Source organism: Thalassophryne amazonica, chromosome 14 (genome assembly GCF_902500255.1).
Source record: "Thalassophryne amazonica chromosome 14, fThaAma1.1, whole genome shotgun sequence".
In the NCBI taxonomy this organism is placed as follows: Eukaryota; Metazoa; Chordata; class Actinopteri; order Batrachoidiformes; family Batrachoididae; genus Thalassophryne; species Thalassophryne amazonica.
The window spans coordinates 30,460,055-30,748,412 of record NC_047116.1 but is presented as its reverse complement, the minus strand read 5'-3'; the positions used below and the strand labels follow the sequence as shown (position 1 = coordinate 30,748,412).

Genomic DNA, 288,358 nt, shown 5'->3' with positions numbered 1-288,358 from the left:
CACATGTACCTGTTTGAACTTGAAGTTTGGTTCAAATGTATTAATACTCTCATACTTGTTCAAAATGGGAAGGTTATCTTCTGCTAACAATAACTGGCATCTCTGTATTTGCTTGTTTTACCTGCAGTTTCTGCGACTGTATGTGGTGCTGCCCCCAGTGGTGAACAAAAGGCAAGCAGAGGTATTGCCAATGTGCTGCAGCACTTGATCAAAAACCTGAAGAAGGTCCCTGGTTTTTCCTGAAATATGTATTTGAAGGTAAGCAAAGCCACTCTTGTCTTGTTCTAATTTATCATGGAAAAAGAATATTTACATGAAATATGGAACTGTAACGGATTGCATCATATGGCGCCAAATTCAGTCACTTTGCATCAAAATGAATAATAAACCGTTTTCAGCAGGTTTTTCTAATTTTACTTTTTCTCATTTATTCGGGCCAATTTGGTGAAAATAGGGGTGTTTTCATGCCAACCCCATTTGGTTCATTTTGGTCCATCAGGCCTCTATTCAGATAGTTCTGTTCATTTGGGGAGGGTGAACACAAATTTTCTTGTATGTGCCAAATATGTGGACAATGCTATGGCTGAAAACATTTGACTCTGCCCAGTTTCAAGTGGGCCACAGTTCACATGTGATGACAACCCAAGTCGAACCAACAGACCAAATATCTGACCTCGATTTAAATTTCACACATTGTGTTGTTTGTTTTTCTGAGAATAGACACTTCAAAATGAGTTGTGGGTTGATATACATAGTACATACATGCCAATTTTCAATATGATTTGACAACCACAACTATGTGTACCTTGAAAAACAGACAAACATGTATAGAATTATATGAAGTGTTCGTTGAAGTACTGAGAAGGACTGTAGTATAGTGTCATGTCAACAACAACAAAAACTTGTATGGAGTAAACTACTCGAGGGTACTGATAGCACTAGTGTTAGACCTGAGTTTAACAAGTTCCTGAAACTGCGATGTAATAAGGGGACAGAGTGCCCACATGTAACTTTTCTTAGCATTTTTTGTCTACTTAGAAACATTGCTATGTGACAACACACAGAACTGTTGTCAAAGTGCAAGATGGCAACATTTTCTCTCTGCTTTGGTACCAATGAAATGAACTGTATAGGTGTCAAAGTACTGTAAGTGAAAATCATTTTGTAGTAGAATTGTTGCAGGGGGTTAATGGTCTGATGAGGATTTGTGCTTAACAAAAAACATCTTTGTACTTCTCAAAAACACACAGTGCTACAGATTACTCTGTCCACTGATGAGAAAGATTCTGACCCATGTCAGTGCTCAGAGACACTTGGTTTAATGAGATCACCAAGTAGGTACAGCAAATTGCTTATTTTTCAATTAGCTGCCCTCCTTTTGATTTAATTGTCCTTCTGTATACCACAGTTTAATCATGTCTAAATTGCTGAAGATAATTAAGGAACATTAATGCCAACAGAGAGAAACTACCTTGTGGTAATAAAGTGGCCCCCGGCCACCTTATATATTGTTGCTTTTGTTACAGTCTACTCTAAAGCAACTATTTTATATCAAAATTAGATTTAGTTTGTGACAAATTGGATACCGTAGTCTTGTTTGAGGGTGGGCGCTAAAGGGGTTAAATGAAAGAGTGTAATTCTACTTCTGGGGACAGCCCTCATCTGTCCCCATCAGAAATATGGCACTTGATCTGAGTTTTTGTGCAAATTACATGGCAAACAAAGTGAAAATGCAAAGAAAGATGAGGTGGAGATGGGGTGGAAAGCGGACATGTGTTGCAGTTTGTTATGACCCGGAGCTCATACAAGTCGCAGCGGCTGTGCAGGGGAGAGACCGCAGCAACTCTGTCAAGGTGTGTAGGCTAAAACTTACAGACACAACCTCTCCCATTTGCTTAGTCTTCCCTTCTCCACTGGGAACCGAAAAAACTTCACTTTTTGCGACTGCTTCGGTGATTGCAGCCTAAAACAAAACAGTACACTATTTTTCCGTTAGAAGTAATGTTGTGTTTGTGTAGGCTGTCCTTGCACATGGTCAAATCCCACGATATCATGCAGGGGTTCAAATGAGACTGCGGTTCCCTGTTGCAATAGTAGAGACCACTTTCACAGTGTGACAGAGACAATTGACATTAACATTAATTTGGGCATATCTGAAACACATTCCTCAGTTTTTAGTTTCCAGAAAGATTTGAACACAGGTTGACATGTGGGGTCACATCTCTTATAAACTGATTCAGATTTAGAGCACAACTGGCGATGACTGTATCAAGTCACATTTGATATACAAGGTGCATTCAAAAAGTATCTGACCTTCTTTTATCCCACGGAAACAAATGAAGCGTGTGAGCTGTCATTTGGTGGGGAGGTATAAGGAACCTTCTTGTGCTTGAATTAATTTTTCCTGCTGAAAGAGCACATTAGTCGCTAACAGAGTAAACACATGTATTGAGCACGTGTGCTCATTTGCTATATATAACATGAGGGAACAACTTTGCCAAAGGTATTGCATCTAGTTTTGCCAAAAGCTTGGTAATACCCAAGCGGAAACCATTCACAACATATAGCAGGCTTTTGGCAATGACGCCATGAACATAACGTAAATAAAAAAAATGGTATAACCGCTTCCAAAATGGGCACACATCAGTACAGAGTGAAGCACATTCTGGTGGGCCATCCACAAGCCAAAATGACCAAGTGATTGACAGAATACATCAGAATACAGAAGGCACCATGCAGAATGTTACAGCGGACACCATTCCAAAAGAGGATTTAGAATCCACGGTACCAGCTGTACTAATGCCATGATAGAGATTCCAACCACTTCATCCACCCTGCATGTTACACTTTCAGTGTTACCACTTCTATGTAATGCAATCTACATACTAAATTTTCTGGAGTATAAGTTGCACTGGAGTATAAGTTGCACCTGTCCAAAAATACCTTTTTAAGAAAAAAAAAAAAAAAACAGAACTGGAGTATATATTGCATTTGCCACTTAAGCAAAATGAATTTAATCGCTGCAATATTTATTCATAAGGAAGGCACACATGGTGTGAAGGAGCACCATGTGTGCTAATGAGCTAATTAATGTCACTATACAAGACACAAAACATGAGAAAATTGTTTCTTTCAATCACTGAACAAATGATATGTGAAGTGAACGAGCAATGCAATAAAACATTTCAGTGTATCACTTATTTATCTATTATACAAGCACTGCTTTAGCGACCAAAAGCTAAGAGCTACTTAATGTTTTTGTTGCAAGTACAAACTGCAATTAAAATGCTTTTTTAAGCCACTGAACAGACGACCATTATGTGAGGTGAACATGAAACGCAATTAAAGGTTTGAAAGCTCTTTTTCCGTACATTTGTAAAAGATAAACTCAATGTTAATTTTCCTATTGATGTTGTTAAAAGAGCTGCCCTTGTACTGTAATTTAAAACAAGTTCAAATAATGTTTCTTCCAAATAGAAAAAAGTCCCTCTGTTCAAAAGTGTTATATTCCAGTTAAATACACATTATTTCTTAAGAACAAAGAGCAGTTTTATCCCTTTTCTTTTTCTTCTTCTTCTTTTTCTTCTTACTGCTATTTGACTATCAAATAGAAACAAAAATAGTCTCTCTTTATTCAAAAGTATGGTCTTCCAGTTAAAAACACATTATTTCTTCAGAACAAAGAATTATTTTCCTTTCTTTATTTATCTTATTGTTCTTGTTCCTGCTGTTCGACTTTCACTTCCTGCTTAAGAATATTCTGTCAGTTGCACATCCAGGCACTTCCATGACCTGAGGTCATTCATGTGATTAGCAATGTCGGCTGGCGTGAAAACAATCAAACCGGCTTGATTGTTTAAGTAGCGGTCTAAAGGTCCACTGACACTTGCACGACTTTGATGCACGCACTTCTACACCCTGTGTTGTGCAAGACCGTAAGCTCATCTTTAACGGGTGCAGAATGAACGTGAGAGGGTCGTCAGCGCATGCAACTGCGCAAAGAGAATTTTGAAATGTTCAAAAAATCTCTCACGCATAAATGTCGTGCAACATGGCACGATCTGCTCACCAAGATGACATGCAGCTCCTCAAGTGGAATAAAGAAGAAGTGAACAGAGCGAGTGGTTGCATCAGAGCACCGCATCAGAGCTCAGCTGGTCTGAAGGATTATAACGAGATGTTAAATCTATCACAAACATACTTTTACAGCTGCACACAAATCTATCACAAACATACTTTTACAGCTGCACACAAGAAGGTAAGAACATGCCACTGTTTTATCAAGCCATGACAATGTAAACATGACAAATAATTACCTTTTTAGATGGTTCCAAATGCTTTCTAGCTCGTTTGGCGCCTGTGTGAACGTCTCTGGCGTGATTTAGGAAGCAATTAGAGCCATTTTCAGCAGCCAAGTTGCAGAGAAAATTATTGATCTATTACAGAATAATTATTTTATATGCGCAGCGTCCAATGCTCAGTGCGTAACAGTTGGTGGAACAAAGCACAGCGTCCCGCACCACGATGTGCATGCAAGTGCGTGTATCAAAGTCGTGCAAGTGTCGTGCTCCCAGGCGATATTATCCAATCCATTTTCATACTCGAAGGCCATACCAAGGCTCAAACGACAGAAATATGACTAAATAAAAAAAAAATTTACTCAAATACGCAATTCAACAGCAAATAACACTCGCAGATATACACTGTATCTCTATGGTGTAACAAGACAGCAGCTGTATGTTTTCACACCAGTAAGTCACATGATGTGTAAGCAAACCAGAAATGACATTGCCACAAACCATAGAATATTAGCCCAAGTCAGATTCATAAGTTCAGCTCTTAGGGCTGGGTCGGTCAGGCTAGGGTGCGAAGCAGGGCTGGGCTCGAGTGGTGGTTGGGAGGGTGACAAAATGCCAAATGTGCAGCCAAACAAGCAATTTAAAACCTGTAGAAACCACTAATTAATGAATATTGTCCAGTAGGAAAGATTTCAAGTTTTTTGACAGCACCATGTAGCAGGGAAGCGCAAAGTTTCCATACCCACTGTTCAACTGCATGCGCTGAGGTGAATCATCTGGTGCAGAAACCTGCTCTCTTCTCATTGACAGCTTGATTCAAATGAGGACACAGGAGTGCGCTTGTTATTTGCTTTTTTTTTTTTCTTTTTTTGCCGCACAAACCAGCAGCACTTCTTTCTTTTTTGACATAAAACTGTGATTCTCTGAACCTGAAACATTGGCATTTGATGAATGGTAGGCTGGTGTTTTGTTTTCCATGTTGTTCCTCTCGGCAGTAGTTCTGCATAGTCTTTCTTGAAAAGTATGAGACTTCTTATTCCTACTGGGCTGGATTTGGATTTATTTTTTATATCTCTCTACCCACTGTATCCAGGACATTCAGTTTCCTTGACATAAAATGAAAAAACACAAATATAGTAAGATGTGAAATAAAACAAGTAGTGTACAATAAATTCACTTGAGTGAGTGGTGGTACTTCAGCAATTTGTGAAAGTCAGTTGTGTTTAGCAGTGATCATTTGATTAATAAATTATCATTTTAATGTTAGTGTGCATTTTCAAATTCTGAGTGCATTTTACCTTTAATATATCTCATTTGCGGATGCAACTAATAATTATTTTGATAATTCTTTCAGTCAGGTTTTACACCAGTCTGTAACTGGTGTAAAACTCTTAAAACCAGTTGAAAAATAGTTTATCTCAGTTTCATTTGGCAAAAAAGCAGAAAATCATCACATTTGAGATGTTGAAACAACTTTGTATTTACATTTTTCTGCTAAATGATTGAAATGTTTTAATCATCATTTAATAAATAATTTTTTATTGTTGTTTATCACCTAATTGAGCATTCAAATGATCACTTCAGCCCTGGCGTTAACCTAATTTTTCTTGTTCTCTTTGCACACAAATTGATTTGGTGAACACGTACTATATTGATTTACCTTGTGTATGCACGTCTGACTTATAGCATTATATCCACAGTCACTAAGGGCCTCTTCACACATAATGGGAATTTGGTTGAATTGCGCATGAAGTGTGCATGAAGCAGGAATCATATGCAAAATGTGTAAAATCATAGCTGCTTCCAATGCCTCGTACACCTGTTGCTACAAGTATTTGCACACACCAGCGACTGAAAGACAGAGGCCCAATCTCAATTCTCTTTTGTACCCCTTCCCCTTCCCCTTGGCCCTACCCCTACGCCTACCCCTTTAAAACAGTGGGTAAGGCGAAGGGGTATGCCTCTAGCAAATTCCAGCTGACACACACAAACATCTAATGCCGCTCATTTGTCACTTAGAAAATGTGTGGACATTCGCACTATCATCACGAAAACAGTCGGCAGACGATCACTGTCTAGCTGGATGTGAATTTGTTTAAGTGCCCACACTAGTGTGGAGTTGCAAAAAGCTACACACATATGGTGCATGTGTCTCACACGTGTGTGCGTGCCCCCCCCCCACGCTCCCCCCAACACTTCTGGCATGCTGGGGGGGCACACTATAATAATAATAATAATAATTACAATACCTACATACGCAATTACAGAACAAATAACAAAAATGACTGACCACATAACACAGAGAGTGACACGTTGGTCTGGGCGCTGAAAGGACAAGCAGGAGCGTGTCTGCTCACAGCCGCGGCTGTAACGATCTCTGCTCCTGGATGTCCTAGCTGGAGAACACGTTCCATGTTTGGAAGGACATAAACTTGCAATATTCCTCTATGAGGCGCATGTCTCTGCCTGCTGTCCTCACGTGGAAATATAGAACCCATCCTTCACCTGCAGCAGCTGCACACAGCACACCTCCTCCATGTCTTTGTTGATTTCAGACATTTTTCCACTCCGTTTACAGGACAGTGATGGTAGCGAAGTGGTAAAGTTTCTGTCTGGTAATCAGAGCTTACAGGTGTGAATCAAATGAGTGACATTTTTTTTTATCAATCAATCAATCAATCAATCAACATTTATTTATAAAGCGCTTTACAGCACTGACTGGTGTCCAAAGTGCTTAACATTAAAAACACAAATTTACAAAATAAAACACATATAAAATAAAATTTTAAAACAACACATAAAAAAAAAGAACATAAAAATAACAGAACATGTCACCTCTCCACTAAGTGTTAAAAGCCAGTTTAAATAAATAAGTCTTTAACTTAGATTTAAAAAGTGCTAGGTCAGGAATAGTACGTAACTCAAGAGGTAGCTCATTCCACAGTCTGGGGCCAGCTACCGCGAAAGCATGATCACCCCAGCGTTTATATCTTGACCTTGGAACATCTAAGTAAAGCTGGCCAGACGCCCTTAACGTCCTACTGTAGGTGCGCAAAGTTAAAATTTCAGACAAGTAGGGAGGTGCAAGGCCATAAATAGCTTTAAAAACAAACATTAAAATTTTAAAATCAATTCTAAAACGAACTGGAAGCCAGTGGAGTGAGTATAGGATGGGCGCAATATGCTCACGTCTAGAAGTGTTTGTCAAAAGACGAGCAGCAGCATTCTGCACCAACTGGAGACGCACAAGAGACGACTGATTAATGCCCGCATAAAGTGCATTACAATAATCAAGTCTGGAGCTGATGAAAGCATGAATGGCTGTCTCAAGATCACGTCTACTGAGAAAGTGTTTTATTTTAGCCAAGAGGCGAAGTTGGAAAAAACTAGCTTTGACAACAGAATTTATCTGTTGATCGAACCTCAAACAGCTGTCAAATATCACTCCCAAATCCTTGACAGCTGGTTTTACATAGTTAGCCAAAGCACCAAAATTTGGTGTTACCACATTTGGTATGCCAGTGCGCTCAAACACCATGATCTCAGTTTTACCATCATTCAGGTAAAGGAAGTTTCGGGACAGCCACTGCTTTACATCACGAATACAATTAAATAATGATGACAAAGCATCACTCCCATTAGTCCTCACAGGCAGATAGATTTGCAGATCATCTGCATAACAATGAAAGGACAAATTGTGCTGGGTTATAATTGACCCCAATGGCAGAATGTACAAAGAAAATAGAATCGGCCCAAGGACAGATCCCTGCGGCACTCCACAGCACAGAGGAGCAGTTGATGAGGAAAGGTCCCCAATCATGACAGAAAAGCTCCTTTCAGCCAAATATGATCTAAACCACTCAAGTGCAGTACCATGAATGCCAATAAAATGTTCCAACCGGGAAACAAGTACTGTGTGATCCACAGTATCAAAGGCTGCTGTGAGGTCCAACAGAACCAGCACAGCAGGATTCCCTGCATCCACCGACAGAGTAATATCATTATGAACTTTTAAAAGTGCTGACTCAGTGCTGTGTCGCGATCTAAACCCAGACTGGAATTTTTCAAGGATGAGATTGTCTTCTAAAAATGATTGTAACTGTAAAAAGACAACCTTTTCTAAAACCTTAGATAGAAATGGCAGCTGAGAGACAGGTCTAAAATTGGATAAAACTGATGAGTCCAGGTGAGGTTTTTTAAGAAGAGGTCGAACCACAGCATGTTTAAAAGCAGCTGGAACAGACCCTGATCTAAGACAAGCATTGATAAAAGTTAGGAGACCCGCCCCAACAGTATTAAAAACCTCCTTCAGCACCTTAGCTGGAACAACATCAAAAGGACAACTTGTAGATTTTATGTGTTTTACAACATCAGCGAGAGATGCAAAAGAAATGGGCTCAAACTGTTCGAGCACAGCAGAATGTGCACGAGGAGCAGACAACTCAACATTGCAGCTCTGATCAGCGTTCTGTCTGACTGATGAAACCTTATCAATAAAAAACTGAAGAAACTCCTCACAGGTTGTGGTTGTAGCGTCCAACAAAACAGAGGTGTGTGGATTTACAACTGAGTTTATAGTCTGAAATAACACACTGGGACGATGACAACTGCTCGAAATAATATGAGACAGATATTGTGCTTTTGCCTCCTTCACAGCCTTCTGATAGTCAGTTAGACTGTCCCTCAGAAAACCCAGAGACACCTGTAGTTTGTCCTTTTTCCATTTTCTCTCCGCCCGTCTGCAGCGTTGCCTGAGGGCACGGGTCGTGGCATTTAACCAGGGGTCGGATTTTGATTTCCTGGATTTGCAGCGCATCGGTGCAACAGAGTCCAAAATGACTGTGCATGTAGAGTGGAAAGAAGAGAGGATGTTATCTGGGAGTAATGGAGAAACCAGTCCATTCATGGCATAAAACTGAGAGTCCATGAAGGCAGCAGCAAAGTCCCCCGCTGTCGAGGAGGTGACCAAACGGCGGCGAGAGATTTAACCAGGGTTATTTAACTGCAAGGTTCTGTATTGTGTTCCATATTATTTATATCAACCCAGTGATACTCACTAATTATACAGCTGTTTTTTATTTTATTTTCCTCCACATCAGCAGCACAATGTGGTGCACCTCGTCCCAGCTGCTCGCACTGTGTTCCTGCTCACACTGTGTTCCTGCTTGCACGACACATTACACCGGGATCGTGCATGCCTGCTTGTCGGCTCGTCGTTTTCGTAGTTCGCTCATACGAGCTCCTCCGCCATGAGTCGCCCAGATTTGTACTTAATCGGAACTATGTGTGAAGGGGCCCTAACAGCTGAAATAGCCACTTTGAAGCATTAGATATTTTAAAGGTATGGTTCACTACAAAAATACAAATCTGTATCAATTTTCATTTTTATCAGAATGGTTTGTGTGCTTGCTTCAGGTAGAAGAAAATAGTCGATAACACATGGATTTGGTGCAACATTTACCATGTCTGTTTTCACATTTTTCTTCATTCATCATCTTAGGCTGCTGTGCCCACTGAAGTGAATACATTGCCTTGAACAATCCTTCAGATGGTGCCAGCTTTCTCTGATGTTGCAAACATGAATTACTTTGTCGCTGTGCTGCAGTGAATGAAGACAGCATTGATTTTGACTTAAATGTTGTAGCTGGCAGGATGTTTTTTTTTCCCACGATGGGGTGACATTCAAAATAATATGTAGAAAACCCAAATTAAACATGTTTTATGATCAGGAATATTCCTTTTGTCAGGCAGTTTAGCGACACAAATTATTTGAATGCCCATGTCATGTTTGTTTACCATGTAAACCAACTGGTCTACCTTGGTAAAAGGAGATGTGTCCTCATTTTATTGTAATGACAGCAAAAAAGAGTCATTAGTAGGGGTGTCGCGGTACACAGACGTCATGCTTCGGTTTACACCTCGGTTTAGACATCATGCTCCAGGATGAGTTTTGTTTTTGAAGATTCTTCAAATCTTTATTGAACATGCATCTTTATTCATGTGGGCAAACTTTTTGTGGTGCTAGAAATGGGCTTACCAATGTAAATAAATCACTCACTATTCTATGCTGTCTAATGCTTTACCAGATTGTATTTAAACTATGAACAAAAAAGTGGGTGCATATGCACCCTGATAATTGTCAGTGATGAATGGGGGGATTCTGGCAATAAATATGAGCTTCATACCCCTATTTATTTAATTGTGAGTAGCAAATGGGGGTGCATTTTGAAGCATGACAGTAACTCCGTGATCCATCTTTTGTCCATCTTGAACAAACTTGGTATACTACATGGTAGTTATGACCATCATCGGCACCATTTTTGAAATCAGGGTGAAATTTTCGAGCTGTTCAAAAATTCAACAAATCAGTGTCATTACGAGAGCAATTCTGGGTGTTCGTAATCTTAACAGCTTCAATCATGTAAAAAAACAACAACTATATATATATATATATATATATATATATATATATATATATATATATATATATATATATATATATATATATATATATAATACAAATAATGGATGGTAAGGAGTCCAACATAGAGAAATATTGGATGAAGAAAAGTTATAATATAACTATTCTGAATCCAATATTTCTCTATGTTGGACGACTTGCCATCCATCAATTGTTGTGTTCTCCACCCCCCTCCCAAATTAAGCAAACAACAAAGAGTCAAGTAAATTAGATCACTTAATTTTGTTGTGAACAGCATATGATTGATTCTGATGCGATGAATGCTTCTAAAACGTCAGTAGCGTGCTTGTCTACCTTCTTAGTGTTTTTGGCATCCTTGGAGTTCAATATTTCCACCAGTTCCTCCTCTGTGAGCTCAGCAAAGCAGACAATTTTCTGCTGTTGTTGACATGTTTGTTGCCATTTTTTCAACCAGCGTCTGTCAGCTAGTTCCTGACTTTCGTATGCCGCGCTCTGCTTGGTTAGCTGTTGGCAGTAAGCTCTGATGCTGTTGGTCAGTGGGAACCGATCCAATATAACTTTTGGTCCTAGCCTTTTTGGATCCTTTTGCATCCAACATAACTTTCTGGCGCCACGCATGCCAAAATACAGGTAAATGATGAACAGAAAGGCTAATCTGTGATTGGTTATTGCAATCTGAGTGGAGAACATATATATATATATATATATATATATATATATATATATATATGAGGTCTGTCAATAAAGTATAGGTCCTTTTTATTTTTTTCAAAAACTATATGGATTTCATTCATATGTTTTTACGTCAGACATGCTTGAACCCTCGTGCGCATGCGTGAGTTTTTCCACGCCTGTCGGTGACGTCATTCGCCTGTGAGCACTCCTTGTGGGAGGAGTCATCCAGCCCCTCGTCGGAATTCCTTTGTCTGAGAAGTTGCTGAGAGACTGGCGCTTTGTTTGATCAAAATTTTTTCTAAACCTGTGAGGCACATCGAAGTGGACACGGTTCGAAAAATTAAGCTGGTTTTTGGTGAACATTTTAACGGCTGATGAGAGATTTTGAGGTGATACTGTCGCTTTAAGGACTTCCCACGGTGCGAGACGTCGCGCAGCGCTCTCAGGCGCCGTCGTCAGCCTGTTTCAAGCTGAAAACCTCCACATTTCAGGCTCTATTGATCCAGGATGTCGTGAGAGAACAGAGAAGTTTCAGAAGAAGTCGGTTTCAGCATTTTATCCGGATATTCCACTGTTAAAGGAGATTTTTTTAATGAAAGACGTGCGGACGGATTGCAGCGTCGGCTCGCAGCCGCTGCGACGTGCCGCCACAGGAAAAACACCTCTGTTGGAAGCCTTAAGGACAAGTTGGAACATGTCCAGCTGTTAAACAATTTCTCATATACTCACTCCACTGAAAGCCATCAAAAGCCGCCTGGATTTTACAAATGGTTATCAACACGGAGGTATTTTTCCTGTGCCGCTGCACCGCGCCGGCTGCGTCCCGATGCGCGGACCCGTCCGCACGTCTTTCATTAAAAAAAATCTCCTTTTAACAGTGGAATATCCGGATAAAATGCTGAAACCGACTTCTTCTGAAACTTCTCTGTTCTCTCACGACGTCCTGGATCAATAGAGCCTGAAATGTGGAGGTTTTCAGCTTGAAACAGGATGACGACGGCGCCTGAGAGCGCTGCGCGACGTCTCGCACTGTGGGAAGTCCTTAAAGTGACAGTATCACCTCAAAATCTCTCATCAGCCGTTAAAATTTTCACCGAAAACCAGCTTAATTTTTCGAACCGTGTCCACTTCGATGTACCTTACAGGTTTAGAAAAAATTTTGATCAAACAAAGCGCCAGTCTCTCAGCAACTTCTCAGACAAAGGAATTCCGACGAGGGGCTGGACGACTGCTCCCACAAGGAGTGCTCACAGGTGAATGACGTCACCGACAGGCGTGGAAAAACTCACGCATGCGCACGAGGGTTCAAGCATGTCTGACGTAAAAACATATGAATGAAATCCATATAGTTTTTGAAAAAAATAAAAAGGACCTATACTTTATTGACAGCCCTCGTATATATAAATATATACGAGGTCTCTTAGATAATAAACCGACCCTTTTATTTTTTTTTTTAACTATATAGATTTGAATGACATGCGATTACACCAATCATGCTTGAACCCTCGTGCGCATGCGTGAGTTTTTTCACGCGTGTCGGTGACGTCATTTCCCTGTGGGCAGGCCTTGAGTGAGATGTGGTCCCGCCCTCTCGGCTGAATTCCTTTGTTTCACACGCTGCTCGAGACGGCGCGCGTTGCTTTATCAAAATTTTTTCTGGACCTGTGAGGAATATCCGAGTGGACACTATTCGAGAAATTAAGCTGGTTTTCTGTGAAAAGTTTAACGGCTGATGGGAGATTATGGGGTGTTTCTGTCGGTGTAAGGACTTCCCACGGAGCGGGACGTCCTGCAGCGCTTCCAGGCGCTGTCGTCGGCCTGTTTCGAGCTTAAAACATCCTAATTTAAGGCTTAATTCACCCAGGACATCGTGAGAGAACAGAGAAGATTCAGAAGAGGCCGGCATGAGGAATTTATGCGGACATTCCACTGTTTAAGGACATTTTTTTAATGAAAGACGTACGCGCAAATTCGCCGAGTCGTTTCCGTGACGACTCGGCAAATCTGTGTGCGCCGCGACAGGAAAAACACCTCCGTGTTGAAAACCATTTGTAGAATTCAGGCGGCTTTTAATGGCTTTCAACAAGTGAGTAACTGAGAAATTGTTTAACAGCTTGGGCATGTTCCAACTTGCCCGTTAAGATTTCCAACGGAGGTGTTTTTCCTGCCGCGACCCCCCGCGGTCGGGTCCAGCCCGACATGCGACTCTGCCCGCACGTTCTTTCATTACAAAATGACCGTTAACAATGGAATGTCCGAATAAACTCCTCATGCCGACTTCTTCTGAAAGTTCTTTGTTCTCTGACGACTTACTGCGTCAACAGAGCCTGAAATGTGGAATTTTTCAACTTGAAACGGCGAGACGCTGCCGAACTTGAAGCGCAGATCGCCGTCAGGCGCCGTGGGCTGTCCTTAAAGCGACACTACCAGACCAAAATCTCTCATCAGCCGTTAAAATTTTTACCGAAAACCAGCTGAATTTATTGAATGGTGTCCACTCAGTTGTGCCTTACAGTTTTGAAAAAAATTTTATCAAACAAAGCAACAGTCTCTGAGCCATTCCTAAACAATGAAAAAAATCGACGAGCGGGTGGACGACTCCTCACTCAAAGACTGCCCACAGGCGAATGACGTAACCGACAGGCGTGAAAAAACTCTCGCATGCCCACGAGGGTTCAAGCATGTCTGATGTAATCACACGTGATTCAAATCCATATGGTTTTTGAAAAAATAATAAGGTCGGATACTTTTCTAATAGACCTCGTATATATATACAGACGGTTGCCCAGTTCCGGATCACCTTTTTTAAAGTCCCGCTATACGGAGCCATAATGCAACTGAATATCCTTTATTGTGTATTGTTGTATTGGGTATTTGGATGTTATTTAGCTGAAAAAGTCTGGGTGGTGTAGCGCTTCTACTTAAAATGTGAAGCCATATTATGTGTGGTGCAAACATTTGCCAGAAACGGATCACTTTTGCCAGTTCCACGACACTCTGCGTCACTTTGGGGTCATTCCTGGCATCTGGCTGGTGCCCTTCTAATGCAGAATGATACACACTGTGCCCGAGAATGTGTTTTGAACACAAAATGATAGAAATTATGTTGTGAAAGTGTAGTGACACGGACCCACAACAGGGGGCGCAAATGAACGGCCAATAGATGAGCCAAAAAGTAACAATTTAATGTTGTGAAATGTGCACAACGAAATACAGACAATCTCAGAATATAATTACAGTCAATTCACAAAGGTGACGTGTGGGCAGGCTCGAGGATAGAAGACGTCTGTCCTGAGAAGAGCCGGAACCACACGATTTCCGCCGCCACTGAACCTGGTGAATACTGGAGCCGCCAAGTCCCGAATTCCCAGGTGATCACCGTCCCCGACTGTCGGATCTGGTACTGCTGGTGAGAACAAAGACAGTCAAGTGTAGGTGTGTGCACACCCTGTAACAACAACGGTGGGAATGCCACCTCCACCTCTCACTCAATATGTGTTGCAGCGGTCCCTCAGAGGAAAAAGAGTGCCGTCCTGCACAGCCTCCACAAACGAAGGACCGGTACTCCTGCAAACACTCACAATAGACAGATTCAAAAAATACCACAAAGGCTGAGGATATTACCTCCAATGAAGTACGATATCTCGGCGATGAGGTGGAGATGACGTCTGGGTTTTATGGAGTGCGATGATGAAGAATGAGTGACAGCTGTCAGGAGTTAATGAGTGACAGCTGTCACTCCCGGCTGTGTCTGTGGTGGCAGCGCCCTCTCGTGCCTGAAGCCCGCACTTCAGGCAGGGCGCCCTCTGGTGGTGGGCCAGCAGTACCTCCTCTTCTGGCGGCCCACACAACAAATTATACTTATTAAATGAGAATTTACTTCGTTTCAAAAAGCGCCGTTATACGTTGAGAGACACAGCAGGTGCATTTTGCGGCAGCAGCATCTTGTCTCAGTGTTTACGTTTTTACGAGCAAAAAACAAAGTGTGGAGGTGAGATTTCTCCCGAATTAAAAAGTAAAAGCCCCCACATTCATGCCCATTCGTGATTTTGAGATGAGCCCCAAGGCTCACAACTACAGACACGATGGCTGCTGCTTCAGTGATCCGGAATTGGCAAATTTTCGCGTTGGAGATAAATGCGCGCAGCAATTAAACAGCAAGACATAACACACTGACATTTTCTACCCAAGTAAGTAAGTATTTTCTCACTCTAGAACCAAAAACACAGAACGGCTAACTCACCTTTGCTATGTTTTAGAGATCATTATTTTAAAACTTGCAGGAATGAGTGAGTCAGAAAAAGTGAGCACACCACAGACACCGGGATGTTTTGATTCCTCTGCTGATCACAAGGACGGCTGGATCCGGTCGAGCTTGTGGTCGTTTGTAGGCAAAACATCAATCTTTCCATTGGTGCCAAGTATTAGCTTATTCGTGCTGATTACGATATATATATCTATATATATATCTATATATAGATATATATATAGATATATATATATACACAAGGGCTGTCAATAAAGTATAGGTCCTTTTTATTTTTTTCAAAAACTATATGGATTTCATTCATATGTTTTTACGTCAGACATGCTTGAACCCTCGTGCGCATGCGTGAGTTTTTCCACGCCTGTCGGTGACGTCATTCGCCTGTGAGCACTCCTTGTGGGAGGAGTCATCCAGCCCCTCGTCGGAATTCCTTTGTCTGAGAAGTTGCTGAGAGACTGGCGTATGTTTGATCAAAATTTTTTCTAAACCTGTGAGACACATCGAAGTGGACATGGTTCGAAAAATTAAGCTGGTTTTCGGTGAAACTTTTAACGGCTGATGAGAGATTTTGAGGTGATACTGTCGCTTTAAGGACTTCCCACGGTGCGAGACATCGCGCAGCGCTCCCAGGCGCCGTCGTCAGCCTGTTTCAAGCTGAAAACCTCCACATTTCAGGCTCTATTGATCCAGGACATCGTGAGAGAACAGAGAAGTTTCAGAAGAAGTCGGTTTCAGCATTTTATCCGGATATTCCACTGTTAAAGGAGATTTTTTAATGAAAGACGTGCGGACGGGTCCGCTCGTCGGGACGCAGCCGGCGCGGTGCGGCGGCACAGGAAAAACACCTCCGTGTTGATAACCATTTGTAAAATCCAGGCGGCTTTTGATGGCTTTCAGTGGAGTGAGTATATGAGAAATTGTTTAACAGCTGGACATGTTCCAACTTGTCCTTAAGGCTTCCAACGGAGGTGTTTTTCCTGCGGCGGAGCGTCGCAGCGGCTGCGAGCCGACGCTGCAATCCGTCCGCATGTCTTGCATTAAAAAAATCTCCTTTAACAGTGGAATATCCGGATAAAATGCTGAAACTGACTTCTTCTGAAACTTCTCTGTTCTCTCACGACGTCCTGGATCAATAGAGCCTGAAATGTGGAGGTTTTCAGCTTGAAACAGGCTGACGACGGCGCCTGAGAGCGCTGCGCGACGTCTTGCACCGTGGGAAGTCCTTAAAGCGACAGTATCACCTCAAAATCTCTCATCAGCTGTTAAAATTTTCACCGAAAACCAGCTTAATTTTTCGAACCGTGTCCACTTCGATGTGTCTCACAGGTTTAGAAAAAATTTTGATCAAACAAAGCGCCAGCCTCTCAGCAACTTCTCAGACAAGGAATTCTGACGAGGGGCTGGACGACTCCTCCCACAAGGAGTGCTCAAAGGCGAATGACGTAACCGACAGGCGTGAAAAAACTCTCGCATGCCCACGAGGGTTCAAGCATGTCTGATGTAATCACACGTGATTCAAATCCATATGGTTTTTGAAAAAATAATAAGGTCGGATACTTTTCTAATAGACCTCGTATATATATACAGACGGTTGCCCAGTTCCGGATCACCTTTTTTAAAGTCCCGCTATACGGAGCCATAATGCAACTGAATATCCTTTATTGTGTATTGTTGTATTGGGTATTTGGATGTTATTTAGCTGAAAAAGTCTGGGTGGTGTAGCGCTTCTACTTAAAATGTGAAGCCATATTATGTGTGGTGCAAACATTTGCCAGAAACGGATCACTTTTGCCAGTTCCACGACACTCTGCGTCACTTTGGGGTCATTCCTGGCATCTGGCTGGTGCCCTTCTAATGCAGAATGATACACACTGTGCCCGAGAATGTGTTTTGAACACAAAATGATAGAAATTATGTTGTGAAAGTGTAGTGACACGGACCCACAACAGGGGGCGCAAATGAACGGCCAATAGATGAGCCAAAAAGTAACAATTTAATGTTGTGAAATGTGCACAACGAAATACAGACAATCTCAGAATATAATTACAGTCAATTCACAAAGGTGACGTGTGGGCAGGCTCGAGGATAGAAGACGTCTGTCCTGAGAAGAGCCGGAACCACACGATTTCCGCCGCCACTGAACCTGGTGAATACTGGAGCCGCCAAGTCCCGAATTCCCAGGTGATCACCGTCCCCGACTGTCGGATCTGGTACTGCTGGCGAGAACAAAGACAGTCAAGTGTAGGTGTGTGCACACCCTGTAACAACAACGGTGGGAATGCCACCTCCACCTCTCACTCAATATGTGTTGCAGCGGTCCCTCAGAGGAAAAAGAGTGCCGTCCTGCACAGCCTCCACAAACAAAGGACCGGTACTCCTGCAAACACTCACAATAGACAGATTCAAAAAATACCACAAAGGCTGAGGATATTACCTCCAATGAAGTACGATATCTCGGCGATGAGGTGGAGATGACGTCTGGGTTTTATGGAGTGCGATGATGAAGAATGAGTGACAGCTGTCAGGAGTTAATGAGTGACAGCTGTCACTCCCGGCTGTGTCTGTGGCGGCAGCGCCCTCTCGTGCCTGAAGCCCGCACTTCAGGCAGGGCGCCCTCTGGTGGTGGGCCAGCAGTACCTCCTCTTCTGGCGGCCCACACAACAAATTATACTTATTAAATGAGAATTTTCTTCGTTTCAAAAAGCGCCGTTATACGTTGAGAGACACAGCAGGTGCATTTTGCGGCAGCGGCATCTTGTCTCAGTGTATACGTTTTTACGAGCAAAAAACAAAGTGTGGAGGTGAGATTTCTCCCGAATTAAAAAGTAAAAGCCCCCACATTCATGCCCATTCGTGATTTTGAGATGAGCCCCAAGGCTCACAACTACAGACACGATGGCTGCTGCTTCAGTGATCCGGAATTGGCAAATTTTCGCGTTGGAGATAAATGCGCGCAGCAATTAAACAGCAAGACATAACACACTGACATTTTCTACCCAAGTAAGTAAGTATTTTCTCACTCTAGAACCAAAAACACAGAACGGCTAACTCACCTTTGCTATGTTTTAGAGATCATTATTTTAAAACTTGCAGGAATGAGTGAGTCAGAAAAAGTGAGCACACCACAGACACCGGGATGTTTTGATTCCTCTGCTGATCACAAGGACGGCTGGATCCGGTCGAGCTTGTGGTCGTTTGTAGACAAAACATCAATCTTTCCATTGGTGCCAAGTATTAGCTTATTCGTGCTGATTACGATATATATATCTATATATATCTATATATAGATATATATATAGATATATACGAGGGCTGTCAATAAAGTAACGGTCCTTTTTATTTTTTTCAAAAACTATATGGATTTCATTCATATGTTTTTACGTCAGACATGCTTGAACCCTCGTGCGCATGCGTGAGTTTTTCCACGCCTGTCGGTGACGTCATTCGCCTGTGAGCACTCCTTGTGGGAGGAGTCGTCCAGCCCCTCGTCGGAATTCCTTTGTCTGAGAAGTTGCTGAGAGACTGGCGCGTTGTTTGATCAAAATTTTTTCTAAACCTGTGAGACACATCGAAGTGGACACGGTTCGAAAAATTAAGCTGGTTTTCAGTGAAAATTTTAACGGCTGATGAGAGATTTTGAGGTGATTCTGTCGCTTTAAGGACTTCCCACGGTGCGAGACGTCGCGCAGCGCTCTCAGGCGGCGTCATCAGCCTGTTCAAGCTGAAAACCTCCACATTTCAGGCTCTATTGATCCAGGATGTCGTGAGAGAACAGAGAAGTTTCAGAAGAAGTTGGTTTCAGCATTTTATCCGGATATTCCACTGTTAAGGGAGATTTTTTTAATGAAAGACGTGCGGACGGGTCCGCTCGTCGGGACGCAGCTGGCGCGGTGCGGCGGCACAGGAAAAACACCTCCGTGTTGATAACCATTTGTAAAATCCAGGCGGCTTTTGATGGCTTTCAGTGGAGTGAGTATATGAGAAATTGTTTAACAGCTGGACATGTTCCAACTTGTCCTTAAGGCTTCCAACGGAGGTGTTTTTCCTGTGGCGGAGCGTCGCAGCGGCTGCGAGCCGACGCTGCAATCCGTCCGCATGTCTTGCATTAAAAAAATCTCCTTTAACAGTGGAATATCCGGATAAAATGCTGAAACTGACTTCTTCTGAAACTTCTCTGTTCTCTCACGACGTCCTGGATCAATAGAGCCTGAAATGTGGAGGTTTTCAGCTTGAAACAGGCTGACGACGGCGCCTGAGAGCGCTGCGCGACGTCTCGCACCGTGGGAAGTCCTTAAAGCGACAGTATCACCTCAAAATCTCTCATCAGCTGTTAAAATTTTCACCGAAAACCAGCTTCATTTTTCGAACCGTGTCCACTTCGATGTGTCTCACAGGTTTAGAAAAATTTTTGATCAAACAAAGCTCCAGCCTCTCAGCAACTTCTCAGACAAAGGAATTCTGACGAGGGGCTGGACGACTCCTCCCACAAGGAGTGCTCAAAGGCGAATGACGTCACCGACAGGCGTGGAAAAACTCACGCATGCGCACGAGGGTTCAAGCATGTCTGACGTAAAAACATATGAATGAAATCCATATAGTTTTTGAAAAAAATAAAAAGGACCTATAATTTATTGACAGACCTTGTGTGTGTATATATATATATATATATATATATATATATATATATATATATATACACACTCAACAAAAATATAAACGCAACACTTTTGTTTTGCTCCCATTTTGTATGAGATGAACTCAAAGATCTAAAACTTTTTCCACATACACAATATCACCATTTCCCTCAAATTGTTCACAAACCAGTCTAAATCTGTGATAGTGAGCACTTCTCCTTTGCTGAGATAATCCATCCCACCTCACAGGTGTGCCATACCAAGATGCTGATTAGACACCATGATTAGTGCACAGGTGTGCCTTAGACTGCCCACAATAAAAGGCCACTCTGAAAGGTGCAGTTTTGTTTTATTGGGGGGGGGGGGATACCAGTCAGTATCTGGTGTGACCACCATTTGCCTCATGCAGTGCAACACATCTCCTTCGCATAGAGTTGATCAGGTTGTCAGTTGTGGCCTGTGGAATGTTGGTCCACTCCTCTTCAATGGCTGTGCGAAGTTGCTGGATATTGGCAGGAACTGGTACACGCTGTCGTATACGCCGGTCCAGAGCATCCCAAACATGCTCAATGGGTGACATGTCTGGTGAGTATGCCGGCCATGCAAGAACTGGGACATTTTCAGCTTCCAAGAATTGTGTACAGATCCTTGCAACATGGGGCCGTGCATTATCCTGCTGCAACATGAGGTGATGTTCTTGGATGTATGGCACAACAATGGGCCTCAGGATCTCGTCACGGTATCTCTGTGCGTTCAAAATGCCATCAATAAAATGCACCTGTGTTCTTCGTCCATAACAGACGGCTGCCCATACCATAACCCCACTGCCACCATGGGCCACTCGATCCACAACATAGACATCAGAAAACCGCTCACTCCCGGGATTCATCCGTGAAGAGAACACCTCTCCAACGTGCCAAACGCCAGCGAATGTGAGCATTTGCCCACTCAAGTCGGTTACGACGACGAACTGGAGTCAGGTCGAGACCCCGACGAGCACGACGAGCATGCAGATGAGCTTCCCTGAGACGGTTTCTGACAGTTTGTGCAGAAATTCTTTGGTTATGCAAACCGATTGTTTCAGCAGCTGTCCGAGTGGCTGGTCTCAGATGATCTTGGAGGTGAACATGCTGGATGTGGAGGTCCTGGGCTGGTGTGGTTACACGTGGTCTGCGGTTGTGAGGCTGGTTGGATGTACTGCCAAATTCTCTGAAATGCCTTTGGAGACGGCTTATGGTAGAGAAATGAACATTCAATACACGAGCAACAGCTCTGGTTGACATTCCTGCTGTCAGCATGCCAATTGCACGCTCCCTCAAATCTTGCGACATCTGTGGCATTGTGCTGTGTGATAAAACTGCTCCTTTCAGAGTGGCCTTTTATTGTGGGCAGTCTAAGGCACACCTGTGCACTAATCATGGTTTCTAATCAGCATCTTGATATGGCACACCTGTGAGGTGGGATGGATTATCTCAGCAAAGGAGAAGTGCTCACTATCACAGATTTAGACTGGTTTGTGAACAATATTTGAGGGAAATGGTGATGTTGTGTATGTGGAAAAAGTTTTAGATCTTTGAGTTCATCTCATACAAAATGGGAGCAAAACCAAAAGTGTTGCGTTTATATTTTTGTTGAGTGTGTATATATATATATATATATATAAAACAGTTTGCTCCGGATCTGATCTGGATTACAAATTTTGTTGCCATTTAAATTTAATATTGAAAGCCACATTTAAAGTACACCTGCATTGAAATAAATGCAGTCAGACCTTTGGACCAAAAAATGACATATTTACACATAAGATCCTTCTGAATGAAGTAAAGTAAATCTGCAAGCCCAGATCTGTCATTCAACGGAGAAATCTTCATTTAGAAATGACAAATTTACAGTTAAAATTTAGCCCTCCGCAAAACTGTCAGCACATCTGTGACATTGCTGAGACGTCAGAGAGAAGACCCTATCCCAGCATGCATTGCGCGCGCCAACTGTAATTTGTGGATTTACGTCAGTTTTGATCTCTTACAAAAGGGGGACTTTTTCATGCTCCCGTTTGACTGAGTGGTGTCGCATTGAAAATCTACTGTCTTTAGCCTCTGGTGTTACCGTTGCGGGGTACGGATGCGGGACCCGCAAAGAATTCAAGTCATTAAAAAGATACAAACCTCTCTCAGTGGCCACGGAGCTCTGCGGCTCCGATTACCGAGACCGTGCAGCACTGCGGATTTTGACGTAAGAAGTCTGAACTTGCGGGCAACAGGTGTCACCAGCCGCTCCGCATCAAAACAGTGAGCGTAGTCTCTGGACTTGTTGCCAAGTTGGCCACACCTCCATTCAGTAGACAGGGATGTGGTGCCGGCTGCACAGCAGACACGTAGGCGGTGTGAATGGCCCACTGCGGCGTTTACCGAGCCTGCAGACTCAGTAAGGGCATCGGAGGCAGTGAGAGCAAGGCGTCAGGGAAGAACGTCGCCCGCTGTCGATGTCGCCGCTGATCTGAGCATGCAGAGCTGTATCTCGCATTCATTGCAGCTTACTTTTGGATGTTGAAACCAGGATGTGTATAACAGTAACATTACTAACAGATAAAATCAATTTCAATGCGGATCGGACTGAAGGCGCTCGCGCTCCGTCTTCTCCCTCACGTCACGGCAATGTCCCAGATGTACAAACAGTTTTCGCGGAGGGCCAGATTTTAGTTGCAGATTTGTCATTTTTAAAGGAAGATTTCTCCGCTGAATTACAAATTTGGGCTCGCAGATTTACTTTACTGCATTCATAAAGGGCTTATAAATACATATCAGCTATTTCTTTCTGAGATCTGACCACATTTATTTCAATGCAGGTCTACTTTAAGGTATATTTTATATTACATCTTAATTAAGCATGCCCCAATCACTCTCATACTTGAAAGTGAGTTTCAGACTGGCACTCACTATCACCTGACAATGTTTGATCCAGATCTGATCTGGATTGTGGATTTTGTGGGTATTTGAATTTGATATTCAAAAGCCCATTTCGTTTTTGCATTGTAGCTCGATCAAAAGTGCCTCAGTCACTCTCATTGTTATGGATTTACCTACACCAACAAAATTGGATGGAGATTCCAAGTTTTTGCCTGTTTTTTTTTTTTTGTCCTCCGGTTATCAGTCAGAAGGTGCCAAAAAGCAATGACAAATTGCGTGTAGCAGAGGTAACCAATGTTCTGTGAAAATTATCTGAAAAAGAATTCAGAAACAGAAAAAGTTGAAAAACAAAACCTGTCACCAGAAAAACAGTTTTATTCAAGTGCATGAACTAAATACATACTCCTGACATTTGATCACATCTAATTTAGCTTATGAAAAGCCACTTCTAACAGGACTTTACTTGTGTGAAGCGCCTTGAGGCAACTTTGTTGTGATTTAGCGCTATATAAATGAAATAAATTGAAATTGAATTGACTTTGCCCTTAAAAAATTTTTCCAAGGTAACAATTTGTGGAATTAGAAACTAGAGTTGGCAGAGGTGTGCTCGTTATTGTCATTATTGTATCTAGAATTTTGAGGAAAAAAATTCATAAATGAATTTTTTTCCTCAAAATTCGAAATTTCGTCTATATTGGAATAAGGCTGTAATATAACAAAATGTGGAAAAAGTGAAGAGCTGTGAATACTTTCCGTATGCACTGTAAATGCTGGAGATTAGCGTTCTCACCATAAAATGTCCTTAGATTCTTTACAAGACCATTAAAAGAGTTGATCCCTCAAAGCGACTCAAACTAAAATTATAAAATTTCTCAATAATTGTGGTATTTCCTCCAGGAAGATTTAATCGTTGATCTGCTTTTGTTTGTTGCTAATGTTATTTTGCAAGCGCCCATGCAGTAGAAAGTTACTGTTTCACCTTTGCCACATTCACAGGCATCGTAGTTTTTTTTACCTCATGTGGATGGTGCTATGCTTGCTGTTTAACCGCGAGCTAAATCTTTTTTGACTTTGCTTTCTCAAGAGACACTTGTCTCGTACCACCCTCCTGTCCCTGTAATAAGAGCCCTAGAGCTGCATTTTCCATCATACCTGTCCATCCATCCTCCAGCCCTGCTGACTCTGAAATGGCTCTGCTGGCATTCTGGTTCATGCTTTGCACAAACTCACAGCCAGGCTTCACGATGCAATAGTTGCTTCTTTCTGGTAAAGCTGCAAAACATGCGTGCATGACATACTGTGTCATAAATATTTAGCATATGCAGAGCAGCACCCGATTCAGTGAGGGATTTACGTTTGAGGGCAGGGGAATGTTGGCCATCAAAACATCCCATTTTCTTCATTTGATGATGAATGGACACAAAAGGTCCGAGGCTGTGACAGAGTGACTCACGGTGGTGAGGCTGTAATTGTGCTTGCCTCACAGCTTTATCATAAATTATACAGGGCACTGTGCTGATTTAAATGGGAGGCTGGCAGACACAGGTTTTACTGCCAGGATTGGCACAGAAGCACATTCTTTGATTCTATGCATGTTAACTCTGGATCCCAACATATTGAATGTGAATGCACTTTTCTAAGTGTATGCACATGTGCTTGGTAGGAAGCTCACAAATCCATGTGGCACGCTGTATCTTTGTGTGTTCTGCAGCCTGTGTGGGTTTGCACAGTTTAAGGTAAAGGTCTGTATTCGCATTGCCTCTCTTATTCACAGTGCACCCAGAAAGTATTCACAGCGCTTCACTTTTTCCACATTTTGTTATGTTACAGTAGTAGGAGTAGGTGTGGTTGTAGTTGCATGTTGGGGCACAGAAATGTACTAAATCAAAGGAATAACCCATTACTTCCTTATTGTTTCACAGTTTTTACACAAATACACATATGTTTGAAGTTACAAGTACTGTTTCTTGTGTCAGTTTCATTCATTTCCATAGCTAAGGCTGGTGGCTGCTCATGCCACTGTTGCTTGTTTGAGCCACTACAACTCTGAATTGAGCTTCCATCACTTTCTGAAAGACCCACACATTTGTGCTAAGTGGTTATACAAAACTAGAACTCTGTATGCGATCATACACAGTTGTTCCATTGAAGAGTAGAAGAGTAATAAAACATAAAGGCGGCACCTTCTTTATTTCAGTGGAACAGTGCAGTCTTTTTGCATAGAAATGTATTTTTAAATCAAATCAAATCAATTTTATTTATATAGCGCCAAATCACAACAAACAGTTGCCCCAAGGCGCTTTATATTGTAAGGCAAAGCCATACAATAATTACGGAAAAACCCTAACGGTCAAAACGACCCCTTGTGAGCAAGCACTTGGCGACAGTGGGAAGGAAAAACTCCCTTTTAACAGGAAGAAACTTCCAGTAGAACCAGGCTCAGGGAGGGGCAGTCTTCTGCTGGGACTGGTTGGGGCTGAGGGAGAGAACCAGGAAAAAGACATGCTGTGGAAGAGAGCAGAGATCAATCACTAATGATTAAATGCAGAGTGGTGCATACAGAGCAAAAAGAGAAGGAAACACTCAGTGCATCATGGGAACCCCCCAGCAGTCTAAGTCTATAGCAGCATAACTAAGGGATGGTTCAGGGTCACCTGATCCAGCCCTAACTATAAGCTTTAGCAAAAAGGAAAGTTTTAAGCCTAATCTTAAAAGTAGAGAGGGTGTCTGTCTCCCTGATCCGAATTGGGAGCTGGTTCCAGAGGAGAGGAGCCTGAAAGCTGAAGGCTCTGCCTCCCATTCTACTCTTACAAACCCTAGGAACTACAAGTAAGCCTGCAGTCTGAGAGCGAAGCGCTCTATTGGGGTGATATGGTACTATGAGGTCCCTAAGATAAGATGGGACCTGATTATTCAAAACCTTATAAGTAAGAAGAAGAATTTTAAATTCTATTCTAGAATTAACAGGAAGCCAATGAAGAAAGGCCAATATGGGTGAGATATGCTGTCCCCTTCTAGTCCCTGTCAGTACTCTAGCTGCAGCATTTTAAATTAACTGAAGGCTTTTCAGGGAACTTTTAGGACAACCTGATAATAATGAATTACAATAGTCCAGCCTAGAGGAAATAAATGCATGAATTAGTTTTTCAGCATCACTCTGAGACAAGACCTTTCTAATTTTAGAGATATTGCGCAAATGCAAAAAAGCAGTCCTACATATTTGTTTAATATGCGCATTGAATGACATATCCTGATCAAAAATGACTCCAAGATTTCTCACAGTATTACTAGAGGTCAGGGTAATGCCATCCAGAGTAAGGATCTGGTTAGACACCATGTTTCTAAGATTTGTGGGGCCAAGTACAATAACTTCGGTTTTATCTGAGTTTAAAAGCAGGAAATTAGAGGTCATCCATGTCTTTATGTCTGTAAGACAGTCCTGCAGTTTAGCTAATTGGTGTGTGTCCTCTGGCTTCATGGATAGATAAAGCTGGGTATCATCTACGTAACAATGAAAATTTAAGCAATGTTGTCTAATATTACTGCCTAAGGGAAGCATGTATAATGTGAATAAAATTGGTCCTAGCACAGAACCTTGTGGAACTCCATAATTAACCTTAGTCTGTGAAGAAGATTCCCCATTTACATGAACAAATTGTAATCTATTAGATAAATATGATTCAAACCACCGCAGCGCAGTGCCTTTAATACCTATGGCATGCTCTAATCTCTGTAATAAAATTTTATGGTCAACAGTATCAAAAGCAGCACTGAGGTCTAACAGAACAAGCACAGAGATGAGTCCACTGTCTGAGGCCATAAGAAGATCATTTGTAACCTTCACTAATGCTGTTTCTGTACTATGATGAATTCTAAACCCTGACTGAAACTCTTCAAATAGACCATTCCTCTGCAGATGATCAGTTAGCTGTTTTACAACTACCCTTTCAAGAATTTTTGAGAGAAAAGGAAGGTTGGAGATTGGCCTATAATTAGCTAAGATAGCTGGGTCAAGTGATGGCTTTTTAAGTAATGGTTTAATTACTGCCACCTTAAAAGCTGGTGGTACATAGCCAACTAATAAAGACAGATTGATCATATTTAAGATCGAAGCATTAATTAATGGTAGGGCTTCCTTGAGCAGCCTGGTAGGAATGGGGTCTAATAGACATGTTGATGGTTTGGAGGAAGTAACTAACGAAAATAACTCAGACAGAACAATCGGAGAGAAAGAGTCTAACCAAATACCGGCATCACTGAAAGCAGCCAAAGAGAACGATATGTCTTTGGGATGGTTATGAGTAATTTTTTCTCTAATAGTTAAAATTTTATTAGCAAAGAAAGTCATGAAGTCATTACTAGTTAAAGTTAAAGGAATACTCGGCTCAATAGAGCCCTGACTCTTTGTCAGCCTGGCTACAGTGCTGAAAAGAAACCTGGGGTTGTTCTTATTTTCTTCAATTAGTGATGAGTAGTAAGATGCCCTAGCTTTACGGAGGGCTTTTTTATAGAGCAACAGACTCTTTTTCCAGGCTAAGTGAAGATCTTCTAAATTAGTGAGACGCCATTTCCTCTCCAACTTACAGGTTATCTGCTTTAAGCTGCGAGTTTGTGAGTTATACCACGGAGTCAGGCACTTCTGATTTAAGGCTCTCTTTTTCAGAGGAGCTACAGCATCCAAAGTTGTCCTCAATGAGGATATAAATCTATTGACGAGATAATCTATCTCACTCACAAAGTTTAGGTAGCTACTCTGCCCTGTGTTGGTATATGGCATTGGAGAACATAAAGAAGGAATCATATCCTTAAACCTAGTTACAGTGCTTTCTGAAAGACTTCTACTGTAATGAAACTTATTCCCCACTGCTGGGTAGTCCATCAGAGTAAATGTAAATGTTATTAAGAAATGATCAGACAGAAGGGGGTTTTCAGGGAATACTGTTAAGTCTTCAATTTCCATACCATAAGTCAGAACAAGATCTAAGGTATGATTAAAGTGGTGGGTGGACTCATTTACATTTTGAGCTTAGCCAATCGAGTCTAACAATAGATTAAATGCAGTGTTGAGGCTGTCATTCTCAGCATCTGTGTGGATGTTAAAATCGCCCACTATAATTATCTGAGGTAAGCACTAAGTCAGACAAAAGGTCTGAAAATTCACAGAGAAACTCACAGTAACGACCAGGTGGACGATAGATAACAACAAATAAAACTGGTTTTTGGGACTTCCAATTTGGATGGACAAGACTAAGAGACAAGCTTTCAAATGAATTAAAGCTCTGTCTGGGTTTTTGATTAATTAATAAGCTGGAGTGGAAGATTGCTGCTAATCCTCCGCCTCGGCCCGTGCTACGAGCGTTCTGGCAGTTAGTGTGACTCGGGGGTGTTGACTCATTTAAACTAACATATTCATCCTGCTGTAACCAGGTTTCTGTAAGGCAGAATAAATCAATATGTTGATCAATTATTACATCATTTACTAACAGGGACTTAGAAGAGAGAGATCTAATGTTTAATAGACCACATTTAACTGTTTTAGTCTGTGGTGCAGTTGAAGGTGCTATATTATTTTTTCTTTTTGAATTTGTATGCTTAAATAGATTTTTGCTGGTTACTGGTGGTCTGGGAGCAGGCACCGTCTCTACGGGGATGGGGTAATGAGGGGATGGCAGGGGGAGAGAAGCTGCAGAGAGGTGTGTAAGACTACAACTCTGCTTCCTGGTCCCAACCCTGGGTAGTCACGGTTTGGAGGATTTAAGAAAATTGGCCAGATTTCTAGAAATGAGAGCTGCTCCATCCAAAGTGGGATGGATGCCGTCTCTCCTAACAAGACCAGGTTTTCCCCAGAAGCTTTGCCAATTATCTATGAAGCCCACCTCATTTTTTGGACACCACTCAGACAGCCAGCAATTCAGGGAGAACATGCGGCTAAACATGTCACTCCCGGTCCGATTGGGGAGGGGCCCAGAGAAAACTACAGGGTCCGACATTGTTTTTGCAAAGTTACACACCGATTCAATGTTAATTTTAGTGACCTCCGATTGGCATAACCGGGTGTCATTACTGCCGACGTGAATTACAATCTTACCAAATTTACGCTTAGCCTTAGCCAGCAGTTTCAAATTTCCTTCAGTGTCGCCTGCTCTGGCCCCCGGAAGACAATTGACTATGGTTGCTGGTGTCGCTAACTTCACATTTCTCAAAACAGAGTCGCCAATAACCAGAGTTTGATCCTCGGCGGGTGTGTCGCAGAGTGGGGAAAAATGGTTAGAGATGTGAACGGGTTGTCGGTGTACACGGGGCTTCTGTTTAGGACTACGCTTCCTCCTCACAGTCACCCAGCCGGCCTGCTTTCCCGGCTGCTCGGGATCTGCCGGAGGGGAACTAAGGGGAACTAACAGCGGCTAAGCTACCTTGGTCTGCACCGACTACAGGGGCCTGGCTAGCTGTAGGATTTTCCAAGGTGCGGAGCCGAGTCTCCAATTCGCCCAGCCTGGCCTCCAAAGCTACGAATAAGCTACACTTATTACAAGTACCATTACTGCTAAAGGAGGCCGAGGAATAACTAAACATTTCACACCCAGAGCAGAAAAGTGCGGGAGAGACAGGAGAAGCCGCCATGCTAAACCGGCTAAGAGCTAGTAGCTGCACTAAGCTAGCGGATTCCTAAAAACACACAAAGTGAATAATGTGTAAATAATTTAGAGGTGATTCAGCAGAGGGAGTGCTTTAGTTAAGGCACGTGAAGATTACTGTGAAACAAATCGTTATCTAGTTAACTAGATCAATCTAACTGCGCAGATTAAACAGCTAACAGATGCAGCAAAACACTGCTGTGCTCCCGAACAGGAAGTGATACAATACCGCAGTGAGAGCCAACCACCAGTAGAGGCAGAAGACAACCAAATGCACCAAACCGATGTGAGGACATGGTGTTAGCTCAGTTATAAGTTTTAACAGCAGTTACACACCCTTGTATGTTTTAGACGCTGACAGTGCATTAACAAGTCCATTGATGTCATTGACAATTAGTTTTAAAAGATCTTGCATTCCTTGTGAAAAAATTGAGCCTTTTTAACTATAAGTACAGCTGTTAACAGGAAGCTATACTGTAAAAAAGGAACTGCTGTCTCAATGAGAAAAATTGACGTAACAATTTGCATAGATTTTTTTAAAGTTATTTCAACTTTCAACTGAGTTAATGCCAAAAAGACTTCTCTAGTTAAGTGGAAATCAATTTAGTTAAGTTGAAGTAACTTTAAATCTATGCAAATTGTTACATCACTTTTTCTCAGACAAACAGTGGTTGAGACAGTGGTTCATTTTTTAGAGTGTAGGTGTCGACTGATTATCAGCCTGCTCAATTATCAACATTTTTATGGTTATCAGTATCTGTAATTTTTAAGCCAATTTGCCGGTAAGACCGTTTTAGTTTAAAATCTGCTACTTTGGCTCTGATGCAGCTGCAGTGACTGCAGTCTTTCCTTCCTTTTTCTTCAGAAATACTAACCAAATGTATGTAATGTATGTTTTGAAGACTGGAGCAAATGCTATGCCCATCCAATATTTGTATGTTCTTAACCTCCATCCATCCACCCATCCATTTTCTTCCGCTCTATCCAGAGTTGGGTCGCGGGGGCAGCAGCTCAGGCAAAGCTGCCCAGACCTCCCGATCCACACACACCTCCCCCAGCTCCTCCGGGGGAACCCCAAGGCGTTCCAAAGCCAGCCGAGCCAGCCAGTCCTGGGTCTTCCCCGGAGCCTCCTCCCAATGGGACGTGCCCGGAACACCTCTCCAGCGAGGCGTCCAGGGGGCATCCGGAAAAGATGCCCGAGCCACCTCAACTGACTCCTTTCGACGTGGAGGAGCAGCGGCTCGACTCCGAGCTCCTCCCGAGTGACTGAGCTCCTCACCCTGTCTCTAAGGGAGCGCCCAGCCACCCTGCGGAGGAAACTCATCTCGGCCGCTTGTACTCGCGATCTCGTTCTTTCGGTCATGAGCCAAATCTCATGACCATAGGTGAGGATCGGAACATAGATCGATCGGTAAATCGAGAGCTTTGCCCCCCTACTCAGCTCTCTCTTCACCACGACGGTCCGATACAGCAACCGCATCACTGCAGATGCTGCACCGATCCGTCTATCGATCTCACGCTCCATCCGTCCGTCACTCGTGAACAAGACCCTGAGATACTTAAACTCCTCCACTTGAGGCAAGGACACTCCACTGACCTGAAGAGGGCAAAGCACGTTTTTCCGGTCGAGAACCATGTCCTCGGATTTGGAGGTGCTGATTTTCATCCCGGACGCTTCACCCTCGGCTGCAAACCGCCCCAGTGCACGCTGAAGGTCCTGATTTGACGAAGCCAACAGAACCACATTGTCCGGAAACAGCAGAGACGAGATTCTGTGGTTCCCAAACCAGACCCACTGTACACCCTGGCTGCGCCTAGAAATTCTGTCCATAAAAATAATGAACAGAACCGGTGACAAAGGGCAGCCCTGGCGGAGGCCAACGTGCACTGGAAACAGGTTTGACTTACTACCGGCAATGCGAACCAAGCTCCTGCTGCGGTCACACAGGGACCGGATAGCCCTTAGCAAAGGTTCTTAACCTTTTAAACATTATTTATGACCTATGTGTCATATCAAATGATCAAATTTACATCATATTTAACGTAAATTGGCTTACTTTGTGACTGTTCCAATCGAGGAAAAAAACATTGCAAATCTTGAAGGTTTTTTTTTAACATTTCAAAAAAAAATAAAAAAAGAAAAGCTGACTTTGGGGATGTGATTGTGGTTTGGGTTTCATTACTGCCAGACACATTCTCAGGCATTGTAAAATTTATTTATTTATTTATTTTTTACATAAAGTATTTAACTGTTACTCTTTCTCTGCAAAGAAATTGAAGTCTTTGTTTCCAAACTTTATGCTATTACCTCATAAACCACTTTATTACTTCCATCAAGGAGTTTTTGTTATTGTTGTTTTTCAGCAGCATTTCTCTGTTTCTCTGACTGTTAGCAGTGGTATTGTCAAAGGTTTTCATCTAAGCTCCACAAAACCTTGTGCAGTAACTAATAACTAATTGTATTGTTATGTGGGATCCAAATTTGGAGCTTGGAATTTTCCATTGTAAGAGATGTCTCCAGGACCTGGCAGAGGCTTTGCCTTTTAATTGTGTTGTTGGACCTGGTTTCTGTGCTGTTTGGTGAGATTTTGGCTAATACATTTTGAGAAGACAGGCAGCTTCCTGACTACACACAATTTTGATGTAAATTTAGTTTAAGGCACCTCTTGAAAGCATTTGTCAGATCCAGTGAGAGTTTAATTTCAATTTGGGAGTATCCACACTGTGTCACTTGGAGGTCATGAATCAGACCAGGAAAGTATCAGAGGACTTGTGTCCATAGAGGAATCTGACATCACGTCTTCAGGGGTTAGTCTGTCAGATGATGTAATGATAACAGTAATGCTGATCTTATCACAGCCAGGAAACGTTTTGACGGGAGCTTTATGCTCAACTCTTTATATTAACTGGGCCCAGGCATCTGGAGTATGCAGGATAAAAATCGTTGAGTGCTTTAATGATGTGCTGATGCCTAGCTCTGTATAATGGAACCTTAATTACTTCCTGTCACGTGCAGGTCCCACAGCTGTTTTTAAACCATTGATAACATCGACGGTGGGCTTCGTAAACCACATATTACAAACCGCTATTTGTTTGGAGATGAGAACCTCATTAGTATCTTGCTGTTTTTATCCATTTACGCTTTGAAAGTAATGAATTAGCTTTTGTTTTTGGCATTACCTGAAATCAGCATTTTAAAGGATTTATATGCAGCAAGTGCTGTATAGACATTAATTCTGTCATTTCTTATAAACTAATAATAAAAAAGTAATCTTTTTGATTAAGCACAGCTCTTGTTCAGACAGGCTATGACGTCACACCCAGGCCACCATCTGAAAATGTCATTAGTTATCAGGTGGTAGCTCAACTGATTGCCTGCTATCTAATTATTGGCCAGTTCATTTAAGATGCCCTATTTAAAGTGATTTACCCTTCCCACACACTGCTGTTCTGCAAGTCACTTTGTAACCCGCCTCAGCCCCAATTCCTCCTTGAATGCTGGATCTGACTTCATCAATGTCATGTTTGTTGTCACTGATACCTGCTCTGTTTGGTACCTTAGGGGGGGTTTGCTGCTCTCCCTGCCCTAAGGCCTTTCCTGTATGTACATGGAAGGGCAGTGAGATCTACGAGCAGAGCCATACTGCCAAATATAATGTGCTGCTTCACTGATGAAAGGGGTCCTGACTGAATTAGCAGTTTTTGATTGGTTACGATGGGCTGTTCTCAGAGTTTTGGGAGATCAACTTGCTGTTGCAGCATGGTAGTTTCTAAACTGAAATATAGCAATATGCTACTCTTTTTTTACATTTCCAGTATTGTTGGATTTATAAGCATTCAACAAAAGTCACTATGCCATTATTTTATATCTTTAACAGTTGAATAATTGCAATATTAAAACACACCAGTGGGCTCCATACTGTATGTTAACTTTAAAGCTGTATGGGACCCTTTCCAGTACTGACTTCGATTGGGTTCAGGACTTGATTGGTCAAGTGGCCTTCCAGTAGTGCTTGAGTTAAAAGACTGAGACCACAGAATACACCATGGAATGTTCTTGGAAGAATTTAATGAGACTATTGATTTGATGACACTCTAAACTGCAGAACTTTTCTTTTGAGGCTCAAACAAGTGCTCTGTCACATAACTGTTTTGTTTGGTTTTTAAATTTTGAAGATAAAAACTGTGTTCAGATGGAGCCAGAACTTGTTTCTAGATACTTCTTGCCTTGTGGTGTGTTGCATATAGTCCATAAACGTGTGGTTTTTGTGCTTCTTTACACACACAGCACAGAACCTTCAGCTGCTCTGTGCGCTGTCTGCCTCTGTTTATACAAAGAAAGAAGCCGTAATAAAGTTGTCTGGCAAATATAAAATATATTACCAGTTCAAAAAATGACTTAAGTAAAAGTCGAAACACAGGTTTACATAAGGATCATGAAAATTGCTCATTAACCGTAGCCAGCACCCACGTTCCCACTCACACAGTTAACATTTATAAAATCGATGATTGACATTTGTGAATTAATTCAGAATCATCCACATCTGCATCAAGATGCATCTAAAAATTGATCCATGCCACTCCCCCCCCCCCCCCCCCCCCCATATCAGCCATTGCCTTACAACACCATCAGCAGCCTGATTTGTTGATACAAAGCAGGATGAATCTATGCTTTCATGTTGTTAGACCACATTCTGACCCTACTGTCTGTATGTTACAGTAGAAATTGAAAGTCATCACAACAGATGTTTTTCCAGTCCGTCCAATTTTGTTGAGTCTGTGACCACTGTAGCATCAATTTCCTGCTTTTAGCTAACAAAATGTGGTGCCCAGTTGGATTTTCTACTGCTGTAGAGTGACATGGGGAGTGAACCTGTCAGTGCCACTGTTGCCCATCTCATAGTGGTGAATATGTTATGCGTGGTTTTAAAAAGTGTGACAAGTCTGACCATTCTTCTCTGACCTCTGCCATTAACAATGCATTCATTTTTTGCCCAGAGAGCCAGTGCTCACTTTGTTTTTCCGACATATCTCTGTAGACCCTAGAGATGGTTGTGTGTAAAAAAAAAAATCCTGCAGATAAGCACTTTCTAAAATATTTAAGAAGCCTGTCTGGCACTTACAACCATGCCACATTTAATGTTCCTTCATTCATCTTTTCTTCCTCATTCTGATGCCCTGTTTGAGCTGTAGCAGATTCTTTTCACCATGTCTAAATGCAATGAGTTTCTACCAAGTGCCCAATTATATTTGAATTAATGAATGAACAAGTGTACCTAATGAAGTGGCGGGGGAGTGTCTGCATACCAACTGGACGGTGGATTCACCATCCATGCTACACATCATCTGCCTTGTGGAAGTGTTTTTCGAGGAGCCACCACCAACTGCAGGGGTGATGATCTGTAGCTCATCTTCTCATATGACCTCTGGGAAATTGTGGAGTGCCACATATTTCATTCACAGTGGAAGAGCACATGGTTCATTTTGCCACCTGAGCTACCACCATACAGGTCTCACAGTGTTCCACCGGCCATCTGGACAAATGACCCAGAAAGTCGCAAAGTGGAGCGCGTTGTGTTAATGCCATCTTGTGTTTTTAGCTTCCAGCCCAATTCTGTATCCTATTAAGAGCTGGAGGGAAAGACTGTTATTCAGAAGCTAAACAGTTCAAAGATAGTGTGTTATAGCTTTAAGGAAAAATAAATTAATTAAATGTCATAAATGACCACAATGTCATATATTGTGGTCATTTTTTACTGCAGTTTATCTGTGCAACTTTGTTCTCTCTCCTCACCCAAAAAACAATGAAGTATTTGCAATGACTAATCCTGTGCCCCAGAATTTCATCAGATGTGCTTAAGGTGATTAGTTATCCCATTTCATCATTTAAAAAATGCCAAAAAATATATATAACACTTCTCCTTTATGCTCCTGTTTGGCAGCTCCTGACTCTCACCCCCCCCCCCCCCCCACCAAAAAAAAAAAGAATAATTTTACAAAGTGCCTTCACTTTTGTCTAAGTTGAGTTGATTTGTTCATTTCAAAACAACAACAAAAGATGTTGACGGACTGTTGGCTGGTGTGGATGAGAGTAATTCCTTGGCTTTGGTAAACCATTGATGGGTACTCTGTAAAATGCAGTGAGTGAAGGAATAGATACGTAAATGAGTTCATCCTCTCCAGGTTCTTAACACAATAATTCAAAAACAATAAGTGCTGTCATCTTGTAACGTATCTGATTAACCCTCTGGGGCCGACCAAGCTTTACTAAATTATAAATAATATATTATTATATATTATAATTTATAATTATAATTATATATTATAACTTATAATAAATTTAATTTAAAATAAATTATAAATAAATTTTTTTTAAATAAATTTTTTTTTTTGCTGACTTTTGGGCCAACCATCGGCCATCTTTGTACTCCTCATAGACGCTGTGTGATGACGTGCGCAATGTGAGTGTGCAATCGGAATTGGTTCGTCGTCACATGGTTTTCCAAAATCCAATCATAGGGCAGATTCACCTCACGTGAAAAGCCAAAGATCATTTTCAGGAGTGATATGTTTCTAGTTGGCCCGTTTGAATAGCCCCCTGGGTGCTCCAATGAGTACATACTATTGGGCTCCAAATGCGCCCTGCGCCATTACGCACAGCGACCACTGAAAGAAGACGGAGCAGACAGAGAGCCTCTGATGACAGTCCCACGTGCTCAAACAAAGAGTGTGTAACTATCAGGATTGCTTCACTAGTTTACATGTGAATGTTACTGGATAACTGTTGCTTTTACCATGAAGACAAAAAGATGCATAGACCATTTTGTATATATTGTTCAAAATGTGCATTTGTGTTTATTGTTTGAACCTTTTTGTTGTACAGTCTTTCACACAAGACCTCAAATTACCTTTATAAAGTGTCAAAACAGTTGTTTATTATAGTTTGCTGTGTGTTTTGAATAAATGTGTGTGGAAAATTATTTTCCGCTTTATGTTTTCCTTCCTTATTTTTGATTGTAAACCTTTATTACACTTATAAAACACAACAAAAGCATACGAGGGCTGTCCGTAAAGTATAGGTCCTTTTTATTTTTTTTCAAAAACTATATGGATTTCATTCATATGTTTTTACATCAGACATGCTTGAACCCTCGTGCGCATGCGCGAGTTTTTCCATGCCTGTCGGTGACGTCATTCGCCTGTGAGCACTCCTTGTGGGAGGAGTCGTCCAGCCCCTCGTCGGAATTCCTTTGTCTGAGAAGTTGCTGAGAGACTGGCGCTTTGTTTGATCAAAATTTTTTCTAAACCTGTGAGACACATCAAAGTGGACATGGTTCGAAAAATTAAGCTGGTTTTCAGTGAAAATTTTAACAGCTGGTGAGAGATTTTGAGGTGATTCTGTTGCTTTAAGGACTTTTCACAGTGCGAGACGTCGCGCAGCGCTCTCAGGCAGCGTCATCAGCCTGTTTCAAGCTTAAAACCTCCCCATTTCAGGCTCTATTGATCCAGGACGTCGTGAGAGAACAGAGACGTTTCAGAAGAAGTCGGTTTCAGCATTTTATCCGGACGCAGCCGACGCGGCGCGGCGGCACAGGAAAAACACCTCCGTGTTGATAACCATTTGTTAAAATCCAGTTGGCTTTTGATGGCTTTCAGTGGAGTGAGTATATGAGAAATTGTTTATCAGCTGGAGATGTTCCAACTTGTCCTCAAGGCTTCCAACAGAGGTCGCCCTTCACGAACAGCCGGTTCTCCAACAACCACTGCAGGACCTGATGTTGGAAGCCGCTCACACCGGGCAGAGAGAGACAGCAGCCGTCCGCCGCGCGGAGACCGGCCAGCAGACGAAACTGTTAAAAAAAAAAAACACTGCTTTGCTTTAAATGCACAGTAAGCTATTTCAGATGATCAGCGTGGCCCGTCTTTTTCCTAAAAGGCTTTATTTCACTCTGTTTGTCACGTTGGAAAGCTGTAGCTTTTGTGCTAATTTGATTAGCGCTTGCTCTACTTCTTCTTCTGTTTGTTTTTCTGGGAGCATTACAGCGCCACACACAGGCCTGGCATATGTACTACAATGTTAAACAAAGCTTCGAGGCACAGAATTTGCCTCGAACATTTTTTGTAATTGAATTATTTGAATTACTCGACTAATCGTTTCAGCCCTACATCACATGCATGATGGAAATTAGGAGCAGGTTGTGTTTCAGGTTGCATCTGCCTTGAAATGAGGTTTTTCCAAATAATCTGGTTTCACCAAGGCCCTCTAAGGTTAGCATTTTCTAATTCTGATAAACCGTGCAGCTTGAATTTATGATTGCTGAACTGCCAGTTTTCTGTTTACTCAGAGTGGTAGCGTGCGGGTGTTTGTATTTCCAAGTGAAACAACAGAACACAAAGTACATGCTCCAACGAATATCTCCTTTTTATCTTTTATCTCCTTTTTAATTTATCTACCAGAGTGATAATGCGAACACTAACCCAATTGAATGCCAATGTACAAATTACTAGCACAGTATGATAGTGCACGAGTGCGCCTTCTTGTTCACATGGTATTTTTCACCATTACACTAAGTGAGATAAACCATTCTGCTCTCTGGCAAACAACACTTTGTACAGGAGAGAAGGAGATCGATGAACTTAATGAACTGATCCAAGAGCAGAAGCTCATAATTAACGAAGAATGAAATTAGCCAAGAGGGAGCAATTGTTGGCTAGACAGACATGGATTATCATTATTTTTCATTTTAATTCATATTTTTATAACAATCCCCATTGATTTCCATGTGGTTTATGTTTTGATAAAGTAGCACCACCAGCTGTTCTTCGGGTGGTGGTGCAGGACAATGAGGGCTTTTTGGCCTTGGCAGAGGTATGCAGTTTTTGAAGGCTGGTTTTTAGGACTTTAATGTCACACACCATGATGATGTCTGACAAATAACAGATGCATAAATTTACTTCCTGATTTTTTTAAGTCATTAAGTGTTGCTAAGTTAGCTGAAGCTGAAGCTGCCAGCTTCACTGCGGCCGGACTGAGGACTTTCAGGATAGGAAATGGTCCAATAAACGTGTCCTTGAGTTTTTGGGACTCCACCTGAAGAGGGATGTCCTTGGTCGACAGCCAAACCTCCTGCCCGGGCTGGTATGCAGGGGCCCGGGAACGCCGGCGGTCTGCATGGGCCTTGGCCCTCGTCTGGGCTTTGAGCAGGGCAGAACGGGCAGTACGCCACACCCGACGGCACCTTTGGAGGTGGGCCTGGACCGAGGGCACCCCGACCTCTCCCTCCACGAGGAGGAACAGTGGGGGCTGGTACCCCAAACACACCTCAAACGGGGAGAGGCCGGTGGCAGACGAGAGTTGGCTATTGTGGGCATACTCGATCCAGGCCAGATGGTGGCTCCAGGCCATCGGGTGTGCGGAGGTCACGCAGCGGAGGGCCTGCTCCAAGTCCTGGTTCGCCCGCTCTGCCTGTCCGTTCGTCTGAGGATGGTACCCGGACGAGAGACTTACGGTGGCCCCCAGTTCCCTGCAGAAACTCCTCCAGACTTGAGAGGAGAACTGAGGACCACGATCAGAGACGATGTCGTTTGGGATCCCATGCAGACGCACGACGTGGTGGACCATGAGGTCTGCAGTCTCCTGGGCCGTCGAGAGCTTTGGGAGGGCCACAAAGTGGGCCACCTTGGAGAACCAGTCCACTATCGTGAGGATGGTGGTCATGCCCTGGGACGGCGGGAGGCCGATGTGGGACCAGGGGCGATGAGGAACCGGTAAAGGCTGGAGGAGACCTTGGGTCTTATGATAGTCCGCCTTACCCCTGGCGCAGGTGGTACAGGCCTGGACGTAGTCCCGGACGTCGGCTTCCATAGACGCCCACCAGAAGCGCTGCCGGACCACTGCCACGGTTCTTCGCCCCCCCGTGTGGCAGGAGAGCTTGGAACCGTGACAGAAGTCCAAAACCGCAGCTCTGGCCTCTGGTGGGACGTACAGTCTGTCCTTCGGGCCGGTGTCCGGGTTCCGTGCCAGGGCCTCCCGGACGGTCTTCTCCACGTCCCAGGTGAGGGTGGCCGCGACAGTGGACTCTGGGATGATGGTTTCCGTTGGGTCTGACAATTCGGCCTTGGCTTCCTCTTCGTGCACCCGGGACAGGGTGTCAGATCGTTGATTGTTAGTCCCGGGGCGGTATGTGATCTGGAAGTCAAAACGCCCGAAGAACAGTGACCAGCGGGCTTGCCTGGGGTTCAGACGCTTGGCGGTCCGGATGTACTCCAGGTTCCAATGGTCCGTGAAAACCGTGAATGGTACCGTCGCTCCCTCCAACAGGTGTCTCCACTCCTCCAGAGCCTCTTTCACTGCCAGAAGTTCCCGATTGACGACGTCATAGTTCCTTTCAGCCGGGGTCAACCTGCGGGAAAAGTAGGCACCAGGATGGAGAACCTTATCGGACTCCCTGCTCTGGGACAGCACAGCTCCTATCCCTGAGTCAGAGGCATCCACTTCAACTATGAACTAGCGATTTAGATCAGGCTGCACCAGGACTGGTGCAGTCGAGAACCGGCGTTTCAACTCACTAAACGCGGCTTTGCACCGATCCGACCAGGTGAAGGGAACTTTAGTGGGGGTCAGGGCTGTCAGGGGGCTAACTACCTGACTGTAGCCCTTAATGAACCTCCTGTAGAAATTTGCAAAGCCGAGGAACTGTTGCAGTTTCCTCCGGCTTGTTGGTTGGGGCCAATCTCTCACTGCCGCAACCTTGGCCGGATCAGGGGCGACGGAGTTGGAGGAGATTATGAACCCCAAGAACGACAAAGAAGAGCGGTGGAACTCGCACTTCTCGCCCTTCACGAACAGCCGGTTCTCCAACAACCACTGCAGGACCTGATGTACATGCTTGACATGGGTCTCAGGATCCGGAGAAAAGATGAGTATATCGTCCAGATATACGAAGACAAACCGATGCAGGAAGTCCCGCAAGACGTCATTAACCAACGCTTGGAACGTCGCAGGCGCATTGGTGAGGCCGAACAGCATGACCAGGTACTCAAAGTGACCTAATGGGGTGTTAAATGTTGTCTTCCACTCGTCTCCCTCCCGGATCCGAACCAGGTGATAAGCATTCCTAAGATCCAGTTTATTGAAAATTTGGGCTCCATGCAAGGGCGTGAACACTGAATCCAACAGAGGTAACGGGTATCGGTTGCGAACCGTGATCTCGTTCAGCCCTCTGTAGTCAATGCATGGACGGAGTCCGCCGTCTTTTTTGCCCACAAAAAAGAAACCAGCACCCATCGGGGAGGTGGAGTTCCGGATCAATCCGGCAGCTAACGAGTCCCGGATGTAGGTCTCCATTGATTCGCGTTCCGGACGTGAGAGGTTGTACAGCCTGCTGGACGGGTACTCAGCGCCCGGTATCAAATCAATGGCACAATCGTACGGACAGTGCGGGGGCAGCGTGAGTGCCAGATTTTCGCTGAAGACGTCAGCAAGGTCATGGTACTCGGCTGGCACCGCCGCCAGATTGGGGGGGACTAAAACCTCCTCCTTAGCTGTCACACCGGGTGGAACTGAGGATCCTAAACACTCCCGGTGGCAGGTTTCGCTCCACTGCGTCACAACCCCAGACGGCCAGTCAATCCGGGGATTGTGTTTTAACACCCATGGAAAACCCAAAATCACTCGGGAGGTAGAAGGTGTTACATAAAACACAATCTCCTCCCTGTCATTTCCAGACACAACCAATGTCACTGGCTGTGTCTGATGTGTGATTAGTGGAAGAAGGGTGCCATCTAGTGCCCGTACTGACAATGGTGACGGTAAGGCCACTAGAGGGAGCCCAACCTCCTTTGCCCATCTGCTATCCAGCAGATTCCCCTCCGACCCAGTGTCCACTAGTGCTGGGGCGTGAAGGGTTAGATCCCCACTCAGGATCGTAACTGGGATGCGTGCAGATCATCGGGGTTTCCCCGCGTGAGTATTATGACCCACCCTTAGCCCAGTCTCTAAGGACGAGTGCTGCTGTTTTGACCGTTTGGGGCAGTTTTTCTGCGTGTGCTCGGTTGAGCTGCAGAGAAAACACTCCCCACGGACCAGCCTCCTTTGTCTGTGATCTGATCTCATTTTGGCCCTGCTCGTTTCCCTACCAACGGCAGCAGGGGGAGCTGTCATCAGGTGGAGTACCCTGGCTGTGGAGCGTGGGGAAGACGGCTCCCTTTCGGACCCGGGAGGAAGAGGGACGGCTTGTGCCTGACCACGCCCTTCGTCTCGCTCCCATCGGTGTTCTGTTAATCGGTTGTCTAACCGTATTACCAGGTCGATAAGCCCGTCTAAATCCCGCGGCTCGTCCTTCGCCACCAGGTGCTCCTTAAGGACCAGAGACAGTCCGTTTACGAAGGCGGCACGGAGCACAACAGCATTCCAGCCAGCTTGCGCTGCCGCGATGCGGAAGTCGACTGCATACTTAGCTGCGCTCCGGCACCCCTGTCTTATCGACAGCAGCACGCTTGAAGCGGTCTCGCCTCTATGAGGGTGGTCGAACACCTGTCTGAACTCCCTCACAAACCCAGTATATGTCGTTAGGAGCCATGAATTCTGCTCCAAGAGCGCCGTAGCCCAGGTGCGTGCCTCTCCTCGAAGCAGATTTATAATGTAAGCCACCCGGCTAGCGTCTGACGTGTACATGACGGGATGCTGTGAAAAGACGAGCGAACACTGCATTAAGAAGTCTGCGCATGTCTCGACACAACTTCCGTACGGCTCCGGAGGGTTTATGTATGCTTCAGGGGAAGGAGGGGGGGTTCGTTGAACGACCACTGGAATGTCTATGTCTGGCATTCGGTCAGCAGGAGGAGGTGCTGCGCTTCCACCTGGGCGGTGAGAGCCTCCATCCTCTGATTGAGAATAACGTTCTGCTCGGTTACCACGTCCAACTGAGCAGTGAAAGCGGTTATGATGTGCTGCAGCTCACCTAACACGCCTCCTGCTGGCGCCTGTGCACCTCGCTCTTCCATTGGCTGTTCAAGCGATGGTTGACGCCCCTCGGGATCCATGACGCTGGCCGAGAAATCCTTTTGTGAAAGTGTAGTGACACGGACCCACAACAGGGGGCGGTAATGAACGGCCAATGGATTAAGCCAAAATATAACAATTTAATGTTGTGAATTGCACAATGGAATACAGACAATTGCAGTTGAGGAGTACAGTCAATCATACACAAGGTGACGTGTGGGCAGGCTCGAGGATAGAAGACATCTGTCCAGAGAAGAGCCGGATCCCACACGGCTTCCACCGCCAACGGATCTGAAGAACACCGGAGCCGCCAAGTCCTGGGTCCCAGGTGGCCACCGTCTCCAGCTGTCAGACCTGGCATAGAGGATAGACTCTGTTTTTACTGTGGACAGTCAGGTCATTTGATTACCAATTGTCAGGCCAGGGGTGCCCCCGTGTGGCCTAAGTGGGAAATACGGGCGAGTCAGAATTCAGTCAAATGTTATTCCAGCCAAAATGATCTCTGATGATTTGTCAGTTTCCGTATCAGCTTTTTTTTTTTTTTTCTTCCGGCGCTTCCAGGTGGTTGCAGCTGGGTCACTTCGCAGCTCCGTATTTGCGCACTTTTTTCCAACTTTTTAACTTTATTTATTTTATTTTATTTTATTTTATTGTTACACTTACTGTAAGGCTAGGGCTACGCTGACAGTATTTTTCTGCAAATTCGTGGATATTTTTTACCTGTTTTTGCCACGATGTGTGTCGGGACACCCCCCGCATGCTGCGCGCCTATTGTCTACACGAAGGAACAGCTGATCGCCCTGAGAGGAGCCACTCGGCTTTTCCCGTGGGGCAAAGAAGTAAACAACATCCCCGTGGACATATTACGCAGTTTTTGTCATGGATGTCGGGCCGGACGCAGGATCCAAGAGAAGAAACATCGCCCTCATCCTGCACTTCCCTCTATGATCACCGGTAACGTAAGATCCATTGCCGGAAAGTGTGACGAGCTGACTGTGCTCACACGGTACCAGCGGGAATACAGAGACAGCGCACTGATGATCTTCACGGAGACCTGGCTCACCCCGACCATCCCATACTCTGCTGTAGCCATCGACAACTTTCACCTGCTACGCTTGGACAGGACAGAGGAGAGTGGGAAGCGGAGAGGAGGAGGACTTTCAGTTTATGTGAGTGAAAAATGGTCCAAAGCAGAACACTGTACTGTTAAGATGCAGATGTGAAACAAACACATCGAACTTCTTGCTGTTAGCATTAGGCCATATCATGTGCCTTGGGAGTTCTCACAAGTTATGGTGATAGCTGTGTATGTAGCCCCATCTGCTAACCCTGAAATCGCTTGTGAGCATCTGCTAAATTGCATCAGTGATCTGCAGTCAAGACACCCACAGGCCCTGTTCCTCACCACTGGGGACTTCATCCACTCCAACCCTGCCTCTGTCCTCCCACACACGCTCAGTATGTGACCTGTTCCACCTGAGACAATAAAACACTGGACTTATTTTTTGCCAGTGTGAAGGATGCATACACCTCTTCCCCCACTGGGCAGATCAGACCACAATCTCATCCATTTGGCACCAGTAAATGTCCCCCTTGTGCGAAGGCAGCCTGCTGAGTCTCTGATTGTACAGAAGTGGTCTGCAGAGAGTGAGGCGGCACTTAGAGACTGTTTCAGCACAACTGTGTGGTCCGAACTCTGTGACCCTCACAAGGAAGACATAAACGCCATGACAGAATGCATCACAGACTACATCAACTTCTGCTTTGAAAACACCATACATACCCGGACAGTGCGGTGTTTCTCGAACAACAAACCATGGATTAACCCTGACATAAAGACTCTGCTGAAGGAGAAGAAGAGAGCCTTTAAGTCAGGGAACCGAGAGGCCCTGAAGAATATACAGAGAGAACTGAGGAGGGAAATTCGTAAAGCTCAGACCGCCTACAAGAGGAAGTTGGAGGAGCAGCTCCAACACCAGAACATCCAGGGGGTGTGGAGCAGCTTGAAAACCATCTCTGGGTTCAAACCCCCTCCCAAACATGCGGAAGGGGACCATCAATGGGCAAACAACCTCAACAAGTACTTCCTGAGGTTCGACACAACCCCTCCTCCCCCTCCCCCTGCTCTGTCTTCGGTGCCTGTGCCCAGTATCCCCTCTCCCCCTCCTTACACCTCCGCTCACACCGCCACGACAGACTGCTTCATTCCCATTACACATCCCGGCACCAACCAGACCTCCTCCCCCTCCACCTCCCCCCCCACCTGCTCTCTACTCTTCATGGCAGATCAGGTCAGGAGTCAGCTGAAGAGACTAAAGAGCAAAAAGGCAGCAGGCCCAGACAAGATCAGCCCGAGGCTCCTCAAATCCTGCGTAGATGAGCTGTGCGGGTTCATGGAGCAGGTCTTCAACCTGAGCCTGAAGCTGAGGACGGTGCCACACCTCTGGAAAACGTCATGTGTGGTCCCAGTGCCCAAAACACCGCACGCCAAGGACCTCAACAGCTTCAGGCCAGTGGCACTTACATCCCACCTGAAGAAGACCCTAGAACGCCTCATCCTGTGTCACCTCCGCTCCACGGTGAGCTCTGCTATGGACCCACAGCAGTTTGCTTACCGGCCTGGCATCGGAGTGGAGCACGCCATCATCTCCCTGCTGCACCGCTCACTGTCCCACCTGGAGAGGCCCGGCAGCACTGTGAGGATTCTTTTCTTTGACTTCTCCAGCGCTTTCAACACCATCCAGCCACGGCTCCTGAGGGACAAGCTGGTGATTGCAGGAGTGGACGAGGATCTGGCTGAGTGGGTCCTGAACTACCTCACAAACCGGCCCCAGTTTGTGAGGACCAAGAACTGCGTGTCTGACCTGACCTGCAGTGTGCGGGCCCTACAGGGGACGGTCCTCGCGCCCTTCCTCTTCACTCTTTACACTGAAGACTTCAGACACAACACGGACAGCTGTGTCCTGCAGAAGTTCTCCGATGACTCCGCCCTCATTGGACTTATTATGGACGACGATGACGCGGAGTACAGAGGACTAACGCAGGACTTTGTGGACTGGTGTCAGAGGAACCACCTCCTCATCAACACGGGGAAGACCAAGGAGATGGTGGTGGACTTCAGACGCCGCCCCACTACACTCCCCCCAGTGAACATCCAGGGAAGGGACATTGAGAGAGTGGACTCTTATAAGTACCTGGGTGTTCATCTGAACAACAAACTGGACTGGACTCACAACACGGACGCACTTTACAGGAAGGGTCAGAGCTGCCTCTACCTCCTGAGGAGGCTGAGGTCTTTTGGAGTGAGGGGGCCACTCCTGAGGACCTTCTATGACTCTTTGGTGGCATCTGCCATCCTGTACGGTGTGGTCTGCTGGAGCAGCAGCATCACAGAGAGGGACAGGAAAAGACTGGATAAGATCATCAGGAAATCCTGCTCTGTCCTGGGCTGTCCTCTGGACTCTGTGCAGGAGGTGGGGGACAGGAGGGTCCTGGCTAAACTTAAATCTTTGCTGGACCATGAGTGTCACCCCCTGCAGGACGTTCTGTCTGCTCTGGAGAGCAGTTTCAGTGACAGACTCATCCACCCTCGCTGTGTGAGGGAGAGATTCCACAGATCGTTTCTCCCGGCTGCTGTCAGACTGTACAATGAACAGTGCTAGTACTGTGGTAACCATAGCAACCAGGACAATAATCATGTCACTACCTGCTGTATTTATTAGTGCAATAATTTAACTTATGGTGCATGCAAGTCACTTTACATATATTACACTACATATTACATATTACATATTACATATATATATTACTTATATTTTAACCTGCCCATATTGTAAATATCAGAGTAACGTATCGTACATTTCACACAGAAGTCATTTTACCTGATCACTCTCACATCCCGACAGTGTATATCATCCCGGCAGTGCGGCATTGAACTGAACAATGGTAGCCTCAGCTTTATCCGGCACTCACTCTTTTTTTTAAGTTCTTGTTTTTAAGAGATGCTTGTTGTTTTATTGCATGCCCTTCTGTTCCTGCTGTTCTATGCTGCTATGTGACACTGAAATTTCCCCATTGAGGGATGAATAAAGGCTTTTCTTATCTTATCTTATCTGTTGATTCTGGTTCTGATGCAAATTTGATTTTTGTCTTCTCTTTCCAGGTCTCTACACTTGAAGTTGTTTAAGCTCTTGCTCCCTCTGGTGGTACACGCTGTGGATGGTCATGAATTAGGTCGTATTACTCACTGTACTCAGGTTGTCAGAATGATTGTGTGTGAAATCCACCCTGAATCTATTAGCTTTTATGTTTTCAATAATATGACTCACTCAACAATTTTGGGGCACCCCTGGTTGCAACAATATGGTCCCAATTTTGATTGGTTAAAAGGACAGATTGTTTCTTGGTGACCTGCCTGTAAAAATTCCTGTCTTCTTAAACCTGCACATACTCAGCCGGATTCCCACCCGGATCTTGCGGGGGTGCCGCCATGCTATCATGACTTGGCACCTGTATTTAGTAAGATCAATGCTAAATCATTACCGCCTCACAGGGAATACAATTGTGCTGTTGAACTCCTCCTCGGGGCAAGCCCATCTCCGCTCTCTGTTGGCTCCTGAATGGCACGCTATGAACGAGTACATTCAGGAATCGCTTGCGGCTGGTTTGATTAGACCATCACCTTGGACTTTGTAACTGGACTTCTGCCCTCAAAGGGAAATACTGTGGTGTTAACTATTGTGGATAGATTGTCTAAGATGGTTCACTTTATCCCTCTGCTTAAACTTCCCTCAGCTAGCGAAACAGCCGAGGTTATGCTCTCTCACGTATTTAAATTGCATGGTTTTCCCTAGGATATTGTGTCTGATCGGGGTCCTCAATTTGTCGCCAACTTCTGGAGGGAGTTCTGCCACCTCCTCTGGGTCACTGCCAGCATAACCTTGGGCTACCATCCACAAGCCACTGGTCAGACAGAACACCTAAACCAGGAACTCGAAAAAGGACTCCGGATTCTCGCCTCCCAGCATCCTGCCCCTTGGTCATCTCAACTGCCTTGGATAGTACTCATAACAGCCTACCTTCTGCATCCTCTGGTTTTTCCCCTTTTCATGTTGTTTATGGTCATCAGCCGTCTCTGTTTCCATCCACATTTCACAACTCTTCTGTTCCTTCAGCCCTTGGACTCATTCTCCGCTGCCGACAAACCTAGGAGCGTTCGAGAAGGGCCCTGCTACAGTCTTCAATGGCCTGCAAGACTGCTGCTGATCGGAAGAGGTCCACTGCACCTCCATACAAACCTGGTCAGAAAGTTTGGCTCTCGACCCATCACCTCCCATTGAAAGGACTGCCCAGAAAACTAGCTCCCAGGATTGTTGGTCCATTCCCGGTTTCCAAAGTCATTAACCCAGTATCTGTTCGCCTTCGTCTCCCAAGGTCTATGCGCATCCATCCCACCTTTCATGTCAGCCATGTGAAGCCTGTTCATTCCAGCCCATTGTTTCTGCTGCTTTGAAGGTCCAATGAGAACAGCAGCCCCCATCACCCATAAATAGAAGAAGTTCAGATTCACCAAGACTCTTCCCAGAGTCTTCCTGAACTGAGCAATCGGAGGAGAAGGGCCTTAGTCAGGGAGGTGACCAAGAACCAGATGGCCACTCTGTCAGAGCTCCGGCATTCCTCTGTGGAAAGAGGAGAACGTTCCAGAAGGACAACCATCTCTGCAGCAATCCATCAATCAGCCTTGTATGGTAAAGTGGCCAGACAGAAACCACTCCTTAGTAAAAGGCACATGGCAGCCCACCTGGAGTTTGCCAAAAGGTATCTGAAGGACTCTTAGACCATGAGAAACAAAATTCTCTAGTCTGATGAGCCAAAGATTGAACTCTTTGGTGTGAATGCCAGGCGTCATGTTTGAAGGAAACCAGTCACCATCCCTACAGTGAAGCATGGTGGTGGCAGCATCATGCTGTGGGGATGTTTTTCAGCGGCAGGAACTGGGAGTCAGGATTGAGGGAAAGATGAATCCAGCATGTACAGAGACATCCTGGATGAAAACCTGCTGCCGAGTGTTCTTGACCTCAGACTGTAGTGATGGTTTATCTTTCAGCAGGACAGTGACCTTAAGCACACAGCCAAGATATCAAAGGAGTGGCTTCAGGACAACTCTGTGTGAATGTCCTTGAGTGGCCCAGGCAGAGCCCGGACCTGAATCCGATTGAATGTCTTTGGGGAGTAGAGAAGCTTGAATCCTCGACTGGACTGGGTTGCTTGACGCGAGGACGTTTCGCTTCTAATCGCAGACGCTTCCTCAGCTAAGTTTCTTGCTCTGGTAGTCTGACTTCTGTCTTGACTCTTGTAGAGAAGAGTAACAGAAGCCAGCAAAAGCTGGAGTTTTAAACCTAACCAGACCCCCCTAGTGAGAGGCAGACTGCTATTGGCTAGTGACTAACAATTGCTCTAATTAGCACCTATTGTGCTCTAGATAGCACTCTCCTAATGACAGGGCAGCTGTCTCTCCTAATGATGGGACTGACGCCTCTCCTGATGACTTTCCTGACTGCGTGAATGACTCATTACCATGAACAAAAGACTGAAACTGCTTTGACCAGAGTACCACATTGTAAACAGGGGACAAAGCGTGTCTCAGACCCCCTCCCCAGTTAAGGCTGGGTTTCAGCTGTTTCACATACAATGCTCCCCTCTCAAGCCATTTCTTTTCTCTGGCTAAGATTTTAACTTCCTTGTCCTCAAACGTGTGGTTACTGTCTTTAAGGTGGAGATGAACTGCAGACTGAGGTCCCTCTCTGTGGTGGTGGTATAGCCTTTTGTGCAACGGCTGCTTAGTCTCACCTATGTAGAGTTCGTTACAGTTTTCTTGACATCTGATAGAATACACTACATTGCTGTGTTTGTAACTAGGGATCATGTCCTTAGGGTGAACTAATTTCTGTCTCAAGGTGTTAACAGGTTTAAAGTAAACTGGTATTTTGTGCTGTCTGAAGATCCTCTGTAGTTTTTCCCCTACTCCTGCTAAATAAGGGAGAGACAATCCTCTTCTTCTTGGCTCTGTCTCCTGTCTGTCTGGTCTCTTTGTTCTTTGGTACTTCTGCACTTTATCCAGGGACCATCATGGGATACCCACATACTATGAGGGCTTTCTGGACATGCTGTTGTTCTTTAGCCCTTCCCTCTGTAATTGTGGGCACCTGTAGGGCTCTGTGTTGAAGAGTCCTGATCACCCCGAGCTTGTGTTCAAGGGGGTGGTTTGGGCCAAAGAGCAGATATTGGTCAGTGGTTTTCTGTAAACCCCTGTCTGGAGCTGCCTGTTCTCTCCAATTGTAACATCACAGTCTAAGAAGACTAAATGGTTGTTTCTGGCATCGTCCCATGTGAAGTTGATATTGGAGTCCACCGAGTTGATGTGCTCTGTAAAGGCCTCCACTTCCTGTTGCTTGATATTAACCCATGTGTCATCGACATATCTGAACCAGTGACTGAGAGAGATGCCCATGAACGACCCCAAGGCTCTCTTCTCCACTAGCTCCATGTCCAGATTGGCCACAATGGGGGATACCGGAGACCCCATCGCACAACCATGGATCTACCTGTAGTAATTCCCCCTAAACTGGAAATACGTGGTGTTAAGACAGATCTCCAAGAGTTGGCAGATGTTGTCTGGTGTAAGGTTTGAGCAAGTTGTTTGACCTTGGCCTCATAGTCTGATATGTTCAGGACCACCGTGCGTCTGCCTTTATCAGTGTCATGCACGTGTGCCCCCCTGCATGCCACATGTGGTGAGGGGGGAGCCGACACACACTTGAATGCCACATGTGTTGGGGGGACAGCGGAGGAGCTGCGACACACATGCACACCACATGTGTTGGGGGGCGAGGGAGCGATATACACACACACACCATGTGTTGGGTGGGAGGAGTTTGGCACAGTCACACCCATGAGTGTTGCTTGGTGACGCCACACTCGTGGAGCACTTAGACAATTTTCACAGACAGCTCAAATGTGGTCAGCTGCACTCAACTCTCGTACCAGAAGCATGAATAGCCACGCCTTTTCTGAGTGTCCACCAAGCAGTGTTGGATGTTCGTGTGTGACACCTTGAATTTGGCTGACACCTGACGACAGGGGGATTGTATGATCACTCGCAGGGCACTCGCTGTCTTTTGGCCGCTGGTGTGCGCGAATGGTTGTAGCTACAGCTGTACGAGGCATTTGAGGCAGCTCCGATTTTTCACGAGTGGCATTTGAATCCCCCTTCGTGCGCCATTCTGCCTCAATTGTCTTATGTGTGAAGGGGCCCTAAGCTGTTGAGGCATGATCACAGAAGAATCAAACACTTTTGTTGTAGTCAACAGGGTAGCAAGTAACGTGGTGAAGCAAAGAAGCCTATTAAAAAATGCTAAACATTTGAGGAGAATTAAACATGACATGACCAGGAACCCGTTATCCTGCAGTGCCACCCTATTCTGGACCTGCAAACTATCTTTTTTTTTTTTTTCTATTTATTTACAAAACAACAGATAGCACAATCATACAACATGACAGACCTGCAAACTATCTTAAGTGATCCAGAAGTGCAAGGTACAAGTGCTTAAGGTGTATTTATTTATTGACATATATGTCACTTTGAATTATAAGTTTCAAAACCAGCCAAACAAGTAGACTTATACAGTAGTCTAGAAAATATGGCACATAAAAGAAGGAGGGGGGTGGTAAATGCCCCTATAATTTAGGGGAAACTGGGGCACGGTGAATCAAGGGGCACAGTGAATCAGTAGCTATATCTGCAAAACTACATATATATTTGCAGCAGTTATACCATATTTTTATGCATAAAGACATCCCCCTTATAAATTAGTTTTTGTTTTTGGATACATTAAGGGTAAAACTAAGTGTCAAGTGAAGTCAGTTTTTCCTATCAAAAGCAAATTTTGTGGATGTCAGTGTCTTTGTATTTATTTCTCACAACAGAGGAAAGGTGGCCCAAAAAATTATTATTAGTTAGAAGACTACCCCGTCCAACTGATGAGCATGTGTTATGTCTTCTGATAACATGATTCATGTGTGTCACATGCACCCGGGCACAGTGAATCGGGACACAGTAAATCAGTCTAAAAAGTGATTTACTAAGCCCCAGTATCACGTGGATGAGAAATATTAGTTGTTGGAGCTTATACATTTATTTTTCCATGAATTATTTCTATAATTTGTGATATAAACAACTGTTTTCACATTTGAACAGAAATTATGACAGTTGAATTTATAATAGCTTCTAAAATATATCACTATATAAGACACTCACACATTGCATAGCTGGTTTGCTGGATTATAGTTTGTATATGCATCAGCATATATTTAATAATTTTGAATAAATCTTTATAATCGTGTTTTTTTATTATATTCTAAGTTGATTCACTCTGCCCCATGAATTAGTGTCCGGGGCACAGTGAATCAAAAATTTTAAAATCCATTTTAATCACCTGTAAATTACACTTGGAGAGACATAAATAACATAGCCTTATAAACAATAACTTGCTGTATTAAATCCACAATAGAATGACCTAAACCTATGCATAATGTGTTTATGCTGCCACAAAACAACATTTCTGATCCACTGTGCCCCAGTTTCCCCATAATATAATTTATGATATACACATTATTATTATTAATAATAATATTATTATTGTTGTTGTTGTTTCTGCTTGTTTGCATCTGCACCATCCCATATTTAGGAGCAAAAAATAATTTGTTTTGCTTACTGAACTTTTTAACCAGTCAGCTCCTCCTTCAAGATTAGTAACAAAATTTCCATGAAAAAAATAAACATTGCTTTAATCCTGTATTATGCACCGTATTACACTGAAGCTGCATTTTTCAGCCAGTATAAGAAAACTGCTCCAAGTGTACTAATTTCAGTTATGAATGTCCACCTCCTCAGTGTAACATTATAGCAGAAACAGTTCTTTGGCGAGCTGTGACCTTGCTGGATTATTTGCAAATCACATGCACGATTATTAGTCACACTGATGCTTTCATAAATTCAGTACAATTTAAGATACATTTCCAGAACTCCCCAGGTTTAATAGTTCCCAGCCTGTTGAAAACAAGCAGTGTGATTAGTTACTGAGAATTTCCTCTTATTTCCTCTTTCAACATGTTCTTGCTTTTGTGGTTTTGTAGTAGAGTGTGTCAGTTATAGATTCCTTTATTCAGTCTATTCAACATCTGGGGAGATCATAGCTCAGCAAAATGGGGTGCTCCGCCCACTCGGCTGTTTCCTTTGAAGCCCGACTTGCGGTGACAGCCACCATAGAAGTGACCTATAATTCAAAGTGCCTGCATCCATCCGTCATTATTCCTGCAGTGGCCGTTGCATCCTATTTCATCCTCTTCTGAAATGTTGCAAAATGAAACCAAATGGTCGTTCTGTAACGTGAAGCCCAGACCTGTTCTTCTACTGACTGCAGATCATTTCGTGACTTCAGAGCATTAGACGTCCTATTCAGTGAGATTCTTTCTGGATACTCTATACATATTCAAATGTAGTTATTAAGGAGATGATGGTGATGGCTGAGATGATGGTCGCACAGAGAGAAGTAGTTTCTTTTTCTTTGCATTTGATAGTCATTCAGCTATGTGAAATCATCATTACCTTTTCATTCAGTCCAGGTCTGACATTTCCCTTTTGAAGCTGTCAATCTATTGCAGAGTTTTCTACTGCAGAATTGATATTTTAGAATGGTGGGTGGTTCTGACAGTTCATTTAATCACAAGAAATGCTTTGTACTTTAGTCACGGGTAATTCTGTGGCTCATTTAGGCCATTAGATTGGTCCACACATCAAAGCTACAATGGGCCTCCTGCAGGTTGCTGAAGCGTATTTTTCACTTGTGTCTTTCCTGGAGTGTGAATACCTCAGTACTTCTGAAGAGAGGCATGATGCACAAAAACACCTTCAAATAGGTCAGCAGAGAGAGCAATCAGCTGCAGCACCATCTGTCCTTCTAATGACTACCTGACTACTCTGTGATGTGACACGCTCGGGTGGAGAGGCTCCACAGCAAACATCCTCATTAAGTCTGTGCATTTCTCTGCCCAACAGACGACATACGATCACAGCTGTCACTTTTTTAAAACATTTCCTTGTGAACTCCTCCATCCACAGTAAAGCAGGTGAGGTTTTTAAGAATATGTATGCAAAGAGTAAAGTGCGCCTGCTTTGCTCTCATTTTGCAGAAACCAGAATCCATTCTTGTATTTAAGCTAATTGATCCACATCAGTCACACTGCGTAGAAACAGGATTCCATTCAATTAGCCTTTAATTTAAGTTAATAAAGTTTTCAGGAAATCAGTACAGCGAACAGTTGCTGTGATTTTAGTATCTAATCCTTAGGCACCCGATGCTGCGAATGCACTGGGAAAAAAAGAAGTATGACTTAGATATCTGTATCAGTTGCACATAATCAAAATAACACACTTTTCTGATGTCAACATCAGAAAATTATGTTCTACAAAACAAAACCTGTGGAGAGACACAAACTATCAGTCATGTTGATAAAATAAATCTTTTGAAAGTTATGTTATTTCTTGCAAAATTTGGTTCTGTCATTATGTGGGAATGGGAAATAGTGTTGCTAATATGGTGAAGTGACTTCATAACTCCTTAGATACATGGTGCCTGTCACTGGCACATCTGGGAGATCCGTCCATGCATCTGTCATTCTACCAGAATTGGGATGTGTGGTGTACATAGGAACTTTCATAGGATCTGGAGCATGCCTATGAGTTAGGTAATGATCACATTGCTGAAAACTGGAGAGTGCCCTATTTAATGACTGTACTGTCAAAGGGTGTACAGATGCTGGGATCCATACACACATTGACTCAACAATTGTAGTCCATTTTACTGGGATTCTGAACTTCACCTCTTGGTTGTTTTCTGAACCATCAGACTTTGTGAGCACTGGTCTATCCTGGATATGTATATGGTTGCTTAGCTGTAACATTTCTGTCTGCATATTTGACAATTCCTTGTTGTGCATTGTGCGTTTTATTTCATTTATTCATTTTCTGTACCCGCTTATTCCAATTAAGGGTTACCATCACAGGGTCACATATCGGCAGACAAACACATTCACACTCACAGTCAATTTAAAGTTTCCAATTCACCTATTCTTTGGAAGTGGGACCTCCTAGTTGGGAGGCAACAGTGCTCGCCACTATGCCACTGTGCTGCCCCAGGTTGTATTTCATTGTTTTGTTTTTGTTAGCATGGTCAAAGTAGATGGGCACCCCACTAAGACTTGTCTGCTGGAAGTTTCTTCCTATAATCAAAAAAAGCCAGAGGGAGTTCATGCTTACCAGTATTGTCAGTGTGGTTGCTCAGGGGATGGAAAGCCTTGCTTGCTCATATGTTGGGTCTAGTCTCAACTTGTGTTGTGATTTTGGTATAGTAGAAATAAACAGAGAGAGAGCGATGCACTGTCTTACACTGCTCGCTCTTTCCTATGGCACGCCACATGGGGCACCCAAGCGAGAGCAGGGCAACCCCCCTACGGAGACCATAGCCCCCATCCCCCAAGCAGCCGTCCACCCCCCGGTGTCAACACCTGCCCCCCACTGCAACCACCCTTCCCCCAATGGGCCATGGGACCCTGGACCCCACATGCCCCAGAGGAGGGCCCCGAGACCACGGCAGAAACGGCAAGGCAGACCACCCCCCACCCCAGAGCCCAGACATCCCCAGCCACCCGGGGCCAACCCCACATGCCACACTCAACCCACTTACCAACCCCACCATAGTTGTTATAACTAATCTCCGTTGATGTGTACGACCCCCGAAGTGAGCAATGATAAATGTTGCATTAAATCAGGGCAGGAAACGGCAGGTGGCAGACTGCCATGGGAGGCCATGACACACCACTGCACCACAGCCTGCCATGCAAACCCACCACCGCCTAGTGACCCCGACTCTAAATTAGTGAATGTGTTTACTAAGTGTGTAGAAATAAAGTGTGTGCATTAAAATGACAGGGCAGGAGTGGTGGCTGGAGATCGCTGTGGGAGGCTGCAGCACACAGCTGTGCCACAGACTGCCCTGCAGACCCATCCACAACACCTGACTGCAAATCTGTATGAACCCTATAATGTGCTACGTAAAACCCAATATGATGTGCGTGCATGTACTAAGCTGGTGAAGTGCATTAAAAGGATGTGACATGTGAGGCCCTGCCCCAAGCAGCCGGCGGAAGGGAGAGGTGCGGTGCAGGGAGCGGGCCACACACACCAGCCCCACCGGGCCCCGCGGCCCACCCTCAGACCTAACGGAGGTGCCAGGGAAAGCATGAGAAGGGGGGGAGGTGGGCAGTCCCGGAGGAGCACCGGAAGCCCAAGGGAAGAACAAACCAACAGGGGGGCCAGGCAGCTGGAGATGGACGAGCCACCCTGCATGGCAGTCCCCAAACAATGGAAGGCGTGAGATGAGACCAAGGAGCCAGAGGGAGACAGGCGGGCCCCACAAATCTGATTCAGTTGTCAAGGTCATAGGTCAAAGGGCAAAGTCAGGAAAAATCTTGGAAATTGGAACAATCCCTATCTGTAACATTAATGAATTTTCAAAAGTTCATAACCCTGTCAAATAAGATCCAAATTTCTTTCACATTTGAGAGCGTTATGTATGATGGGATCCTTTATTGACTGACAAAGTTTAAACCAGATTGTAGATTTTGTGGATATTTGAATTTAATATTGAAAACCCCTTTTGGTGTACATTTTACATTATATCTCAAACAAAAGTGCCTCAATCACTCTCATTTGTGACAATGAGGTGCAAACTGGTACTCTCAATGAATAGACTAAGTTTGATCCGCATGTGATCCGTATTGCTGATTTAGCGGCTATTTGATTTTACCATTGAAAAGCCCTTTTGATCTATATATCGTATTATATTTTAGCTTATGAAAAGCCACTTCTAACAGGACTTTGACCTTGAAAATTTTTTTCCAATGTGAAAATGGGTGGAATTGGAAACTAGTGCTGGCAGAGGTTTGCACTCTGTGAGCATTACTCTGTTGAGTTGTTATGTATAAACCTGAGGTACCTTGACAGTTTATTTTGGATGTTTGGGACAAATGCAATATTCACACCACAGACAAGAGCGGACATGTGTAGGCAGGAAATTAAATATAATGACTATATGTTGATCTGTCACAGAAACAACAGAAACATGCTAATACATAAAACCTATGTGAATTAATGTTTTGTGAAAATGCCAACTCTCTACTGGGTTTTCGATAATTGTATTCACTCATTCCTACAATTGCTGAGCAATTTTTTTAAGCATTTCCATCATCTTAAATGATAAACGCAGGTTTGCACTGGCACACTGCGAGAAATCAAAATGATCAACTAATTGTCCGGTCTGACAGCATGCACTGGTGCCACACCTTGCTGCACCCTGCATGCATCCACCAAACTGTGGAACTGCACTGGGTCCTAATTGGCAGCCATTCAGACAGACTGCTGGTCCATATCCACTGCCAGAGATTACACATTTATCTGTTGCAGCCAAGAGATAGGACCATCCGATTTGCCTTTTCCAGTTGTTGAAGTCCTCAGCATGGAAAACGTCAACTGTGTGACATGGCCACGTTGACATAGTTGACATTCCAGAGAGGGATAACAGATCCCTTTTCACAGTCTGTTGGAGTGGTACCTGCTTACAAAAATGAAGCAAAGATTGCTTGCAATGCCAGAATAGCATCTCCACCTGCTTCACCTTTAGAATGTCACTGAGATTTCATTGTTTGCAGCTGACCGCTAGAACTCTGGCACCAGAGATGTCAAACATGTTGGCATCACACAACCCACTGCAAAATCCTCAGTCTGAGTTACGTGTTATATAATCAGCCGCACTTAAGGAAAGTCTTAACCAGTGTTTTACTGCATCTGCAGATCTGACTGTGCATAACTGGCTGGTGCTACCCGTGCTGCTCGTCTCCGCACATCAGTCATGCCACTTTTGCGAAACACCAGTGGGTGGTGAGAAGTGACTGTCAGTCATTTCAAGCTAAAAAACTGTGTGAACTTTAGTGAAATAATACTTTTAAAACTTTTTTTCTTCTGTAGGAAAATCTTGAGCTAATAAATTACTGTTGATGGAGGACGTGTCAGACCTGTGTTATGGCTTGATGACATCTGGGAGCCTATGCACAAGGCTGAAGCCCAATTTATGCCCTGGTTCTGTGTGTTAATGCCAAAAAAATCCAGGGCATTCTCTGTAACATTGAACACATCACTCAAATGTGGGTTTGCTTGATATTTTTGAGCGGATGTGTCTATGTGCAGCTGGCATTTCTTTCAAGATGATCTTCCCCATAACAATTTTCTGAATATCCCTTAAGCTGAAATCTCTTATGGATGTGGATCCTTGCCTACCCTGTCATTTTTTTGAGTCCATGGAAATGTTTAATTTAATCATTTATAGCCATTACATAAGCCTACAAAAACTCATATTTGTGCTTTGCTGTACATGAGGTTGAGGCTGTAAATTGGATTGGCTGAACACATTCTATTCATCATCTAGACACTCTTAGAACAATAAACAGATTCTTAAAAATATTAGGGTTATAAGGTTGCTGTCACGCTGGTACCCTTTGGGCCTCCTTCTGTTGTTAACACTAGATGTTTTTTATTTACTTATTTATTTGTATCACTTTAGATATCCTGTCTCTTGTTAGCAAAACAGACATCATTCACGACACGTGAAAGACTACCTCGGTAATATTACCATCCCAAAGCTGTCACCTTCTTGCCAGTGTCTTTCGCAGCAATAACAGAACAATTTATAGCCCACCTTTACAACAATATCTGTGCGTTTGTGTGCGACCACGATGTTTGGATGGGCTGGAACAGACCAGTCAGTCATGCTCTGTCCTCATCATTCATCCTCTGTTGTCTCTAAGCATCCAGCTCAGCTGAAAGTCAGGTCTATAAACACCTGCCAGGGACTATAAACTCGAGTATAAGATGGCATGTTAATTCCTCAGCTCTAGCATTTTCTAGAGGGAGATGTATAAATGATGTGTATGCGAAACACTATGCATATGCTATTTACACAAGCAAAATATTTATGAAGAAAAAAACCTGTGAGAATGTGATAAATTTAAAAGACACCACAAGGAGAAAGACTGACTGTAATTTCCGCTGTTTTAGACTGAGAAAAACCTCTGACACAACAGTGAAAACATGCCAGTATATTGGGTACGACAGGTGTGATTATTGATTTTGGATAGTGATTCCTTCAGTATGTACTGAGAACTCTTAAGAGCTTTTCATTTTATGCCAAGAAAGTATTCCTTCCAGTAGATTTTGCACTGTGCATAATTTGCTGGTTTGTGTTGTGCTTGGCATCCAGTTTCTTATTGTGCACAAGACTCAATTATTTTTGACTTGTTTTGTTTTTCAGATTTATAGAAACTTCAACTGCAAGTGTATTACAAAAAACTACAGTCGATAATCAGCGTTAGAGATGTCAGACCTAATAGTCAGATGATGAAGAAAACACTGAGGGAAAACTGACTTACAGAATATTGTTTTTATGATTTCTTCTAATGTTAGGGAACCAGAAGCTTGGTTTATGCACTTTTATCACCCAACTGAAAAATAGCCAAGGTATCACAGCTTGTGCACTGTGTTATTGTGCAGTAGAAATTCAAAGTGTAAAAATATGCAGAAATTGCTCACTTCAGAGCTTGTATACCATCCACAAAGGTAGCTTTAGCAAGGGCCATATCATGTTGACAAGGGAGGTATGTCGATTTTCACATTCACACCTGTTCACTCACATATGGTTGTTAGGTCCGTCATCACACTGATCTGGAGTCTTCTGAACCATATCAGTATATGGTTCAGAAGACTCCAGATTCCAGCAGAACTTGTGGTATTTTTGACTTCTCCCTAAGACTATGAATCACAAAACTGCAATCTGCCAGGGAAATGAAGCTGGAACATTTATCAGGTACCTTTGTAATAGAACATAAAGATGAATGCCTGAAGTAAATGAGAAAATCTTCGCACTCATTTATGATATGGGGTTGCATGTCAGGTAAAAGACCAGGGCAGATGGAAATCATTACCTCGACAGGCAGTGAACAGGTGCCCACATTTTGGACATTTCACATTACATTGATTGTAAATTGGTTTGGTGATGATGACATCATGTGTTAAGATGATGATAATGATGATGCATCTTGCCAAAGATTGTTAAGGGCCCCTTCACACATAATGCGATTGAGGCAAAATGGCACATGAAGGAGGAGTCAAATGGCACTTGTGGGAAACTGGAGCCGCACTCGAATGCCTCATACAGCAGTCGCCACTTTCATTCGGGCATGGCGCATGCACTCTGTATTCGCTTGCCACTTGTGCCGGAAACCCATTCGAACAGCAGGCATGATGAGGTCATACTGCCATCTGATCATGCTCGCAGCATTTGAACGGCATGTCGTACGCAAGTCGGACATATCAGCCAAGCAGCTGCACAAAATCATCGTCCATGTTGAACCGTGGCTGAATGACGCAGTCGAGGCAGCCTTCACACCAGCGGCCGAATGTCACCTAATACCAGACGAATGGCCATTCGACCCACTCGTCATCCACACCGGCCGGAGTCAGCTGGAGTCCAGGTGCCACCCACAACCATCCAACACCACTCGCAGGGTACTTAGGAAAGGTGGGGCTATTCACGCTCCCAGCACGAAAATAGAGAGCAGGCAGACCATGTTTGAGCTGGCTGTGTGAACAGCCACACATTTCCCCACAAGTGTGTTACCAAGCAACACAATTGTGTGAGTGTGCCGTCCCCTCCCCCCACATCCACAAATGGCATGCAAGTGTGCATATGCCCCACCACCCCCAAAAATGGCATACAAGTGTGCAGTGTGCCACCCCCCCCACTCCCCCCAACACAGATGGCGTGTGAGTGTGTCGTCGTCGTCCCCCCACACCATGAGCCTATAGTCGAGGTGCGGCTGAGGTTGCAAATGGTGGCTGCAGTGCAGTGTGATCGTGGTCAGCGAAGCGCGCACGGCTGGATAGTTGTCATGTCCATAATGGCACAGCTGACAGCTGTATACACCATGGCATATGGCAAACCCACACCACTGCATCCTCATACAAACATACTGTTTCAAGTATTAAACCATTCACACACAGAGTAAATATAACATCTTACCTGTTCATTTCAACATCACGATCTGATGAAAAAGTATATTCACATAAAGCCTCACTGGAAAATGAAGTCTGAAAATACTTTAATTCCTTGTCGTGGCTCAAGAAATGTCTGTCTGTGACACTGGCTCTTTGCGAACTTGGCTTCATCAGCTCCAACAGTGGCACTTCCGTGTGGAGCAGAGGTGCCAAGTGACACTGTGTGTACGCTCAATGATGTGGTCGTCACTATTTAAGTGTCCCACCTTACAAACCAAAGGGTTCTCCTGGTGGTAGAAATGCAAAAAAAGCCAGACTTAACCGTTCTGACACGTATAACATCGTGCAGCACCGACCCGAACCACTCTGTGGAAATGGGGCTGTCAGTGTACGCTGGTTAAGTCATCAAGGTGTGACAGGGCCTGAAATAAGAACCCAGCCCACCTGCATATCACAGAGCCAGCTGACCAGACAGGCATGTCATGTGACACGCGATCAGAAGTCCACACAGTCCATCAATCATGTCACAGCCTCAGAACAATCAGCATGCCCAGCTCAATTGCCCCACAGGTTGGGGCCATGAGCACATCTATGTGAGTGCATTGCTACAATGGGAAGGTGGGGGTGTCATGTGTCAATCATGTATTGATTGACATGGTCACACGTGCACACACTCTACTACAGTTATACGTTTGTCAGGGGATCGTGGTTAACATGTAATCACGTCATGGGTTGGATGACATTCGACATCAAGGAGGGAGAGAGCTGACCAAAGTCCCTTTGGCTGCTCCCTCATTTTTGCCACAGCAGATCAAAGGTGAATCTGTATGTTGATTTGGCAAAAGTTTTACACCGGATGCCTTTCGTGAAGCAACTCCACATTACAAGGAGAAATGTGGGAAGGGTTTGAACCGAGAACCTTCGGCACTGAAACCAAACACACTAGCCACTTGGCCACCACTCCTGCATTTATTATTGTCAGTATTATTATTATTATTATTATTATTATTATTATTGTTGTTGTTTTATGTTGTTATTGCTTCTGTTTTGTCATTTGATTTTTAAGTGGACCACAATGGAAATAAATGTTTTCATTTTCTTGTGTCATCCATGTATTTTTAACGTATTTACAGTTATATTATGTACTTACATTGAACTTACTAAATAACCACACATGCACACTTTTAATATATACATGATTTTCTGCCCCCGCTGAAATGGCCTTTGTTCAGAATGTAATTATCAATGTCCATTTTTTCAGTGTTGTTAGCAAATGTCTGTGGTTTCTCCAAAAATATCAGTCCTATCTATGTTCCGTTTTGGCGATGTTCATCCTTGACCCAAAATACACAAGCATACCAAACGGCAAATGTCACCTCTCCCAGTTTACACACATACAGAGACGGTGGCGGAAGACATCAAACGCACTACAACATAGCTTGGGACTCCGACAAGGGCGGTTGCATCTCCTCCACTCTCCCTTATCTCTGTTCTCTGCTTTAACCTTCAAGTCCCTACTTCACCAGACTATGAATTCCTCAAAGTATATTGGATACTGGATCTATTGGACTACTATTGGATTAACCATGGAATTGATCAGCTGGTCTCTGAACGCTATTGACACCATTTTTTTCTACAAGAAGGTCAGGACCGGGGGATCCTACCTGCCTGATGGAACGTATCCTGCGGGCTATGTTCTTGACTGCTGGAGTTCCTGGCGTGTGGCATGCTTGGTACCTTTCTCTATTGAGGACATCGAGGATTTATTAATTTTTGGTCTTATGGTAGCAGGGCTGGTACTTTTTGGCTTATGTGCTGCTTGATCTACCGGAAAATTGGCAAGATGGCAGCATCAAGAACAATGGGCCCTCGCTTGTCCGTCATGATTAACGAGGTTGGCAAGGCAGTGCATTCTCAGACTGTAATGACTCTTGATCTCAGACGCAAATTGGATGACATCTTGGAACAGATGCGTGCCTTGCAGTTGAACCTGAAGGTTTTGGAGGCCGGTGAATATTCTTAATTCATAATTGGGATTTGGTTGTTCAAGTGGAACTGTTAAAAAGTATTTTTCACTGCTCAAACCATAACACTACAGGTTTATCAAGCCTGAAGGTCAAATTGCCCGACTGTTTTCCCTCCAGAGGAATTTGTTCGGCCTGGGGGTCATTTGGCTGTTTCTTATCTCAACTCACAAAGACAATAAACTGCTTTTCACAGGACTGAAGCATGCTCCATCCCCACCATCAACATTCCCCACTCCGGCGTCTGCTCACATCACTCCTTTCCCCTTCTGCGGGGGTGGTGCAGTTTTAGCTGCAGCCACTGTTACTCCCCCCAAGCCCACGGCGGCGCATCTCAGAGTTGCTGCGTGGCCTTCACCCACTTGCCTCAATTCGGATAACGGACTTCTTCAAACTTAGTGCACATAAACAATATCAGATGTGTATGTGCTGCCTTTAATTCTGATATATGCCATTATTACGGTAAACAAGTAATAATTGTGGACTAATTGCTGTCTGAGGTAACTGGAGTGTAAACATAATTTCTCCACTTTGAGATCAATAAAGTATATCTCATCTCTCATCTCATCTATAGTTCTCACTCATGGTAACAGCAACATGACACTTAACTAAACTGACTAAAACAATTGAACTGTAAAAACACAATAAATCAATAACACGAACAACACTGTTAAACTAACATGAACCACAGTAACAACATTTAAAACCCCGAAACCCTGAGCTCCCATGGTACATTGCAGCACAACATCCATTGTTCACTGTTGTTCACTAATATAGCTCATTTCTCCAAAAATATTAGTCCTGTCAGTGTTCAAATTTTCGCAGTGTTCATCCTTGACCAAAAATTCCATAGGATACAAAATGGCAAATGTCACCTCTCCCCATTTTCTCTGTGATCGAAGTCATACACACGCGCTCATGCACGCACACAAGCCACTTGGCTATTATAGAAAACTGTGTCATGGATCTTATATTCCATGCCTACTTGCAAGAGAAGGGTATCTGATGTCATATTTTTCTCTGACTTAAGAGTTCTTGCATAGAGTTTCTTTGTTAACGCTTATTTATTTAATTATTTGTTCATCTTGGGGCAGAAGTTCCTGGAAACACAAGCTTGTGTGCCAACCACCAACCAAAGCTGGCTTCATTTATTAACTCATCTCTTATCAAAATGCTCTAAGTTGATATAGGTTTTTGCTGGTCTGCAGCATGTACGATTTACTGTGAATTGTCATAATGGACAAACTGTTGTGAAAGTGTACTGACACGGACCCACAACAGGGGGCGCAAATGAACGGTCAATAGATGATCCAAAAAGTAACAATTTAATGTTGTGAAGGAGCACAACGAACATACAGACAATCTCAGAATATGATTACAGTCAATCCACAAAGGTGACGTGTGGGCAGGCTCGAGGATAGAAGACGTCTGTCCTGAGAAGAGCCGGAACCACATGATTTCCGCCACCACCGAACCTGGTGAATACTGGAGCCGCCAAGTCCCGAATTCCCAGGTGATCACTGTCCCCGACTGTCGGATCTGGTACTGCTGGCGAGAACAAAGACAGTCAAGTGTGGGTGTGTGTACACCTAGTAACAATTATGGTGGGAATGCCACCTCCACCTCTCACACAATATCCTGCCGAGTACCGCAGTGATTCCTCAGGGAAAAAGAGTGCAGTCCAGCACTCAATCAGCTCCCGCAGACAGAGGATAACAGGTACTCCTGCAAAGACTCACAATATACAGATTGATGTGTAAAACACAAACGGCTGAGTATACTACCTCCAATGAAGTACGATATCTCGGCAATGAGGTGGAGATGACGTCTGGTCTTTATGGAGTGAGATGATGTTGAGTAGATGGGTGACAGCTGTCAAGAGATAATGAGTGACAGCTGTCACCCCCGGCTGTGTCTGTGGCGGCAGCGCCCTCTCGTGCCTGAAGCCCGCACTTCAGGCAGGGCGCCCACTGGTGGTGGGCCAGCAGTACCTCCTCTTCAGGCGGCCCACACAACACAAACCTCTGTTTTCTTTGAGTTGTATTTGAGTTTGAAAGAAGCTCTTCTCCATGTTGAAGGAGCAGAACTGTCCTGAAAATGAGGAACACAGGGGAAAAACATTGAAATGGCTGCACAAACAAAATCAACCTAAGTTGTATGGAATTAGTTCGGGTACAGAAAGGATGTTGTTGACCAAATACAGGCAATTTCTTTCAACTTTTTTAAATTTATAAATATTGTTTTCTGTGCAGTTGCAGTCCCCTAACAAAATCACCCTAATCACTGTAAAAATGAATCACTGTTTCTAAAGAGAACAATTTGAGATATAAATTGAGGTGGGGGGTTCACATCACAATGTATGTCACCGTCAAAAATAATATCATAGTGTCAGTTTTTCTCAATATTGTTTAGCCCTAGTTGGAAGCAGCTTAATGAAAGTTATTGTTTTTTATTACTGAAGTCCTTGCCTCAAAGATTTCAGGTTGTCATAAAAGCCCGAAGATGACCAAGAAAGTACTGACTGTGATCTTTCTGTGAAGGAATTACATTAAATTTGTTTGAGGTATGTTTCAGGAACACAGAATGTTCAGCTATTGAACAAAAATAGTTTTGTGTGATATCTGCAATTTGCTTATTTGCTACAAAATGGGAAAGCTGTGATGTGGTGACATAATTTTTGTGAGGGACCATAGCCTTTCCAGAGGTAATTACTGTAATAAATGTCCATTTAGTTGAACAATAGCATGCCTGTTACTGGCTTAAAGGTTAGCATTTTTAAATCCATGCTCCTTTGGGAAGGAGCAAACACTACCGGACACTGGGCAGCATCAGTTCAGGTAGTCACGTTGATGGCATCATCCCAGCTGGAAGCCAACTTCCTGTCTGTGCCACCGCATTAGTGCAATGCTACAGCGCAAGATGATCGCACAAAGGTGCAGGCATTCGCTGGTGGCACCCGCTGGGTCGGGATCTTTGACTCTCTCTATATCCTGACTCTACGTGCATATCCTCTGTCACTGATATTAGTCTGACATGTGCCAGTGAAACCGAATCTTATTGTTTCATACACTACTGCTGATTTATTTAGAGTCTGTTGGGCCCAGACTTAAAATTAGCAGGAGAGGCATGAGTGTCAGTCTGAAGGTAAGGGCCCCTGAAAGCAGCGTTTTCTGGCATAATAAGTGCAAACGAGTCCTCCATCGAGGACAATATCATGTTAATTGCAAATGAAAAATGCCATCTGGAGAATGCCTAGTATTCAGATTCATCATGCTCGGCTTCATACCTCACTAAGTGACAAGAGCTTAGACTCTACTTTATATATCAGGCACTCCAGAATTTTGCAGACTTTGGGATGGGGTGTGGGGGTGGGGGTTGTTGAAGCCTAAAATGCCTGATTTCAGAGCAGCTTCTCTAAATTTAAATATAAGTGTGTAAAAAATGCAGTGTATGTTACAATGTTGTGTTTGTTTGTTTTTTATTTGGGGGTGGGGGAGTTGGGGGTTGTGTGGATTCCCTCCTCTTCTAGGCACTAAACGTCAATGGGCAACCTAACCCAGGAGGCGTTTAGGCTTAAATTTATAGGGTTAGTAGAGGACAGTTCCATGAATCTGTACACACAAACAGACAAACATGCCTCCGTCACTTTGTTACCAAATTTCATATAATTCACCTTGATTGTTTTAGTACTTATCATGGATCACGTCATGGTGATTTATTTGTCATCCTCACATTTCGATGACGTTAATTTTCCATCACAGCACTGCACGCTGTGTTAAACAGTTTACCTCCACTTTTAGAACATCTCTGGCTGTACTTTTGTTGATAAATGTGAGACGATCGTGTCAGACGTCTGTGTTCCTTCACAGACAGAAACACGGAAGTGATTTAGCGATGTACTGCTAAACTTGTTGTGAGCATGCCCCACCCTCTAGTATTGAAAAGTCAAGCCAACACGGAAGTGGCAAATGTTGCAGGTTCTTCAATGGCTGCTTGAGGCTGGCTCCAAAAAGTGAGTTAATCCCCATACTGACCAGCCTCAATCCAAAGTATAAAGAGGCCGCTATAAAAAAGCGAATTGTTCCATGGAAAGGTCTTGCACTGAATCCTTCTGATTGACTGGTTCCCTCCTTCTCCTTTGGAGGAATTGTTTAATTTGCTACTCTGCTTATTTTATACATGTTTATTTTTCACTGTATAAAATTCTTTTAATAAATTGTTTTTGAGTCCAGTTATCTAAATTATTTGCAATTTAACAAGCTTGAGCACCACTGTAATTGAAGGAAAGTAATATGCATTAGCTTGAATTTGGAGCCGTTGAGAAAAACAAAAACTCAATTGAGCTGTAATACAAGTATGTTAGGTAACATAGCATGCATGAAGAGTTGATCTGATTTAAATCAAAATGGACAACTAGAGGTGGAACAAAATCATCAAGTCATGAATCAGCAAGTCTCAAGTCAAGTCTCGTCATAATCGCAACCAATTGTTTGCAAGCTGACTTGAGACTTGACTTAGGACTTGCATTGATGACTTGAGGATGACTTGACTTCGTCCCACCTCTGTGGACAACACTAGTCAGTACTGTACAGTTAGGATGTGGGAAACAAAGCAGAATTAAGCTAAAATAGAACAGCAAAAAATAAATATAAATACATTTATAAACAGTAGTCTTCTCCCTGTGTGTGTGTGTGTGTGTGTGTGTGTGTGTGTGTGTGTGTGTGTGTGTGTGTGTGTGTGTGTGTGTGTGTGTGTGTGTGTGTGTGTGTGTTCAGCCTGTCCAGAGTGCACCTCGCCTCTCACCTAATGCCTAATGACAGGTGGGATAGATTCCAGTACCCCACCCCCACCCCATATGACCATTAATTGGAATAACCAGGTATGGTAAATTAATTAATTTTTGAATAATTAGGAATGTGATTGCTTTGAGTGACAGTTGTGTACTGGAGTGAGGGTTCTGCTAGTAGGGGATACTAGCTGCTACTAACTTCACCAAATTGAGTCAAATGCTTGTCCTTTCTGAACATTTTATTGCAGATATCTGAGATAATGTGGCTTGCTATGGAGTTAAATGTACTGACGTACAATAAACAAAATCAGCACTTTTTTAGTTCCAATGAGTTAAATTTTAGCATTATTTAATTATATGCTAGCACCGTTAGCACTAGATTAGCACTAATTAGCAGGTAGCTTGGTGACATTAGGCTCACTGATGGCGCAATGCTTACTAAGGCAGTATACTCATCATACATTGTAATACCAACACCAACCACCACCTAGACCACAAAAATATGTGTTAATCAGACACCTGAACCAAAGTTGGCCTGTTAGCCTTAGCTTAGTTTTGTTTGTTTGGCAACTGCAAGATGGGGGTCATGTTTAGGCTTCTTTCATCCTGTTCTGGTCATACTGGTGTTGCCCACGCTCTACGTCCACTTTGCTTAGCTGGGAGTTAGGCACTGCCAAGTAGGTAACATTTGGAGCAGCCCTATTTTAGCTCCAAAAACACTCTTCAGAAAATCACGGAGGGTTTATGCAGTATGTATACAGTCTATGTTCGTGAGTGGTCAAGTTGAAGAACAGCTGCAGTGATTGGACTTAATTGCAACATTGTGCAGAATTCACAGAGATTGGTTGAATTCATAATATAATATAATAGGTTCCTTCAGCTGCTCCCTTGTTTGCACGCAGGGTCGCTACAGCAAATCCGAGGTGGATCTGCATGTTGAATTAGTTTTACGATGGATGCCCTTCCTGATGCAACTCCACATTACACTGGAGCAGTGTGGCAGGGGTGGCAAATAAAACTACTGACTTAAACGTGTGCCATAGCTCGTGGAAATGTGTCATTATCTTACCTTCCTTACATTTAGTCCCCCCCCCCCCCCCCCCCCGCCATCAATAATCGAGCCACTGAATTAATCAAACTGAATGTCATCTACTTGCCTTTTGATTTAATTCATAATTAATTTTGTGTGATAATAAAACGTGAATGAACATGTTACATCAGCTCTCTGTGCAGATAATTTTGTGTTCCACTTCAGTTCCCAAACCCTGCATACATATGCATGAGACACCATCAGCCCGTTATGAGCCCAGTCCTGTTTGATGGAATTAAGTGTGCACTGGCAACCTCACGCAATACAGCATCACATGTATGTGTGTTTTCAGCTAAATGAGCAACTTTTCCTAACTGTGAATAATTTTCTTCATTAGGCAGCGATGCTTGAGATATTTGTGCCTGTAGAGCAGAGCAACACTGACACTCCTTTTTATGGAGTTGTTTTCTAATCCATCAAAGTTTTCATGATGCTTAATGTAGCTTTACTCATTTAACTTGATGTATAGATTTTCCTCCAGTGTTTAGCTTGCTATAGTAGCAGATCACAACTTAAATCAAGCCTTAAGTGTCAAATATGTAAATGACAGAATTCGCCTCATGTTTCAGTCAGTAAGCAAAAAAAACAAAAAACAGAGGCAACAGTGATGCTGCCATAATTTATAGTTATTATAATCTGTGTTGTGTTGTGGAGTGAGTGATTTAGGCACTTTCTGTGTAAGACTGAAAGTATGAGACAGTAAGTTGAGAAAAGCAGTAATAAAAGGCACTGCACACAACAAACCCCCCTGAACAGTCAGATAAAAGTCAGTACATTAAATTAAATACAGAAAATCCAATATGAGGAAAAGCCATATGTGAAATAACTTCATATAATCAAGATATGCTCATATTAAAAGACAATCAGGGCTGTCAGTGAGAGCTGCAGTGTGCCACCTTGTTCAGAACAAAGCCATCTGTGCTCCTACTGCAGCAGATCCTAACGTACACAGTCTGGAGGCAAAAGATTTACAGCCTCATCTGTGTAATAGAGAGCCAAAAATGTTGTCCTCTTGGTGTGGCTTTTTGTCAGACTTATTCCTTGGGTTTGGAAAAGCCTAGCCATATACCCTGCAAAATGAAGTGAGTGAACAGATAAATGCATAATCCATCCCTTGCAGTCTGTTTATACCAGTGATTCTCAACCGGGGTGCCGTGATCGATCGTCAGGGGTGCCGTGGGCAATTATCAAATATCACCATTATCGGGTGTACGTGCTGTAATAGTGTGGCAGATGGTGTAATGCTCTTTTATTCCAGTAGATGGCAGCAAAGCGCGCAGTAGCGCTGAGTTGTGTGCCGACAAGGAGGCGTGATCGCCATTTTAATTCCGGGCAAGTTAGTGATTTGTGTGCATAGAAGTTCACTTAGTCTCGTCAAGAAACAGGTGGAATATGCCGGAAAGCTGTGCATGTTGGCAAAGTCACAAACGGAGGAACAAAGGAGACAATTCATAAGTATTCAGTAATTCATTCCATAAGTAAGTGGTTTTGGTTATTGTTGTCATTTTGTCCGTGATATTTGGATGATAAACAGCTGTATGTCTCCTGCCGTACTTGTTTCGCCCGATGACACGGATCATTATTTTCACTTATGTCTAGTTGATATTTTCCACTGCTAGACCAATGTCTAGTTAAAATTCTTGTCGTTAGTGACTAAAAATTGTTGGACAAGACTGGGGAGTTTTTTTTTTTTTTTTTTTTTTGCACCTTAAAATAATGAGATTAATGACCCGCGCTGTGCTGCCACACACACAGAGATGTACACACACACACCACTGACTTCTTGAATGAAACTCGGTCAATAAAGGATAATTGTGTAAAAATATAATATATATAAAAGTATTGTAATGGTTTTAGGAGCCGCGCTGCGTTGAACAGCAGCAGCAGCAGCTCAGCCGAGCAGCATAGCTTAACAGCACAGATCCGTGTAACTTTCAACACTAATATTTGAGAATGTGTGTGTGTCAGAGTAAGTTTAATACTTTCCTGACATAATGTAATGTAATTTAATTTTACTGGCTCGATATCCAGGACAAAATGGCATTTTAACACGTATTTTGCGAGCATTTTTCTGAGTGTGTTCAGTCGCGAATCTCCATTGAAAATGCATTAACATCCGGGTATTTCGTCAATATTTTGCCCGGTTAGGAGACATCATGTCGCTGTCCATGAAGGGACGTTTTCGTTTAGTGTGAGCAATGGGACTGCGCTCTCTAGTTCTTATATACAGCTCCATGACTATAGTATTACTATGTTACGTCGTATCTGTACCGCACGTGTTGCTAACGTGCTAACGCACCGTGTAGAGACAGTCGAGTTAGTGGTACGTGACACATGACAGTGGTGTGCCGCAGGATTTTGTAAATATAAAAAGGGTGCCGCGGCTCAAAAAAGGTTGAAAATCACTGGTTTATACAATAACTGAAAAACAATAAATGCTGTCATCATTACAAGATGACAGCATTAAATGTCCCTTTAATGTGGCGATATTAAAGGGACATTTAAAGAGGACAAACCCTGTCACATATTTAAAACTTCTATGTACAGGTCAGACTATAAATTCAACATTATTTTGCTTATGTAATATCCCGTAGACGAATCTGTTGGATGCTGGATGGAATTTGATTAGAAACAGCTGTGGTTGTACTTGCATATACTTTAGCTGCCACCTGCTGACCTCCAGGCATTTCATGTGTTTGTTGTTAGGCTCTGCCCACTTGCGCCTTCTTGCATGTGACTGCCAGTTAAACCAAATTAAAATAGCAACCTTCGGGGGAAAAATGCTTCCCAGTATATTGACAAATACTGAACAAAATATACACCAAAATAAAAGTAAAGCAGGAATGAAATAATGGATAAAATGTGTGGCTGGGGATGATAGCAGAACTTTTTGTTGGGACTGCAAATTGGTGATGGCTTACTTGAAACATGGGTCTGGAACTTTTAGAAACCTATGCAATGCCTGTTTTTTTGAATATTGTTCAGGCGTCCATCTCAATAGGAAGACATCACATGGTAAGTAGGGTTTCATTATACACCATCAACTATTTCAAAAACAATCCAGTTGATTTGTTCCCTCTGGTGTTGAAGGCAACTTATTCATCCTTATTGAGATATTCCATAATCCCTTGTGCACCAGAGAGTCGCTGTAGTCAAACAACATAGAGAATCCACATGACGACAATTGCAAATTAACATTATACTACCAAAATGTAATTTTTTTTATGCTTTTCCTCACGTTAAAAAGAGACTACATGCATGAGACCATGGAAACTTGCTAAACAAAAATTCCAAATAATCCATGTTTGCTACGTTTAATCTGTGTGGAATTTAATAAACACAATCCAAATTTCAGGCATTTTATATATATTACTCTGGAAAAAACTGTACAAACAGTGCTGTAAAGGACAATAATGAGGACGTTAAAGAGCAAACTTTACTTTCCCCCAGAACGACATGAACAGGAAGCGATCAAGCTGACAGCAATTCCCATTGAAAATAATGGAAAAACAACCTGAACTTCTCACGTTTCCATAAAACAAACAGAATAACAATGTCGAAAAACCTAGATAATATATTCACAAAAGTTTTAGGCACAATATACAAAGAGGTTTATGATGTGATGTTAATGCTGTTGTCTGTGTGCAGCGCTTAAAGTGCAGCCTTATCAGAGCGTCTCAGTGCATTTCTCAATGTTAATGACATCTGGCAGTACGGCGACCTCTTCGAAGTTTTGCGAGATTTTGCGGGGTTTGAAACCTCAATAGGGCGAATACTGTATGTATTGCACAATTCATACATTGTGGGCACTCAAGGTGCTTTTCAAATAAAAAAATACACAGTGAATAGAAAATGCATGTTTAAAACAATGAATGAAAATAGACAGGATTAAGATAATAAAGTAATCTTGATATAATATAACAAAAGCAAATGAACTAGAATCACAGTGTTTTGATGAACTAGTGCAGTGCCTGTATGAAGTATGTATTCCTATATAAAAGTGGGAGCTTTGTTGCCGATCTTTGTCGAAGCTGGAGCGTGATAACGTTCTGCCTTGTGATAATAAAGCAAGAAGTGTCTGTGTGTGTGTGGCTCACATATCTCTGACTGTTTGTGTATAATTTATTTTTTAAATTTATTTCTTCTGTCTCTCCCCCACGAACGCGTTAGAGATAGGTATCTGTTTAAGGCAGAGAGTGACTCATCTTTGTCGACGATCTTTGTCGAAGCTGGCACATGAGAACATTCCACCTTGTGCCAATAATGATGATGACTTCAAAATAAAGGTTTTGAAAATTAATCCCAAAAATTTACATAATAAAGGATGCACATCATCGTGCCATATGCAAGCCATATCAGAAAGCTGAGGTTGATGTGACAGAGAGATATGTGAGCTGCATACATACACACAAAGGCATCCTGCTTTAAAGCTACATAAACAACAAATAAGTAATAGTGAAAAAACAAGTAAAAAATTGCATTATTAACGACTTCTTCATTCTTTCCTATTTGAACCTCTGCATTACTTAGGAGTTTTAGCCCGTGGATGAAAGAGAATTAATGATGGAACGAGAGGATATTCTGTGAGAGAATATTTTCCAAATGAGGAGAGAGTTTGTGTAAGAGGATAACCCTTGTCAGTTGAACAGATTCATTGTCTTAATAAAAATACATGGCACCAATAATGCTCCCTACAGATCATAATGAAGTGGACACTACAAACAAATTCATTATTGTTATTGTGTTAAATTATTTAGTAGTTTTATTTTTTGTTGCTAATCAGTAAACTATTTGATTTATTATTAGTATTGTTCTTTTTTGTGTGTCTATTGCTGGCCATATATTATGGGCCACAGTGGAAATAAGTGTTTTTGCTTCAGTTTATTGCCAAATATATCTAATTAAAAACATGAATAAAATATACACAAGCACTCTGTACAACTCAAAATGAAATCCTTCTTCATACAAACATATAATATTAAACATGATATGTAAGTCCCTTACAGACCCTGAGGCCAACTGGGCCTGTGCATATTCCTGGACACCATAGAAGACATACTACATAAAAAAAAAACATGAATAAATGCAAATACAGAAATTTATATTGTAGAATTAAGCAATAGAATTAAACACCAGCTCCAAGAGAATGTATTACCTTGGCAAATGAAATGGGTATTTTGACACTAGATATCACTGTGGAACGATGTTCCAAAAGATCAAATATGGCTCTTTGATTCTGTTTTGGCCATCACTACTAAAATATTCGTGCATACGGTGTGCCAAATATTGGAAATAGCGCTCCGGTCTCCCACTGTTGATAACACACATTTATAGTAGCATAAGTACAGGGGAAATTAACTCTTCAAACAGGTAACTAAAATTGTTTTAGTTCTACAAATATTTGTTTACATGGACAATTGCTTGTCAATTCATTAGGTACTAATCTACATAAATAAAACTAATTAATATTATTCAACTGCCCTGCAATAAATCATCTCTTAGTGAGGGTTATGATGTTCAGTTTTTACTGAATCTTTTTGAAAGAGGTGTTGATTTATTACCTGAGGCCATGGCCGTCGAGTATTGCAAAGGCTTTACGTCCATTCATCTGGCTGTCTGTGCTCAACATGAATCCAGTCCTATTGCTGCCAGAGTATTCACATTCACAGGGAACATTCTTTGGACACATAACTTGGACAAGTACAAAGATAGCAAACCTTGACATATTTTAAGAGGTATTTTAAAAGGTTAAAAAGTCACATTCTGTTTCATATTTTGTGCTATGTGTCATGCAAGTCCTTTTTTTTAATTTGCATGATATTCATATCTCAACAACATCCCCATCATAGACCAGCAATGCTCAAAAAGAATTTTCTATAATTTTTAGTATGAATAGGTTTAAATTACACAGACTGAGCACTGCAGATGCAATATTCGTGCTCATGGAGACTTGTAGAGAAGGCCAGAAGGAGTTGTGTTGTTTGTTTGTGGGCTTGAAGAAAGCTTGTGACAAAGTCCCAAGAGAAACGTGTGGTATTGTATGAGGAAGTCTGCTGCGGGGGAGGTGCAGAATATGTGCAAGGACAGTCACCACACAGAGTCTGGTGTGTTTGAGGTTCATTACTATAATCAGAATTCCTGAGTAAGTCTTTTTTTTTCTTAAACACTCTTCCTAATGTGCTTGCTCAAGGGAAGAGTCAGGTTAAACACTTTTCAGAAGAAGCACCTTTAAGTGACTGATGTTGCAATGGTCATATTTTAAAAAATTCATTACTATAATCAGAATTCCTGAGTAAGTCTTTTTTTTCTTAAACACTCTTCCTAATGTGCTTGCTCAAGGGAAGAGTCAGGTTAAACAATTTTCAGAAGAAGCACCTTTAAGTGACTAATATTGCAATGGTCATATTTAAAAAATATTCAACTCAACCATTGCCCAATCACCATCTTTATGTGTACCATAAAGAGAATAGTTCTGCCAGTGTTGTTGCAGTGTTGTTTCAGAGGTGTTACTTGGTTACAAGTAATAATTGTGGATTAATTGCTGTATTCTGTGGTAATTGGAGTGTAAACGGAATTTTGTTGTTGTTGCTTTTGTAATGACAGTGACAATTAATCTCTCATTCATTCATTCATTCATATGGTAGAGCACTTGGTTGAACAGATATGAAGGTAAATTTATTTTGAATATTGATAAATATAGATTGACAGACTGCATTACAGCATAGTTATCTGAATGCACAACACTTCATACACATGGTGGGAGCAATGGTTGTGATTCAGTAGAAGAACTGAAAAAGTATGGATGTCTCAGGTAAAGTTAGTCCTCTTGATAGCAAAGTTAACATGACAGCGCCATCGCCCATGTGGTTCTGCAGGTCAGGCCCACAACTCATAGCTGCTTTGTTACGAACTACGTGGGCCTCACGGGGGCTCGGGAAGTGGTCTGTGTATGGGACTTGGACCCCATGTATACCTGCTGGCATGTCTAGTTATTATTACATCTGCCAAGGACATAATTAAAATCATCAGTGTTTATTTATTTGTTTGTCTCGCTATCTGTTAGCAAGATTACGTCAAAACTACTGCATGGATTTTGACAAAATCTTCACCACAGATAGATATTCAGCCAAGGAAGACTCCATTAAATTTTGGAGGTGATCCGGTGTTCCAGACCGAATGGTCCGCCCCTAAAAATTGGTCCGCCTTGCCTCCACTGCGCATGCACCATTTCGGAGCTCAGCCGCTCATCTAAGACAGAGTCTCTTCACCCAAAGTGATCGAATGATTTGATGGGATTATTAACCATCAGATGACAAGGTAAAACCTCTTAAATCATTCTAAAGTCAGTTTTAAGCAGAAATTAGGCTGTTTTAAGCAGAAACAAGGCAAAACTCTGTGACACTTTGAAATGACCGATGCACAGTGAACGCATCAGCTAGCATCTTGTGTAGCCGCTGCACTCTGATCGCTTCCTCTGTCTTTTACGATGAAATAATGCTGAATTTATGTGGAAATGATTGTTGTACAAAAGCTTCATCTATCTGTTGGTGAGACAGATAATGACTGGAGTGCTGTTTTAAGCAGAAACGAGGCGATAATCTGTGAACCGCGGCTAATGAAGGCAGGGCAGATTGATTTTTATGGGGGGGACCATTCAGTCGGCGACACTGGATCCAGATTCTGGATCAAGTTTTACTTTATATAGGCCTTGAAGGATTACTTTTATCAGGATAACATCAAAACTACTGCACAGATTCTCACCAATTTTTTGCCACAGATAGATATTAGGGCATGGAAGACTCCGCTGAATTTTGGAGGTGATCTGGATCCGGAATGGTGGATGCTCTTGTTATTATATGTGTCACTGTAAAAGTTAATTGATTTTTTTATTATTCAATGACTTAAAGCTATACAGCCATCCAAATTTCACTAAACTGACAAAATTTTGTTTGTAAAAAAATCAGGGGTGGTGGCCAAGTGGTTAGTATACTTGGTTTCAGTGGGGAAAGTTCCCTGTCCGCCCCCCCAACCTGCCACATGTCTCCGTGTAATGTGGAGCTGTGTCAGGAAGGACATCCAGTCTCAAACTTGTGCCAGTTCAACATGCAGATCCACCTTAGATTTGATGTGGCAACCTTGAGTGCAAACAAGGAGAGCAGCCGTAGGGACTTACTATTTTTTAAATGCATTTCAAAAATACAGCTCATCTTAATGAAGAGAACAACATATTTATTTACCTGAGGGGAATACCATAAAGAATATTTTCCTTCTTACGCTGTCCACAGGAGTTAGCACATCCCTGAGCTTTTGAAAAGACCAGAAGTTACCTTTGACCTCGAGTGATGTACGTGCACGTAGCATGCACGCTGACGTCCGTGAGACATCTTGTAAATCATTTCGGAGGTGTTATTTGGTTACAAGCATTTTTATATTTATAAGTGTTTATTTCTGTCTAGCTTTTACATAATATATGAAAAAGCATGTTAGATTTATACACAAATAAGTCATTTTGGAGCATTTTCTTCCATCTTTGTTTTTCTGTTAAAAGTGACCAAAAAGATGACGTCACCATGCCCTTCTGTACTGTAGGACATCTGTTCTTTTGAAATTTTCTCCTTCAGGGGAACTATTTATTAATTTTTTCTAGACAACACAAATTTGATCAGATTGGCAATACGAGGTCTGTTAGAAAAGTATCCATCCATCAATCCATCCATCTTCTACCGCTTAGTCCAGTTAAGGGTCACGGGGGGCTGGAGCCTATCCCAGCAGTCATAGGGCGTGAGGCGGGGTACACCCAGGACAGGACGCCAGTCTGTCGCAGGGCCACAAATAGACAAACAAACACAGACACACCCACATGCACACGTAAGGACAATTGTAAAGATTCCAATCCACCTAACCCGCATGTCTTTGGACGTGGGAGGAAACCGGAGCACCCGGAGGAAACCCACGCAAACACGGGGAGAACATGCAAACTCCACACAGAAAGGCCGCGGGAATTGAACCCATGACCTTCTCGCTGTGAGGCAACAGTGCTAACCACCAAGCCACCGTGCTGCCCTAGAAAAGTATCGTACCTTTTTATTTTTTTTCAAAAACTATATGGATTTGATTCATATGTTTTTACGTCAGCCAAGCTTGAACCTTCGTGGGCATGCGTGAGTTTTTCCACGCCTGTCGGTTGCGTCATTCGCCTGTGGGCAGGCTTTGAGTGAGCACTGTTCCACCCCTCTCGTTGTTGTTTCATTGCGAGGAAATGGCGGAATGATTTGGGCTTTTTTTCTGTTAGAGAAAGGCAGCTAGAAACCATTTGAAAAATTTATCTGGCTTTCGGTGAAAATTTTACGGGCTTCACAGAGAATAGGGAGGCCCACAATGGTGCACGCCGCGCTCCGAGCCGCCATCGAGAGGCAGAAACCACCACATCATTTCTAAACGGATCGCTGCGTGGAGCCGGGACCATCATGTGCAATTTCTCTGGTTATCACAAGAGCTGGACATCAGCTATTTTCCGGCAGATTTCACTTTTAACAAGAGATTTTGTCATGGAAAGCCGCGCAGAGGCTTCGCGCGTCACGACCGATTTGCTGATGAAGCGAGACAAAGAAACACCTCCGTTTCGGAGTGTTAGAGGACAAGTTGGGACAAGCCCAGCTCTCCACAATTTCTCTTATACTCACTCGACTGGTAAGCACTGAAAGCCGAGATAGGCATGTCCCAACTTGTCCTCTAACACTCCGAAACGGAGGTGTTCCTTTGTCTCGCTTCATCAGCGAATCGGTCGTGACGCGCGAAGCCTCCGTGCGGCTTTCCATGACAAAATCTCTTGTTAAAAGTGAAATCTGACGGAAAATGGCTGATGTCCAGCTCTTGTGATAACCAGAGAAATTGCACACGACAGTCCCGGCTGCACACAGCGATCCATTTAGAAATGATGTGGTGGTTTCTGCCTCTCGATGGCGGCTCGGAGCGCGGCGTGCCATGCGCCATTGTGGGCCGTCCTTAAAGCTGTAGTAACACTCATTATTCTCTGTGAAGCCCGTAAAATTTTCACCAAAAGCCAGATAAATTTTTCAAATGGTTTCCAGCTGCCTGTCTCTAACAGTTTCTGAAAAAATTCTGTGGAAAAAAAGCCCAAATCATTCCGCCATTTCCTCGCAATGAAACAACGATGAGAGGGGTGGACCAGTGCTCACTCAAAGCCTGCCCACAGGCGAATGACGCAACCAACAGGCGTGGAAAAACTCACGCATCCACACGAAGGTTCAAGCTTGGCTGACGTAAAAACATATGAATCAAATCCATATAGTTTTTGAAAAAAATAAAAAGGTACGATACTTTTCTAACAGACCTCGTATGTTTTTATGAATCCCCTATTTAAAAGCAAATAAATAAAATTATAGTGGTTCCAAAGAAAATTCTTTTTATGACTTAAATCTTAAAGATGCATGTAAATGAATTGCTAACTTTTTGTTAATGCCCAGGTTGTCTGTTTTTTAGCTTATTTATTTTTTTTATTTTAATTCTTCTCTGACAGAAACCTGAACCTGGGTTGTGAACAGAACAAATCATTTTGGCTTCAGGAAACATTGACGGACATTTATTCACCATTTATTAATATTTTTTAGACTATAAAACAAACTTATTAATTGAGAAAGTAATCAGTAGGTTCATCGCTAATGAAAATAATTATTAGCCCTAATAAGAGGCATTACTTCAGTAACCACCCACTTTTTGGCAGTTACCATTTTCTGTGGTTTTACATATAACTGCTTTTATTTGTAGTTTTTGTTGTTTGTTTTTCTATGAATATTCATCTGTATTGTGAAACAGTGTAACTTTTCTGGAAATGCAGTAAGTCCATAAATCTTGGGAGTACTAAATATTAAATAAAATAAAGTATAAAATCATAAAATTCAAATCTGACTAATATTTATCTCTTCTGCAGCATTGTTGTGTGATGAAAATATAATCATCAATATTCAAATGGCTTGTCAATTGAAAGCTGAGCTAATCAATTAAAAAATGGCAAGGGCTTCTCCACCCAACTTTGTGTGAACCTGTTAATTCAATCTGGCAATCTATTAGCTGAGAGATGTTGTTATTGGAAAAACACTTGGAGAGCTGTCCATAGATGTCTACGAGGCCATGAATCAAAACATGTTTCTTGCTTTGTGTACGGGCGGGTGTAATTGGCCTTTTAGAAACCAGTCCGCCAAACAGTCATCCCACAGGCTTAGAGAACGAAGTGTCATGCCTTGATGAATGGCTGTCTTTGTTCTGTGCTGCCCATACAAGTTTACCCCTTGCTATACAATAAATCATCATAAATTGGGTCTCGGCCGGTAGTGTAGGCTAATTATTTCACTATTTCATCCTACTCCCTGTTGTTTCTCTGGTTTGCTTCCTGAAGGTACAGAGCTCAGAGGAATGAGGCACAGCTGCTGCTTCCATTTATGTTTGACTGTCTTTTCTGCCAGTCACCAGCCCAATCTGCTCACTCAGAGCCCAAGACTTCAGTATATGATTGACTCTCAGAGGGACATCCAATATAATGGAGACTGATTGGAGTAATGGCCTGGCAAAAGTCTGGCTACCTGCCCAGAGGCTCGACTCCATGCTACATGCCTTACGAACACAAGCCAAAGCAAATGCATGACCACACTGATGCTAAGCCACCTGCTAAACAGTTACAGAGCAGATTTCATCCAATAAGTGGGTAATTGTTCAAGATTTTATTGGTTTCCCTGATAAATGGCACTAAAATAAAAATCTATGCGTATTCATGAGCTGTTCATGAGCCATGCAAGAAATATGGCTGTTGGGATACACAATGATTTCCTTCATTGGTATGCAAATATATGTAACTACAGCCACAACAGCGACGTTGCACCATGTAGTCCACATGATGTATCCCTGACGTAAATATGAGTTTTTGACTGGTCAGCTAATATGTAAAAAAATATGCATATGTCATATTGCATCATGTACTCCACTAATGGTGTAAATATGAACAGTAGTGGTGATCAGAAGATCATGTTCTCCTCTTGATTGTACATGCATGCATAGTAATGCATATTCTTAATAAGGATTAGCTATGTTTTTAATAGCAAGACTTTTAAATGTATTGATCACAAGTCCTCACTATGCATTATGTACAATTGTCAGCACAATGGCTCTGTGACCATCTGGATGATCCAGAGGAGGCATGGGAGAAGGTCATGTGGTCAGATGAGACCAGAATAGAGCTTTTTGGAATCAGCTCCACTTACCATGTTTAGAGGATGAGAACAACCCCAAGAAAACCATCCCAACCGTGAAGCATGGGGGTGGAAACATCATACTCTGGTGGTGCTCTTCTGCAAAGGGGACAGGGCGACTGCACCGTATTGAAGGGAGGATGGATGGGGTCATGTATTGCGAGATTTTGGCAAACAACCTCCTTCACTCAGTAAGAGTATTGAAGATGGGTCATGGCTGGGTCTTCCAGCATGACAATGACCCCAAACACAGCCAGGGCAACTAAGAAGGGGCTCCGTAAGAACCATTTCAAGGTCCTGGAGTGGCCTGGCCAGTCTCCAGACCTGAACTCAATAGAAAATCTTTGGAGGGAGCTGAAACTCCAAAACTGAAAGATCTAGAGAAGATCTGTATGGAGGAGTGGACCAAAATCCCTGCTGCAGGGTGTGCAAACCTTGTGAAAAACTACAGGAAACGTTTGACCTCTGTAATTGCAAACAAAGACTACTGTACCAAATATTAACATTGATTTTCACAGGTGTTGAAATACTTATTTGCAGCAGTAACATACAAATAAATTATTAAAAAATCATACATTGTGATTTCCGGATTTGATTTTTTTTTTTTTTTTTTTAGATTATGTCTCTCACAGTGGACATGCACCTAAGATGAAAATTTCAGACCCCTCCATGATTTCTAAGTGGGAGAACTTGCAAAATCACAGGGTGTTCAAATACTTATTTTCCTCACTGTAAATATGAACATTTCATTGTAAAGCACTGTTGAAAAAGTCAGAATATATGTAGTTAACTTCCCGTGATGTAAATATTAATTTCTCACTGCAGAACACCATATGCTTAAAGCTCAAACATACTCATAATAGTCCTCTCCTGAATATACAATTGTATGCAAATATCATGCCAGCAGCTGAACCGTGGAAGTTAATGTTAATCTATAATACATTAGTATTTCATGATTAAGTGTAACCAGATTCACAAAATTCTAACCAGTTTGTCTACATATTAATATGTACCATCATGCAAAATTGGATGTTCCTAAATCTATTTGGCTTTGAGTTACATTAATCATTATATACTTACATTTAGGGGAGGTCCAAGCAGCTGCAGTTGAATCTGAAGTTCATGAGGTTTTATAGAAATGAGGAATCTTTGCCAAATCAAATTTGAGTATATCCTAATGTGTGAAGTAGAAATGAAACAAAAAGCACAATTATTATATTCGGTCTAAAGGTGACCTGACACTTGCACAATTTTGATCCGTGCACTTGCACGCACTTCGTCATGATGATCCCACCCTCTGTCTTCCCAGCTGGATGCCGTGCTTTGTTCGACTGGATGCCACGTGTTGTGTGCTGGACGCTACATATATAAAATTATTTTGTAGCAGATTAATCATTTTCTCTGAGTTGGCTGTTGAAAATGCCTCTAATCACTTCTGGAATCACAGAGGGATCTAAAGCTGCAGCTTTTGCTCTCTCGTGCACACACATTTAATGAGGTGAAGAACACATTTGCAACCGTCTAAAAATTTGTAATGTTTACATTGTAATAGCTTGGTAAAACAGTTGCATGTTCATTCCTTGTTATGAGGAGCTGTAAAAGTAAGTTTATGATAGATTTTATACCTCGTTATAATCGTTCAGATGAGCTAATGTGTGATGGAGATTTTGAACATTTCAAAATTTTCTTTGCGTACGAAGCTGCGCACAGTTTACAATGGTTTACAATGAGCTTACAACGACTTTACTCTCCTGCATGGCAAAATGCGTGCAAGTGCGCAGATCAAAGTCATGCAAGTATCAGGGCACCTTTAGGTTTCTTACATATGACAAGCGTTAGGTAGCATGCTGATTTATGAGATCAGTTTCTTTGTTGATGAGGCTTCACTGTTCACTGATTAACTGTCCCTTCTTTTGCTGAAAGTATTTGATCACTAACAGGATAGAGGAAGACCACTTTAAGAATGTTTCTCATGAAAACCCACTAAAAACTGAGGGCCTGATTTACAAAAATCCCAGGTAACGAGTGCTCAAATGGTGAGCAATACAAACTTTTGTACATTGGGGTGGAGACAGTTTTGCAGGTGAATTACTAAATAGACCATTTATATAGTGCTTTTTCCATCTGAATCAGAATCTCAAAGCGCTTTACAATGATACATCACATTCACCTATTCACATAGACACATTCACACGCCAGTGTCAGGGTGCTGCCATCAAGGCGCTCACTACATATCGCAGGGGTGGGCAATTAATTTTTACAACGGGCCACATGAGGGACCTGAATTGTCAAGGGGCCATACCAATGGTATCTTTAGCTTAATTCTGCCCAACTGTCTTCCATTGTAAAATGCACTTAGTTACATAATGTGTATCATTCAGTTCATGAATATCTGAAGTTTTTAATAATGAGGAGAACTGTTGTACGCTAAAAATTTCACATTTAATTACTAATTCGCAGCTGCAGTATACAGGTGGAGTGAAAAACAGAAGACACGTGGTCTGAAACATCTTACAGGTGTGAACCACACGAAATCCAGTCAAGTCACATATATAAACACACAATGACACGTTCGCTCTTTTAGCTTCACAATAAAAGCATCTGACTAGTTTAACCAGGCATTTTCAGAATAAAATAAATTTCTGGCAACTGAATTTTTACCATTACTGCAATTCTTCCAACATGGCAACTTTTCACATTATAACTGTAAATATTGTAAATAAAACAATTCTGCTCAATGTTTTTTCATTGGAAAATGCACTTAATTGCATATTTTGAATAGCTGGTACTGGTAACTGGGAGAATAAAACTATTCTGTAACTGTTTATAATTAGGCTATGTGAAATTGTAGTGTAGTCAAATACAGGTATACAGTAATACATCAAACAATATCTTGCAATGTTTTCAACCTCATTTCACCTCTTCAGTGAGAATAATCCAGTCGGTTCTGGGCTTCAACAAGGGCATTGAAATCTGGCTGAATGTCAGAAGTGGCTATGCGCAGAACAGCTGAGAGGTGTTCATCAGTGATAGAGGATCTGTGTTTAGATTTATTGAACTTCATCACTGAGAATGTCTGTTCACACACGAATGTAGAGCCAAAGAGGGCTAGGATACTCTGAGCATGTCTCCTCAGGTGTGGAAAGCTCTCCTTTTTCAGAGAGGAGTAAAAGTCCAGCAGTGAGACCGACCTAAAGTGCTCTGCCAGAAGTATGTCAGACTGTAGGTCAATGAGTTCCATCTGAACATCACTTGGTGCATTATCAACACTAAAGCTGAAGGGAAAAGAAACCATGTGCATTTCACTTTCAAGAGTTTTGAAATCTTGAAATCTCCTTGAAAACTCTTCATGCAGAGCTTCTAACATGGTTGCGTACTTGTGGAGGTGATTGGCTGATCTTGTGGTTTCCTTTAGTGTTGGCAAGTGGGTCAGAATGTTGTCCTTCACTTGGTTCGAGAGAAGCTGCAGCTTTCTCGTGAAAGCCTTCACTGCACTGTACATCTCATAGACAAAAGCACCCTTGCACTGCAGTTTAACATTTAGTTCATTCATAAGTGCAAATCCGAGGTCTGCCACCTAGTCTTCATCTGAAAGCTCTGGGATGTCATGTCTTTTCTTAACACAGAAAGCCTGAATCTGGTCTTTCAGGTCCCAGACACTTTTCAGTACTTTGCCCAAGCTGAGCCACCTGACAGCACAGTGATAGCTTATTTCACTATGTTCAGTCTCATTTTCCTGCAGAAGTGCAACAAATTGTCTGTGATTTAATGCTCTCGCTCTGATGAAGTTCACTATTTTAGTTACAGCATCAACAACACGATTAATTTGCAACACTGTCTTACATAAAACTTCCTGATGTATAATGCAATGTAAAAATGTTAATTTCTGCACAGGGTTGATTTCTGTCACTTTATCCTGCATTCTCTTTAGAAGCCCAACATTCTTCCCTGTCAGATTTGGACAACCGTCCGTTGTCACACCTGTTAGCTTTTCCCATTTCAGTCCTAATTTGTCCAAACATGCATTTACCTCTGTGAACAAGTCCAGACCAGTGGTTGTCCCTTTCATTGACTGCATGGGGTGCCAGCTCCTCTGTGATTTGAAAGTCCGCACTTATCCCACGTAAAAAAATTAGTAGCTGGTTGGTGTCACGTACATCGCAGCTTTCATCTAATGCCAGAGAAAAACAGTCAAAGTGGGCGGCTCTGTTCTTCAGCTGAAGCTCCAAGTTTCTAGCGATGTCCTCCACCCGCCTCGTGACAGTACGTCGGGAGAGTGACACGTTCTCAAACGCGTTCTTTTTCTCTGGACAAATCAGTGAAACAGAGTCCAGTAAGCACTCCTTAACAAACTCTCCGTCAGAAAACGCTTTACTTTTTCTGGCGATTTTGTGAGAGATTACATAACTTGTCCTGACTGCTGCATCTCTGGTGGTGTGAAGTTTGGTAAAAAGTCCTTGTCGGGCTTGCAGTTTTGCGAGCAATGCAGCAGACTCCCTCGCGCTCTCGTCATCTGACAAATTTCTGTATTTATCCTCATGCTTAGTTGTGTAGTGGCGATTCAAATTGTAATCTTTAAACACAGCAGCTTCTGTACCACAAATTAAGCACACGGTTTTACCTTTAATTTCTGTAAAGAAATACTTGGCAGTCCACGTCTTATTGAAAACACGACATTCGTTATCGATTTTTCTTTTCTTAGCATGAGCTGACATTTTGAGGGTGACCTGGCTAGCATCACATCCTGCTATTCACCTTCTCACACATACGGACTAGGCGCAAGCGTATTTTCAAAATAAAAGCAGCACAGTTGTATTTCATGCATAACATCGTTATTTTTTCAATTTATTTTTTAATTTATGATTGGCCTCACGCGGGCCGGACAGGGATGCAGAAAGGGCCGGATGTGGCCCGCGGGCCGTGGTTTGCCCAGGTGTGACATATCGGGATCAACATGGGTATTAAGGACCTTGCCCAAGCCTTAGTGATTTTCCAGGCTGGCTGTGATTTGAACTGAGCGTTTTCTGGTTTCAACCCCCATGCTTAACCACTAACAGCTTGGGACTCCGACGAGGGTGGTTGCATCTCCTCCACTCTCCCTTATCTCTCTGCCTTTAACCTTCAAGTCCCTACTTCACCAGACTGTGAATTCCTCAAACTATATTGGATTCTGGATCTATTGGACTACTGTTGGATTAACCATGGAATTGATCAGCTGGTCTCTGAACACTGTTGACACCATTTTTTCTACAAGAAGGTCAGGACCGGGGGATCCTACCTGCCCGATGGAACGTATCCTGCGGGCTATGTTCTTGACTGCTGGAGTTCCTGGCTTGTGGCATGCTTGGTACCTTTCTCTCATCGAGGATTTATTAATTTTTGGTCTTATGGTAGCAGGGCTGGTACTTTTTGGCTTATGTGCTGCCTGATCTACCGGAAAATTGGCAAGATGGCAGCATCAAGAACAATGGGCCCTCGCTTGTCCGTCATGATTAACGAGGTTGGCAAGGCAGTGCATTCTCAGACTGTAATGACTCTTGATCTCAGACGCAAATTGGATGACATCTTGGAACAGATGCGTGCCTTGCAGTTGAACCTGAAGGTTTTGGAGGCCGGTGAATATTCTTAATTCATAATTGGGATTTGGTTGTTCAAGTGGAACTGTTAAAAAGTATTTTTCACTGCTCAGCTACAACACTCCAGGCCATCTAGCCTCAAGGAGAAATTGTCCACTGTTTACCTCCAGAGGAATTTATTCAGGCCTTGGTGAGATTATTCGGCTCCATTCTTATCTCAACGCACAAAGACAATAAACTGATTTACACATGGACTGAAGCATGCTCCAGTTTTTTCCCTTTCACCTCCCTTCCTGCCCCCCCTGCGGCAGGCCCCCGTTCTTCCCAAGCTGGCAGGCGGCGCGACTCCAGTTGCAGCGGCTACCACACACTCACATCGCCTCAATTTGGAAATGGACTGTTTCAAGATTAGTGCACATAAACAATGTCAAATGTATATGTGTTGTCTTAATTCTGATGTGTGCCATTATTACGGTAAACAATAATTGTGGATTAATTGCTGTTTATCTGTGGAATGTGAGTGTGGCAATCTCATTCTTGTAATGACAATGATAATAAAGCTATCCATCCATCCATCCATCCATCCACTAGACCATCACCTCTCCCATGGTGGCTTAGTGGTTAGCACTTTTGCCTCACAGCAAGAAGGTCCCAGGTTTGCTTCCAACTTGATCCTTTCTTGGTGGAGTTGGCAATGTTTGTATTGGTTCATGGGCAAACCAGCACTGACATTTATTGTAAAAGCTATGTTGTTTGTGCACTTTTAAACACATGTACCTTTAGTAAATCAATTCAATTCAATTAATTCAATTATTTTTTTTATATAGCGCCAAATCACAACAAACAGTTGCCCCAAGGCGCTTTATATTGTAAGGCAAGGCCATACAATAATTATGTAAAACCCCAACGGTCAAAACGACCCCCTGTGAGCAAGCACTTGGCTACAGTGGGAAGGAAAAACTCCCTTTTAACAGGAAGAAACCTCCAGCAGAACCAGGCTCAGGGAGGGGCAGTCTTCTGCTGGGACTGGTTGGGGCTGAGGGAGAGAACCAGGAAAAAGACATGCTGTGGAGGGGAGCAGAGATCAATCACTAATGATTAAATGCAGAGTGGTGCATACAGAGCAAAAAGAGAAAGAAACAGTGCATCATGGGAACCCCCCAGCAGTCTACGTCTATAGCAGCATAACTAAGGGATGGTTCAGGGTCACCTGATCCAGCCCTAACTATAAGCTTTAGCAAAAAGGAAAGTTTTAAGCCTAATCTTAAAAGTAGAGAGGGTGTCTGTCTCCCTGATCTGAATTGGGAGCTGGTTCCACAGGAGAGGAGCCTGAAAGCTGAAGGCTCTGCCTCCCATTCTACTCTTACAAACCCTAGGAACTACAGGTAAGCCTGCAGTCTGAGAGCGAAGCGCTCTATTGGGGTGATATGGTACTACGAGGTCCCTAAGATAAGATGGGACCTGATTATTCAAAACCTTATAAGTAAGAAGAAGAATTTTAAATTCTATTCTAGAATTAACAGGAAGCCAATGAAGAGAGGCCAATATGGGTGAGATATGCTCTCTCCTTCTAGTCCCCGTCAGTACTCTAGCTGCAGCATTTTGAATTAACTGAAGGCTTTTTAGGGAACTTTTAGGACAACCTGATAATAATGAATTACAATAGTTCAGCCTAGAGGAAATAAATGCATGAATTAGTTTTTCAGCATCACTCTGAGACAAGACCTTTCTGATTTTAGAGATATTGCGTAAATGCAAAAAAGCAGTCCTACATATTTGTTTAATATGCGCTTTGAATGACATATCCTGATCAAAAATGACTCCAAGATTTCTCACAGTATTACTAGAGGTCAGGGTAATGCCATCCAGAGTAAGGATCTGGTCAGACACCATGTTTCTAAGGTTTGTGGGGCCAAGTACAATAACTTCAGTTTTATCTGAGTTTAAAAGCAGGAAATTAGAGGTCATCCATGTCTTTATGTCTGTAAGACAATCCTGCAGTTTAGCTAATTGGTGTGTGTCCTCTGGCTTCATGGATAGATAAAGCTGGGTATCATCTGCGTAACAATGAAAATTTAAGCAATACCGTCTAATAATACTGCCTAAGGGAAGCATGTATAAAGTGAATAAAATTGGTCCTAGCACAGAACCTTGTGGAACTCCATAATTAACTTTAGTCTGTGAAGAAGATTCCCCATTTACATGAACAAATTGTAATCTATTAGACAAATATGATTCAAACCACCACAGCGCAGTGCCTTTAATACCTATGGCATGCTCTAATCTCTGTAATAAAATTTTATGGTCAACAGTATCAAAAGCAGCACTGAGGTCTAACAGAACAAGCACAGAGATGAGTCCACTGTCCGAGGCCATAAGAAGATCATTTGTAACCTTCACTAATGCTGTTTCTGTACTATGATGAATTCTAAAACCTGACTGAAACTCTTCAAATAGACCATTCCTCTGCAGATGATCAGTTAGCTGTTTAACAACTACCCTTTCAGACTTCAGTTGGCAGCCAAATGAACTTGTAAACACCACCTTCAACCTGCAGCGTGATGTCTGACAGTCACACTGTGGAACATTCTTTTACCTGTAGGCTCTGGTTATTGTGTGTTTGAGTGCTTTCCACAGGGTTTGTTTTTACTCTCCTACGTTATTAACCCCAGACCGAGTGTCAGAGCTCAGCCCACTCCACTTAATCGCTCCTTCTTTTAGGAGCAAACACACAAGTGTGAATACAGTCTTCTTAATCTCTGCATTGTTGTCGTATTCCTTTGAGATCCCAAAGTACTTTCACTCAAGAACAATCTGATATGAAGAGCAAATGCTCTGAATGGCAGAGATGTGCTGAAATTCCCCCAGGAACAGAGCTCTGTAAAAAACAGAGAAGTAACAGCATTTATAAGACTCTAGACAATACATTCAATTTATCTGCTGCTGTAAATTTAATGTGGGTACAGCGACAAACACCATAGGAGGCACACTGCAATATATGTTATATAACATGATTTAGTGCTAATAACAGTACCCGCTCCCTTGGGGCTTTTCATAGTTTTGATTTATGATAAAGTTTGTTTTGATTTTTTTTTACAGCGATTATACAGAATACTTAAAACTGTACTCATGTACTCAACTGTACAACTCAACTGTACTCAACTGTAAAACTGTACTAATCTAAAAGTAAAAATAAATGTCTACACCTTTATATAGAGAAATGAGTACGAAATAGGCCCTGATGCTCCCAGGGACATCATATAAATGAAAAAAGTGAATAATAATAAAGATAGCTAAAGTAAAAGTAAAATAAAATAAATATATAAAACCCAAAACACGTAATTCCTTTTGTACTTGGCTTTTTTAATAAAACGTAACAGTAATAACAAGTGTTGCAGCCAAGTGGCTTCATAAAAGTTTTTGGATGCTACAAAAATATTTCCAAATCACTGACTATTTCTCTGAGATCAATTAAATCAAAAGTGCTCAGGGCCAAAATGTTACACTGGCTTTTTAAAGTGAGGTTCACTGATGATAAAACTCCTTACAGTATACGAGGGCTGTCAATAAAGTAACGGTCCTTTTTATTTTTTTCAAAAACTATATGGATTTCATTCATATGTTTTTACGTCAGACAGGAAAAACACCTCTGTTGAAAGCCTTAAGGACAAGTTGGAACATGTCCTGCCTGTTAAACAATTTCTCATATACTCACTCCACTGAAAGCCATCAAAAGCCGCCTGGATTTTACAAATGGTTATCAACACGGAGGTGTTTTTCCTGTGCCGCCGCACCGCGTCGGCTGCGTCCCGACGCGCGGACCCGTCCGCACGTCTTTCATTAAAAAAATCTCCTTTAACAGTGGAATATCCAGATAAAATGCTGAAACCGACTTCTTCTGAAACTTCTCTGTTCTCTCACGACGTCCTGGATCAATAGAGCCTGAAATGTGGAGGTTTTCAGCTTGAACAGGCTGACGACGGCGGCTGAGAGCGCTGAGCGACGTCTCGCACCGTGGGAAGTCCTTAAAGCGACAGAATCACCTCAAAATGTCTCATCAGCCGTTAAAATTTTCTCTGAAAACCAGCTTAATTTTTCGAACCGTGTCCACTTTGATGTGTCTCACAGGTTTAGAAAAAATTTTGATCAAACAACGCGCCAGTCTGTCAGCAACTTCTCAGACAAAGGAATTCCGACGAGGGGCTGGACGACTCCTCCCACAAGGAGTGCTCACAGGTGAATGACGTCACCGACAGGCGTGGAAAAACTCACGCATGCGCACGAGGGTTCAAGCATGTCTGACGTAAAAACATATGAATGAAATCCATATAGTTTTTGAAAAAAATAAAAAGGACCCTTACTTTATTGACAGCCCTCGTATGAACACATTTCTATAAAATTTGCCTTTTTCCAACATAATAGCATGTGGATGGAAATTTGAACCTTGACCTTTGCTGGTCCATTCATGTCTTGAACTCATCAAATTATTATCATTTTCTGAAGCAGTTGTGCCTTTTAAAAAAGTGGTTTGGTATACTGAGCTTTTTGAGATTTTTTTTTTTTAAGCAGTGGTTGGTACGTGTGGAGTATTTTTTGAGGCGATCGTATCTGAAGTCCAGAGCTGCCAGCCTCTTTACAGCTTTCACAGGTGACATTTATTTTTCATTTTGATGTCAAAGTATTTCATTAATTGGTTGCTATCAAGTTGTAAAGAGGATTTCTAATAATATAGCCAAAAAAGGCTTCAGACATGAGCTCCTACCATACCTTTAACTCTCCAACATTGATTTTTTTTAATACGCCATTTTTCTGTGGAGTGAGTGTTCTCCTCTTGAATAAGGAGAAAATAAAGAATAGTTTCCAAAGGCAGGGTGGATGCACTCCAGCCTGCACATAAACACATACAAAAAGCTTCATGATGTTTTTGGTCACTGTACTGCGCATAAACGGTGAGAAAATGTGGATGAATAGAAGTGCCAAATCTGTGTCAGCTCAGTAACAGGCAGGCGCAAAGCTGTGTACTAACCAGGAAAAGAAAAAAAAAAAACAACCCCAGGGGAGAATCTTATCACGGCACGGAGCGCCGTCTGTACCGCTGTATCATTCAGTGGAACACAAAGCTGTAAACTGCACAGCTGTTTATGCCACAGAACAAAAAAGCACGTAAAAGACATCTTGCGTTTTATTTAAAAAGCCATTTTTCATTTCTTGTGTAATGTTGATCACAGGGGTGATTGTGGTTGTGTTGCTGCCACAACTTTTGTTGTGTTCTGATGGAAAATCCATATGTTGTTTTTACCTCATCAGAGTGTAGAAAAATCACAGTAATATGCAGTAAATAATGATTCAGACTCATAAGATGGTTGATGGCACCAAAAATGCCCCCAAATGTGTTTTACTCACATCTCCAGTTTATTGCATATTGATTAAATAAGTCATTGTCTTTTCCCTTACAAAATATAGGAGCAAGGGAACAATTTTTTTAAGTTAGAAATTAGGGATGCACCGATGCCGATACCAGTATCGGGTATCAGCCTGATCCTATATGTAATCACTTGTACTTGTAATCATGAAACTGCTGCGATAGTAGACCCCCGATACCCCTTTACAACAGCATGATATCAACCTCTCAATACAGCCCGTGGGCAGGCGGCAGTCACGGTTCGACGGAACTGCCCACTTCGCCCACGAAGCATTTGATGCTGTGAGCTTTTCATCTGTTTTTGTGCAGCGCAGCTCAGAGTTGAAAGCGTGGTGATGCCAGCACACCTGCACTGAGCTTTACAAAGACATTTTTACGCTTTTTTTCCTTCTTTAAAACTCTGCCTCGCTCCATGTAGGATCTCGCTAAAAACAGCTGATCTGCACGCATTAACAAATACTAACGCTTGTTTTTTCCACCCAAATGCGCCTAAAGTCTCTTTCTGAGGATGACATGAAGTAAAAAAAAAAATGCTGAAAAACATTTTTAAAAAATTCCCTACCTCTCAATCTGGTTGTGCTCTTTCCGTAAATACGTTGTCAGTTCTTCCTGCTCAGACGCCATCCAGGGGAAGGGGGATGGGGGGTTGGGGGGGGGGGCGTGCTTCCCCTTCACACCCCTAGATTAAAGGTCCACTTTTGAAGACAGTTTTTCATACTACTAATACTATAATAATTTCAACAATTAAAATGTTGACAAAGAATTTAAATGTTAGAAATAAGTTATAAACAATGTTGGTTAGAAATTGTAAGTTTTACAGTTACAGTGCTGTCAACATTTAAATATGAGGTAAAGAGATGTCAACAGCATGACCTGTGTCATGATGTGTCATGCTGGAGAGTAAACTCGTCTTTAACTGGTGCAGACAGGACGCCAGAGGGGCGCCGGTGCGTGCTATTGCGCACAGAGAATTAAAAAATGTTCAATAAATCTTTCACGCACAAATGTCATGCAGTGTGGCGCGATCTAATCTCTAACACTACGTGCAGCTCATCAAGTGGAGTAAACAAGAAGTAAACAGAGCGAGTGGTGACGTCAGCGGATCATGTCAGAGCGCAGCTTGTCTGAAGGATTATAACAAGAAGTTAAATCTGTTATGAACATAAAAATAAATACTTTAACAGCTGCAGACAAGAAGGAAAAAACACACAACTGTTTTATCAAGCCATGACAATGTAAACAAGACAAATAATTACCTTTTTAGACAGCTCAAAATGCTTTCTGCAGCGTGTTAGGCGCCCGTGCTAACGCTCTGGCTGCAGCCTCCTCTGTGATTCAGGAAGTGATTAGAGCCGTTTTCAATGACCAATTTGCAGAAAAAAATGATTAATCCACCACGAAATAATTATTTTATATACGCTGCAACCAGCACAGAGTGCGTGGCAGTCGGTAGAACAAAGAACAGCGTCCAGCTGTGAACACAGTGGGTGGGGATCCTCACAACACAGGTCGTGCTGTTGCCTGAATCAAAAACATGCTTGTGTCAGGGCACCTTTAGTTACTTTTAAAATTGAGTAATCAGTAAAGTAACTAAGGTACTGTTTCAATTACAGTTACTTTTTCAGAGTAACTGTGTCAACACTGGTGCTCACAGACATAAGTAAATTACTGATGGACAGTTTCAGTTCAGTTCCTGGTGTTGTATATTTTGTACTGCTGAAGTCCACAGGTTATTTACAGTGAGATGTCTGGCAGTGTCATGTGTTAAGAAACACACAGTTAATGTTAAAGGACAATTTGTTGTAGTCAAAGTGATGTTACATGATTTAAGTGAAATGTTTGTAAATAAAAACAAAGCTAATGATATTGGTAGCAGTTATAGTCAAAACGTAAGGAACAACTGATGAAGAAAACATTTAGAAACTCATCATAAAACTGTAATGGTAGTATTAAGTGTTTGTATCAGTACTCAGTATCAATGAGTACCCAAATGTAAGTACTCATACTTGTACTAGGTCTGGGAAAAAGTGGTATCGTTGCATGCTTATTGTAAATGCATTCAACTCAATGCATTTATAATGTCTCAGAAAGTGTAATGGATGGCGCTAACAAAAAGACAGGAAACTGAATATGCTGTAATTTTCTTTGCATATGTTGAGGTACGTAGGTGTTGTTGTAAAACAAAAAAAGATTCAAAGGACAGGGTGAGATGGACATGGTTCATCTTCTGTGGTAACCCCTAACAAAAACAGCCAAAAGAAGAAGAACCAAGAGCAATCTGAGATTTCTGACATCCGTCAGTCCGGATCCGGATCACCTACAAAATTCAGTGGAATGTTCATGCCCTAATATCTACGTATCTATGGTGCAAATTTGGTGACAATCTGTGAAGTAGTTTTGTTTTCTTTTCTTTTTGACGTAATCCCTCAAAGCCTACATAAAGTGAAATCTCGATCCAGAATCTGGATCCAGATCACCTCCAAAATTTAATGGAGTCTTCCATGGCCTAATATATATATGTGGTGAAAATTTCATCAAAATCTGTGCAATAGTTTTGACGCAATACTGCTAATAGACAGACAGACAAATAAATAATGTAACATGTGTGACCAAGTGTTATCTTTAAAAATAAATAATTTCTTTGACAAAACCAGCCAATATTTATTTAGGTTTTGACAATCTATATTGTAAAAGCCAAGTGGCCTCTATGTGCGTGCATGCCTGTGTGTGTATGGCTTACATCACGGCGAAACTGGGGAGAGCTGACATTTGCCGTTTGGTATGCTTATGTATTTTGGGTCAAGGATGAACACTGCAAAAAAAAAAAAAAAAAAAGGAAAGTTAATAGGACAATTTTTTTTTTTTTTTTTAGAAATTAGTGATTTTAGTTAACCAGTAAACAATGGGCGTTGTGCTGCAATGCACCATGGGAGTTCACGGTTTTGGGGTTTTAAATGTTGTTATTGCGGTTCATGTTAGTTTAACAGTGTTGGTAGTGTTATTAATTTAGGTGTTTTTGTAGTTCAGTTGGTTTAGTCAGTTTACTTAAGTGTCATGTTGCTGTTACCATGAGTGAGTTAAGTGTCATGTTGCTGGCACCATGAGTCAAATGTGTTTTGCATTTGATGTCTTCTGCCACTGTCTGTGTCTAAAAATAGAAGCACCTGCTTGCGGCACAATGTGGAAAAGACAAGAACCTCTCTGTCTATCCATCCATCCGTGCATATAACTTTGATCAGCACAGCTGATATTTGCCGTTTGGTATGCTTATGTATTTTGGGTCATACAACCCCAATTCCAATGAATTTGGGACATTGTGTAAAATGTAAATAAAAACAGAATACAATGATTTGTAAATCCTCTTCAACCTATATTCAATTGAATACACCACAAAGACAAGATAATTAATGTTCAAACTAATAAATTTTATTGTTTTGTGCAAATATTTGCTCATTTTGAAATGGATGCCGGCAACACGTTTCAAAAAAGCTGGGACAGTGGTATGTTTACCACTGTGTTACATCACCTTTCCTTCTAACAACACTCAATAAGCGTTTGGCAACTGAGGACACTGTTTCAGCTTTGTAGGTGGAATTCTTTCCCATTCTTGCTTGATGTACAACTTCAGTTGTCTCCGTTGTCATATTTTGCGCTTAATAATGTGCCACACATTTTCAGTGGGCGACAGGTCTGGACTGCAGGCTGTCCAGTCTAGTACCTGCACTCGTTTACTATGAAGCCACACTGTGGTAACACGTGCAGAATGTGGCTTGTCTTGCTGAAATAAGCAGGGACGTCCCTGAAAAAGACGTTGCTTGGATGGCAGCATGTGTTGCTCCAAAACCTGGATGTACCTTTCAGCATTGATGGTGCCATCACAGATGTGTAAGTTGCCCATGCCATAGGCACTAACACACCCCCTTACCATCACAGATGCTGGCTTTTGAACTTTGCACTGGTAACAATCTGGATGGTCTTTTTCCTCTTTTGTCTGGAGGACACGACGTCCATGATTTCCAAAAACAATTTGAAATGTGGACTCATCAGACCACAGCACACTTTTCCACGTTGCGTCTATCCATTTCAAATGACCTCGGGCCCAGAGAAGGCGGCGGTGTTTCTGGATGTTGTTGATGTATGGCTTTCACTTTGGTAGAGTTTTAACTTGCACTTGTAGATGTAGCAACGAACTGTTAACTGACAATGGTTTTCTGAAGTGTTCCTGAGCCCACGGTGTAAGATCCTTTACACAATGATTAATGTAGTGCCGCCTGAGGGGTTGAAGGTCACGGGCATTCAGTGTTGGTTTTCGGCCTTGCCGCTTACATGTAGAAAGTTCTCCATATTCTCTGAATCTTCTGACTATATTGTGGACTGTAGATGATGGAATCCCTAAATTCCTTGCAATTAAACATTGAGAAACATTGTTTTTAAACTCTTGGACTATTTTTCACACAGTTGTTCACAAAGTGGTGATCCTCACCCCATCTTTGCTTTTGAACAGTGGAGCCTTTTGGGGATGCCCCTTTTTACCCAGTCATGACACGTACAATTATTATCCTCAGTTCCCAAGCACTTATTGAGTGTTGTTAGAAGGAAAGGTGATGTAACACAGTGGTAAACATACCACTGTCCCAACTTTTTTGAAACGTGTTGCAGGTATCCATTTAAAAATGAGCAAATATTTGCACAAAAACAATAACATTTTTCAGTTTGAACATTAAATATCTTGTCTTTGTGGTGTATTCAATTGAATATAGGTTGAAGAGGATTTGCAAATCACTGAATTCTGTTTTTATTTACATTTTACACAACATCCCAGCTTCATTGGAATTGGGGTTGTAAATGAAAGCTGCCAAAATGGAACGTTGATAGGACTAATATTTTTGTAGAATCTATGGACATTAGCTAACATTGCTAATTACATTCTGGACTAACACGCCATCCCAGCAGGGGGACAGTAAATCATCTTTATATTAAAAGTGTGAGTTCAATGTAAGTACATAATATAATTGTAAATACGTTAAAAAATTTAATGACACAAGAAAGAGAAAACACTTATTTCCATTGTGGTTCATTTAAAAATCAAAGGATAAAACAGAACTAAAAATAAAATAAAATAATTATAATAATAATAGTGTGTATATGATAACAAGAACCTAAACAATTTATAAATACATTAAGACAGTAAATTAACATTTAAAAATTACATAACAGGAAAAAAGGGTTGAATGCTTCTAAAAATTGTTGAGGTCTAAGGTTCTAAAAACATTCTGGACTCATGCGCCATTCCAACTCATTATAGAAACTTTGCATAATTTATTACCACCCTTGAAAAATGTCACTACCTGTTTTATAAACACTACCCAATCTAGAGCCCGTGGATCCCCACGGGCAACACGCGAGTCATTCTATTATTCAGTGACCATCTGCAATAGCTGACGTTATCTTGTTGGTGCTTATTCTTAAGGTTTGTTTTCAGTTCTACACTGCTGCTGTCTGTATTGCCTCTGGCCAATCCAGAGAATAATTATGGCTAATCAAACAGTGTAGAGGCTTTTTGACATGCTGATGTGCCTCCCCACCAACTCTTAACGGTGTGTTATCTCTGCTGCAAGTGGAAACAAGCTGATTCGTAAAATCTACCATTGCGGTCGAGTGTCAGGCTTGAATCGCATGAAAGGTCAAATGGCGGTGCACCTAAAATGTTTTGCATAGTGCTTTACCTTGCTGTAGTTACTGGTTAAGTCCATACTGCTGTATAACCACAACTCCTGAGCTTATTGAATGTAGAACTGCAAAGCTGCTTTTCTTGATTTATTTTAAAACACATTTTGAAGACATTTTTTAAGTTCATGTAATGTTTCTCCTTTCTTTTGCAGATGTAAATGGAGAAGCAGACGTGTCAAGAAGAGAAATTGGAGAGCCACACAATTTTAAATTGGTTTGCACTAAAATGCATGCAGCATCACTTCTCTCTAAAGTAATCCATTACTGACAATTAATGTCAAACTGCATGCTGGAGCAGCTTAGTGCTGCCTCACCAGGCCAAACACTGCGAATGGAAAGAAAGCTCCATAAGATCCAGCACACCATAATACACCTAAATGCAGCATAATGCCTTCAAAAGTGTCATGTTTGTACCTGCTGACGGTGGTCTGCTGGGCAAGTGCCCTCTGGTACTTGAGTGGATCACGTCCAACGTCATCTTATGTCAGCCAGATCTCTTTGCCTATACGGAGAACTGTGAAACCCCCCAAAAACATCACGTTCACAAACATCCGCACCAGGCCGCTCAACCCGCATGCCTTTAACTTCGTCATCAATGAGCCCAAGAAGTGTGAAAGCGTCACTCCATTCTTAGTCATCCTCATCAGCACCACACACAAGGAGTTTGATGCGCGGCAAGCCATCCGCGAGACCTGGGGGGACGAGAGCACCTTTAGCGACATCCGCATCATGACCATCTTCCTGCTGGGCCGGAACACAGATGGCGTTTTGAACCAGATGGTGGAACAGGAGAGTCAGATCTTCCATGACATCGTCGTGGAGGACTTTGTCGATTCCTACCACAACCTCACCCTCAAGACCATGATGGGCATGCGTTGGGTGGCGACTTTCTGCCCCAAAGCACAGTACATCATGAAGACGGACAGTGACATCTTTGTCAACATGGACAATTTGATCTACAAACTGCTCAAGCCCACCACCAAGCCCAGGAGGAGGTACTTCACTGGCTACGTGATCCACGGTGGCCCCATACGGGATATGCGCAGTAAGTGGTACATGCCCAGAGACCTGTACCCCGACAGCAAGTACCCGCCGTTCTGCTCGGGCACCGGCTACGTGTTCTCAGCAGACGTAGCCGAGCTGATCTACAAAACCTCACTGCACACAAGACTGTTGCACCTGGAGGACGTGTACGTGGGACTGTGCTTGCGGAAGCTGGGTATACATCCTTATCAGAACAGTGGATTTAATCACTGGAAAATGGCCTACAGCCTCTGCAGGTACCGGCGGGTTATCACCGTGCACCAGATCTCCCCGGAGGAGATGCACCGTGTTTGGAATGACATGTCCAGTAAGAAACACCTGAGGTGTTAAAAGACACAAGGATTTCTGATTTTTTTTTTTTTTTTTTTTTAGTCATTTCACCAGTCGTGCTGAAAAAATGCAAAAACACTCAATCCTGCTCCAAGTCTCTATTTCCTACCAGATGTTCCAATTAACATCCGTCTATATGTCTGTTTCTGCTGATTCTGCCTCATGATTGCTAATGAATGCACACGGATAATTAAGCTCATATTTCCATGACTGAAATGTGGTTTTACTGCAGGATTTTTTAATTTTAAGTATCCTAATTTTAGTAGGTTTTAAATGTATAACGTGAAATCAATCTCCATTAAGTAGAGCGACCTCATGGCTGAAGATCAGCAACTTCCTGTCCTGCTCAAGTGTCTTTGAGTAAGACACTGAATCTGGACTCAGTCTGCTAAAATACTCCTTAACAAGGTGAAAACCAAAAGAGAATATTATTAAGTTGTGTTCACACTGTTGCAGCTAAAAACCTAGTTTGTCGTGCTGCAATGATCTTAAGTCGAGGAATGCGGCGTGCAGTCGTGACGCATCAAAGAATTGAATATGTTTTACTTTGTGTTTTCTTTTGTACGCACAGCCAGTGAGTGGAAAGTAGGTCTTTGGGTGCACTCGCGGTGGCTAATGCTAATAATGTGCATGTCAATGTACAGATTTGTTTTTCAGATTTTACATTTCAGTTTTGTTTCCTGCAAACACCAAAAGGGGGAAAAAAAATCTGCACTAAGAAATGTCTGCCTTCAAATACAGCAATCTGGTTTGCTATAAAATATGAGGTCTGCGAGAAAAATAACGTACCTTTTTATTTTTTTCAAAAACTATATGGATTTGAATCACGTGCGATTATATCAGCCAACCTTGAACCCTCGTGCGCATGCGTGAGTTTTTTCACGCCTGTCGGTTGCGTCATTCGCCTGTGGGCAGGCTTTGAGTGAGCACTGGTCCACCCCCCTCGTCGGAATTCCTTTGTCTAACAACTTGCTGAGAGACTGGCGCTTTGCTTTATCAAAATTTTTTCAGAACCTGTGAGGCAGATCGAAATGGACACCATTCGAGAAATTCAGCTGGTTTTCGGTGAAAATTTTAACGGCTGATGAGAGATTATGGAATGTTACTGTCGCTTTAAGGACTTCCCACAGAGCGGGACGTCGCGCCACGCTCTGAGGCGCTGTCGTCAGCCTGTTTCGAGCTGAAAACCTCCAAATTTAAGCCTCTGTTGACCCAGGACGTCGTGAGAGAACAGAGAAGTTTCAGAAGAGCTCGGGATCAGCAGTTTATCCGGACATTCCACTGTTAAAGAAGATTTTGTAATGAAAGACATGCGGACAGATTGGTGCGTTGGCAGGCAGCCAGCGCGGCGCGCCGCCACAGGAAAAACACCTCCGTGTTGATAACCATTTGTAAAAACCAGGCAGCTTTTGATGGCTTTCAGTAGAGTGAGTATCTGAGAAATTGTTTAATAGCTGGACATGTTCCAACTTGTCCTTAAGGCTTCCAACGGAGTTTTTGAAAAAAATAAAAAGGTCCGATACTTTTCTCACAGACCTCGTAGTCTTAAAGTGGAACTCTAGTATTTTTCAGCTTAGGCCCTGTTTGTTTGGTTTTGAGTTTGTCTTTTCACTTGAGACAACAAAACTCTTTTCATCAGTACAGTGTTCATTTAGAACACATTTTAGAATGTAAAGAAAAGAAGCATCCCTTCCTGTTGTAAACAGAAGCATGAGCCCATCATCAGCAATAAAGTCTCAGTGGAGAGCAGCGCTACTAAATGGACTGGACGCTAAGGTAAGCAGCTAACTGTAACCGCTCATTTTAAAAGGTTTCACTGCATTTAGTTAGGTAAATGTGTTCACAATTACCTATATCTCCACCTAACAGACACTTCTAATGACATTTTTGCCTGTTTGGTGACAACAAAACACAGTTCACTGAGTATTTTTAGCTTGCCCCAATCAATTACATTATGCAGTTGTAGCCCATGACCGTGTTTGCCTTTTAAAACAATACTGCACTGATTAAAATAGTTTGTGTTTGGAATGAAAAGATTAACCTAAAAACATCTAAAAAAAAAAGGCTGAAAAATACTAGATTGCCCCTTTAAGTCCAAAAATAAGTGCAGCGAATGACATAGATCATGCTAGCAGTGTTTAGCAAAGGTGCAATGCAGTATAGCTGCACAGACCGTTCTCGGTAGTACATATCTTTGCAATACCACAATAATCTGAACACACCTTTAGAAAGCCAAATATCTCCATTTAATATACTGTATTACACATATAGAATTAGATATTTAAAAGTGTTATTTGGACCAAAAGGTGTTAAACACTGAATACACGCACATTCAAGCAACGTTATTGGTATTGTAATTTAAAGGGGTCATATTATGCACCTTTGCAGCAAGTGATTAAGGGTCATAAGGTGTCTAATATGTATATGTCACAGACATGGAACAAGCAAAGGTCTTTAGCATCTCACCATGTCATTTAGGTCCTTGGTGGGCATTATGTTTCATGGCCATGTTCTCGCCTTCAGACTTTTTTTTAATCAGTAAATGCTTCTGGGTAAGGTTAGCATGGCTAAAAACCTTCAGCCCCCAGATCCCCCAACTACAGCCCTCTTAACCCCCGCCATTTTAAGCATTTTTCTTTATTTGCGTCTCACATGCCTGGAAAGTCCTCACCATCTCATTTAGGTCCTTCACACTTTATTTTCAGTTAATGCTTCTGGGGAGCATTAGCATGGCTAAAAACCATCAGCTTCCCCACACCCGCCAACTAAGACCCTCTTAACTCCCGGCCATTTTAAGCATTTTTGTTTATTTGTGTCTTGTAGCTGGAAAGTCCTCACCATCTCTGAGTTATGTCTTTGGCTTATCTGTGCCTGATTTACTTCTTTACAAAGAAGTCATATATCTTGTCCCCCTGTCTTTTCATTCTCAACTGGCCCTATGAGAAAATAAGCCAGTCTTGTTACTCCTAGCATCACTTACAATTACACAATGTTATTAAATCCCCACTTCCAGCCTAAAAACTGTCAGGGCAAATAGACAGTGGTGGGCACAGCTAAATCCACTAACTAAAAAGTTAACTTTTATTAAGCTAAACCGATAAACCACTAAAAGATTTAGTGGAAGTTACAGCTAAAAGCTAAACCGATAATTTTTAGTATTGACTTCAGTACAGTGGTAGCTACTGATACTACTGAATAAATTCAAAGGCAATCACAAACAACAGTGAGCCAGTGCTTCTGTCTATGATCAGCCTTCTCTCAGCAAAAGAGACCTGGTGACCAGAGAGAAAGGAAGGGGAGCATTAAAAAAAAAAGGAAAAAGAATATGTATTTTCACAGTCTTGCAGATGTCTCACGGGTGTTATGCACAGCAATGCAGTTTTGATTTATGGTTAAAATCTTAAACTAATTCCAGACAAGTTATGAAAATTAAGATCACCTCTGTCATTTTTACAAAGTGAAAATATCAGCTATGTTTTAGTTTTAAAGTAATGCATGAATTCGGAAGGTTTGATGTTAAACAGACACACGTTGCAAAAAGCATTATGGTGAAAATTAAAATGACCTTCTCTCATCACTTCCTCTCTCAGATGTTTCTGACCACTCTGCTTTATGCCAGGTCTGCTGATGGTTTTCAAAGTTAGCTGAAAAGCTAATCCGCTAACAAAAATGTTAGCTTTGCTAATTTGCGGTTAGCAGAACTGTGCCCACCACTGCAAATAGACCCCTGTATATGTAAATTAATATTCAAACTTTTCAGCTAGTTGACAGTAGGTCTTCACATATGGCCAAATTATCGTATTTCAATATTGAAGCCAAATATTATATCTCTATCGATATGATATGACTATGATTTCACACAAAGTGCAGAAACAGTGAAAATTAAGCATTCTTAAACAAAACAGTCATAATACCACACTCATCATAAGGTTAGGATACAGTGCCCTCGAAGTATTGGAACACTTGGTATTTCACACAATCTTGAAAACACCCACATTCAGAGCTGTGAAGCTGTTTTCGTATCTTGATTTGGTCCTGGAGTTGTAACAGCTGTCCCAGACCAGTCGTTTTATTATCTGACCAAAAGGCTGTCATGAGTTACCTCAGTACTTCTGACCACCGTTATCAGAAGTCACTGGATTGTTACGGTTTCTCCTCCCATCTTATCAGTGATGTAGCAGATATACAGTAGTGTTCAGAATAATACAGTAGTAGTGCTATGTGACTAAAAAGATGAATCCAGGTTTTGAGTATATTTTTTATTGTTACATGGGAAACAAGGTACCAGTAGATTCAGTAGATTCTCACAAATCCAACAAGACCAAGCATTCATGATATGCACACTCTTAAGGCTATAAAATTGGGCTATGACATTGAATACCCCAATTATGTTTTGATTATTTTACTGATATTTTATTCAGAGATATTTTAAAACATTAGAAAAAAACGTTTCTTTACCATTCATTTTTATCATTGAAGATCAAAAGTCTGGGTGTGGGACAAGCACAAAACGGCAATATTTGCATATAATGATGCTGAAAAAAGGTGAAAAAGTCATCATAGACTACTAGAACAAATTTCTTAACACACTTTCATTGTAAAGATAACTATAAAAGTGTGAAATTTCCCCTTTTTTCTGTTTTTCATACAATATGATCAAAGGACATAATAAGTGCCCGTAGTCTAAGAATCACCCATTTGCGTATTGAAGGGGCGGTGTCGTTCCTCCAGGTGGCACTGTGGTTCCATCCCAGTGTTGGTCGTTTTTATGACTTTTGATGTTTTGTCATCTGGCTGGTTGGAATTCTAGGTTTATTGAGCTGTTATCTGTAAGGAAGATCCTGTGGGTGTGTGGACGTCCTCTGAATTAGGACAGGTTTCATTAAACTGTCTAATAAATTGAACTGAAGTTGCCTGGAATGTTTCAACAAGTATCTTTGATCCATAGGGACTGTTTGGTGACATTTTCCTGAGGTGTTGTAAATGTAGTCAGGGAATGTTTGGAAGACTGGTCACTTTGTGAAAAGGTGGGGGCTTACAGTGCCTGACACTGAGTCAAGTGATAACATAGTCCTTCAGCTTAAGACATTCCGGTCTTAGAAATGTCTGGAGAATCAGTTCTTTGTTAAAATTAAAAAATGGAAAATTAAGGCAACTTTTCTGTACAGATTCTGTAAAGATATGCCTGTGACCATATTCACTATAGTGATGACAGTTTATACACAAATTCATTTATTTCACAAAATGGAACTAAGCCCACATACTGTACAAAAAGTTGCCACCACTGTTTTTAATACCACAAAATTGCAATTACAGAAGCAACAAAATTATCTGAATGTAACATTTGATGCACTTATTTAATAGTATAATATTATTATAATATTATTAATATAAAGACCTTGTTCTGTACTTGCAGTTGTGAAAATGTCCTTAAAATTAGAGCCCAGCTGATATATTGGTTGTCAGAGATCGGCGATATGAGCCTGTCACAAAAATATCAATATCAGCATTAAACACGGCAGAAAATCACTTGGAAACTTGAAGCATCAAACATAAATATGACCCCTTTAACACAAACACCCAGACTCTTAGGAGCTCCTTTGGCTGTTAAGATAATTATGCTCACAGAAATACCGTAACGATAGAAATGAACAAAAAATTCATTTTACACAAAGTACATATTTTACAAGCATTTTCACGGCTCTAGAAGTGTTTCACAAAAGCATTGTAACGTAAAACAGTTTTAGAAGGTCTCAAAAAGCTTGAAACCTGCAGAAGCAAACACAAACGACATGATTCATTTCTTGTGTTTTTTTTTTTTTTTACATTTTTAGGTCGGTGCTTTATTAAGACTGAACGCTTTGAGGTGTTGTTTGATCCAAAATGGATTTTCACTTAAAGACAAATAAAAGCATGTTTGTAGAAGGTGCACGGCCATGCAGCCGATAATAACTGTCAAAGCATTATTCGCTCCATCAACCTGACAGAAGAGGGCAGTCAGGGTTTAGGCTTCATGCTCTTTGTGATGTCATAAAGCAACAATGCATTTTAATTAGTCTGTATTCCACACTGTTAAAGAAATTTAAGACAGCAATAAAGGGAAATAATTTGGAGACTGATTTGGATCATTACTCAGATGTCAGTCTTCATGAAACACTTTTTGAATTTTAGTATCGGTAAACACACAGACACATGCAGTGAGATGATCGCTGCCCTCCCCCGGGGGTTGGCAGAGGTAGTAAGAAGAATGATAGATGAAGGTAAGATTTGATTGGCACTGAATGTGACCTATGTCCTGATTCATACAGTGATCACAGTGATAAGCACGTGACAGCTGTCCTGCTTTTTTTCCAAAATAGAATACACGTTGATTGGCAGGTTGTCCAACTGACCATATGATCATTTCCTGTTTTGTTTCTGTATCATTATTAACGTGTCCCTTTTATTTCTCGTGTTTTTGTCTTTGGTCCAGTCGTCTTCTTGTGCCTTGATCTGCTTTTTGTCTGTGGTCTTGCCTCTAAAAGCTTTTACATCAAATGACCATTTGATGTCTCATCCTTTTCTTCTTGCCAGCCTTGGATTTTGTGGTAATATTGTCCAGTAATGACTGGTTTTCTGCTCGTTTGTTGTTTCCTAAATTGTCAACGCCTGATGGTTTAATTTCTTCAACACAGAGGGAAGCTGATAAATATTTAGAAACTGCCACTGAGCTGATGGACTGCAGGTGCTGTGAGTGCCAACAGCTGGGAAGAAGTAAAGTTAAGAAGTAGGAACTCAAGCAAAGTAAAACAGCCAATTACTGTGCAGAGGCCTCGCTATGCGACAGCCTCGGTTCAGCCTCGTTTGTTGACGTGTCCTCATCTATTTAAAATGCAGAATTTCAATGCTGCATTTCATCTGGTCATAAATATGCTTCTCCTGATGTTCAGCTTTTTTACATTCTCTCTCTCTTTTTTATTCTGGGACATTCACAGAATTCTAGATACATTTTTGTTTTTTGATCATTTCTATTTGCTCAGAATCCCACGCACTGCTGAGAACACAAACTCAGAACCTGTTCTTTGCCTTGAGGCTTAAAGGACGTTCAGGTTTGTTTTTACAAGCCTGGACATATTTAAACAATGTTGGCATTAAACCTCTGAGGGTTCAACTCCTTTTGGTGAGTGTTGTTTGTGAAAAATTTGCTTTTGGAAAATTAGTTTTTGAATGAATGAGCATTAATGGAGCAGTTGTATCAGGAAACAAAATTCTACCGTAATCTCAAAATAACAGTGAAATAACCATTATAGTGGTCAGTGCGGTACAACTAAATAAAAATGGCCAGCTCGGTGAATTTTTATCTAATACACCAGTTCATACCAACTCTGCATTGATATAAGATGTGTATACTGCAGGTGGTAAATAGTCCCTTCAGAAATTTATTACCAGCTACGATGTATTTAATTCTGGTGTTCATCAGGGGTGTGTCCCGGCTCCTACTCTGTTTACTGCATGCAGTGACTGGGTGTCAGGTCAGGTGGCGCTAGTCCAGAGTGTTGAGAGCCTTTGTTAGTGAGGGGAGAAAAAAAAATCACAGCCTTCCACTTCACAAAATTAATTGATCTCCTGAGTGGAGCATTTGAGATTTGAGTGAGGAGTCTCTCAGCCCTCGGCCTTGGAGATTGAAAGAAGCCTGGGAAGCGTTTATCAAGTGGAGGTCACTAGACAAAATTGTTTGGCAATGCCAATACCTTTACTCCTGGTTATTCCAGAGTGGTGAAGGACTAACCAATAAACTAAAACGACAACTGGATGTCTTTGGTACTAGATCTCTTGGGACGATTATGAGCGAACATCGGGTACCACATTTTGTCCATGTGATGCATTTCTCTGGACATGATCTTGCACATGGGCGCCTTGCTGTTGAGGACCCCAGCGGCTGAAGAAGGCCAAAGGGACGCCCACATTTCACCAGGCTGCAGCTGATAGACTGTTAGTTTTGAAAAGTGGATTTGGGTCACTTGTCTGCCTGAGTGGTTGCAATCCAGAACCTAATGCAGATGGATACAGCTCCCAGACATGAACAGCAACATCCATCCATTTCCGAAACTCGCTTTTTCCAGTTGGGTGAGGGGGAGCTGTAGCCTATCCCAGCAGTCACTGGGTGAGAGGTGGGGTACAGCCTGGACAGGCGGCCAGTTTGTTACAGGGCCGACACAGACAGAGAAACACATTCATACATTCATTCACGTCTGTGGTCAATTTAAAGTCACCAATCCACCCGACCTGCATGTTTCTAGAAGTGAGAGAAACCCAGAGCACCTGGAGGGAGCCCAGGCAGACACCCCACAGAAAGGACTAAATGGGAATGGAAGCCAGGACCTTCTCCCTGTCAGGTATCCTTGCCATTACTAAGCCATCATGACCAGCAAGAAAGCGTTCATAACGAGACTATGAAAATCAACGGTTCTGGAAAAACAAACTTTTGAGTTAATGTGTGTTGCAGGTGCCCTTTAGATACCCATTTTATTTCATTTTCAGCATTTCATTTAAAATGGGATTGCCAGTAATGTGAATAAATATTGTCTAAGGTTGTAAAAACGTGGCCTTATATTATGGGCAAAGTTTGGCTTGTGTAGCAGGGAAATCAATTAAAGCAACACTGCATAAATGTTACTGTGCAAATCCCTAAATTTTCAGCTCCATCTCATTGCTTTTGTGTTGAAAAGGTGAACGTGCAACTGACATCATAAAAAGCTGATTTATCATTTTCCTAATAAAAGATGCAAGTGTGCAGTTTTTTTTTTTCTTCTTTTCAACACGCTTTGTTTTTTTAAAAGAGCCAGCTGAGAGTCATTCTACAGCTTTCAGCATCTGATCAGCACCATGGACAGCTCACATTGGCAAGTGTGTGCTCTCTCTCTCCCCTATGGTGTGTTTGTGGGACACACAAGTAAAAATTGTCAATCATTTGCAAAAGGAAAAACATCCTCAACTCTAAAATTCAATTTTTAATCAGGAACACGACCCAGGTTGGAGACTTGTGGGTAAATACTGTTGTTTAATCATGAACAGGTACCAAACTGAAAACATGCCATATCCAGACAGAAATGGCTGCATTTTCTCCATCTTATAAAGTCAGAAAAATGACTTGTAATTAAGGGGATTAATGAAAACAGGTTGCTGAATTCACTGGATAATCTTACTGAACATGTATTTGCCTTTTGATTTGTGCTTACACTTTCATCTGGAAGCAGTCAGATGTATTTGTCGATTTTCTGAGGCCATTTGTAATTTACCACGTTGACATTTCAAAACCTGAGGTAATTACACGCCTCATCTAAAGGCTGCTCGTTAATCCAGCTCTTCATGTATATCAGCAGCTGTTTCAGCACAAATGTGTATGTTGTTTCTCTGCAGCTAAGATCATCTTGGACTGGATGTATTCTCACATGTATCTGGCATATCAGTAAATATACTGCTACTAATATTATGGGAAACTTTTGTATTTCCCCACAACATATATGGCTTTTATGGCCCAATTTTTTTATTTGAATTTTATATTCCCCCCTTCCCAAATGGTTTGTAATATAACAGGCCAACATTTATTGTGAAAAAAATGTTCCCAAAAGGGGCTGTTGAAAATATATACATGAGGAATCAAAACTGGAATGTCCAAATGTTTCTACTGCACCAAAAATCAAATGTTTTTTTAATGTCTCATTAAAGAAAATAATCATCTATAAAGTTACAAGCCTCATTTTCAAATAAATAAATGGTTTCTTTGTTGGTGTGCTGGCTTGGTACATAACACAAAGGCAAAACTTTAAAAAGTAAAATAAAAAAATGGATTAAATGGAATCTGCTTTCCTCGTATATTGCATATGGCCACTTAAAAAAGACATGTACATGTTTAAAGGCACCTGTTCATTGTTATTTAGGAAGAATGAGTGTTCATAAAACTTTTCACAGCCCTGTGTACACCATCATTACGTACACGTAGTCCCATATAGGCCCTGAGGCTCGTTGGTGCCGGTGCTCATCATCACAACATTCAATGAAGAGGATGAGTGTCTACTGCCCCTCAACCGGCCACCGGTCCAAAGCAGGTTACTTCCCCAACTTCATCCAGTACCTGTTTACAGCTGGGTGGACTGAGACAATGCAGAAGAAGTCTCTTCAGAGGATCCTTGGGTATCCCTGGAATGACCGTCTAAGAGGAGCAGGTACTTTGTGACATGAAGATGAGGAGGATCACTTACACTGTGAGGGAACATCAGCGGTGACATTTTTTGCTCCATGTGGTACGTTTCTTTGTGCGTGAGTGAACACGCAGGTGCCTTAGTGTTTAGGATCCCAGTGGCTGGAGCAGTCCAAGGAGACGCCCACACTTCACCTGGCTCTAGACTGTTACTTTGAGAGCTTGGGATGGTCCAGCTATCTGTCTAGCTGGTTGCTATTCAGGACCTAAGGTGGTTTCTGTGGTGTCGTCCCAGCCCTGAAATCAGCTCTGTGCTCTGTAGATGTGGTCATCTAGGAAGAAGCCCCTCCCATCATTAGTGTGTGAGTCATCACTGGAAACCGCAACGCAAATGCAGTGCATTTTCTGTCAGATTCAGGCGATCATTAAATGTCCTCAAAAGATCTGAAATCTTCTCCAATTTATTCAGGACATGCTTGATTTATCACCAAAGAGCAGACCGTATTATGGCTCGGGGGGGGGGGGGGGGGGGGGGGGGTCTGGGGGTTCTGCCCCAGAAAAATTGGACATCTCAGATGCATTCTAGTGCATTTTCAGGTCTATTTACCCACTAAAAAAAAAATCTCCAAAAAAAGTTAATTTTTTGTTGGGTCAAGTCGATTTTTCTACCCCAGAGTCTTTTCACACAACTTGTATCATGATGATGCAAAACTATAATACACAGTCTGTCACATGCATTAGAATGCAGTGTTACTATTACTGTTAATGCTCTACATTTATCTAAAACATTTCACTTCAGCAATTTGTGCTTTTATAAACAACTGATTGTGTCATAAAAGAAAAACTGATACAAGTAAAGCTGCATCTACTATTCATTAAGTCACCAACATAACTTAATTCTCAGGAACACTGATTTGGGCTTAAATTAGATTCTTATTCAGTTCTATGAGAAACACAATAACAGATTCTTCCATCCAAACAACGCACAAACGTTTTTCACATCAGTATACATACGCAGGTCGGACCACTCGGACCGCGATTGAGGGGCTGCACAAAATGATCGGCCATGTCGAACCCTGGCCGAATGCCGCACTCCAGCGAGCCTTCACATCAGCGGTCAAATGAGGGTGAATGGCCATTAGACCCACACTTGGTCAAAGTCGAGGTGCCACCCACTAATTATCTCACAAAGGGTCCAACTAAAGCAGCTGACATGAATATTTCAAACATATAGTTATAATAATGTCAATATGACAAGTTTATTGGTACAGTTAATAACAAACATGTCACGTCTGTCTTTAAATATATATATAATAGCAATTATTTATTTGTTGCTCCTCTGCAGAAATTTGACATCAGATGATTACAGAGAGGGAATGGCTAAAATGCGGAAATGGTACACAATATGTACATAGAAAACACAAGAATTCTCAGAATAAAGAATTTAACAGGTTTACATTTGCTATCTTAATACCTAAAAATAATTCAGAGATACTGAACTGTTTGGACAAACAAATGGCTTGTCAACCTTTCAGTGTTTGCCTTTTGGTTCATGTTCAGATGCTTTGTTATACAGAACATCTCGTGTCGTAGTGCAGCAGGAAACAAAATGGTTTGATTTTGCCCTTACAGCTGTCTGGTCCACAAGTATTTGGACAGAGACAAAAATCTTTTATGCCTCCTCTATGCACCAACACAATAGAGGCTAACACACACACACACACTCATCTTCACCCGCTTAGTCCAATTAATGGGGGCTGGAGCCTATTCCAGCAGTCATGGAGCATGAGGCAGGGTACACCCTGGACAGGACGCCAGTCTGTTGCAGGGCCACATATAGACAAACAAACACATTCACACCCGTATGGACAATTTCAAGTTTCCAGTCCACCTAACCTGCATGTCTCTGGATGTGGGAGGAAGCCGGAGCACCCGGAGGAAACCCACGCAAGCACGGGGAGAACACAAACTCCACACAGAAAGGCCACAGGTGGGAATCGAACCCATGACCTTCTTGCTGTGAGGCAACAGTGCTAACCACTAATCCACCGTGCTGTCCCACAACAGAGTCTAAATGAAACAAAAACGATTTGTTGTAGTGTGGACTTTTAACTTTAATTCAAGGGGTTTAACAAAAATAAGTTTAGAATTACAACCATGTGGACGCCCAGCCAATTTTTAGACCCTGAAGTATTTTGGACAACAAAGACAAGAATTACTGGCAATGCAAAAATGTTTACATCTGGTTTTCTTCTGACGAATCAGGAGATGGACACATGAAGTTTTCCTCATCATTAAATATGTCTTGGGATATATTTAGATCAGGGGTGGGCAACTTGTTCCAGAAAGGGCCAAGAGGGTGCAGGTTTTCTTTGCAGCCACTGACTCCACCAGGTGATTTTACTGATTAATATCACTTTGAGCAGATAGAATCAGTTAATCTGTGAGCAGCAGACAGCTCCTGTCAGCCACTTTAGCTCTGTGAGACAAAGTGTAAATGTATTTGTTTTTTCTGTTGCGTTCGTTATGTGTGGAGTCAGACCACCTTACAAAGGGGCTAACCATGTCCTGCACTGGGGGAGCTGACCACGCCTCCTGCACTGAGGGGGCCAGTGGTGGGCACAGTTCAGCTATTCAGATATCAGATAATTATCGAAGCTAATGTTTTTGCTATCGGATTAGCTTTTCAGATAAGTTTTAAAACCATCATCGTACCAATTATTTTCCGATAAATTTAGTTCCAGTAACTTTCAGTCCAATAACATTTTCTTTGCTGGTAAAGTTTAACAATCAAAAATGTTTGTAAACACTAAAATTAAACATTTTAGTCCATCTGTTGTGTGTTTCTAGCCACGGAGCAGACTGGCTGCCTGTCGCTTGCTGCTGACATCATTAAGCGCAGAACGTGATCAGCCGGTCGACGCAGGGAGCATTGTGGGTAGTGTAGTTCAGGTTCACTTTGCACGTTACAGTGGCTTGTCCACTTGACACAAAAACAAAACAGACTCATTTTAACATTATTTTATTTTATTTCTTTGTGGCTGTAATTTAACTGCCAAGACTCCGTGGGGGAGAGGAGCTCTCACTGCACAGCTGTGTGTACAGAGGGAGGGACTTTTCTTCACATCTAGACATTGTTTTGGATTTAAAACATGGATTATTTATTCAGATGAATCCCACTGAAACTAACAGGTAAGAATTTATATTTACTACGTGTATTTTACTCTGCCAATCAATGCATTAATGGATGTATTTTGGTTGTGTGACAGGGTTCAAAGCATGCGAAAAAAACAGCAGCTTTTAGCTCGTAAATGCCGGTGTATCTAAATACCGAGATAAACTGTGACTTCTAATACTGTGTTTTACTGCTTTTGAAGGATGATGACAATGTTTGGAGTTTTATTTTTTTATTTACTCATTTTTCCCATGTTCTTTGTCTTTGTGATCCTTGAATTTACCCAGAAGCCCCTGCGGCGCTTAAAGTGAAACTGGTTTATCAGAAGCCGACAGTGTAATCTGATGTGGCCACGTCCAAACCAATACTAATAGTTATCGGTTACCTGTAATAAAGATAAATTTTTTAGCAGTTTATCGGTATATTGTCATAAAAGATAACTTTTCAGTTATCTGATTAATGGTTATCGAAGCTAACTTTTTGGTTAGCTGTGCCCACCACTGGAGGGGGTTGATCACATCTCTTGTACTGGGGGGAGCTGACCACGCCTCCTGCACAGAGCAGGAGACGAGAGGGACATAGTCTCTGGACAGGAGCAGCGCTGCTCGCTGAAATGTCGGTGACTTATGGCAGCAAATACACTTTTGTGTATAATCATACTGTGGCGTCACTCTGTATATTCTGCATGCAGTTCTGTGCACAGATTACGAGGACAGTCACAACAACTCTAATGGGGTTGTGACTGGAGAAGCTGTGCATCGTGGAACTTTCATCTGTTTCACCACCAGTTATAGCTCCATGGTGGAGCGGAAGACTTCCTTAAAAACAACACATGAAATTTAATCTAATGACAAAAGCTGTGATGTGCAGTTTCTCTAATCACAGCTGCAGAAGCCTATAACTCCTTCAGAGTTGCCATGAGTCTTGGTGGCTTCCCTCACATTGTCTTGCAAGGTTACTCAATTTTTGAGAAATGCCTCCATTTACAGTACAGTACTATATCAATCAATCAATCAGTTTTATTTATATAGCGCCAAATCACAACAAACAGTTGCCCCAAGGCGCTTTATATTGTAAGGCAAGGCCATACAATAATTACGTAAAAACCCCAACAGTCAAAACGACCGCCTGTGAGCAAGCACTTGGCGACAGTGGGAAGGAAAAACTCCCTTTTAACAGGAAGAAACCTCCAGCAGAACCAGGCTCAGGGAGGGGCAGTCTTCTGCTGGGACTGGTTGGGGCTGAGGGAGAGAACCAGGAAAAAGACATGCTGTGGAAGAGAGCAGAGATCAATCACTAATGATTAAATGCAGAGTGGTGCATACAGAGCAAAAAGAGAAAGAAACACTCAGTGCATCATGGGACCCCCCCAGCAGTCTAAGTCTATAGCAGCATAACTAAGGGATGGTTCAGGGTCACCTGATCCAGCCCTAACTATAAGCTTTAGCAAAAAGGAAAGTTTTAAGCCTAATCTTAAAAGTAGAGAGGGTGTCTGTCTCCCTGATCTGAATTGGGAGCTGGTTCCACAGGAGAGGAGCCTGAAAGCTGAAGGCTCTGCCTCCCATTCTACTCTTACAAACCCTAGGAACTACAAGTAAGCCTGCAGTCTGAGAGCGAAGCGCTCTATTGGGGTGATATGGTACTATGAGGTCCCTAAGATAAGATGGGACCTGATTATTCAAAACCTTATAAGTAAGAAGAAGAATTTTAAATTCTATTCTAGAATTAACAGGAAGCCAATGAAGAGAGGCCAATATGGGTGAGATATGCTCTCTCCTTCTAGTCCTCGTTAGTACTCTAGCTGCAGCATTTTGAATTAACTGAAGGCTTTTCAGGGAACTTTTAGGACAACCTGATAATAATGAATTACAATAGTCCAGCCTAGAGGAAATAAATGCATGAATTAGTTTTTCAGCATCACTCTGAGACAAGACCTTTCTAATTTTAGAGATATTGCGTAAATGCAAAAAAGCAGTCCTACATATTTGTTTAATATGCGCATTGAAGGACATATCCTGAACAAAAATGACTCCCAAGATTTCTCACAGTATTACTAGAGGTCAGGGTAATGCCATCCAGAGTAAGGATCTGGTTAGACACCATGTTTCTAAGATTTGTGGGGCCAAGTACAATAACTTCAGTTTTATCTGAGTTTAAAAGCAGGAAATTAGAGGTCATCCATGTCTTTATGTCTGTAAGACAATCCTGCAGTTTAGCTAATTGGTGTGTGTCCTCTGGCTTCATGGATAGATAAAGCTGGGTATCATCTGCGTAACAATGAAAATTTAAACAATGCTGTCTAATAATACTGCCTAAGGGAAGCATGTATAAAGTGAATAAAATTGGTCCTAGCACAGAACCTTGTGGAACTCCATAATTAACCTTAGTCTGTGAAGAAGATTCCCCATTTACATGAACAAATTGTAATCTATTAGATAAATATGATTCAAAGCACCGCAGCGCAGTGCCTTTAATACCTATGGCATGCTCTAATCTCTGTAATAAAATTTTATGGTCAACAGTATCAAAAGCAGCACTGAGGTCTAACAGAACAAGCACAGAGATGAGTCCACTGTCTGAGGCCATAAGAAGATCATTTGTAACCTTCACTAATGCTGTTTCTGTACTATGATGAATTCTAAAACCTGACTGAAACTCTTCAAATAGACCATTCCTCTGCAGATGATCAGTTAGCTGTTTTACAACTGCCCTTTCAAGAATTTTTGAGAGAAAAGGAAGGTTGGAGATTGGCCTATAATTAGCTAAGATAGCTGGGTCAAGTGATGGCTTTTTAAGTAATGGTTTAATTACTGCCACCTTAAAAGCCTGTGGTACATAGCCAACTAATAAAGATAGATTGATCATATTTAAGATCGAAGCATTAAATAATGGTAGGGCTTCCTTGAGCAGCCTGGTAGGAATGGGGTCTAATAGACATGTTGATGGTTTGGATGAAGTAACTAAAGAACAATCAGAGAGAAAGAGTCTAACCAAATACCGGCATCACTGAAAGCAGCCAAAGATAACGATACATCTTTGGGATGGTTATGAGTAATTTTTTCTCTAACAGTTAAAATTTTATTAGCAAAGAAAGTCATGAAGTCATTACTAGTTAAAGTTAAAGGAATACTCGGCTCAATAGAGCTCTGACTCTTTGTCAGCCTGGCTACAGTGCTGAAAAGAAACCTGGGGTTGTTCTTATTTTCTTCAATTAGTGATGAGTAGTAAGATGTCCTAGCTTTACAGAGGGCTTTTTTATAGAGCAACAGACTTTTTCCAGGCTAAGTGAAGATCTTCTAAATTAGTGAGACACCATTTCCTCTCCAACTTACGGGTTATCTGCTTTAAGCTGCGAGTTTGTGAGTTATACCACGGAGTCAGGCACTTCTGATTTAAAGCTCTCTTTGTCAGAGGAGCTACAGCATCCAAAGTTGTCTTCAATGAGGATGTAAAACTACTGACTCTATCTCACTTACAGAGTTTAGGTAGCTACTCTGCACTGTGTTGGTATATGGCATTAGAGAACATAAAGAAGGAATCATATCCTTAAACCTAGTTACAGCGCTTTCTGAAAGACTTCTAGTGTAATGAAACTTATTCCCCACTGCTGGGTAGTCCATCAGAGTAAATGTAAATGTTATTAAGAAATGATCAGACAGAAGGGAGTTTTCAGGGAATACTGTTAAGTCTTCAATTTCCATACCATACTATACTCTTTGTATTTCTAAATGATCAACATAAACAAAGTCCAAATCATTCAGTGTCTTGTAAATGTTTATGTATCCATCCAATGACTTGTCTCAAGAAAACTGGCTGTAAATGTAATGATTTGTATCAACAATAATGCCTATATATTGTTTGTCCATTTACTTATGTGCTCTGAAAATAAACAGTTTATACAAATGGCTTTGATTCCTCAATAGTTAATGTGATATTTGCTTAAACGTCTTAAAGCTAAATGTCTACAATGCCAGCACATCTTGACTGTTTCAACTCCCCTGTGGTGGTGGTGGTATTGTACAAAAGAAAAATGACAAAAGTCACTGTTCAAATACTTGTGGACCCAACTTATAACTACAGCTACTGTTTAGCCTGATGACAAAAATCACACATTAAACTGCCTGGTGGAGCTCAGCGTCCACCTGCCAAACCTCAGGCCCAAACTGCAATTAAAACAGGTTATCTCATTAAGATTCTCCACTTGAACGGAACATTCCGTTTGTGAAACGGTACTCAGTAGGTTCTGCTCTTTGTGCGGTCATTAACGACTTTATTTTCATAGGCACAGGGAAAATTAACAAGGCACCTCTAGCGTTTTGAAGCATTAACACTGGACTGAGCAGATTATACACAGTAGCATCCGGATCTCAGTTCTCCTGCACGCTCATGCAATTAGTTCCCATCTATGATTGGAATAAAGGTGTCGACACAGTACTACAATCCTCTGTGTTTCAAGACATTCTTTACGGTACAAAAATGTGCTTTTTCCAATAACTTAACTCGATCTTACACAGAAACATTTGTGAAATGCAAGTCAAAGCTAATTTCAATGTGACAACAAAACTGTGTGGGACAAAAAAACAAAAATTTCTCATTTCAAAAATGAACAAGAGCTCCGCTGAACACAAGACAATCCAGGACAAAAATTAAAGCATTCAACGCTACATTTCAGTCACCTGCTCTTCACCACCTGAGTGCATCTTTAGTTTCCTGGGCTTGATCCTGATTTCCGTCTGCTGGGCGGTGGAATGTCGTTAAGGTTAAATAGTCAGGAAACAGTGAGCAGCGAGGGAGGAGCTAAGGATGCGGAGGCGGGGCTGTTGGGGGGGGGTGTCTCTGCCCTGAACTGTCTCCTCTGTCTCACCTGCTTTAGCCACAAAGACATCAGCTAACGCTCAGCTGTGCAAATCCGATCAGCTTCACCTCGTCGGGAATGTCAGTGTCATCGCAGCCGGAAGCCTGTGTGAGCAGGAAGACGTCAGGGAGGTCGCATCCTATAACTCTCAACGACAAATCTAATCCTCCCAAAAACATCCTGAACCACCCAGAGAGCTGAAACTACAGTCTCATTACAGATGCTTTCTTGAAAGTTCAGTAACACAGACGTGGCAACAGGGAAGGTCACTCATAAAAAACCCTACAAGGTTGTGTCCCAGTTCAGTGGCTGCAGGCTACTAAGGAATCATTGGCTGGTTATGTCATAAGTGCTGCGACTCAGCGGTCTCATGTCAAAGACTGCTCATGAAGCATCCAACACTCATCTTTTCCTCACAAATGAAGGATACAACAGCTGTGTCTTTCATAGCCCAAATAATCCCACGAGTCACTGCTTGAGTTTTAAAAGGACATGTTTAGGCTCTGTATGAACATTTGTAAGTAAAGCAGAGAAAAAGTACTGAAAAATTATTACTAAACTATGGATTACGCCCACTAAGATACCTTAGCACGTGCAGCTGTCAAAGGTTGCCAGGCGATAAGGGCAGGGAAAATACTCCATGGCCTAGACCGTCTCATTTCAGAATGGTTTGTTCTGGCCTCTGAAGGGCTGGAGCATGAAGGGTTTCATGGGACACAGAACTTCAAAAGGTGCAGACCCCAATTTGGGACAGCTTAAGAATGTGTTGTATAGAAGTTGAATGTAACCGCAAAGAGGTTTTTAACTAGTACACTGTGAACAAGTGTAAATAACGTAAACGTGTAAGGTAGCCAGCTGCCCAGACATTTTCAGTTTCCGCAGCTCAAGTACACCAGTCAGGTTAACGGGTTTATTCATTGGCATGTTCAACACATTACAGGTTTGATTCAGATCAAATCACAATATCAAGATTAAAATACTTGTACCATATTTGTCTGAGTGCTCCAAACAAAATTCTACCTGAGGGGGGGATGGGTATTTACACAAACTCAAAATATTCCAAATATACCGTTTGTTGGACAGCCCATTCCAATAAAATGCATGATTTCCTCAAAAATACGGAATAAATCACTTGTCTGTCTGTTTTTGTCCTGTCTTTTAGCCATTTATTAAATGTGTTCCTTGTCAGCTGACGTCTCTGGCTCTTAAAACTGCTTTTTCATCTCACACACATGGACACTAATTTACTTCACTGAAACATTCTGCACAGCGTTTATATTAAAGCAGAAAACTTTGGCACTCATGGAAGCTTCAAAAGTTCCTACCTGACTCTGCAGTTAAATAATCCATTTGTTGTTGTACGTGATTCCTGCTCATTAAGATAAAACAGCCATACCTGACCAGTCAGCCTCTCAGTGAAAACAGTGAAACTTACAGTCTGTCAACACCGTTTTCTCTGTTCTCGTCCAGAAGTGCTGTGTGTGCTCACTGTGTCCCACACTCTCACACTCTAAATAGCAAACAAACATCCAGGCAGCAGAGAAGATCTCCATCTAAACTCCCCTCAAAGTTTTGAACACGTACAAAACTTTCTGACAAACTTTGCAGACATCAGCCAACAAGGAAGACATTTTGCTGGATGGAAAAAGGACTTGTCGGACAAAAATGAACACAAACTGACAGTAGCTCCTTCACTGTGGGACTGGGGACTGTACAAAGCTAGCCACACTGTCACAGAACACTTCCTGTTTCTTCCACAAAAGTCTTTCACAATAAGCGCACAGGTCAAATGGATGATGTCATCACAAATCAGGGGGAGAAGAAACAAGAAAACCATTGTGAAAACCTTTTTTTTCTTTTTACAATGCGTTGTTTTGTTGGATGACCAGAATACCAAAGTACATCCAGAGAAATATGTTTATGAGCAGATAATTTGTTTTAAGACAGGAAAAAGGTGTATGATTGGTATCATCTCAGCCGATACTGAAGGTTCCAGTTTCAATACTGTATCAGATGTGTGTATCATGCAGGTATCATGCAGCCCCTACTTAATACAACAGGTCCTAGACAATTTATCCATCCTTCCATTGTCCCAAAGCTCATCTTGTTAGGGGTTGAAGACGGGGTGCAGCTTGTACCAACACAGTACCACAAGAACTATAAACAAAGGGCAGCATGGTGACAGATGTGGTCAGTATGTTTGCCTCCCATCAAGAAGGTCCCTAGTTCAACACCACCTGTGCCATACACTCCTTGTACATCTGGCATTCTGAAGGGCATCCAGCATAAAACGTGCGCCAAAATCAACATGTGGATCCATACAAGATCTATTCTGGCAACCCTAAGCAAAACATGGTGAAGCCAAAAGAATTTTATACCACTAAAATTAACTCACACTGCAGTTAATATTGGTAATTTAGAGTTCTAGAATGTACTTGTGTGATATGGGGCATCTTGTGGGAGTTTCAATTCAGTTTAACTTTCGAGTTAACTAAATCCTCCAGGGTGCAAAACAGGAGTCAAGTTTAAAACTCAGTCACCCCCTGAGCAAGCACAGTGCCACCAGCGCTAAAGGAAAACTCCCTCCCTTCTTTTGACTTCAGAAAGAAACCTGAAGCAGACCAGACTCAGTGGGGGTGCAATCTTTGGCCATGCTAACATAACTGAACAAGGAAATAAAACAAAACGCACAGTAAAGAATTCTCCAACATGCACAGATAGAAATGTTGCATCCATATACATATACTAGAACCTGTTGATCAGACTATCAATGGCTTAAAACATGAGATTAAGAGCAGAGCCCCAGTAAAATGGACTACAATTGGCGGGTCATTGTTTTGACCCTTAGTTTGTGTGTGTGTGTGTTTTTGTTTTGTTTGTTTGCTCATTTTTAAAGAACCACATGGTGGTCAACTAATGCATAGGCATGCTCTGGATCTCAAACAGCTCCCATGTAGACCTCCGCACATCTCTGTAGTGGATGGATAGTAAAAGCTGGAGAACATCCCAATTCAATGACTGATCTGACCTCAATGCAATCACTGATTTAGTCATTTCAATTGATTTTATGCAGCCTCTAATCTTCATCTGTTGGTTGTTTTTTCAACCATCTGTCACTGTGAACACTGAACTATATACGGTTGTTAACTGCAACATGTTTGTTACTGTATGTTCAGACAATTCTGTGTAGCGCTTTTGCTCTCTTCTGTTAGTATGACCATAGCAGATGGTCGCCCTGCCAAGTCTGATCTGCTTAAGCTTTCTCCCTGTAGTCAAAAAAATGCCTCTGGGAGTTTTCATTACTGCTGTCACCACTGATTGTGTGATCCCATGCTGCATAAATAAACTGAATTTAATTAAAATCAACAAATTTACCACCAAAAATAAATGTAAAGAAGCAACAAGCAGTAGATTTAAAGTGTCCTCTAACAAAACACCAAACTTGACAGTGAGTTGCTAAATAACCATTTTAAATTGGTGACTCTTAATTGGATCATTTTGTGTAAAGTTGTTAAAGTTGAAGTAATTTTTGAAGACATTTTTCATTATCTAAGTTTTTCGCAACAGATTTTCTTTTTCCTTTACAGTGCACAAGCACCAAAATAAATATGTTTCTCACTTTTCCTGCAGTCTGGGGAGGGTTTTGCTGAATTTATGACATTCAGCACATCATCTTGAAGTCAAACAGCTCAGTAAAATAATCATAATCCTTATTTTAGTGACAGTTTTCCCATCTCCCACTAATCTTTAGGATTCCCAGATGGTACTGGAGGCCATATTAAATTAAAGCTGATTAAGGTGCAGTCAGTCACCTCCAGGCCCTCAATGATTCACATCTGATCGCCGAGAGACTCATTCTCTGCTGATCAACACCTTAATGAAAACAGGTCATTTTTTTGTGAGCTTACACAGCCTATAATGACCTTTAGTTCACTTGAGTCATAAAGCTTCTCTGTTGCCACCCACATCATGAATTGTCTGGATAAAGTGTTATATATTGTTCCCTCAGTGATGGTAATTACTCTCACTCTGTGAGTTTTGTGACGCTGCAGTCGTAACTCTTCATATGGAGTGAAAAAGTTCAGGCAGAGAGAGGATTTCACTCCGCCTCCAGCAGAGCAGCACATGGAAGAGGAAGAACGTTGATATACATTATGCACAGAACATTGGCCAGCGCTGCCCTCAGTCTCACCCTGCACACAATCTGCTGAGGAGGTAAACCTGGCAGAAAGGTCACTTTGCAAAACAAGACACTCCACATACAGGTGGTGTTTTTCTAACTAAACAAAGGACAACAAAGTTCTGTTTTGGACAAATTCGATGCAGGTTATATTCCTTGTAGTAGGACTTAAATATAAATAAGTTAACTAATGAGTTTTAAAAGAAGCTTTATTTAAATCTTTTTTTCCAGCCACTTTTGTCCACAGGACAATGTAATGTATCAAGTCCCTTCACTTGTTTGCATTCAGAGTTATCACAGCAAATCTGAGGCGGATCTGCATGTTGAACTGGCACATGTTATACGCCAGATACCTTCCTGACACAACTACACATTACATGGAGAACTGTGGCAGGGGCGGGGTTTGAACCGGGAACCTTTCACACTGAAACCAAGCACACTAACCACCACCCCTGAAAAATGTTTAACAACAGATGAAAACTCACCAGTTTAAAGGTCAATACTTTGTAGGTCATTGGGTGGTCAACAATCTTCTGAAGGTTAGCAGCAACTGCAGCAGCAGCAGCGAAGAGAGCACACAACAACAACAAATAACTTCATCAGTTTCTTTATTACACTAAAGTATGAAAAACTGTCTGTGTGTGTGTGTGAGTGAGGTGATGATCTAGTGGTTAAGCGTTGGGCTTGCGACCAGAGGATCCTCAGTTCAAACCCCAGCCTAACCTGAAAATCACTAAGGACCCTTGGGCAAAGTCCTTAATACTCAAGTTGTCAACAAACCCCAAATCCCCAAGTTGCTCCTGGTGTGTAGTGAGCGCCTTGCATGGCAGCACCCTGACATCGTTGTGGGTATGCGTCATTGGCGGCTGCTGGTCTTTCTAAGAGGGGAAGCTCATTATCGGCTTACATCATAAAATTTGTAAATTTATTTATACATAAATTCTGCCCTCCGTTCCTTTTCTAGAGAATGGTCCATGACCCTATTGTATCAAGTAGGTGTCTTTTCCAGGGACTTGACCAGTGTCCTCTCAATGGCACATGGACTCACATGTTAATGGCTCTTTTCAAGCCTTTTATACGCCCGGTCAAAGTTAGACAGATCCCCAAAACCTACTTTTGACAAGACATCCCTGAGATGGTTTCACCAAGAGGGCAACAGTACATTTTTTTTGTCACAGCACCTCCAGTCAGCCACCTAATTTTGTCTTACTGAAAAGAAAGCTGAATAGACCTGTTACTTTTCCCTACTTTTTGCACCAAATCAATCTTAGGCATTGACATAGGTGTCGGGATGAACTCATCCCGTCTGCTGCTAATCAGTGAAATCACCTGGTGGAGTTGGTGGTCATTTCGTCTATCAGATTTAGATCAAATGTTACAAAGAGTTCCAAACTGACCCTAGAATTGCCCTGGCAAGGTTAGGCAGAGGTTAATCATTTGGATGAAGGTCAAGGTCACTGTGCCAAATGCCATATTGCTGTAGCCATTAGTGTCTTCTTGCCCACGGGTACCATTACAGAGAGACTTTAAATGACAGTCTTACAAAATGCACAGCAAAATATGAGGACATACTGCATATGTAAATGTAGAGACAAGAATAAGTTCTACAATTGCAGCATTTTCTACAATTAGGAAATTGCAGTGTGTAAAGTAAGATTCAAAATATCACAACAAACAAGAATTGTGGATGTGAAGAAAGAAAAAGTTTCCATCTCTGATAATAACCTGTTCTGAGAACAAAAGAGATACTCAAATTTCATGGGTTTGTGCAAGCATGTATTCAAGCTGTACAATTTAACAAAATATAGAGGTGTAACATTACCAATAAGAACATCGTGCCCGTTGACCAGACCGGCTGAGAACAATTCCTGGGAGACGCCATCAGCAGTGTCTTTTGAGGGAATAATATAACAAATATCAGCTCTGAAGCATTCCACTCAGCAGATAATTGTATCAGATGCTGAAATGAGCACTTCTACGTATCACAGATATTACCCATTACACACACAGTATGATTCACAGTACACGACGACGGCATCACAAACAGAAAAGGGCATTTTTATCTAATTAGGATGAGCACTTACCTCGCCCGGGGGTAAATTCAAACCGGATGTCATTTAGCTCCTTTCTAGAGTTCCTAAGGAGAAAAACAAGGAGGCCTTCACATCACATTTTGGGTTTGTTACAGCTTTCTGTTAACAGTTGTGGCTGCAGCCTTCGCACAACACCACACACAGGTGGTGCCACATGAAGAACACAAAGACAGGTGGAGAGGTGAACAAGAAAGTGGAGACAGGGTGGAGAAGAGAGACAGAAGTGATTTGTGATTGAAGGATATCTTTAAAGAGTTAAAGGGAACGTTCACAAGGTGCCAGTAATATCAGCTATGTTGTGTGGCTTGAAGGCAGTAGGAGGCGGAGCTGGAAGTGGCAGGGTTAAAGATGCTTGGATTTACCTTGAGAGTGATGAGCATGGACAGGAGTAGGAATGAACATATGACACTGCAAGTCAAACAGTTTGGAGACAAAGTGAAAGTGTTATGTGTCGACACGGGTTGAGGAGCGGACCTGCGTCAAACGGAACCCAGCGCTAAAAATAACCAGAAAGCGGTTCCAAAAAACAATGTATTTATTTCACCCGCTGGTGCACAACAAAGTGTAAAAACCAAAATGGCGTCCTTCTGGTGGAGTGAAGGCTGGCACGCTCTCCAGCGCCCAAAAGGATCAAAGCCCGGCGCTTCTGGACCCACTACCACCGCCAAACACCCCCCAGGTGGACACGACAAACCGACTCTCTGCGAAGCATAGAAGAGGTGAGGCAAGTCAGCAGTTACAACTAATATCCTTCAAAAGACACACACTATCAGCAACACATTCAGGTCTGTATTTTTAACTTTATGCAAATGAGCAGCTTCTCACAACAGGTGGAGGATCACTCGTCCGCACGCCACAGCAGTGAGAAGCAAGCTGCACAATTCTCATCTCAAATTCAAGTATACTGCGTAACAAAATACCAAGTTACTATCAACAATTAGTCAAACACTTAATCACCTTTGATGTGTGCTGACAGCATGTGTTCCTCACCTTTCCTTGCTTCACGGGCTCGATGTGTCAAACCCAGGCGCGGTCCTCAGCGTCTCACAAACGAACATCACAAGGTCGAGTTCCCAGCAGTTCTGCTTGAATCACACATGACTTAAATGCAGAACGCCATCCAATTATCTGCTTCAGCTGAAAGTCTTTAAGGTTGCATGTGAGCACCATTCACAGGTGCTGCACATGATGTTGATGAGGGTGAAGGACTCTTCAGCCAGCACCTTCTCCACAGACAAATCAGTTCTCATGCCACCTGGAGAGCAAAGAAAAGAAAAGAACACCAAAATATCCAGCCACACCCCCCAACACACAACAGAAAGAGGTGAAACTGATGGTTTGGACCCGCAAAGACGAGGGACGTGGGTTATACAGGGAGAAGAATGCTGAGGATGGAGCCACACGGCAGGAGGACAGGAGGAAGGCCAAGGAGGAGGTTTATGGATGGGGTGAGGGAGGCGATGCAGGCATACATTACTCTGGAGACCCCTAGCGGCAATCCTCCCTCCCCCCAAAAAAGCAATCAAACAAATCTTATTTGAGTGTGCTTTACTTTAATGCTTTCAGTTCCTAACTTTTCGGTTGTATTTTCCCCCTTATGTGAAGGTTGATGAATTTCCTTTTGTATTTGAGTATAATTTTTGACAGGGGTGGTGGACAAGCGGTTAGTGCACTTGTTTATGGTGCAGAAGATTCCCGGATCAAACCCTCCCCTGCCCATTGTCGATGTAGTGTGGAGTTGCATCAGGAAAGACATCCAGTGGAAAACTTGTGTCAAATCAACATATAGATTTGCTGTGGTGAGCCTGAGTGAAAACAAGGGAGACACTGAAAGGACTTACTATTTGAGTATAATTTACCTTATTGCTTTCAATTTCTCACTTTTCTGTTTTATTTTGTAATCTTTTTCCCCTTATGTGAAGCACAATGAATTGCTTTTGTGTCTGAAATGTGCTACAGTTTATGAATAAATTTGCCTTGCTTCATCTAAAATCATCCTCCTTCGGAGATAACCCACAGCAGGTGTTCATGTGAGGACAATTTGGGATTAGTCACATACAGAAGGATGAAGTGTGAGAATTAGTGTACCATTTAAAATACCACTCAGTATGTATAATGCATTTTTGAAGTTCAGTGGCACTAAAATGACTATTACTGTCTCCAACCTTGTTTCGTTTAATCTTTGATACAATGTGAGCCAAGTTTGCTGAAGTGAGATGGACAATGGCAGGATTATGAATATTTACAAATATAAGAATGAGGCAATGCAATTGTGAAGTGGACAGGATTATATTCCTACTTAAAAGTATTAAAAGGCTACAAAAACTACAATACAAAAGCCCTTCTGTCAGTGAAGCATGGTGGTGCAAGCATCATGATATGGGCATGTTTCTCCTACTATGGTGTTGGGCCTATATATCGCGTACCAGGTATCATGGATCAGTTTGGATATGTCAAAATACTTGAAGAGGTCATGTTGCCTTATGCTGAAGAGGACATGCCCTTGAAATGGGTGTTTCAACAAGACGATGATCCCAAGCACACTAGTAAACAAGCAAAATCTTGGTTCCAAACCAACAAAATTAATGCCTCGCAGATGTGAAGACATCACGAAAAACTGTGATTATACAACTAAATACTAGTTTAGTGATTCACAGGATTGCTAAAAAAGCAGTTTGAACATAATAGTTTTGAGTTTGTAGCGTCAACAGCAGATGCTACTATTATTGTGAACACCCCCTTTTCTACTTTTTTTACTAATAGACCAATTTCACCTGGATTAATCTTTTTAGTCACATAGCACTACTATTATTCTGAACATTACTGTAAGTTACTGTAATATCACTCCACTCTGGTCATCACCATAGCAACGCACAAATCAGTTGGCGCAGATCAGCTGTGTTTTGACAGGTGAGTGACAGAAACGCAATAAAACATGGATTTCCAAGTGAATTTGAATATTTTTGGCCAAAATAAAACGTTTGAGGAATGGGAAGAGGAGGAGAGCAAACGAGAAGAACAGCAAAAGCAATGGCATAAAGATTTAACATCGGACGAACTGGACAAGATTGAAGACAGGAAAGAAGAAGAGAACGGTTGCCAAGGATGAAAATATCTTGAGACTGGCATAAAATAGTCCCAAAAACTTACGCATTTTTATCAAGTTCTGTTAACTTAAATAAATATTTGTGTGTTAGCTCACTGTGTAGGACCATGTTATAAGCAGATTAAACAACTGAAGCTGTGCATTATACGGTTTGAATGCACGACGCGGAGTCTAAAACACACACGCACACCTTGCAGTAATGTTACTGTATTTTCCACTGCATCAAGACAACTTAAAAATAGTGTTATCAATGATATGCTTTTGTATTCTTCAAATTTTCATTTAAAAAAAACTTTTTTTTTTTTTTTTTTTAGCATTTTTCCCTCAGCAGTATAGAAAACAGAATAGTCATAAAGGCCCAGTCACACAATAACAGCTGAACGAAGCCTACCAATACCCATCCATAATTTTTCCTGGGTATTGGTACAGAGTTTGAAATGCTAGTAATATGACAACTCTAGTACATACAGTCCTATTAAAAAAAGCAACAGACCTATTCCTTCTGGGTTTTTGGTTTTGTTTTGTTTTTTTGTTGTTTTTTTGTCCAAAAAGATCTCCTATACAAACATTTTTATCAAGGTCACAATCAGCTCAAACAACATGGAGCCAATATGGGTTAAATAAGGTTTGCATGTTAGTTGAGGATAAAGCAGTTCCATTTTGGACAGAACTGATGAACTGTCAAGGGCATACAGAACCATGTATTGTGGTGTCACTGAATCACAAAGCATTAATTTGAATGAATTAGTGTCAAACATGTAATATGCAGGTGTTGTACCCTTATACTGTAGTGTTCAGTTTAGTTTGAATATCTGAAACTGTTATAAATTAGATATACATTGAAGCTGAACAAATCAAGAGAAAATTCTTTGTCACAGCTCTGTAAGCTTATTCTGAATTTTATGTCATGCGGACATAACTGATTAACTCGGTCAAAACAGGTCTGTGGAGAATCCACCACACACACACACACACACACACACACACTGCTCCTACTTTATCAGCAGAACACACACATGAATGCACATAAGGAATAAGCCATTCAGCCAATTAATTTTATAGACTGGTAATTAAAGATAGCGCCCAGTTTCTGAACATAAAGTAATTTAATGTGACTATGTCACATGTTCCAAACATGCTTCTTTATAAAAGGTGTGTCAACGCTGTATCACTGTGTTGTATGACACTTACATACTGACAATCCACACATGAAGTCAACACACCTATTTTGCAAGAATTACACTGGTCAAAACAATTTATCTTGCATGGAGTTTTTCAACAGATTTTGGGCAATTTGGGGCACTGAATCCAAATCTGGTGTTAGTGCCAATCACATTATGTTTTTGAAATGTGACAACATATCAAGCGTTGAAGCAGTCTCGCACACCCCTTCTGCACCATAAATGATATTACAGCTCTTGTTCACATTTTGCGAACCTGGTTTAAAAACTATGCTTTTGAAGCTGCTTTTGTGCATGATTAGTGGTGCTAAACTCATGAGTGAATGAGCAAATTTGTGTAATCCATCAATACGGAACATGCAGATTGCAAGAAAAATGATAGAATAGAGGAAATCCGAGCTCAGATTCGGACTAAGCGCCCCAAAATTACCCTACATCAAAGTCAATTCAAGAATTTTTGTTTGCTGTTGTTGACCAGTGTTATCTGGTGTTCATATAACATTTAATTAGCAGTTCAATCAAATTAAGTTTATTGTGAAAGTCAAAACGGCAATGACCCAGATGTTCTTCCCAGCCACATTCCAGTTACTCCTGGGGTATTCCCAGGATAGATGGGATATACAGTAGGATTTCTTCCTCCTACTATGCTTTAAATCACAATTCAAGCTTGCTCTCAAATTCATATTTAAAAACCAGGACATGGATTGCTTTTCCATCTCTGACCATGGACTGGGTCATGGTGGCAGAAGTCTAAGTAAAGCGACCAGAATGTTCCTCTTCCCAGCGACATTCCAGCTACTCCTGGGGGGGTTCTCAGAATAGATGGGATATCCAGCATGATCCCTAGGTATAATCCCAGGCGGATGTGCCAATTTAATAGCTCAGATTTCCTTAGATATTTTTACCTATGTGGCTTTGCGAGAACTCACTCTTCTTTAGTTCTTCAAATCTTACCACCATGTGGAGTAGACTTAAGTAGAGAGAGTAGAATAGTGGAGTAGAGCTGAGCTTTTATCTAATGGACATGTTTCTTTCCTTTATAACCTTTTCTTTTCATCATCTGAACCAGTCATTAATAAAGTATGAGCCAGCTGGGAGGGTGAACAGATTTCTCTGTTGGCTGACTTCTGGAAGACAGTCTTGCATGCCGTCAATTCCTGCTCCAGCTGTGCCAGACTTAACCAAATACGAGGGCTGTCAATAAAGTAACGGTCCTTTTTATTTTTTTCAAAAACTATATGGATTTCATTCATATGTTTTTACGTCAGACATGCCTGAACCCTCGTGCGCATGCGTGAGTTTTTCCACGCCTGTCGGTGACGTCATTCGCCTGTGAGCACTCCTTGTGGGAGGAGTCGTCCAGCCCCTCGTCGGAATTCCTTTGTCTGAGAAGTTGCTGAGAGACTGGCGCTTTGTTTGATCAAAATTTTTTCTAAACCTGTGAGACACATCGAAGTGGACACGGTTCGAAAAATTAAGCTGGTTTTCAGTGAAAATTTTAACGGCTGATGAGAGATTTTGAGGTGAGACTGTCGCTTTAAGGACTTCCCACGGTGCGAGACGTCGCTCAGCGCTCTCAGCCGTCATCGTCAGCCTGTTTCAAGCTGAAATCCTCCACATTTCAGGCTCTATTGATCCAGGACGTCGTGAGAGAACAGAGAAGTTTCAGAAGAAGTCAGTTTCAGCATTTTATCCGGATATTCCACTGTTAAAGGAGATTTTTTTAATGAAAGACGTGCGGACGGGTCCGCGCGTCGGGACGCAGCCGACGCGGTGCGGCGGCACAGGAAAAACACCTCCGTGTTGATAACCATTTGTAAAATCCAGGCGGCTTTTGATGGCTTTCAGTGGAGTGAGTATATGAGAAATTGTTTAACAGGCAGGACATGTTCCAACTTGTCCTTAAGGCTTTCAACAGAGGTGTTTTTCCTGTGGCGGAGCGTCGCGGCGGCTGCGTCCCGACGCGCGGACCCGTCCGCACGTCTTTCATTAAAAAAATCTCCTTTAACAGTGGAATATCCGGATAAAATGCTGAAACCGACTTCTTCTGAAACTTCTCTGTTCTCTCACGACGTCCTGGATCAGTAGAACCTGAAATGTGGAGGTTTTCAGCTTGAACAGGCTGATGACGCCGCCTGAGAGCGCTGAGCGACGTCTCGCACCGTGGGAAGTCCTTAAAGCGACAGAATCACCTCAAAATCTCTCATCAGCTGTTAAAATTTTCACTGAAAACCAGCTTAATTTTTCGAACCGTGTCCACTTCGATGTGTCTCACAGGTTTAGAAAAAATTTTGATCAAACAAAGCGCCAGTCTCTCAGCAACTTCTCAGACAAAGGAATTCCGACGAGGGGCTGGACGACTCCTCCCACAAGGAGTGCTCACAGGCGAATGACGTCACCGACAGGCGTGGAAAAACTCACGCATGCGCACGAGGGTTCAAGCATGTCTGACGTAAAAACATATGAATGAAATCCATATAGTTTTTGAAAAAAATAAAAAGGACCGTAACTTTATTGACAGCCCTCGTACAATTCAAAGAAATACAGGGGCCTTACAATTCACTACAGTAAGGCCAGACGTGCTACGTTTTATCCAGGCAAACTGGATGAGGGATGTTCGAGATCACACCTGGGCATTTTATGGCCTGTGTGCCGTATCCGGCCCTTTGGCTGACTCGGACCAGCCCGCGAATACCTGGAAATTAAAGAATAAAATATTTACTATTCAATCAAGTTAGTGTTGCAGATGACCGTCCACCTCCCAAGCCGTTTGTGGCTGCGTGTATGTGAGCCTGGCATGGAGCAATTGCCCCACACCACACAGCCTGGTACTGCGCCATTATGTAATGCATTCCACACACCCGCACAGCCTGGCATGGTGCCATCGCGTAATGCATGCCACACAGCCTGGCACAGCGCCATCACGTTCGCCACACAACCTGGCACAGTGCTATCACGTAATGCATGCCACACAGCCTGGCACGGCACCTTCGCGTAATAGCAGAGCTTGACATGGAGCAATCAACCCCATGCCACTCAGCCTGGCACTGCGCGTTCATGTGATCCATGGGAATTATCCATGGGGACAGCGACGGAGATGGTGGATGGAGCCATGGATTCAGCGCCGGACCACCTTTTCCAGACGATTTGTGACTTTTTGACTTTTTCTCCTTCGTTCAGCTGTTATCGTGTGACTGGGCCTTTATGACTGAACTAAAACCGCATTGCTTTTATTTTGAAGCCTGTTGTTTTTTTTTTATATTTGTTCTCAGAAATGATTAAACCAATTAATGTGTACCGCTCCTCAAAAATGTCCGCTCATGCCAAAAAGAGAAAGGCAGATGCTGAATGCCGAATTTTAATGAATTTTAATAAATCCAGGTACAGGTCCTCTCTCACTGATGATCATCTGTTGGCTGAGCTTCGCATCTGCACCTCAGACATTCAGCCTGACTTTGATACACTTGCTAAAGATCAACAGAGACTAGATTTCTCTCACTGAACAAGGAAAAAAAGAACTGAGAAACACTAAAATGTGGAAAGTGGTAGGAAATGCAAATGTAGTCATGCAAAGACATGATAAGAACTAGTGCACTGGGACACTTCTCTTTTTTCTGCACAGTTCAGTGACAATGATCTGTGTCTTTAATATCTGGTTTATAATGACGATTGATGTGATATCTTTAGAAAGCTAAGAACCTCATTGGTCCAACAGTAACTTTGTTTCAACAGTACAGTAGTGTTCAGAATAATAGTAGTGATATGTGACTAAAAAGATTAATCCAGGTTTTGAGTATATTTCTTATTGTTACATGGGAAACAAGGTATCAGTAGATTCAGTAGATTCTCACAAATCCAACAAGACCAAGCATTCATGATATGCACACTCTTAAGGCTATGAAATTGGGCTATTAGTAAAAAAAAAAAAAAAAGTCGAAAAGGGGGTGTTCACAATAATAGTAGCATCTGCTGTTGACTACAAACTGTTTTTTTTAGCAATCCTGTGAATTACTAAACTAGTATTTAGTTGTATAACCACAGTTTTTCATGATTTCTTCACATCTGCGAGGCATTAATTTTGTTGGTTTGGAACCAAGATTTTGCTGGTTTACTAGTGTGCTTGGGGTCACTGTCTTGTTGAAACACCCATTTCAAGGGCATGTCCTCTTCAGCATAAGGCAACATGACCTCTTCAAGTATTCTGACATATCCAAACTGATCCATGATACCTGGTATGCAATATATAGGCCCAACACCATAGTAGAAGAAACATGCCCATATCATGACACTTGCACCACCATCCTTCACTGTCTTCACTGTGAACTGTGGCTTGAATTCAGAGTTTAGGGGTCGTCTCACAAACTGTCTGCGGCCCTTGGACACAAAAAGAACAATTTTACTCTCATCAGTCCATAAAATATTCCTCCATTTCTCTTTAGGCCAGTTGATGTGTTCTTTGGCAAATTGTAACCTCTTCTGCACATGTCTTTTATTTAACAGAGGGACTTTGCGGGGATTCTTGCAAATAAATTAGCTTAACACAGGCGTCTTCTAACTGTCACAGCACTTACAGGTAACTCCAGACTGTCTTTGAACATCCTGGAGCTGATCAATGGGTGAGCCTTTGCCATTCTGGTTATTCTTCTATCCATTTTGATGGCTGTTTTCCATTTTCTTCCACGTGTCTCTTTTTTTTTGTCCATTTTAAAGCATTGGAGATAATTTTTTGCACCTGCGTATAAGTGTTCCCCTCTCCAATCAACTTTTTAATCAAACTACGCTGTTCTTCTGAACAATGTCTTGAACGTCCCCTTTTCTCAGGCTTTCAAAGAGAAAAGCATGTTCAACAGGTGCTGGCTTCATCCTTAAATCGGGGACACCTGATTCACACCTGTTTGTTCCACAAAATTGACGAACTCACTGACTGAATGCCACACTACTATTATTGTGAACATCCCCTTTTCTACTTTTTTTTTTACTAATAGCCCAATTTTATAGCCTTAAGAGTGTGCATATCATGAATGCTTGGTCTTGTTGGATTTGTGAGAATCTACTGAATCTACTGGTACCTTGTTTCCCATGTAACAATAAGAAATATACTCAAAACCTGGATTAATCTTTTTAGTCACACAGCACTACTATTATTCTGAACACTATTGTATATGAAAGTCAAAATGAGTTTTGGGGTCAATGTAACTCAAAATGATCACAAATGAGTCAGAAATGTTTCACATTTTGTTCACTATTGTCTTGGAAAATTTGATTGAATAAGTTACATTTTTGTAAGGTAACCTCGTTTTTTCATTGCCTAATCAAAACATCTAGTTTGTCAAAACAATGTGATTTACTGCTTTTTATATAGGAATAAAATTATTATTGTGCAGACTTGCATTTACCCTTTTGGCCCAGCCCTCCACAATATTTTCTGTTTTTCATTTGGCCCTTTTGCAAAAAAAATAGTCGCCCACCCCTGTTCTAGATGCTCTAGGACCCCAGGGGACCTGACCCATATGTTTTGGTTGCACCCAAAATAGTCCAACTATTGGCATACCTTTTTTGATCCAATCTTAAAAATTTTAGACTTGAAAAACTATCCATGTGTTCATTGTGATCAGTCAGCTGGTGAGGCTAATGTCACGTCCGCCACCTAAGTTATTGTCCACATGACACGGTGTCCTTCGGAGCACCAAGAGGCCAGAGACAGCTAGATGCACGGACCCTCCGTGTGGCTGGCTGATGTGTTCATGATGCAAGCACATGGATGCCTTACGTCCGTGCAGCAGAGCTGTTCTACATAGGTGGTCCGCAGCAGCTGTGAACTTTGGTGGCCTGACCTTTCATCTCATTCATGTATTTTCATTAATTCCTTGTTTATTTCCATGGGCATGGCTCATGAACAAAAAGGAACACAAGAACGATAATTCTTGTATTCTCTACTCTTTATGACAGGAATTAAATATTTTAACAGACAAAAAGAAATCCATTTCTTTCCTCAATTCTAACACAGATGCTGTCTCAGCATCAAGTCATCAAGCATCATTTAAACATCATTACCAGTAACATGATTGTCTTACATTTCAAGAGTACATTCATTGTTCTTATAATGTTCTATGGTCTCTCATTATTTTGTTCTCACAGATCTTCAATTTATGAACATTTGTACAACATTTAACTGCTTCCACTGCTGTGAGTGCACAATGTGGTATCACACCTCTCACCATGGTCACACTGTGTTCGTGTGCATGCACACGATCAAGCACCAAACCATTGCCATGGGATCGTATGTCATCCATACACAGCTGTCTGACTGTCTGTCCGTCCCGACTGTGGCTGGAATTTCTGGGGTTTCACCCATTCACCCTGATTTGCCTAATGTCATGTTATGTGTGAAGGGGCCTTAAGCAGTATGCCTTCAAATTAACTTCCTTGAAAGGTTAAAGGATGTTTCACAACACATGAACTGCAATAAAATAAAGAAGACAATACTCATGGCTCACGTTGGATCACATCTCTTGTGTTTATTTTTTTGCTCTCTTGGTTACTGGTTTTCTAATGTTATCTTTGCCTAATAATGAATTTACTTTACCGATTTTGTGCTTGTGCTTTTATTCTGACACATTTACTCCTTGTGTTTGTTGGTTTTACTTCCTGCCTCATAAGCACTCAGGCTTCTGTTTACTTGTGCACACTCACTTCTCCTTAACCAAGTCATGCAGGATAATGCCATCCACAGCCTTCACTTCAGTGCCAGATTGTCTCAATTCCATGCCTGCTCTCTCACGTTAATTTCCTGCATTTGCTCTCCAGATGCAAACGCATGCCGCCTCCTTGTGTTCTTCAGGCTTAGCCTGCCTCCCTACCAGACTTCCTATGTAGTATGCTTGCCCTCTGTGTTTTGAGCCTCTGACTGTGTTCCTGGTTAACCAGTTTGCTCATTCCCTCATGGGCACCGTTATTTCCTCTGTTAACCCATTTGCTTGTTTCCACATGGAGACATTTGTTGAATGGACTTATTCTCTGGTGCGTTCTAAACACTATTATCACCACAGCTGAGATTAAAGACTTCCCTTTTTACATCTGATTGGTTGTTTGCTCTGGGGTTTCCAGTTGTGCTTACTGCATTACAAATGCTTTCTTGCCATACTCACTTTTCATGCATGATAAGTGACAACTTCAGTTTGTTTTTGCACTGCAAAGAGCAATTTGGTCACGTGATCATCATCTGTGTTTACATCCCCCGAGAGCGGACGCAGCCACTGCCTATGAGAAAATTCACACTGTCACAGCCAAAGACAAAGCACCCTGAGGCACTGATGATCGTTTCTGGGGATTTTAACCATGCAACTTTGGACTCCACTTTGGCTGCTTTTTACCAGGTTGTGGACTGTCCAACAAGAAACAACAGAACAACTGACTTACTGCATGTTAATGTGAGGGATGCATACAAAGTCACACCCCTCCCCCTCTAGGGAAGTCTGACCACAACCTGGTCCACCTATAGCCACAGTACACCTCCGTGGCCCAAAGGCAGCTGGTAACCACTTGTTCTGTCAGGAGGTGGTCCCCTGAAATGGAAAGTGCCCTGGCAGACTGCTACAACACCACAGTCTTGGATGAGATGATAAACCCGCATGGCGAGGACATAGAGGAGCTGACACACTGTCTGACAGATTATCTTAACTTCTGTGCAGATGTGGTCTGCTCAACCAAGACTGTCCACAATTACCCCAATAACAAACCGTGGGTAATGTGGGAAGTCAAAGCTGTCCTCAACAGGAAGAAGGCCGCCTTCAGAAGCAGAGGCATGGAGGCAATGAAGGCAGCACAGTGGGAGGTGAAACACTGTGTGAGACAAGAAAAAGACAGCTACAGGAGAAAGATGGAACAGAAGCTGAAAGAAAACAACATAAAGGAGGTCTGGGAAGGCGTGAAAACCATCACAGGCCATATTACAAATACTAAAGTCACAAGGGGGACAATGGAGAGGGCAAACAAACTTAACAACTTCTTCAACCGGTTCAACCAGTACGTGCCCCCCCCCCCACCCTCTCCCTCACTGCAGCCATCTCTCCTTCTTCCCTCAGCACACCAGATATCACAGCAACAGCCCCCTCCTCCTCCTCCCCCTCCTTAACACAACCTCCTCCATACATCACTGAGGACAAGGTCATAGGACAGCTGAGGAAGCTTCATCCCAGGAAAGTGGCAGGAGAGGACAAGGTGTGTTCAGACTACTGCAGACCTGCGCGACTGAAGTGGGAGAACTGCTACAACATATCTTGAACCTTAACCTGCAGCTAGGGAGAGTGCCAACCCTCTGGAAGACATCATGCATCGTTCCAGTTCCTAAGAAAAACCGGCCCAGTGAGCTGAATGACTTCCAACCAGTGGCACTCACTCCATACCTGATGAAGACATTGGAACGGCTCTTCCTCGGCTTCCTCAAATCCCAGGTACAACGCCCAGGACTGTCTGCAGTTTGCATATCGGGCAGATGCTGGTGTGGAGGATGCCATCCTCCACCTGCTACACAGAGTCCACTCACACCTGGATAAGGGAAGCAGCACAGTGAGGATTCTCTTCCTCAACTTCTCGAGTGCCATTAACACCATCCAGCCCCTTGTGCTTAAGGACAAACTGAACAGGATGCAAGTGGACCCCTGTTTGGTCACTTGGATCTCCAGCTACCTCAACGACAGGCCACAATATGTCAGGCTGAGGGACACCATGTCTGACACTGATCAGCAGCACCGGAGCACCCCAGGGCACAGTGCTGGCCCCTCTTTTGTTCACCCTGTACACCTCAGACTTCTGCTACAATTCTGAGCAGTGTCAAATCCACAAGTTTGCAGATAACATAACCATTGTTGGATGCATCAGGGATGACAGAGGAGTAAAGGAGCCTAGTGAAGGACTTTGCTGCCTGGTGCCAACTAGGGATGGACGATATATCGGTGCCACTGATATTATCGGCCGATATATGTCATTTTAAAAATATTGGTATCGGTCCGATGAGTAAAAATGTTCGCCGATGTTTTGTCTTGTTTGTGGCAGCACATGATTCCAATGTTCTGTGATTCAAAACAGTCCTTGAATGCAACTGAAGAGACGCCCCCTTTCGCACATGCGCAGTCGACGTTCAGGCAGGTCAATGGGTAGCCAACATGTCTGCAATCTGGACTTATTTTACTGTGTCCGAAGACAACAACCGCAAAGCAATATGCAATTCGTGCAAATGTGAAGTCTTGTGAGGTGAAGTGAGCGCCAGGTCTTTTAATACCACAAATTTGATGACGCATTTGAAAAACAATCATTCAATGGTGTACAATGAATACAAGGAACAAGCTAATAGTAGTAAGAGCACTGCAACGTTTTCCAACTAAGACTCGCTGCTGTTTCCTGCAGTACATTGCAACAAAACCTGACAAGTTTGGCATAAAGTTCTGGGTGGCATGTGACCTGAAATCCAAGTATATATCCAACATCATCCCATATCTTGGCAAGACCCCAGTCAGCCTACAGGGGAGAGACTATCAGAAAATGTGGTGATGAAGCTTATGAAACCATTTATGGGGAAAGGAAGAACCGTTACCACAGACAATTTTTTTACTTCATTGTCACTAGCACAACAACTGCTCAGCCGGAAGACCACCCTCCTTGGCACAGTAAATAAGATTCGCCATGAGCTTCTAGGCTCTGCCAAAAAGACTTTGGACCATGAGGAATTCAGCACACAGGTGTTTTCAACCTCTGGTGCCACACTGACTGTTTATGCGCCCAAATGGAGAGATGGACTGCATTTAAAAAAAAAAAAATGACATCTTTAAATGTTGCTGTGAATCTGTGAATTGAAAACCCACACTTTAAAGGGACCAGGTGTGGGAGGTCTGGAGGTTTGGACCAAACCCATGCCTAAACGTGCACCAACATGACGTTATCATGGCGCTATCACAGCACTACATGGCTTAGTGTGACTGATGCGAGCCATTCGAGGCTCTAATGACAGGTCGGTCGTGGCTCACTAGAGACTGCTACATGGCACATGCGGGGTACAGAGGCACAAAGAGGCACCTTCATAGCGGATACGTGATAGATGAAAACGTGGGTCATTCTTCAAATAATCGCTGACACACCCATGCGTGGCTCATTATTCATCCTTCATTACTCGGTGGGACCCAGGCTTTATCCAGTAACATTCACAGGAAAACTAGTCGAGCAATCCTGTTACTCACACACTCTGTTTGAGCACATGAGATTGTATGAGAGGCTCTCCGTGTGCTCACTTTCACTTTCGCTGTGCGTAATGGCGCAGGGCACATTGGAGCAGCCAGGGGGTTATTCAAACAGGCCAACTAGTAACACATCACTCCTAAAAACAATCTTTGGTGTGTCACGTGAGGTGAATCGGCCCTACGATTACATTTTGGAAAACCATGTGACAGTGAACCAATTCTGATTGGACACACATTGCGCACGTCATCACACAGCTTCTATGAGGAGTAGAAAGATGGTGGATGGTGGCTCAAAAGTCCACGGAGTTAAGTTTTCAGCAAAAAAAAAAAAAAGAGTAAGTTTCTATCTCATATCATTAAAAAGTTATTTATGATTTAGTAAAGCCTGGTCTCAGCTGTCGTATATGACGGCGTCGGCCCCAGAGGGTTAAATAAGTTTACAGACTGTCAGATAAGCTTTGTAATTGTCATGTAATGCACACTTTAGTTCATACCCAAGATGAGGGTGAATGTTAACTTTGACCAGCATCAATAGCGAATGTCTCTTTTCAGCTGCATCACTCATTGTTGATGAAAAAAGAAATCGCATTCATTGTGAAAAAACAGAAATGCTTCTCTTAGTAAAAAAAAAAAAAAAAAAAAAAAAATATGGACTTGGTTTTCGGCCATTTAACAAATGATTGTTTCAATGAGTTAAGTTATTATTGCTTCAGTGAGTTAAGTTTGAACTGAAATTCAAAGCTTGGTACCAAATCCTATTAAATAAGTTTACAGACTGTCAGATAAGCTTTGTCACTGTCATGTAATGCATACTTTAGTTCATACCCAAGATGAGGGTGAATGTTAACTTTGACCAATGCTTATTATTATAGGTAAAGAGGCTTTGTTACTATTACATCCTTGCCTACATGTTTAATGGGCAGTGCAATGTTATTGTACAATTTAAAGGGGAATGTGCACATTCAATAAAAAACAAAAATGATTTTTTTTTTTACTAGTGTGACTATTAAAATCTGAAATTTTCTATTAATTTTCATATCAGCAAATATCGGATATCGGCCACAACAGCAATACAAATATCAGATATCGGTATCGGCAGGAAAATTTCATATCGGACCATCTTAGTGCCAACACAATCAATCTACAGCTCAACACCTCAAAGGCAAAGAATTTGAATTTGGGAAGTCCAGACCAAGACCGTGACCAGTTCTGATCGAGGGAGTTGAGGTGGAGGTTGTGGATTCCTACAAGTACCTCGGGCTGTGGCTGGACAGCAAACTGGACTGGACAACCCACACCAACCAACTGTACAGAAAGGTACAGAGCAGGCTGTACTTTGGCTGCGGTCATTTAACATCTGCAGGAAACTCCTGTGGATGTTCTACCAGTCCGTGGTAGCCAGGGTCCTCTTTTACACCATGGTGTGCTGGGGGGGTAGCACATCCAAGAAAGACATATCCAGGCTGAACAAACTGATTAGGTGGGCTGGCTCTGTGATTTGCATGAAGCTGGGCTCTCTGGTGGCAGTGGCAGAGAACACTGGACAAACTGCTGGACATTATGGACGATGTCAGTCACCCTCTGCACAACCAGAGGAGCTTCTTCACCAACAGACTGCTCCTTCCCAAGTGCAGGACCAAGAGACTGAAAAACCCCTTTGTTCCTCAGGCTATACAACTCCTTACTCAGGTGGAGGAGGAGTAAGAGGAAGACAGAGGACGGGAACGAGAGGAATAGTAGTAGCCAGTAAACCAGAGCGAGCAGTATTTTTGGTATTTATATTTGCAAATTGTTTTTTACTTGCAATTTTGACACTGTGTGCTTCTTACCCTGTGTGCTACTACTGCTGGAACCTGTTTCCCAGAGGAAGTCTTCCCAAGGGATTAATAAAATTCTATCTAATCTAATCTAATCTAAAGCCTGAGGATGTGATCTCTATATCAGGCAGTGCCTCTGGCAAAAATTTATATTCTTGTTCCCCAACAACTGATAACGTGGCAGCAAGAGATATCTTCCAAGCATTCCCTCAAAAACGTTTAAAGAAGATACCAAAGCATCAGCTTCTAATCTCTGTGTAGTGTGTACAATAGAAGTTGTCAGGAAACTACTGGTCTACTTGTGGAAATAAATCTGCATCTACAATTTTTGGCTACTTACACATCAATGACATTCCAACAACAATGTGCCATTCTCAACTTCCTCTTAAACTGCTGACAGCAATATTCCCAGTAGACCTCAGTGTCTTTGTAAAACAATGAAATGAGCTTCAAACAAAATGTTGACATAAAAAAAAAAAATCCAATCAGCTCTCATTCCTCAAGCGGTGCTCCTGAGGGGAACATATTACCATAAAACCCATGTAATCAGCAGTAACTCAGTCATTATTTAAGATAGGAGACCAATTATGTTTATTTCGCTTGCTCAACAGCTTTTATTTACCCATTCATTTCTCAAAAACGATAAGCTTTTAAGGCCATAAACTATTATTTTGAATGAGTTATGAATAATAATAATACTACCACCAATTACATGAATACTAAGACTTGCAAGAAAAGCATGATTTGATGTTTTAGACATTTTAAATGGCTTATACAGTGCAAAAATCAATTAAACCTAATTCATGTAGTGACACATGAGTAGGGACAGAGGCCAAGTGGTTAGTGCACTTGGTTTCAGTGTGGAAGGTTCCCAGTTCAAACCCCACCCCTGCCACTTTTCTCCATGTAATATGGATGCGTCACAAAGGGCATCCAGCGTAAAACTTGTGCCAATTCAACATGCAGATCCACCTCAGATTTGCTGTGGTGACCCCAAGTGCAAAACAAGGGGGCAGCCAAAGGGGCTTACTTTAATGTAGTGAAACATGGTTAGGGTCACATGTTAAAATTTATCAAAAAGTATTCTAGTATTCCGATATATTTAACATTTCCTCCTCCTATGCTTTAATCACAATTCAATCTTGTTCCCACATTCATACTTAAATGTTTTGAAACAAGGTTCGGTCAGATTGGCACACAGAAATGATCACACAGACTGCACTTTGCTAGAACAAACAGGCGTATATTTATTCCCCACAAAAGCAGTTACATCAAACACAAGTGGTTGCAGCGCATAAAATATCTCTTTCTCTCTTACCGTGACGCCTTTAAGGTGGAGAGCCTAACACCTTCGGCAGAGTGCGCTTGTCAACCGGCTGGGCGTTCGTACGTAACCCGCAGCAGACTCTGTCGGAGCATGGCTCTGCCCCCTCTTTTCTAGTGTGTGCGCGAAGGGAGGGTGAGTGGCCATCTCAAGCTCCCAGGCGCACATAATTCCTTTAATCAACAGGCATCTGAAAGTTCCTCTTGCAAAAACATAATGACCCCAGCTTTGAACTGGGGCGCACATAATTAGGCATCTGAAAGTTATTTCCTCTTGCAAAAACATAATGACCCCAGCTTGCTTCACTCCCAGTTCAGAATGACCCCAGCATGCTTCACTCCCAGTTCAGAATGACCCCAGCATGCTTCACTCCCAGTCGTTAGTGGCTACAAAAACAAATTTAGTGTAATAATAACAAGTACATCATTACATCATTAGGGTTACTTTAAGACAGGGGCAAAACAACATAATCTTTTCTCCACACATTAAAAATCAGGGCATACATCCATTTTCCATCTCTGACCATGGAATAGGTCATGGTGGCAGAATCAGGGCATACATCCATTTTCCATCTCTGACCATGGAATAGGTCATGGTGGCAGCAGCCTAAGTAAGGTGGCCCGATGTTCTTCTTCCCAGCTACTCCTTGGGTGTTCCCAGGATAGATGAGATATACAGTACAATCCCTCTAGCATGTTCTGGGTCTAACCCTGTGGTATAATCTCCGGGGGATGTGCGAGGGAGACATCTTAAACAGATGCCTTCACAACATTAACTGGCTACCAAAGTCAGAGGACTTTACCCTAACCCTGAGGGTGAGTCCGACTACCCTGCAATGTTAAGTCTTTCTGGCAACTTATAGCTACAGTCTTTCAATCACTATCCAAAGTTCATGAGTGTTGGAACACAGAGTCAGAAGCAGCACCTGCAATTTCACTAATGATCTAGATCCAGATCCATCTCACCTTCCATTTTCCCTTTCACGCGTGCACAAGATGCCAAAACACATGAGACCCTATCTCAGGGGTATTTAACTTGTTCCAGAAAGGGCCGAGAGGGTGCAGGTTATCTTTGCAACCACCCACTCCACCAGCTGATTTCACTGATTAACTGATTCCATCTGCTCAAAGTGATGTTGATCAGTGAAATCACCTGGTGGAGTGGGTGGTTGCAAAGACAGCCTGCACCCTCTCGGCCCTTTCTGGAATGAGTTGAATACTCTATCTTGATGATCTATGATGCACAGTCAAATGTGCATAGCACAAGTGCATTTGTCATGACGTGTCCAATTCCACTTTACCATTTAGGTGCAGAGTGGTTGTATTTAGTCAATAAGGGGAGTTGCTTTGGACACAACATGACTTGAAAGAACCATAATGTCAGCCATCATTCTTTGTAAAAGCTAGGTTACTTATAGAAATAATGTGCACCTATGATTTTTGCTGATTTATGCTTCTATATTTCAACACCAGACGTTTGAATTCAGAGTCCCAACTTTGTGATAAATGTGTGAAAAAATATTTCATAATAAAAAAAAAATGTAGTTCTTAGTGTTTGTTGTTTTCTAAGGTAAAACTACCTGCTCTTTCAGATTTTAGCATTTAGAAATGTCTAAATATGACCTAAGTGCTAGTCTTTTGTGTTTTTCAAAAAAAAAAAAAAAAAGCTATATTTCCAAACTGCATACCAAATTAAACAGTGGGTTCTGTGCAATCCACTGATACCTTACAATAAGCAATATCTAACTCTAGTTAAGAAAAAGTCATATCTTTTTCAACCCATACCCCCTAAATTTAAAGACATGAAAAAATATATTGTGTTGCAAAAAAATATCTGACCCCTACAATTTTGAAGCTAGACTCCGAAAACCTTAACTGGTTTATATATATATATATATATATATATATATATATATATATATATATGTGTGTGTGTGTGTGTGTGTGTGTTACATGGATTTTACCGGCGGAATTGACTATATTACTAAACATTACTTCTAGTAAAACTGGGATATGTGTCCTGTTTACAGATAAGAAACCTAATTAAGCATCTACAGTTATGAATTCTTCATCAACCTAAATTTTAAATTATGCTTTTCTTTATTTTTGGTGACTTTAATGTGAATTTAATGTGCCTGCTGGCACTTACTCTCAGACCTGAGAGTAAGTGCCAGCAGTGCGTGACCTTAGGAAGAAGGCTAGAAGAGGGTTGGAACGGAAATGGCGTAGTTCCAAACTAGAGGTGTTTCACCTTGCGTGGCGTGAAGCTATTTTAGATTATAAGCATGCTTTATTGGCTACGAAGCAGGCGTATTATTCTGAATTGATCAACAAAAACAAGCATAACTCAAAGTTCTTGTTTGATACGGTGGCATTTCTTATTCATGGACAGCCACCTGTTGGTCGTTCTCCTTTTTCAGCACAGGACTTTCTGGACTATTTCGAAAAGAAAATAGAAGATATTAGGTTGAGCACATCTCAGCATACTTTGGTTGAATCATTGTATCCAGCTACTGAGCTGGGGACTACTACTGAGGTGCTACCTAGATTCATGGAATTTAACAGTATCTCACAAGGTGTGCTGATGAAACTCGTGATGTCTACTAGAAGCACAACTTGTTTATTTGATCCTATACCAACAAAATTGTTTAAGGATCTTTGGCCCATTCTTGGGCCGACTGTGCTGGAAATTGTTAACCTTTCTTTAAACTCTGGATCTGTTCCAAATTGTTTTAAATCTGCAGTGGTTAAACCACTACTCAAGAAATCTAATCTTGATCCTGGTGAATTGAAAAATTATAGGCCGATATCAAATCTATCATTCTGCTCTAAAATTCTGGAAAAGGTGGTTTCACGGCAGCTTGTGGACTATCTTACTGAGAATGACCTTTTTGAGCCACTGCAGTCTGCTTTTAGAAGACATCACTCCACAGAAACAGCACTTATTAAAGTAGTTAATGATCTTCTGCGAGCAATGGACTCAGATACTACTACAGCATTGGTGTTGTTGGATCTCAGTGCTGCGTTTGACACAGTTGATCATCATATTCTACTTGATAGGCTAGAAAACTGTTTCGGGATTAGTGGAACTGCTCTTGTGTGGCTGACGTCTTATCTGTCTGGTCGTTCCCATTGTGTTTTGTGCAATGACACTACCTCTGACTTTAAGGGCATGAAGTTCGGGGTTCCGCAGGGATCCGTTCTGGGTCCCCTGCTTTTTTCCCTGTATATGGCACCCCTTGGGAACATTTTGCGGCGTTTCGGGGTTGCTTTTCATTGTTATGCTGATGATACTCAGTTGTATATGCCGACAGCTGCTGGAAATCCTGTCCACATAAAATCTTTACAGGACTGTCTTGCAGCAGTGAGAAGTTGGATGTCTAGCAACTTTCTACTTTTGAACTCTGATAAGACTGAAATGATGGTTCTTGGCCCAGCAAGACATCTGCACCAATTTGATCAGCTGGCGCTTAGCCTAGGTTCATGTGTTATACATCATACTGACAAAGTGAGGAACCTTGGGGTAATCTTTGATCCTACGTTGTCCTTTGACCTCCACATTAGGGACATTACGAGGACTGCTTTCTTTCATCTGAGAAATATAGCAAAGATTTGCCCCATCCTGTCTATGGCTGATGCTGAGACTCTGATTCACGCATTTGTCTCTTCTAGATTGGATTATTGTAATGCTTTATTTTCTGGTCTGCCGCAGTCTAGCATTCGAGGACTTCAGTTGGTGCAGAATGCTGCTGCCAGAATTTTGACACAAAGTAGAAGGTTTGACCACATTACTCCCATTCTGGCATCCCTTCATTGGCTACCGGTTTCTGCCAGATTGGATTTTAAAGTTTTATTGTTGGTTTATAAAATTGTTCATGGACTGGCGCCTTCCTACTTGGCGGACTTGGTTAAGCCCTACGTACCTGCGAGGCCTTTGCGTTCGCAGGGCGCAGGGCTTCTGTGTGTTCCGAGGATGAACAAAAAGTCTGTGGGGTATAGAGCCTTTTCCTACCATGGTCCGGCTCTTTGGAATGATCTACCTGCTGTTATTCGGCAGTCTGACACGGTGGAGATTTTTAAATCAAGACTGAAGACCCACTTTTTTAGACTGTCTTATCATTAATTTTTTAATGTTTGTGTTTGCTTTGTAATTTCTTTTTATTCTACTGTGTTTTATCTTTTAACTGTGCTTTTCTTGCTTTTAATTTTGAATTTAGATTAATTTGTGTTGTTGTGAATTATGTGAAGCGCCTTGGTGCGACTTTGTCGTGATTTGGCGCTATATAAATTAATAAATTATTATAATTATTATAGATGACTCCAGAATCGCAAAGTTATTAACACCGTGAAAATAGCCTGCAAACAGGTCATTCTTATCTGAAATTTTAAAAGTATCTGTAAGTTAATGCTTGTAGCACTTAACTGGTTAGAGATTTTGTATTTTGCATTGCAAAATTGAATTCCTGAGAAAATTTCACATAGGAATGATCTGTTTGCAAGCTATTTTCACAGAGTTAATAATTTTGTGATTTTGTCATGATATTGTGACTCACAACTTGAACCTTGTCATGTCATCAGTACACTATACAAGTCCACGATCCAGTCATCAGCTGGGGTGGTTGCTATCCCGTGTCACCAGTGCATGGACCAAGATATGACCTCACCGCCCTTGTTAAACTGCTGGTAGTAATATTTCCAGTTAAACAGTGTCTTTGTAAAAAGTTTAAATGAGTTTTAAAGTTATTCAAACAGCAGACCCAAGTGAGAAGTCTTCTGCCGAGTCTCCAGATGTACGGCAATGCATCAAAGCACGCAAGTGGAAAGTGGCCACTACAGCTCCGTGAGGTGAAGCAAAGAAGTTTACTTTTATTTCATTTAAATGTTTTTAATTCAGTTTTGTTGTGTACACAACACACCTACATAAGGTGTATCTGAATACTGCACCATATAACTAAGAAAAAACTGCACTTGAATTTAGACCACGTTTTTGGTGATCTATGGAACAACTGCTTTCTGCCTATTCACAAGCACTTTACCCAATCACACCTTATTTTAAGACCAACATACCCGTGATCATATCAAGTGCAGTCACTTGAGCAGGAAAATGACAACTGTGTGGGTTGGAAAGTAGGAATGACACTTGCATTGCACGGTACGATGCTTGGCACCATGTGGCTAATGGGGCCCTTGGACTCCTTCACGTGGGGCAGAACCTCACTCCCAACCCAAAGGAAATAACTGACTGATTTCTAGTTGAGCTCAGATTTGTTGGTGCTGATTCTCTAACTACTTTACACTGAGCTGCAAACCATGACTTTTCCTTTTGAAGAAGCTATCAGTCATACATCCTTTTGCTTTGCTGCACACATTGACATAAAATAAAAGAAAATTTTAAATAAAAATTAAAATACAGGCCATGAAACCAAAAAAGGATTCTGAAGTCAGCAGTAACACCAGGTGGATGTTAGATCAAAAAATGGATCTGAACAGTAAAAAGTACAAAACGGGCAGCGTTGACGTTCAGTAAATCAAAATCAAATAAATTTTATTTATATAGCGCCAAATCACAACAAACAGTTGCCCCAAGGCGCTTTATATTGTAAGGCAAAAGCCATACAATAATTACGGAAAAACCCCAACGGTCAAAACGACCCCCTGTGAGCAAGCACTTGGCGACAGTGGGAAGGAAAAACTCCCTTTTAACAGGAAGAAACCTCCAGCAGAACCAGGCTCAGGGAGGGGCAGTCTTCTGCTGGGACTGGTTGGGGCTGAGGGAGAGAACCAGGAAAAAGACATGCTGTGGAGGGGAGCAGAGATCAATCACTAATGATTAAATGCAGAGTGGTGCATACAGAGCAAAAAGAGAAAGAAACACTCAGTGCATCATAGGAACCCCCCAGCAGTCTAAGTCTATAGCAGCATAACTAAGGGATGGTTCAGGGTCACCTGATCCAGCCCTAACTATAAGCTTTAGCAAAAAAGAAAGTTTTAAGCCTAATCTTAAAAGTAGAGAGGGTGTCTGTCTCCCTGATCTGAATTGGGAGCTGGTTCCACAGGAGAGGAGCCTGAAAGCTGAAGGCTCTGCCTCCCATTCTACTCTTAGAATGGCCAATATGGGTGAGATATGCTCTCTCCTTCTAGTCCCTGTCAGTACTCTAGCTGCAGCATTTTGAATTAACTGAAGGCTTTTCAGGGAACTTTTAGGACAACCTGATAATAATGAATTACAATAGTCCAGCCTAGAGGAAATAAATGCATGAATTAGTTTTTCAGCATCACTCTGAGACAAGACCTTTCTAATTTTAGAGATATTGCACAAATGCAAAAAAGCAGTCCTACATATTTGTTTAATATGCGCATTGAAGGACATATCCTGATCAAAAATGACTCCAAGATTTCTCACAGTATTACTAGAGGTCAGGGTAATGCCATCCAGAGTAAGGATCTGGTTAGACACCATGTTTCTAAGATTTGTGGGGCCAAGTACAATAACTTCAGTTTTATCTGAGTTTAAAAGCAGGAAATTAGAGGTCATCCATGTCTTTATGTCTGTAAGACAATCCTGCAGTTTAGCTAATTGGTGTGTGTCCTCTGGCTTCATGGATAGATAAAGCTGGGTATCATCTGCGTAACAATGAAAATTTAAGCAATGCTGTCTAATAATACTGCCTAAGGGAAGCATGTATAAAGTGAATAAAATTGGTCCTAGCACAGAACCTTGTGGAACTCCATAATTAACCTTAGTCTGTGAAGAAGATTCCCCATTTACATGAACAAATTGTAATCTATTAGATAAATATGATTCAAACCACCACAGCGCGGTGCCTTTAATACCTATGGCATGCTCTAATCTCTATAATAAAATTTTATGGTCAACTATCAAAAGCAGCACTGAGGTCTAACAGTATAACAGTGTAACAGTACAGAACACTTTATGCTTCTCACATAAAGTAACAAACCCTGTCAAACATGTTTTGTACAGTTTACGTAGCAGAACGCACTATAAAGAAATCCCATCATTAAAATCTTCCGTCATACCAGAGCGCATTAATGAAGAATGTTTCGACAAGCCCACCAGTGACAGGTGTCAGTCCTCAGCTAAAACTTATTAGAGCTCTTATGAATAACTCCTTCAGTCAAAAACATCCTCACTTGACTGAAAGTGTAAGCAATTATTACTTTTGATAGTCACTGAATGTCAAATGGCTAGTTTATGCCTTTTGCTCATATTGTAGCAGGTTTGAATTTTGATAAGTTTGGTAATCCACCATGAGTGCAATATACAGTAGTGTTCAGAATAATAGTAGTGCTATGTGACTAAAAAGATTAATCCAGGTTGTGAGTATATTTCTTATTGTTACATGGGAAACAAGGTACCAGTAGATTCTCACAAATTCAACAGGACCAAGCATTCATGATATGCACACTATGAAGGGTATGAAATTGGGCTATTAGTAAAAAAAAGTAGAAAAAGGGGTGTTCACAATAATAGTAGCATCTGCTGTTGATGCTACAAACTCAAAACTATTATGTTCAAACTGCTTTTTTAGCAATCCTGTGAATCACTTAACTAGTATTTAGTTGCATAACCACATTTTTCAGATTTCTTCACATCTGCAAGGCATTAATTTTGTTGGTTTGGAACCAAGATTTTGCTCGTTTACTAGTGTGCTTGGGGTCATTGTCTTAATGAAACGCCCATTTCAAGGGCATGTCCTCTTCTGCATAAGGCAACATGACCTCTTCAAGTATTCTGACATATCCAAACTGATCCATGATACCTGGTATGCGATGTATAGGCCTAACACCATAGTAGGAGAAACATGCCCATATCATAATGCTTGCACCACCAGGCTTCACTGTCTTCACTGTGAACTATGGCTTGAATTCAGAGTTTGGGGGTCGTCTCACAAACTGTCTGCGACCCTTGGACCCAAAAAGAACATTTTTACTCTATCAGTCCACAAAATATTCCTCCATTTCTCTTTAGGCCAGTTGATGTGTTGATGTGCAAATTGTAACCTCTTCTGCACGTCTTATTTAACAAAGGGACTTTGCGGGGGATTCTTGCAAATAAATTAGCTTCACACAGGCGTCTTCTAACTGTCACAGCACTTACAGATAACGCCAGACTGTCTTTGATCATCCCGGAGCTGATCAATGGGTGAGCCTTTACCATTCTGGTTATTATTCTATCCATTTTGATGGTTGTTTTCCGTTTTCTTCCACGCGTCTCTGTTTTTTTTGTCCATTTTAAAGCATTGGAGAATCATAAAAATCATAGAGGGATATGCTTTCCAAACTTAATACCCATTACTATATTGGATGATGTTGAAATTGAGGATGGCCCAGTGGTTGTTCCTGCAATAGCAAAGATTTCGTGTCTGCTACCTACAACGCGCGTGGAATGTCTCAAACCTAAACCTACTTCTAGGCATCTTATATGTGCTACTCTGGAACTACCCCTAAACCCAAACAGTTCAACTGTCAACCCCACTGAGGCCCTTAGACTGGGTCTCATTAACATAAGATCACTGTCCTCAAAATCATTGTTGATCAATGATCTAATTATTGATCATCACTTAGATATGATTGGGCTATGTGAAACCTGGCTTAAACCTACAGCTCCTCCCCTTAAATGAGGCCTGCTCACCAGCATATACATTTAGTCACGTCCCTCGTGATGCGAAGCAAGGCGGGGGTGTTGCTCTTATTTATAAATCTAGGTTTAGCCTATTAGCTGTTGGGGGTCACAAATATCACTCGTTTGAGCATCTGATTCTCTGCTCAGGATATTACACACTGCCAAGGTCAGAAGAATAAAAATCAGTCGTATTACTTTGTCACTGTATATAGGCCTCCTGGCCCATATTATGAATTCTTAGATGAATTTGGTGCGTTCATCTCTAACTTGTCAACTAGTGTAGATAACATTTTGATCATTGGTGACTTTAACATTTATATAAATAAGCCTTCTGATCCCCTCTGCAAATCATTTATGGAAATTGTGGATGCATTAGGATTTCGGCAATGCATTCGGGATTCGACGCACATTAGTGGAAATACCCTGGATCTGGTTCTCGCACGTGGTATTGCTGTCACGAATATTGACATCATGCCTCTTACATCAGTGGTGTCTGATCACTCACTTATTAAGTTTACAGTTTCGCTGCCGTGTTTAGTGGAACAACAACCTTATATATCATTACGGCGATGCATCAACTGCTCAACTAAGACTGAACTCGAAGCTAGACTGCCTGATGTCTTAGCTTCACATTTGACAAATACCCAGTCAGTAGACAGACTTGTGGATAGTTTAAACTTAGTGCTCAAAACTACACTCGACATGATTGCATCACCTGTGTTAAAACCACGCTCCCCCAAATCAGTCACCTTGGTTCGATGATTATCTGTGTGACCTCAAGCATAAAGCAAGAGGTCTAGAACGGAAATGGCGTCGTTCAAAATTAGAAGTATTTCATCTTGCGTGGCGTGATGCTATCTTAGACTATAAGCATGCATTTTTGGCTACAAAGCGGACTTACTACTCTGATTTGATCAACAAAAACAAGCATAACTCAAAGTTCTTGTTCGACACGGTGGCAACACTTATGCATGGACAACCACCTGTAGTTCGCTCTCCTTTTACAGCACAAGATTTCCTGGATTACTTTGGGAAGAAAATAGAAGACATCAGGTTAAACATATCCCAGCATGCCTTAACCCAGCCACTACACCCTGCTATTGAGGTGGGCGCCACTACTGAGGTATTACCTAGATTTACAGAATTTGATAGTATCTCAATAGGCATGCTGACAAAACTCGTAATGTCAACAAAAAGCACAACCTGGTTATTTGATCCTATACCAACAAAACTGTTTAAGGACCTGTGGCCCACTCTTGGGCCGACTGTGCTGGAAATTATTAATCTTTCTTTAAATTCTGGATCTGTTCCTAAATGTTTCAAATCTGCAGTGATTAAACCATTACTTAAGAAACCTAATCTTGACCCTAGTGTATTGACAAACTATCGGCCGATATCAAATCTATCATTTTTCTCTAAAATTCTGGAAAAAGTGGTGTCACGGCAGCTCGTAGACTTTCTTACTGAGAATAATCTCTTTGAGCCACTGCAGTCTCCTTTTAGAAAATATCATTCCACAGAGACAGCTCTCACTAAAGTGGTGAATGATCTTCTTCTTACAATGGATTCGGACACCACTACGGTTCTGTTGTTAGATCTCAGTGCTGCATTTGATACAGTGGATCATCATATTCTACTTGATAGGCTGGAAAATCATTTTGGGATTACAGGGAGTGCCCTTGCATGGCTGATGTCATACTTGACCAGTCGTTCTCACTGTGTTTTGTACAGTAACACTACCTCTAACCTTAGTGACATGAAATTTTGGGTTCCACAGGGGTCTGTCTTAGGCCCCCTGCTTTTCTCCCTTTATATAGCACCCCTTGCACACATACTGCAGCGTTTTGGGATTAGCTGTCACTGCTATGCAGATGATACTCAGTTATACATGCCGATAACTGCTGGTAATCTCGCTCACATAAAATCCTTAGAAGATTGCCTTGCAGCAGTGAGAAGTTGGATGTCTAGAAACTTCCTACTTTTAAACTTTTGATGGTTCTTGGTCCAGTGAGACATCGGCATCAATTTGACCAGTTAATGCTCAGCCTCGGCTCGTGTGTCATACATCACACTGACAAAGTGAGGAACCTTGGGGTAATTTTTGATCCTTCGTTGTCCTTTGGCCTCCACATTAGAAATATTACTAGGACTGCTTTCTTCCACCTGCAAAATATAGCGAGGATTCATCCCATCCTGTCTATGGCTGATGCTGAGACCCTGATCTATGCATTTATCTCTTCTAGATTGGGCTACTGCAATGTTCTATTTTCTGGTTTACCACAATCTAGCATTAGGGGTCTCCAATTGGTTCAAAATGCTGCAGCCAGACTTTTGACACGAAGCAGAAAGTTCGACCACATTACACTCATTTTGGCATCCCTTCACTGGCTTCCTGTCCCAGTGAGATCAGATTTTAAGGTTCTGCTACTAACCTATAAAATTATTCATGGACTGGCACCTCCCTACCTAGCTGACCTAATTAAACCTTACGTACTAGCCCAGGCTTTACGTTCTCAGGGTGCAGGACTACTTTGTGTCCCTAAGGTGAATAAGAATTCTGCGGGTCACAAAGCTTATCGTGCCCCTGTTCTGTGGAATGATCTCCCTGCGTCAATAAAACAGTCAGATTCTGTGGAGACTTTCAAGTCCAGACTTAAGACGCACTTATTTTCCCTTTCATATGGCTAGCATACTGGCACAGTTTTGTTTTACGCTTTTTACTCTTAATTAATTTATTAGTAATTGGAGCGGGCTGCGGCCTCAACTTTATCTAAATTCTGGGTCTTTTAGTGAAGTTTAGGGCTAGTGTCCGGCGATCACCTTAGTACTTCTCTGTTTTTCTTGTTGATTAATGCTGGCAAATTACACAGTATTTTTTGTCTTTCTGATGCCTGATTCTGTTTTTTCTCTCTGTTTAAGGTGCAGCTCCATCCAGAGATGGGAGTTGTATTCGTGTTGGCGATCCTCCTGTCCTGTGCGCCAATAGCATTTCTTGTATATTCGTCCGTTAATTGTTCTGTGAATTGTTCTGTAATTTATGTTTGTAGCATGGCCCAAGCAGAGGGTCACCCCTTTGAGTCTGGTCTGCTTGAGGTTTCTTCCTCAGAGGGAGTTTTTCCTTACCACTGTTGCTCTGGGGGTTGGTAAGGTTAGACCTTACCTGTGTGAAGTGCTTTGAGGCAACTCTGTTGTGATTTGGCACTATATAAGTGAAAATAAATTGAAATTGAAATTCATTGTAGATCAACAGCCTATAATTTTTTTGCACCTGCGTATAGGTTTTCCCCTCTCCAATCAACTGTTTAATCAAACAACGCTGTTCTTCTGAACAATGTCTTGAACATCTCATTTTCCTCAGGCTTTCAAAGAGAAAAGCATGTTCAACAGGTGCTGGCTTCATCCTTAAATAGGGGACACCTGATTCACACCTGTTTGTTCCACAAAATTGACAAACTCATTGACTGAATGCCACACTACTATTATTGTGAACATCCCCTTTTCTACTTTTTTTTTACTAATAGCCCAATTTCATAGCCTTAAGACTGTGCATATCATGAATGCTTGGTCTTGTTGGATTTGTGAGAATCTACTGAATCTACTGGTACCTTGTTTCCCATGTAACAATAAGAAATATACTCAAAACCTGGATTAATCTTTTTAGTCACATAGCACTACTATTATTCTGAACACTACTGTAACATCATTTGAAATCCTCATTTACATGAAACAAGCCATCCATCACACATCTTCAGTCTAATACCAGAATCTGAATGCTGGTTCACATTAAACACAGTCAGCACATTCATCTGTGGTGGTAATTAACTCATCTGGCTGTTCTTTATCACTGTTTTTTTTAACACAAGCTATAGTAGAGAAGCTTGAATCTTCGACTGGGCTCACAAGAGTCAAGACAGGGACTTCCGATGGTGCCAGAGCTGAGATGACAGCGTAAAATCTGAGCTGCTGTACCAGCTTAGCTTTTTCCCACTCAATATTACAAAATTCACTTATGCTTTAAAAACCCACTTGCAAGAATGTGTGCGGACATATCCAAGAAAGCAAAGACAACTATGAAAGCGCGAGAAACTGAGGGAAAGACGAGTGATGGTGAGAAACACGGAGGAGCACATGGCGGGGATGAATGCTTGGACACAATCTGAAAAGCAGTGAGTGCAGCAGTGGCTAAAGGAATGGAAGACCTAAGAACCGAGCTCAAAAAGGACCTCCAAGAATTTACTAAGTGCTTCAGAGAAGATATTAAAAAGCAAATGGATGAATTCACTTCCGAAATTCATACAAAACTTCAAGATGTGACAAGTCAGATTGAAGATGTTACCGAACGAGTTGGAGAGATTGAGCATAGCATGGCGAACGCGGAGCGGTGGGATAATGCTGTTAAGGATACGCTAACTCAGCTGTTGGAAAACCAGCGAACGCTGCAGGATAAAGTGACCGAGATGGAGGGGCACGCGAGACGAAACAACATCAGAATTTATGGAATACCAGAGGACGCAGAGGGTACTTCTGCAACAGCATTTGTGGTGAATATGATCAAGACGCAACTTAGTGAGGACATTGACCCTAATTGGAGCAGCGACCTTGGGATAGAACGTGCTCACCGCGCACTGGCGGCTAAACCATCCACTGATGCTCCACCACGGTCAATGGTGGTTCGCTTCCTCCAGTTTACAGTCAAAGAAAGAATCCTCCACGCAGCTTGGAAGAAAGGTCTTAGCCATGATAACCAACGAGTGTATTTTGACCATGACTATGCCGAAGCTGTGCAAAAGAAGAGGAAGGAATATGCTCCTGTTAAGAAAGCACTGAAGGAACAGGGGATACGATTCCGGACTCCAATGACTAGAATGCGAGTCCATTTGCAAAACCGGCTCGGTTACATACTACAACGCGACACAAGCAGCAGAGGATCTGAGAAGACGTGGGTTCAACGTGGGCAAGGTCACATGCGAGAAAAATGCGGAGGTTTTCACAGAGGAAATACTGGCCAAGCTGCTACCCTGGGAGGTGATTTGCGAGCCTCGTAGCAGAGGGGAAGAATACCAGCAACAGGTGAGAGAGACTACAGGAATATCGCAGGAAGGACGCCCCAGAAGATGACAACCACTCGCCTGAATAGTCGTCTTTCTTGGTCATATTGGAATAGCTGATACTATGCATCGTCAACAGACAGCCACAAATCTTTTTTGTTTTTGCGTCAGCTTGTCGAGGGACCCCACCTAGTGGCAGTTCCCTCCCTCTTCCTAAAGGTGATTGGTCACCTTTGTTGTTGGAAGTCTTGTTCAATCGTTTGTATTATAGTTGTAGTTTCCTTATTACTTTTTCTTTTTCTTGTTTGAGGTCTTGGAGTGTACAATCACATGATATCAATGATAATATGAATGCATCATCAATACTATAATACATTGTCATGGAATGTGAATGGGCTTAATAATCCTATAAAACGTAGTAAGATGATTGCTAAGGTTAAAAGGGACAGAGTAAATATAGTGTTTTGGCAGGAAACTCATTTGTCTGCAGATGAACATGAAAAATTTAAAAAGTTGGGTGTTAGAAATACATTTTTTCATCATACAAAAATGGCAGGAAAAGGGGGGTAGCAATACTAATTTCAAATTCGACCCCATTTGAATTTGTTTCTGAAATAAGGGATAAAGAAGGTAGGTTTGTCCTGGTTAAATGCAAAATAGACCAGCAAGAAGTGACTTTGTTTAATATATATGCCCCTCCAGGGAGTCAGACATCATTTTTTAAAAAGATGTTTGATCTGATTGCAACAGAGACATATGGAACGTTCATTTGTGCTGGTGATTTCAATGTACTACTCAATCCCTCTATAGATACCACTAATAGAAAAAGAAAAAGGAACCCCACAGAAAAACTAATTAATAAGGCTTTAAGAGAACTGGGACTGAATGATGTGTGGAGAGCAATACATGGCTCACAACCTGGGTACACTTTCTACTCTGGGAGACATGCAACTCACTCAAGATTAAATTATGTGTTTATGTATAAAATGGATCTGCATAGAATCAAAGAATGTAAAATAGGCCAGAGAATTCTCTCTGACCATGCAGGAATTCATATAACAATGCATCTAGAAGGCAAAAGGTGCAAAACACTTTGGAGGTTAAACTCTGGTATGTTAAATGATGCCAGTTTTATGTCGATGAAAATAGAGCTAGATTTATATCTCCAGGAAAATGATAATGGGACTGTAAATCCCAATATGCTATGGGATGCATTTAAGGCCGTCTTGAGGGGCAAGATAATAGCTTGGTCAGCCTTATCAAAAAAGATAAAAACAATGCAACTGTCAGACCTGGAAGAAAAATTAAAGAATCTTGAACAAATCCATATTACCAATAGAGATCATGCAATTATTAAACAAATAAGACTTATTAAGCAGGATATAGACAAAATACTTAGTGAGGAGGTGGAGAAAAAAACCTCAGATTTATGAAACAAAGATATTATGAGGCTGGCCCCAAAGCATCAAAGCTGCTGGCCTGGAGACTAAAGAAGCAACAGGCTATAAATACAATTCATAAGATAAAAGACCCTGTTACAAATAAGATTGTTAAAAATTTAGATGACATACAAAAATCCTTTGAGAAATACTATATATCTCTTTACTCTAATAGGGACCAGGCAGATACGCAATCAATAACCGAGTTTCTAAATTCCCTAGACCTCCCAAATATTAGTACACAAATCAATGAAAACTAACCCAACCAATAACAAGGGAGGAGATAAATGATGCCATCTCAAGTCTGAATAATAACAAGTCACCTGGAGTGGATGGATTCCCTCCAGAATGGTATAAAACCATGAAAGAACATTTGGTACCTCTACTTGATACATGCTTTAATTACATATTAGAGGATGGACCTCCCCCTCCATCTTGGAGAGAGGCATTTATATCAGTCATCCCTAAGGAAGGGAAGGATAGGACGGATTGCAAAGGGTATAGACCAATCAGTGTGTTAAATGCTGACTATAAGCTCTATGCAACAATCTTAACAAAGAGAATGGAAACTGCAATGTATGATTTAATAGATGAGGACCAAACTGGACTCATTAGAAATAGACAAACACAGGATAATATTAGGAGATCCCTCCATATTATTGAAAATATCAAGAAAACACAGTCAAAGGCCATTATTTTAAGTTCAGACGCAGAGATGGCCTTTGACTCTGTGGGATGTAACTTTCTTTATTCAGTAATGAAGAGATTTGGTATATCAGGTATATCCACTGGAGGAGAGGAATACAAAGTAAGTCTATATGCCGATGATGTACTTGTCACATTGTCTGAACCAGCCACTGGTCTACCTATTTTAATGGACATGCTGGAAACATACAGGAAATATTCAGGTTATGTTCTCAACATAAATAAAACACAGGTTATGACATTTCATTTTGCTCCCACACAGGAACTTAAAACAAAATATACGCTCAACTGGCATTCTACCCAAATTAAATACTTAGGAGTATATTTGACTAAAGATCTGTCTCAGCTATTCCAAAGTAATTATAATAATGTTAGTAAAAAAATATATGAGGATATTAATAGATGGAGTCTCCTCCCCCTTGACTTTGGCAATAGAATTAGAACAGTTAAGATGAACGCCTTGCCCAGATTACTTTATCTTTTTTTGTCACTTCCTATAGACATCCCTACAAAACAATTCAGAGAATGGAATAGGCACATTTCATTATTTGTATGGAACAATAAGAGGCCACGGGTGAAGTTTTCCACACTCCAGTTATCAAGGGAGCAGGGGGGCATGGCGCTCCCATCCTTAAAGGATTATTATATATCAGCTCAGCTAAGGCCACTTGTATGTCTATGTAACCCATCTTATAAAGCTAAATGGAAAGACAGAGACATCTTTAACAGATGTCCCATTACAATCATTAATAGGTTGTACTGACAGGGATAAGGCAAGACCACAGATAGAGAGTGACTGGGTGAACCTATCATTGAAGATATGGTTTGAAATTCTGATGGCTGCAGGGAAGAAGGCAATCACTAAATACTGGCTTCAGAAAGACACCCCCACTGTGGGCACATTTGTTGGCATTGTAAAACATTTACACTTACTCGAGCAGATGACCTATTCCTTACGGCTACAAAAAGAAATTGGAGAGAGAAGGTGGGGAAAATGGTCCGCTTACATGAATGACAGAATCAAAAACATAGGTTAATCAGTTATGTACTGATCGTGATGTGCATTTACTTAATGACCTCAAGTTTTCATTTGTTTTGTTTTTTTTTGTTTTGTTTTGTCTTTTTTCCCCTCTCTGTTTTTCTCAGTGTTCTTATTGTGACAAAAAAAACATAAATAAAAAGTTACAAAAAAAACAAGAGTCAAGACAGAAGTCAGACCACCAGAGCAAGAATTTTAGCTGAGGAAGCTTCTGCGACTTGAAGTGAAACGTCCTCGCGTCAAGCAACCCAGTCCAGTCGAAGATTCAAGCTTCTCTACTATGGAAACCACCTGGACAACTGAGAGCCTACACAGAAACTTTAACACAAGCTCTTTCTGAAGTTTCCATGATATAGTTGTCAATGCAAACACAGCTGCAAAGTAAGCTTAGGTCAACGCTTCGACTGACAGCCAGACTAAATCTGTTTCATCTCAAACTATTTTAGGGAAACATCCTCAGACTGAACGCTTGGTTAGTACTAAATTAGTAGAAAAAGCCCAAACTGCCACAACACTGGCTATTTAATATAATCATCATGGTAGCTGTTTGTTTGCTGTTGTTGCTATTGTTCTGTTAGTAGACATGAAATTAAATGGCTTTAGGAGTATGGGAAGAGACCTTCAGCTCATTGACCAACCATCTGCACAACCAGCTCATCAGGGACCCCACGGCAGCCTTTCAGCTGTCCAAATAAAAAACAAAAAAACAAAAGCCCCGTCTGTCTGTTGCAGCACCACTTAAAATGTGGTGTTTACTCTTTTTCCGGATATAGAGAAAGAGGGAGAAGGAAAGATAATGACACGGATGTGCTCTACATTCCATGGATATATATCATGTTTAGAATCTATTATCACTCTGCAGAAGAAAAAGCACAAAGAATTTAAATTCAGCACAATGAATATACACATCAAGTAGTGAGAGATGGTGGCTGCTTATATTGCAAAACTGATGCCAAATACTTATTGTTTTCAAACAGAAATCATTGACATTGATCATTCTGAGGCTGAATAAAAAGCCTCCATTTGTCAGTACAATATTTTGCATTAAACAGCACAGGCCAGAATAAAAGTGCAAGTGCTCAAGGGTGTTATGAATGCAAATAGATTCTGAAACACTGTGAAGAAGGAAAGCAGACTGTGGAACAGAGCCAAAGGAGAACTAGTGGAGTGCAACACTCTCCTCCTCCATGCAACACGACCACTGAGACGAAGGCATCAATGGTAATACCAGAGCTGCTGCAGAGAAGGCAAAGATCATTAGGTCTATAAATAGCCTGCCATATGCAGGACAAAGTGCAGTGATGACAAATGCAGCTGCTCAAATTAATGACAGTTTCACAGAAATGTAACTGCATTTGGATTTTTTTTTTGTGCCACTATAAGTGAACTCTAACACTGGGGTGATCAGATTTATAATGGCTAAATATGGCACTTTAACCCTTCCATGAACAAGTTCTCTCTGTCTGGCTTCTCTCCGGACCATTTCACACTTAGTCCCTGATTCTGGTGTTCATCTGTGTCTAGTTATTTTCCAGTAGGCGTCCTTTCTGATCCCACAATCCTAAACAGACTCTGGTTAGCACAGTAACCTGACCTGCACTGAGATTTAGCAAATGTTTTCCTTTGTGATGCAACCCCATTTCTACAAGGAGAAACACCCACAGCCCATGGTGTTCCCAAGCGGTCTCAACCCAGTACAAATCAGGACCTACTTTGCTTCACTTCAGAAATCTAACAGATCAGGTCTACACAAAGTGGTATAGCTGCATATATTTGAAAATACAGGAATTTACAAAATAAATAAATAATAAATGCCTCCTTCACAACCTTCAAATGCCTGAAATGTGGGAAAAATACAGATTGCGCTCCTCCACCCAAAATAAGTCAGCATATTTGAAAAGGGCCCAAAATACAGGACAGATGTGGAAAAGATAGCACATCTACACATCTTATCTACACCTGCCAGTTGTAATAGCAGTTTTTGAGGACATAATCTGTAATGAAATCACTTTTCTTACCTTAGCCGTAGTACCATGTTCACAGTACCATGAATGTAGGGTGTCTGCTCATAAGGTTCAACCTGTAAGAGAAAAAGCATGGCTATGATGTAATCCATAGAAAGAGAATCTATAAATACATAGGCTACTGTGTAAAGATGTGTACACTTTACCAATACTGTGTCACAGATAAGATCTTTCCTGATGCAAATTGGAGATATTATATGGTAAGTAATCATTGCTGAGCTTCTGTTATTGTTATTTTTCTGACTAGAGCATAGGGATATGTCTCAGATTGCTTTGGCTCATTTTAAAGATGACAATGGCCTTATAAAACAGGTTACAATGGGCATGAGATACAGTCAGGTGCTGTCAGCCAGGCAGCCATTTACACTGAATTATTACTGCTGGGAACATATACGCACACATTCATCCCAGAATGTATAAAAACACACCCACAAAAGGTAAAGCATACACAAGCACACACAGACAATTAGTGGTACATCAATACCAGTGAATCATGTGAAATTAGCACTGCTGCTCTCCTCACCTGGGGATGCTGAATAGATAATTCTTCAATAGGAACATTGTTGGCGTTCTCCTCATTCTAGGATGAAGAAAATTAGAGGCATAATTGAGCAAATGTAATTACATTCTTGGTAAATATCAAATCAGCACTCATCTTACAAAAGCAGGGAAGGAAAGTGATTCAAAATAATTAATCAAGAACTTTTTGCTGGATTTGTGAGACAGCGTTGAAGCAGGTGCTCTTGTGTTCTGATTGAAATCCATAAAGTGAATTGCGGGTAGTGAAAAAACAAAAACACTGTTCATAATGGAGTCCATAATTGTTACAAAACATGCTGGCCAAGGAGGCCAGTTAATTGCGTTTCTGCAAATGCCTTTCAGCCAAGTTATTAAACTACACAGTAGCACAAATTATTAAGCATGAACCTGTTTGATTCAGTAAGACAGATATAAAACACATAATTGTTACATTATTTACAATACAGTCATTGCACAAGAGAAAGAACAAACTTACTTCACTGCTCTGGTCTTTAACCCTTCGTGACTGGAAAGAAAAGTCCATTACAAATTACTAAAATTTATAAAAGGGAAAACAGAACAATGATGGATTGCATGCTTTCTTTGATGAGAGAGGACAATTGCGGTACCAAAAATTGTACTGGGGCTGCAAGTGGTGATTTTGTAATTGTTGATTAGTTTTATGAATCTTCAATGTATCATTTGTGGTCTAAAAACAAAAGAAAAATAAGTTAAGAATGTACAGTATTTCCCACATCCCAAGACTATGTAATATCTGCTCACAGACATTGTATTCAACTATATGAGTGCTTTTCTGTCAATCAACTAATTGATTATTCTAGGTTTCTCCCCCTTTATCCCTGACAAAAACTTGTAGCACACCACCCATGCATCTGCAGCTTCCTTAAATTATTGATAACCCTGATTTTTGTAATACCTAAAAATTGCCAGTTTTTCCACATGCAGCCCAGCAGCTGTCAGTCTGTTCATCCATCCGGTCCACATGCCTGCATACCAATATTATTCATTTATTTACCTTTTAAAACGTCAGTATCCACATAATTCTTACATCATTACTCACTGAAAGTATGATTGTTCATTGCATTACATATTAAAGCAAATTGTCTTTCTCACAGAGGCTTCTGATCATAGCTAATCATTTTCACATGAGAGAAAATTACCTTGATATGCATAACTTGTACTTTTGTTTTAGAGTTAATTTAAACTGACTCTCAAAACTAAAGTGTTATAAATATGTGCACGTGCAGTTTTCTTTTACCACTGCTATTTTTGAATACATATGAAAAAACATACAGATGAGGACAAATTTATTAGCCCCCAATGAAATTTAACATTTTCTTGAAAATAGCATTTCTAGACATCCTAGTTTTGTTTTGGATGCTTACATTATTTTATTTTGCACAAAGAAATAAAATGATTTCATAAAAACTAAAAACTATTAGCGTCAAAATTATTATCCCCCTTAAGAACTGGCCTTTTTGTTGAAGCATAGCACAAACCACTGTTGTGTAGTGATGTGCTTTAACTTTGTAATGCCCAAAGCTTGCAAAAATCATGTTAAAACTAAGGGTTATCTTTCAAAGTACATCACAGTGTACTTCAATAAGGGTTCAAGCTGTCACTTGAGAAAGCATCATGCCAAAAACAAAAGAAATCAGTTTAGACTTGAGAAAAAGAACTGTTGATGCCCACAAAGCAGGATACCACTAGGATAACAAGGTCATCGCAGTGTTTCAAAGTGTCAAGAACTGGAGTAAGAAGTATCATCAAGAAATTCAGAGAGCCACCCAGTAGAGAACAAGCCTGGCAGAGGTAGGAAGTGAAAGATTTCAAAGACTCTGGAAAGAAAACCAGTGAGAGATGTGTCTAAAGACCCCAGAACAACTACCAAGACATTAGTGAATGACTTAGCCAAGTCAGGAATTGTAGTGTCAAAGAAGACAATCACTAGAGCCCTGGACAAGAATGGACTGCAAAGTTGCAGACCAAGAAGAAATATTATGCAATGCATACTGGAAGCGTGTCCTTTGGCCACAGAGACGCTGCTTATGTTTGGAGAAAGAAGGGAGAGGCATTTAACCCAAACAACACTGTTCCCACAGTAAAATACAGCGATGACAGTATTATGCTGGGGGAAGCTTCGATGTGTCTGGAACTGGGAATCTTCTCAAGGTGGAAGGAATCATGAAGAAAGAAGGATATAGAAAGACTTTGAAAGAAACCCTCGAGCAGTCAGCAGCAAAACTAGGACTGGGTTGTCGTTTTGTCTTCCAAGAAGAATGGGCTGGGATTCCATGTCTGAGAAATGTTGAAAAGTACAACAAACAACTGCAGGCTGTTATTCAGAAAAAAGGACACACAATTGACGATTAGCATCAGTGGGCTAATAATTTTTGGTTTTTGTGAAATAATTTAGTTTCTGTGTGCAAAGTAAAATAACGTAAGCATTCAAAATAAAACTAGGATGATTAGAAATGCTGTGTCAAAAATCCCTTGCTCTGTTAGAAAAAGCACCGGAAAGTTTTTAAGAAAATGTTACATTTCATAGGGTGGCTAACAATTTTGTCCTCATCTGTACATTTGTAATGTCAGCCTTCACATACCCGATTCTGATTCACCGCTGCTTTTCCCTCTTCACTGCCCTCATCCAACTCATCATCACTCCACTCCCAGTCTCCATCTTCAGTCTTATGCAGGTGACCACTGGAACCTGGGACTCTTCTCACCTGGGCCACAACAACACCACCACTAGCACATGTGTTAATTAAAAATCATTGCTTTCCTACACACTGTGGCTTTGATAGATTATTTCAAAACTTACCTAAACGTAACATCAAGATTAAGATAAGTACAACATAACTGTTTTGATACAGACAAGTATTACAGTAGTAGGTCGTTGCAGTACTACTTTACGGCAAATAACAGATAACTAGTTGAGCAGTGTGAGGCAATATTGTACAAACAATAGCACACAGAACTTCACAGGTACCAAGGCCACATCACATGTAAGTTCACAAGCTCTAGACAAGACCAACGTTAACAAAGGACTACCCTTCTGGAGGTGTCAGTTTCATTTTCCAAACCTGACAAAGAACCAAGGTTCCCCCAATTCTGCTTAGGGTCCTTAAGCAAAACAGACATAAATCAAACCATTCTGCAGCGAAATGACATTCACAGATGCACAATTATGGCACACCAGCACACAAAACATGCAGCTGACAAAACATTCCCACTGCAATAGTACAAAAAGACCTGAATCTGAACATATATATGGAAATATAAAGCATATCATACAAACTGGTAGCAGAAAACAATGTTTCTACTGGATAAAACATCTGCCTATTCAGATAAATTTGCCTGCATTTTGAAATCAGGATTCATAATGTGCTCATAAAGAACACAATCAGTATTCCATCACCATTTCCCCTCCAGAATTCCAAGCATCTATTGTCTGACTTTCAACCAATAAATTCTCAAATATTTCTATCCAGAAAATCTATTGCGGGTTTCAGAGTGCCCTCTGCTGGCTCTTCAATGCATTTCTACTTTCTTTCTTTTTTTGTTTGTGACTGACGTTGTCCTTTTAGCTGTAATTTACACACAACGTTAAACAAAATCCCACTCAACCACCCCTGGTATAATTTTCCTAGCTTCCTTCCTTCTATCAATTCAACTCTTTCTCTTCATTATACAGAGCACTTATGTAACAGTCATGGTGACAGCTGACTCAAGGATCTGCCAACTCCTCATTTACTAGTCAATTTTCATGCAGAAATATGGTCCCTGATAAGAAAGAAAGGTTTAAAATCTGTTTGCGTCAAAGTCTACTCTCTTGATCCCTACATTGCTGGCTTTCCATAGAAGGTGTTGTAATCCTTTACCAAGACCAATATAAATAATCACACATGGAGGGAAAACAAAACAAACCAAAAAAACTGAGGAACACTATGACAAATAATTAGACTATTGCATTCAACAAAAGGTCAAAGATTTAAGGTAAAAGGGCCTGATCTTGATCATACAGTAGTGTTCAGAATAATAGTAGTGCTATGTGACTAAAAAGATTAATCCAGGTTTTGAGTGTATTTCTTATTGTTACATGGGAAACAAGGTACCAGTAGATTCAGTAGATTCTCACAAATCCAACAAGACCAAGCATTCATGATATGCACACTCTTAAGGCTATGAAATCGGGCTATTAGTAAAAAAAAAAAAAAAAGTAGAAAAGGGGGTGTTCACAATAATAGCAGTGTGGCATTCAGTCAGTGAGTTTATCAATTTTGTGGAACAAACAGGTGTGAATCAGGTGTCCCCTATTTAAGGATGAAGCCAGCACCTGTTGAACATGCTTTTCTCTCTGAAAGCCCGAGGAAAATGGGACATTCAAGACATTTTTCAGAAGAACAGCGTAGTTTGATTAAAAAGTTGATTGGAGAGGGGAAAACGTATACGCAGGTGCAAAAAATTATAGGCTGTTCATCTACAATGATCGCCAATGCTTTAAAATGGACAAAAAAACCAGAGACGCGTGGAAGAAAATGAAAAACAACCATCAAAATGGATAGAAGAATAAGAATGGCAAAGGCTCACCCACTGATCAGCTCCAGGATGATCAAAGACAGTCTGGAGTTACCTGTAAGTGCTGTGACAGTTAGAAGACACCTGTGTGAAGCTAATTTATTTGCAAGAATCCCCCGCAAAGTTCCTCTGTTAAATAAAAGACTGGCCTAAAGAGAAATGGAGGAATATTTTGTGGACTGATGAGAGTAAAAGTGTTCTTTTTGGGTCCAAGGACCACAGACAGTTTGTGAGACCACCCCCAAACTCTGAATTCAAGCCACAGTTCACAGTGAAGCATGGTGGTGCAAGCATCATGATATGGGCATGTTTCTCCTACTATGGTGTTGGGCCTATATATCGCATACCAGGTATCATGGATCAGTTTGGATATGTCAAAATACTTGAAGAGGTCATGTTGCCTTATGCTGAAGACGACATGCCCTTGAAATGGGTGTTTCAACAAGACAATGACCCCAAGCACACTAGTAAATGAGCAAAATCTTGGTTCTAAATCAACAAAATGAATGCCTTGCAGATGTGAAGAAATCATGAAAAACTGTGTGTTATGTGCCGACGCGGGTTGAGGAGCGGACCTGCGTCTGACTGAACCCAGCGCTAAATAACCAGAAAGCGGTTCCAGAAAAAACAAAACAATTTTATTTTCCCCTTCTTGTGCAATACTCCGTGTACAACAAAAAGTGCGTTTATCTGGCGGAGTGAAGGACGGCGCGCTCTCCAGCGCCCAAAGGGATCGAAACCCGGCGCTTCTGGACTCACGTTCACCGCCAAACACCCCCCAGGTGGACACGACAAACCGACTCTGCGAAGGATAGAAAAGGTGAGGTAAGTCAGCAGCTACAACTAATATCCTTCAAAGGCACACACTATCAGCAACACATTCAGGTCTGAATTTAAGCTTTATGTAAATGAGCAGCTTCTCACAACAGGTGGAGGATCATCAGTCTGCACACCACGGCCGTGAGAAGCGAGCTGCACAGTTCTCATCAATGTTCAAATATACTGCATAACAAAATACCAAATTACTATTAACACTTATTCAGACAATCAATCACCTCTGATGTGTGCTGACAGCATGTGTCCCTCACCCGTCCTCCTTCACAGGCACGATGTGTCAAACCCAGGCGCGGTCCTCAGTGTCTCACAAACGAACATCACAAGGTCGAGTTCCCGGCAATTCTGCTCGAATCACACATGGCTTAAATGCAGAACGCCATCTCATTATCTGCCTCAGCTGAAAGTCTTTAAGGTTGCACGTGAGCATCATCCACAGGTGCTGCATATCACACTGATGAGGGTGAAGGACTCTTCTGCCAGCACCTTCTCCACAGACAAAAAAACAGTTTGCATACCACCTGGAGAGCAAAGAAAAGAAAAGAACACCAAAATGTCCAGCCAAACCCCCCCAACACACAACACTATGGTTATACAACTAAATACTTGTTTAGTGATTCACAGGATTGCTAAAAAAGCAGTTTGCACATAATAGTTTTGAGTTTGTAGCATCAACAGCAGATGCTACTATTATTGTGAACACCCCTTTTCTACTTTTTTTTTTTTTACTAATAGCCCAATTTCATAGCCTTAAGAGTGTGCATATCATGAATGCTTGGTCTTGTTGGATTTGTGAGAATCTACTGAATCTACTGGTACCTTGTTTCCCATGTAACAATAAGAAATATACTCAAAACCTGGATTAATCTTTTTAGTCACATAGCACTACTATTATTCTGAACACTACTGTATGTAGCTCATGTAAGGCATATCTGAACATTTCACCATATGAACAATGCACTGTATGAATAACAGAAATCCATAGCACTTGACTTTAGACAAGGTGCTTAGTGGTCTCTTAGTAGTTTGATGATAATGCACCATCACACACAGTGGGTGCACAGATGACTGCAAGTAAATTTGCTATTTAAACAGCATGGTTGCTGGGGATGAAAAAGGACAATTGCACTTGTGCTGTACTGGGTACTACTTTCAGCCAGGTATAAGATAAGGCCCATGGAGAGGAACTGAACCTTGTGGAAATGAAGGAATTTGACAGACAATGGCTGCAGTGGCCCTAATATGAGGTGGTCACAGCGTCTTACAGTTTTGCTTGTTTCTGCAACCTTGCATCATGGTTGCAGAGTGTATACTGTGGATTATTCCATAGGATACAGACAACTCTTGAGATGAAATCAATGCTTAATAACATAAATATCAAAGACTATTCATTTTGGTGTATTCAGTGTACATTTTTGTGTCAACTGTCTTGAACAATTTCAACCAAACAGTAAATAATAAAACTAAATAACAATAACAACAGGAAAATAAATTAATACTTAACCATTACCATTGAAAGAAAATTTAATGAAATCTACCTATAGTGACCAAAAAGGTGCCAGTTAAAGCCAAAAATTATTAAACCAAACATTCTTAAAATACACATACAACCAATACATGACCATTCATATACTATCATTATCAAGTTACGTGGTATTCTGAATAATTTGTGAAACCTTTGCTGTTCAAATGCCAAATTAGTCATTTCAGAACTGGCAGAACAGGTACAGACAAAGGCATGTAAATCCTTACACTTGTGCTTATAGTTGCTGCATATACCAAAAAAAACTTGTACATTTTTCTGCCACCATCACCACCACAAAACCTCACTCTTTAATGTCCTGTTTGTGCGTAAAGGTGACGTCATACACTGTGACTGCTCTGCTATCCCCCATGTCCTTCATTTACCCCCAAACAGAGAATTCCTGCATCTCCTGTTCAATATGCTGGTTTCTACTCATAGCTCCATGTTCTTATTTTCATCCTCTCTCCATTTTAGCAAACAAACCACAGCTGTAAAAACATCCAACATCAGCTGTGCTTGCATCCTGCCCTTCAACCCAGTAATGGTTACCAGTTAGCAAATACATTAATATTAATGTATGTTGTTTATAGTTAACGTTTCATTTAATTCTGCCCCTTTACAGTGTGGCACCCGCAGAAAGCCTCAGTAGGAGCCAGTGATACTAAAGGATTATTAACTGAGCAAGCGGGGTTAATAATTAGTTATATATATATATATATATATATATATATATATATATATGAAAACACATGAGAACTTACGGTATCGCCCGAATATGAAAGTTGCTGATGGCTTGTAGTCAGACCTGTTCGCTTCACCTCCGTGAAGAACTTGCAAACAGATGGTCCGGTCATTAGCTGGTAAGCTTTCAATCTGTGTGTTTTTCCCGATGCTGTTTAGATATTTATGGAGTATGTTCACGTCCAACTTGATTTTTCTAATCATGTTTGTAGCTTTCTGGCTTGTAATGAATCTGATACGCGATCCAGACCGATTGTCATAACTGTCTGATATGGGAAAATATCAGAACAGAAATCAGCCAATCAAAGCATGCGTTGCGTCATAGCCATATAATAAAGGACATTAATATACTGCATCTGTATCACTTAGTCCATGCAATAGCCCATATTTGTGTATTATCCACACAAACAGTTTATGCCTAAAGTATTTGAGATGGTCAAAAAGTCATCAGATGCATCTTTTTTTTGACTGTAAATGCAACAAACCTGTGAAGAGTTCAGTCAATCCCAGCCACAAATAAATAAAACAAAATAAATAAATCCCAGCACTCTCAGATAATGGTCATTTTCAAGACTAGTCAAGAACAGTTATTTCACAAGGAATGTTTGTATAAACATACCTTCTTGGCTCTCTGAGAAATCTTTGGTGCACGACACAAAAGACTTTCAACAAGATATTCTTTGTTCTGCAGAAGAAAACTCAAAATTAAAGATCATCATGAAAAAAGAATGGCAATTACAACCCCAATTCCAATGAAGTTGGGACGTTGTGTGAAATGTGAATAAAAACAGAATACAATGATTTGCAAATCCTCTTCAACCTCTATTCAATTGAATACACCACAAAGACAAGATATTTAATGTTCAAACTGATAAACTTTATTGTTTTTGTACAAATATTTGCTCATTTTTAAATAGATGCCTGCAACACATTTCAAAAAAGTTGGGACAGGGGTGACAAAAGACTGGGAAAGTTGATAAATGCTCAAAGAACACCTGTTTGGAACATTCCACAAGTGAACAAGTTAATTGGAATCAGGCGAGTGTCATGATTGCGTACAAAAGGAGCATCCCCAAAAGGCTCAGCTGTTCCTAAGGAAAGATGGGGTGAGGATCACCACTTTGTGAACAACTGCAGGTACTAGACTGGCCTGCCTGCAGTCCAGACCTGTCACCCATTGAAAACGTGTGCCACATTATGAAGCGCAAAATATGACAACGGAGACCCCTGACTGTTGAACAACTGAAGTCGTACATCAAGCAAGAATGGGTAAGAAATCCACCTACAAAGCTTCAACAATTAGTGTCCTCAGTTCACAAACGCTTACTGAGTGTTGTTAGAAGGTGATGTAACACAGTGGTAAACATACCACTGTGTGGTAAACATACCACTGTCCCAGCTTTTTTGAAACGTGTTGCAGGCATCCATTTCAAAATGAGTAAATATTTGCACAAAAACAATAAAGTTTATCAGTTTGAACATTAAATATCTTGTCTTTGTGGTGTCCCCAATTGAATATAGGTTGAAGAGGATTTGGAAATCATTGTATTCTGTTTTTATTTACATTTTACACAACGTCCCAACGTCATTGGAATTGGGGTTGTAAAAGATGTACAAAAGTGCCATTGTAATGATGTTTTTTTTTTTGTTTTTTTTTTTAGAAAGGCCATTTACTGCACAAATTTAAATGTAAGCAGCTCAGTGAGGTTGTGACACTGAATATTAAACTATTAAACTAAAATTGTATTTTTATGACAACAGCCAGTTACTATATATGGTATACCAGATGTTCGGAATCAAAACCTTTCCTAACATTACACCACTTTAATGATTAGGTTCCTGAATAAACAATAATATATAGTCAGAACACTCATTAAAGAAACATATTCATATAACCTGAGTCAAACCTTCAGTCTACCTTTTAAACCAATAGTACATTCATCTGACCAATTATAATGGTATGTCATAAAAGTCTGAATGTGTGAGATAATGGCTGAAGTTAATACCTTGGCCTTTTGGAAGAATTTACATTTCAAAAGCTCTACAGCTGTAGGCCTAGCGAAAAAGAATGCATAAATATCAGAAAATGTTTTGAAACACCAACTGAAAATGAATCAAGTCCTGTTTATGGATCACAAACTGCATCAACCCTCTTAACTCAGCTGTATGGATAACCGATGAAATGTGGAGCTAACCTTTTGGCAGGATCCTTCTGAAGGCACATAGATATTAGTTTTCTAAATGATTTGCCATATTTCTTTATGACTTCCTTGTCCTCCACACCCGTTTCTAAAGTGGGTGGATCGTTCTGTAGAGTAAGCATTAGGACCTGAGATGAGAGGAAAAATAGTCAGCAGTACTGCACCTACATAATTCAAGGACAGATAATGACTTCCTTTTAAAACAAGTTATAGACTAGGAAAAGAAAATCAAAAATTATTGTGTAGAGCAAACATAACAGGTTTGAACAGATAAAATCATCAGATTAATTGTATTGTTTCTGTTATTAAATTAATCTGGTTATTCTGTAAGCATTAAAAAACAGCAATGATGAAGTAGCAATGACTTAGGAAGCATGAGGAAAAAAGAAATATGGAGAAATTTCATGCAGTTTCTGTCCATGATTTAATTATTTCATCTCCGCATCGCAGATCTGGATTCATGAGGGGTGAGGATGACGAGTGGCAGTGCCATGTGCATTGCTGTGATTTTTATCATCATAATCCTTTTAATCTTAGTGTAATTATTGTTGTTCATTTACAGGCACAAGTATCCTAGCCCTGGGGATGATATTAAACTGCATCCAGGACTGTAGATGGTGCTCCAGCCTGTAGACCAGGGTGTGCAACAAGGGCCAAGACAGAGCAGGTTTTCCTTGCAACTGGTCACCTCAGCCGGTGGTTGTACTGATGAGCTCCTAACCTCAATTTAAAGTCATGATCATCTGTGAAATCACTTACGCAGGTGATTAGTAGAAAGGAAAACCTCCAATATCTTGGCCCTTCATGGTACATTATTGCCCACCCCAGCTGTTGGCGGTCCTCCAGCAGTAGATGTCTCCATTTTGGGGGTTGGTGACCAGAAATTAAGTTTTGTTGTTTTCTCATAACAGGAGTAACTCTGCTGCCTCCTGCCATCAGAAAACAGCATGATAGGAAGAGAATGGGGGAAACCTGTATGGATCCTCATTCCTGGAAAAGAAACAACCGGCGAGGCCCAAGGGTCTCCTTTCTGGAAGCGATGACTGGTGCAACGCTAAGAGATCGTCCACTGCACAGCGCAAGCCAAGACTAAACCTGAAGCACCTCAGGCAGGTGGGCACCTGGAACATCTTTTCTCTCAACAAGGATGAAGCTCTTCCACTGTACTGCTCCACACTGCAGTGTTGGCACTCTGTGAGGTACATGGACTTGGAAGTAGCCAGATCTTGGTGGGTGGACAACTATTCTTGGTCTGGTCAAACCAGTGGGTACCTTACTGAAGAAGTGACAATTTCTGTGGTGGACTGGCTTCTTCTGATGGTGTCAGATATCACCCCTATCATGACTGTGTTATGATGCTCAAACCTAGGCCGCCTTTGACTGTCATCTCCTTTGTCTCACTGTATACTCAGGGTGTGATACATCATATCTCAGTGAAGGAAACATTTTTCTCTCAGCTTCACTCTGCCTTCCACAAAGCTCTGTGGAATACTCAAAAGCATTAATATTAGCAGGACTTCTTTGCAGCCTATTTTGATTTTTGTAAAGTATCTGATTTAGTTGTTCAAGCTGCTTTGTTGGACATCCTGAGACTTTGCGGGATCCATAAAAAGGTGCTGGATATCTAAGTTGACCTATGCATGAACACTGTGATTGATGTGTAGAGTGGAGGCAGAATCTCTGACTTCTTCTTTCCCAGGGATGTGTTCTGGCTGCTACTCTGAAGAAGAATTTTAAATTCTACTCCTGTTAATTCTAGAACAGAATTTAAAATTCTTCTTCTTACTTATAAGGTTTTGAATAATCAGGTCCCATCTTATCTTAGGGACCTCATAGTACCATATCACCCCAATAGAGCGCTTCACTCTCAGACTACAGGCTTACTTGTAGTTCCTAGGGATTTTAAGAGTAGAATGGGAGGCAGAGCCTTCAGCTTTCAGGCTCCTCTCCTGTGGAACCAGCTCCCAATTCGGATCAGGGAGACAGACACCCTCTCTACTTTTAAGATTAGGCTTAAAACTTTCCTTTTTGCTAAAGCTTATAGTTAGGGCTGGATCAGGTGACTCTGAACCATCCCTTAGTTATGCTGCTATAGACTTAGACTGCTGGGGGTTCCCCATAATGCACTGAGTGTTTCTTTCTCTTTTTGCTCTGTATGCACCACTCTGCATTTAATCATTAGTGATTGATCTTTGCTCTCTTCCACAGCATGTCTTTTTCCTGATTCTCTCCCCTCAGCCCCAACCAGTCCCAGCAGAAGACTGCCCCTCCCTGAGCCTGGTTCTGCTGGAGGTTTCTTCCTGTTAAAAGGGAGTTTTTCCTTCCCACTGTCGCCAAGTGCTTGCTCACAGGGGGTCGTTTTGACCGTTGGGGTTTTTCTGTAATTATTGTATGGCTTTTGCCTTACAATATAAAGCGCCTTGGGGCAACTGTTTGTTGTGATTTGGCGCTATATAAATCAAATTGATTTGATTTGATTTACTCTGCTCCATGTTTGCACAGACTGTGTGTTGTAATCCAGCAGTTAGGGTAACTTTGTCATTTTTGAAAAGGCTTACTGGCCATAACTTTGTGGTTGATGCGATGATGTTTGTGGAATCATTGGAGGTACTGACTGCAGCAATTCAGAAGCTGAGTGAGGAGTTGGCTGTGCCTGGGATAGCTACTGTCCTGGATGAACATGCAGACCAATAACTTCCTGAGCTCATCCATTAGGAGTGCATCTATATGTGGTGTACTGTCAAACTTGGCAAAAGATTCACTTATCTTAGCAGTGACATCATGTCTCTGGGAGCTTGGCCTATGAAGTCTAGATATGCCTAGGAAGAACTAAGTAAGGTGATGGTTGGAATACTACATTACTGGGTTTCTCTGAAGAATCCTTGGACTAGAGTCCACTGGAATGATTTTGTGTCAAATGAGGGGGTAATTAAGGAAACTCATGACATATACAACTTACACTGTGATGGAATGTCAACTATGACACAATGTGCCACACTTTCCTGAGCATAAGCCAGGTGCCTCAGTGCTTAGGACACCTGCAAATGGAAAAAGCCAAGGCGACAACAACCTATCATCTGGCTAGACCAGACAGATGGATACTTTCTGGAGGCAGGGATGATTAGTAATTTCCCTCTGAGCTTGGTCACTTGGTTCTTTTTTGTGGTGGATACAGCAATGCTTGGCACTAGCACATGTTCACCTAAGTAATATACACTACTAGTCACAAATGTGGACACGCTCTCCCATTCAACTGAATGGGAAAGTGTGTCCACATTTTTGATGGCTACTGTAGCTGGTATCTGATTGACATTACACCAAGTTTTGAGTTTTAGCCATGCATCTCCGTCATAGCAAATTTCTTTCTTCACAGCTCTGTTTTGACATCAAATAATCTCTCTGAGCATGAAGCAGATCTCAAAATCTTTAATGAATATGCAGGCCGGAGCCCTAAAGAATGTTTGACAGACAAACTAAGAAATCACAAGCACATAAGTATTCACTTTGCACAATGCTTTGTTGATGCAGCTTTGGCAGCAATTACAGGCTCAAGTCTTCTTGAATATGATGCCACAAGCTTAGTGCAACTATCTTTTGGCAGTTTGCCTCATTCATCTTTGCAGCACTTCTCAAGCTCCATCAGGCTGGACGTGGAGCGTCTGTGCACAGGCATTTTCAGATCTCTCCAGAGATGTTCAATCGGATTCATGTTTGGGCTCTGGCTGGGCCATTCAAGGACATTCACAGAGTTGTCCTGAAGCCACTCCTTTGATATCTTGGCTGTGTGTTTAGGGCCACTGTCCTGCTAAAGATGAACTGTCACCCCATTCTGAGGTCAAGAGCGCTCTGGAGCAGGTTTCCATCCAGAATGACTCTGTACATTGCTGCATTCATCTTTCCCTCAACCCGACTAGTCTCCCAGTTCCTGCCATTGAAAACCATCCACATAGCATAATCAAATCATCAGAGGGAGTTTTTCCTTTACACTGTCACCTGTGTACTTGCTCAGGGGGCTGATAAGGTTAGACCTTACTTGTGTGAAACCGCCTTGAGGCAATTTGGCACTATATAAATGAAAATGAATTGGAAATTGAAACTGAAATCCTGCTACCACTGTACATTGCTGCATTAATCTTTCCCTCAAACCTGAGTCATCTCCCAGTTCCTACTGCTGAAAAACATCCCCACAGCATGATGCTGCCACCACCATGCTTCACTGTAGGGATGGTGCCTGGTTTCCTCCAAACATGACAGCTGGCAATCAAGCCAAAGAGTTCAATCTTTGTCTCATCAGACCAGAGAATTTTGTTTCTCATGGTCTAAGAGTCCTTCAGATGCCTTTTGGCAAACTCCAAGTGGGCTTCCATGTGCCTTTTACTAAAGAGTGGCTACCATACAGGCCTGATTGCTGCTTTGCTGCAGAGATGGTTGTCCTTCTGGAAGGTTCCCCTCTCTCCACAGAGGGTATGCTGGAGCTCTGACAGAGTGACCTTCAAGTTCTTGGTCACCACCCTGACTAAGGCCCTTCTCCCCGATTACTCACTTTAGACAGGCGGCCAGCTCTAGGAAGAGTCCTGGTGGATCCGAACTTCTTCCATTTATGGATGATGCAGACCACTGTGCTCATTGGGACCTTCAAAGCAGCAGAAATGTGTCTGTACCCTTCCCTAGGATTGTGCTTGGGACAATCCTGTCTCGGAGGTCTACAGGCAATTCCTTTAACTTCCTACTTGGTTTGTGCTTTGACATCCACTGTCAACTGTGGGACCTTATATGTAGAGAGATGTGTGTCTTTCCCAAGCATGTCCAATCAACTGAATTTAACCCAGGTGGACTCCAATTAAACTGTAGAAACATCTCAAGGATGATCAGTAGAAACAGGATGCACCTGACCTCAATTTTGAGCTTCATGGCAAAGAATGTGAATACTCATGTACATGTGATTTATTATATATATATATATATATATATATATATATATATATATAAATAAAACTATAAATATATACATACACACACACACACACATACATACATACATAATAAATTTGCAAAAATCTAAAAACAAAAAAACTTTTTTTCACATGTCATTATGTGGTATTGTGTGTAGAAGTTGGAGGAAAAATTTGAATTTCATCCACTTTGGAATAAGGCTGTAACATAAAATGTGGAAAAAAGTGAAGTGCTGTGAATACTTTCATTGGAGGCATTGTAGAAAATTTCTGTTGAAACTTTGATGTAAAACTTGCTCTGGGTCTTTTCAAACACATCTTGGAATCAAATTAAGGTAAGATTGATAACACAAATTACATTTGTGAAAGAGGCCTTTATAGCATCACTGAAGGGTTCTAAAATCTGATTTATCTTTGGCATTTAAATAATAGTCATACATTCAGAACACTCACCTTCATAGGAGGGTAGCGGTGATAGGGTGCAGATCCTGTTGCTAGTTCTATAGCTGTAATTCCAAAGCTCCAAATGTCAGCTTTGAAATCATAGCCTCGTACCTACGAAAGAAAGAGTAATCTACTTCAACGTCATTGAAAGAAAGCTAAATAATGCTTATTGTCAATGCAGTATGGAGAACAAAGAAATTTCAAGTAGAGAAAGTATTGACCTACAATACTACACTGGTTTTACACACCCTAGAATTTTAATAAAAATGAAAAGTATCTCTGTTGAAGGATAGAATCAATTTACAAGTTACAAACAAATGACTTGATTTCTTGACATATATTTCACAACAAAAAGTCAGTTGCCAGTATCACCCAATAACAATAACACTGTTAAAACTTGATTAACTACAACCAAATTTGTTTTAGTCTGCAAGTCATCACCTAAATGAAATTATATAGCTTCATCACCAAAAAGAAATAACGTGGTTTTAATAACTCTGGTTTTAATAACCCTCAAAATCCAACCAATGTGAATAACGGTCAATAAATGCCGTCAAGTACAGTGGGGCAAATAAGTATTTGATCTACTGTTGATTTTGCAAGTTTTCCTACAAAAACTACAAAGAATGGAGAGGTATGCAAGTTTTATCATAGGTACACTTCAACTGTGAGAGACAGAAACAAACAAACAACAACAACAACAAAAAAAAACAGAAAATCACATTGTATGATTTTTAAATAATTCATTTGCATTTTATTGCATGAAATAAGTATTCAATCCACTAGAAAAACAGACCTTAATATTTGGTACAATAAATGATGTTTCCACCCCATGCTTCACGGTTGAGACGGTGTTCTTGGGGTTGTTCTCATCTCCAAACACGGTGAGTGGAGTTAATGCCAAAAAGCGCTATTTTGGTCTCATCTGACCACATGACCTTCTGCCATGCCTGCTCTGGACCATCCAGATGGTCACTGGTGAACTTCAAATGGGCCTGGACATGTGCTGGCTTGAGCAGGGTGACCTTGCGTGCCCTGCAGGATTTTAAACCATGACAGCATCATGTGTTACTAATGTAATCTTTGTGACTGTGGTCCCAGCTCTCTTCAGGTCACTGACCAGGTCCTCCTGTGTTGTTCTGGACTTTCTCAGAATCATCCTTACCCCACGAGGTGAGATCTTGCATGGAGTCCAAAGCCAGGGAAGACTGACAGTCATCATGTGTTTCTTACGTTTTCTAATAATTGCGCCAACAGCTGTTGCCTTCTCACCAAGATGCTTGCCTGTTGTCCTGTAGTCCATCCCAGCATTGTGCAGGGCTACAGTTTTGTACCTGGTGTCCTTAGACAGTTCTTTGGTCTTGGCCATGGTGGATAGATTGGAGTGTGATTGACTGAGTGTGTGGACAGGTGTCTTTTATACAGGTAACGAGTTCAAATAGGTGCAGTTAATACAGATAAAGAGTGCAGAATAGAAGCTTCTTAAAGAAAAACTAACAGGTCTGTGAGAGCCAAACTTCTTGCTGGTTGGTAGGTGATCAAATACTTATTTCATGCAATAAAATGCAAATTAATTATTTTAAAAATCAATGTAATTTTCAATTTTTTTATTTTTTTTTTTATTCTGTCTCTCACAGTTAAAATGCATCTACAATAAATCTTACAGACCTCTCCATTCTTTGTAGGTGGGGAAACTTGCAAAATCGACAGTGGATCAAATACTTTGCACCACTATATTTGCACCACTGTACACTACCAGTCAAAAGTTTGACAGGTACACAGCAAAATGACCAGAGTAAAATTAACACTGACAGTGTCTATATATTCCTCACTGACCCAGTGTGGACCCATATAGACACTGTCAGTGTTAATTTAACACTGGTGATTTTGCTGTGTAGTGTATCTTAATCACTATATGAAACTAAAATGTGCATATTATTGGATAACTGTATTATTAATGTTATATTTATACCTAAAGTTAACATTTTAATTTTTACAAATGATTTATATGCACTGCATGCACAATTATTAGGCAAGATTTTTTTCTAAGGATTAATTTTATTGTTAAACAAACACAGTGCTCTCAGTCAAAACAAAATATTAATAAACCTCACATCTAAATATTTAACAAAGCAAAAGTGAGTTTTGGCTTTCTCAGGGGAATATGAATTGTGCACAATTATTCAGCAACTTAGTGTACACAATTATGTTGCAACAAAATGCTTTGATTTTCGATACCAGCTTATTCCAATCAAGGCTTGGGGCTGCTGGAGCCCATCCCAGCAGTCATAGGGTGAGAGGTGGGGTACACCATGGACAGGATGCCAGTCTACCACAGGGGCACACATACACAGATAAATTCATTCACACACCGTCGGACAATTTAAAGTTTCCCATTCACCTAGAGGACCAGGTGGGAAGCAACTCCAAGACCTTCTTGCTGTGAGGCAACAATGCTAAGTGCTAACCCACCACGCCACCCTGCAACTATATTAAAAAATTTAATTTTCCTGTATAACTTAGAATTTATTAAACTATAACAAAACCAATTCAAAATTAACAAACACTTTTGATATTTCAAAACTATTCAGTGACCAATATAGCCACCAGTCTTTTGAATACCTGCCATGAGCCACCTACCAACAGTCTGTCAGTTATTTAATTTGTTGACCAAACTTTAGTCCAGCAGCATGAAAGGTTAATTGAATGAAAAGGACCCATTTTGCCCTCCCTCACTGCAGAAATACACACGACCTGACTGCTTAAATCCAATAAGCATTCATGTTTTTATAGCTTGAAGTCTGAAAAGAGACATAGAAATGACTGATGGCCAGACCAGGGTGTACCTTGCCTCCTGCCCAATGACCACTGGGATATGCTCCAGCTCCCCTGTAATCCTGAATTGGAATAAACGTATAGAAAATCGATGGACGGATGGATGGATGTATACAAAATAAACGAATGAATAAGGACAGAATACTAACTTTCTGTATGCAGCGTATAGCATTAACAGAAATTTGAGCGTAATGACATGGTGATCAGTCCTCTGAGATATAGCTTCTGCACTGCATGCAATGTGACATGAAAAGCTTTGATCCAAATATCAATTTGTTTATCAAACTTTACTGCACATCAGTCAAACTGTGTTGACTGGTTATTCAGTGCACAGAGAAATCACCTCAGGAAAGGAGGCTATATATTTTCCCACATCTGTTTGTTCAATGGGGATGGACCAGTTGTCTATTATCCAGGGCCCAAGGTGGTTCTGTAGGGTGCTGGATACAGTGACAACGTACAACAGCACATACTCCCAGAAGTGACCTAACCTGTTTGTTGGTTGGTTAACAGAAATATTCAGAAATGAATTAACCAATGTTCAGAGAATTTCATGCAGAGCCCCGAATCCACTGTAAATGCTTGTGTACCTTGAACAATGATTGTGTCAAGTTGTTAAAGAATTCTAACAAACACTTGTGACTTCAACAAGGTTATATTTTCCACTGTCATGCACTCTTTTCTCCTCAAAAAAAAAACAAAAAAAAAACCCTCACATTAACACATAACATTATAATAAATTACGGATGAGCAAAGACACACAACAGAAACAATCTCACAAGCATAGGCAAATGAGTTTTGCAAGCCATCAGGTGATTTATTATTAATCTTATAAAAGTTTACAATGTCATTAGCAATTGTCTTTATGTGGAATGACTAATACTCACCTGTTCCATCACCTCTGGTGCCATCCAGCATGGCGTGCCAACAAACGTCTTCCGTACTTTGTGTCTCGTCATATCACCCCCTGTGGCTAGAAAAGAGCTTACTCCAAAGTCTAGTAAAAAAAAAAAAAAAAAAAAAAAAAAAAAAGGATGAAAATAATAATTACTGTTATAATTCCTTAATAATTTTGATTTTTCTAACTTTGTATTTTTATCATTTGTAAAGGAACATTTAAGAATAAATAAAATACTCCTCTTCAATCTAATCTGCTATCACAAAAAAATTCACATTTTTTTTAAATTTTCTTTAAACTCATTCATAAATTATTTGTTTAGTTATAAGATTTTATTTAAACAATAAAATAATGACATGAATTGGGTAAAGAAAATCAATATTCTCAGTAGGTAAAAAATAAAATTCATTAGGTGGTAAGGTTAGACCTTACTTGTGTGAAGCGCCTTGAGGCAGCTTTGTTGTGATTTGGTGCTATATAAACAAAATAAATTAAAATTAATTTGAATTAGGTAAATACTAATTAATCGGATGTAAGCAGTTATTTCAGTTTTACTGGTCACATATCGGACAAAAATGAATAGCTGCAGCCCACCACAATTGTAATGTTACCTTTACTTGGATTTATGAGCATACTGTTCAATGGGAAAAATAAACACTTGAAAAAAATATTTTTAAAGTAATGATCATTATCAGACTCTGCATCAGTACTCCATGTTAAATAATCTGGATCATGTACATGGCCAAAATGATGATCAAGAAATTCACAATTTCAGTAGCAATCTTATGTGAAATCAGATTATTAAAAGAGTTAAAAATGCAAAGACACAAAAACATTCTTCATTAAGTAATTTAATAATTTCCAGTATCCAGACTTGGACTGTGTTTGGAACTAAAGAAAAAGTCAGCAAGCATAATGGAGAGCGAGATGTGTATGCTGTTTGACACACCTCCTATCTGGACAGAGCCATCTTCTCCCAATAGGATGTTTCCAGCTTTCACATCCCTGAGGCCAACAAAATGCAGTCACACACCAAGGTCATGTGGAGCACCATTGATTCTTCCATTCATGTAAATGAGTCCCACAGCCCAATGCCATCTGGATCCCTGCCCGAGGGGCCTGATAAAGGCTTAGCACTGACCTTCAAATCCACAACGTTCACACAACACAACTCCACAGTACATGTGGTCACATGGCTGATGCTGAAGTTACAATGACAGCTCATTCATCAGTTTTACTTTTTTACTATAATTTTGACAACCCCAGACACCAGTATTACAGCTTTTGCTCCAGGTTTTAATACCACACAAATATTACAAGAGTCTAGTCAAAGAGTCCACTTGAAGTTTACAAACATTTTATTTCTGCAGTAATAGATTTTCATAACACAAGAATGGCTTACCGGTGAATCTGTCCATTTCTGTGCAGGTATTCCAGGCCCTCTAAGACTTCTTTTAATATGCTAGCAATAATGGGCTCTTCTAACGCTCGATTTTTGTCATTTTCATTGCTAGCATGTTTAATTATATCCAACATAGAGCCTTTAAAAAAAAAAAAGACATGAGAAACACAAATTAGCCTCACTGTCTTTTGCCGAGTCATTATGTGATTGAGATCCATGACCAGAAGGCAATTTACTTCAGCGTGTTTAAATTACTTACAGTCAAAGCAACTAAATTATGACTAATAATAGACTACTGCTTCAATACAAATCATTACCACATGTAAAGGAATATCAAAGTTATTATTTACAAAGCATTGGTGTCCTACATGTTCTATGAACATACTATGCAGAAAAAGGAGATGCTGTCAAGACGAATACAAAAAGCTGAAATAATCACTGAATTCTAATATACAGTTCAGTCCAAAAGTACAAAATACAAAAAATACAAAAAAATAAAAATTTCTGAAATTATCATCCTAAAACTCAAACTCAAAGCAGAAGAAGTTTTGAATTTTGTATCCCCAGTTAAACACCTTCATGATAAAGTGGTATAGAGGAGGATTTTCTTAAAAAGATCTGAAGGTTCACCTACAGTTTGCCAGAAAGTACATCTGAGATGCAAGCCTAGATTTGATGTTTTGGTGAAAGAAAACCCTGACTTGACAGAAGAAAACTGGCAATAATAAAGGATTATTAACTGAGCGCAATGTCTGTACTGAGGTGTTGACAATACGGACTTCGCAAACACCCAGTCTGTGCAAAAAACACCAAAGTCTGACATTTCGTCAGACCTGTTCGCTTTACCTCCATGAAGAACTTGCTAACAGATGGTCCGGTCGCTAGCTGGTAAGCTTTCAATCTGTGTATGGTTTTTTTTCCCGATGCTCTTTAGATATTTATGGAGTATGTTCATGTCCGACTTGGTTTTTCTAATTGTGTTTTTAGCGTTCTGGTTTGTAACAAATGTGATACAAGTTCTAATTACATTTTGTTGTAAGTCCGTAAGTAAAAGAGTGCTGGTTAATTGAATCTATATGTGGTGGAGGGTGGACTTTTTTCTGGTTCCGGAGCACAGCGGTGTTCTGCTGTATCTGTTAGCTGTTTGAACTGAGCTGTTTGAGTTCTTTGAATTAACAGTCTTTTTCAAGACTTTTACTTTTTTTTACTTTTTCACCGTGCTCCAACGCCTAAAGAAGACCTCTAACGGTCGAAGCATCGCGACGGAGCTCTTTTATCAGCTAACCTTCATCAGCGTTGGCAAGCTAACTAGCTTGCTAACGCTTTCGTTTTTATTTTTATTTTATTTTTTAGCACTGTTGTCGTGCGTTACCTGTGCTGCTCCACAGCCTGTTCAGTGGATTTTTATTTTATTTTTTGGCGCTGTTGTCGTGCGTTGCCTGTGCTGCTCCACAGCCTGTTCAGTGGATTTTTATTTTATTTTTAGCACTGTTGTCGTGTGTTACCTGTGCTGCTCCACAGCCTGTTCAGTGGATTTTTATTTTATTTTTTGGCGCTGTTGTCGTGCGTTACCTGTGCTGCTCCACAGCCTGTTCAGTGGATTTTTATTTTATTTTTTGGCGCTGTTGTCGTGCGTTGCCTGTGCTGCTCCACAGCCTGTCCAGTGGATTTTTATTTTATTTTTAGCACTGTTGTCGTGCGTTACCTGTGCTGCTCCACAGCCTGTTCAGTGGATTTTTATTTTATTTTTTAGCACTGTTGTCGTGCGTTACCTGTGCTGTTCCACAGCCTGTCCAGTGGATTTTTATTTTATTTTTTACCACTGTTGTCGTGCGTTACCTGTGCTGTTCCACAGCCTGTCCAGTGGATTTTTATTTTGTTTTAGCACTGTTGTTGTGTGTTACCTGTGCTGCTCCACAGCCTGTCTAGTGGATTTTTATTTTGTTTTAGCACTGTTGTTGTGCGTTACCTGTGCTGCTCCACAGCCTGTCTAGTGGATTTCTATTTTGTTTTAGCACTGTTGTTGTGCGTTACCTGTGCTGCTCCACAGCCTGTCTAGTGGATTTTTATTTTGTTTTAGCACTGTTGTCGTGCGTTGCCTGTGCTGCTCCACAGCCTGTCCAGTGGATTTTTATTTTTATTTTATTTTATTTTTTAGCACTGTTGTTGTGCGTTACCTGTGCTGCTCCACAGCCTGTCCAGTGGATTTTTATTTTTATTTTATTTTTTAGCACTGTTGTTGTGCGTTACCTGTGCTGCTCCACAGCCTGTCTAGTGGATTTTTATTTTATTTTAGCACTGTTGTCGTGCGTTACCTGTGCTGCTCCACAGCCTGTCTAGTGGATTTTTATTTTATTTTAGCACTGTTGTCGTGCGTTACCTGTGCTGCTCCACAGCCTGTCTAGTGGATTTTTATTTTGTTTTAGCACTGTTGTCGTGCGTTGCCTGTGCTGCTCCACAGCCTGTCCAGTGGATTTTGATTTTTATTTTATTTTTTTTGGCACTGTTGTCGTGTGTTACCTGTGCTGCTCCACAGCCTGTCTAGTGGATTTTTATTTTATTTTTTACCACTGTTGTCGTGTGTTACCTGTGCTGCTCCGCAGCCTGTCCAGTGGATTTTTATTTTATTTTTTAGCACTGTTGTCGTGCGTTACCTGTGCTGCTCCACAGCCTGTCCAGTGGATTTTTATTTTATTTTTTAGCACTGTTGTCGTGCGTTACCTGTGCTGCTCCAGCAGCCTGTCCAGTGGATTTTTATTTTATTTTTTAGCACTGTTGTCGTGCGTTACCTGTGCTGCTCCACAGCCTGTCCAGTGGATTTTGATTTTATTTTTTTGGGCGCTGTTGTCGTGCGTTGCCTGTGCTGCTCCACAGCCTGTCCAGTGGATTTTGATTTTATTTTTTTGGGCGCTGTTGTCGTGCGTTGCCTGTGCTGCTCCACAGCCTGTCTAGTGGATTTTTATTTTATTTTAGCACTGTTGTCGTGCGTTGCCTGTGCTGCTCCACAGCCTGTCTAGTGGATTTTTATTTTATTTTAGCACTGTTGTCGTGCGTTACCTGTGCTGCTCCACAGCCTGTCTAGTGGATTTTTATTTTGTTTTAGCACTGTTGTCGTGCGTTACCTGTGCTGCTCCACAGCCTGTCTAGTGGATTTTTATTTTGTTTTAGCACTGTTGTCGTGCGTTACCTGTGCTGCTCCACAGCCTGTCTAGTGGATTTTTATTTTGTTTTAGCACTGTTGTCGTGCGTTACCTGTGCTGCTCCACAGCCTGTCTAGTGGATTTTTATTTTGTTTTAGCACTGTTGTCGTGCGTTACCTGTGCTGCTCCACAGCCTGTCTAGTGGATTTTTATTTTGTTTTAGCACTGTTGTCGTGCGTTACCTGTGCTGCTCCACAGCCTGTCTAGTGGATTTTTATTTTGTTTTAGCACTGTTGTCGTGCGTTACCTGTGCTGCTCCACAGCCTGTCTAGTGGATTTTTATTTTGTTTTAGCACTGTTGTCGTGCGTTACCTGTGCTGCTCCACAGCCTGTCTAGTGGATTTTTATTTGTTTTAGCACTGTTGTCGTGCGTTACCTGTGCTGCTCCACAGCCTGTCTAGTGGATTTTTATTTTGTTTTAGCACTGTTGTCGTGCGTTACCTGTGCTGCTCCACAGCCTGTCTAGTGGATTTTTATTTTGTTTTAGCACTGTTGTCGTGCGTTACCTGTGCTGCTCCACAGCCTGTCTAGTGGATTTTTATTTTGTTTTAGCACTGTTGTCGTGCGTTACCTGTGCTGCTCCACAGCCTGTCTAGTGGATTTTTATTTTGTTTTAGCACTGTTGTCGTGCGTTACCTGTGCTGCTCCACAGCCTGTCTAGTGGATTTTTATTTTGTTTTAGCACTGTTGTCGTGCGTTACCTGTGCTGCTCCACAGCCTGTCTAGTGGATTTTTATTTTGTTTTAGCACTGTTGTCGTGCGTTACCTGTGCTGCTCCACAGCCTGTCTAGTGGATTTTTATTTTGTTTTAGCACTGTTGTCGTGCGTTACCTGTGCTGCTCCACAGCCTGTCTAGTGGATTTTTATTTTGTTTTAGCACTGTTGTCGTGCGTTACCTGTGCTGCTCCACAGCCTGTCTAGTGGATTTTTATTTTGTTTTAGCACTGTTGTCGTGCGTTACCTGTGCTGCTCCACAGCCTGTCTAGTGGATTTTTATTTTGTTTTAGCACTGTTGTCGTGCGTTACCTGTGCTGCTCCACAGCCTGTCTAGTGGATTTTTATTTTGTTTTAGCCCTGTTGTCGTGCGTTACCTGTGCTGCTCCACAGCCTGTCTAGTGGATTTTTATTTTGTTTTAGCACTGTTGTCGTGCGTTACCTGTGCTGCTCCACAGCCTGTCTAGTGGATTTTTATTTTGTTTTAGCACTGTTGTCGTGCGTTACCTGTGCTGCTCCACAGCCTGTCTAGTGGATTTTTATTTTGTTTTAGCACTGTTGTCGTGCGTTACCTGTGCTGCTCCACAGCCTGTCTAGTGGATTTTTATTTTGTTTTAGCACTGTTGTCGTGCGTTACCTGTGCTGCTCCACAGCCTGTCTAGTGGATTTTTATTTTGTTTTAGCACTGTTGTCGTGCGTTACCTGTGCTGCTCCACAGCCTGTCTAGTGGATTTTTATTTTGTTTTAGCACTGTTGTCGTGCGTTACCTGTGCTGCTCCACAGCCTGTCTAGTGGATTTTTATTTTGTTTTAGCACTGTTGTCGTGCGTTACCTGTGCTGCTCCACAGCCTGTCTAGTGGATTTTTATTTTGTTTTAGCACTGTTGTCGTGCGTTACCTGTGCTGCTCCACAGCCAGTCTAGTGGATTTTTATTTTGTTTTAGCACTGTTGTCGTGCGTTACCTGTGCTGCTCCACAGCCTGTCTAGTGGATTTCTATTTTGTTTTAGCACTGTTGTCGTGCGTTACCTGTGCTGCTCCACAGCCTGTCTAGTGGATTTTTATTTTGTTTTAGCACTGTTGTCGTGCGTTGCCTGTGCTGCTCCACAGCCTGTCCAGTGGATTTTTATTTTTATTTTATTTTATTTTTTAGCACTGTTGTTGTGCGTTACCTGTGCTGCTCCACAGCCTGTCCAGTGGATTTTTATTTTTATTTTATTTTATTTTTTAGCACTGTTGTCGTGCGTTACCTGTGCTGCTCCACAGCCTGTCTAGTGGAGTTTTATTTTTATTTTATTTTATTTTTTAGCACTGTTGTTGTGCGTTACCTGTGCTGCTCCACAGCCTGTCTAGTGGAGTTTTATTTTTATTTTATTTTATTTTTTAGCACTGTTGTTGTGCGTTACCTGTGCTGCTCCACAGCCTGTCTAGTGGATTTTTATTTTATTTTAGCACTGTTGTCGTGCGTTACCTGTGCTGCTCCACAGCCTGTCTAGTGTCGGATTCCCTGTTTGGGAATCCGCTAGCTTAGCGTAGCTACTAGCTCTTAGCCGTTTTAGCATGGCGGCTTCTCCTGTCTCTCCCGTACTTTTCTGCTCTGGGTGTGAAATGTTTAGTTATTCCTCGGCCTCTTTTAGCAGTAACGGTACATGTAATAAGTGCAGCTTATTCGTAGCTTTGGAGGCCAGGCTGGGCGAATTGGAGGCTCGGCTCCGCACCGTGGAAAATTCTACAGCTAGCCAGGCCCCTGTAGTCGGTGCGGACCAAGGTAGCTTAGCCGCCGTTAGTTCCCCCCTGGCAGACCCCGTGCAGTCGGGAAGGCAGGCTGACTGGGTGACTGTGAGGAGGAAGCGTAGCCCTAAACAGAAGCCCCGTGTACACCGTCAACCCGTTCACATCTCTAACCGTTTTTCCCCACTCGACGATACACTCGCCGAGGATCAAACTCTGGTTATTGGCGACTCTGTTTTGAGAAATGTGAAGTTAGCGACACCAGCAACCATTGTCAATTGTCTTCCGGGGGCCAGAGCAGGCGACATCGAAGGACATTTGAAATTGCTGGCTAAGGCTAAGCGTAAATTTGGTAAGATTGTAATTCACGTCGGCAGTAATGACACTCGGTTACGCCAATCGGAGGTCACTAAAATTAACATTGAATCGGTGTGTAACTTTGCAAAAACAATGTCGGACTCTGTTGTTTTCTCTGGGCCCCTCCCCAATCAGACCGGGAGTGACATGTTTAGCCGCATGTTCTCCTTGAATTGCTGGCTGTCTGAGTGGTGTCCAAAAAATGAGGTGGGCTTCATTGATAATTGGCAAAGCTTCTGGGGAAAACCTGGTCTTGTTAGGAGAGACGGCATCCATCCCACTTTAGAGGGAGCAGCTCTCATTTCTAGAAATCTGGCCAATTTTTTGGGATCCTCCAAACTGTGACTGTCTAGCGTTGGGACCAGGAGGCAGAGCTGTGGTCTTATACACCTCTCTGCAGCTTCTCTCCCCCTGCCATCCCCCTATTACCCCATCCCCGTAGAGACGGTGCCTGCTCCCAGACCACCAATAACTAGCAAAAATCTATTTAAGCATAAAAATTCAAAAAGAAAAAATAATATAGCACCTTCAATTGCACCACAGACTAAAACAGTTAAATGTGGTCTATTAAACATTAGGTCTCTTTCTTCTAAGTCCCTGTTGGTAAATGATATAATAATTGATCAACGTATTGATTTATTCTGCCTAACAGAAACTTGGTTACAGCAGGATGAATATGTTAGTTTAAATGAGTCAACACCCCCGAGTCACACTAACTGTCAGAATGCTCGTAGCACGGGCCGGGGCGGAGGATTAGCAGCAATCTTCCATTCCAGCTTATTAATTAATCAAAAACCTAGACAGAGCTTTAATTCATTTGAAAGCTTGTCTCTTAGTCTTGTCCATCCAAATTGGAAGTCCCAAAAACCAGTTTTATTTGTTATTATCTATCGTCCACCTGGTCGTTACTGTGAGTTTCTCTGTGAATTTTCAGACCTTTTGTCTGACTTAGTGCTTAGCTCAGATAAGATAATTATAGTGGGCGATTTTAACATCCACACAGATGCTGAGAATGACAGCCTCAACACTGCATTTAATCTATTATTAGACTCTATCGGCTTTGCTCAAAAAGTAAATGAGTCCACCCACCACTTTAATCATATTTTAGATCTTGTTCTGACTTATGGTATGGAAATAGAAGACTTAACAGTATTCCCTGAAAACTCCCTTTTGTCTGATCATTTTTAAATAACATTTACATTTACCCTGATGGACTACCCTGCAGTGGGGAATAAGTTTCATTACACTAGAAGTCTTTCAGAAAGCGCTGTAACTAGGTTTAAGGATATGATTCCTTCTTTATGTTCTCTAATGTCATATACCAACACAGAGCAGAGTAGCTACCTAAACTCTGTAATGGAGTTAGAGTATCTTGTCAATAGTTTTACATCCTCATTGAAGACAACTTTGGATGCTGTAGCTCCTCTGAAAAAGAGAGCTTTAAATCAGAAGTGTCTGACTCTGTGGTATAACTCACAAACTCGTAGCTTAAAGCAGATAACCCGTAAGTTGGAGAGGAAATGGCGTCTCACTAATTTAGAAGATCTTCACTTAGCCTGGAAAAAGAGTTTGTTGCTCTATAAGAAAGCCCTTCGTGAAGCTAGGACATCTTTCTACTCATCACTAATTGAAGAAAATAAGAACAACCCCAGGTTTCTTTTCAGCACTGTAGCCAGGCTGACAAAGAGTCAGAGCTCTATTGAGCTGAGTATTCCATTAACTTTAACTAGTAATGACTTCATGACTTTCTTTGCTAACAAAATTTTGACTATTAGAGAAAAAATTACTCATAACCATCCCAAAGATGTATCGTTATCTTTGGCTGCTTTCAGTGATGCCGGTATTTGGTTAGACTCTTTCTCTCTGATTGTTCTGTCTGAGTTATTTTCATTAGTTACTTCATCCAAACCATCAACATGCTTATTAGACCCCATTCCTGCCAGGCTGCTCAAGGAAGTCCTACCATTATTTAATGCTTCAATCTTAAATATGATCAATCTATCTTTGTTAGTTGGTTATGTACCACAGGCCTTTAAGGTGGCAGTAATTAAACCATTACTTAAAAAGCCATCACTTGACCCAGCTATCTTAGCTAATTATAGGCCAATCTCCAACCTTCCTTTTCTCTCAAAGATTCTTGAGAGGGTAGTTGTAAAACAGCTAACTGATCACCTGCAGAGGAATGGTCTATTTGAAGAGTTTCAGTCAGGTTTTAGAATTCATCATAGTACAGAAACAGCATTAGTGAAGGTTACAAATGATCTTCTTATGGCTTCGGACAGTGGACTTATCTCTGTGCTTGTTCTGTTGGACCTCAGTGCTGCTTTTGATACTGTTGACCATAAAATTTTATTACAGAGATTAGAGCATGTCATAGGTATTAAAGGCATTGCGCTGCGGTGGTTTGAATCATATTTGTCTAATAGATTACAGTTTGTTCATGTAAATGGGGAATCTTCTTCACAGACTAAAGTTAATTATGGAGTTCCACAAGGTTCTGTGCTAGGACCAATTTTATTCACTTTATACATGCTTCCCTTGGGCAGTATTATTAGACGGTATTGCTTAAATTTTCATTGTTACGCAGATGATACCCAGCTTTATCTATCCATGAAGCCAGAGGATACGCACCAATTAGCTAAACTGCAGGATTGTCTTACAGACATAAAGACATGGATGACCTCTAATTTCCTGCTTTTAAACTCAGATAAAACTGAAGTTATTGTACTTGGCCCCACAAATTTTAGAAGCATGGTGTCTAACCAGATCGTTACTCTGGATGGCATTTCCCTGATCTCTAGTAATACTGTGAGAAATCTTGGAGTTATTTTTGATCAGGATATGTCATTCAAAGCGCATATTAAACAAATATGTAGGACTGCCTTTTTGCATTTACGCAATATCTCTAAAATCAGAAAGGTCTTGTCTCAGAGTGATGCTGAAAAACTAATTCATGCATTTGTTTCCTCTAGGCTGGACTATTGTAATTCATTATTATCAGGTTGTCCTAAAAGTTCCCTAAAAAGCCTTCAGTTGGTTCAGAATGCTGCAGCTAGAGTACTGACGGGGACTAGCAGGAGAGAGCATATCTCACCCGTGTTGGCCTCCCTTCATTGGCTTCCTGTTAATGCTAGAATAGAATTTAAAATTCTTCTTCTTACTTATAAGGTTTTGAATAATCAGGTCCCATCTTATCTTAGGGACCTCGTAGTACCATATTACCCCATTAGAGCGCTTCGCTCTCAGACTGCGGGCTTACTTGTAGTTCCTAGGGTTTGTAAGAGTAGAATGGGAGGCAGAGCCTTCAGCTTTCAGGCTCCTCTCCTGTGGAACCAGCTCCCAATTCAGATCAGGGAGACAGATACCCTCTCTACTTTTAAGATTAGGCTTAAAACTTTCCTTTTCGCTAAGGCTTATAGTTAGGGCTGGATCGGGTGACCCTGGACCATCCCTTGGTTATGTTGCTTTAGACGTAGACTGTTTCATAATTATTGTATGGCCTTGCCTTGCAATGTGGAGCGCCTTGGGGCAACTGTTTGTTGTGATTTGGCGCTATACAAGAAAAAAGTTGATTGATTGATTGATAATTGTCACAGTAACCGGTCTGATATTTTGGACCGGAAATCAGCCAATCAGAGCGTGTGTAGCATCACAACCATATAATAAAACTGATTATTTACAGGGATTATACCAAAGTGGCCCATTACTTATGCCCACCATCATCTTGGCTTTTATATTTTTTATTAATTTAGATCAAGTTGTAGAGCTTTGCTTTGAGTTTAAGGACAATAATTTTACAAATTTAAATTTTTTTGGAGTTTTTGTATTTTTTGCACTTGAAATGGCATCAACAAATTATAATGTGTGAAATACCAAGGGGCCAAATACTTTTGGACTGAACTGTAATTTCATGTCACTTGTAAGATAAATTATGATGTCAATCAATCAATCAACTTTTTTCTTGTATAGCGCCAAATCACAACAAACAGTTGCCCCAAGGCGCTCCACATTGCAAGGCAAGGCCATACAATAATTATGAAACACAGTCTACGTCTAAAGCAACATAACCAAGGGATGGTCCAGGGTCACCCGATCCAGCCCTAACTATAAGCCTTAGCGAAAAGGAAAGTTTTAAGCCTAATCTTAAAAGTAGAGAGGGTATCTGTCTCCCTGATCTGAATTGGGAGCTGGTTCCACAGGAGAGGAGCCTGAAAGCTGAAGGCTCTGCCTCCCATTCTACTCTTACAAACCCTAGGAACTACAAGTAAGCCCGCAGTCTGAGAGCGAAGCGCTCTAATGGGGTAATATGGTACTACGAGGTCCCTAAGATAAGATGGGACCTGATTATTCAAAACCTTATAAGTAAGAAGAAGAATTTTAAATTCTATTCTAGCATTAACAGGAAGCCAATGAAGGGAGGCCAACACGGGTGAGATATGCTCTCTCCTGCTAGTCCCCGTCAGTACTCTAGCTGCAGCATTCTGAACCAACTGAAGGCTTTTTAGGGAACTTTTAGGACAACCTGATAATAATGAATTACAATAGTCCAGCCTAGAGGAAACAAATGCATGAATTAGTTTTTCAGCATCACTCTGAGACAAGACCTTTCTGATTTTAGAGATATTGCGTAAATGCAAAAAGGCAGTCCTACATATTTGTTTAATATGCGCTTTGAATGACATATCCTGATCAAAAATAACTCCAAGATTTCTCACAGTATTACTAGAGATCAGGGAAATGCCATCCAGAGTAACGATCTGGTTAGACACCATGCTTCTAAGATTTGTGGGGCCAAGTACAATAACTTCAGTTTTATCTGAGTTTAAAAGCAGGAAATTAGAGGTCATCCATGTCTTTATGTCTGTAAGACAATCCTGCAGTTTAGCTAATTGGTGCGTATCCTCTGGCTTCATGGATAGATAAAGCTGGGTATCATCTGCGTAACAATGAAAATTTAAGCAATACCGTCTAATAATACTGCCCAAGGGAAGCATGTATAAAGTGAATAAAATTGGTCCTAGCACAGAACCTTGTGGAACTCCATAATTAACTTTAGTCTGTGAAGAAGATTCCCCATTTACATGAACAAACTGTAATCTATTAGACAAATATGATTCAAACCACCGCAGCGCAATGCCTTTAATACCTATGACATGCTCTAATCTCTGTAATAAAATTTTATGGTCAACAGTATCAAAAGCAGCACTGAGGTCCAACAGAACAAGCACAGAGATAAGTCCACTGTCCGAAGCCATAAGAAGATCATTTGTAACCTTCACTAATGCTGTTTCTGTACTATGATGAATTCTAAAACCTGACTGAAACTCTTCAAATAGACCATTCCTCTGCAGGTGATCAGTTAGCTGTTTTACAACTACCCTCTCAAGAATCTTTGAGAGAAAAGGAAGGTTGGAGATTGGCCTATAATTAGCTAAGATAGCTGGGTCAAGTGATGGCTTTTTAAGTAATGGTTTAATTACTGCCACCTTAAAGGCCTGTGGTACATAACCAACTAACAGATAGATTGATCATATTTAAGATTGAAGCATTAAATAATGGTAGGACTTCCTTGAGCAGCCTGGCAGGAATGGGGTCTAATAAGCATGTTGATGGTTTGGATGAAGTAACTAATGAAAATAACTCAGACAGAACAATCAGAGAGAAAGAGTCTAACCAAATACCGGCATCACTGAAAGCAGCCAAAGATAACGATACATCTTTGGGATGGTTATGAGTAATTTTTTCTCTAATAGTCAAAATTTTGTTAGCAAAGAAAGTCATGAAGTCATTACTAGTTAAAGTTAATGGAATACTCAGCTCAATAGAGCTCTGACTCTTTGTCAGCCTGGCTACAGTGCTGAAAAGAAACCTGGGGTTGTTCTTATTTTCTTCAATTAGTGATGAGTAGAAAGATGTCCTAGCTTCACGAAGGGCTTTCTTATAGAGCAACAAACTCTTTTTCCAGGCTAAGTGAAGATCTTCTAAATTAGTGAGACGCCATTTCCTCTCCAACTTACGGGTTATCTGCTTTAAGCTACGAGTTTGTGAGTTATACCACGGAGTCAGACACTTCTGATTTAAAGCTCTCTTTTTCAGAGGAGCTACAGCATCCAAAGTTGTCTTCAATGAGGATGTAAAACTATTGACAAGATACTCTAACTCCATTACAGAGTTTAGGTAGCTACTCTGCTCTGTGTTGGTATATGACATTAGAGAACATAAAGAAGGAATCATATCCTTAAACCTAGTTACAGCGCTTTCTGAAAGACTTCTAGTGTAATGAAACTTATTCCCCACTGCAGGGTAGTCCATCAGGGTAAATGTAAATGTTATTTAAAAATGATCAGACAAAAGGGAGTTTTCAGGGAATACTGTTAAGTCTTCTATTTCCATACCATAAGTCAGAACAAGATCTAAAATATGATTAAAGTGGTGGGTGGACTCATTTACTTTTTGAGCAAAGCCGATAGAGTCTAATAATAGATTAAATGCAGTGTTGAGGCTGTCATTCTCAGCATCTGTGTGGATGTTAAAATCGCCCACTATAATTATCTTATCTGAGCTAAGCACTAAGTCAGACAAAAGGTCTGAAAATTCACAGAGAAACTCACAGTAACGACCAGGTGGACGATAGATAATAACAAATAAAACTGGTTTTTGGGACTTCCAATTTGGATGGACAAGACTAAGAGACAAGCTTTCAAATGAATTAAAGCTCTGTCTAGGTTTTTGATTAATTAATAAGCTGGAATGGAAGATTGCTGCTAATCCTCCGCCCCGGCCCGTGCTACGAGCATTCTGACAGTTAGTGTGACTCGGGGGTGTTGACTCATTTAAACTAACATATTCATCCTGCTGTAACCAAGTTTCTGTTAGGCAGAATAAATCAATACGTTGATCAATTATTATATCATTTACCAACAGGGACTTAGAAGAAAGAGACCTAATGTTTAATAGACCACATTTAACTGTTTTAGTCTGTGGTGCAATTGAAGGTGCTATATTATTTTTTCTTTTTGAATTTTTATGCTTAAATAGATTTTTGCTAGTTATTGGTGGTCTGGGAGCAGGCACCGTCTCTACGGGGATGGGGTAATAGGGGGATGGCAGGGGGAGAGAAGCTGCAGAGAGGTGTATAAGACCACAGCTCTGCCTCCTGGTCCCAACGCTAGACAGTCACAGTTTGGAGGATCCCAAAAAATTGGCCAGATTTCTAGAAATGAGAGCTGCTCCCTCTAAAGTGGGATGGATGCCGTCTCTCCTAACAAGACCAGGTTTTCCCCAGAAGCTTTGCCAATTATCAATGAAGCCCACCTCATTTTTTGGACACCACTCAGACAGCCAGCAATTCAAGGAGAACATGCGGCTAAACATGTCACTCCCGGTCTGATTGGGGAGGGGCCCAGAGAAAACAACAGAGTCCGACATTGTTTTTGCAAAGTTACATGTGAGCATAATCACTTTGTACATCATCACAATCTTTTATCAGAACATCTAACAATTTCCTGTCAATCAATCATAGCACGTCTTTAAATGAGAAGGAAGGAGCATTTTTAATGTAGCATTGTCACATTCACTAAGCATTCATGTATTATTGAGTCATGTGTAGGATATGGTTTCCTCATGAGGTCTGGAAGCGGCAGCTTACCACCACTGAGAAGCTTCATGACTAACCAAAGTTCATCCTTCACCACAAAGGAAGTGTAGTAGGTGACAACATTTGGATGGTTGCACTGGCTCATTGCTTGAATTTCTTTCTGTTGTGAAACAGGAGGAAAAGAAACATGAAATTCTGTTAAAGCAGACAAACTAGCACAATTCTGTTTTCACTACTACACTCAACAAAAATATAAACGCAACACTTTTGGTTTTGCTGCCATTTTGTATGAGATGAACTCAAAGATCTAAAACTTTTTCCACATACACAATATTACCATTTCCCTCAAATATTGTTCACAAACCAGTCTAAAGCTGTGATAGTGAGCACTTCTCCTTTGCTGAGATAATCCATCCCACCTTACAGGTGTGCCATACCAAGATGCTGATTAGACACCATGATTAGTGCACAGGTGTGTCTTAGACTGTCCACAATAAAAGGCCACTCTGAAAGGTGCAGTTTTGTTTTATTGGGGGGGATACCAGTCAGTATCTGGTGTGACCACCATTTGCCTCATGCAGTGCAACACATCTCCTTCGCATAGAGTTGATCAGGTTGTCAATTGTGGCCTGTGGAATGTTGGTCCACTCCTCTTCAATGGTTGTGCGAAGTTGCTGGATATTGGCAGGAACTGGTACACGCTGTCGTATACGCCGGTCCAGAGCATCCCAAACATGCTCAATGGGTGACATGTCCGGTGAGTATGCCGGCCATGCAAGAACTGGGACATTTTCAGCTTCCAAGAATTGTGTACAGATCCTTGCAACATGGGGCCGTGCATTATCCTGCTGCAACATGAGGTGATGTTCTTGGATGTATGGCACAACAATGGGCCTCAGGATCTCGTCACGGTATCTCTGTGCATTCAAAATGCCATCAATAAAATGCACCTGTGTTCTTCGTCCATAACAGACGCCTGCCCATACCATAACCCCACCGCCACCATGGGCCACTCGATCCACAACATTGACATCAGAAAACTGCTCACCCACACGACGCCACACACGCTGTCTGCCATCTGCCCTGGACAGTGTGAACCGGGATTCATCCGTGAAGAGAACACCTCTCCAACGTGCCAAACGTCAGCGAATGTGAGCATTTGCCCACTCAAGTCGGTGACGACAACGAACTGGAGTCAGGTCGAGACCCCGATGAGGACGACAAGCATGCAGATGAGCTTCCCTGAGATGGTTTCTGACAGTTTGTGCAGAAATTCTTTGGTTATGCAAAGCGATTGTTTCAGCAGCTGTCCGAGTGTCTGGTCTCAGACGATCTTGGAGGTGAACATGCTGGATGTGGAGGTCTTGGGCTGGTGTGGTTACACGTGGTCTGCGGTTGTGAGGCTGGTTGGATGTACTGCCAAATTCTCTGAAACGCCTTTGGAGACGGCTTGTGGTAGAGAAATGAACATTCAATACACGAGCAACAGCTCTGGTTGACATTCCTGCTGTCAGCATGCCAATTGCACGCTCCCTCAAATCTTGCAACATCTGTGCTGTGTGATAAAACTGCACCTTTCAGAGTGGCCTTTTATTGTGGACAGTCTAAGGCACACCTGTGCACTAATAATGGGTACAGTAGTTCAGTAATAGTAGTTAGACACCCTCCAGCTTTGCAACGTGAGAAGCATTACCTGTGAACACAAACATGTCATCTGACATCTACATATACATCATACATATACATCATCATGACATCTACATAACAGTGAAAGTTAATCCCATAGCTTCAAATAACCTGGCCAAGAGGGGCTGCATAAATTGAGAATAGTGATGGATCCAGAACAAATCCTTGAAATATCCCACACTTCAATTTTGGGCATTCAGAGGTAGCACCATTATAGAATATACATTGTGAACAACCTGACAAATAAGATTGCAGTCATGAGAGTACTTGACCAGAGATATCAAAATTTGTTTCAAATGTCTTCAATGAAATGCTGTGATCAACAGTGTCACAATAGGGAGTAAGGTCCAACAACAGCAGCTGAAGTCTAAAGAGCTTCTGAAATACGGACAATGTTGCTTCAAAGTGTGTGTCAGCATAAGTAGGGCCTTCACAGATGTGCTAGGTATCATGACAGACCTTATCTTTTAATGGAGCAACAACCTGGAAAGTATTCCCCCATCCCCACCCCCTTAGCCCAGAGACCACAGCATCAATTATTTCCATAGTTAGAAACTTTGACTCATCTGACCATAACATGCATTTCTACTGTGAGTACGCCCAATTCAAACAACTACGACAGAAAAGTATACTGCATTTCTGAGTGCTTAACTTAAGTCAACTTAGGGGCATTAGATGGACCAGTTTAGCTTAACAATGTTACTCATAAGTGAGGTTTAATTAATTTAAAGTCACTATTCCAAATCAACACACAATCTTAATAAAAATATTTAAAATAACTGGCAAACCCAAAATTGTGAATAACCTTAGAGCATGTAAAAGTGCCTTCCAGCAAGACAATGAACCTCAAATTGCTCCCTTCCCAAACCAAGAAAGGTATGTAGATAGACAGACAGACAGACTAAAACAAATTAAACAAAAAAAAAAGTGTGTCTAAAAAAAGTCCCATCCTGTCTATGGCTGATGCTGAGACTCTGATACATGCATTTATTTCTTCCAGATTGGACTACTGCAATGTTCTATTTTCTGGTTTACTGTAGTCCAGCATTAGGGATCTTCAATTAGTTTAAAATGCTGCTGCCAGACTTCTGACACAAAGCAGAAGGTTAGACCATATTACACCCGTTTCGGCAACCCTTTATTGGCTTCTTGTCTCTTTGAGATCGCATTTTAAGGTGCTGTTACTGGCCTATAAAATTGTTCATAGACTGGCACCTCCCTATCTGGCTGACATGGTTAAGCCCTATGTAATGGCTCGGGCCTTGCATTCGCAGGGTGCAGGACTGCTATGGATTCCTAGAGTGAATAAAAAGTCTGCGGGTCACACAGTCTTTTCCTGTCGTTCCCCGGCTCTGTGGAATGATCTCCCTGCATGGATACGGCAGTCAGACTCTGTGGAGATTTTTAAGTCCAGATTGATGACTCATGTTTTTTACCGTTTTATCGTTAGTATTTTATGTGATTGCGTGTTTTCTTTTATTCTTTTTATTTTTTATGTTTTTATTCTTTTATTGTGGTTTTTAATCTTTTGATTCATGTTGCTCTGTTTTTTTTGTGTGTGTGTGTTGTGTGAAGCGCCTTGAGGTGACCATGTCATGAATTGGTGCTATACAAATTAATAAAATTTGAATTTGAGGAAGGTGATAAATCAATTTGTAATACAATTGGGTATTTTTCAGCAAAATAATTGTTTAAAGTGCAGCTATTTCAAGATTGTGAGTTGCACTAAATCACACATTTGAGTTGGCAAAATGCAACAAAATTTGGCTAAAGTTGCAAATTTAAGTTGTCCAACTAATTTACTTAAATTAAACTGAAAATGTCTGCAGCTGTTTGCCTTACATTTTTAAGTTGTCTCAGCTTGAAAGGAACAGTAGATTTACAGATATCAGATCATTTACTTTTATTTGTATTTCACACAGTCGTTTTTAACTAAGGTTTATTCAACAAAGCACATAACTCAAGGAAATTCATTACTGCCTTTAATAAGAAACACAGTATAATCAATCACTAATGCATATTAATAAGTACACAAAGTAAGTATATAAGTATATTAAATAAGTAGCATACACACATGATCATATGGACCACAAGGAAAGCAGCATTAGAGATGGGGAAAAAAGCACTTTGTGGACTCAGGCTGAGAAAATAGTCTGTATTTACAGTACTCACCAATAGCTCATCCATGCTGGTCTGGCATTTTTCCAGGTTGATTCTCTTTATGGCCACGCGCTCCTGTCTGGGGGTACAAAGGGCTGCCTGCACCACAGCTGTGGCCCCGCTGCCTGGAACCACAGCCACAACAGAGCACTTAAAACAACAACAAGAAGGACAGACAGGGGCAAACAGGCTCAACAATAACTGAAAGAGAAGCTGAGAAGCTGCTGCAAAACTAATAAAACTAATGAAAGCACTTTCCTTCAATTGCCATACTTTTCAGTATCTTAAGGGGAACTTATCTTGCCTATAGTATATCAACAGTGACCTGAGATGACATCAAGGGCAGCACTTCACCATGTCACTTGCTTAAAGGCTTTGTTTAAATCAGGTCACACTAGAGTAGTAACATTATTCACAATGACAAGCAGCATATTACTGCTGGCAAAAGTTAAGAAGTTCAGAACACTGAACTAGACAACTTACAAACACATAACAGTCATTATTATCACTTACTGAGGCATTGCTAGGCCATTAGCATAGATTTACGTTGACGGTACCTGGCTATACCCACCCGCTGTGCGTAAACAAATGACGTCATAGTGCGCAGCCCAAGAACTGTCCGCAGAGGAAAAAAACTAAAAAGGCAAGAAGTGTGTGTTGGTCCCAATATGGATATTCCAGATGATTTTCTCATGGATAGTATGACAATGAACAGCAGCCAGAGCAGCCAGCTTGAAGAGGACGCACTGCCGAATTTGGAGAGCAATGTGCGCCAGCTGACACGACAAAAGTTAAGTGAGCCAACTTTTTATGTACGCATTACGTGTTGTGTATCTCAGTAAAAAGTGCCAATAATGCAAATAACATGCTGTTGTAGTGCGGTATGCATTTTCTGAGTCCCTCCGTCCATGCCGTCGCCCGCAATGACTGATATTCGCCCTCGTTATCTGTCATTTTGGGCGACTGGGCATGAACGTCGGGCCTCTGAAAATGCATACCACCCTCCAAAAAGCATGTTATTGTATTATTATTATCACTTACTGAGGCGTTGCTGGGCCGGTAGCAGAGATTTACGTTTACGCTACCTGTCTATACCAGCCCGCAGTAGGAGGCGGGTACCCCAATACCCACCAGCTGTGCATAAAGTGATGATGTCATAGCATGCGCAACCCAAGAACTGTCCGCAGACGATAACATGAAAAGGCAAGAAGTGTGTGTTGGTCCCAAAATGGATATTCCAGATGATTTTATCATGGATAGTCCGACAATGAACAGCAGCCAAAGCAGCCAGCTCGATGAGAACACCCTGAAGAATTTGAAGAGCAGCGTGGTACCAGCCAACATGACAAAAGTCAAAGTGAGCCAACTTTTTATGTATGTGTTTGCTGCGTGTTGTGCGTTTTGAAATGACATTAAATATTGTTAATGTGATTCCACGTGTTGTGTATCTCAGTAAGTGATAATAATGCAAATAACATACAGCTGTCGTGCGGTATGCATTTTCAGAGTCCCTCCGTCCATGACCAGTTGCCCGCAATGACAGATATTCGCCTGAGTTAGACAAGGGCGAATATCTGTCATTGTGGGCGAGTGGGCATGGACGTCGGGCCTCTGAAAATGCATACCGCCCTCCAAAAGCATGTTATTGTATTAGCAGCACACAGTTGTGGTGCTATTTATTACCCACTGGTCATGTTGTTACTTTACCTTCAACTGTCAGCAATTATTCAGAATAAATGTACTCAACAAAACAGATTCCTACAACTTCATTTTCATTTTTAAGTGCATATGATGTCAGTAAATGTTGTCAATATTTTGAATTCAACTTATGGACATGTAGTCCAATTGCACGGTTTGTACAACCAGTAATTCAAAATCTACAAATATTCCACTGGGTTTTGTCAATTAAGTCATTTTATATTGAAACAATTATAATCCTATGTAACCTTAATTTAGAGCTGCTCATAAAAGCTGATATTAAATCCAGTCTTGGTGTAGAACTGTTAAATCAGTCAAAATCACTTTGTGTCTAATTTAACCAAATTAAAAACGCCTTGACATTTGAAATTACATTAGACCAGTTAAAACTGACCTAATATCTGGTTTAAGCCCATTTAAACATATATTAATGAGTTTAAAAGTAAAAAAAAAACCCATCAGTTCAAAATTATTTTATCCAACACCAACAGCATAAAAAGGGGGCAAATCCTCATGTTTGAGAACTGCATTTTGCTTGACTTAAATAATTAATTACCCATTGGAATAGCTGACAATTATTTTCCTGTGATTTGACTAATTGTGTAATTGCTGCAGCTGTAGTGCTCACTATGCTATCACACTGTGCACCAGCAATAGTGACAACAGTGAGACAGATATAGGTCACGTTCACATTAAGGGCTGAACTGATCAGAATTCTAGCTGGTGTTTTTTTCCCCATGTCCTTTTTTTTTCCTTTGGATGGTTCACATTTGGAAATAATATGCATCCATCTGATTGTTGGCACAACAGACACATAAGCAACTCTTACACCTTTGCTGAGTTTGGCACTATTTCACACACACCCCGAGTACAAACTTGACTGACTTCCCCGTGCAAATGGTCTGGCCACATTTGGTGCCAAGTCATCCTGAGAGAGCACACCACTTGGTAAATGGGAAAAATTTTCAAGAATTCAGTCAGACTCCCCACCCCTTGGATAGGCACAGGCTCAACTTGAGGTGGCCCATGGCAAGCCTGTCAAAATTCCACGTAACTGTGACCAAACTGAACACAAATATGTTGTCAACTCTTGAGCTATCCATCAATTTTCTATACCTACTTACTCCAATTAAGATTCACGGAGGGGTTGGAGCCTATCCCAGTGATTATAAGGCGTGAGACAGGGTACACCCTGGACAGGACGCCAGTCTATCACAGGGCAACATAGACAGACAAAAACATTCACACCTGCATGCACACCTATGGTCAGTTTAAAGCTTCCAATTCACCTAACCTGCATGTCTCTGGGTGTGGGCGGAAGTTGGAGCACCCAGAGGGAACCCACATAAACACAGGGAGAACATGCAAACTAAGGAGTCCAGCCAAGCTCCAAAAAAATTAAAAGCATTCCATATAAGTTTAACAGAGCTTTCCTGACTTTTGCTGAGCCACACAGAACACCACACCAAACCAATCCTGAGCCTTCGAGTGACCATTTGGGAGAACCCAGTGCTGAAATCAGGCAAGTGCAAGATCTGCTATAGCCAGAGATCACATACAATTCAGGTGAAGGCAAAAAGCCAAACTGTGATATGAAAATGTCCTTTTTTGCACGTTACTGTTCCACACAGTATGCAAAGTGGGTCAAATTTCCAGTACTGGAAGAAGAATTTAAATCTGATGTCTCATCTGCCAACCATCCTTGCAAATTAGGATTAGGTCTTAATTTTTCTGACATGCATATAAAAGTAAGTAAGTCCCTTCACCTTCTCCCTTGTTTTTCAAACACCCACAGCAGATCCGAGGAGAATTTGTATGTTGCATTGGCAGTTTTACACTGGATGCACTTCTTGATGCAACTTCACATTACACGGAGAAAGGGCAGGGGTGGAATTTGAAGCAAAAACTTTGCAAACAAGCTTACTATCCATTTGGCCACCACCCCAACCAAAATGCATATAATGTTTGAATGACACTTCTGCTTATTAATAACATTTGCACACTTCCAGAAGCCACAGCAGCAGGATTCCAATCTGGTCCAGCTCCAATATGATCGTTGCAAAGATGTCACTACTCAGCTGTTTCTTGCATCTTTGCTGATTGGTGGGCTCCAGATATAAAGTGACAATCCTCCCTTCAAGCAAATATGAGTAAATGTTTAGTTTTTTTAACCAAACAACAAAATGTGCTGCTGAGTGACACAAATAACTGACAACATGAACATCTGTTTCCCCACACTGCTATGAGAGATGCTTTGCCTGGAAAAACTATGTATTCATATACTATGTGGAACATTCAGAAGATTCAGGACAATAAATAAATAAATAAAAGAATTTCAGAAAAATCTGTTTCAGGCTAGTTCACTTGGCAATGTACCCAAAGCCATGGTGTAAAAAAAAATTTTAACCATCTTAACATTTATTATAGGCTAAATCCTTTTTTGCCTCAGGACTCAATGGATTCAAACTTTAATCTAATTACTGGACAACAGTTTTATTCCAGATTTAAAAAGTTAATGCTGAACTTGTTCTTAAACGCTAACTGGGTGACCATTCATTCATTCACCACCATGACTGACATATAAACATAACGCAAACTTCGATCAGACACATCTTTTTTTTTCTTTTTTAAAAACATTGAAAGGAAACATAAACCGCGCAGCCTTTTGTTTGTTTTTTTTATCAAGACTGTGGTAGCGTTTGTTGGGAATCACAGAGGCAGTAGTGCTAAATGTGCCTGTTCACATCCGCATTTCAAAGCTCGGTAGGAGGCTGCTGCTGCTGCTGAAGAAGAAGCCGGTAGGCCCCGAACGTCCCCGACGCTCCATAACAACAGTACTAACCTATGACTTCCTGTAGCTCGTACGACTCCCTGCTAATTGGCCAGCTGGCTGTCAGCAGCGGCTGCGGCTGGTGGACAGAAGCCGGACAGTCTCCTTGCTCTGCCATGACGATGCTGCTGCTGCGCCGTTAGTTAGCAGCCTCTCATAACAGACACACACAGCTTCCACTTTGAGCCGCTGACTGCCTACAAACTGTGTCAGACTGCTGCTGCTGCGAGCAACTACCGCTAGCCAGCTCGCGCGCAACCCGGAAAATAACGGGCCTCGCGCGCGGACGCGCACGCGTTACCTATGCAGCGCGTGATCGAACAGATGTCAGTGTAAAATACATATATAATTGATTGATTGATTGAATTTATTTAGTAAAATAATTCACAAAGTACATACGTAATTGCTCATTAAAATACACGGATACCACAAGAAAGCGAAATCGCTTGTTTCCATTGTGGTCCGGCAAATAAATGGATGTCAAATAAAGTATAAATTCATATTTATTTCCAGTGTGATCGTCATGTAAAGATTAAAAATGACAAGTCGACAATAATTAAAATAAATTTCCAAAATATAAATATTGTAAGTACAGAGAATGGAAAACCTAAGCACAACAATTTGACCAAATTACTACAAACTGCTATAAAATAAACAGTTATTGACGGTACCTTTTATACGTTCTTCACGTATTTTTTTCCAAAGGCTCCAAAACAGTTTATTTCTGTATAAATCTAATATGTTTCTCATATTTTGTAAAGGTTAGAGAGAAATAAATGCTTCTAAATTTAAAAACACTGTTTTTGAAACCAGATCATAAAGAAGCAAATATAATTTGATTTATAGGGAATGTTCCATTTATAAGTGGGATTTATTGTATATTTGAATATGTGGGTATGTACGAGTATATGCATATGTAGATATATAGATATGGGTAGGTGTATATGTATATATGTATATAAGTGACCGTGTATATGTATGTATATATATATATATATATGTATATATTTATGTATGTAAAGTATATGTGTATGTATATAGGTACATATGGCACAGCCCAAGCAGAGGGTCACCCCCAAGAGCCTGGTCTGCTTGAGGTTTCTTCCTTATAGGGAGTTTTTCCTCACCACAGTTGCCTAGTGCTTGCTCTGGGGGTTGGTTGGTAAGGTTAGTCCTTACTTGCGTTAAGTGCCTTGATTTGACTTTCTTGTGATCTGGAACTATATAAATGTAATTATAAGTGAATAGTATATTGATGTGTATGTCTGTGTGTCGACATGTAGTAGTGAATTTGTATTTATGTAAAAATGACTGATTATAATTGAAGGACTTGTACTAGCAGGGGTGGGCGCTAATAAGCTTTGCTTCAGCCCACACCCTTTCGGACTCAGTAGTTTTGTTTATGCTTTGTGCAATTGTTCTTTTTTTTTTTCTATTTGAATATTTTGTGTGCTGAGATAACAGCTCTGAAGTGATTTACAATCTTACGGATGTTAGGGCTCAAGTCCCGGGAATGCGCGTCTAGCAAGTGGGTCAGATCACAAGTACAGATGGGCGGATCGATCCTAATATTGATAATATTGATACCAACGCTAGTATTGATATTGAACGATCCTCATGTAAAAACATCGATACTCAAGCTTTTTTCCCTCTCCCGCACGCACTGACTGCTGCACACGCAGATTCATCAAAGTCTACTCTCTGTCTGTAAGAGCAGCGCTGCGCTGTGTCACACAACACGGAGCAGCGCACCCTTGTATTGTGGTTTGTCAGCCCTCTACCTCAGGAGATTTTGTTTTAAGTTGTGTTGAGTGATGTTTTTTAAACAAAAATGTTGATTGTGATAATAAAGTATTTTGTTGTCACGTACAATGTTTGGCGAAATTCTATCCTAGGTCTTTTGGATCCTTTGGATCTATGAAGCTTAAATATGAAAAAGTATCAGTATCGGTATTGATATCTGCAATACTGGGCCTGTATTTACTTGGTATCAGATCAATACCAAAATTCCCGGTATTGCCCACCTCTACAGATCACAAGTAATCTCAAAACCTCACGCATGCACACGCGTGCTTCCTCTTGTAGATGGTGTAAGAAGGAGAGAAAAAAATCAGTACAGAATTCTCCCAGGTAAATATGTTATCTTCATTAAATGAGCTGTAATTTTGTAACACGTTACAAAATTAAATCCACATTATAATGCTTGGATTTCAGTCGAAACTAAATTTTGTCTCTTTTGTATTTGAAAGGCCGTACAGCTTTAATTGTGTGTATCATTATTTTGACTGCTCCCAGTTTGCTCAGTCATCACAGCAGATGTGATATGGATCTACATATTAATTTGGGACAAGTGGCCTTAGAGCCCTGGACCTATAGGTGTCACAGTACAGAGAAGTCATGGATCGGGTCACACCTCAGTTTGGACATTATGGTTCATTATGGTGGCACATTGACACTGACTACCTATCATTTCACAATGTTATATCATACTGTTGATTATACATGTAGTGATACTTAAAATAAAAAAAACAGAACTAATAAATGATGTCAAGGTCTCGCTATACACAATATTTTTATTACACTGTGGAAACAGGGGAATCTCCAGTGGTCGTATTAACCAATTGTTCAAACAGTCAAGCAGGAAAGATCATGTCCCCATGAAGTAGAACATAAATTGGGATCATCAGTGAGTTCACAGTTCTGAATCTTGAAACCTCATCACATCCAAATCCCCTGAGAGCACTTCACAAATCACCAGCAGGCACCTTTGGTGCCCCACAGTCACCAGGTCATCCTCACTGTCAAGCAAAGGAACAGCCAGTCAACAAGATCAGTTCATCACGAGAGTGGTTTCCGTCAGAGTACACAGGTCTGTGCCAATCCTTTCTCAGCAGTAGCTCTCCTGGACCGTCAGTGATGGTTGTGTGTAGATCCTTCATCAGCCAAATCCTCGGTCTGAGAACAAAGAAGAAATCCAGTAGGCAGAATGAACAATGCACAGCAACACTATATAACAACAGCAAAATTACAGACAGGATGCTAACGTAATCGCCTGCAACATAGTCCTATGTTTCACTAATCACTAATCCTGTAAACCCCAGAATTTAGACGTGGTAAAACTGAGTCCAACTCTTCCAGCAGGAGCATAAATATAAGATGGATGGTAAAAGTGATTCAATACAGCCACATATATATTAGTCACAGGATAGAGAAGACAGATGAGTCTTTAATATGGATTTAAATGAATCCACAGAATCAGATTGTTTTAACTTGGTAGGTAGACTGTCCATAGAGTAGATGCACAGTAATAAAAAAAAAAGCTCTGTGACCTGCTGACGTCTTCTTAACCTTTGGAACACGCAGGAATCCTGCATCCCAAGAAGACAAAGCACTGTCCAGTTCTTAAGGTTTAATTACATCAGCCAGATAAGAAGGTGTTAGTCCATGAAGGATGTTGTATGTTAACAACAAAACCTTAAATTCTGACATCATGCAGACAGGAAGCCATTGGAGGAGGGCCAGAATTGGGTAAATATGATCAAACTTTCTATTCCTGGTCAAAGGTCTTGCAGCAGCATTTTGAATCATTTGAAGACCTCTTGTGCTTGTCTGTGGTAAGACAGAAAATAAGGCAATAGAGTGACCTCATAATGGCCAAGTGGTCTGTGCACTTGTTTCTAAAGCAGAAGGTTCCCGGACCCCTCTCCTTGTACAAAAGCTACCCAGGGTAGTCGCCACTAATTAGGCCCCATAAAAGCAAAAAAAAAAAAAAAAAGTTTATCATCCTTGAGATCAGAAAAAAGTGATGAGGGTGGATGGATTTTTTTTTTCTCTTAGAAACACAGAACAAACAATACAGTGAAATTTGTTGTTTTAAAATATTGTTACAACTTTTAACAATATTTTTTCTTAGAAACAGAGAACAAACAATACAGTAAAACCTGTTGTTTTAAAATATTGTTAGAACTTTTAACAATATTTTTTCTTAGAAACAGAGAACAAACAATACAGTAAAACCTGTTGTTTTAAAATATTGTTAGAACTTCTAACAATATTTTTTAAAGACGTTTAAAGGAATGCTAGAGCATATTAATGTATTCTCTGAGATTTCTGTTGGACTTTGGTGCAAAATGATTTGATCAAAAAAAGATTTACAAGGTCAGGATCAATGCGTGAAAGCAGGCAACAGGTGGCGCTACTGTACTACGCAAATCCTGAAACGCTTTACTGAAGCACTTAAAGGAAAAATACAATGGTATCATCGTTCTTACGCTATTTTTCCATCTGATCGCTTCTGAATGACGTTACTTATGTCTTTTTTTTTTCAAAATCAGGTTTATTTTTCTTCGTAATAGTTCAGTAAATGTCAAGGGGCCGAATACTTTTACAAGCCACTGTATATACACACATATATAGGAAGGAATAAACACATTTAGTGTACATGAAGCACAAACATATGGATGTGAATACAGTAGTTATTGATAATGTGAATCAGGGACATTTAGGTTTGTTGTGAATTGTGTTGATTGATGACTATTGTGTTTTTAGATAATTTGACTTTTTTTTGACTGTAATGTTAACAGCATGATTTTTAAAAGTATTTTGAAGGCTCAGTCTGGTTAGGTATGTATGGTGGAATATTGTATTAAGTATGAATTTGTTTAGGTGATCTGCAGACAGTCCAGCAACAGTATTTATTTTGAAATGTAGGCTACATTTTAAAGGACATCTTACCAACATGGATGTGCATGTGTTGGCATGTTGTTGCAAAATTGCTGAACTTTTAAGAGTGGTGTCACTTGTAATGCCCACCCTCTGTGGTAACTAAAGCTTACTTCTCGCATTCGTATACAGTTGTATTTTTTGCAATACTTCACTTCCATTTGGCATGCCTGGTAAATGGCTTTGCTTTTGTCAAGCTCATCTTTGTCATTGCCATTTATGAACCCCAAATGGTGGCAGATAGTAGCTTTAAGCATTTCAGGCATGTTCCTGCTCGTGTCTAAATAGAATTGCCTTACTGTATCAGGTTTGTTGTCCTTTCAGTATGTGAGAGGGGAAGTGGCTGCACAGTGACAAAAGGCTTCTTTCTGGGCTTAAGATCAAAGATTCAAGAGGCTACATGAAAGTTTGTGATGAACTTCGCCAATGTTCAGAAGTGTTTCTCTACTGTAGCTTATAGTCACGTAAGTGGCGGAAGAGTAGGACAGAGATGCCATGGAGGGCGCCATCTTGGAAGTACTAATGTTACAGTGTTAATCAATATAAAGGTTTTGAAAATTAATCTCAAAAATTTAAATAAAGGATGCACATCTTCGTGCCATGCGTAAGCCATATCTGAAAGCTGAGGCCGATCTGATAGAGTGATATGTGAGCCACATACATATGGCACAGATTTGCTTTATACAGAGATTTATTCCAGACTTGTTATTTTACAACCCCAATTCCCATGAAGTTGGGATATTGTGTAAAATGTAAATAAAAACATAATACAATGATTTGCAAATCCTCTTCAACCTATATTCACTTGAATGCACCACAAAGACAAGATATTTAATGTTCAAACTGATAAACTTTATTGTTTTGTACAAATATTTGCTCATTTTGAAATGGATGCCTGCAACACGTTTCAAAAAAGCTGAGACAGTGGTATGTTTACCACTGTGTTACATCACCTTTCCTTCTAACAACACTCAATAAGCGTTTGACACTTTGTAGGTGGAATTCTTTCCCATACTTGCTTGATGTACGACTTTAGTTGTTCAACAGTCAGGGGTCTCCGTTGTTGTATTTCGCGCTTCATAATGCGCCACACATTTTCAATGGGCAACAGGTCTGGACTGCAGGCAGGCCAGTCTAGTAGTTTTAGTTTAGTAGTAGTTTTAACTTGCACTTGTAGCGATGAACTGTGTTAAATGACAATGGTTTTCTGAAGCGATGATGTCACAATGATGTCAGTTTTTAATGCACTGCCCCCTGAGGGATAGAAGGTCACGGGCATTTAATGTTAATTTTCGGCCTTGCAGCATACATGTAGAATGTTCTCCAGATTCTCTGAATCTTCTGATTATATTATGGACTGTAGATAATGGAATCCCTAAATTGCTTGCATTTGAACATTGAGAAACATTGTTCTTAAACTGTTGGACTATTTTTTCATGTAGATGTTCACAAGGTGGTGATCCTCACCCTATCTTTGCTTGTGAATGGCTGAGCCTTTTGGGGATGCTCCTTTTATACACAATCATGACACTCACCTGTTTCCAGTTAACCTGCTCACCTTTGGAATGTTCTTTGAGCATTCATCAACTTTCCCAGTCTTTTGTTGCCCCTGTCCCAGCTTTTTTGAAATGTGTTGCAGGCATCCGTTTCAAAATGAGCAAATATTTGCACAAAAACAATAAAGTTTATCAGTTTGTACATTAAATATCTTGTCTTTGTGGTATATTCAATTGAATCTAGGATTTACAAATCACTGTATTCTGTTTTTATTTACATTTCACACAATGTCCCAACTTTATTGGAATTGTGGTTGTATCATTTAAAATCATGCAGTTGTATCATTTCATATTTGTGTAGGAGATGCAGTAACAAAATCCAACCCCTCACATTTCTGTATAAAAACAATAAGTGCAATATCAATTAATATCAGCACTTACAGTGTCTGCAGCATTAACCAAAAAGTGAAAGCACAGAATATTGGTGTGCATGAGGGAAAAAAAACTGGAGAAAGTATAAGTTGTTTGTGTTCTTTCTTACAAGTCTGAAGTTCGTTAAAAACTTATTACAATGTTACAAGTGTATAAATGCCTCTGTATAATGCTAAATAATCTTACAAAGTCTTAGTCTGTTTTACACACACACACACACACGCATACCTAAAAGAAAATTTGCTGGTGAACTTGTGATGAACTTCCTTGTCGCCCATATAGAGAATTTGCTTATGCAAAGCAACAATACTTTATCTCATTCAACTGACGAAATACCAGATATAAGAGAGTACTGTACAACAATATTCGGAATGAGATGTATATTTTAATCAAGTATTCATCTAAAAAGGTCTATTACTTTCTTTAATATGCTCCTTTTGTAACAGCAAACACAAAAATATGTCTAACCTTTTATTTTATGTGTTTATTTTGATCATTATAACATTATAACATTTCAAATTTTTGTCTTTTACCAACATAGAAATGCACAAAAACCTCTCAAAACATCTCATCCATTAGGATTAAATAGTTCTAGCATAATAAATTTTAATGGAGCCATATCTGTCAGACAAATATGTCTTAAACATGCACTGAAAAAAAATGATACTGTGGATCAACTTAAAAAAATTGATGTAATTTGTTACAGCTAATTTTTTTTAGTTTTTCACAATATATATTTATGACTTGGTAAAGTGATTCCAGCAGATTTAAACTGGAAACCTCAATTTTCCATTCGACCAATGTACTTTCAATGAAGTGCACCGATGTTTTACTTTTTTCAGTGTGTAGCCTAAGAATTAGTTTCATATAATAGTAGTAATAAACCCAATGTGTTTTAAATACATAAAAATATGGTTAACCAGATTTATGTGTCACAATTAAACAACAATAATAATAATAATAATAAATTAACATGTGTAACTGAAGCATGTGACTTAGTGGTTAGCACTGTTGCCTCACAGCAAGAAAGTCATGGGATTGATTCTCACCTATGGCCTTTCTGTGTGGAGTTTGCATGTTCTCCCCGTGTTTGGGTGGGTTTCCTCCAGGTGCTCCGGTTTCCTCCTACATTAAAAGACATGCAGGTTTAGGTGAACTGGAAACTTTATAATTGCCCATGGTCAAGGGTGCAATTTAGAATTAGAAATTGGGGGAGACAAAGTGCGAGGCCAGCATGGCCGAAGCCCATAGGCCGGGGGTCTGGGGGGCCGTTGTAGGCCCCCAGAAGCCAACGGTTTCTAGATAAGCTCAGATGCATTCTGACCATCCAGAACAGTAATTTTAATGTTTTGAGAAGACCATAAAGTGGACACCATTTGACTTATGCAATTTGAAACTGTGGATATAAAGTACTTTATTATAAGAATAGCCAGCATTGATTTTATTAACATCCTGGTGTAAATAAGGTATCACCACATGTGTAGAACTCAAAAAGAATGATAGGTTGAGTTTTCATTAAAAAACAACTGCAATGTGGTAAAATGTATTCATAAATATGAAAGAACAGGCTCTTAATAATTATTAACTATCACATACTGTATTTTTTTTCTCAAGATTTGTTTTTGCATAAATTTGAAAAAACAACAGATCATAAGTTTAGGATAAATTACTTAAAATGAATTTAATTTTCGAAGTGGCATTAATGACAACACTCATCCTGAACATAATTTTGCTTGCATAGACTGATTTTGCAGATTAAGCAATAATTGGAAATGGGCTTTCTGACATCCCAGAAAGCTTTTCTGATTGTCTTTTCTAACTTTCAGAATGTAGTAAATTAGCATATGGTCCACTGATACTTATGTGTAGACACTAGTCCCTAGAGGCAACTATTTTTGGTTTCAAATCTGGGCAAATGCAGTCCCAGAAAATTCTGAATGTGACAAACAAGAAACAGGTGTTGTTAACAAGTCAATGCTGCTAAAAATACAAACTTGCAGAAACAAAGATACTATTCTGACATGGTTTGCACATAAGATTGGCATAGCATGTTTCAAGTACACACATATATGTCAGAAGGTGGGGGGACATACCATATTCTTTTTCCCCCTGGTTGAAAGGGTGGTGGGGGGAGACATGTCCCCCCTATCCCCCACCAAACTGCGCTCATGCCCAGGGTCACTTGCAAAAGAGATCTCAATCTCAATGGGACTAACCTGGTAAAATTTAATTAAATCTAGGCTTTTAAGAATTGTATTAAGTTTATTAGTCACTCATCTTCAACTGCTTATTCCAATATGGGGTCACGGGATGGGGGGGTGCTCTGCACAGAAAGGCTACAATTGATCCTGTGATCTCTTGCAGTGAGGCAACAGTGCTAACCACTAAGCCACTGTGCCGTACCATTCTTTACAACAAAAATCTTAAAAAAATAGTCTGCTATCAAAAGCAGTAATAATCATATTTGTTATTAAAGTAGCAAACAGCGGTTGTTTTGTGATCCATTCATGAAAGGCATTAATTGGTGTTTCTTGTCGGGTACCTTGATTGCGCAGACGAGCGGCTGCATCACTGCGTGACATTTCAATGGACCAATCATTGGCAGAGGGCTGATTGAGTCTACTTCCCTACGCTGGACTGGCGGAGGGAAGATAGACGGACGGAGATCTGGCTCAGATATCTCACCGTCACTGTCAGATCGCCATCGAGAGACCCGTCGAGTTGTCCTTCCGACCCGGTCAGAGGTTCTGCCGCACGGAGATGGCCGGTATTTTGGCGTGGTTTTGGAACGAGAGGTTCTGGCTCCCTCATAATGTAACCTGGGCTGACTTAAAAAACACAGAGGAGGCAACGTTCCCGCAAGCCGAGGATCTGTATCTGGCGTGTCCTTTGGCGTTCTGCATCTTTATGATACGGCTGGTTTTCGAAAGGTGGGTCCACGCGTGTTGGCGATAACGCAGCGGGGCAGGTGGTGGTTTGTTGTGTGTTTGTGTGTGTGTGTGTGTGTGTGTGTGGATGGGGCGGCGGGGACCGCAGTGCACGCGAGTCCGAAACAATGGCTTTTTAAGGGATTATCCCCTTCCTCAAGTGACGGCTGATCGTCCGGTAACGTCAGGCCTGCAGCATTACGCGCCGTCTGCATGAGATCCATCCATCAGCGCGCACGCTGCAGCCAGACGCACGTCACAGGACGCCACACATGCCCTTAACCTTTTAATGATGACCGTTGTGAAATTTTTCAAATTTAAGTATTCTTGCTATTTGGAAGATGACAACAAAATAATGCAATGCTACCCAGCTAGCCTTTGCCAATAAAGTGTCAGACCGTTGAAAGCTAAATGCTATAGTTCTGATGAAGTGATAATGACACAAGTTAATATCCTACCTATGCTTCACAAAATCATTCCACCACTCAGTGATGGAGGGAGTGACAATGTTGAATAGCAAAACAGCGAACATGCTACATGCGGTCCTTAAGGCAGAGATTAAAACAGTATAGCTTATCAATGTTTCAATAAGTATTTCCATCAATTAATTATACAGGTAGACAATTAAACATAACCCCAGTCATACTCTTGCTATTTTGAGGCATAAGTCACTCATCATATTAAATACATTTTAAAAAAGAGAGAAGAAAATACACTAATTGTACACTAATTGTACTAATACCGAAATAGTGCTATTGAGGCTTTTCAGGTTTCAAATCCCGCAAAACTTCAAAGAGGTCGCCGCGCTGTTAGATCTCAGTAACATTGAGAACTGCATTGAGACGCTTTGATCACACTGCACTTTAACCGCTGCACACGGACAACACCATTAACATCGCAACATAAAACTATTTTTATATTGTGCCTAAAACTCTCGTGAATATATTCTCTGGGTTCATAGACATTGTTAATGCGTTTGTTTTATGTAAACATGCAATGTCTCTCCGTTATTTTCAATGGGAGCTGCTGTGAGCTACACTCGCTTCCTGTTGTTCTGGGAGAAAGTGAAGTTTGCTCTTTAACGTCTTGATTATTGTTCTTTACAACACTGCCGTCTTTGTTCCAGACTAATATGTATAATATGTCTGAAATTCGGTTTGCGCTTATTAAATTCCACGCAGATTAAATGTAGCAGACACGGATTATTTGTTAGAATTGTTTTAGCAAGTTTTCAGGATATCACTCATGCAGTCTCTTATTAATGTGATGAAAAGCATAAAAAATTACATTTTTGAAGTATAATATTCATTTACAATTGTCATGTGGATTCTTTATGTTGTTTTGACTGCAGCGACTCTCTGGCGCGCAAGGGATTATGGGATACGTGAAAACCCCGAATGCTAGGGGCCTCTGCTCCCATTGTGCAATATATACAGAGCATAACTTCACACGGACAAATGGTGTATTGTTTTGTTTTCAGCTGCAATCACCGAAGCAGTCACGAAAAGGTTTTTTTTCGGTTCCCACTGGAGAAAGGAAGACGAAGCGAGTGGGACACGTCATGTCAGTAAATGTTAGCCTACACAGCTAACCAGAGGAGTTACATTCTCTACAAAACCGCCTCCACACGTTTGTGCTCTGGGTCATAAACAAACAGCAACACATGTCCACTTTCCCACCACATCGCCACTTTTCTTTGCATGTAACTTGCCCAAAAACTCAGAGAAATTGCCGTGTTTTTTTTTTCCCCCCAGGAAGTAGATAAATTACATCATATGCATCATATTTTACCCCTTTAGCGCTCGTCCTCAAACAAGACTGCGCTGTCCAATTCTGTTGATTTTTTTCAGTCTAATTTTGATTAATTATTATATATAACTAATTATAATAATATTCTAACAATTCAAAGAATTTAATAATTATTATTATTATTATTATTATTATTATTATTATTAAAACAAGAACAGGAAAAATACTGAGCTCAGAAACAATAATATTCATATGAATAACAAAAAAAATTAAATCCACACTCCCACTGACCAAAATGTTACTGTCTCAACCCAAAGCTGATTGAACTGAACCTTACATATAAGAGAAGTATTACTTGCATTGTGAGAGAGCGACAGCTACGACATTTTGGCCATGTGGCGCATTTCTCTGGGCATGATCCAACACGTAGGGGCCTTAGTGTTGAGGACTCCAGTGATGGGAGAAGGCCATGGGGATGCCCACAGTTCACTTGGGCTGAGGCAGATGAATGGTTACTTTCGAGAGGTGGTGATGGACTGATGGTCTGACTAGATGGTTGCCATCCAGGACCCAAGGTGTTTCCATGTTATCGCGTGCCTGACCTGACTTGACTTACACTACAACCAATTAATGTATAAATCACTTCAGAACAAGTATTTCTGTGTAGGCTCTCAGTTGTCCAGGTGGTTTCCATAGTAGAGAAGCTTGAATCTTCGACTAGACTGGGTTGCTTGATGCAAGGACGTTTCACTTCAAACGGCAGAAGCTTCCTCAGCTTCCTCCTCAGAGCAAGAATTTTAGCTGAGCAAGCTTCTGCGATTTGAAGCGAAACATCCTCGCGTCAAGCAACCCAGTCTAGTTGAAGATTCAAGCTTCTCTACTATTCAGAACAAGTACACATTTCACCAGTGATGTTCGTTTCCTCACAGCCAACAAAGTAAGAATTGTCAGAAAGACAAAAGTTTGCTTTCCATTTTTTATGAAATTTTGTCTGTATATATTCAGAATGACTTCAATGTGTTTTGATGGCAGGTTTATTGCAAGACCATGTGCAATGGGTCTGAAAATCCAAGCTAATGGGCCACAGAAAGCACAGCCTAATGCTATCCTGGAGAAGGTTTTCACCGCTATAACCAAGGTGATACATGAAAATACTGGCTTTGAAAAGTCTTTAGTATGGCAGTGTTTCTGTGTGTGTGAGACTTTTTTTTTTAAACACAAGGGGTTTTCATGTTGTGTTGCCAGCACCCAGATGAGAAGAGGCTGGAGGGTTTGTCCAAGCAACTCGACTGGGATGTGCGAACCATTCAGCGATGGTTCCGACAACGCCGCAACCAGGAGAAGCCCAGCACGCTCACTCGATTTTGTGAAAGCATGTAAGGCAAATCACAGTGAGCATTTGTTTAAAATCGCTGCAAGCCATTTTCAGTCATGTTGGCTTTTTGTTCCTTCTGTCATAATGTTTCCATTTGTTTCTGTGTCAGATGAATACTGCTTAAGTCATGCACATATTTCAGAGGGTTCTAGTAGAGCAGTGGACCCTGGGTCCAAGAACACTTGACTAGATTTTTAAGTGTATCCAGTTATTTTATCCTTTACCTTTATATCAATTTGCTTTGACTCAAGACCCATCAATTCACAAAATTTCATTTGAATCCATTCTAAACCTTTTCAGATGTTCTCAAAATCCAATCCCAATGACAGGCCGTTACCATGTTAGTTTTACCCAAGTCCTTATTGTAATATTGCCCCTTACAAAGTAGAAAGTCAAATTATTTCTCAGATCAAATTTATTCAAAATCACAATGAAAAACTGGCCTGGATTCTGCAGAACTTTTCTCTCAGCAGGAGATCCACCTGTCCAGAACGCCGAACAAAGAAATTGAAATGCGTGACAAAAGGTGGACCTTATTTCTCAAATCCTTCTCTTACTTGTCTCCCATGGGCATAGAGGGAGGTCTGGCCCCCTGCCCAAAACCCGCACAAAGACTAAACCTATGGTAACTTGATTCTCTTTGTTCTAAGAGCTAAATCCAGTTCCAAATGCATGTTTAGATAACACACTCAGTAAAAATATAAGATCCTTTAAGTAAAGTGATTACTTGCTACCAAAACAAAAATGATAAAAACAAAATAGTATATAAACTCACAGATATATCTAACAACCATCAGGGCAATACGGGATCCGTTCTGGTTCAAGACACTCATTTTGAATCATTTGACCAAAATAAAAGTTGTGCAGAACCTTAAAAGTCCATTCTCCTTGGGAAGCAGAAAAAAGCGGCGCAAACTGTGATGGTCACAGCAGAGAGCAACAGTGGTTGTGTATTTTTCAACATCGATGTGACCTCACAGCATGCTGTCAGTCAAAGTCTCACTGCACACCGGAGATGCTGAAGTGTGTGTTTTAATGGTCTTCTGAAGAAAGAGTTTTGGCTTACTGTGGGGCTTGTTTGAATGTCACTAAAAGTTTGAAGGCACAACAAGGAAAAGTTAAAACTGCAAAAGCACTGATATACGTAGAAAAAAAGGAAATCACAGATTTAATAAAGACTGGTGCTGGATGGAGGAGTACAGAATCATTGTACAAAGTGTTTGATGGAGTGTTGGTGTGACGATAGGCAAATTAACAGACTGGGGCGCATCATTTGGCTACAGTAATGCTGGAGTCCAGCCTGTCCACTTGTTACCAGTACATGGTAGCACTGATTTCCTCAATGCTAAAACCATCTTGCATAAAATTGTGCATGAATATTTTGCCTGTTGATGCCATTGTGTTGTGTTTGAGCTGAAAACAATATGGTGCTTGTGCAACTCTTTGGAAAATGCTGGCTTGGCTTGCTGGGGACATTAGGATTCTTCACGGGGTGGATTCCAGTGGCCATAGACCCCGGTGGCCCCTTAAAATCAATTATAAACACAGACTGTGGGTGAATAGCATCATATTAAATCATCAGAAGCAGCACTTCCTACTGCTTTATGCATGTTTTTCAAAATAAATATATACCATGTTTTCCAGAGTATAAGTCACATTTGTTTTTGAAACATATATTTCATAAGAATTCAGGAAAAAAAAACATTTTATAACAATCTGTTAAGACTATGCAGTCACACACTAGTCTAAAGAACAACGAGGTGACATATCTTTAATGTCTTTCTCATTTCCATTGTACTGAAAATGGACTGCAAAGTGATTTTTATGTACTGCTATACTCTAATTTTTTTTTGACATATGACTCGCTTCGAAGTCTCAAAACGTGACTTATAGTTCGGAAAATATGGTATCCATTTTTATCAAACTACTTTTCATGGAGCACCTGAACACTGCACTTGATTTTAAAGAGTATTGTGCCTAAGTTCCCATCATACATGATATTGTTCGCAGTTGTTGAAATGGGTTATTAGTTGCTAGTTGTACTAGTGATTCCACGTTATATTTTGTGTGGTTTATGTAGTTTGAACAATAACAGAACGTGTGTAGTCAGATGGACCATGTGAAGTGTGTGTATGGTAACAAGAGCTGTTCCTACACTTTGGTCTTCTTGTTGAAGAGACGCTTTTTGTGGGTCACTGACTATTTTCTTCCTGTAAGTCAGAATGATATTTTTGAATAATGTGGGTGTCCTGGTGTTCAGCGCAGCCAAACCCATACATAAGTCAGAGTCCTGGTCCCATTAATTTTGAATTTAATTAGTTCTGGAACCAGAGTTCCTTTGGCAGAAATGAGTCTAACTTGTTTGAGTCATATCTTATTTTACTTGTGTCATTGTTGGCCTTAAAAGTGTACCGCCTTTGATTTCCCACAAAGGTAGTAAAATTTACCCTGTGTTGAAGTGTCGTCATTATACCCAATGTTCTGATATACCTTAATGACTGTGGTGTATCACAAAACAGTTCATTTTACTGGTGGTAAATTATTTGTTTTGTTTCCTCTGTGGGATCTTACAGATGACATGAAGGAGGAAGTGCATGTGTAAGGGTCAAAGTTGCTGCATTCGGTGGAAACTGATAACTGGACTTTCCGACTTCCTACTTGTAAAGTACATGTATAAAGCTATGCCAAAATGTTAGTCTTCCTACGGACTCATTTGGGCAAATCAAGTAAAATCACAAATCAAGTAAAATCATTGTAGCTGTAACTAACATTGGGCAGCACAGTGGCTCAGTGGTTAGCACTGTTGCCTTGTACCAACAACACTGTGGAATCGCTTCCTGTCTGATCCTTTCTGTGTGGAGTTTGCATGGTCTCCCCGTGTTTGCGTGGGTTCCTTCTGGGTGCTCCGCCTTCCTCCCGCTGCCAAAGACAAGCAGGTTAGGTGAATTGGAAACTTTAAATCAACCATAGGTGTGAATGTGTTTGTCTGTCTATATGTTGCCCTGTGGTAAACTGGATCAGTGGCTGCTGGGATAGGCTCCACCTCCCCCGTAACCGATAATTAGAATAAAGTGGTGTAGAGAATGAATGTAACTGATACTAGTTTTGAGAACAAACTCAGCAGAGCTGTGTGAGTGATGTCTGACCTGTCCAGGAGATATCCAGCAAAATCTTTGGGTGAAAAATTTCCAAACTTTATTCTGAATTCTTTGTAATGGGATCACTGGTTGCCTATATTCGCTAGCTGTGTCTGTTTCTGTCTTTTCACTCCAGTTTTACATCTTTTTTGTTTGTTTGTTTGTTTGTTTTTTCCATTCAGTCCTTTCCCCCAATTTCTATGACTTTGGCATATTGTCACTGTATTTTAACCCATGTGGGTTAAAATCCTAAGCTGTTTCCAGACAAGGCAAATCATATTGGTGATACAAAATTGTGAATCTTGTTTGAACACTAAGGGACAATATTACCATGGTGTCAAATAATTTTTTATGACTGAAATAGTAAATAATCGAAAGGACCTACACCTTTAAGAGGTAATACGACGACTGATTTAAAAATTCCCACATAGCTCATTAAAGCAGGTCCCTGTGACTGATTACCTTGTTGGAAAGGTAATCAGTCACAGGAAAAGTTGAAAAGGTTTCAAGATCATTTCCATTCAGTACTGAAGTTGATGGAAATCCAGCCCAGTGTCACTTTTTTTTTCATCCTCCCGTCACGAAATGATTCAAATTTTCTTCACAGGGTTTTTTTAAACTCACTATTACTAACCCTACTCCTTCCCCCAACCCTAACCATAACCACCCTGACCCCCCGCTGCACTTTTAATTACATGCACTCGTCACAGAATGAATTAGAATAAATTCGTGTTGCCATGAGGAAAATTTTGCACTTTTCGTGACAATATGATGACCCAGTAGATTAATGTATATTTCGTGCTGCTGAATCATGACATGCCATGAGACTGGGTTGCACTGGTGTACTTGACAAAAATGTACATCTGATTAAACAAGAAGGAGCTGAAAAGTTGACACGGCCCCGAAACCACTAAAATGATGGTATTTCATTTTTGTTTGCCAGTTAGTGATCATCTTCCGCATCTTCCCAAGATAAATGCCAGCTTAACCGCAAGATAATAGTCAAACCAGGAAAGCCTCTTGGGGTGTAAGAGAGAAGTGACTAATCTGCTGTAGAGCATTCGCCATCAGGGAGGTTGTACTTACATAGTGTGTTGATGTTAAAGGCCAACCGGTAAGTGTGGCTGTCACTGTAGAGTCATGTCTGAGACCACTCGAGTTAATCTGGCAGTTTGAGACACAGGGAGCCTCACATCTTCTTCCCGAGGCTGCTGATTTCTCAGGAGGACGCTGCTGCTTGATGAGACTCTCGGACCTCCATCAAAAAACTGCTGTCAAACATGTAGAAAGTGGACGTTGTGTTTTTGAACTCATTCAGCTGCAGCTTTTATCTACAAACAGAATAATCGACTGCAGTCCACAGCAGGCTTTCTGAAGAGCTTCTTTGGCCAGGATGTTTTGGTACCTTACAGTGCAGTCATCCAAACAGGCTCCGGCTACACTCTTTCCAAAAGTGATTGTGCCCTAATTAGGCACTCATGCACAGCTGTTGCAGGCTGATACCATTCTTTGTCTTATAGATGTCAGTGTGGCTGATCTGTCATCTGTTCTTTTCATTTTGCAAACAGAGAGGGGTTTGCAGCGGGCACATTAATGCTCCAGAGACAATGAAGAATGGCATGGAGTTCATTTCGGAACCTATTACAGCATTCTGCACAGAAAGAGAGAGAGAGAAAGAGAGAGAAGCCACACTAACGAGTCATTTAATGACCATATTCCTGATTCGGACACTTTGTGCAAAAAAAAACTAATTTCTGAAACATGGGGGTGGGGGTAGGACCTAGCGCCATTTCACAACAATGGGAAAAGAAATTTAATTTAAGTTGGAATATGAGACTAAACATTGTTAAATGATGTGAACAGTTTGACTGCAGCCCCGTCCGCTCCTCGATGCTCTGTGGCTACGGCAGCCTAAGGCAGGTGCACGCTTCATTATCCACTGAATCCCTATATATCTGATCTTGTCTTTCTCCGTTCTCTTTTCTGTACTTTGACTCTGTACTTGGATTTAATAATTGCAATACACAACCATTTGAGGCATAAAGGCAGCAAATTTTTATTATTAGCATTTTTTTTTCATGTTTGATGTAAATGAAATCCAAGACATACAACCCCTGGCAAAAATTATGGAATCACCCTGTAAATTTCCATCCCCAAAACTAACACCTGCATCAAATCACAACTGCTCGTTGACATTAACCCTATGTCATGAAATTGACCCTATGTGTCTTTTCGCAAGGAATGTTTTCAGTTTTTGCTCTATGGCAAGATGCATTATCTTCTTGAAAAATGATTTCATCATCCTTAAACATCAGAAAAATGTCCAAAATATCAACGTAAACTTGTGCATTTATTGATGATGTAATGACAGCCATCTGCCCAGTGCCTTTACATGACATGCAGCCCCATATCATCAATGACTGTGGAAATTTACATGTTGTCTTCAGGCAGTCATCTTTATAAATCTCATTGGAATGGCACCAAACAAAAGTTCCAGCATCATCACCTTGCCCAATGCAGATTTGAGATTCATCACTGAATATGACTTTCATCCAGTCATCCACAGTCCACGATTGCTTTTCCTTAGCCCATTGTAACCTTGTTTTTTTCTGTTTAGATGTTAATGATGGCTTTCGTTTAGCTTTTCTGTATGTAAATCCCATTTCCTTTAGGCAGTTTCTTACAGTTCGGTCACAGACGTTGACTCCAGTTTCCTCCCATTCATTCCTCATTTGTTTTGTTGTGCATTTTCGATTTTTGAGACATATTGCTTTAAGTTTTCTGTCTTGACGCTTTGATGTCTTCCTTGGTCTACCAGTATGTTTGCCTTTAACAACCTTCCCATGTTGTTTGTATTTGGTCCAGAGTTTAGACACAGCTGACTGTGAACAACCAACATCTTTTGCAACATTGCGTGATGATTTACCCTCTTTTAAGAGTTTGATAATCCTCTCCTTTGTTTCAACTGACATCTCTCGTGTTGGAGCCATGATTCATGTCAGTCCACTTGGTGCAACAGCTCTCCAAGGTGTGATCACTCCTTTTTAGATGCAGACTAACAGGCAGATGTGATTTGATGCAGGTGTTAGTTTACAGGGTGATTCCATAATTTATTCCTCAGAATTGAGTGAGTCCATATTTTTTTCCTCTGCTTGGTCTAAAAAAGTAACCGTTACTGACTGCCACAATCTTTTTTTCTTGATTTCTTATAGTGTTTCTTAAAGCCAGAAAGTTGCCATTTGAAATGACTTTAGTTTTGTGTCATGTCTGTGATCTGCTTTTTTCTACAAAATTAAACAACTGAATGAACATCCTCTGAGGCCGGTGATTCCATAATTTTTGCCAGGGGTTGTATTCTGTGACTTGAAAATGTTCATGTGTCCATCGTCTGACTTGTCTAAAGAAAACTGGCTGTAAATGCTGTGATTTGTATAAACAATAATCCTGATATTTAATTTGTCCAATTACTGAAAATTGGAGGGACTGTGCAGAAAAATTGCAGTAATTCCTCAGTAGTTAGTGTGATTTTTTGTTGAACCCCTTGAATTACAGTTGAAAAGTAAAGTTTTAATTGCACTCTTGTGTTGGTATACACAAGTACAAATGACAAAAAACCATGTCAACATACCTTAGTTTGTTCAATTTAAAAATGGAGGCAGATAGGTAGAGCAGCACTACAGGAGCTGGATGACCAATATGTAGACCAGGGTTCAGTTTGCGATAACACTACCTGTCTGTGTCCTCAGAAAACACATTTTATCCGTATTGTCCCAGTCCATACTGGTCTTTCATGGGCAAGTAACTTGTGATGGACTAGCGTCCCATCCAGGGGAGTCACAGACTCTCATCTGCTTCATACCATGGAATCTGGGGATGAGCACCAGCATCAATGGACTTCAGGGCCAGTACAGGACTTACGCCTTCTTTTTTGAAAATTGAGGCTATACGTAGGTGTAAACACTAATAGGTATAAAAATGGCTGCAATTCCTAAATGGTTCCTGCGATTTTTTTTTTTTTAATTCATTGAAGTCTACAAAACAATTGTGTCCTAATTACTTCATTTCAACTCCCCTGGAGTTGTAAAGCCAGAGAGTGAGGAATGAATGTCTAGGTTTGTGATTGTCCAGCATCAAGACTAAAATCCAGGCTTTTAATGACTTCCTGAACTCAGTAATCAGACGTGTTTCTGCATGTAGTCAAAGTGTCAAAATTGTAGAGACGTTCATATGGGTGGAAGTGAAAAACACTTTTTGACTGAGCATTTTCCCTTTGAAGCACCTGTGCACATCACCTGGTGGATCTTGATATTCTGTATACTGTAGGCGATATGGTCACCCTCCCACAGCAGCAACTTGGAGGGGGCTTGCAAAAAAACGAGGCTTTCAAATGAAAGAACTGGTTTTCTGTCATGGTTTGGCCCTGTTTGAGGCTTTGATTCCATCTTTCCTTCTTTCTTTTCCTCCCCTTCGTCTCCTGCTTTGTTTTATTAGTCGTTATTTTCATCATGTGTTTATTATGTGTTCCATTTTGCTTTGTCACTTTGTTTCTTTGTCACTTTGTATTCTTTTGTCATGATTCAGTTCCACTCTAGTTTTGTCCTGCTGGTTTGTGTTTTCATTTTTATCACATTTGTTGTATAATGCTTAGTCACAGGTTTTTGTTATTATTTATCTTTGGTGTTGCTCATCAGATTATGTTTCATTTGTTATTCATTGCATTTTCTGTTTATCAGTTATCTTGTTTTGTTTATTTGCAGTTTAACCAGTAGTTTGTTTTGCCATTTTTATTGTATTCACTGTTCTGTATGAGTCAATAACATTTCTATTCTAGTTTTAGTTTTAATCATTAGTTTTCTTGTTTTCCCCTTTTTGACTTGTCACGTTAGCTCTTAGGTTTGCCCCTTTTGTTTTGCTCACATTAATTATTTGAGCATGTCATGTTTCTCACAGGCAGCACGGTGGCTTAGTGGTTAGCACTGTTGCCTCACAGCGAGAAGGTTGTGGGTTCAATTCCCGTGGCCTTTCTGTGTGGAGTTTGCATGTTCTCCCCGTGTTTGCGTGGGTTTCCTTCGGGTGCTCTGGTTTCCTCCCACATCCAAAGACATGCAGGTTAGGTGGATTGGAATCTTTAAAATTGTCCGTAGGTGTGTCTGTGGGTGTGTCTGTGTTTGTTTATCTGTTTGTGGCCCTGGGACAGACTAGCGTCCTGTCCTGGGTGTACCCCGCCTTGCGCTCTATGACTGCTGGGATAGGCTCCAGCCCCCCGCGACCCTTAATTGGACTAAGCGGTAGAAGATGGATGGATGGATGTTTCTCACAGTTAGTTTTTTTGTCACTCACTTCTCTTGTTTTGCCCTGCTTTGTTTTACCCTCCCACACTCTCTTGCCATTCTTCCCTCTTCTTTGTTCACTTAACCACACCTCTTTCCAGAACCTTTCACACCTGCTTCACATCAGCCTGATTAGTTTGCTTCTCATTAAAACCCTCACAGTTCCACAGCTCACTGCCCAATTGTTGACTTCGTTCACTTTCTCGCTTCTCGTTCTTGTCCAGTTTGCTCTTGTGTGTTTTGACCTTGCTTTTGTGCTCTGACCTCTGCCTTGCTGTATCCTGAACTCCGCCTGTATTTTGACTCTGGCTTTGTTTTGCCTGCTTTATACCTCAACGCCATCTGAATGAACCCCGCCTGGTTTATGGACCATGTCCCAGCCTGTACCATGTCTGACACCTCTGCTTCTATGTCTGACTACCTGTGTAACGAACCCAATGCTGGGTTTCAAAGCCTTTTATTCATCTAAACCAACCATGCCTGTGAGTCTGCATTGGTCTCCTACTGCTCCCGGTTTTAGCCCGCCACGAGTTCTGACATTTTCCATCATTCATTGGCAAGCCAAGTTAATCCATACATTCATGTCACTGTGTGGGCATCGTCTATTTCTTGTGGGTACCTCGGCTTACACTGACACGCAATGAGGAAGCACTCAAACAGGCCCGCCAAAAAGAGAGGAAGCTGCAACACACCCCAGCCACCAAGGAAGTGGAGGGTGGGCGGGAGATCCATCTCATAATAAATACTACACATGCACAAGATGAAAACACATTGTTACATGCATGTTTTCTGCAGTTTTAAGTGTCAATAAATCAGCAGTGCAACAGAATTTTGCCATTATCTCAACGTGCACATGCGTGTGCACATGCTCGTGCATCGAGATGAGGGGAACATAAATGTTTTACCTTTTAACTGGATGGAGTTGTAATAGTCCAAAGTAGAATCAGGGATATGAGCCCACAATTACATAGGCGGTTTTAACAGGAGGGATGAGGGGTGGACAATGGCAGCTAGAAAAGGACAAGGGGATGGCCACATTTCATGTGGGTGGACCTGTTGTCAGCATGGGTAACAGCCATATATACGTAGGACACATGGTGGTTCCATAGTGTGGTGGATGTGGCGGTGTGCACCATCTGTGCATGTTCCCTGACCAGACCTGACTATGGAACAAAGAGTTGATCAAATGAGGATCAAACATTTTGCTCAGTTGTATTCCAGTGAATTATAGAATGTTTATTTATGAACAGTGAAGTTGACACCTGCTGGCAGGTGGAGTTCAACCATCTCACCTGGAGAAGTAACAAAGTTAAATTTACCAGCATGATGCATTTTTGGTGTTACTTTGCTCAGAAACAGTGTGCTGATGTCAGCCTTATTACTGGCTCAATGAGTACACTGAAGTTACAATTAACTTGGGTAAGGATTTGTCTAAATACAGGTCAGTTTGTTTTAATGCGGACCAGGAGCTCATTGCATGAGACAAACACTTCATACTACATGGCCAGTCAACAATAATGTGCACTATGATTAAAAGTACCATATGACAGTTGACCATAACACCAAGCGTAATCCAGTTATTCACATACAGAATACATAAGAGGGGGTTGCATACCCGCCATATTGGATTTTGTTCGTGCAGGAGATTGTAAGAAAATGTGTGCCAGCTGTGGATGCACAGAGACGCTCAGGAAGTAAACAAAAGGCTCAGAATGCCGGGGATTACTTGCTGTGTCGCTGGGTGCTTCTATAAATATTTCAGGGATAAACATGTGAACTTCTATGTTTTTCCTAAGAACGTAACACTTAGAAACAAGTGGATTCGCAATACTGGAAGGGCTGGAAATAACAGAAAGTTCAAGCCTACATCAACCCACCGAGTCTGCAGCAGCCAGAAAACGTACATGGTAGACACACCAATGGTTTCTCCACTCAAACCACGTCCATCAGAACCACCAATATAGTAGTTTTGTTCACAACTTGCTGCAAAATCACAGCTACCATTTGATGCGTAACTTAGTAAATCCCTCCCAAAATCCCCCCTCATCTGCCCAGAGCAGCTTTCTCCTGCTGCGTGTTAGTGCAGAAACATCTCTCTCTCTCTCTCTCTCTTTCTTTCTTCCTTCCTTTCCCTCCCCAGAGGTTCAGACTCCCATCCACTGAAAAATGCGTGTGGTTTGCTCAGCACAGAGAAGATGCAGTGTACACTCACTGATGTGAATGATCTCAAAGATGCATAGCAATGATTATCTCTATTAATACATTTTTTTTCTCATGGAAAAGGCCAAATAATAAGCATTCGCACAGCATGTTGTTTGCAGGTCCAACATATCGTGCCGCAGCCCAGGAACTGCACAAAATCATCGGGCATGTCAAACCATGGCCGAATGGTGTTGTCGAGGCAGCCTTCACACCAGTGGACGAATGTCGGTGAATGGCCATTTGACCCACTCTCGGCCGGAGTTGATTCCTGTCGGAGTCCAGGTGCCACTTACGAACATCCAACACCACTTGTGGGGCACTTAGAAATAGTGCGACCATTCGCGCTGCCAGCACGACAATAGAGAGCAGACAGACCACTTTCAAGCTGGCTGTGCTAATGGCCCCACATTTTCTAAGTGCCCAACGAGTGTGTTACCAAGCAACACAAATGGCATGTGAGTGTGCCGTTCCCCCCACCAACACCACCACAAAAGGCATGCAAGTGTGCAGTGTGCCCCCCCACAACATAAATGGCGTGCAAGTGTGTTGTCCCCCCCCCCCCCCACACACACACACCATGATCCAACATTGTCAGATGCGACTGAGGTGGCCAGAGTGCAATCGCTGTCCAGCGCAGTGCGCTTTTGGACAGCTGTCATGTCCATGCCGGAACAGCTGACCAGTATGTACTTGCAGCTCACAGCTGGAGAACACATATCATGCCATGAACAGTATCAGCTGTCCACCCTCCATGCAATGCACATGTGTGTGCGGGCTCTCATGCTGTCAGGACATGCTGAAAATTACGTACAGACAAGATCACATGAGGTTCGGCCAGCCACGTCTCAGCGCTCATGGCATGGTGTAAACTGTGTCAGCAGCCAGCCTGCCAGGCTAATGTCACTTCCACCACGTAAATTGTAGTCCACATGACAGACAGAAAGAGTGGAAAATAAATAAAAATATATATGATAAGGGGAAAAGCATGAACTCATTCATGTGTGATCGGCAACACTAGTTTAATATATAACCTCTAAATATTTACCCCAATCACTCACAAGGTAATAACCAATAGATGTAAGTTAGTCGGAAATCACTCATTGTTTTAGTTCCGCTACTGTTGCTGCCTCAAATAGTCAGTTAATAACAGCTCCGGGTACAACTTCTGGCTCCAAAACTGGCTTAAAAGTGCAGCATCTCTCTTTGTTTATATCCATGTATGCTGGTTTAGGCATACAGACTATCCCATGATGCATTGTAGAAATGCTACTTCTGCGCATGCAGACTGACACATGTAGTACCCCTATTGCTTGTTGCTCCATCATTTGAAACAAATGGCAATCTTCATAAAAGTAAATGCATACATTTCTTTTTACATTGCAGCTAAAACTAGAGCACCATGTTTGTAGAGTGCAAACCTCAACCAACACTAGTTTCCAATTACACAAATTTTTACCTTGGTAAAAATTTTCAAGGTCAAAGTCCTGTTAGAAGTGGTTTTTCACAAGCTAAAATAGAATACAAAAAATATATACTGTAGATCAAAAGGGTTTTTAATGTTAAAATCAAACATCCGCAATACGGATCAGATGTGGAACAAACTTTGTCAGGTGATAGTTAGCGCCAGTCTGTACCTCACTTTCAAATATGACAGTGACTGGGGCGTGTTTGATTAAGATGTAAAATATACATTAAATGGGATTTTCAATGTTAAATTTAAATGGCCACAAAATATGTAATCTGGATCAGATCCTGATCAAACCTTGTCAGTTGATAAAGGATACATCCTACATAACACTGTCAAATATGAAAGAAATTTGATCATTTCTGAAATTTTTGAAAATTCGTTCAATGTTAAACATAGGGATTTTTCCAGTTTCAAGATTTTTCCTGACTTTTCCCTTTGACCTATGACCTGTGACCTTGGAAATTGAATCAGTCCTTGTCTATTAGGATATGAATCTTCAGTAAAAACTTCATAATGATATATGAAAAATTGTGGGCTTTGGGCTGTTCACAAACAAACAGACAAACAAACAGGGGCAAAAACATAACCTCCTCAGCAGGCATTGTCATATGAGTAAACAGCGAGTGCCGTAAGGGTATCTCAAATAGGGAGGGTGCAAAGTCAGGATGGGTTTCCCGTAGAGTTTTGTAAGGAATCTTTTCAAAATGTGCACTCATCCTTAAATCAGTCTTATGCTGCGTTTACACATAACGACGACAAGTCACGAATGCCACAAAGTACACATTCTTGGCCGCTGATCACAAATGTGATTATTCGGGGCAGAGGCGTCAGGTGTCCTCAGGAACTGCTGCAACCTGTTACCACACGTTGCGATTAATGGCACATGTTGCTGGAGAATTATCAGGAACCATTACGCACGGATAGTGCAAGAATAGTGTTTCGTGTTGTTGCGCGCTATTGCGCGTAACAGCGCATCATTAAGTTCTGTCACGTTGTGAACGAGGTGAATTGTCCCCACACACACACCCATATTCATCCAACCGAATTCAGATCACTCCAGTTTTTCAGAAGAACTTTGTGACTGCATGCATAGTTGGGCTCTGTGCCATGGAGTGGTGCAGAGAGGAGGAGGAGGACAGAGCCAGATGTGTGGCTTCATGCGGGTCTCGTCTCGCGCATTTTCCCAACATCAGGCACACGCAGCAGGTGGAACACCTGCAGGAGCGCGCTGAAGAGCACTGAAATTAGACTTTTAGTCGACTTGGTGTCAGTAATCAAACTGAATGCGGTGCAGCAGGGTTTAATTGTGTGCACGCTTCTTCCTCCGCCGGACTGGAGGAGGTGCAGAGATGTCTGGCTGAACGTGAGTCTCCTCTCGTGCTCCTCTCTCTGGTTCCTCTGGCTCAGACTCGTCGTCCCGCTCATCGGTTACAACAGCAGGTGGAACACCTGCAGGAGCGTCCTGAGGAGCTTCAGCAGGAATTGTGGAACGACATTTGGAGCCGAGTTTAATTGTACGCACGTGACAGAAAACTGATTCGTCGTGACGCCGCGTTACATGTCGTGTCAAAACTTGACAATTTCCGTGTCACTTCATAATAACGCTTGACAGTTTGGGCTCTAAGAACCATCACAGGAACCACTACGAACGTTGTCACGTTCTATTAAGGATCACTACTCATCAAGACGGATCATACGCTCAGTCGCGACCTCCACGACGTGAGACAAAATGAGGGTGGTGTGTGACATTTGTGGAAGATTTTTTTGACAGGCAAAAACATGCTCCACGAATATCAAGAATATCATGCACCAACACGCACTATTAAGAAACCTATTCAGATGCGTTAAGTCACATTAAGAATGTCAGGAATGTGTCACGAATGACAGAAAAATGACATTCGTAACGCGTCTTGGTTATGTGTAAACGCACCTTTAGATGAATCTTTGGCCAATGGAAAATTGCTGCAAACACTTACCCAGGCCAGAATTTCAGTCTTACTAAAAAAAAAAGATAACGATCCCATACAGTGTAGCTCGTACAGGCCAATAAGTCTTCTGTGTTGCGACTATAAAATTTTACCTAAAACCCTGGCACAACGATTAGGCCCTATAATTCCTATCATTATTCAGGAGGACCAAACTGGCTTCATCCCTGGACAGCAGTCATTTTTAATGTGAGAAGATTATTTAAAGTTAATTCTTCCCCATTTGATGGTGTTGCCTGAGGTTATCGCTATTAGAGCAGATAGTAGGATTAAGAGTATATCCTGTGTGAAACAAACCATAACATTTTGCTTTATGCTGATGATTTACTCTTGCGAGACCATGCCCTGCCTTTTCTACTGGCTGCAAAAATTTAGTACTGTATATCAGGGTATAAAGTTAATCTGTCAAAATCTTTGTCATTTCCATTCAGTAAAACAGATCACCTATGAAAATTGAGAGCAACAAATTTACTTACCTGGGAATATAAACAGCAGGTTTAATTAAGGCTATTTTTCAGTATAACTGCAGGTCAGTTTTACACCGTACCAAAATTGATTTGGACAGGCGGTCAAAACTTCCATCCCTACTGGCAGGAAGGATAAATGCAGTGAAGATGACTGTGATGCCCAGATTTCTTTATTTATTTCAAATGCTTCCCATTTTTCTCCTGAAATCCTATTTGCTCAGCTGGATCGCTCTATCTCATCATTCATATGGAATAGAAAACCTGAACGTATGAAGAAGGCAAGCATGGAGAGAATTAAATCCAATGGTGGTTGGGGGTCTACCTAATTTTTATTTTACTGCAGCTAATATTGTTAAATTGACATATTGAATTAATATGTTCACAGATAAGGAGGGTCCGGTTTGGGCTGATATGGAACGGAGAGCTACACTTAAAATCTCTCCAATTTCAATCCTAACTGCCCCTTTCCCACTAAATATTCAGTCATCTGAGCTGAACTCAAATTTGTTGGTCCAAAATTTGATTAAGATCTGGGGTCAGTTCAGAAAACATTTTAATTTGACAACTATAGTTGGCTTTTCTCCAGTAATGTTTAAGCACTTATTTACACCATTTCAATAGATCGGTGTTTGCAGTTTGGCACAGATATGACTTGATTCTACTTTCAAGATCTCTTTACTGATAATGGCTTTGCATCATTTAAATCTTTATGTGAGGATCATAATTTACCAAAATTATTTTGGATATCTTCAGGTTCTGAGTTTTTCCTCTAAAGACTTTCCAGGGTATCCATGTCCACCCTCTAAAGATCTGCTGTATTTAGTCCTCAATGTAAATCCACTAAAAGGAGCAATGTCAAAAATAGATGCATTAATTCTGGATTGCTGCCCTTACACGTGGGATAAAATCAAGGCAGCATGGGAAGGAGAAGTTGGAGAAATAATACTGGAAGATGCCTAGAAGAATGTCATAAAGCGCATACACACATCTTTCAGTTTAAGGTAGTCCATAGATTGCATTTCTCCAATGATAGACTGTCTAAATCATACCCTAACGTCACACTAAACTGCCCTAGGTGTTAACACTCTCCTGTTTCTCTGGGACACATGTTTTGTCCATCTTTGAATGGTTTCTGGTCTTCCATCTTTCAATCACTGTTAGCCATACCGGCTAAAACAAAGCAACCTGTCCCCTTGACAGTTATTTTCAGAGTAGTCAGTGATGAGTTAGAGTTGTCCCGCCTTCACAAAAATGCAATTGCTTTTGCATCGTTGTATGTCCGCTGTCTCATACTGCTGAACTGGAAGGGGAAGAAGCCTTCTTCCTATGCCCATTGGATTAGAGAGATAATGTTCAGACTGGCTCTGGAGAAAATTAGGTATACAGTACATGGGTTGGAGGACAAATATGACAGAACCTGGCCATCGTTCACAACTCATATCAAGAGCCTGTTGTTTACCTGACTCCTGGTTGAGGCTTAGTAATTTATTTATTGTTATTTCTTTCTTATTGGCTGCTGAACTAATCCTTTTAATGTCCATATCCTGACTGTTGAGACACCTTTTTTTTTTCTTGTAATTCATTTATCCATCTATTTTCTATTCATTTTTTTTTTTTTTTTTATCTTTCTTGTGCCAGAGGTCTAGAATGTTGGTGTTATGACTATAATGAGCTATAAAGATTGCTTTTAGTGTTTTTTTTTCTTTTTGTAATTGTTGTGTCTCTTTTGTATGTATGTGTGTGTGTGTGTGTGTGTGTGTGGGGGGGGTGCCACCTGGATGGTGGGGGGCGGCTTTTGTGGGTGTGTTTTTGGTGATGAAAAATGATAAAGTCATTAAAAAATAACCTCCAACTTAATTGGGGGAGGTTATAAATGAATGAAAATTAGCTGAAAATAACAAAACTCTTGAGAAATAATCTATTCTGGGGAAGCAGTCGTGAGTCAGTGTGATTGTTCATACAGCAGTCATTCAGTAGCACTTGAAGCCAACTCTTACAGTCTTGATGCAACTGTTGCCATGCAACCATCTTTACTCTGTGCCAGGTAGAATTTGTGCACTTAATTTGGTTTTGCAATACTGTTGATCGAGGACACAAAGCAGCTAATGAAAGTGTCACTGTGTCTTTTGTCTTATTAAAGTCGTGCTTTTAGATGAACTACGTGATTCATGGAGCTATAGGTCGTATTGGCATTGATGACTGATGTTTGTTGCAGTTGTCCAAATGTCTTCCATTTAAAAGCGGCTGCAGACAACCACACCAGCACAACCTACTGCTTAACTGCTCCAAAATTTTGAGATGCAGTGGAAGCTAAATAACTGACAAAAGTGGAACTCTGAATCGAGGTCTGCACTTCTCCCAGATAGCGGCTGTGCATAATTCCCTGCTCAGCGAGGCTTTGATCACTGAAGTGTCAGCTGAAGTAGCTTTATCTGTGCCTGTAAGACCTGCGCTCATCATCACTTTTCCCTCCCGCTGTGCAGCAGCTGCAGTTACATTATGCGCAGGGTTATAAAGCACGGAGCATAACAGCCTGGAAAAACACTCTCTCACCTTTTCTTTTTGGCCTGTCGAATGTGTTATGTGTCGGACGCAGCTCGGAGAACCGACCAGCGTTTGAAGGACCCAGTATGAAATAAGCAGAGCACGGTACAAAGGCTAACTGAATTTAATACATAACAGTGATAATACAAAAAGGTGCGGCCTGGCGTGGTGCGCTCCCAGCAGCGCTAACGGTCCGGAGCCAGAAGCTGTTTCGGACCCAAGGACCCCGCCGACACCCCCCAGGTGGCCGCAACAACCGAGTCTGTGAAAGAAGGAACCATTATGTGAGTCCACACTCTACACACAGAACACTTAAAGGTGTACAAACAGCAAACACTTCCTGGCTTGATTGCTGATCAGCTTCCAACCTGCGGGCATGGAACATCCAGTTCACAAAACTCCACCGCAGTGGAAGCTGATACATGACTAACAAACAGCTCAATACAATAAGGTGTGAGGGACACCACATTTACTGACTGTATAACTGTTAGTCACAAAATCTAACGTACCTCAGGAAGTGTGCTGACGAGCGTGAGACCTCACCCCCTCCTCTTTCACAGACCGTGCATCAAACCTGGACGTTTCTCAGCATCCGCTGCTGATGAGATGGCTCCCAAGACGACGATCTCACCCGTCTGGTCACAAGGTCGCGTCTCTGGCAAATACACACTGTGCACTCCAGTCTTAAATGCCAACATGCTCCAATCCATCCAGATGCACCTCAGCTGTGAGTCCTGACGAGTCGCAGGTGATCAGGGTGAGGTCCTGACAGCCTCAGCAACACAGCCACTCAGTCCCAAATGCACGCCACCTGGGAGGAAAACAAACAGACAAACAAACCGGCAGCCAGGCCCCCCCCAGCCATATAACAGAATGCTGAATTAATGTTGTCCAATTTTTATTGGCTCACCCTGGAACGCAGACACGACGGAAGAAAGAACTCACCACACTGCTGCCCTACAGCTCATCAACATGAACCGTAGATGGTCTGTGTGCCACAGCTAGAGACAAAATTACAAAAGACTGTGTGATCATACTGGTCTTCTATATTTATATTGCACAATGTACATAATGTGCAACTTCAAGATGTGCGCATATTGGAGCTGATATATATTATTTAAAAAAAAAGTCCCATGAATCAATTAAGTTGATCAGCATTTCCCCGTATTTGTATCTATAAATTGTCATGGAGACTTCATACAGAGTCCTTGATCGCCAGGTGAGAGTCTAAAGCCGCCGTCACACATAGCAAGAATGTGCAGGAACCAGGACGAAAGGGCAAATATTACCATCATCGGACACAGTCAGGAGGGAAAGAGGCATGGGCAGCAGTTTCAGAGCGCATCCAGATTACCTCGTCCACACCTGCACAATGACATCCAAAGCGCACGTACACAACAGGCAGATGACACAGACTGCTGTCAGATGGCCATAGAAGGCGCTGAAGACTGCCCGATGTCCAAACATCTGGATGGCAAACATGGGACTGGAGTAGGAGGCAGCACTGTGTTCCTCACACGCAGGTCAGAAATGATCACTCAGCTGTGTGTGTGGTGAGTGTGTGTGTGTTCATAAGGGCTGCATAAGTGTGCACTCAGTGCACACGTGCCACTGGACACCTTTGCTGAAACTTTGCTAGCAATGAGCCAAGCAGTCACACCGTGCGTCAGACGCAGCCTTTCCAGTAAACCTGAATTTCTTTTTTCTTTTTTGCTCACTTCAGGAGCACAACACAAGTCTGTACACCATGATGTCAGTTGGATTATCACGAGATTTAATTTTTGCAGCCGGGGTGAGACCGCCGTCAGATGTGTGTTCCATCTCGATGGCTCCAAGAGTGTTTTGAAAATGTGCAACACACTCGGAACAGCTGAGCGAATGGGATCAAATATGTAGATGCTCACAGACTTGGTCTTCAGACCGCACGTCAGTATTTCCCGATTGTGGCCGGATGTGTCATTCTGATGCAATTCGGCCTCAATTGGTGTATGTGTGATGGAAACACCAGAAAAGATTTCATTTAAACATTGGTCCATGTCTGTCTTGAATATTGTGAAGAAGGCAATTTCTCCACCCCAGAAGGATGGTCTTGTTTAAATATAGTGATATTACACCATTAAAACAACATCTGTGGATGATATCATTTCTTGGAAAGTCACCAGGTTTTGTGAGTTCAACTCTGGGTCATGGAAACTCACCTTTCAGGGCTTACAGGTGCAAGACTCTTATTTGTTCTACTTTGGCCTTTTGCTACATCAATATGTCAGAGTTTCCTTTGATCTAATAAAAAAATCATCTTTATTTTCCACTGGTATGTTTGGTTTAATATTTAAATTAGGTTATTTACTTAAATTTTACCTGTAATTCCAGACTCCATTTCATGGCATTTTTTTAAAAAGTGTACATTTTTCACACATTTGTTTTTGCATGTAGTGCATTTCAATACATCATGTGTGTTTTCTCTAGGCTGTTAACTAGTCTGTGCAAAAATAGTATACACTTATCCTTCTAAACATATGTTAAATGTTGTCAGCTTCACACAACATAAACATCTTCCGGCTTTTGCATAAGCGTCATAATATGTTTGTCTTTAGCACATCACTTGTCTTATTGAAAAATTACACCACAAAGGGCTGAGATAAAATGCCCAGAAACACAGCACAAAAGACTTAAGTCATTCATTCCAGTTTTTGTTTTTTTGTTTGTTTGTTTTGTTTTGTTTTTTGTGACACATAATAGTAATAATAATACTAATTTTACACAATTTTCCCTCTTTTTTCTTTGGCTCATTCAAAACTAAAACAATGTTCTTTTAATTCCTATTAATCATCCAGTAAGTGAGTTATTGTGACTTTACACGAAATATGCACTTTTAATTTTGGCAACATTACAGCAGTTAAAACTTCACAACCCCCATGTGACCTTTCGCGACCTGCTTGGGAGAGTCAAACCCAGGTTGGAAATGTAGAACCTCAGGTCCCATGAGCCTTAGCAGGTGTGGAGTGGTTTCGGTCACAACGTGGCATTGCACAGAAATTTGTTGTTTCCTCACAGTTATTGGGAAATTAAGGACTTTCTGGAATGGGAATATCAATGGCACATATCCTGGATGTGATTTGTTCTGGGAAAAATAAGTATAAACTATATATATATATATATATATATATATATATATATATACATATACACACACACACTACTGTGACCATGATAAGCGCCTGAAAATGAATGAAAATCTATATCTATTTACTTACATTTGAATGCCTTCAATGACTGTATCTGATGCTGGGTTGTGTTTCATTTCATCATGCACGATGAGCAGTGATGTCATTTTCGGCATTTACATCCGGCCAGTCGAACTGGAACCACTCCACACGTGCAGAGGATAATGGGACCCTGAAAGACTCTGTAAGGGCAGTAGACAGTTGCCTCGACTTTTGTTTGTACTTCCGAAGTACCCCAAAATGCCTGCTGCCAGCGTTGCCTAGCAACAATCCTCATATATGTACATGGCTTCATTGGTTCCAGTGGCTAAATATCCATCTGCTTCCTTCACATCATGATGGCATAGAGTAGATGTTTGGGTTGAATGTGGGGCACAAGAAAAATCCAAATGACGAGACAAAAACAAACTAAAAGAAAGAATAGCATTTTAACAAATGTATATGTATAGCTAAAATTAGCCTTAGCTTGTGATTGTCTGTGAAGCTAAAGTAAAGTGGTCTTTTCAAGTACTCGCTTTCAGTTCTACATCATTGTTTCTGTTCTGAAATGGCGTTAACAACTAGGATTTGGGGTAGAGGGCTGCATTGGGATCTTGCGGGAGTTGGCAGTCAGAACCTCACTGCTGGCGGGAGCAAGCGGCTAAAAATAAAAACTTTGGGAACAGAAGCGACAAGATGACTCTGTCAACAAAGGAGAATAGTGTAAAGTATGCGTGTCCATATGCTGCTTTCATCTTAAATAATTTAACAGGATCATATAACAAAGATCATATAACATCCTCTAAATGAATTTAATTTTTATCAATCACAATGATGTTAATTTTGTTTTATCCATTTCTTTAGGTGGAGATTCACATTCTATTTATACATATTTACCTATGGAGTCCGTTTCCTCAAAAAGGTACGTTTTTCTTAAAGGCTAATTAGCACAGATTTAATATTACCATTTCTTAACAGTGTTAGCATGGGACAGCATAGAACATCTATCTGAAAATACACAGTGTAATGCAGTACAGTAAGGTACTAGCCAGGGTGAAAAAACAAAATGCAAATACTTTTGCTACAATAGTGGCCCCATAGTCAAACGACAAGCTTGGATCAAAACCTGATTCAGCTTTTTCAGTATGCTGGATCTGGCAAGTATCCATTGAGAATATTAACTGTTCATACTGGTTTTGATATTGAGGAAGTCCAAAGACCATCATTTTTAATCATACACTGATGTCAGGGTGCTGTCATGCAAGGTATCCATCCACATGCTGGGAGAAACGTGTGGATGGAAGAACTTACTCAAATGAACCTTAATGATTTGAATGTCTGATCAGGGAATTGAAGCAAGGATCCTCAGGTCACAAGTCTAACCTCTCTAACCTCCAGACCAGCAGAGCACCAAAGCCTAACAGCAGTGCACCCACAGGAAATGGATAACTGTCCCACAAATATGACAGAAATTTTCTAAACGCGAAAACATTAGGTTTTACCAAATGGCACATAGAATAGATTTTAATGTGTTTTCTTGTATGAGAATTGTACAGTTTTGAGAGCTGCCTACTCCAGACAGATTTACCACACAGTACTACAGTGTTTGTATTTGTTAATGAAGTCCAACACATGATCAGAGACTCAGAAATGTGTTTGTATCCATCCTGACTTGCTGAAAGTGAACCGGCTGTAAAAGTTATGATTTAATTGTGTTATACTAACGGGGGGGCAGATACTTACAGTAGTGTTCAGAATAATAGTAGTGCTATGTGACTAAAAAGATTAATCCAGGTTTTGAGTATATTTCTTATTGTTACATGGGAAACAAGGTACCAGTAGATTCAGTAGATTCTCACAAATCCAACAAGACCAAGCATTCATGATATGCACATTCTTAAGGCTATGAAATTGGGCTATTAGTAAAAAAAAGTAGAAAAGGGGGTGTTCACAATAATAGTAGCATCTGCTGTTGACGCTACAAACTCAAAACTATTATGTTCAAACTGCTTTTTTAGCAATCCTGTGAATCACTAAACTAGTATTTAGTTGTATAACCACAGTTTTTCATGATTTCTTCACATCTGTGAGGCATTAATTTTGTTGATTTGGAACCAAGATTTTGCTGGTGTACTAGTGTGCTTGGAGTCATTGTCTTGTGAAACACCCATTTCAAGGGCATGTCCTCTTCAGCATAAGGCAACATGACCTCTTCAAGTATTTTGACATATCCAAACTGATTCATGATACCTGGTATGTGATATATAGGCCCAACACCATAGTAGGAGAAACATGCCCATATCATGATGCTTGCACCACCATGCTTCACTGTCTTCACTGTGAACTGTGGCTTGAATTCAGAGTTTGGGGGTCGTCTCACAAACTGTCTGCGGCCCTTGGACCCAAAAAGAACAATTTTACTCTCATCAGTCCACAAAATATTCCTCCATTTCTCTTTAGGCCAGTTGATGTGTTCTTTGGCAAATTGTAACCTCTTCTGCGCGTCTTTTATTTAACAGAGGGACTTTGCGGGGGATTCTTGCAAATAAATTAGCTTCACACAAGCGTCTTCTGTCACAGCACTTACAGGTAACTCCACACTGTCTTTGATCATTTTGGAGCTGATCAATGGATGAGCCTTTGCCATTCATTTTTGTCCATTTTAAAGCATTGGAGATCATTGTAGATGAACAGCCTATAATTTTTTGCACCTGTGTATAAGTTTTCCCCTCTCCAATCAACTTTTTAATCAAACTACGCTGTTCTTCTGAACAACTCTTGAACGTCCCATTTTCCTCAGGCTTTCAAAGAGAAAAGCATGTTCAACAGATGCTGGCTTCATCCTTAAATAGGGGACACCTGATTCACACCTGTTTGTTCCACAAAATTGACAAACTCACTGACCGAATGCCACACTACTATTATTGTGAACACCCCCTTTTCTACTTTTTTTTACTAATAGCCCAATTCCATAGCCTTAATAGTGTGCATATCATGAATGCTTGGTCTTGCTGGATTTGTGAGAATCTACTGAATCTACTGGTACCTTGTTTCCCATGTAACTAAGAAATATACTCAAAACCTGGATTAATCTTTTTAGTCACATAGCACTACTATTATTCTGAACACTACTGTATGTTGATTTTATTGAATTTATGTAATGTTGTAAATGTGTGTTTTCACTGCAAGTTTAAAGTGGATATGACACCTAAAAAATTAGGTCAAACTGATATAAATATCAAAAATATACATACAGTATAGTAAGTTGAAAGTGGTTTTAATCATTATCACTGAGAAATAAAGTTTGTACAGCTTCTCAAAAGTGTGTTTCTTGGAAAGTGCGCTGGCAGCGTTCCATCAGCGGTCACGTGATGCCGTGACATCACAGCGTGTAGAGTCCCGTCTTTGTCTGTTCGATTGACAACAAGAACAGACAGACCTCAGCATGGACAGTGACGAGATCAAGAACTTTTCTGACTCCTCTTCAAGTGTGGATTGTTTTTGTGAGGAAATCGAGACTGACTCCTGAGGATGTTGCAGCAGTGATTTGACCCTACAGATTGGAGCTGTATCTTTCAGACGAACATTCAAACCAGGAGCATTCTGACAGTGAAAATAATGCTGACGGTGCTTATGGCGGAGTCGAAGTAGAGGCGAGAGACGTGTCAATTCCAATGGATTTTGAAAGGCTGCAGAATACGGAATGGTAAGGGAGGCTTTGATTTTTGTTGCTGCTGTTTATAACACTATAATTATAGCATTTTTGATTCTAGCGTCTGTTTACTGCCTTTGTTATTTTTCCGGAACAACGATAGTGTAGCTACTACTTGTGGACCACCATCATTACGTTCGGGTTTTTGCTGTTTGAGTGCCTGGCATTGCATTCATCCATGTTTAGTTACGTCATTATGAAAGTTTCGAAAAAGATCGCCGAAAACAACAGTGAACATGGCAGCGAAAACAGACATGACCCTCGACGTTCAATACCGCTGCCATGTTTACTACGTATTGCACTGATATTTTTACAAGTTCCTTGACCATTTCAAGATTATTGTGAACATACACTCAACAAAAATATAAACGCAACACTTTTGGTTTTGCTCCCATTTTGTATGAGATGAACTCAAAGATCTAAAACTTTTTCCACATACACAATATCACCATTTCCCTCAAATATTGTTCACAAACCAGTCTAAATCTGTGATAGTGAGCACTTCTCCTTTGCTGAGATAATCCATCCCACCTCACAGGTGTGCCATATCAAGATTCTGATTAGACACCATGATTAGTGCACAGGTGTGCCTTAGACTGCCCACAATAAAAGGCCACTCTGAAAGGTGCAGTTTTATCACACAGCACAATGCCACAGATGTCGCAAGATTTGAGGGAGCGTGCAATTGTCATGCTGACAGCAGGAATGTCAACTAGAGCTGTTGCTCGTGTATTGAATGTTCATTTCTCTACCATAAGCCGTCTCCAAAGGCGTTTCAGAGAATTTGGCAGTACATCCAACCAGCCTCACAACCGCAGACCACGTGTAACCACACCAGCCCAGGACCTCCACATCCAGCATGTTCACCTCCAAGATCGTCTGAGACCAGCCACTCGGACAGCTGCTGAAACAATCGGTTTGCATAACCAAAGAATTTCTGCACAAACTGTTAGAAACCGTCTCAGGGAAGCTCATCTGCATGCTCGTCATCCTCATTGGGGTCTCGACCTGACTCCAGTTCGTAGTCGCAACTTCGCACAGCCATTGAAGAGGAGTGGACCAACATTCCACAGGCCACAATTGACAACCTGATCAACTCTATGCGAAGGAGATGTGTTGCACTGCATGAGGCAAATGGTGGTCACACCAGATACTGACTGGTATCCCCCCCCCAATAAAACAAAACTGCACCTTTCAGAGTGGCCTTTTATTGTGGGCAGTCTAAGGCACACCTGTGCACTAATCATGGTGTCTAATCAGCATCTTGATATGGCACACCTGTGAGGTGGGATGGATTATCTCAGCAAAGGAGAAGTGCTCACTATCACAGATTTAGACTGGTTTGTGAACAATATTTGAGGGAAATGGTGATATTGTGTATGTGGAAAAAGTTTTAGATCTTTGAGTTCATCTTATACAAAATGGAAGCAAAACCAAAAGTGTTGCATTTATATTTTTGTTGAGTATATTATTGGGGGTTGACATTTTAGGTGTTCCTGTGAGTGGTGCGAGAACATGGAGATGGTAGAGGAAAGTGTCTGCTGTTGGGAGCAAATGCGGGTGTGCGAGCTGAGGGAGCGGCAGCCTGACAGACCTGATCAAGTACAACGAACTTGCTGAACCCATTTTTCGCAGAGATTTTCGTCCTGTGGAAACTTGAAAAGGCTAAAACCTTTCGCCCTTGTGTTTGTGCAATATGCTGCGACACACTGGTCAGGCATATCGACAAACAAGTCCCTGAGAGCTGTGTTTAATCAAAGTTTCTGCCGCTAAAAAAAGTGTAAACAACGGCTGCCAAGTGTGCAAGCCGATATGGTCTACAGGCAGTGAGGTATTTCCGGTTTCGTGTAGATTTTTCAGTGGCGGGACGTTCAAATGTTGTATATAACGGGAGAACCGCGTCCATTTTCCCAAAACGCTTAGGTTGACTAAATTATATAACCTTTGTTACATGTAATAAGACTATGTTGTCTTTAAGTGTCATATCCACTTTAAAGGGCATCATTTTAGAAAATGTACTATAAGGAAGCCTGAATTCTTTTTTTTTTTTTTAACTGATTTCATAAACAAATTAAAATGTGTAAAAACTCAAGGACTCACAAACATTTTATGGCACTCTACATGTTACAAATTTGTGTAAAATCATACCCCCTGGAGCAGGTGTGTTTGCAGAAGTGCAACCCCGACGCACCCCGCCAAAATGTCTTAATGACAACAGTTGCATGACAAAGCACTCAGTGAAACTAGTTCATTCCCTGGCAGTCTGCTGCATGCTGAACCCTTGTAGGAGATTATTAATAGAGTTGGTTGAAAGCAGAGTCCAGAATATGCACTGTAAAACCATCCCTTCAGTATTACAGAAACCATTCTGATTTTGTAACCAACAAGGAAATATTGAACTCCAACTCCTGCTGTGCTTTGAAGATCAATACGACTTAATACTTGCACATGTAGGAGCTGCAATCAGGACGGCCTGTCCTTTTCTAGAGGCTTTACATATAAATTAAATCAGCTTAGAGTGAAAGTGCCAGTGCTGTCTTCACCTCAGCTATAATTAAAGTTTTGAATTTCAAAATTTGGTCCATTTGTTACACACTCGTCATCCATCAGGTACACTTTGCTGCTGCCATAATTGTTTATGGCAGCAAGGCCTGGAAACCTTTTGTCCATATTGGCTTGATAACATCACATAGGTCCAATGCTGTTACACCAACCCTACCAGTTCGAATTGTTCATACACATCAGGGTGGACCCATGTTTTCATGTTCTTTATTCCGAATTCTGAACCAAACACCTGAATGTTGCAGCAGAAATTGAAGCTCATCAGACAGGCGTTTTCCCAGTCTTCCATTGTACAATTTTGGTGAGCCCATTACCACTGCAGACTTTAGTTTCCTACTTACCTAAGAGAAACTGGCACCGGGATGGTGGTGTGCTGCAGTAGCCCCTCTGCATCAATGTTTGACATGTTGTACATTCAGAGAGGCTCTTCTGCAGAGTTTGGTTGTAACAAGTGGTTATTGGGATTATTGGTGTTTTTATATCAGCTCAATCCAGTCTGGCCGTTCTTGTTTGAGCCAGAAAACTGGTGCTCACTGGACGTTTCTTTGTTTTTAGACCATCCTCTGTAGACTCTAGAGGTGGTTTTGTGTAAAAATCCCAGTAGAACAAGTTTCTGAAATACTCAATGTGTCTGGCATAGGCAACCAACCCAAGTCAGTCACTTATATCACCTTTCCCCCCCGTCTATTTTGCTTAGTTTGAACTTCACTAAATCCTCTGTAATGTGACTACCTGATATGCTGTTAAAGTGCAGTTGAACAAGTGTACCTTATAACATCAGTGTTTGAAATCTTTTTCAGACTCCGTGGCTGTGGAACACTAAAGAGTGCTGGTACAACTACCCTTACCAGGTAAAGATGACCAATGTTTAAAAGGACTTGTTGATTCCAGTTGACTCACTCAAGTCATCTTGTTGCTATGACTAAGTCAAGATAAGGCTAATTTATGCTCCATTTTTATTCATAATTCTGTGTTTGAAATGGCATAACTACAGTTGTATGCAAAAGTTTTCGCACCCCTGATAAGATTGGTTGTCTGGATCAGAAATTTCAGTTTAATATATCATACAGCAGACAAACACACTGATATCTGAGAAGTGAAATGAAGTTTCTAGTATTTACAGAAAGTGTGCAATAATTATTTAAACAAAATTGGTCAAGTGCATAAATTTGGGCACCCTTGTCACTTTATTGATTTGAATACATTTAGCACTAATTATTAGAACACAAAATTGGTTTGGTAAGCTCACTGACCCTTGACCTCCTTACACAAGTGAATCCAATCATGAGAAAGGGTATTTAAGGTGGTCATTTGCAAATGTTTCCCCGCTTTGCATCTCTTCTAATGAGTGGCAACATGGGAGCCTCTAAACAACTATCAAATGACCTGAAAACACAAAGAAAAAGTTGTCAGTCAAAAAAGCAGCTATTCAACTACCAATTTGAGCCTGTGTTGTGTTATGCCACAGCTATTTTTTTAACATCTAAAATGGGTAAGTGCGCTGTGCTGTCAAAGCCCCGGTCACACGGCACTAACAAAGGACACTGAAGCCAAAATGAAACAAGAAATCTGGACTTACGTTGCCTTTTGGAGGCATCCTTTAACTGTCATCCAGCTTCGTTCCTGTAGCTGGCGCTTCATCAGGATTTTCAAACTGTTGAAAAATGTGAATGAATCCCAACAACAACCTCAAATTGTCCATATTTTGTTTTGCTTTCTGTTGTGACAGTTTCTCATCGTTGGCGTAGTTCCCGTACCATCACCGTTCCATCTGACTGTCGTCCAACCTCCCAATTCCGACGTCTTGCACGAATATTGACGATATCTAAACAGATCACTAACTAAAGCTCCAATGAGCTGAACGTAACATCCTTGTATCTGATGACTCGTCGATGTGTGGGATAGAAAGCAATGCTGTCATACAGAAACAATAGCAGCAAGAATGTTTTATCAACTACTTTAACTATTTACGCACATTCCAGCCATTTGTGGCTGACCTGCGTGTTCACACACATTGTTGTCTCTCACCTGCTGTCAAGCCGACCAGATCCCGCACCTGTTAAGTGCTTCAGACATAAGGACAAGGGTGGCTGCGCTTGGTCTCATACCCGCTGTTGGTCATGTCATCGTGAATGTTTCATTTTGATTTTGTTAAAAGCGTCAAGGTCGACATTCGCTTCATTTTTCTTTTGTTAGTTTTGGTTTTTGTTCCTTTTTGCACTCTTGCAGGCTTTTCAGTGACGGGAAAAGTGCAGGATCAGTCGTGACGATTTGTGACTTTGTGACTTTTTTCCCCTCGTTCAGCTATCGCCGTGTGACCGGACCATAATATTGATGACGACAGGGCATGACAATTTGATGACTGATGATCCAGTCACTCAGCTGCCATTCAGTTGCATTTCAGCGCTAACATCTATCAAAAATAGACCTGTTGCCTATTTGCTGCGTAGCCGTATGTTTCGCAGCAACTGAAATGCACTGGAGCAGAGTTAGCGAAAGACGAAGCACTGATTTGAGTGGCGTCTATCAGCACAGTATACGTACCATGGACGCAACGGACCTCAAAGGGGCGCAAACATAGTATGTGGAAATTTGGAGTTAGCGTCGTGTCCTGCTTGAATTGCTCCAATAATTTCTGGTGGTACTGCTTAGTTTCATGCATTTCTGGAAACAGGCACATATATGACAAAATTCATCGAGTGCTGACAGAAAACTCAGTCATTTTCCATAGTTAATATTTAGCATAAATGCACCTTTATATCAATGTGAAGTGTCTTCACCAACAACACTTGAAAGTAAAGCGCTACACACACACATGCACACACAGCCTCTTTATATGCAACAGATGGATTAATATAACCAAAAATCTTTTTTTAACTTGTTCGTGTGTTTCTACAGCCGCTCACTGTGGACATCCATTATTACTACGTATTGGAGCTGTCCTTCTACCTGTCCTTACTCTTTTCTCAATTCACAGACATCAGGAGGAAGGTAACAATCCTTGACCAATTTATAAAAGAAACGTGTGTGTCATTGTGGTCAGGTGCAGCAGCACTCTCCCATGGAACTAATCTTAATCTTATGTCGAGTGTCTGCCTCTGTTCTCACTGTCAGAATGACTCTGCCTCACTTTGTTCCGCCTCAGCATTTCACTGTGTTCTCACTGATGTGTGAAATAACTGAAAGCGAAAAGGATTATTAGTTATTTTAAACAGACTTCATAAATATATTTATGGAAATTACTCTTTTATTACTAGCGGCAGCTTCTTTTGCTATCCAATCAGCACATTCCTTTTATAATCTGTGGCAAGATGGTGTCTTTGTCACACAACCATCAGACACACTAGTTTGAAGTATATTTCCATTGAAATGATCGTTTCATCTTCACTGGGTGTTTAGCTGTATTTCATTTTGAAGAGTATCATTTATAGTACTGTGGATAATGTTTTCACACATTAAATGTGCCTAAAACTTAAAAAAAGAGAATAAAAGCTCCTAAATGTTGAATAATAAATATGAAACATGAAAACCTTCCAGTTATAAATGCACTTAACGAAAATATAAATGCAACACTTTTGTTTTTGCTCCCATTTTTCATGAGCTGAACTCAAAAGATCTAAAACATTTTCTATACACATATTTCAGAGTGGCCTTTTACTGTGGCCAGCCTAAGGCACACCTTTGCAATAATCATGCTGTCTTATCAGCATCTTGATATGCCACACCTATGAGGTGGGATGGATTATCTTAGCAAAGGAGAAGTGCTCACTAACACAGATTTAGACAGATTTGAGGACAATATTTGAGAGAAACAGGTCATTTGTGTATACAGAAAATGTTTTACATCTTTGAGTTCAGCTCATGAAAAATGCGAGCAAAAAAAAAAGAGCGCTGCATTAATATTTCTGTTCAGTGTATATGTAAGAAAACTGGGTCAAATTTAACTAATACATATTAGGTCCAACTTTTTCACCAAGATTCATAAAAATCTGGTTTGACACTTTCTTTAAAGTTGTTCAAATGAGATTTCGGAGGTTCATATAAGAAACCCATATAAGAAACATTTCCAAACAAAAATAAAGATATTGCACACTACACAACACTCATGAAAAATATAAATGCAACACTTTTGTTTTTGCTCCCATTTATCATGCATTGAAGTAATTAAAAAATTACAATATTGTGAAAAATGTTTAAAAAATAAATGTAGCTTATACATATAAATGTGACTTATAGTCTGGAAAATATGGTGCATTGATTTGCCAAAATGTAACCAACTGCTCTTTGATCTTACAACCCGCTGCATCACTTTCATCCTGTTTTGTTATGAAGACAGCTACAATCTGGTTTTGGTTCATTTTATATCACTTTGCATGCCCCCCTGCCATGGTCTTCCTCCTGTCTCAGTCTGTCCCTCACTTTGACTCGCTGCGGTCCCATGATGCCATGCTGTGTATGCCGTCACTCTGTCATCTCCTTGTTGACTGTTGGCATGTTGTCTGTTTTTGTTTCTCCTTTCAGTTTTTTCATGCACAGCACTACACTGAAGAGGTCCTCTGCATCCCCTGCCAGTTCCAGTATGTTTTCCCTGCACACTCTTGCCTTGCTTTCATCTTGCATCATTACTCTCATTCTCATTGTCCTTCTCATCCCCTCGCTGTTTTGGACTGCTGGTATAATTCTGTATTCAGAGACTGCCAGGAGAACCAACCAACCAGTGGGCTCCAGCATCAATAACAGCATTTAGACATTTAACTATAAATGAGATGACATGAGCGTGTCAATTTTAAGTGAATTTCCTTACTCCTTGACTTAGATTTTGCAGAGGTTTAATGGAAGAACAGAGGTTGGTTACATTAAAAAGTCTAAAAATTCTATATACTATATATGTTGGGGTCATACACATATTGCCACCAGGTGCCTGCAACAGTATACTATTACGATGGCCTATTATGGCCACTGTAAGCAAAGTTAGCAATAATAAAACAGGTGGTGGAAAAAGAAAAAATAATAATTTTACGAGAAAGACGTCTTTCCCTCCACCCTTCCTCGTCTTGTTTAAGCTCTCTTTCTCAGAGACAGATGACATTATATGCATAAAATACACAATGAAAGTGAATTGAAAACAGCCATCAAATGAAATAAGAGTAAACACAGGAAAAAAGTCACCTTGCTGCAGGCTTCACTTCAGGTAGCATTGGTGGCTGTTGCCCACTGCTTTTCTCCCTTTACATAGCACCCCTTGGGCACATATTCCGGCGCTTTGGGATTACCTTTCACTGCTGTGCTGATGATATTCAGTTATACATGCCGATAACTGCTGGTCATCTCATCCACATAGCATCCTTAGAAGATTGCCTTGCATCAATGAAAAGCTGGATGTCTAGAAACTTCCTACTTTTAAACTCTGATAAGACTGAAATGATGGTTCTTGGTCCAGTGACACACTGGCATCAATTTGACCAGTTAACGCTTAACCTAGGCTTGTGTATCATACATCACATGGACAAAGTGTGATGTATGGGGTAATTTTTGATCCTACATTGTCCGTTGGCCTCCACATTAGAAATATTATGAGGACTGCTTTCTTCCACTTGTGAAATATAGGGAAGATTCATCCCATCCTCTCTGTGGGTGATACTGAGACCCTGATCTATGCATTTATCTCTTCTAGATTGGACTATTGCAATGTTTGGACTATTGCAATGTTTTATTTTCTGGTTTACCGCAGTCCAGCATTAGGGCTCTCCAATTGGTTCAAAATTCTGCTGCCAGACTTTTGACACGAAGCAGAAAGTTCAACCACATTACAACCATTTTGGCATCCCTTCACTGGCTTCCTGTCCCAGTGAGATCAGATTTTAAGGTTCTGCTACTAGTCTATAAAATTGTTCACGGACTGGCACCTCCCTACCTGGCTGACCTAATTGAACCTTACGTACCGCCCTGGGCTTTGCGTTCTCAGGGTGCAGGACTACTTTGTGTCCCGAGAGTGAATAAGAGGTCTGTGGGCCACAGAGCTTTCTCTTATTGTGCCCCTGTTCTGTGGAATGATTTCCCTACGTCAATAAAACAGTCAGTGGAGACTTTCAAGTCCAGACTTAAGATGCACTTATTTTCCCTTTCGTATGGCTAGCATACTGGCATAGTATAGTTCTACACTTTTCACTCTTTTAATTAATTTTATTAGGAAATGAGGCGGCCTCAACTTTACCTAAATTCTGGGTCTTCTAGTGAAGCTCAGGGCGAGTGGCCGGCGATCACCTTAGTATTTCCTGTTTTTCTTGTTGTTTAATGCTGACAAATTATACTGTATTTCTTGTCTTCCTGATGCTTGAGTCTGTTTTTTCTCTCTGTTTAAGGTGCAGCTCCACCCAGAGATGGGTGTAGAAATTGTGCTGGAGACCCTCCTGTCCTGTGCACCAACAGCTTTTCCTGTATATTCGTTTTGTGGATTGTTCTGTAACTTATGTCTGTAGCATGGGCCAAGCAGAGGGTCACCCCCTTGAGTCTGGTCTGCTTGAGGTTTCTTCCTCATAGTGCTTGGCATTCTCCTGGTATTTCCCACAGGTTGAATAGCAAAGTGCACTCGAACATGCACCAAATGGGCATGTACCCTCTCCTTTTTGTGCTCACCATCAAAATAGGATCTGTAATATTATGACCACAACACATGCACTAATGAGTATTAATGCAACTTTATTACATCCCTTTGCACCCAGAATCTTTCTTTATTTGTGCTCAGATTTTGTACCATGTAAATAGCAATGTGTGGTCAGACACCCCAAATGGATGTGCACTGCAAGTTATAGACCATCGGCTATATTGTCAAGATAGCACCCTACGTAACAGTCAGCCACACCACACAATGTTTTATAACAATTTCTAGGGCATTGTTCAGGACCCCGTCACACAAATGAGCACGGATGAGGCAGAATCAGGTCAAATGGGAAAAAAAGGCAAACGTCAAGGCGCAGTCGGGAGGGACAGACATTCGGATAGCTGTGTACGAATGCCATTCAAATACCCAGAATGTGTGCCAAAGCCACCTCAAATGATTTGCACACATTTGGCATGCAGCAGCTCCCGAATCCAGGTCAACTATGTCCGCAACACAGTACGAATACCCAGAGTGCAGGTTGAATGCCGCCACAACACAGCATGAAACCCCACAATGCCTGCAGAATACAGCAGAAATATGTAGAATGCACCCTGAATGCCGTATGTGTGCAGTCAGATTGCCACCCGAGGTTTGGGTGGAAGCCAAGCAAGGGGATGGGTGTGGCAGAGTAAGCTCTTTTGAAGACCTGCCGTGTCTCACTGCTGGATTTAGAATGACATTCAACCCATGGACATGTAAACCAGGGTCCCCTGACTATTGCATGACTATAGTAATGTAGTGTAATGCGGTGCGTGTGATCAGATTATTACGGTTGTCAGATCACCTACGTGCACACCCACAGCCGTTATTGCCAGTAATAGTCACCAATCCACTGTGCGTTGCGGTACACCCATGATCATGGACCCTGTATTACATATATCAGTCCATATATTGGATAAAATACAGAAAACAGAAGAGAGGTAGGACAGGTCCTGACATCAACACATCACACAGCGACCACATGCTCCGCCCTTGCCCGGTTGCAGGGGCGCCCTCTTTCTCTCTCTCTCTCGCTCTCTTCCCCACCAGGAAAACAGCTGTTTAGCAGACAGTGGGATGCTCCGCTGTCCAGACAGGCTCACGCACATGCAGCGGTGCAATCAGCCATTATGAACACACACATGCAGCTGAGCAATCCTTCAATCCAGCCTCACGCATGTGCAGTGGTGCAATCAGCCATTATGAGCACACATACACAGCTGAGCGATCATTTTATCCATCCACATGCACTTGCAGCAGTGCGATCAGCTGTTATGTGCTCATGCACGGTGTGGCTGATCATTCAGCTTACATGACAGTTCACAGTGCGGCGATCATGTAGCTGACATGACAGCTCACAGTTGATCATTCAGCTGACATGACAGCTCACAGTGCGGCGATCATGTAGCTGACATGACAGCTCACAGTGCGGCGATCATGTAGCTGACATGACAGCTCACAGTGCGGCTCTGTGACGCAGTGACCCGCAGTGCATTTGATCGGGGTGTTATAGCCATGTCGAACATATTATTATTGATACATGATCTAACCCATAAGTGGGGATGTCAGTGTATTTGTAATATCATGCTTATGGATGTAACAGCCAGTTCAGCTGTGCGCACAGCTCTGCGGCTCTGAGACATTTTGACTCACAGTGAGACACAAGTGTTTTCGGTGAGATTGTGCAATGTTCACGTCTGGTGCACATAATGATTGCCTGAAACAGACTTTGCACATTACTATATTTGCTTTGTGCAGTGCAGTCCAGCTTATCCGGGGCACAGTCGGTACGTGCCGGCAAGATTTGGCGTGTCTGGACCATTTCGAGGTTCCCTTGAACACAGTCAGAATGCTCCAAATGCAAATAAGTCAGACTGCACTTTGACCGCCTTTTGAGCTTTTTCCACCTCAAATGCACCTTGAGAGTTGGGCATAACTGCTCTACATTTGTGCTAGCCGCGCGAATGCTTTCAGATAGCTGTTGGAGTTTTTCAAATGTGCCCCGATTTTGCCCGAATGGAGGTCGAATTTTCATTCAGTCGACATTCGGGCTCATCCGGCCTCTAGCGTGACAGGGGTATCAGTGTTAATGTTATGCTGGTTTTGTGATTTGCGCAATCAAAAAAAAAAATGTACCAGAAGTGGACAGTTTAAATGACAAAAATGCTGCTGACATGCGTGTGCATGGTGGAGTTACGTCCATCACATTACAGTCAGGCTTGCAATTCCCCACATCACTGTGCGGTGCTGAAAACTCTGAGTTTGAGATGCACACTGTGACTCAGATGGCAGCAAAGCAGGTTTGATAACCATCACTTTATTTGTGTGATATTTTCTTGGTCACTGTGTTCACAGGATTTCCTGATCATGTTCCTGCACCATCTGGCAACAATCTCACTTATCACCTTTTCCTACGTGAACAACATGGCACGAGTGGGAACGCTGGTCATGTGTCTGCACGATGCAGCCGATGTGCTGATCGAGGTAAGCGTGGAGACACAGACAAACATCTGCAGAAATGTTTGATGTGTAGAATTACATAAATAAGTTTTATCAAACATTATCCTGTATCATAATGCTGATTGATTTTTTTTTTTTGACCTAGGCTGCGAAGATGGCCAACTACGCCAAATGTCATATACTATGTAACCTCCTGTTTGCGATGTTTGCGATTCTCTTCATAAGTTCCAGACTGGGAGTTTACCCTGTCTGGTGAGTCCTGTTCACTCGGTACCGTGTCGTACTTTATTTACATCTTTGTGGTTGACAGTTGACCTGAGTGAAGCAATGTCAGCCACACACACGTCATTCACACGTACACACACACACACCGCTGTCAGTCAGTGTTTCGTGATCTCTGCAGCAGATATCTGAACTTCTTTGCACACTTCATCCTCTTTTGGCTTTTCTTCCTTTAGGTTTGTTTTTTTTTTCAGCATTTTCTCCACACCGGTGTGCATTTCAGACTCCCTGATTTTTGTTGCTAAGTAATAGTTACTATGGATACAGCAGCTTTATCTTCTGCGAGAAAGCCAAAAACAGATGAAAAGCAAATCATAATCGTTAATAATGCTGCAATATTGAAACACTGCCTGCAGCTTAAAGTGACTGTCAGAGTAACAGTTGGGGGTTCTAATTCCTTCAGACGACTGCAGCAGAGCATACAGGTTCAAGGGAGATTCTCAGTCATCCACATGTTTTGCTCACCATCCAGTAAAGCTTCATCAATTTGGGGGGGGCAGGAGCGGTGTTTGTTTATTTCAGTATTTGAAAGTATCTTTTTGTTATCACCATTCTTCAGTAACTTTGGACATTTTATTAAATATTACACAAAACTGGTTCATTTGCATTTATCTCAGAACAAAAGTTGAATTCTGTACTTCAGATTCGGTGGAATCACGAGTGCTTACATGTGACAATCACTCTGTTCTTCAGACAGTGTTTGAAATATACCCCACGTTTCATTCACCCTTGTCAGCAATTTAAAGTAGATTCCAAAAGGTCTTAGCTCACAACCTTCAGTTGTCTATTTTCATGCAGCAGTATAACAATCCCACAGTACTTTTTTAGCCAGTCTCCACCACGCCAGCAGTACTAAACTTATCATTACTGCAAAACTGTTGCCATGGCTTCTGGATTTGCAGGATGATTCAGACAGCCATTTGTGATAAATGTTAAGGGATAAATTTAAAACACATCCTCATGTTTGATGTTTTGTATAGGTGCACTATACAGCATCTGTCTCTCTTCATATTCATTTCAATTATTGGTGGTGTCCAAATAAAAGCACAGTGCTTTTATTTTTCAAAGATGAACACTTGCTTCTACCAGTAACACATTATTAAAGCCCAAATACTGTGCAGATGTGAATAATCAAGCTGCTCCTCTGGATTGATAATACAGCCTCGTCCCATTGACTTGATTATCTCCTCCCTCTCTGCTGACGTGTTAGGATTTTAAACACCACGTTGTTTGAGAGTTGGGAGATAGTAGGGCCCTACCCGTCCTGGTGGGTGTTCAACCTGCTTCTGATCCTGCTGCAGCTTCTTCACTCCTTCTGGTCCTACCTCATAGTGAAAACGGCATGCCGAGCTGTCTCCAAAAGAAAGGTGAGTCATAACCTCGCAACAAGCCTGCTAAAAATAGCACTGCTTTAACTTCATATCCTTTCTTTTATACCTATACAAGGCTGTTAGTAAATTTAGAAATATTTTACATTGCGGAAAGATGTGTGATGCTGCACAACTAGTGCTGTCAAAAAAAAAACTGTTTTGACTTTCCCCTTTCTATTTTCTGTGCTAATCTGTCAATCGTCAAGGTGGGAAAATGGAATCCTGTACATGTAAGTAGAATAAAAGGAGAGCAGCTCAGTCAAACTGGTGTACTGTACTCTATGTAATTATCATTTACATATATCATTGTCCAATGTGAAAGTCAGGCCCTTTTTTCTTGATAATGTCACATGTGTTCTTGATGTAGCTCATTCATATCTTCCATTACATATTAGCTTTTTCATGCCATTTTCACAATTTATTTATATTTGTAAAGCATGACTGACTGACACTAGTGGTTTCAAAAGGTCAAAACACATACATCACCTTAAAGGATAAGGTCACTTTTTTCAACAAATTATGTCATATTTAAGGGGAGGTGATGGTCTAGTGGTTAAGGTGTTGGGCTTGAGTCCAGAAGATCATGGGTTCAAATCCCCGCCTGACTGGAAAATCACTAAGGGCCCTTGGGCAAGGCCTTTAATCCCCTATTGCTCCCGGTGTGTAGTGAGCGCCTTGTATGGCAGCACCCTGACATCGGGGTGAATGTGAGGCATAATTTTAAAGCAATTTGAGCATCTGATGCAGATGGAAAAGCGTTATATAAATGCAGTCCATTTACCATATTTAAAGATCGTTAGCAATCAAGCCTCTGAATGCTAGACTTCTATAATTGCTTTATTTGCAAGAAATTCTTTTTTGTTTTGTTTGGAAAGGCAAATCTACCATAAGAGGAAAATCTACCACATGTTCAAAATAGCATCAAAATAATGCTACTTATCAATGTCAATGTTGAAATGTTTGGGCCACAGTGGCATATGAAGAAATATGACCAGCAAGGTATTTTCCCCCAATATACCAGGCTATATCAACCCTACATTGGCCTTAGAAGTTAGCGCAGAGTACGCTGTTTCTTCCCCACTGATGTTGCGCCTGGTAAATGGCCCTAAAATAGCCCCTGATGCCTGCTAGTGTCACTGCAGAGTGTGAAGGACAGAGGCCAACTCAACCTGAATGCGATGTCAGTCCGATGCAGGTTACTTCCCCAACAAAGGCTGGTACCCACTTACAGTGGGGTGAACTGAGACAATGCAGATTAATGCCGCGTTCACACCAAACGCCACGTGAGCAACGGCGGCAACAGGTTGCTATGTAATCCCTATGGAAGGATGCGTTGTGGCACCACAAAAGTCCAAGCCACGCAATGCAGCGCAATGAACGTGAATGAAGTGACACAAATGAAGCGATTTTGATCGATTGCCGTGTTTGCGGCGCGATATCGCGTCGCATTGCCCTCCTCCCCAAGTTGAAAAATCTGAACTTTTTCGTCTTGTCGCATCACGATGACCAATCAGGAACTGGATATGTAGTGATGTGGAGATGTCTGGAGTTTATACTTGGTGTGGACATGTCCTGTCTCTGGCAATCAGCCTGTGATCAGGACTTATGTCCCTTTTGTCCTTTATTTCACAGTTACGACAGAGTTTGAGGGGTGAGCGAGCAGCAGCACTGCAGCAGCGGCAGCAAGCCAGTTTTTTTTCCACGTGCGCACGTGAAGAAATCTTGTGAAGATTATTTTATTTATTAACTACACAGATGTATAATAAAACAAATGGTGACTGGTTTATAACACAATTATGACAGAGTTAGAGAGAAGAGCGAGCAGCAGCAGCCAGTTTTTTTTTTCATGTGCGCACGAACGAATCGTCCGTGAAGATAATTTTATTAACTAAACAGATGTATAATAAAACAAATGGTGACTGGTTTGTAACACAATTATGGCAGAGTTTGAAGGGAGAACGAGCAGCAGCATAGCAGCAGCCAGTTTTTTTTTTTTTTTTTTAAATTGTTCACATGTGCGCCCGCGAACGGGACAGGAGGTCCTCAAACTGGGTCCTGGAGAGGTGGAAGTACCACTGAAAGCGGCCATCATCCAGACGCAGCTCCTGCAGCAAATAATGAAACTCCCCAAATTGGGAACGTCTCATGAGGATGTTGTGAACCCACGGATGGCGCCGCTGGCGACGTTTGTCAGCTTTCCACAACAAATAGAGCACAGCAACTTGCTCCATGTGATCAAGGTCCACCATGTTGACTTGACTGACAACCGGAGCCGTCGAGCGGAATGGAAGCTCCTCCTATTTGATGACGCATTGGGGCGAATTTTCACAGCAAAAGCAGTGACAAACCGGGCAATGGTGGAGCATCCCTTGCCTGGCGATGGACGCATCGTCACGTGTCGTCTGGTGTGAACGTGGCATAAGTGTCTTGTCCAAGGACACGGACAGGTAGCATGACTGGGACTCAAACCCAGGTCTGCATATCAGTGGTCCAAAACTTCATTAAGAATTTAACAATATGATCATATTATCACCAGCAATATTTGTTGTAAGTAACCCTAAAATGCAAGCATGTTTTATTAAGAATACTGTTTTTTTGTTGTTGTTGTTTTTTTAAGTTTTGTAAAAATGCTGCTTGAGTTCTAATCAAAGGTCACTGCAGATGCCCCATTGATACCATTTATTTTATTTTCAGCAGTTTTTTGAAATAGGGATTTCTCTCATACAACTCAGTTGTCAAAGGTGGCTAGAGCACACAGAGGCTTGATTGTTTTAATATAAACTGTTTTAATATACACTCAACAAAAATATAAACGCAACACTTTTGGTTTTGCTCCCATTTTGTATGAGATGAACTCAAAGATCTAAAACTTTTTCCACATACACAATATCACCATTTCCCTCAAATATTGTTCACAAACCAGTCTAAATCTGTGATAGTGAGCACTTCTCCTTTGCTGAGATAATCCATCCCACCTCACAGGTGTGCCATATCAAGATGCTGATTAGACACCATGATTAGTGCACAGGTGTACCTTAGACTGTCCACAATAAAAGGCCACTCTGAAAGGTGCAGTTTTATCACACAGCACAATGCCACAGATGTCGCAAGATTTGAGGGAGCGTGCAGTTGGCATACTGACAGCAGGAATGTCAACCAGAGCTGTTGCTCGTGTATTGAATGTTCATTTCTCTACCATAAGCCGTCTCCAAAGGCGTTTCAGAGAATTTGGCAGTACATCCAACCAGCCTCACAACCGCAGACCACGTGTAACCACACCAGCCCAGGACCTCCACATCCAGCATGTTCACCTCCAAGATCGTCTGAGACCAGCCACTCGGACAGCTGCTAAAACAATTGGTTTGCATAACCAAAGAATTTCTGCACAAACTGTCAGAAGCTGTCTTAGGGAAGCTCATCTGCATGCTCGGCGTCCTCATCGGGGTCTCGACCTGACTCCAGTTCGTCGTCGTAACCGACTTGAGTGGGCAAATGCTCACATTCGCTGGCGTTTGGGACGTTGGAGAGGTGTTCTCTTCACGGATGATGCAAAGGAGATGTGTTGCACTGCATGAGGCAAATGGTGTGCACACCAGATACTGACTGGTATCCCCCCCCAATAAAACAAAACTGCACCTTTCAGAGTGGCCTTTTATTGTGGGCAGTCTAAGGCACACCTGTGCACTAATCATGGTGTCTAATCAGCATCTTGATATGGCACACCTGTGAGGTGGGATGGATTATCTCAGCAAAGGAGAAGTGCTCACCATCACAGATTTCGACTGGTTTGTGAACAATATTTGAGGGAAATGGTGATATTGTGTATGTGGAAAAAGTTTTAGATCTTTGAGTTCATCTCATACAAAATGGGAGCAAAACCAAAAGTGTTGCGTTTATATTTTTGTTGAGTATAAATGTATTTGGAATTAGAGAGATCTTCCCCTTAATATATATAGACACACACATACACACACATACACACTTTTTTACATGCACATGTGGTCATACCTGTGGGATTATTATTTTTGATCCTACATTACTGGATTTAAACAAATCAACTCCAGCAGTTTTGCTCTGATTTGGATTAATTTTGGTGGAATGCATGATGGGCTGCCAAGGACAAAGGTATTTTATTTTGTTTTGTTTTCTGTCAGTTGGCACAACACACAAAGGAAAACTTGTGCCCGCTATGTGTAAAGGCCAGATATGTCACCGTTCTTTTACTGCAGGTGTCTAAAGACGACCGCAGTGACATAGAGTCCAACTCTGATGAGGATGACAGTCCTCTGCCCACTCAGAAGCACCACAACAGTGCCACCAATGGGACCAACAAAGGTCATGGCACCAATGGCTATCTGACAGGAGCCCCATGCCCGGATGAACACTGATGGAGCCAATATCACAACAGTGGAGCCATGCTGCAGACACCATCCATTAATGTGTGCGCGCGCGCGCGTGTGTGTGTGTGTGTGTGTGAGAGAGAGAGAGAGAGGGAGATGGAGACACGAACAACATTGCCCATGTGCTACTGGAAGTTCTTGGTAGATTCATGCAAATGCATTTGTTTATTCTTATCCATTTCTTCATACAACTTCTTAAACTCTATATTTGCATCATACTGCAGTCAGTTAAATAAACACCCTACTGGTGGTACAACCCACTCTCTGTTTAGCCAGTGAAAGAATTTCACTTCATGGTGTAGGCATGCTACAAAAACACAGTAATCTTGCATACTGGGGGTGTTTTTTATGTTGGTGTCTTTATGTTATTTTTATATGTATGTCTACATATGACAATGCAATGTCTGACCTCTGTTTGGATCAGAGTTACATTTAAATCATCTGGATCAATGATTATTTTTCACACCGCACATCATGTAAAGGAGTATTGGCAGAATTCTGAAGGTCTGGGTTTGATGCTACACCCCCAAAGACACGTCAAAATGATGATCGAGTTTGTCTTCACTCACAAATGAACTGTGAAGTTTACTCACCTTTAAAATAATGCATCCTCCACTGTATATGAGATGTCAATAACAGTATTATGTGTGTGCAACAGGTATAGCTAGATGCTGTATTCCGTATCGAAGCATTTTATTAAGTATTCTGGTACATCTCTGGTAAGAGTTTCATTAAAAGGTAATCTGTCCTATTACGAGGCAGACATGATCGCAAATATGCTTTGGTCTTAATCATTAAAGAAAAATGTATTTAGAAAAAGTTTGATGTCCATTCAAATTTGATGAATTTTGAAAATCTATTTGCAAGTTGGTGCCATTAACCCTCAAGTGACCAAGCTATTTTAGTGACTAATATGACAGAGTGGGGTTATTTATGACCCCATTGACTTTATATTGGAATACTTCTATATAAATGATTGTTTTAGGATTCTTCATATTTATTTCACTCTCTAATATATTTGTCCATCATCTAATATATTTAATCCATCATCCTTTTCATCCTTACACTGGGCATCAAGAATCAGTCTTAATGCCTGTGCAGCTGTAAATCTGGCTATTCTAGGTCTGTTGGCCGTGCTTCCCTGAAACCAGTGAAATATGATTAGAGTTAGCAAATTACAATACCTTCTGAAGCTATAATGTCAACAACCTCAAAGATCTTCCTTGGGTCATAAGTGACCCCGCAGAAGTTAGGATTATACTTGCCACAGAGATCAGCCGTTCCTTGCAAAATTCTATTAACAAATGCAGGACAAAAAGATTGACAAATTCATGGTAGTAAACTTTTTCCCCCAATTAAAATGAGAAAAATGGTGGACAAAAATATATGCTTGGGGTAATGAATGACCCCACTCGGTCGCTTGAGGGTTAACAAGAAGATAAAATTTCTCTAGTGTTTTCAAAAAGACAATTCATCTTAAAATTTCAACTCTAAGGGGACAGAACTTTATTTGTGACAGAGACAAAAACTTGCGATGCCCTCTGTCTCTACTGTAAGTTTGTATGTACTTTACAAGATATATTAATGCCCAATGTGATTTTGATCATACTTGGCAAATACATTGGGCCTATGGATGTGAAAAAGGGGTTTGATTTTAGGTAGGGTTAGTCAACAGCAATGGTCAGCTGTCAAGGTCAGATTTCCAGGCCCATGATAATACTGTACACATAAAGCACGCGCGTGCATGCACACACACACACACACAGAGAAAATGGCTAATTTTACAGAAATTATTTCAAACATTTGACTGTTATTTGTCAATGTGAAGAAGAAGGAGGGAAGAAGAAGAATGGCCCTTATAGTCACTCTACATACAACAAAATCTGTGCTCTGCATTTAACCCATTCTAATTACAGTTAGACATAATCCAACCACTAGGAGCACTGCGCCCAGGGACCAACTCCAGATGTAGAGACACTTTTTTGGTCAGGGGCAGAGAAAGGAGCAGACCCTAAATAAGCATGTTTGTTACAGTGAGAGGAAACTGAACTTCATGAAAGAAATCCACACAGACATGGGGAGAACATGCAAACACCACACAAAAAGGAACTGGGCAGGGGTGGACTTGAACCCCAGACCTTGCTGTGAGGCAATAGTGCTAACCACTGATCCACTGTGCTGTGGAATAATACAGGAGAAAATATATAACAGAAAAGGAAAGCAAAACCAGAATTAAATAAAGGATAGAACGTGACAGGAGAGTAGGGTGGGGGGGCCCAACTTTTCATCTGTACTGCAAATTAGTGATAGCAAACTCCCAAGAAAATCATGCCTCTGAAAAGCAAGTTTCCTCATCCAAATATTTCTAAGACTCTTGGACCACAATATGCTCAGACCTTTAGATTTAGAAACACAGGTGGAGAGGCGGTCACTATTAGAGTGCCTTGAGAGAGTGGAGACATGAGTCGTAAAAAATTGGTCACATGAATCATGGTGCCATCTTGGGTTCAAAATAGCGTTCACTGTTAATCTGTCTGCATGGAAAATCCAGCTATTTAATTTTTTTTATTCACTGAAAATGCTGGGTTGCTGTGCATTTGGAGGCACAAACAGACACAGCAAGGGCTTCAAGATGTACAGATTCCCTTCAGATCCAAACAGAAAAATTTGGGAAAATACAGGCAGCTGTGTGGGATGGAAACCAACATCATCGTCAAAGCTTTGAGAGGTAAATTTATTGTTCAGTCCCATGTACAGTAAAACTCACCTAAACAGTCATCGTATAAACCGTTTATTCGCAGTCACCAGGCAAAAAAAATCCCCAAGTTTTTGTATTGTTTTCCATGTAATAAACATCGTATATAATGGATTTTGTACAGTGGATTTTTCGCTCACATCGGATAAAATGTCCCGTCCGATCGCAGTGTATTTCCATAAAACCCCTCGCATGTGGGACCGGTGTCATTTCTGTGATTAAAAGCCCGACCTTTTATTTTTTCACGCCATGCTCAGAATCAGACCCGCAGCTTTTACATTTTGAAAAGGGATTATATACATTTGGCAGAAAACAATTTTCAGAGGAAATTTTGACATGGTCATTAAATGAGGCACACGTCCCGAATCAGGATTCCTCATAGATGTTCAGTGCCTCCTGACTGTAACTAATCCATTACATACATATGGCTCACATCGGATAAATGTCCCGTCTGATCGCAATGTATTTCCATTAAAAACCCGGAGCAGTCTGGACCTGCAGAGGTACAAATTAATGTTCAGCTCTGACACTCACTGATTTGAGTAAAGTGGGACTGGAGTCATTTCTGTGATTAAAAGTCTGACCATTTAGTTTTTTCAAAATGTGTTCAGACTGGGACCTGAAGCCTGACATGCACCTGTTAAATCAGACACAAAAGGCTGTGATTTGACACTTTTCTGCTTTCAATCCTTTATCTCCTGTCATAACAGTTTCTTATAGTGCGCACGCTGATAAATGGATTAAAAAAGTCTGCACATTTACCCCTCACTCACACTGCCTCCAGTGTAACACTTGCAGGGTACGGATGCGGGACCCGCAGAGAATCCAAGTCATTAAAAAGATACAAACCTCTCTCAGTGGCCACGAAGCTCTGCGGCTGCGGTTACTGAGACCCTGCAGCGCTGCAGATTTTTCTGCAAGAAGTCTATACTTGCGGGCTGCTGGAGCGCTCCGCATCAAAACAGTGAGCGTAGTCTCTGGACCTGTTGCCGGAGTTGGCCACAGCTCTGCTCAGCAGACGGGGGCGATGTGAGTGGCCCGCTGCGGCGTTTACCGAGCCCGCAAACTTGGTAAACCCGTCTGAGGCAGTGAGAGCAAAGTGTTATAGCTCGAAGTCGGTAAAAGAGGAAAATGTACAGCTTAACTTTGATTTGGAGGTGAAGATTGTAGAAAGAAAAGCTTGTTGAGGGTCAAATTAGTCCATAATAAAACATACAGTGAGGAAAATAAGTATTTGAACACCCTGCGATTTTGCAAGTTCTCCCACTTAGAAATCATGGAGGGGTCTGAAATTTTCATCTTAGGTGTATGTCCACTGTGAGAGACATAATCTAAAAAAAAAAAAAAAAATCCGGAATTCACAATGTATGATTTTTTAATAATTTGTGTCTTACTGCTGAAATAAGTATTTGAACACCTGCCAATCAGCAAGAATTCTGGCTCACACAGACCTGTTAATTTTTCTTTAAGAAGCCCTCTTATTCTGCACTCTTTACCTGTATTAATAGCACCTGTTTGAACTTGTTACCTGTATAAAAGACTTAATAGCCAAGACCAAAGAGCTGTCTAAGGACACCAGGGACAAAACTGTAGACCTGCACAAGGCTGGGATGGACTACAGGACAACAGGCAAGCAGCTTGGTAGCTCCGTAAGAAGCATTTCAAGATCCTGGAGTGACCTGGCCAGTCTCCAGACCTGAACTCAATAGAAAATCTTTGGAGGGAGCTGAAACTCCAAACCTGAAAGATCTAGAAAAGATCTGTATGGAGGAGTGGACCAAAATCCCTGCTGCAGTTTGTGCAAACCTGGTGAAAAACTACAGGAAACGTTTGACCTCTATAATTGCAAACAAAGGCTACTGTACCAAATATTAACGCTGATTTTCACAGGTGTTCAAATACTTATTTGCAGCAGTAACATATAAATAAATTATAAAAAAAAAAATCATACATTGTGATTTCCGGATTTTTTTTTTTTTTTTTTTTTATAGATTATGTCTCTCACAGTGGACATGCACCTAAGATGAAAATTTCAGACCCCTCCATGATTTCTAAGTGGGAGAACTTGCAAAATCGCAGGGTGTTCAAATACTTATTTTCCTCACTGTACGAGGTCTGTCCATAAAGTATCGTACCTTTTTATTTTTTTTTAAACTATATGGATTTGATTCATATGTTTTCACGTCAGACAAGCTTGAACCCTTGTGCATATGCATGAGTTTTTCCACGCCTGTCGGTGACGTCATTCGCCTGTGAGCACGCCTTGTGGAAGGAGTGGTCCCGCCCCGTCGTCGGATTTTCATTGTCTGGAAATGGCGGAATGATTTGAGGTTTTTTTCCATCAGAATTTTTTCAGAAGCTGTTAGAGACAGGCAGCTGGAAACTATTTGAAAAATGTATCTGGCTTTCGGTGAAAATTTTACAGGCTTCACAGAGAATAAGGTCTGGTAGTACAGCTTTAAGGAACCCTTTAAGGACGCTCGGCGCGCCGCGCTCCGAGCTGCAACGACACGGCACAAGCCACCGGACCATTTCTGAGCTGATGGCTCTGTGGATACGAGACCGTCGTGTGCTCTTTCTCTGGTTATCACAAGAGCTGGACATCAGCCATTTTCCGGCAGATTTCACTTTTAACAAGAGATTTTGTCATGGAAAGCTGCGCAGAGACTTCGCGCATCACGACCGATTCGCTTTGGAAGCGAGACAAAGGAACACCTCCGTTTCGGCGTGTCAGAGGACAAGTTTGGACATGTCTATCTTGGCTTTCAATGCTTACCAGTCCAGTAAGTATCAGTGAAATTGTGGAGAGCTGGACATGTCCAAACTTGTCCTCTGACACGCCGAAACAGAAGTGTTCCTTTGTCTCGCTTCCAAAGCGAATCGGTCGTGACGCGCGAAGCCTCCGCGTGGCTTTCCATGACAAAATGTCTTGTTAAAAGTGAAATCTGCCGGAAAATGGCTGATGTCCAGCTCTTGTGATAACCAGAGAAAGAGCACACGACGGTCTCGTATCCACAGAGCCATCAGCTCAGAAATGGTTCGGTGGCTTGTGCCGTGTTGTCGCAGCTCGGAGCGCGGCGCGCCGAGCGTCCTTAAAGGGGTCCTTAAAGCTGTACTACCAGACCTTATTCTCTGTGAAGCCCGTAAAATTTTCACCGAAAGCCAGATACATTTTTCGAATAGTTTCCAGCTGCCAGTCTCTAACAGCTTCTGAAAAAATTCTGATGGAAAAAAACCCCAAATCATTCCGCCATTTCCAGACAATGAAAATCCGACGACGGGGCGGGACCACTCCTTCCACAAGGCGTGCTCACAGGCGAATGACGTCACCGACAGGCGTGGAAAAACTCACGCATGCGCACGAGGGTTCAAGCTTGTCTGACGGGAAAACATATTAATCAAATCCATATAGTTTAAAAAAATAATAAAAAGATACGATACTTTATGGACAGACCTCGTAATTCAGAGACAGCTATAAAACTGTCATGCACGTCATTGTATGACATGGCATTACAGAGCTGCAACTGCATAAATCAGGTTTTAAATGAATTAAATCATCATAAATTGTAAATTCATGTAAATTTGATAGCTTAACTATTTTTACATTTATTTTGATAGCACCTGTACCTGGATGTGTTGCTGTATGTGGTTAAATGATTTTTAAAAATGTTGAAAACTATTAAAGGTTCATTCAGTAGTTCAACGCAGTTGGAACCAAAATGGCGCCATGTTCTGAGTTGATGCCACTCTCTAATCACTCAGAGAAACTCTGAGTGCACTCACTGAGTCTTAAAGTATTTAAAGCAGCATGATGGAATTGCTGATACCATCTATTGTTAAAGTTTCCGATTTTAAGTCATCTTGTAATTGTGTTCTCGCAAATTATGTGGATTGAATCACTCTGGAAAATTCATGTTTTTTATGTAAGCTGCACATTTATGAGTGTTCACGAATGCCCTTCTATGTGTGAAGGAGCCAGTGAGGTTTGTGTAGCTAACAACATGGATGCACACGTTATTCCAATATCCCACTTTATTGTATTGTTCAAAATAAAATATTAGAATAATGGTGATTGGTTCACGAACCATGTGTGCTTTGTCATTCAATAACTTCGTCTTGGCAGACATCGCTGAGCTTCCATTAAAGCCAGAGTGATAGCAAAACTGGCTAGTTGGCTAACCCTGACATTTATGATCCCAAAAAGTTTATAAGAGGCATAACAGTGCAACAGCATAAATTCTGATACCTCGTCTACAGTTATGATGCTGGCCAGCACTGTAGTCTGCAGCGTGTCAGTCTCCATTTAAGCTTTAATGTGAGTCAAGGTGCCCAGTCATCGGCTTGGTTGTAATTTGAAACCTCAACAGTAGATGGCGTGGAAAACTCCCATCTTGGGGTTTAACCAAACAGCTGACTGATAACTCTCTTCCTGTCACTTTCCTTTTTTTAACTGCCTTGTTTAGAAACACTAAGCATTCAACAGCTTCTAAAAATGTTCCAACCTAATTTCAACAGTTGTGGGACTTCAGTGACAGGGTGACACTGTCATTTGAATTAGGGATGTTGCGTTTCTGTACAATTCCTAAATGACCGTTCTTCCCATTGTAAACTGCTACATTACACTGGATAATCTTACTTACTTATTAACAGCAAATAGTAGAACATCCACCCGTGTAGTATACAAATAATGAATGTTTATGAGTGCAATGGTAAGAATTCAAATTTCAAGGATCTATTTGGGTGTTATATAATATACAGATAATGAATGCTTATTCAAAAGAATATTTCATGAGGTGAACTATGAAATGTTCCATTCAATGAGGCACAGCCAAGTTGAATGGAACATTTCATCTTTCACTGAATGAAATATTCTTTATATTGCACGAATGAAAAAACCTTCATTATTTGTTTTATATAACACCTAAAATAGATCCTTGTCATTTGATATTTTAACACAGTTAAAGCTTAACTCACTGTTACTGTTTATTACTGCATTAAAGAACACCATTAATACTACTACTACTACTAATAATAATAATAATAATACTAATAATAATAAACAGTTAACTCCTAATTCACTGTTTGTAAATGCATTATTAATGCTTATGACATTAAACTAAAATGAACACAATAAATAACTACTAAACACATTAGTTAAATTTGAATGAACCGTTAGTAAAGTCTTAATACTCCATAACTACCATCAGCTAATGTACCACTATTGTAAAGTGTTAGAGTATGAATACAGCTGTTTTGTATTGTGGCGCCCAGTGGATCATCCCGTTTGTGTGTGTAGTTTGCCGCTCTCACACAGTGGAATTTTCCTTTGTATTGTACACCGACAACAGCTCAGGTGATTTCCACCTGAGTGACTTTGGGAGGAGGTGGTCAAAGTTCCAAGTCTAAAGTCAACAAACTGCCAGAGACGTTAAAATGAAGAACCCGATCAGCACCTGCTCCGTGAGTATTTCTTTTTAAAATGTGTGGAATTTAAATTACAAGATACAAAAAAGTATAAAAATATTTGGTATATCTTTTAAAGGTTCTGTCAAAATGTAATAACTATTAGTTTTGTATTTGTTTGAATTCAGTTGTTACAGGAAGTTATTGTCTTATGCAATTATTCTGTTTTTCAGTATAACCAACTGTACCAAAATGTTAAATGTTTTTCAAAAACTGGAGAGAACTTCTGCAAAGAACTCTTGACAGTTTTCCAACAAAGGTAGGCTTCATATTTTTAGTAAATTACAGAAAGACTTTTAAGATACACTAACACTGTGCAACATAGTGAGCCTTAGTAAGTAAAGTATAATTCCTTCGGCTGCTCCCTTGTTTTCGCTCGGATCTGAGGTGGATCTGCATGTTAAATTGGCAGACGTTTTACCCCGGATGCCCTTCCTGACTCAAACCTACATTACATGGAGGAATGTGGCAGGGGGAGGATTTGAACCATGAACCTACCGCATTGAAACCAAGCACACTAACCACTAACTTAAAAACAATACTGGTAATCCTGTCTATGCCACATTTACTCACAAGCTGATATGCTTTGAGAAGTGATTTTTTTTTTTTTTTGAATGGCCGCATGAGTTATTGTTTGACTGTCTGCTGTAGGGCCGAGCTGGAGTTCACATACTCCAAAGGATTGCAAAAGCTGGCTGGAAAAATCATCAAAGTGTCGAAGGGAATGTCAAACTAGTAAGGGACACACTGCATTGGATTTTATGGCTTTTTGTCTTCTGTGGGAATGCATGCATTGGGACTTGGATAAATAATGGTAGAATGGGAAGTAACAGGCAGTATGCAGGTTAGATGTGATGAAAACAGACGAGCTCATCCACCAACAGCTCTAACCTTTTCATGCTGGCTCCCTGCACAGTTCCACCTACAGAACATGGTGTCATGTGTCAGACGAAATGTATTCCAGAGCAGATGCCCACAGGTAAGTTTTGACCTCAGTTCACTTCATAACAGTGCAGCATTGGGAGAGTTTTATATTGGACAGAGTTAAGTTAAAAACTCTGACTATGTTATTTTAGAACACTGGGAAATGCTTTACAGCAAGAAGCCATTCAGGAGTTACGCCAAGTTTTAGATGAGCACAATAAGAGGAAGAGACCAGTATGTAATGTTTAATTTTTAAATCAGTTCCTCTTCCCTTTATAGGCTTATTGTTGCTCTACAATAATAATCTGTCTTTTAACAGCTCGACGGCACTGTCGAAAGAAGTGGGAAACTTGTTATTGCCAACTGGAATGACCAACTCAAGGTAACGCTTCTCAGAATCACTTTTTAGAAAATCGTATAGCCGAACATCAGCTTTGTGTCATGACAAACACTGCCGTAAAAGTCCATATATAAAGGGCGGTCTATACGTATTTGGACAGTGACCTTTTGTGTGTGTGTAATTTTGCCTCAGTAGACAAACACATACATGCAAATAATGAAGATGCACTTGTAGTGTATATTTTCAACTTTAACTCGAGGGTTTAACTGCAGTGTTGCATTAAACATTTAGTAATTACTATTAATTTTCATGCACAGTTCCTCCATTTTCAGAAACCACAAGAAACTGGACAAACAAAATATAATAATTATTGTGAATACAACGCTTCACTTTTACAACTAGTTAGACAAGTCAGGGGATGGATGCATAAACATTTCCAAGCCACAAAAAATGTATTGAATCTAATTTACCTCATTCACTAATAAACACAAATAGTGTGGTACTGTTAAATACTGATAATGCATGTGAAATAGGCAGTTCTAAAGAAAAAAAATGACTGACCATGCCAGAAGACAAGTGAGGGAAGCCACTAAGATACCCAGACAACTCTGAAGGAGGTATAGACTTCTGTAGTACAGCCTGTTGTGTCCCCAGTTATATGGCTTTATATGGGAGTGGAGTAGAGAAGAATTATCTTCAAAACAAGATGCGATATTTCAGTTACACATTGCCAGAAGGCACATGGGTGATCTGAGCCTAGTTTTGATCCATTTTCTTGTGCAAAAATCCTTTGTTGTTCCACTTCACTGTGAAGTCTCACAGTGCACAGTAAATTTTTCATAGAGGCAAAATTACAAAAATATGGTCAACAGACCCTGAAGTCCTTTGGACAAAAAGTAATTTTGACCAAATATGGGAAAAGTGCATAAATGATGCAGTGGGCTTGAGACCAGATGATCCTTGGTTCAAACCCCCATCAAACCAGAAAATCACTAAGGGCCCCTGGGCAAGGTCCTTAATCCGCAAGTTGCTTCCAGTGTGCAGTGAGCGCCTTGCATGGCAGCACCCTGACATCAGGGTGTGTGTGATTGTGAGGCATCATTGTATAGTGCGTTGTGCTTCTGAATGAGATGGAAAAGTGCTGTATAAATGCAGTCATTTATCATTTTGATGCAAGATCAAAGAAAAAATTTTGTGTAGGTAGACACTGATTCAAGAAATCTATATGCAGATCTATAGAAAAAGATATTTTTCATCAATAAATTGAAAAGTGTGCAAAATGTCATTTTTGGCCCTTTAGGATGGCCCATAGAATGATTCAAGGACAATGACATTTTCTTGTCTGTAGGCAGCCTCACAAGTAATGTTGCATGTATTGAACAGTTTTTTTCTGTTATAAATCAGTGTGAAAAATAGTTTTTTTTTTCTTTTTGCCTTTCTTGAGGGCCCACAAGGATCCCATTTGAAAATCCAATTTATCATGACCAGACACAAATAGTATGGTACTATTAAATATTGATAAATACTGACAATCCTTGGAGGGCTCTCCAAGGATTGTCAGAAAAATTAAAATGGTTTATCAGAAAATTACAGCACATGTACCACATCTAAATCTTGATGGCACACAGTAAATTTTGTTGAGTAAAATATACTTTGCCGAGATAACATTTGGTCCCAGTCTAAATAGACTAAAATGCACTCTATTATAGAGTGAAAGCAGCTCTACCGGTGTTGCAGACCGAACGGTCTGCCCCTAAAAACTGGCCTGCCCTGTCTCCACTGCGCATGAGTCATTTACAACCACAGCAGCACCTCTGAGACAGAGTCTCTTCACCCAAAGCAATCAAATGGATTAATAGGATTATTAACCATCAGTTGACAAGGTAAAACCTCTTAAATCATTCTAAAGTCAGTTTTAAGCAGAAATGAGGCTGTTTTAAGCAGAAACGAGGCCATAATTAGTGATGTTTTGACGGACGCGCAGTGAACACAACAGCTAGCAGCCAGTGTAGGCTTTTATTCTGAAATAATGCTGAATTTATGTGGAAATGTCGCTGAGATAGATGACGACTGGAGTGCAGTTTTAAGCAGAAACGAGGTGATAATCCGTGAACTGCAGCTAATGACGCATGCGCATTGAAGGCAGGGCGGACCAATTTTTTAGGGGGACCGTTTGGTCGGCGACACCGTCTGGTCAATTCAAGTGGTTCTTCTCCAACAAGAGTTGATTTTACACTGTGCTGAGTTGATTTTGCCCTGTGGTAGAGTATATTTAACCAAATGTTATCCCAGCAGAGTAAATTTTACTCAAAATTTACTGTGCATTAGGCATTGAGGGACTAAAATTTGTGTCACTGTCTAAATACGTATGGATCTGACTGTTTAATGGATTACAAATGCTTGCACCTGTTATGATCTGCTACAAGCCTGTCAACGCTCTGTGATGCCAAGTTATCACAGTGGTATATTATAACATCTTATCAGTATTCCATTACAGTCACGGTGGCATGAGTCAGAACCACACTATTCTTTACGGTTACTGAAATAAAATCATCATATTCATAAGGCTTTATGACCATTCATATAAAATGATTATGACTGTAAGAGAAGTGGATAGAAGTTGCAAACTTTCAAATTTCCACTAACAGCAAACACATCAACTTGTTGCAAGGTGCAGTCAGAGAAAAGCTTTTAAACCAGAGTCTAAAGGTCTTCGTGATATCATAAAGCTGCCCGAGATGAAACTCAGATTTTTGATGTTTGTGACTCCGTCTTAAAATACCTGCAAAGAGATGAGGGGTAAATCCATTTCATGTTACAGAAACGCTCTCTGCACCCTATCACTAGCTTTATCTAAAATCCACAAACTTCTTCTGGTCGGTCTTCTCTCCAATTCTCCATCAGCACACTGAGAAAACACATCTGTTCTGCTCTTTCTCAGCATGCAGATGGATAAATGTTGACTATAATACATGTGTTAACTTGCTTTTTTTTGTCTCAATAAGATGAAGAAGAAGCTGACCGGAATAACTAAAGAGCATGAGGCTCTGTTCAACTTTGTTGAGCAAAACAAACCAATTTGCACAGAGAAAGAAAAACAAAAGGTACATTATTACTGCACTCTTCATCACTGCGTGTCCTCTGTATCAGTCATGATCTGTGTGAGAAAGCAGTTGTTATTTTTCGGACTGCAGATGCTTAACAGGCTGACAAAATCAGCAGAAATGCAGGCACGAGTGGATGAGGAGTACTTTGACATCAACATGGAAGGTCACCAGATGAGACTCAAGTGGGAAAACACACTGAAAAGCTGCTTCCAGGTGAAATGCTCAAACTGCTGGCATTCAGCTGTTCTTGTTTTTCTGTGTTTCTGTCACTGTCTTGCTCACAGATTTTAGGTAAGTATTACTTACACACTGTGCATTTTAGCAGACACAAGCCATGAAAAAGGTGCTTTCAGTTTTGCTGCTTCAGAGTTGTTGCATATTTGATACACCTAATTAATTGTCTTAGATCTTCATACAAAATGTAACATAAAAATTAAGACAAGCTGAGTAAACATAAAATGCAATTTTGTAATGTCTTTTGAAACTTAAAAGGAGAATCATTTAAGATTTAGGGCTTTTTTTTTTGTATTCTGGACACAAAACAGAGAGATGGGAGAAATAAGTAATAGTCTCATTTTGGTTTCACAGACTTCATACTTGTCTAACAGAAATAAATTAAATATTTTTGAGATCTCCTTTGTAACCCCCCCCCCCCCCCCCAATCTATCTGAAAATTGTCATTGTTTATTAAATCTAAAATATTAAAACTTCATGATATGATTGCGTTTAAAACTGCAATTAATGTATAAAGTTAAAAATAAGCAACTGCCCCTCAGAATTCAAGAATTTTTTTAAAGCGAGTGGGAAAATATCATTTAAGGTGCTTGTATCATTTTAAAATTGCTGGTGCTAGGACAACCAGGAAAGGCTTTTGTGTTTCTACTTGTGGCCCTAAAATATGGAATAATCTGTTGAAGGAACTCAAGCAATGTCCAAATGTCAATCAGTTTAAACGCCAATATAAGGAACTGATGTTTTCTGAATATGTGAAAATTGTCTAAATTCTCTGAAAATTCAATTTATGGTTGAAGGACTATATAGCTGTTGGTTAAAGTATGGACAATTAAGTTATTAATTTTGTATTTTTTTATTATGCAATGTGTGCTGTTGGTGTGGATATGATGAGGAATTTGAGTTTATTGATTATTTTAAGATGTCTGTGTTTGCTGTTCTGCTCACTTTGCTTTATTTTGTTTTGGTTTTGCTGTGATAACTAAAAGTTGCTGAAGTAAAAGGGGTAGGTGTATATAAGCTTTGCTTCTACCTACACCGTTTCGGTTGCATGGGTTGACTGGCTGAGAAATCACTTTTGTTTAGTTTTATTTGGTTTTGTTTTATTTTATTGCAAAGGGCCGAATAAACTTGAACTTGAAAATAGAAATGAATTTTGTCAGTAATACTAGGGGAGCTATGACCACTACCTTTGCACCCCCCCCCCGAGGACTAAACCAAACCAACTTTTTTAGCTCACTTAGATGACCCCAAAACACAATCAGGATGTTCCCAAAATAAAAACTGGCCTCAAGCCAGTTATCCAAGATGGCATCCAAGATGGCCATCAAAATAGGGTTTTTCACTAAAAAAAAAAAAAACCTTTAAACAACATATAAACAACTTAAATATCACAGAGATTCAATGGGAAGACCATTGCAGGTCACAGCAAACTCATTTGTTCCTAAATTCATTCATGGGTTTAAGATTCAAAATGGCCATCAATAGACCCTTATCATTCAATCTCTGTGATATTTAAGTTGTTTACATGTTGTTTAAAGGTGTTTTAGTGAACCCCTATTTTGATGGCCATCTTGGATAACTGGCTTGAGGCCAGTTTTCATTTTGGGGAAAATCCTGATTGTGTTTTGGGGCCTTCTAAGGAACCTAAAAAAGTTGGTTTGGTTTAGTCCTGGGGGGGGGGGGGGGCAAATGTAATGGTCGTAGCTCCCCTAGTATAGTGGCCAGCCTACAAAAACTCACTAAAAAGTACATCAGCAAATAATAATAATAAAAAATAAATAAATAAATCACAAAACAATCCAGCTGTTCATCTTGAAGAACACCAGACCTTATGAATCCACCATTACAAAGGACTGGGCAAAAATGTCCTCTGAAATGGGAGGTCAGTGCAAATTAGAGCAAACATAAAGGTGTGCTTCATATGATGAGCCTTAGCATCTTGGGATAATTTCCTGTGGACTGATGAGTCATTTAGACCCCATTACATGTGGTGTGACATTCAACAATGGCATTGTGTGTCAAACAGCACCAGTGTGGCCTAGAGATGCTTTGCTGATTCAGAACAACTCCGCATAATGACACAACCAAGAATTCTGCTTCTAGCAGAATATTCTGTAATATCGAGTCATCTAGCTGTGATCTGAAGCTCAAGAGCACAGCCAAACAAAAAGAGTTGTGGATTCATCAAATTTTTTCAAAGCCTGATGCAGGATTGACATAAACCACTATCGTAAAAATAATTAGACCTTGGATGTGAATATGAGTCTCACCTGTTAAAAAATGCCTCTTGAGGAAAAACCCATATATGTTGCAATGGAGTAAAAGTCTCACCTGTTCAAAAAGTCACCTTTTTCTGTATTATCAGATCTTTAATTTCGGATTTTTGTACAGTGTTGTATTGTTTTTTATTGGCATTTGTCCTTTTATTATTAGAGTTTATTTTGTTTAGTGCTTTAATTCCTGGGAAAGTCCAATATAAATAGTCATTTTTATTATTATTAATAACAAATGTGTGATTTATATATATATATATATATATATATATATATATATATATATATATATATATATATATATATATATATGAGGTGCAATGGATTATGAGTTGCAAGACCTCCCAACTAGTAAAATAATAATAATAAATTCAACTTATACTCTGGAAAATACAGTAATTCCCCCAGAATGATTTCTCATAAACTAAGCAATCATCAAATAAGTGCAGCACTCAGAGGCTTGATTTCTAACAAAGTTTTAATACTGTTGGGGTTGTAACAAGCAAACTTGTCCTTTAACAGACTAAATGTGCTGGTTCTGGATTTGTATTTTCTTCTGAATGTTTCAGATCATACAGGAACTGGAGAAACAGAGAATTGAAATCCTATGTAACATTTTGAATAGATACAACCTCCATATGTCCAGTTTTGGACAGACTGTCGTACATGTAAGACATTCTAACCTCAGCTCACGTACATGCATCTACATTACAGTCCATGGTGATTATTTTGCTGAATTAATATCTTACTGTCACTTTCAGGGCCAAAAGCAGCTAGAGCAATCTGTTCAAAGAGTGGACATGGACAAAGACTTACAAATGTTGGTTGAGGAAAACAGTATTACAACCGAAGATAACAAAGCAGAGTTTTTGATGGCTGATTATTTTGTAAGTCTATCATTTTGCTCTTTGAAGTTGTTTTTGCATTTTCGAAGGAAGAGTCCTCAATGAGTCACTTATCACTTCCAACCTGTAATCATTGCCCAACATCCTCTAAACAGAGTGTCATTGTATGTATACTTAAACTGTGCTTTACTTTCAGTACACATATTAGAACTTTTAAATTGTTTTTGTGCCATCTCTGTTCAATTCTATAAAAATGGGATTTTGAAGGGTTTAACTAATTAAATCAATGCTCTACAGCATATGTGAATGAGCACAGTAAAGTACTATAGCCACAAATGCACATTTACAAATAATTTCATCCAGAGTTTGGACTAAAATTCTAAAATATAGCAGAAGCTTTCGCACCATATAATACAATGGAAGATGATCAATGCTACTGGTGTAATGTTCAGTTTACCATCTTCCTGCTATTTGTTCTACATCAGGAGGAAGACAGCAAGTCACTGATGGAAAGAGACAGAAGAAGACAAGCTATTAAGCACAAACTCCAACGTCTGGAAGACAGCATTGCAAAAACACAAAAAGACTGTGAAGGCAAGTGGCTCAATTACATTATGTGCTCAAAAATCTATCAATTATAATTTCCAAAGTTTTCTCAGTAAATATATTTCCAAAGGTGCTATTAACATCAAAATTTCACCAGATGTCAGTAACAACCCATGTAATCCACACACACAAAGAAACCAAAACAGACATAAGTACAAAAATTACATCTTGTGTAATAATGTGAAATGACAGGGAAGGTGAAAGGGAGGTGCAAAAAGGCATGGAAAGCCAACACAGCAGCTGAAATCTAGTCATTAGAAAGCAATCCTGCCCCTTGTCAGTGAAAATATCAGCTGGTTCAGTCCCAACTGATCGCCTATAAAAAGGTATCTTATTACTAAGGCGTCACACAAGAAATATCTCATGATGTGTAAAAGCAAAGAGCTCTCTCAAGATCTTTGCATCCTTATGGTTGCAAAACATACTGATAGGATTGGTTACAGAAGGATTTCTAAACTTCTGAATGTCCCAGGTAGCATTGTTGGGGCCATAATCTGAAAGTGGAAAGAACATCATTTCACCATAAACCAGCCACAACAAGGTACTTCTCTCAAGATTTCTGACAGAGGAGTGAAAAGAATTATTAGAAGAGGTGACCAAGAGGCAAAGACCACTTCTAGAGAGTAACTGAACAATTGTTTCAAAAAAATAGATACAGTAGTGTTCAGAATAATAGTAGTACTATGCGACTAAAAAGATTAATCCAGGTTTTGAGTATATTTCTTATTGTTACATGGGAAACAAGGTACCAGTAGATTCAGTAGATTCTCACAAATCCAACAAGACCAAGCATTCATGTTATGCACACTCTTAAAGCTATGAAATTGGGCTATTATTTAAAAAAGTAGAAAAGGGGGTGTTCACAATAATAGTAGTGTGGCATTCAGTCAGTGAGTTCGTCAATTTTGTGGAACAAACAGGTGTGAATCAGGGGTCCCCTATGTAGGGATGATGCCAGCACCTGTTGAACATTCTTTTCTCTTTGAAAGCCTGAGGAAAATGGGGCTTCCAAGACATTGTTCAGAAGAACAACGTAGTTTGATTAAAAAGTTGACTGGAGGGGAAAACTTATATGCAGGTGCATAAAATTATAGGCTGTTCATCTACAATGATCTCCAATGCTTTAAAATGGACAAAAAAAAAAACAGACGAGTGGAAGAAAACAGAAAACAACCACCAAAATAGATAGAGGAATAACCAGAATGGCAAAGGCTCATCCATTGATCAGCTCCAGAATGATCAAAGACAGTCTGGAGTTACCTGTAAGTGCTGTGACAGTTAGAAGACGCCTGTGTGAAGCTAATTTATTTGCAAGAATCCCCCGCAAAGTCCCTCTGTTAAATAAAAGACGTGCAGAAGAGGTTACAATTTGCCAAAGAACACATCAACTGGCCTAAAGAGAAATGGAGGAATATTTTGTGGACTGATGAGAGTAAAATTGTTCTTTTTGAGTCCAAGAGCTGCAGACAGTTTGTGAGATGACCCCCAAACTCTGAATTCAAGCCACAGTTCACAGTGAAGACAATGAAGCATGGTGGTGCAAGCATCATGATATGGGCATGTTTCTCCTACTATGGTGTTGGGCCTATATATCGCATACCAGGTATCATGGATCAGTTTGGATATGTCAAAATACTTGAAGAGGTCATGTTGCCTTATGCTGAAGAGGACATGCCCTTGAAATGGGTGTTTCAACAAGACAGTGACCCCAAGCACACTAGTAACCGAGCAAAATCATGGTTCCAAACCAACAAAATTAATGCCTCACAGATGTGAAGAAATCATGAAAAACTGTGGTTATACAACTAAATACTAGTTTAGTGATTCACAGGATTGCTAAAAAAGCAGTTTGAACATAATAAATAGCTTTGAGTTTGTAACGTCAACAGCGGATGCTACTATTATTGTGAACACCCCTTTTTCTTACTAATAGCCCAATTTCATAGCCTTCAGAGTGTGCATATCATAAATGCTTGGTCCTGTTGGATTTGTGAGAATCTACTGGTACCTTGTTTCCCATGTAACAATAAGAAATATACTCAAAACCTGGATTAATCTTTTTAGTCACATAGCACTACTATTATTCTGACCATTATTCTATACCAGAGAAGACTTCCTGAAGAAAAAGCATGTTGAAGCTCATTTAAAGTTTGATGCACAACATGTAGACAAACCTGTGAAATGGGAGCCTGAAATGGGAGAATATAACCCGTTTGCCCGTTGAAGGGCCCAGGGTCAAGCATCAGACCACCCCTTTTTGAAGAAAGTTAGTTAAATGCCCACCTGAAATTTAATTGGTAAGGTTAGACCTTACTTGTGTGCCTTGTGGCAGCTTTGTTGTGATTTGGTGCTATATAAATGAAATAATTTGAAATTGAATTGAAATTGCATGGAATGCATTTAACTACAAGGAAAGGACAAAAAAGTGAGTTATTTGTGATATTTTTATTTGTTATTAAATCAGACATTTTTATTAAAATTAACATTCCAATGTACATGATACTGGCTGTGCTCGTGCATCGGCCCACCCCTTCTTCAAGAAAAATTTTGCATCGAGAGCCCTGGACCCTCTGATGGGAGAACGGGCTAGTGTGGTCAGATAAGACCAAAATTGAACTATTTGAATGCCATAATACACACCATATTTGGAGGTCAAATGGCACTGCACATCACCCCAAAAACACCATACCAACAATGAAGTTTGGAGGTAGGAACACCATGGTGTGGGGCTGTTTTTCAGCAGACTGCACTGGCAAACTTCATATAATTGAAGGATGAATGGAAAAATGCATCAAGACATTCTTGATAAAATCTGCTGCCATCTACCAGGATGAGGAAGATGGAACAAGGGAGGACATTTCAGCAAGACCATGATGCCAAACACACAGCCAAAGAAACTCTCATTTGCTTTCAGAGAATGAAAATAAAGCTGCTAGACTAGCCCAGCAAAGCAGCTGACTTGAACCCATAGAAAACCTTCATAACTTGAAGAATGGGCCAAAGTCACACCTGAGCAATGCATGTGACTAGTTTCTTCATACAGGAGGCATCTTGAAGTTGTCATTACCAACAAAGGCTTTTGTACAAAGTATTAAATAAATTTCAGAAAGCGTGTTCAGTAATTTTTCCGTGTCATTCTATTTTATTACGCATAACTTTATTTCTGTACTTATTTGTTTTGGTTTCTTTGTATGTGTGGATTACTTGCGTTGTTACCGACATCTGCTGAAAATTTCATGTCGGTAGCATCTTTAGAAATGTATTTACTGAGAAAAATGGTGACGTGTTCAATACATATTTTACCCGCTGCATTTGTTAATGCAGCTCATCAGCACAAACAACAAAACAAAAATTACAAGTTAATTTGTTCTACAGATGTCACGAGAACCGATGCTATGGTACTAAGTCAATACCAAATTCTGAAAATGTGGTAGTTTCGTCGATGCTGAGTTTTTCTGTAACTACCACTAAATTACAAGCATGGGAAAAAGAACCATTACTGCGGCAGAAAAAGCTCCACTTCAACTCGTTAGCAAGAGCTGGACACAGTACTTTCTGTTCAAAGCAGCAGAGAAATAATAACTGATTCAAAAAAGTCATTTGCAAATACTCCATGATGAATTTGAGAGCTAATCACGTGGAGGATGGATTCCAGATCTGAAGAGAAGTTTCAGTTCACTACATTTTTTTAACCATAGTATCAAATTTGGTACTGATAATCATGTAATTTGACTGGTATTGTTATCAACTACATTTCTGGTATTGTGACACTACTTTGTTCTCATCAGAAATACCTGTAAATCGTTTATTGCAGGGCTTGAAAAACTAATGAAAACATACTCTGAAAATCCATCGTTTTCAAATCAAAAGAACCTCGAGGAAACTGAACAGCAGCTTGATGAGGTAAGTTGTGCACAAATGAATGTGTTTAAATAAATCAGTTTCAACCTACCAATTTTTTTTCTTCACTGCAGAATACCCTAAAACTGGATCTCCTTGAGGCCACTCACTACAAACTCTCTCTATCACTGTCTGAATTAGAGGGGAAGCCCAAGTCCTGTCACAGATTCAGCGACAACATTACGAAATGGAAAGATAAGGTAAGATTACAAAAGCACAAGGTACTACCAGGAACTTTTCAAGTACCACTGTGATTTACACTTAAAAGAGCTGCTAGTTACTGGTCAAATTTTCCCCTCATTTTTCAACACAAATTTATGTTTTGGAATAATACAATTTCCAGAATGCAAATTTGTGAAATAATTTCAAGTCGATGAATCATGTCTCAAAGAGCTTGTACCATATTGATACAGTTTGTTGCCTTTTCTGTTCAGTAAGTTGTTTAATGGCTGGAAACAATGTGTCTTTTTACATAATTTTGTGTCTGCTTATGACTCTATAACTGGTCTGGAGAGATCTTATGTCTGCTTAATCAGCAAATATGATCTTACAAGTTCCACACAGCTGTTTCTGTACCATCAGAGAGTAGCCTCAATCATTTAGCTCCACCCTTTAGCCCCACCATCTGACGTGAGGGTCTGGATCCACCACAGACTGTGGTATCAATGTTTATCGACTGACAAAGCCATGGATTTCTAAACCTGAACTTCAGGCATGAATTGATTGGCTAAAAGCACATATCTCATCATTGCGCCAGAGTTGTCGCACAAGCATGGCAGATCTGAAGATTATTTTGATGTAGGAAAAGCAAGACGTCATCAAAAAATGCCACATAAACAAAAACAAAAAGAACCCAAATTCCTTCAGTTCCAAGTGGGTCATTGTTTCTGGTAGACTGCAGCACCCTCTGGTGGTCACAATCGAAAGGCATGTTTGTTATCACTGTTGTGTCTGACGTGTTGTGGAGGTGTCAGTCAGAGGGGATGTTGACCACAGAGGGACTAAAAGAAGTCCAAAGAAACTAAAATGTTCTTGTTTTCTTCATTGTGTTGTGTTTTTCACTTGTGCTGTTAAAAATTACATCTTTAAGATATCAAATAGTTTTACAGGTCATTCTGAGGTCACCCATCAATAAATTAGATAAAAACTCATCATATCTGTACTAAATTACATAGTTTTGGTCAAATATACTGACTGTAGTTAGACTGTGTAAGAGCTTACAAACATTCAAACACATACATTCACTGTTTAATTAGAATCAGGACATTGTGGTGCTCTGCTGAGATGATGAGAGTAGCAGGTAAAACAGCAGCAACCCCAAAAAGGTACCTTGCTGTATTAAAGGAGCTGAACTTTAGGTGCTGAAGGATTGAGGCTGAAATATCACACATCTTATTTCATAGTTTATTCAGCATCAATCAATGCTAACCCCTTTTTATTTTTTTTTTAATCTTTTTTTTTTTTTTTGTCAAAGGACGGTGCGCACAGTGTGGTTCAACTGACTCGTCCTGTCAAAATCAAGAAGACACCCTTCAGATCTCGTCAATCACTGAGGGCTTCCATCATTTACAAAGGACCTGCTCAGGCTGCCAGACAGGTGGAGCCTTCAGTCACACCAAAATATGAAAGTGCAGCTGTACAATGTGACAGCACCATGAACAGAATACTGCCTCAAACTGGTGATGATCAAGGACAAGGTACCACATTTCCAGAGCATTTATTGAATGTATTTCTCTAACCATCACAATTGGCATTCAGTCATGACTTTAAAGGAATAAAAACTGACCTCACTGAACAGATCCAACCAAAGCGGAATGGTGCTGTATTGGACAATGCAAAGCCCTCTATAATTATGCATCTGAACAAACTGACGAGCTGAACTTGAAAGAAGGTAAGTAGCAATTCATCTAAATTTAAAAGAATTACAGCTCCATAAGTAAGAAAATGACACCCAATGGAATTATGTTTCACAGGGGACCTTCTAGATATCTACAGAAAAGAAGAAAATGGTTGGTGGTTTGGCGCCCTTAATGGCCAGATGGGACATTTTCCATCAACCTACATTGAAGAGCTACCAGTGTTCAGCAGTGTGAAGTCATCTGATGCCTGATCTGCCAGATTTCACAGCAAAAAAAAAAAAAAAAAAAAAACTCTCACCAAGAATCAATGCTTAACATTTACTCTTAAAAACTGACAGTTGCAAATACATATAATTACAAATATAAATCAAGTTTATGTGTATATACTGACCCATCTGTTTAGAAAATATAACAATTAAGATGGATAGTTGTAATAGTACATGTTTTCTGTCAATAATTTGGAAGTTATATTCTCCCAAATGCCAACTATTAGAATGTTGCCGTGATATCCATCCAAAAATGTTGTTTCACACAGACATTGAACCTGAATTGTCACATCTAAATTATGTTTTTGTTTAGAAAGAAGGGAACCAACAGATCTATTCCAGAGTAACAATGTCCAATGCAATGATTACGTTTACCAAACAGAGGAGGGGATTAAAGATATCTATGGGGAATATATGAATGTGGAGCCACTCTATCGTGGGCTTTTAATCAATAAGTCACAGTAATGAATAAAAGTAAAACCCTCTCTATAGAAGCCACAATACCTATTTTCAGCTGGGTAAAATAAGACAATACAGCTTCCAGGAAGTGAACAATCAGCTACTTAGCCACTGACGCACCTGCTTTTAATTATGCTCAATGGATTCACTGTCAAACATTGATACTTAAATCTGTAGAGCAGGTGCCCACTGAGTGATGAATAAAGGCTGTTCTTAAAATACTCGTGTTGCAAAAATAAAAGCCACAAAATAAAAGGTTTGCTAAATAACCAGATTTAAAAAAAAAAATCTGAAAAAGATTTGGATCAGCCTTCGAATTTAATCAGCTTTGTCCTAATGTAAATGCCATGTTTTCTGAAGCTAGCGTGTACAGTGCGTTCACAGTGGTTTACTTTTTCCGCATTTTGTTATGTCAGTCTTATTCAAAAATGAATGAAATTCATTTTTTCCCCTCAAACTTCTTTGAGATTTTTGCAAGTTTATTAAAAAAAACAAAAACAAAAAAACAAGAAATCACGTATACATAAGTATTCACAGCCTTAGCCATGAAGCTCAAAATTGAACTCAGCTGCATCTTGTTTCCACTGATCATCCTTGAGTTGTTTCTACAGCTTAACTGGAGTCCACCTTGGGTAAATTCAGTTGGTTGAACATGATTTGGAAAGGCACACCCCTGTCTACATATAAGGTCCCATAGTTGACAGTGCATGTCAGAGCACAAACCAAGCATGAAGTCAAAGGACTTGTCTGTAGACCTCTGAGACAGGATTGTTTCGAGGCACAAATCTGGGGAAGGGTACAGAAACATTTCTGCTGCTTTGAAGGTCCCAATGAGCACAGTGTCCTCCATCATCCATAAATGGAAGAAGTCACATGTCTAAACTGAGTGATCTGAGAAGAAGGGCCTTCGTCATGGAGGTGGCCAAGAACCCAATGTTCACGCCGTCAGAGCTCCAGCATTCCTCTGTGGAGAAAGGAGAACCTTCCAGAAGGACAACCATCTCTGCAGCAATGCATCAATCAGGCCTGTATGGTAGTGGCCAGACGGAAGCCACTCCTTAGTAAAACACAAGGCAACCTGCCTGGAGTTTGCCAAAAGACACCTGAAGGACTCTCAGACCATGAGGAACAAAATTTTCTGGTCTGATGAGACAAAGATTGAACTCTTTGGCGTGAATGCCAGGCATCATGTTTGAAGGAAACAAGGCACCATCCATACAGTGAAGCATGGTGGTGGCAGCATCATGCTGTGGGGATGTCTTTCAGCAGCAGGAACTGGGAGACTAGTCAGGATTGAGGGAAAGATGAATGCAGCAATGTACAGAGACATCCTGGATGAAAACCTGCTCCAGAGTGCTCTTGATATTAGACTGAGGTGAAGGTTCATGCTTCAGCAGGACAATGACCCTAAGCACGCAGCCAAGATATCAAAGGAGTGACTTCATGACAACTCTGTGAATGTCCTTGAGTGGTCCAGCCAGAGTCCAAATCTGAAACCGATTACACATCTCTGGAGAGATCTGAAAATGGCTGTGCACCAACTCTCCCCATCCAATCTGATGAAATTTGAGAGGTGCTGCAAAGAGGAATGAGCAAAACTGTCCAAAGATAGGTGCGGCAAGTTTGTGGCATCATATTCAAGAAGACTTGAGGCTGTAATTGCTGTCAAAGGTGCAACAACAAAGTCTTGAGCAAAGGATGTGAATACTTACGTACATGTGATTTCTTAGTTTTTAATTTTTTAAATAAATATGCACCAAAAAATAAATAAATTAAAAAAATAAAAAATAAACTTTTTAATGATGTCATTATGGGGTGTTGTGAGCAGAGCATTGAGGGGAAAAAGTGAATTTACTCAATTTAGGGATAAGGCTGTAACATAACAAAATGTGGAAAAAGTGAAGCACTGTGAATACTTTCTGAATGCACCATAGGTAAAGAGACTAACAGAATACAGGGGTGATAACAGATCTTCTGTTCTACTCTACAGGTGTAACTTCAGCAGCGCACCTGTGAGATAAACTCCTTCCTCACATTAACCAGGAAGGCTGCCAGGTTATTAGTCTCCATGAGGTGCTTTTCCAACTCCTGCAGGCATTCAAGCTCAGGATCACTGGACATAACTGCACAATAAAAATAAGAGTAGTTCAAACATGTATGTTGTCAATAATAATTCTTGCATACTACTAAAGTTGGCATTGTGGTAACAACTTAATTACACTGCACAAATCTTCATTAGAATATTAAAGATGTACACTATGTGCGCGCTTACTCTGGTATGATCTGTCCTCTTTGATACCCATCATGACAACATAGGCACAATCTTCATCCGCAGGATTGATGTTTCGAAAAACAAACTGCAGCTTTTCACCTTCATAATAAAAAGGAAAAAACAATTGTGTTGTAAATTTGTACTCACTATATCCATTATTTACCTTAACTGAGGGAAGCAAAGGTGTTCATTATGTTGTATTAATAGTGTTAGTGTTAATAGTTTGGTGTTAAACAAAACATAAAACGCTGAGGGCATGAGATGGTGAAAGCCTCACAGGATGATAGTAAACTTGGAAGCTGGCAAAGGTACTCCCAACTCAAACAGAAACTTCAGGCTAAGGGCCCCGTTGCACTACAGCACGAGTGCTGTAAGAATCACACGAAATGGAAAAACAAACAGAATTCGAGCCAATGCCGTACAAATACCTAGAACTTGGTACGGAGCCGGCTTGAATTATATCACAGTGACAGCCCGGTCAGCCAGCTCTGAGATGCACTGACTCACTGTGCAGCTCACCTGATGGGGCTGTTACAGATACATGGTCATGCCCTCCCATTAGGTATATAATGTATGTCAAGTATGATCATCAGCTGTAACATAATGTGCAGCTGTGCGGCACCTTGCACCACGGCAAGTCAAAGGCTCTACGCAGTGTGCCACTTATGCCCATGATGTGCATATTACAGATCCATTATTAGTCAACCTCGTGTCAAAGGATTTATCTGTATTATCATGTTATCATGGCTGTTAGACCCCGTCCAGACGGCTGTAGTGTGCATCAGCTAGAAACGTGAGCATGGCCAAACTCCAAAGATTGTATCAAGGTCAAAATTAAAATCTTAAAACTTTGTCAGATATGTTTTGGAGCTACCTAATAGCTGCCTTAAATTTCAGCTCAATAGCTTTAAAAACTGCTGACCAATGGCTGTAGTTGGCATTTTCAATATGGCCGCCATGGCTCGGAATGCCTCAAGCAAACTATGGTATCCGCATGAGTATGGTATCCTCATGACGTTTCAGCTTCATTGGTTTAGTGGTTTCTGAAAATAAGATGTTTAAAGTGACAAATGGAAAAGTGGGTTTGATCACAGTCCAGGGGTCACATCAAGGTCAAAATCCAAAATTTCACAAAGCCTGTCAGATATGTTTTTAGGATTGCTGATTGCTCCCCATGCAGCACATTTCAGCTCAATTGCTGCATAAGTGGCTGAGAAATGGCTATACGAGATTTTCAAGATTGACGCCATGGTGGTCATATGTGAAATCAGATCAGAACATCATGGGTAGGAACATGCAGGTCAAGTTTCAGCTTCATTGGTCCAGCAATTTCAGAGAAGAAGCTGTTTACACACACCAACGCTGGCAGACAGACAACCCACGGCATAAGCTCACCAGACCTTCGGTCAGGCTGAGCTAAAAATGGCAATGATTCCAAACATTTTAGCAACCTTTGTGAAAAAGAAATTTAACTGAGGCTTGATATTTTACAGTTTAAATATGATTTATATTTTACAAACAATTATAACTATAACAACCACCAATCAACATACATTATACTGTTGTCAACACTGTTTTGACTCAGACTGGCAGTCGCCATGTTGCCCAATCTTTCAGCATTTCCCAAAAATTGAGTTCCTGTCCATTTTGGGTCTGCCTAGCTGGCAGCATAGTGACCTCTTGTATCTTGTTACTGTAAAAAACACACCGACTGAAAATGAATGGCAGCTGTTTATGTCGCCTGTCTCTTGTAGCTAATGTGACCAAGGGGTGATGGGTTTCCAGCCATCCTTGTTGCCTTTCATAGCCACTTTGGACAAATTTCTGCTGGATGAACTATGTAATGACACAATTTCCACCAGAAAATGTGTGTTTGTTTGTGTGTGTGTGTGTGTGTGTGTGGTGTGTGGTGGTGGTGGGTTTGTTTGTTTTTTTGCATTATTCATTTGGTAAAAGTTTTCATATGTGAAAAAAATAATGCTAATACCAATACTTTAGTGAAAGGCTCATATATGACAATATCACTGGCCAACCGATATATCGCTAGGGCTCTAAATCAAACTACGTAGCATAGTGTAGAACAATCATAATACAGCTAGAAATCACTTGGCATGTTGTGCTTGTAATACCTTGATGAAGTTGGCTTTTGTCACGGATGGTTCTTATTTCCAACCCCAAGTGATCCTGAAAGATGAGCCGGGCTTTCTGGAGATTCTTCAGTCTGCCTTTGTTTGCTTTATGCTTAACCTCAATTACTGAGAAAACAAAATGTGCAGTTATTACTGCCAGTTACAGTACACTAATAACACAAAACAGCCTCTGCGAAAAACGTTTTCCAACATCAACTTACGCTCTTTTCTCTTGGCCTGTTCATCTCTGAGTTTTTCGATCTTCTGGATAATGTCACCTTTCTGCAGATCCTTCTGCTGAATCTCAGAAATCACTTCAGAAATTGTGTGGCGTTTCTCCTTAAATGACGTATTCTTCAATTCCAAGTCTTGGGGACAATCATTGCATCATTACAAGTAGGTCTCATATAAACAATTAAGCTTCAAACACTGACAACATAATGTCCTTTCATTAAAAACACAATTATGCACAAAGAGTGTACCACATAATGGGCATTAATTGTGCACAAGACTGTGCAAGCACAAAGAAAAAATCATGAATTATGTAGTGTCACACATCTACATACAAGCCTGCTTCCATACAGAACATCAATAATGGGCAATTCTGGAGAAATCAGATTACATTCAGTGACAACATTTATGAAAACTCATGGGGAAAGCTTGAGTAAATAAATAGAATTACTTCAACAATATCCATGCATGGTAACCACTAGAAGATAAACAGGAGGGAATGCCAAGATGCTAATCACTGTTGGTCAACCAAGTAGAATATTTCACCAGTAAATGCTAGCACAAGCTAAATTGCATACTTCAGATATGCCAATCTATCTGCTATACACAAATATAAGAAGTTACAAATTTGCACTTTGTGGCCTGACAGTCGCTCACCTTTTTTGTACACCTGTATAGTCTCAAAGAGCATCTCGTCATCCTTGCATTTCTTCAAACACGTATCTACATCAAAAAAGAAAAGGAGAGCAGGAATCAAACAAGTAAAAGTTATGTTAAGACGGCCAGACACTACACTGTACGATGTGACCGTGCCTCGTCAACGCAACACAGTACCGTATCAACCCAAAGCAGAAGCATAGAAGAAATACAGAACACAGCGCACACATTAGAGTGTGTGCGCTCCCACCTGTGATTGATGCAGAGCTCTTGATGCAAAGCTCTGCTGTGAGAGAGAAATAAATATGTAATAAGGCCACGCTTTATTGAGCATGAAACATTTTTCTGTGTGCACAAACTACTTCCCATGCTTGATTAATTCATGCGCACACAAGTGGCAGCAGGTGCTGTGCCAAACTGCCAACTAAAAATAACACTCTGCATGACTGAAGTCATAATTATTTGTTCATGTGGATGTCTTTCCTCACTCTTCTACTCTTCTCCTTCTTGCACAGTCACTCAATTTTTGAGAACTGGCTACTCCACACAGATTTACCATAGTGTAACAATACTGTTTGTATTTTTTCATAATTGATGTAAATAAAGTCCAAGACATATTTAGTGACTTGGAAATGTTCATGTATCCATCCCCTGACTCATCTCAAGAAAACTGCCCATACAACTGATTATTTACACCTCCCTGACTAAGGCCCTTCCCCCGATCGCGCAGTTTAGATGGGCAGCCAGTCCTGCTTGATCCAAATGTTGCATTTATGGATGCTGGAGGCCACTGTGCTAAATGGGACCTTCAAAACAGCAGAAATGTTTCTGTACCCTTCCCCAGATTTGTGCCTGGAAACAATTCTGTCTCAGAGGCCTACAGGCAGTTCCTTTGACTTCATGCTTGGTTTGTGCTCTGACATGCACTGTCAACTGTGGGACCTTATATGTAGACAGGCGTGTGCCTTTCCAAATCATGTCCAATCAACTGAATTTACCCCAGGGATGATCAGTGGAAACAGGATGCGCCTGAGCTCAATTTTGAGCTTCATGGCAAAAGCTGTGAATGTACATGTGATTTTTTTTAGTTTTTATTATTTTTAATAAATTTGCAAAAATCTACAAAAAACAACTTTTTTCACATTGTCGTTATGGTGTATTGTGTGTAGAATTTTGAGGAATTTATTTTTTATTTCATTCATTTTGGAATAAGGCTGTTAAAAAAAAAATGTGGAAAAAGTGAAGTGCTGTGAATACTTTCTGGATGCACTGTAACATTCCTCTAAGTCAAAATGCAGTGAGCGGAAATGTCACAGCTTCACACTGGTGAAAGGTATTGCTTAGTTTAAAAACATAATACACCTTTACGCCAGCCATGTTCATTTTAAATTTTTCTCATTTATATTTTAAAAAAAACAGGTGTTTTCTGTCAGTGAACCGATGAGATCTAATTCTTTATCTTGATTTTCCAATATATATATATATATATATATATATATATATATATATATATATATATATATATATATATATATATATATATATATATATATATATATATATATATATAAAGATTGCAAACATACCATATACAAAAAGTAAATAATTTGTTTAAAAGTAATTAAAACACCATTTGTTACTCTCAAAAGTCATGACAAAGAATGCTATGACTATAGTTATTATGATGTTAAGTTGGATAAAGCAGATGAGCACAGAATGAATACCACACAACAGAAACAGATAAGTAGATTTTCACAGAATTTGGTAGGAATATTGCACTTTTCTGTCCTTATTGTCAAAATGTCTTGTCCTGTCATCACCGAGGGAAGGTGAGAAATGAAATTTTGATTCCTTGTATGTCTAGTACATGTGAAGAATTGACAATAAAGCCGACTTTGATATTCCTTCAGTAACTGTGTCCAGATGATTAACTTTTGAACCCAATCAGTGAAACGACAAGGTCAAGCTGTCCAATTTTCATAATATCTCTTACAATAAGGGTAGAGAGGCCATACATATCTTACATGAATCTTCTAATCATTTGTGATTATGTGCTATAAGTGGGTCACAGTTCAAAAAGCCCATTTATTATGTCAGTGCCATGCACTGCCCCTCCACTGCCGGTTATTTGGATTTGTAGGTCCATTTGTCAATGATACACTGATAATTTGTACTTTTTTGAGGCCACGTGTTGTGAAATAAAGTACAACATACACACAGAATAAATGATTCATACCGAGCGCAGACTTGACAAACTGTTTG

At 41.0% G+C, this 288,358-nt stretch overlaps 5 protein-coding genes across 9 annotated transcripts in view; 3 read left to right on the top strand and 2 right to left on the bottom strand.

The window, feature by feature from the left end:
• The first annotated feature begins 97,647 nt into the window (after positions 1–97,647).
• On the top strand, positions 97,648–99,415 carry b3galt1b (UDP-Gal:betaGlcNAc beta 1,3-galactosyltransferase, polypeptide 1b). The gene has a single exon (XM_034187090.1). It carries the CDS (start codon positions 98,365–98,367, stop codon positions 99,349–99,351), a length of 987 nt encoding a protein of 328 aa, XP_034042981.1. The 5' UTR covers positions 97,648–98,364; the 3' UTR covers positions 99,352–99,415.
• stk39 (serine threonine kinase 39) lies at positions 98,485–203,616 on the bottom strand. 4 transcript variants are annotated; one of them, XM_034187084.1, is made up of 20 exons: positions 203,326–203,616; positions 198,798–198,910; positions 194,991–195,099; positions 181,343–181,481; positions 180,890–180,945; positions 179,930–180,039; positions 176,217–176,318; positions 170,806–170,939; positions 170,617–170,665; positions 169,230–169,295; positions 163,984–164,055; positions 163,536–163,658; positions 161,408–161,437; positions 160,916–160,972; positions 160,387–160,448; positions 123,826–123,878; positions 123,564–123,632; positions 122,227–122,291; positions 117,575–117,665; positions 98,485–98,672 (listed from the first exon to the last, which is right to left on the bottom strand). In XM_034187084.1, exons 1-19 carry the CDS (start codon positions 203,429–203,431, stop codon positions 117,591–117,593), a joined length of 1,590 nt encoding a protein of 529 aa, XP_034042975.1. In that variant the 5' UTR covers positions 203,432–203,616; the 3' UTR covers positions 98,485–98,672; positions 117,575–117,590. The 4 variants fall into 4 exon arrangements, with proteins under 4 accessions (XP_034042975.1, XP_034042974.1, XP_034042976.1 ...); XM_034187083.1 differs by lacking the exon at positions 98,485–98,672 and having other exon boundaries at positions 117,461–117,665; positions 203,326–203,615; XM_034187085.1 differs by lacking the exons at positions 98,485–98,672; positions 163,984–164,055 and having other exon boundaries at positions 117,461–117,665; positions 203,326–203,612.
• An 8,915-nt stretch (positions 203,617–212,531) lies between these two features.
• cers6 (ceramide synthase 6) lies at positions 212,532–258,313 on the top strand. 2 transcript variants are annotated; one of them, XM_034187088.1, is made up of 11 exons: positions 212,535–212,893; positions 215,672–215,777; positions 215,885–216,015; positions 237,215–237,272; positions 243,425–243,475; positions 245,523–245,615; positions 251,620–251,748; positions 251,870–251,976; positions 253,217–253,373; positions 253,583–253,606; positions 257,606–258,313. In XM_034187088.1, exons 1-11 carry the CDS (start codon positions 212,724–212,726, stop codon positions 257,762–257,764), a joined length of 1,185 nt encoding a protein of 394 aa, XP_034042979.1. In that variant the 5' UTR covers positions 212,535–212,723; the 3' UTR covers positions 257,765–258,313. The 2 variants fall into 2 exon arrangements, with proteins under 2 accessions (XP_034042980.1, XP_034042979.1); XM_034187089.1 differs by lacking the exon at positions 253,583–253,606 and having other exon boundaries at positions 212,532–212,893.
• A 7,473-nt stretch (positions 258,314–265,786) lies between these two features.
• On the top strand, positions 265,787–280,412 carry nostrin (nitric oxide synthase trafficking). Its single transcript, XM_034187082.1, has 16 exons — positions 265,787–265,991; positions 266,168–266,253; positions 266,646–266,729; positions 266,911–266,973; positions 267,071–267,152; positions 267,238–267,300; positions 270,264–270,362; positions 270,453–270,578; positions 273,442–273,540; positions 273,634–273,759; positions 274,203–274,311; positions 278,138–278,226; positions 278,298–278,423; positions 279,698–279,920; positions 280,022–280,114; positions 280,197–280,412. Exons 1-16 carry the CDS (start codon positions 265,965–265,967, stop codon positions 280,331–280,333), a joined length of 1,632 nt encoding a protein of 543 aa, XP_034042973.1. The 5' UTR covers positions 265,787–265,964; the 3' UTR covers positions 280,334–280,412.
• A 2,201-nt stretch (positions 280,413–282,613) lies between these two features.
• The window catches only part of spc25 (SPC25 component of NDC80 kinetochore complex), an 8,471-nt gene continuing 2,726 nt past the window's right edge, over positions 282,614–288,358 (bottom strand). Inside the window, exons 2-7 of the mRNA XM_034187091.1 lie at positions 288,333–288,358; positions 286,097–286,162; positions 285,430–285,576; positions 285,209–285,334; positions 283,080–283,178; positions 282,614–282,930 (exon numbers count right to left, since the gene is read on the bottom strand). The exon at positions 288,333–288,358 is cut by the window's right edge and continues 140 nt beyond it. Coding sequence (XP_034042982.1) covers positions 282,806–282,930; positions 283,080–283,178; positions 285,209–285,334; positions 285,430–285,576; positions 286,097–286,162; positions 288,333–288,358 — 589 coding nt within the window. The 3' untranslated portion in view covers positions 282,614–282,805. The remainder of the gene's footprint in view (positions 282,931–283,079; positions 283,179–285,208; positions 285,335–285,429; positions 285,577–286,096; positions 286,163–288,332) is intronic.

Excerpts from the sequence above, each read along its gene's own strand:
- b3galt1b (XM_034187090.1), top strand. The coding sequence starts at position 98,365 with ATGCCTTCAAAAGTGTCATGTTTGTACCTGCTGACGGTGGTCTGCTGG.
- stk39 (XM_034187084.1), bottom strand. The coding sequence starts at position 203,431 with ATGGCAGAGCAAGGAGACTGTCCGGCTTCTGTCCACCAGCCGCAGCCG. Across the intron at positions 198,911-203,325 it reads CGAGCTACAGGAAGTCATAG|GCAGCGGGGCCACAGCTGTG; the intron begins GTTAGTACTGTT and ends CTGTGGTTCCAG. Across the intron at positions 170,940-176,216 it reads ACCGCTACCCTCCTATGAAG|GTCCTAATGCTTACTCTACA; the intron begins GTGAGTGTTCTG and ends CTCTCATCTCAG.
- cers6 (XM_034187088.1), top strand. The coding sequence starts at position 212,724 with ATGGCCGGTATTTTGGCGTGGTTTTGGAACGAGAGGTTCTGGCTCCCT. Across the intron at positions 245,616-251,619 it reads TCACAGACATCAGGAGGAAG|GATTTCCTGATCATGTTCCT; the intron begins GTAACAATCCTT and ends CTGTGTTCACAG. Across the intron at positions 253,374-253,582 it reads GAGCTGTCTCCAAAAGAAAG|GTGGGAAAATGGAATCCTGT; the intron begins GTGAGTCATAAC and ends TCAATCGTCAAG.
- nostrin (XM_034187082.1), top strand. The coding sequence starts at position 265,965 with ATGAAGAACCCGATCAGCACCTGCTCC. Across the intron at positions 267,153-267,237 it reads ACAATAAGAGGAAGAGACCA|CTCGACGGCACTGTCGAAAG; the intron begins GTATGTAATGTT and ends GTCTTTTAACAG. Across the intron at positions 279,921-280,021 it reads TGGTGATGATCAAGGACAAG|ATCCAACCAAAGCGGAATGG; the intron begins GTACCACATTTC and ends CTCACTGAACAG.